Source organism: Watersipora subatra, chromosome 8 (genome assembly GCF_963576615.1).
Source record: "Watersipora subatra chromosome 8, tzWatSuba1.1, whole genome shotgun sequence".
NCBI lineage: Eukaryota > Metazoa > Bryozoa > Gymnolaemata > Cheilostomatida > Watersiporidae > Watersipora > Watersipora subatra.
In genome coordinates this window covers 36,770,436-37,015,425 of record NC_088715.1, presented here as the reverse complement: position 1 = coordinate 37,015,425, position 244,990 = coordinate 36,770,436, and the positions used below count along the sequence as shown (strand labels likewise).

Here is a 244,990-nt window from a genome sequence, read left to right as displayed (position 1 = left end):
CTAAATGCAACGCGTAAAAGTTTTGCTCTGCCAAAAAATTGTTTGGACACTAATATCGACTAGTTATGCAGTGCAGAAGAAGAGTTCGGGTCAGAAGACATTGTGGAAGGTAATGGATAACCAGAAGATGTTCGCTCCATCAAAAGCAACAACCAGAACTCAGCTATCCGAGCCAATGACAATATACGGTATAGACTATAGATATATACGGGAACGATATAGACGCGTAGAAATATAGACGTATAGGAATACAGACTCGTAGGAATATAGACTCGCAGGAATATAGACTCGTAGGAATACAGACTCGTAGGAATACAGACTCGTAGGAATATAGACTCGTAGGAATACAGACTCGTAGGAATATAGACTCGTAGAAATACAGACTCGTAGGAATACAGACTCGTAGGAATACAGACTCGTAGTAATACAGACTCGTAGGAATATAGACTCATAGGAATATAGACTCGTAGGAATATAGACTCGTAGGAATATAGACGCGTAGGAATACAGACTTGTAGGAATATAGACTTGTAGGAATACAGACTCGTAGGAATACAGACTCGTAGGAATATAGACACTTAGGAATGTAGACTCGTAGGAATACAGACTCGTAGGAATATAGACACGTAGGAATATAGACTCGTAGGATTACAGACTCGTAGGAATATAGACTCGTAGGAATACAGACTCGTAGGAATATAGACTCGTAGGAATATAGACTCGTAGGAATATAGACTCGTAGGAATATAGACTCGTAGGAATATAGACTCGTAGGAATACAGACTCGGAATATAGACTCGTACGAATACAGACTCGTAGGAATATAGACACTTAGAAATATAGACTCGTAGGAATACAGACTCGTAGGAATACAGACTAGTAGGAATACAGACTCGTAGGATTACAGACTCGTAGGAATATAGACTCGTAGGAATATAGACTCGTAGGAATATAGACTCATATGAATATAGACTCGTAGGAATACAGACTCGTAGGAATACAGACTCGTAGGAATATAGACTCGTAGGAATACAGACTCGTAGGAATATAGACTCGTAGGAATATAGACGCGTAGGAATATAGACTCGTAGGAATATAGACACGTAGGAATGTAGACTTGTAGGAATATAGACTCGTAGGAATATAGACTCGTAGGAATACAGACTCGTAGGAATACAGACTCGTAGGAATATAGACTCGTAAAAATACAGACTCGTAAAAATACAGACTCGTAGGAATACAGACTCGTAGGAATACAGATTCGTAGTAATACAGACTCGTAGGAATATAGACTCGTAGGAATATAGACTCGTAGGAATATAGACTCGTAGGAATATAGACTCGTAGGAATACAGACTCGTAGGAATATAGACTCGTAGGAATACAGACTCGTAGGAATACAGACTCGTAGGAATACAGACTCGTAGGAATACAGACTCGTAGGAATACAGACTCGTAGGAATATAGACTCGTAGGAATATAGACTCGTAGGAATACAGACTCGTAGGAATACAGACTCGTAGGAATATAGACTCGTAGGAATACAGACTCGTAGGAATATAGACTCGTAGGAATACAGACTCGTAGGAATATAGACCAAAGACTTATAGTATTAAGAACTGCACCTAACTAACCAGGTACTTGTATAGCAAGCAGGTTTTTGCCTTAGTAAAGTTGCTGATGAACACAGTTACAAGATAGCACAAAGTCAGAAGAAGACTGTTTCTAAGCTCAAAAAAGGTGCTCTTGTCGTGAATAATACAATCATATAAATAACCCCTCTTTGGATAATAAAAAGTCTCGGATACTTTAGAGACCTGTGAGAGTTATCAATAATTATTGTTCAGCAAAATTGTATTTGGGAGTTGTCTCTCGTGTTCTGACAGCAGTTTAAACTGTTTATGCAAAGCCATGAAACTATGGAGCAAAGCTCATCGCCTAGAAGAGATTTTATTTTTAACAGACTCAACCTTGACATCTCTTTCCTTATATCGCTATACGATGATCTCCCTTCTAGTTTCATTATTAGGATTCTTTGTCCTGGCTCAGTGTTTACTCAGTCTCAATTCTCTATTTAGTCTCCAAGCTTCATTGTTTTCTAGACCACCTCATTTCTTTTGCATTCATTTTTTTTCCGATGGCAACATCGTGGAGTCACTAGCTCTCAAATGTTCTCCGTTTAAACTGAGTCAACAGATTGCATTAACTCCATTATTCTCACATGTATGTTAGAGGTTTCACGCAGCATTGGTAGATTGGTCAGGTGTCCAATAGGTCCCCTAATATATTTAGCAGCAGTACAAATACAGTTGGATTATTAGCCTCAGAGTTTACCAAATATAGTAGTGTTTCAAGAGCTCCTGCAGTTATGAGATCATTTGTGCTGGAACCAGGTTTGTGTCACTTTATGGCTGATGAGCTAACCACCCTGCATTGCATGGGTATGAAGTACATTAGCCTACCTGCAACTGTTTATAAGCTGGTTTTATTACCCTGCAACCCAGGGCATTCAGCTAGCAAAAATAAGATCGCTCTATATTTTGATGAGTTTTAGAAGCCCGAGAGCTAGAGCAAACAGGCTTCGGTATCTTCGGTACCTGTGTACAAAACTTCAAACTAATAAAGCATCCTCCCTAAACTAGTAACGTATCTTCTCCAAACTGGTAAAGTATCCTCCCTAAACTAGTAAAGTATCCTCCCCAAACTAGTAAAGTATCCTCCCTAAACTAGTAAAGTATCCTCCCCAAACTAGTAAAGTATCCTCCCCAAACTAGTAAAGTATTCTCCCCAAACTAGTAAAGTATCCTCCCCAAACTAGTAAAGTATTCTCCCCAAACTAGTAAAGTATCCTCCCTAAACTAGTAAAGTATCCTCCCCAAACTAGTAAAGTATCATCCCCAAACTAGTAAAGTATCCTCCCCAAACTAGTAAAGTATCCTCCCCAAATTAGTAAAGTATCCTCCCCAAATTAGTAAAGTATTCTCCCCAAACTATTAAAGTATCCTCCCCAAACTAGTAAAGTATCCTCCCCAAACTAGTAAAGTATCCTCCCCAAACTATTAAAGTATCCTTCCCAAACTAGTAAAGTATCCTCCCCAAATTAGTAAAGTATCCTCCCCAAATTAGTAAAGTATTCTCCCCAAACTATTAAAGTATCCTCCCCAAACTAGTAAAGTATCCTCCCCAAACTAGTAAAGTATCCTCCCCAAACTATTAAAGTATCCTCCCCAAACTAGTAAAGTATCCTTCCCAAACTAGTAAAGTATCCTCCCCAAACTATTAAAGTATCCTATCCAAACAAGTAAAGTATCCTCCCCCAAACAAGTAAAGTATCCTCCCTAAACTAGTAAAGTATCTTCCCCAAACTAGTAAAGTATCCTCCCCAAACTATTAAAGTATTCTCCCCAAACTATTAAAGTATCCTCCCTAAACTAGTAAAGTATCCTCCCCAAACTAGTAAAGTATCCTCCCCAAACTAGTAAAGTATTCTCCCCAAACTATTAAAGTATCCTCCCCAAACTAGTAAGGTATCCTCCCCAAACTAGTAAAGTATCCTCCCCAAGCTATTAAAGTATCCTATCCAAACAAGTAAAGTATCTTCCCTAAACTAGTAAAGTATCCTCCCCAAACTAGTAAAGTATCCTCCCCAAACTAGTAAAGTATCCTCCCCAAACTAGTAAAGTATCCTCCCCAAACTAGTAAAGTATTCTCCCCAAACTAATAAATTATCTTCCCCAAACTAATTAAGTATTCTCCCCAAACTAGTAAAGTATCCTCCCCAAACTAGTAAAGTATCCTCCCCAAACTAGTAAAGTATCCTCCCCAAGCTATTAAAGTATCCTATCCAAACAAGTAAAGTATCTTCCCTAAACTAGTAAAGTATCCTCCCCAAACTAGTAAAGTATCCTCCCCAAACTAGTAAAGTATTCTCCCCAAACTAATAAATTATCTTCCCCAAACTAATTAAGTATCCTCCCCAAACTAGTAAAGTATCCTCCCCAAACTAGTAAAGTATCCTCCCCAAGCTATTAAAGTATCCTATCCAAACAAGTAAAGTATCTTCCCTAAACTAGTAAAGTATCCTCCCCAAACTAGTAAAGTATCCTCCCCAAACTAGTAAAGTATCCTCCCCAAGCTATTAAAGTATCCTATCCAAACAAGTAAAGTATCTTCCCTAAACTAGTAAAGTATCCTCCCCAAACTAGTAAAGTATCCTCCCCAAACTAGTAAAGTATCCTCCCCAAACTAGTAAAGTATCCTCCCCAAACTAGTAAAGTATTCTCCCCAAACTAATAAATTATCTTCCCCAAACTAATTAAGTATCCTCCCCAAACTAGTAAAGTATCCTCCCCAAACTAGTAAAGTATCCTCCCCAAACTATTAAAGTATCCTATCCAAACAAGTAAAGTATCCTCCCCCAAACAAGTAAAGTATCCTCCCTAAACTAGTAAAGTATCTTCCCCAAACTAGTAAAGTATCCTCCCCAAACTATTAAAGTATCCTCCCTAAACTAGTAAAGTATCCTCCCCAAACTAGTAAAGTATCCTCCCCAAACTAGTAAAGTATTCTCCCCAAACTATTAAAGTATCCTCCCCAAACTAGTAAAGTATCCTCCCCAAACTAGTAAAGTATCCTCCCCAAGCTATTAAAGTATCCTATCCAAACAAGTAAAGTATCTTCCCTAAACTAGTAAAGTATCCTCCCCAAACTAGTAAAGTATCCTCCCCAAACTATTAAAGTATTCTCCCCAAACTATTAAAGTATCCTCCCTAAACTAGTAAAGTATCCTCCCCAAACTAGTAAAGTATCCTCCCCAAACTAGTAAAGTATTCTCCCCAAACTATTAAAGTATCCTCCCCAAACTAGTAAAGTATCCTCCCCAAACTAGTAAAGTATCCTCCCCAAACTAGTAAAGTATTCTCCCCAAACTATTAAAGTATCCTCCCCAAACTAGTAAAGTATCCTCCCCAAACTAGTAAAGTATCCTCCCCAAGCTATTAAAGTATCCTATCCAAACAAGTAAAGTATCTTCCCTAAACTAGTAAAGTATCCTCCCCAAACTATTAAAGTATCTTCCCCAAACTAATTAAGTATCCTCCCCAAACTAGTAAAGTATCCTCCCCAAACTAGTAAAGTATCCTCCCCAAACTAGTAAAGTATCCTCCCCAAGCTATTAAAGTATCCTATCCAAACAAGTAAAGTATCTTCCCTAAACTAGTAAAGTATCCTCCCCAAACTAGTAAAGTATCCTCCCCAAACTAGTAAAGTATCCTCCCCAAACTAGTAAAGTATCCTCCCCAAACTAGTAAAGTATTCTCCCCAAACTAATAAATTATCTTCCCCAAACTAATTAAGTATCCTCCCCAAACTAGTAAAGTATCCTCCCCAAACTAGTAAAGTATCCTCCCCAAACTAGTAAAGTATCCTCCCCAAACTAGTAAAGTATCCTCCCCAAGCTATTAAAGTATCCTATCCAAACAAGTAAAGTATCTTCCCTAAACTAGTAAAGTATCCTCCCCAAACTAGTAAAGTATCCTCCCCAAACTATTAAAGTATCCTCCCCAAACTAGTAAAGTATCCTCCCCAAACTAGTAAAGTATCCTCCCCAAACTAGTAAAGTATCCTCCCCAAGCTATTAAAGTATCCTATCCAAACAAGTAAAGTATCTTCCCCAAACTAGTAAAGTATCCTCTCCAAACTAGTAAAGTATCCTCCCCAAACTAGTAAAGTATCCTCCCCAAACTAGTAAAGTATCCTCCCCAAACTAGTAAAGTATCCTCCCCAAACTAGTAAAGTATCCTCCCCAAACTAGTAAAGTATCCTCCCCAAACTAGTAAAGTATCCTCCCCAAACTAGTAAAGTATCCTCCCCAAACTAGTAAAGTATCTTCCCTAAACTAGTAAAGTATCCTCCCCAAACTAGTAAAGTATCCTCCCCAAACTAGTAAAGTATTCTCCCCAAACTAATAAATTATCTTCCCCAAACTAATTAAGTATCCTCCCCAAACTAGTAAAGTATCCTCCCCAAACTAGTAAAGTATCCTCCCCAAACTATTAAAGTATCCTATCCAAACAAGTAAAGTATCCTCCCCCAAACAAGTAAAGTATCCTCCCTAAACTAGTAAAGTATCTTCCCCAAACTAGTAAAGTATCCTCCCCAAACTATTAAAGTATCCTCCCTAAACTAGTAAAGTATCCTCCCCAAACTAGTAAAGTATCCTCCCCAAACTAGTAAAGTATTCTCCCCAAACTATTAAAGTATCCTCCCCAAACTAGTAAAGTATCCTCCCCAAACTAGTAAAGTATCCTCCCCAAGCTATTAAAGTATCCTATCCAAACAAGTAAAGTATCTTCCCTAAACTAGTAAAGTATCCTCCCCAAACTAGTAACGTATCCTCCCCAAACTAGTAAAGTATCCTCCCCAAACTAGTAAAGTATCCTCCCCAAACTAGTAAAGTATTCTCCCCAAACTAATAAATTATCTTCCCCAAACTAATTAAGTATCCTCCCCAAACTAGTAAAGTATCCTCCCCAAACTAGTAAAGTATCCTCCCCAAACTAGTAAAGTATCCTCCCCAAACTAGTAAAGTATCCTCCCCAAACTAGTAAAGTATCCTCCCCAAACTAGTAAAGTATCCTCCCCAAACTAGTAAAGTATCCTCCCCAAACTAGTAAAGTATCTTCCCTAAACTAGTAAAGTATCCTCCCCAAACTAGTAAAGCATCCTCCCCAAACTAGTAAAGTATCCTCCCCAAACTATTAAAGTATCCTATCCAAACAAGTAAAGTATCCTCCCCCAAACAAGTAAAGTATCCTCCCTAAACTAGTAAAGTATCTTCCCCAAACTAGTAAAGTATCCTCCCCAAACTATTAAAGTATCCTCCCTAAACTAGTAAAGTATCCTCCCCAAACTAGTAAAGTATCCTCCCCAAACTAGTAAAGTATCCTCCCCAAACTATTAAAGTATCCTATCCAAACTAGTAAAGTATCCTCCCCAAACTAGTAAAGTATTCTCCCCAAACTATTAAAGTATCCTCCCCAAACTAGTAAAGTATCCTCCCCAAACTAGTAAAGTATCCTCCCCAAGCTATTAAAGTATCCTATCCAAACAAGTAAAGTATCTTCCCTAAACTAGTAAAGTATCCTCCCCAAACTAGTAAAGTATCCTCCCCAAACTAATAAAGTATCCTCCCCAAACTAGTAAAGTATCCTCCCCAAACTAGTAAAGTATCTTCCCCAAACTAGTAAAGTATCCTCCCCAAACTAGTAAAGTATCCTCCCCAAACTAGTAAAGTATCTTCCCCAAACTAGTAAAGTATCCTCCCCAAACTAATAAATTATCTTCCCCAAACTAATTAAGTATTCTCCCCAAACTAGTAAAGTATCCTCCCCAAACTAGTAAAGTATCCTCCCCAAACTAGTAAAGTATCCTCCCTAAACTAATAAAGTATCCTCCCCAAACTAGTAAAGTATCCTCCCCAAACTAGTAAAGTATCCTCCCTAAACTAATAAAGTATCCTCCCCAAACTAGTAAAGTATCCTCCCCAAACTAATTAAGTATTCTCCCTAAACTAGTAAAGTATCCTCCCCAAACTAGTAAAGTATCCTCCCCAAACTAGTAAAGTATCCTCCCTAAACTAATAAAGTATCCTCCCCAAACTAGTAAAGTATCCTCCCCAAACTAATTAAGTATTCTCCCTAAACTAGTAAAGTATCCTCCCCAAACTAGTAAAGTATCCTCCCCAAACTAATTAAGTATTCTCCCTAAACTAGTAAAGTATCCTCCCCAAACTAGTAAAGTATCCTCCCCAAACTAGTAAAGTATCTTCCCTAAACTAATAAAGTATCCTCCCCAAACTAGTAAAGTATCCTCCCCAAACTAGTAAAGTATCCTCCCCAAACTAGTAAAGTATCTTCCCCAAACTAGTAAAGTATCCTCCCCAAACTAATAAATTATCTTCCCTAAACTAGTAAAGTATCCTCCCCAAACTAGTAAAGTATCCTCCCCAAACTAGTAAAGTATCCTCCCCAAACTAGTAAAGTATCCTCCCTAAACTAGTAAAGTATCTTCCCCAAACTAGTAAAGTATCCTCCCCAAACTAGTAAAGTATCCTCCCTAAACTAGTAAAGTATCCTCCCCAAACTAGTAAAGTATCCTCCCCAAACTAGTAAAGTATCCTCCCCAAACTAGTAAAGTATCCTCCCTAAACTAGTAAAGTATCCTCCCCAAGCTATTAAAGTATCCTCCCCAAACTAGTAAAGTATCCTCCCCAAACTATTAAAGTATCCTCCCTAAACTAGTAAAGTATCCTCCCCAAACTAGTAAAGTATCCTCCCCAAACTAGTAAAGTATCCTCCCCAAACTAGTAAAGTATCCTCCCCAAACTAGTAAAGTATCCTCCCCAAACTAGTAAAGTATCCTCCCCAAACTAGTAAAGTATCCTTCCTAAACTAGTAAAGTATCCTCCCCAAACTAGTAAAGTATCCTCCCCAAACTAGTAAAGTATCCTTCCTAAACTAGTAAAGTATCCTCCCCAAACTAGATTATTCCTATTTGTAAAGTGAAAAATGAAAAATGAAAAGCTCGCTGAAAATGCCTCGATGCACTTGTCTGACTTGTATCTATTTTTAACGCTATCCACTAATCAGATCATTTTAGAATTGTAGAACAGAAAGACATTTAGTGGGTTTTTCTCGATCATCTTTGGCAGAAATCGAGAAGGTAATTAGTGTGTACAACAGGCTTACTGCTGTTGAAAACTCGACAGCTAGTCAGTAATTTCCTTAATTGATTTCTTCACTCATTTCTCCATTTCAGCTCCTCGCTTATTTCAAGTCGTCTCTCAGCCATATTTTCGTTTCATAGGCTTCGAAAAATTCTAGTCTTGCGACATTAAGCACGATATTAGAGTAAAAGCCTTATCATATCAGCAGATTTTTTATTGTGCAAGCTAAAAGAATATGTAATATTTTCTATGGCTAAAAAAATTAATTTGTTTCTTTTTATGATTTGTTGGTGTGCTGCTGTTATAAAAACTCTTGGCTCAAGTGAACAACATAACGAAATTGACCAATAAGAATTCAGCCATTATTCGACTGTTCTTTTTGTCAGACAATTATGAGGTGTCAGTGAATAAGCGTTATTCTCTGTAATGAGCTTACACAAAGCCTCCTATAAAAGTTCTATATAAGAATTTGCAAACATCGTCAGGCAGTTAACCCAGTTATGTAATCAATAGCCAAGGTTTTCTATTCAATTGGCTGATATAAGTCTGGATGCTGAGACAGTCCAATCCTAAATTAGGCTACAGTTTATTTTCACTTTCTCTTAAGCCGCTATATAACGGTGGTAAATTCCTTTCGCACTATCTGTTGTTCTTTTCATTGGCAGGCTGCAAGAGCTTGTGAGTATAGCTATTGGATTTACCTTCTCTTAATTCCTTATTTAGGAACTTTTCTTGTTTTTATTGCTATACTTCTGCTGATGTAAATGGGATTTATTTTTTCTGCTTTCATAGTTTCTTGTTTTGACATAATCCTTCACACGAAAGCATGGGAAGTGGAGCGAGTAGCGCAGAAGGCAGCAATAGCAGACTCTCATCCGTATGTAAACATTTAATAAACTGTAAATATTTTGTTGTTGTTTGAGTTATGACTTTTGAAAGCAATTTCAGAAGCTGTTGAACACAGGGCTCCACTTGTTCGATCTTCGCATTTGCTGTACTATTAAAGATACTAAAAAGTTAGTTTCAAAATTCTATATAAAAATTTTGATTTCTCAGCAAAAGAGAACTTTTTCTCGTGTTTCCTATAGGCTTTACACGACGTAAACATTTAAAATCTTGTTCAAAATACTAAAAGCAGATTTGAATTTTAAAATATTGTATCCAACTCTTTCTTCAAATGTCTGTGTTATTTCAGACAATTTCTTCAGCATCATCGACTAGCAGTACCTCTCTTCGGGTGACAGTAAACCCAAACTACACTACTATGATGAAATCACTGCACGACTCCATTATGGGGGATGGTGTTGTCTTCCAGACAATCTTTGGTGAAAAAAGAGGTATGAATGGGTAATAATCACTTTGTAGCCAAACTTGTTGAGCCTCGTGATATATAGGCTATATATATATATTATATACTATATTATATATTAGATACTTGTGATATTCGGTATATATATAGCCTATATTATATACTCATGATATTTGGTATATATATATATATAGCCTATATTATATACTCATGATATTTGGTATATATATAGCCTATATTATATACTAATGATATTTGGTAAACAGCGGGCGAGCAATATGAGTTTACTAAAAATTTTAAAAAATCTCCCAAGTTCTTCAAAATCATTGAATTTAAAAATTAATTTTTGGAATCCTTTATTAATAAAAATCAGGTTTTTAATCTCTTAAAGAAGTCACACCACAGATTTTTATGATTCGTACTATCAAAATACAGAAATTTAATCAATGCTCAATAAGGTATTTGAAAAATAATAAATAAAAAAAACTAAAAAACCAATAAAATTTAATTCACATTAATCAACTGCGATGTCACAAAAATGCCGCTTTTGTGTGTTGCAGCACTCTATTTGGACTATACCGCCTCCGGAAGGTAAGTCATTGCTAATTCCTAATAGATGTTCAATGCTGTAGGCCAAATGCATTCCGAATGCTGTAATGCATTTCAAATGCTCTAATGAATTTAAAACACTGTAACACATTTAAATGATGTAATGCATGCCATATACTGTAATTCATTTCAGTTGTTATAATGCTTATCTAACCCTACAATGCATTCATAATGTTGTAATGCTTTTGTAATGTTGTTTTTATATCTGTTGCTGTAATGCATTTCCATAGATGTAACGCATCTAAAATGCTGTAATGTTATAGAGTTAATCGTCTCGCTGCTTGCTAGCACCAAAAGCCCAGTGAGTGCCCTGATTGAATATTTTGCTAATTTAGCACAATTCTATATTATCAGACACCAGCTATCTTATGACACATTTACATGACCTGGTTTCACTTAGTAGCACGAAACATAACTTTTTTTGAGTAGCTCTTAATATTTAGTCCGATGGAATTGAATCGAGCTATGCAAAAGTACCTGTCAATACAGCTCTGACTACACTTTATAAATCCATATACCAGACAAGATTTCAGCACAGGTGGCAACAGGGCTATGATGTATTCAATGTTCTGCAAATCATGTTTTGCATCATCTTTCATATTATTATTTTATTATATAATTTTTACAAGCCCAAATTTTTATTATTTCAGCAAGATGTTTTTATTAAAAACATCCATCCAATTCATAATCACTCACATAGTTTCAGCTCATACAATAGGACAAATTCATCTACTGCAGTAAACTCAAACAAAACATATCATGGTTTGTGCAGAACTCATTCATGTCTCTTTTTCCTATGTATGGCAGTTTCCACGCTGATACAACATCCCACTGGTGTCGCCACATAAACATCCTGTAATCAATAAATCAAATGTAATAAATATATGCCATTCATAGATATGTCATTCTAACGTGTATCTACTGAAAGCTTTCAATTTGGAAGTTAGATTGAGAGTGTTAAGTTACAAATGAACAAATGTTTAACAAAAGCATAAGTACGTCAAGCCAATAAATACAGTTATTTGCTTAAGACCACCCTTGATATTTCCGAAAAATTAAGATTTTTGGTACTACACCAATTTTTTTCTTTTTTGTTCACGCTAGTGTACAAGTTAGAGAATGCATAGTCTATACTGTGCAACAGTTACTCAAAATGCTGCTAATGTCAATATTTTGTATGTCGTCCCTCATTTTCTATTACAGCTTCAAGTCTCCTTGGCGTGCTCTCAATAAGTTTTTTACAATAGTCATCGGTGATCTCAGTTATCAAACTGTCCTAATTGCTTCATATGCAGCTTAAGCATTTGGGGCTGTTCTTATGCTACTTTGTCCTTGACTCAATTAGGTTGAGATCTGGGCTGTTACCTGGCCAAGCGAGAACTTCAACTTTGTCAGATAATATATCACATTGTTCAATCTGTGGCAAGGTGCTCCATCGTGCATAAAGACAATGCATTCATGTACCTCATATATAAAGTTATATTGTCTTCAAAAAGTTTTTTCCTTCTCACCATTCACAGTGATGTTTTTATCTAAAAAGTACCAGCCTGCAGTCCCTTTGACAAACATTGTCTTCCCTGCCATATGACTCGGTGAATGTTTTATTCTGATGACAGCTTTATCTGTCATCAAAGCAAGTTACTACTGGTCTACAAATGTGTCTTTTGCGTAATTTAAACTACAACAAATTAGACTTATCTTAGAATAACACATGTGACTCATTGAATGGTCAAGTGGCTATACCTCTTTGTGACAAATATTTTGGCTCTAGCAGTCGGTGCCAAGGCCTGTTTTTACCCATTTTCAGTTGTTTAAACTAATATTTGCCACAAAACTGAGCCAAATATTAAGTAAAGCAGTAATCTTTATGCTTGACAATAATGAACGACTGATGCACGATGACTGATGAACGAATGAGCCACTGATAGGGTTACAAGAACAACAGAGGAGATTAACTGAAGCCAGAAACTAGTAACATCCTTTGATAGAAAATTTCTTCAAATTTACCAAGTGGTCTTAAACTTTTACAAATGACTGTAGAAGGTTGTTTATGAGGATTAAAGATGAGCATTGATCAATCCATTTTCCTCACTTACTACCATGAGAAGTGAACATAAATTCTAATCATAAATCTAATTTATTAGCTAAAACTGCCAAAGAAAGTTTGAAGCAAATATTATAGCTAGGTGAAAAGATAATTGGTGATAGCAAAAAATTGTAATTTTATTAATTAGTAAATGTATTCATGAGTAGTAAAATTTTTACCTTCAGATTAGTATATACGTACATGGGAGACTAAAAATTAAAGATACCTCTATTCCATAAAATATATGTATAGGAGACTCAAAGTTGAAGATAGATTTACCTCCATTCTCCTATCTTCCTCTGCAGCATAACGCTGCTGATGCCTGTCAACTTTAATCATAAGCTGTCTGCCATAAATCTTTAACCACCTGATTGATGCTCAGAAAACTCAGAGTCACATTCGATGGAACTGGAAGCATTGTTACAATTCTGTGGTTTATCAAGAAAATGGGTCAACGCAGCGGGTGCGATCTAGTATTTAAGTAGATTTCTTAACGACGCGAATCTTCGGCATCAAGGACAATGCGTTTTACTAGCGATAACATTTATTATGACCTCTATAAAAACTTTGGGCTGATGATTGACTAAAGAAGAATAGTATATTTATCGCTCACAGACTTTTTCATATACGCTCACTATACGCATCACAAATAAAGCACCCGCTTGAATTTGATCATTTCAAAAAATGATCAGATTCAAATGCTTATATCTCTGGACAGGGCTAGTACACAAAGACAAAAATACCATCAAATTGTAGCTGATGTTTTAGCCTTTTATTGGTCTTAATTTCATTTGAGTGATTTCAATTGTGCAATCTCATCTCTAACGTAAAACCTTTATTTGAACGCCATGGGGCTGTGTTTCCCCTATCAATGGCTATTTATTGAAATCGACGTTCAAATAGAAGATGGTGCTGTATTTTTCAATAAGCTCGTCAGAATTTAAAAAAACTAAATTTAAACCTTTTACAGGCGAAGTGGTGCTAATGTCGCACATATTTTGCACTTTCCTTCCGGTGGAGCGACACTGCCGTTGGCCTCAGCATTTTCACTCGGCTGTTTTTCATTTACATCGAAGTATCAGGTCGAGTTAAACAAGGAACTACTGCCAATTATGTCTGTAGCTGACATAGTTGCCAGGTACAGTTATCAACTATTTCAGTTGTCTCTCTTTCAAAGTTTTGAAAAAAAAAACATGAAGCTTTGGAGTTAAAAAAGGGACTTGGAAACACCATAAGAATGGCTGCTATTATGTCATACGGTGTTCCTGAAGAGTTGTCTCATCGTTCATGAAAACGCTTTAAAGACCTCAGGCAGATTGTAAAGCAGGTTATGGATGAATCTGAAGACAATAATATGATTTGGCCCTGATCAGCTTTGAATCAGAATGTAGTTCTGATGATTGTGACAATCGATCTTCTCAGGTGCTCTGTTACTAAAACCTTTGCAATCACTACAGCAACAATGAAAGAATTAATAGTTATTGATGTAAACCAAGTCGTTCTTAGTACCATCTTATGAACGTTTTTCTACCGATCACTTGCTATTATGGGTTTATAAAGAATGAAAAATGTCAAAATGGCGATCAAATATAGGCGGCGCACAAATAAAGGGCGATACATTAATTTTCTACGCTTCTTTTATAGTGGTGTTTCATTAGAAGTGACATTTAAATAAAGGTAGCATTTAAATAGAGGTTTTACAGTATCTTATCCATCAGGCTATCATTACAAAACTTATTCAAATTTCGCTACGCCGTCTCCCCCTCCCCTCTTCTTTACTCCTCCCCCTTCTCTACCCCTTCCCTCCTGTTCCACTCCTTCTCTCCAGCTCCACCCCTTTTCTCCTGCTCCACCCCTTCCCTCCTGTTCCACCCCTTTCCTCCTGCTCCACCCCTTCTCTTTTGCTCCACCCCTTCCCTCTTGCTCCACCCCTTCGCTCCTGCTCCAACCTTTCCCTCCAGCACCACCCCCTTCCCACCTGCACAGCTCCACCTCTTCCCTCCTGTTCGACCCCTTCCCTCCTGCTCCAGCATTCATACCGAGTATGGACCAAATTGTTTCAAGTTGAATTTGAAGCCTTTTAATAGACACATTGCATCGACCATCACATGGATCATAGTTGGCATCTTAATATTGACTAAATATTTCAAGTATTGACGCCCGTCATACATGTCATTGTAACAGCATGTCTGGCGTTACATATCTCCATTGGCAGCAGTGGCAGCAGTGGCTGGCTGCATTGAAGGCTCCTTGAACCTGCCAAAAAACCTTTATTATCATAGAATAATATTTGATTTGCTATGGCTTCAAGTGTTTGTTCCGATAAGCATCCAACTTGAAACAAGTATTCAGAGAAGATTAGCCAGTTTCTAATACTTCCATTCACTATTAGGAGAAATTATTTATTTCCTCTGCATTGACATTGCTTCCACCATGTCGGGCTTCTTTTATTCAGAGCGCGTGTCTACATCCTTGAGCAATCAAATTCATCATATACCCTAGTAAATTCATGTATACCGTCTATACCGTGTGGTATATATTTAAATTCGCAGTATCTTCTAATTTTGTAGGGTCGTTAGGTGTAACTAACCACATATTATTGTAGGAATTGTTATAATAGTCATTTATGGGGCTCTGGTATAGGTGGCCCAATCGTGTCACCCCAATTCTTTTTGACCTCAACGACAAGAAACCTTCATGTATGATCAGTGATCACCAATATTTTCAGGCCAGTACGATTTGTTGAAGATTACATAGCGAATGAAGTGTGCCACAGATACGCCAACACTCATACATCTACCTGTTTAACAGCCAGACAGACCAGCCTATCAAGAGAAGGCTCGAGGTAAGTCAAACTTTGCTTTTAAATTGACGAACCACTATCGTATGTGGCTTGGGTAAATCGACAGAAGTGATTTGGAAAGAATGGCCAGTGGTGAAGGTCATTTAAAGGAGTCATTGGAAAAGGTCATGGGTCTGTGAGATTGGTGAGTAAATTTAGTAATTTTTAGAGGTTATTTTGAATGGTTGCGGTGAAAGTGATGCAATTTGAGTGGCAGGTTTAGAACAAATTTGAAAAGTATTGTTGGGAAAAGACCCTGAGAAAAGGAATTGGAGGATGTTGTTTTAAAGCATTTATGCACTTTGAACGTTTGTCAACCAGAGAAGCAGCGCTGGAATCGAAGCTTTAACCATTAAAAGGTTTGTTTGAAATTGCCACCAATTATATTTGTCACTAATCTCTTAAAACACTCAATTTGTGTATACTTTACTTAAAGGTGAAAATATTACTGTAGGCTCTGATCAGGCATTGTTAGCTTCATTTGGCCAAACACACTCGCAGAAGTTGTATATATAGTTATTTATGTTTTTTATGGTGCGACGTATACAAAGATAGACGGTCGCCAATAATACTAATAAGGCCAACCATAGAATCCAAATAGGGTGCAATATGATGAAGAGTACGATAGACGGTCGACAATAATACTAATATGGCCGACCATAGAATCCAAATAGGGTGCAATATGATGAAGAGTAGAGACAATAAGATGTTAATGGCAACGGAAGCATGGATAAGCAAGTTGCTTTAAGCAACTTTTGTGTATTTAGCCAAATGAAGCTAATAATGCCTGATCACATCCTACAGTAATATGTTTGTCTTTAAGTAAAGCGCACACAAGTTGAATCGGCATGTATATATTTTATATACATGTATAAGGTTTATATATAACTATATATACATGTACTATATAAATGCTACTATATATATTGCTCATATTATCAGATGTTTTGATCTCATTTTATGCCATTGAATTTGAGTTGTCATTTTATTGCCATTTTGGTTCTCCTGTCAATCATCTAGTTTCAACTGCTGACCTGATGCAATCTGTTGCCAGTTACACTCATCATGTATTCTAGATCATACATAAAAAAGTGTGTCAATGCCAATGAGGATGATGTCCTGCTGTTTACCGGCTCTGGAGTTACCGGAGCCATCCACAAGCTAGTATCTGTTTTGTGTTTGGATCCAGCCAAAACGGTAAGTTCCCCATAGGCTTGGTTGTGATAAAATGTTGCAATTGCGATGAGCTGATAACTCCAAATGTTCCACAACATGCACCCTTCATGAGTATTCATATGGCTTTCTGAAAGAGCACACAACGAATACCGGTGTAAATGGACTACTTAAACATTAGTCCAAATACTAGATACTCTACTGAAAGGAGGCGGTGTGAACACCGTGTGCACTGTACAGTGTGCACTGTACCGCGCACTTACTCCTCCTGTCATCATGGGTGGTCTCTCTTGTTTGGCTGATTAATAATTGAGTACAGAATCGTGACTCACACTTCCCAATATCGCCAGCGCCTCAGGTGCAATGAGTCGGACACCTGTGGACAGAAATGAAATCCTTTTGAGCTCATTTCATTAATTAAGAACTTAGTACATTGCTTTTCTTCTCAGCCAGTGAAGACATTCATTTGCAAGTGCGTAGCCAGCTTGAACCAGGCTGATCAACAATAAATATACTGCAATGATCCACATTCAAAAGGTAAAACTTTCAGTGAAATCCAAAACAGAATTTTCAATTGGTCACATTGTAGATGGACAAGTTTTGATGTAATATTTTAACATTTCTAATCTTTGACCCAATTACTTTCTGTAATACAAGCTTCATGGTATTTAGTAAATTCTAAAATGTTTCTTCAAATATTCCACCGCTTTGCATTAGTACTAAAATTTAGCTTGGTGGCTTTTGAACTTGCCCATTTGATGCCGAGGTCATGTGAAAGTCACGGAAAGCAAAAACCCTAATTACAGGTTTTACAAGGTTTTACATTGGGTGCAATGCTGGTTTAACAATTTAAATTTAAATTTATTTTTCTCATTTTTAAATTATCGTATATTTAAGCGTGTAAGTCAAAAATCTGACACAAGTTTCAAGTTTACAAATTTCAATCCAATTTTCAAGTTTAAAAATCCATCCTCGACTTATACGACGGTGACGTTCTTCATGACACGAATTCTAGTAAATTCAGATTTAAGAAAACCATTGAAAATCGAAATTATATGATATGACATTATATTAAATGATATGACATTATATTATATGATATGACATTATTGCATAATATGACATTATATTATATGATATGATATGACATTATTGCATGATATGGCATTATATTATATGATATAATATGACATTATTGCATGATATGGCATTATATTATATGATACGATATGAAATTATTGCATGATATGGCATTATATGATATGACATATTGCATGATATGTCATTATATTATATGATATAATATGACATTATTGCATGATATGGCATTATATTATATGATATGACATTACTGCATGATATGTCATTATATTATATGATATGACATTATTGCATGATATGGCATTATATTATATGATATGACATTATTGCATGATATGTCATTATGTTATATGATATAAGTATGCTTGTAAGGTGTGACAAAATTCCTGACTAATGCGACTAAATTCCTGACTGGAGTTTATTGGATTTATACACATTTCTGTGTATAAATCCAATAAACTCTTATGCATAAATAGCTTTTGATACAAATATCTTATGAAAGAGGTGTTTGCATTTATTGACTCTACTCATTGATCGCTTGAGCTAGCGCCACAAGTTCTACAAGTTCTACAAGTTCTACATGGGCAGCAGTTATGCCGACAAGCTTTAAAAAGCTAAACCCGGTGTAGCAGTTCCACTTAAAACCATTACAAAAAAACCAATTTATCTCTAGTGGATGCAGACACCTAAAGCATTTGAGCACCCATGTTTTATGGCTGGCCATTTCATGTTATCTGTATAATAAGCACAAGCAATTATTTATTCTCAGACGCTAATTGTGCTGAAAGAGCTTGTCTTAGGCTATTGATTATTGTTTCGCACACAAAAGTCTCATCAAGTGGGTTGGTTCGGTTTATCGACTCGAGCTCTTTCACAGTTGTATTAGCTTCTTGCTGTCTCACTAGTTCCTTGTTGACACCGAAGACACCGGAGCCATATATACGTGAAGCTATACAGTTGACACAAGTAGAAGATTAAAATTGACAAGCATCCCAAAATTGCAAAATATTCTGGAAAACAAAAGAGAGATACGATAGTCTAGATATCCTGACCTCTAAACACCACTGGGGGTGGCAGAAAAGTGCACCTCACCTTGAATCGCTCTCTTTCTGCTGACTGGTCTGCCAGCAGCCTTTAACAGGAACAACAATATTCCGTGTAAACAGAAATATCAACCGGGGTAATGAAATAGAAATGCTTTCATTCACCTAGTAAGAGTGGGCAACTCCGAGATGCGAGCATTCTGACTGCATTCATTCCATCGACTGTAGTAAATAAACATGTAAACCTTTGTAGCTTTTCATTCAATAGATCGGTTAAGCTACTGTATATAATCACACAATCATCTCCATATTGAATCAATAATCAATAATTGTCAAGCCCTAATAAAATGCGAGATTCAGAAATGATTTGGACATGATTGGACTGTTATCTTACAGGTGGTCCTAATAGGGCCATATGAACACCACTCCAACATACTACCTTGGAAGGAATCCGGAGCTACTGTACACACAATATCTCAAACTCACTCAGGGCAGCTTGACCTTTATGACCTTGAGAACAAAGTTATTGTGAGTAAAGTAACAAGCGCTAATAACAAGTGTAACATTGTAACTAACAATAACAAGTGTAACATTGCAACTAACGATAAAAAGGGTAATATGAAAACTAACTAGATATCTTTCATTAGCGACTGAAACCTAAAAGAGCCTCTCACATTACAAGTTTTTGTTTATAGGCACATAAAGTTGCCTTCTATGTTACCTTCTGTTGGCTAATTGAGAACTGAATACGTTGCAGCACTCTGCAGGAAAGACTGTGATAGGTTCTTTCAGTGCTGCCAGCAATGTGACTGGAATCATATCTGATGTTAAAAGAGTGACCAGACTTCTGAAAAAGTATGGAGCTCTTTCCTTCTGGGATTATGCCACTGGCGCCCCTTATCTCAACATCGATCTAAATCACTCAAAGCAAGGGTAAGTGTAAGGGTAAGTGTAAGGGTGAGGGTAAGTGCGTACAGTACGTACAGTACGTACAGTAAATACAGTACGTACAGTACGTACAGTACGTACTGTATGCACTGTACGTACTGTACGTACTGTAAGTACATTTGTGGCTGATACTAACACGCAGCTTTGCTCCTAACACTCCAACATCCAAATAAGCTCAAGTAGAGTCTTTTGCTGCCAGCTGCCAATACACACCAATGCACACTGCTGTTACAGAAGCATAGACGCTGTCTTCATCTCACCACACAAATTCCTTGGAGGTCCACAGACTCCAGGTCTTCTTATAGCCAAGAAACACCTGTTCAAGAACAAGGTACCCGTGATCACCGGAGGAGGCACAGTCAACTATGTAAGTTCTCTCTCCGACCTTCACCTGGGACTTTCACAAGCTTATAGAAGAACTCTAGGTCATCTATGCCTTCGTAAGATTCCTACAAAAAATCTAACAAAATTGCAGCTGCATTCCTTGAAGTGGTGAGAACTTAGAAAACAAAGAGAAATTGTCTACCCACTAAAGGTGGGCAACAAGAACCCAGTGTTTAAAAAAAACAGCTCGTAGAATTACTTAGAGAGCATACTAGATGGTCAGGTCTCGCGGGCATGCGTGTTTGTGTATATACTAGTAGATTTAATAGCACCGATCAGTTATGTACTAGCAGATATACACATCTTTATGATTGCTTGGCAGTATGATCAAAACTAACTAAGAAGAATAGAGGCTGAATGCAAGTGAACGGTGAAATAAAATAATAATTGACTGTGTCGAAGGGCGTTGACATTTTAGTTTGTGCCGCAAAGCTAAATATATACATCTATACGTGTACATGTATATATAAACAAATAGATTTATATATATATATATTTATATATAAATCTCAGTGTTTGTGTGTCGTCTGTGATTCGGTATGTCCAACTATAGCTATTAAAATCTTGAAATAAAAAGTTCGCTTTGTGCTGGTTTTGAACTCATAGAGATTGCAACCGCAAGATTCTAAACACGCATCTAATAACCACTGAGCTGAGCTACCCAGTCCATAGAATTCTATTGCTTTTATCATATACCGTATATCCTTTTCTCGATTGCACACCCAAAATGACATAATAATTGATACATTGCCACAACGAGTTACAATGCCCCTGTTATAAAATATTTTTTGCTGAACTCTATGAAACAAAATGCTTTTTCGTCCTTGCCATACTAGGGCAAATTTGTTTTTCCGCCATGTCAACAAAATTGTTTCTCGAAATCAAATTGGCGATTGTCGTACTGATTACGATAAAATAACAAAAATTGTGATGTGCTATTTGCCGAAATACCTCTCACGACGCCGGAAAGAGATATAGATTGTTCGCTATCTCAGTTCCGCTCAGTTTGGCGTTGTTTATTATAATAAAAACAGATTCGCAATCAGATAAATTATGAAATTTTAGTTACAAATTTGAAGTTTACTAAAATAATGTACATACTAAAAGTATGTACTACTTTAAGTGTGTGTTTAGTAAGCTAAATTCATTTAAGTTAGATTCAGCATATATGTTACACGTCTGACTCGAAGGTAAAAACTCTCTACGGTACGTACTGCACGTAGTACATTGTAATGTTACATTTTCATGCAAGTCATACCCACAAAATGCACCTAAGTTATTGTATGTAGCTATACATGTAGTTACTCAGGTTAACATATTGCTCTGTTACTATTTTTTAATGACGGTGATTTTGATGATTTCTACCAGGAGGTAAAAATCATCAAAATCATCATGTAGATAATGTATATTTATAATTATATATTATACAGTATGTGTATTATACAGTATGTGTATTCTACAGTATGTAGTCTATATTATACAGTATGTATATTATACAGTATGTATATTATGCAGTATGTATAATATACATACTGTATATAAATACAGTATGTTTATATACATACTGTATATATATATACATTATATATACAGTATGTATATACATACTGTATATATACACATACTGAATATTATACATACTGTATATATATACATACTGCATATATACATATGCAGTATGTAGCATATGCTATGCTACATATGCTATGCATATGTAGCATGCTGTAGCATGCATGTAAGCATATGCTATGCATATGCTATGTATATACATAGCATATATACATACTGTATATATATACATACTGTATATATATACATACTGTATATATACATACTGTATATATACAGTATGATACATTATATATACAGTATGATATATACACAGTATGTATGTAGTACGTACTATTTTAAGCTATGATATATATGGCTAATAAAATACAAGATATAGGGTATCTTGACATATAGTCAGGTGTTTCTCACCTCGAAACTTAGGCAAGTTGCCCAGCAGCCAGCTGCCGTAGAATATCTTAGATAATTTGTGATTGTTTTTGCTCGTGTTCAAAACCAACATTTTAAACTGAGACGAGACACTAATGGCTAGCTAATATCCGCACGCGCGTACTATAGTCTGAGTGAATTTCATAGCAGTCCGTGAGTCGAGGTGAGTGAGTGCAGATTCCAGCCTTGAGAAAGGTGGTTGATTAAGTCTATTGTTCTATAGTCTATCGAGTCTATTGTTACTGTTATGTAATCAAGCAATATCTATGTATATCAACATAGTCATAGGTCTTGGTACAATGTTATTGTCATGCTGGTCTGGTGATGGCTATTACCAATAGGTATAATTGCATATCACGTATCACGGCTGTATTGATTGCAGTTCAGTGTTTCGACATAAATATACGATAACAGCTAGAAAGACTAGAACAGCGGTAGACCTATACAGGGATATCACTCATATAGTAGTACGTAGTGGCTTTGAAGCATTCATTCCTATAAGATTAGGCATAGTTAATAAATGTATTCTCGATCATTATTATCATTATTATTATCATATTGCCTGGACAGAACATGGGCAAAGATTTTAAGAACTTTTGCTATTAATTTTATGCTGCCTGTAAGCATATTCCATATAAAGTATTACACATTTGAACTCCTTTTTCAATCATAAATTAAAAATCTCCACTCAACTTTAATCATCGAGACGATGAAAGTTGTTTTGCTGACATTATAGTTACTAGTAGTAGTTGGTATGCTGACATTATAGTTACTAGTAGTAGTTGGTATCTGCACAAGCTACTTACGTATTACACATCCAGGTGGGGGAATGTAGTCGAGTGGTGCAGATTCTAGTGTGTTTTGCTGGGAATTTGAGTATCTGGGTTTGCTTCCCCTGCGTTGTAATCTTTTTTCCTAACGCTCTTAGCGTGGCTTTGGACAAATGGAGGGGCACGACTCTTACTATAGTAAAAATGCTGCAGGATAGTATTTTAGTTTTAACACTTGAGCTAAAGTATTATAACGAAACACATAATGAAACACATTTCGCTTTGTAACTGCAACAATATCTGCTTCGAATTAGAAAGCACGTACGTGTACACGTACACGCAGGGCTGTATTGTCCAAAAAAGTGGTCAGGAGACTGTCAATTAGTAGTTGCCACAGGGCCGAAGGCCCGACTCGGGGGAGGGTCTGGGACGACGCGGGAAGGGTCTGGGAGGGGAGCCGAAGCTCCCTCCCAGGAAAAGGGGGTTTGGGGGAGGGAGCCCTCCCCTAAAAAAATTGAGAATTAGGAGCAAAATTAGAGCATTTCAAAGTGTATCTTGTATTATTTAAGGTGGATATCCAGGTCCTGCCAAGGTGAGTCATTTCAAGTCTTGCAAAGAAAGCTAGCCACAGAGTTACATGGTTTTGAGTTGTAACCATGTATATGTATATTTACATTTATATTCATAAATATACATACATGTACATGTGTACATAGAAGATTGATTGTTATAGCTTAACACTTGTCTTTTACAAAGCTTTTCTTCTGTCAATGTGTCCATGGCAGAAATCTTTCACAACTGATTCTGTTATCTATTTCAACATCTTTATATATGTGTAATATTAGAAGGTTATTTAGACAGCCTGCCCCATGGTGTTCCTCATCGATATTTGGATTCGCTTCAACGCAAAAAAGTATCTCTCATTCACTGCATTAGTGGCAGGCAAAACCAATAATACTATGATTAGTGAGCCTCTCCACTTCATCACTAGAGCGCTAGGTAATTAGTTGTTGGAAATTCCAAGTGAATGAGCTTGGACTGAAATTCTTACTAATTAGCTGCCAAAAGTCACTAAAAGGTTGGGGCAACTCAGCTGCCAGGCCGCTCCAGGGAAAACAGGCCTGTGAATTTTAGTGCCACATAATGACTTCCACCATGTACAGTTGTACACTATGCCGATTTCGCAATTTCCGAGAGTTTGACAGAAGAAAAGGGCTCCGGATAGATCCGGAGACTCCTAATAGGACAATATAGTACTGCTTACGTGTATGTGTCTCATGGTTGCTGGCATCCAAATGCATCCAATGCTGCAATAGAGCCTGTACTCATACTTGACACTGTTTATCGCAAGCATACAAGATGATAGCGGCTTTATTTTGTCAGCCAATGATAACTGCAGCTAATCTGACTTAGGAAGAGTCTATAAAGTTATCCTAAAACCGCCTTTTCGTAGATGGACGGAAATAATGTTTTTATAGAGAAGGCAAACTAAATACAAGCCGACTATCTTGTTCATATGCTTGTTTATATACATTATTATTATTATTTTTATTATTATTGTAATTATTATAATTATACATAAACACATATGCAATTGTAAAATCACATTTGCATTAGGGCAGACATGCAGTCACTAACACATACATATATATACATATATATTTACATATATATATACTTATATATTTACATATATATACATATATATACATATATATACATATATATATACATACATATATATATATACATATATACATATATATATATCTATATATATATATATATATATATATATATATATATATCTATATATATATATATATCTATATATATCTATATATAAATGCACTCATATATACTATGTAACATAGTATATATGAACCATGATGAATGTGTTGCAAGTAGGTACCTTGATATGTATTTCACAGGTGTATTCGGAAGGTCATGAATATCTCTCAGATATTGAAGCTCGTGAGGAAGGAGGAACACCATCAATCATAGAATCAATCAGAGCTTCTCTAGCATTCAAAATAAAACACGTAAGCCAACTGTTTTTATATCAACTGTCAAGCAATCTCTTGTAAAGCACCTGTAAAGCAACTGTAAAGCAACTGTAAAGCAACTGTAAAGCAACTGTAAAGCAACTGAAAAGCACCGTACTGCTACATATAGCCTCAACTCCAGTGCAATATATGCATGTCTACTCAATGTGTGCTCTGTACATGATGCCTTGAGATGTAGTTTGTATGATCTCATAAAACCATGGAATTATATTACAGAATTAATCGTCAAAATGATATAATTAGCTTGTATATGAACACAACTTATGGCTAATTGATTGCCATGTTATGTGATTGCTGAGCAGACAAAAATATAATATAAATATAATATAAATACAATAGAAATACTTTATAAATATAATATGAATATAAAAGAAATGCATTATAAATACAATATAAATATAATATAAACATAATAGAAATACATTATAAATACAATATAAACATAATAGAAATAGAATATAAATACAATAGAATTACATTATAAATACAATATAAATATAATAGAAGTACATTATAAATATAATGTAAACATAATAGAAATACAATATAAATACAATATTAACATAATAGAAATAGAATATAAATACAATATAAATATAATATAAACATAATATAAATACAATATAAATATAATATAAATACGGTTTTGAGAAGTAAACTCGTAAAGATGAACTACACAAATCTTAAGTAGATTTCATGAGAAAGTGCCGATTATTTCTTTATCATTAGCGGTTGTTTTTTTAATGTTTTAATGTTTGAGGTCTGACTGTCTGTTTGAGGTCTGACTGTCTGTTTGAGGTCTGACTGTCTGTTTGAGGTCTGACTGTCTGTTTGAGGTCTGACTGTCTGTTTGAGGTCTGACTGTCTGTTTGAGGTCTGACTGTCTGTTTGAGGTCTGACTGTCTGTTTGAGGTCTGACTGTCTGTTTGAGGTCTGACTGTCTGTTTGAGGTCTGACTGCCTGTTTGAGGTCTGACTGTCTGTTTGAGGTCTGACTGCCTGTTTGAGGTCTGACTGTCTGTTTGAGGTCTGACTGTCTGTTTGAGGTCTGACTGTCTGTTTGAGGTCTGACCTAAGGTGGTCTAACTGTCTGTTTGAGGTCTGACTGTCTGTTTGAGGTCTGACCTAAGGTGGTCTGACTGTCTGTTTGAGGTCTGACTGCCTGTTTGAGGTCTGACCTAAGGTGGTCTGACTGTCTGTTTGAGGTTTGACCTAAGGTGGTCTGACTGTCTGTTTGAGGTCTGACTGCCTGTTTGAGGTCTGACCTAAGATGGTCTGACTGTCTGTTTGAGGTCTGACCTAAGGTGGTCTAACTGTCTGTTTGAGGTCTGACTGCCTGTTTGAGGTCTGACCTAAGGTGGTCTGACTGTCTGTTTGAGGTCTGACCTAAGGTGGTCTAACTGTCTGTTTGAGGTCTGACCTAAGGTGGTCTGACTGTCTGTTTGAGGTCTGACTGCCTGTTTGAGGTCTGACCTAAGGTGGTCTGACTGTCTGTTTGAGGTCTGACTGTCTGTTTGAGGTCTGACCTAAGGTGGTCTGACTGTCACAGTGGTTCAAGATTAAAATCAACAAAACTTGATCGCGATTAAAACGCGAGGGAAAATGTGTGGAAAATGGCATCATTAGTCTTTATTGTTGCTGTGGTTGGCCCATGGTTGGTATCGGCTATTCAGTTCAAGCTGCAGCTTAACTCATATTCTGTCGGTCTCTTTACAACTATCAATTTCATAATCACACTTTCGCTTTATCTGAGTGTTTTAACCGCTACCTCAGGCTGCCTCCAAAATCAAAAACAATCACAAGTGAAATGAAAATATCGATGCTTTCTGATAAAAGCAACTAAAATTTTGTGTAAGTTCATTTTTAACTTACTAAGTACTTACTCCAACTTACTAAGTACTTACTCCAACTTACTAAGTACTTACTCCAACTTACTAAGTACTTACTCCAACTTACTAAGTACTTACTCCAACTTACTAAGTACTTACTCCAACTTACTAAGTACTTACTCCAAAGTTGATGTTTGTGAGCCCTCTATGTCTATAGACTTTGTATGTCTATGTATTCTTGCAGTCTGTTGGACTGAGGCAGCTCGAAGAGAGGGAAGCATACTTGTACCAAACAGGCAAGACATATTGGGGAAACAACTGTCCCCATATGCTGATACTCGGGTGTGGCTCTGTACACCGGCTCCCTATATTCTCTTTCATTGTCACTCACCCAACGGTCTCTAAACTCATTCATCACAACTTCATTGCCACTCTGCTCAACGACCTCTACGGCATACAAACGCGTGGTGGTTGCGCTTGTGCTGGGCCTTACGGTGAGGTAAGCGTAAAGACAAGTCGTGCTTGCGCTGGGCTTTATAAAAAAGTAATTTAATGCGTCAAGGGAAGTGATAGGAGATGTGGTTAACTGGTAAATAGGAGTTGGTAGTGACTTACAGGCTGGTAGAACAGCTCCTGGAAGATATAGGGTTTACATACTTTTTATAAAATGTCCCTACGTGTGTGATAAACGAATGGGGATTTCCAAAGAATGCTTAATGCATGTATTTTATTTCCCCAATTGGTAAACATATAACATGAAGCAGAAAATAAATACAGTTGCATTATATTGAAAAAAGTGAAAGCTTTGATTTTACATAAGTAAGGCATGATGAGGCCCACATGCGCTATAGCTAGTCGAGGTACTGTGCCCACAGAAGTTGTCATACCTTGTAAAATCATCAAATTGCTTATTTCAGTAAATAAAATATAAATCAATGTATCGTAACATAATGAGATTGTCTACTCTTTATTAACAATTAATCGAAAGAGAAAATAGTTTTCGCTCATTATAAATCACCTGTCATGTTTTCCAAGAGCGAATGCCTCGCTAAACTAATATTTAAATTTTACCTGATGAATCGATCAGGGATTTGCCCAAATGTTTACAAAGACTGTTATATATACATTGTATATTCGGACTGTGGCGAGGCTTCTGATGAACTGCTAAGTTACGAGTCAAATGTAAACCAAGTAAAATGTGGAACTTGCTGCAGTTTCATTAATAAGGTTTAGTTGGTTCCTTTCTGAGTCTGCCTCGTTGACAGTCTCACAACCCAACCTGAAAACAAGGAACAGGTGCTTGCTCAGTAAAGCATCCACTCTTACACGGTTAGAAATAGTTAATAAATAAACATAGTTTCTAATATGGAAAACAGGCTGAATTTCTACAAAATTTCTATTCTTATTGTAAGCATTAAATATTTTGTTAATAATTTTTGAGCAGAAAACGTATGATTTCATAATAATGCTGAGTTGGAAGCAGTTATGGATTTGCTGATTTGGTGCTGCTGTTGATAGGCGCTACTCGGAATCAATGCTCAATACTTCATCAGCTATTTCAAGAATGGGATTGGAGGGTAAGTTTACTAGTGGCTGTGGAATCTTTATTCCAGTCCACACTTTGAGTAGTTCTTCAGGCTATTTGACTGCTCTATTTGAGCAAACATTGAAATGCTCGTAATATGGCCAGCATGCAGAACATAATTCGATAAGCAAGAACCAACTGAAATAAGTTTTTAGTTGAAGCTTCCTTAATTAGGTTTAAATTCAAAAGATATTTAAGGTATCATTGAACATTCGTGCTAAACTTGTCTCATTAGAATAGGTCTTACTTTTTACAGCAATATACTGTATTTGGATAAAACAGAGAGATATTCATTTATGGGCCCACCACTCTCAATTACATGTACATACGATTTTACAAACTTGTTCTTACAGAGTAATTATTTTTTGGCAAACAGTTTCTCTAAACAATTAGAGTTGTTAAAACTTTATTCATAAAACGACTCTAAATCTAAAACTTTGACCGATCCTCTTGCGCGTAGAATTGTCTACTCACAAAAGTAGGATTTTTTAAATCTTGCAGAAAAATATCTCCTAAAGTAAAAAGAATTATATTGCTTTGCATTCCCTTTCTACAATTTTTGTCACTTTGCTCATACTTTATTTGAGAAAAGATGGGAGACCTGAATAGCAGGACCTTTGCGGGGTTGTGGAATTGGTCACTGACCATGCCAGCCATGTGACTGGTGTGGTGTATTTTTGAGGCACAGGAACGATTTTAAATTAGACATTCCATGATGAGGGTCAAACTAGTTACCTGTCTCCGGGCAGTTCAGGATGCTAACTTATAAACCATGACTGTTTCCTCATTCTTTTACTATATTATAATTTTGTTATTAGATTCAGAATAAAAAGCAACTCTTTCGTCTTTGGGCGCCACATAGTGGCATGCAAAATCATTTGTTTGTATTCCGGGCGCCACTGTAGAAGTCGTTCAAGATGCCTTAAGGAAAAAGAGCTGTTGAACTTACACTAAAAGACTTACTCCTATGATTTCTTTTTAATAACACATAAACAAAAACGCATTTCATTTGATTAATTATTACGCTCATTTAAAAGTTGAAAAAATGAAAAATTTAATTGTTCAATTCAGTAGTTTTCCTCGACCACACAAATGCCAATCGACTTTGTGCATAAGATGCTGCACAACTAGTCCGTCTAAAAAAACTTATTGACTTCTTTCATTCTCATTTTGTGACGATTGCATCGGCCCATGTCGGAAATAGCCAAATTTCAAAAAAATGAATTACGTCTAATCTGAGAAAAAATACGTAAGGAAAGAGTTAAATGACGTTATAAAGAGTAAGTTTATAAAGAGTAAGTTTATAAAGAGTAAGTTTATAAAGAGTAAGTTTATAAAGAGTAAGTTTATAAAGAGTAAGTCTATAAAGAGTAAGTCTATAAAGAGTAAGTTTATAAAGAGTAAGTTTATAAAGAGTAAGTTTATAAAGAGTAAGTCTATAAAGAGTAAGTCTATAAAGAGTAAGTCTATAAAGAGTAAGTTTATAAAGAGTAAGTCTATAAAGAGTAAGTTTATAAAGAGTAAGTCTATAAAGATTAAGTCTATAAAGAGTGAGTTTATAAAGAGTAAGTCTATAAAGAGTAAGTCTATGAAGAGTAAGTTTATAAAGAGTAAGTTTATAAAGAGTAAGTCTATAAAGAGCAAGTCTATAAAGAGTAAGTCTAAAAAGAGTAAGTTTTTGAAATAAGAGATTAAAACTGTACATTCTGTATATATTGTCCTTAACTAGAGATGGTATTAGATGGTAGCACTATATGGTAGCACCATAGAGTTATCTCCCCCTAGAGTGATAACTATACGAGCGTTTCTGGTGCCAACAAGGAGCGTTTAAGCCACGCCTCTTTTTTGTGCTAGTCAGTTGTAGTGATTGACTAGATCAATAACATCAGCCATGAGAAGGGTTAAACAAGGAGCATGAATTTCCAGTTAAGATAGTAATTTATGCTCATATTAAAAAATGATGATTATAGTTTATTACTCTAATACATGCTTATTATTTAAAGCAATTCAATTCCTACCAGGATCACTAAACATATTATGGAAATGTTTACTTTTTCATATCCATTTCCATCAATGATATACAGCCCCCCACAGCCCCATACAGCAATGATATACAGCCAATGATATACAGCCCCCTGTAGATCATTGTTTCCATAAACATAAATATTTCCATAATTTTAGGGAAATGAATATGGAAATTTTATTTTAGAAATGTGGAAATGTTATTGAAATGGAAATAATATGGAAATGTTATTGAAATGGAAATAATATGGAAATGTTATGGAAATGGAAATAATATAGAATTGAAGTAGGGAGATGTTATAGAAATGGAAATGAATTATGGAAATGATATAGAAACACTATGGAAAAGAAGGGAAATGTTATGGAAATAGAAACAATATGGAAATGAATTATGGAAATGTTATGGAAATGGAATTAATATGAAAATGAATTATGGAAATTTTATGAAATAGAAATAATATGGAAATAAATTATGGAAATGTTATGGAAATGGAAATAATATGGAAATGAAGTAAGGAAATGTTATGGAAATAGAATTAATATGGAAATAAATTATGGAAATTTTATGGAAATGGAAATTGTGACATACACGTAATCCCTGATATCTGCATGACTTGCAAAGGCACTGAATAGATAGTGTTAAGTAAATGAGTTAATGCAATCAGTTACTCATAGATAAGATAGATAGTCATACTGGGGTTGTATTACATTAGCGTGATGGGAAGCTATTCGACTGCCATCAACTATGAGCTGTACTACCCGAGTTACCTGAGTAATAAAAAAGTCTTTGGACAGAAAATTTATTTTTATATAACATTTACCATTCTAACATTTAAACTTCATATAATGAGAAAATATTTTTAAGCAGTTCAAATGAATTAATAGGAAAAAGAAAACAACCAAAAAGGTTTTCAAGCTTTTTCAAAAAACTACAACTTTTAAATTTCATATCATGAAAGAAGTGTTTTGTTGAAATAAATTAGAAAAAAAAACTGTAAATGTGTTTAAATGTAAAATAATTAGCAAGTAATGGTTAAATATAATCTGTTTAGCTATGATTACAATCAAAATAAGGTAATAAAAAAGTCTATTTTATTTTTAAATAATTAAAATTTAGTATAATTAAGTATAATTTATGTTCATCTAACATATAACAACATTTCCCACTCTTTCAAGCTTTTTGCTTGCTCACATCAAGCAACGATGTCCACTAACTAGTGGACATCTTTGCTTCAAGCTAGTCTATGTATTTGATTGATATGTATTGAAATCTAATATTACATGCAAGGGCTGTTTGTGGACTGTGGGTCAATGAATCACTCTATCACCATACAATGTCAATACTTTCAGTTGATGGCAGTCGATTAGCTTCCCATCACACTAATGTAATACAACCCCAGTATGACTATCTATCTTATCTATGAGTAACCAATGATATACAGCCCCCCATGTGTGGGGGCTGTATATCATTGGAGTAACTGATTGCATTAACTCACTTACTTAACACTATCTATTCAGTGCCTTCGCAAGGCATGTAGGTATTGAATTGCTTTAAATAATAAGCATATATTAGAGTAATAAACTATAATCATCATTTCTTTAATATGAGCAATAATTACTATCTTAACTGTGGAAATTCATGATCATTCTCATGGCTGATGTTGTCGTTCTGTCAATTACTACGATTGACTAGCACAAAAAAGGGGCGTGGCCTAAACGCTCCTTGTTGGCACCGGAAACGCTCGTGTTGTTGAATGCACAGTTATCACTCTAGGGGGGAGATTACTCTATGGGTAGCACTATATGGTAGCACTATATGGTAGCACTATATGGTAGCACTATAAGGTAACACTAGATGGTAGCACTAGATGGTAGCACTAGATGGTAGCACTAGATGGTAGCACTAGATGGTAGCACTAGATTGTAGCACTATATGGTAGCACTAGATGGTAGCACTAGATGGTAGCACTATATGGTAGCACTATAAGGTAACACTAGATGGTAGCACTATATGGTAGCACTATATGGTAGCACTAGATGGTAGCACTATATGGTAGCACTATATGGTAGCACTATATGGTAGCACTATATGGTAGCACTAGATGGTAGCGCTAGATGGTAGCACTATATGGTAGCACTATATGGTAGCACTATAAGGTAACACTAGATGGTAGCACTAGATGGTAGCACTAGATGGTAGCACTAGATGGTAGCACTATATGGTAACACTATATGGTAACACTAGATGGTAGCACTATATGGTAGCACTATATGGTAGCACTATATGGTAGCACTAGATGGTAGCACTAGAAGGTAGCACTAGATGGTAGCACTAGATGGTAGCACTATATGGTAGCACTATATGGTAGCACTATATGGTAGCACTATAAGGTAACACTAGATGGTAGCGCTATATGGTAGCACTAGATGGTAGCACTAGATGGTAGCACTAGATGGTAGCACTATATGGTAGCATTAGATGGTAGCACTAGATGGTAGCACTATATGGTAGCACTAGATGGTAGCACTAGATGGTAGCACTATAAGGTAACACTAGATGGTAGCACTATATGATAGCACTATAAGGTAACACTAGATGGTAGCGCTAGATGGTAGCGCTAGATGGTAGCATTAGATGGTAGCACTAGATGGTAGCACTAGATGGTAGCACTATAAGGTAACGCTAGATAGTAGCACTATATGATAGCACTATAAGGTAACACTAGATGGTAGCGCTAGATGGTAGCACTATATGGTAACACTAGATGGTAGCACTAGATGGTAGCACTAGATGGTAGCACTATAAGGTAACACTAGATGGTAGCACTAGATGGTAGCACTAGATGGTAGCACTAGATGGTAGCACTATATGGTAACACTATATGGTAACACTAGATGGTAGCACTAGATGGTAGCACTAGATGGTAGCACTATATGGTAACACTATATGGTAACACTAGATGGTAGCACTAGATGGTAGCACTAGATGGTAGCACTATATGGTAACACTAGATGGTAGCACTAGATGGTAGCACTATATGGTAACACTAGATGGTAGCACTAGATGGTAGCACTATATGGTAACACTATATGGTAACACTAGATGGTATCACTAGATGGTAGCACTAGATGGTAGCACTATATGGTAACACTAGATGGTAGCACTAGATGGTAGCACTATATGGTAACACTAGATGGTAGCACTAGATGGTAACACTATATGGTAACACTAGATGGTAGCTCTAGATGGTAGCTCTAGATATTGTGTCATATCAGCTGCTCTACAGACTGTTGCCAGTAGAAGTTTTTATTTCAGGAAAAAGGCTTCGAGTTGCTACTGTGAGGCAGATGAAAAGTGCGACCACAAGCTGCAGGAAATCCTAAAGTACGTTCATTTTTACAATTTAGATATCTGTCTCTAGTCTGAACTCGGCTGTAATTAAAGATCATTACTTGTTGACAAAGAAATTAATTTGAGCGAGTCTGGGCATGCTTGATGGTTTACGCTACCGCCATCTGCTAAATTACCCAGAGTTATAAACAATCATTTAAAATTTTATTTGGGCTACAAAGTTGTAACACTGTGACGCTACAAAGGTCAACCAATCAAATGGATGCTTCGCTAACTACCAATATATATTAGTAGCTAATATATATAGTATAGTATTAATTGACATTAGGCGCGCTAAGCCGCTGTTTGGTTATTGTGAGATTAATAGGCAGATATTTTAAGGGCCAGCAATAAGTCTGAGTCTATACCTTGAGCTGAGCTTTTGTTAACACCAATAGAAAGCAAATCTATGTACAATTCTCAAAGTCTATCTTTCGGTGTTTCCAGCTATAGCTACTACAATCTAGGATTGCCAAGACCGCTTCATGCTTGAGATTGTAGCTCTCTAATTACAATGGTTGTAGATTAAAAGCACTATAACCTCAAGGCTACGCAGTTTTTAGCATCCTGTAGCTTTTACCATATACGGTGTACTCTTTTCCCGATTGCACACGCTTAATTACGTATTAATCGATACCATGCACCTACTGTTATAAAATATTTTTTACCCAAATCTGTAAAGCGCAATGCTTTTTCGTCATCGCCGTAATAGGATGAATTAGTTTTCCGCCATACAAAATCGACAAAAATTTATCTCGAAATTAAAATTTGGCAGTCGTTGTACTGATTACGACAAAATTTCCGATGTGGTATTTACCAAAATATTTTTCCACAACGCATGAAAGAGATGTTCACCGTTAGTCAGTGTAAGTTAGTTAGTCAGTGTAAGTTAGTTAGTCAGTGTAAGTTAGTCAGTGTAAGTTAGTTAGTCAGTGTAAGTTAGTCAGTGTAAGTTAGTTAGTCATTGTAAGTTATAGTTAAAATGAAAACAGATACATGTAGTTGATAAAATTTTAGCCGATGATAAATTTGAAGTTTAGATTTGTAAAACACTTACTAAACCTTAGCTTGAGGCATGTGTTTTGTAAGACAAATTCATTTAAATGAAATTCAACTTTTGCCTATGTTATAAGTCTGTCTCGAAGGTAAGAACTTCTTACAGTGCTTACCTCACCGTAGTACATTGTGATGTTACATTCTTTTGCAGATCATAAATATACTAAATATACTGAAGTTACAGTATAGTGACTTTTTATACACACTTTTATGCACTAATTGTTACTATTAATTCAACAAATTCATTATTTTTATTTGGTTTTTCTAGTTAGTATTAATTTGTATTAATACTAAATCATGTTTTGCTATGGTTACGATGAAAACATCGTTTTCATCGTAGCATTGTAGTTTACATACTTTCTAATTATTTCACATCTACATTTATTTGCTCTCTTTATTTACATTTATTATATCTGCTCAAATTACTATTTCAAGTTACACTACATTTTCCTTGATTCTCACTATAAAACATTAATTTATAGGGAGTTTTTGGCTTTTACCTTGCGTTCCACAATCATTAAATCTGAACAAAAGCTGTTTAAATCCTTTATTTATGACTTGTAGGTAATTTCTTTCCACTAAAATTATATCTTTAATCAGATCTATTTAAAACATCATTGTTTGTATGACTATGGCATATTTTTAATTTAATATTTATTTTAATATGGATGTAGTAGATTACAAAATGCGCAATATCTTTTCCTCAACAGACTAATATTGTGTTCATTGCACGCGTGTTTCACGAAAGTTCATTACAGTGCTCGCTCTGTGTAATAGCTTACACATCTTTCCTTCGAATTCAACAAATCTTTGATTTGTGATTGCTTTCACATTTTAGAACAAACATAGTTACAGTTCTACTGTACTATCGTGTACAATTAGTATTGCTATTCCTTACTCTCTTATATTCAATAAATAGTTATTACATTTATAAAGTTTCTATAAATTTAGAAGTTCATAATATAAGTTTGGTTTATTCTTATTATTTCAGAGTTGAGTTTTTCTAAACATAATTTGAATTTAGTGTTTTAAGTTTAAAGTTTAAATTAACAGTTAATTTTCCTGTCATTGTTATTATTACTAATTACTATTACTGACTAGTTGGTTTCCAATTTTCCTTTGTTATCAATATTAATTTATCATATGATATTTCTTGAAAAATTATTCTAATAAAATTTCAATTACAAAATACTTCTATAATCAGTTATAGTTTTTATTTTTAATTATTTTGGTAAATGCATGTTTTCTAAAAAGTTACACCTAATCTAATGCCTCCAAAGAAAAGAAACTGCAATCATTCAACTCTTGGGTGGTCTGGTAACGACATTTGTGTTCCTCTTGGGTGGTCTGGTAACGACATTTGTGTTCCTCTTGGGTGCTCTGGTAACGACATTTGTGTATCTCTTGGGTGCTCTGGTAACGACATTTGTGTACCTCTTGGGTGGTCTGGTAATGACATTTGTGTACCTCTTGGGTGGTCTGGAAATGACATTTGTGTACCTCTTGGGTGGTCTGGTAATGACATTTGTGTACCTCTTGGGTGGTCTGGTAACGACATTTGTGTACCTCTTGGGTGGTCTGGTAACGACATTTGTGTACCTCTTGGGTGGTCTGGTAATGACATTTGTGTACCTCTTGGGTGGTCTGGTAACGACATTTGTGTACCTCTTGGGTGGTGTGGAAATGACTTATGTCTACAAACATTTAAATTTATAAATAAACAGCTTCATATAAGTTAAAACACTAAATGTTGTGTGTACTACATAAAATTAATTTTCTGTGCAAAGTCTTTTTTATTACTCGAGCGACGATGGGTATTTTTTTCTAGTGATTCTATATTTTGTGCTAAAGTGTGTACACTGACTTCTCGATGTTTATTATGATTGGAAGTATGGAATAGCTGGTAGTTATTATCTAGAGGATTTAGTATATTTCAAAGTCTTATATTTTTAGACCAGGATTTTGTCGACTCAACCTCCCTTTCACAATGTCAGAAGAAGAGCTTAGCTTTACGCTAGAGGCTGTCAGAGATGTTTCAGAATATGGTTGGCGCTTATTGCCTTTGGTATGCCAGCTACTTGTAAATATTGCATAGTGTGTCTGCAAAAACAGTGTTTCAACTCTGTCGCTTTAGACATTAGGTAAAGTTCATGCTTAATTTGATGTGACATTTGCTACAAGACTGTAGGTTTTGGTCTCAAGATTGTACATGTAGGCTCATGTCACAAAAATATAGGTTAAAAAGCTATAGGTTCAGATGTTAAGGTTGTAGGTTCCAACAGATTCTACAGAAAATGTATTTTACTTAATACTCTTGAAAAAGAGTTTCTGCTGCCTCAAATTATAAGCAGTCTGTCCTGTAATAAAGAGGAAGTTGTCGCTCAGCAGACGTAATAATTAAAAGAGAACACTAGCAATAAAATAAAATAGCAATACAGAAAAGTTCTAACAGAAAATATATTTTATGCTCAAACTCATGTATAACAATTTTTAAGAGAAGATTTTTATCCACAAACCTTACGAGTTGTCTGGCTTGTCTGCAATGAAACAATGTTTAGTCATTTTGGTTACATCTCATAGTACTCGTATGACCCTTATGGTTACATGTATTCCACACAGTACTCCTATGACCCGTACAAAGGCTCTTGGTTGGCGAAAAAGCTATGCCCAGAAAGGCTGAATCATATAGAAGATCTTCAACTGACATCCAAAGGTTTCTCCCATATTTCCTCACCAGAGGTTATTGTGAAATCTTTTAGCAAAGAATATTTTCAGGTATTGCCACAAACTAAATCTAATGGCTAACGTTTTGTTTTGCTACAGACACGTACAAACCGTTTATATCATCACATACTGTTTGTATTGTCAAAGACCTTTACACCTGTCGCCTGTATTCTACCAGACGCTTGTCTGTATGGTTTCAGACTCATGTCAACTGTCTGCACTGTCCCAGACTCATGGCAACTGTCTGTCACTGCTTATTCAATAATCTTTTCTTTTTTTTTCAAATTTTTTTGCTTACAGGTATTTTTTTGCTTACCTATATAAGTCTAACTTATTCTATCAATGTGATTACTTTTGTCTTGTAATTCAGAAGCTACAGTATCCACTGGTTTAGTAGAATAGACTAGTCAATGTACAAGCATGTCTGCTAAAACAGATTTAGGGAATTATAAAATTACAAAGGCAGTAGTTTTAGAGATATGGTATGAATGAAGTTTATGGGAGACCTGATATGAGCTGCGGATTGCTTAACAGTAATGCTAACAATCATTCATTCTTAGCTAAAAATTATGAATTGTCTTCTCTTTTATTCTATTCAAAGGCTGTTAACATTTTAATGTTTTTACTCTATGTAAGTGTGAGATTATAATGAGATTATAAGTCTATGAAAAAGGAAACATGATGGCCATCCACATCGTGTCATGTAGGCAACCCTTTCGCGGGCGCGAGAGATCCTGACTTCATCTTCCACAGACGCCGATTCTGGTTATGAGATACAAATGGAAGAAGAAGAACCAGACAGCGGTGCTCTTTGGTTTGTCACACCAGAAGAAGCAGAAAAACTCGTTAATGGTCATGAGACACCTAAACAGAAGGCCTTCATTAAAAGGTCAGTAGGTCATCATGGCATCTCTTTCAACGGTACAAGTCAAATCTAAACAGAACAGCATATATACCGTATGTAGGACGTAGTAAATAGGTAGCATTCAGCATACTGCTTCAGTTTAACACAAAAGTCTTTTGTTTTCCTGTAGAAAACCAGAATATAACTGTTAACACATAGCACATAGGTTAACACTTGAAGCATCTAATGAAACCCAAAATATGTAAATTGTGCAAAGCATTTAGAATATATAGCAGTTCTAATTGCATGAAGGGATACACCGCCTCGTCGAGAAACTTCTTAGGGGCTGGCAGAGATAAAGCTGCTTTTGATAATGTGTCGTAAATTTGTTTAGCGATGACATTACGACATTGTTTTGCAATTATAACACAGCCCAATGCTACATCAAATTGCAGTCTAAATAGTGACAAAACTGAGCTCTATAAATGCACCAATATTACATGAACTCACTTAGCATCTTACCATAGCCTCTGGTCCATGTTGGCCACAGAGATATGACATTGGATATGGGGAAGAGCCCAATCTATTGAATGAGTGAGATAATGCTGTTGCTATTTTAGAAAACCGGCTAACGAATCGGATATGGCTGAAAAATTTCCATTTAATCCCAGAGCCATGACAGCCAACCCCAAAAAGAAAAATTGTAAAGGCGCCACGAGAGTAGAAGTATAATATCTCTATGTCTACCTCTCATTTCTACCTCTTCTCACTCTTCTACGAGTTCTACCTTTGTTCATTGATTTATATGTACTAAAAGTGCACTGGCTAAGAAGTTATCATCTCGGACCTTATACATCATGACTTTTATGCCGAAATAACTCCACTGTGAATGTCAGTGTATTGCATTAACTAATCTGTTTTTTAATTTGGTCTCAACTAACAGTTTTTAGATGCAGTGTGATCTACAGTGGTTCATTTCATGGTAAGTTTTGACTTTTTTTGAAAGCATTATCAACATTGGTGTAATAGGCTACCCATCTCACTACCGCTTTTCCGTAATTTTATAAAGAATTATATAATCGTTATATATTATATCTATAAATCTAAGCGTATGTTGATACACTGTATGCCCAGTTATAGCAATAAAATACACCTGCTTGCAGCGCTTGCTAGCGTTAGGAACGAAGAAACCATTTTACAACTAGAATTGAGCTCAGTAACACTGGTTTTACAGATAGGTGCGCTAATTGCTACAAGACGTGGCAATCTTGCCATGAAGTAATTGTGGACATACTTATTACGCTTGCAAAACTTAAATAGCACATGAGGCTGCCAGCGTCTTAGAAAAATGTGTCAACAAAGATATGTTAAGTGCCAGTGTTAAGTGCCAGTGTCAAGTGCCAGTGTCAAGTGCCAGTGTCAAGTGCCAGTGTTAAGTGCCTGTGTTAGGTGCCAGTGTTAAGTGCCAGTGTTAAGTGCCAGTGTTAAGTGTCAGTGTCAAGTACCAGTGTCAAGTGCCAGTGTTAAGTGCCAGTGTTAAGTGCCAGTGTCAAGTGCCAGTGTTAAGTGCCAGTGTTAAGTGCCAGTGTTAAGTGCAGCGTTACGAAAATATGTCCAGACTTCTCCAAAATGCTATAAATCTATATATATTTATTTTTCAAAGTATGTGTGTCCCTCCAGCTATAGCTATTATCAGAATAGCTGTAACTGGACAACGCTAACGCAAAGTCATGGTGTACTGTCATTAGAAGCCTAGCACTTATTAACTAGAACTTTTCATTGGCAACGTGCCAGGCTAATAGCAAGTGGCGGGCAACTCTCATTACTTCTTAGTGTTTATAAGCCGATTTTTAATACTATTTTCCATTGGCAATGGTTCAGGCTAATACATAGAATGGTAAATGTTGTAATATTGATTAAAAATAAATTTTCGGTGCAAATACTCTTTTCGTTACCTGTGCAACGCCGTGCATTTATTTAGTTATTCAACACATTGCACACATGGGTTACGAAATCCCTGTTTTGTGACTTTTTCACCTTACGATGTGGAGCATGGTGTTTTTTTGTCCCCTCACGGATTTTTTCGCTATGCGACATCGGCAGAAATGTCTCTCAAAATTAAAATTTGGCAGTCTATGTGCCGAAAGCCCTCTCACAACGCTTGAAGGAGATATGATATTCTCCCTCTCTCTTCCTCCCTCACTTTGCTTTCCCCTCTATCTCTCCCCCTTTCTTCCCCTCTTCCTCCTTCTTCCTCCCTCCTCCCTCTCACCCTCCCTCTCACCCTCCCTCTTTTTCTTATCTCTCTCATTTCAGCATTATTTGTAATAAGTTATAGTGAAAAAGAAACTGGAAAGAGGTAATAAAGATTAAGATGGTGAAAAAATTAAAGTTGAGTTTAGTAAAATACATAATTAAATTAGCTTCAAGCGTGTGTTTAAAAAGCTAAATTCATTTAAGCTAACTTTAAAGTTTGTGTTCTAAGTCTGTCTTGAAGGTAAATATTCCCACCGGTATATACTGCACCAACAGTAGTACATGTAGTACTGCACCAACAGTAGTACATGTAGTACTTTAGTATTTTGTAATGTTACATTTTATCGCGGATCATCATCTACCAAATACACTAAAGTTACCGTAGGTAACTAGAAATGCTAAAGTTAACATTCTATTTAGTTACTAAGTTTTAATATGTCCCGTATGTAATGTATAATGAATTAGTATCGCATGGCTGGGCCCGCTGTATATATAAGTGGAAACTATTCATGCTGTTACACTGATGCATACCAGTTCCAAGAAACATTCCACCTGTACAAATATTAACCCTAATTTGGGAAGAATCTTAATATACACAATGTGGCTAAAAACTATACGGCTCCAAAAATCGTAAAGCCACTTTTGTTAGGTCAAACTTATACATAATTATACAAAGAAGGAAAAGAAAGGAAAGTGCTTATGGTATTTGCTTACAAAAAGCTTGAAAGCTCTTTGTAAGCAAAGAGCTTATGTTCTTTGCTTACAAAAAGCTTAAAAGCTAATTGCTTTTAACATCAACATCTTTCAATTTAAACAACAATCGAGTGCTAAAAGCTAGGTGACTGATTTGTCTAGCTTCTGTATCAGCATCTGTTTCTGTATAAGCGTCTGTTTCTGTATCAGCGTCTGTTTCTGTATCAGCGTATTCAAAACGTAATACAGTGGATGAAGAGTTAATTGGATTTTAGCTAACGCGTGTTTGAAGTGGCACGGATGAGTTTGGTGAACTACTTAGCATGTTAGTTCTGCTATAGTATTGAGAATAACTCTTAACGCCATATGTTAACATGATCAGTTGTGTCATTTAGTGTAGGCATACCGGTCCTGTTGTCTATTCTATTTGTACATTGTGTTCATCATTTAAGTGTCATTAAGTGTAGGCATAGCGGTCTTGTTGTCTATTCTATTGGTACATTGTGTTCATCATTCAAGTATCATTTAGTGTAGGCATACTGGTCCTGTTGTCTATTCTATTTGTACATTGTGTTCATCATTTAAGTATCATTTAGTGTAGGCATACCGGTCTTGTTGTCCATTCTATTGGTACATTGTGTTCATCATTCAAGTATCATTTAGTGTAGGCATACTGGTCCTGTTGTCCATTCTATTTGTACATTGTGTTCATCATTTAGGTGTCATTTAGTGTAGGCATACTGGTCCTGTTGTACATTCTATTTGTACATTGTGTTCATCATTTAAGTGTCATTTAGTGTAGGCATGCTGGTCCTGTTGTCTATTCTATTTGTACATTGTGTTCATCATTCAAGTATCATTTAGTGTAGGCATACCGGTCCTGTTGTCTATTCTATTTGTACATTGTGTTCATCATTTAAGTGTCATTTAGTGTAGGCATGCTGGTCCTGTTGTCTATTCTATTTGTACATTGTGTTCATCATTCAAGTATCATTTAGTGTAGGCATGCTGGTCCTGTTGTCTATTCTATTTGTACATTGTGTTCATCATTCAAGTATCATTTAGTGTAGGCATGCTGGTCCTGTTGTCTATTCTATTTGTACATTGTGTTCATCATTCAAGTATCATTTAGTGTAGGCATACCGGTCCTGTTGTCTATTCTATTTGTACATTGTGTTCATCATTTAGGTGTCATTTAGTGTAAGCATGCTGGTCCTGTTGTATATTCTATTGATACATTGTGTTCATCATTTAGTGTAGGCATGCTGGTCCTGTTGTCTATTCTATTTGTACATTGTGTTCATCATTCAAGTATCATTTAGTGTAGGCATGCTGGTCCTGTTGTCTATTCTATTTGTACATTGTGTTCATCATTCAAGTATCATTTAGTGTAGGCATGCCGGTCCTGTTGTCTATTCTATTTGTACATTGTGTTCATCATTCAAGTATCATTTAGTGTAGGCATGCCGGTCCTGTTGTCTATTCTATTTGTACATTGTGTTCATCATTCAAGTATCATTTAGTGTAGGCATACCGGTCCTGTTGTCTATTCTATTTGTACATTGTGTTCATCATTTAGGTGTCATTTGGTGTAGGCATGCTGGTCCTGTTGTATATTCTATTGATACATTGTGTTCATCATTTAGTGTAGGCATACCGGTCCTGTTGTCTATTCTATTTGTACATTGTGTTCATCATTTAGTGTAGGCATACCAGTCCTGTTGTCTATTATATTTGTACCTTGTGTTCATCATTTAGGTGTCATTTAGTGTAGGCATACCGGTCCTGTTGTCCATTCTATTTGTACATTGTGTTCATCATTTAAGTATCATTTAGTGTAGGCATACCGGTCCTGTTGTCTATTCTATTTGTACATTGTGTTCATCATTTAGTGTAGGCATACCAGTCCTGTTGTCTATTATATTTGTACCTTGTGTTCATCATTTAGGTGTCATTAAGTGTAGGCATGCTGGTACTGTTGTCTATTCTATTTGTACATTGTGTTCATCATTTAGTGTCATTAAGTGTAGGCATACCGGTCCTGTTGTCTATTATATTTGTACCTTGTGTTCATCATTTAGGTGTCATTTAGTGTAGGCATACCGGTCCTGTTGTCCATTCTATTTGTACAGTGTGTTCATCATTTAGGTGTCATTTAGTGTAGGCATGCTGGTCCTGTTGTCTATTCTATTGGTACATTGTGTTCATCATTTAGTGTAGGCATACCGGTCCTGTTGTCTATTCTATTTGTACATTGTGTTCATCATTTAGTGTAGGCATACCGGTCCTGTTGTCTATTCTATTTGTACATTGTGTTCATCATTTAGTGTAGGCATACCGGTCCTGTTGTCTATTCTATTTGTACATTGTGTTCATCATTTAGTGTAGGCATACCAGTCCTGTTGTCTATTTTATTTGTACATTGTGTTCACCATTAAGTGTAGGCATACCAGTCCTGTTGTCTATTCTATTTGTACATTGTGTTCATCATTTAAGTATCATTTAGTGTAGGCATACTGGTCCTGTTGTCTATTCTATTTGTACATTGTGTTCATCATTTAGTGTAGGCATACCGGTCCTGTTGTCTATTCTATTTGTACATTGTGTTCATCATTTAGTGTAGGCATACCGGTCCTGTTGTCTATTCTATTTGTACATTGTGTTCATCATTTAGTGTAGGCATACCGGTCCTGTTGTCTATTCTATTTGTACATTGTGTTCATCATTTAGTGTAGGCATACCGGTCCTGTTGTCTATTCTATTTGTACATTGTGTTCATCATTTAGTGTAGGCATACCGGTCCTGTTGTCTATTCTATTTGTACATTGTGTTCATCATTTAAGTATCATTTAGTGTAGGCATACCAGTCCTGTTGTCTATTCTATTGATACATTGTGTACATCATTTAAGTGTCATTTAGTGTAGGCATAGCGGTCCTGTTGTCCATTCTATTTGTACATTGTGTTCATCATTTAAGTATCATTTAGTGTAGGCATACCAGTCCTGTTGTCTATTCTATTTGTACATTGTGTTCATCATTTTAAGTATCATTTAGTGTAGGCATACCGGTCCTGTTGTCTATTCTATTTGTACTTTGTGTTCATCATTCAAGTATCATTTAGTGTAGGCATAGCGGTCCTGTTGTCCATTCTATTTGTACATTGTGTTCATCATTTAGTGTAGGCATACCAGTCCTGTTGTCTATTCTATTTGTAAATTGTGTTCATCATTTAAGTATCATTTAGTGTAGGCATACCAGTCCTGTTGTCTATTTTATTTGTACATTGTGTTCATCATTTAAGTATCATTTAGTGTAGGCATACCGGTCCTGTTGTCTATTCTATTTGTACATTGTGTTCATCATTTAAGTATCATTTAATGTAGGCATACTGGTCCTGTTGTCTATTCTATTTGTACATTGTGTTCATCATTTAGTGTAGGCATACCGGTCCTGTTGTCTATTCTATTTGTACATTGTGTTCATCATTTAGTGTAGGCATACCAGTCCTGTTGTCTATTCTATTTGTACATTGTGTTCACCATTAAGTGTAGGCATACCAGTCCTGTTGTCTATTCTATTTGTACATTGTGTTCATCATTTAAGTATCATTTAGTGTAGGCATACTGGTCCTGTTGTCTATTCTATTTGTACATTGTGTTCATCATTTAGTGTAGGCATACCGGTCCTGTTGTCTATTCTATTTGTACATTGTGTTCATCATTTAGTGTAGGCATACCGGACCTGTTGTCTATTCTATTTGTACATTGTGTTCATCATTTAGTGTAGGCATACCAGTCCTGTTGTTTATACTATTTGTACATTGTGTTCATCATTTAAGTATCATTTAGTGTAGGCATACTGGTCCTGTTGTCTATTCTATTTGTACATTGTGTTCATCATTTAGTGTAGGCATACCGGTCCTGTTGTCTAATCTATTTGTACATTGTGTTCATCATTTAGTGTAGGCATACCAGTCCTGTTGTCTATTCTATTTGTACAGTGTGCTCATCATTTAGGTGTCATTTAGTGTAGGCATACTGGTCCTGTTGTCCATTCTATTTGTACATTGTGTTCATCATTTAAGTGTCATTTAGTGTAGGCATGCTGGTCCTGTTGTCTATTCTATTTGTACATTGTGTTCATCATTTAAGTATCATTTAGTGTAGGCATACCAGTCCTGTTGTCCATTCTATTTGTACATTGTGTTCATCATTTAAGTGTCATTTTGTGTAGGCATACTGGTCCTGTTGTCTATTCTATTTGTACATTGAGTTCATCATTTAAGTGTCATTTAGTGTAGGCATACCGGTCCTGTTGTCTATTCTATTGGTACATTGTGTTCATCATTTAAGTGTCATTAAGTGTAGGCATACCAGTCCTGTTGTCTATTCTATTTGTACATTGTGTTCATCATTTAGGTGTCATTTAGTGTAGGCATACTGGTCCTGTTGTCTATTCTATTTGTACATTGTGTTCATCATTTAGGTGTCATTTAGTGTAGGCATACCGGTCCTGTTGTCTATTCTATTTGTACATTGAGTTCATCATTTAAGTGTCATTTAATGTAGGCATACCAGTCCTGTTTTCTATTCTATTTGTACATTGTGTACATCATTTAAGTATCATTTAGTGTAGGCATACCGGTCCTGTTGTCTATTCTATTTGTACATTGTGTTCATCATTTAAGTATCATTTAGTGTAGGCATACCAGTCCTGTTGTCTATTCTATTGGTACATTGTGTACATCATTTAAGTGTCATTTAGTGTAGGCATACCAGTCCTGTTGTCTATTCTATTTGTACATTGTGTACATCATTTAAGTGTCATTTAGTGTAGGCATACCGGTCCTGTTGTCTATTCTATTTGTACATTGTGTACATCATTTAAGTGTCATTTAGTGTAGGCATACCGGTCCTGTTGTCTATTCTATTTGTACATTGTGTTCATCATTCAAGTATCATTTAGTGTAGGCATACCAGTCCTGTTGTATATTCTATTGATACATTGTGTACATCATTTAAGTGTCATTTAGTGTAGGCATAGCGGTCCTGTTGTCCATTCTATTTGTACATTGTGTTCATCATTCAAGTATCATTTAGTGTAGGCATACCGGTCCTGTTGTCTATTCTATTGGTACATTGTGTACATCATTTATGTGTCATTTAGTGTAGGCATACCGGTCCTGTGTTCTATTCTATTTGTACATTGTGTTCATCATTCAAGTATCATTTAGTGTAGGCATACCGGTCCTGTGTTCTATTCTATTTGTACATTGTGTTCATCATTTAAGTATCATTTAGTGTAGGCATACCAGTCCTGTTGTCTATTCTATTTGTACATTGTGTTCATCATTCAAGTATCATTTAGTGTAGGCATACCGGTCCTGTTGTCTATTCTATTGGTACATTGTGTACATCATTTATGTGTCATTTAGTGTAGGCATACCGGTCCTGTGTTCTATTCTATTTGTACATTGTGTTCATCATTTAAGTATCATTTAGTGTAGGCATACCGGTCCTGTTGTCCATTCTATTTGTACATTGTGTTCATCATTCAAGTATCATTTAGTGTAGGCATACCAGTCCTGTTGTCTATTCTATTTGTACATTGTGTTCATCATTTAAGTATCATTTAGTGTAGGCATACCAGTCCTGTTGTCTATTCTATTGATACATTGTGTACATCATTTAAGTGTCATTTAGTGTAGGCATACCGGTCCTGTTGTCCATTCTATTTGTACATTGTGCTCATCATTTAGGTGTCATTTAGTGTAGGCATACTGGTCCTGTTGTCTATTCTATTTGTACATTGTGTTCATCATTTAAGTATCATTTAGTGTAGGCATACCGGTCCTGTTGTCTATTCTATTTGTACATTGAGTTCATCATTCAAGTGTCATTTAGTGTAGGCATACTGGTCCTGTTATCTATTCTATTTGTACATTGTGTTCATCATTTAGTGTAGGCATACCAGTCCTGTTGTCTATTCTATTTGTACAGTGTGCTCATCATTTAGGTGTCATTTAGTGTAGGCATACTGGTCCTGTTGTCTATTCTATTTGTACATTGTGTTCATCATTTAGGTGTCATTTAGTGTAGGCATACTGGTCCTGTTGTCTATTCTATTTGTACATTGAGTTCATCATTCAAGTGTCATTTAGTGTAGGCATACCGGTCCTGTTGTCTATTCTATTTGTACATTGTGTTCATCATTTAGGTGTCATTTAGTGTAGGCATACTGGTCCTGTTGTCTATTCTATTTGTACATTGTGTTCATCATTTAGGTGTCATTTAGTGTAGGCATACTGGTCCTGTTGTCTATTCTATTTGTACATTGAGTTCATCATTTAAGTGTCATTTAGTGTAGGCATACCGGTCCTGTTGTCTATTCTATTTGTACATTGTGTTCATCATTCAGGTGTCATTTAGTGTAGGCATACTGGTCCTGTTGTCTATTCTATTTGTACATTGAGTTCATCATTTAAGTATCATTTAGTGTAGGCATACCGGTCCTGTTGTCTATTCTATTGGTACATTGTGTCCATCATTTAAGTATCATTTAGTGTAGGCATACTGGTCCTGTTGTCTATTCTATTGGTACATTGTGTTCATCATTCAAGTGTCATTTTGTGTAGGCATACTGGTCCTGTTGTCTATTCTATTGGTACATTGTGTACATCATTTAAGTGTCATTTAGTGTAGGCATACTGGTCCTGTTGTATATTCTATTGGTACATTGTGTACATCATTTAAGTGTCATTTAGTGTAGGCATACCGGTCCTGTTGTCTATTCTATTTGTACATTGAGTTCATCATTTAAGTGTCATTTAGTGTAGGCATACCGGTCCTGTTGTCTATTCTATTTGTACATTGTGTTCATCATTTAGGTGTCATTTAGTGTAGGCATACTGGTCCTGTTGTCTATTCTATTTGTACATTGAGTTCACCATTTAAGTATCATTTAGTGTAGGCATACCGGTCCTGTTGTCTATTCTATTGGTACATTGTGTCCATCATTTAAGTATCATTTAGTGTAGGCATACTGGTCCTGTTGTCTATTCTATTGGTACATTGTGTTCATCATTCAAGTGTCATTTTGTGTAGGCATACTGGTCCTGTTGTCTATTCTATTGGTACATTGTGTACATCATTTAAGTGTCATTTAGTGTAGGCATACTGGTCCTGTTGTATATTCTATTGGTACATTGTGTACATCATTTAAGTGTCATTTAGTGTAGACATACCAGTCCTGTTGTCTATTCTATTGGTACATTGTGTACATCATTTAAGTGTCATTTAGTGTAGGCATACTGGTCCTGTTGTCTATTCTATTTGTACATTGTGTTCATCATTTAAGTATCATTTAGTGTAGGCATACCGGTCCTGTTGTCTATTCTATTTGTACTTTGTGTTCATCATTCAAGTATCATTTAGTGTAGGCATAGCGGTCCTGTTGTCCATTCTATTTGTACATTGTGTTCATCATTTAGTGTAGGCATACCAGTCCTGTTGTCTATTCTATTTGTAAATTGTGTTCATCATTTAAGTATCATTTAGTGTAGGCATACCAGTCCTGTTGTCTATTTTATTTGTACATTGAGTTCATCATTTAAGTATCATTTAGTGTAGGCATACCGGTCCTGTTGTCTATTCTATTTGTACATTGTGTTCATCATTTAAGTATCATTTAATGTAGGCATACTGGTCCTGTTGTCTATTCTATTTGTACATTGTGTTCATCATTTAGTGTAGGCATACCGGTCCTGTTGTCTATTCTATTTGTACATTGTGTTCATCATTTAGTGTAGGCATACCAGTCCTGTTGTCTATTTTATTTGTACATTGTGTTCACCATTAAGTGTAGGCATACCAGTCCTGTTGTCTATTCTATTTGTACATTGTGTTCATCATTTAAGTATCATTTAGTGTAGGCATACTGGTCCTGTTGTCTATTCTATTTGTACATTGTGTTCATCATTTAGTGTAGGCATACCGGTCCTGTTGTCTATTCTATTTGTACATTGTGTTCATCATTTAGTGTAGGCATACCGGACCTGTTGTCTATTCTATTTGTACATTGTGTTCATCATTTAGTGTAGGCATACCAGTCCTGTTGTTTATTCTATTTGTACATTGTGTTCATCATTTAAGTATCATTTAGTGTAGGCATACTGGTCCTGTTGTCTATTCTATTTTACATTGTGTTCATCATTTAGTGTAGGCATACCGGTCCTGTTGTCTAATCTATTTGTACATTGTGTTCATCATTTAGTGTAGGCATACCAGTCCTGTTGTCTATTCTATTTGTACAGTGTGCTCATCATTTAGGTGTCATTTAGTGTAGGCATACTGGTCCTGTTGTCCATTCTATTTGTACATTGTGTTCATCATTTAAGTGTCATTTAGAGTAGGCATGCTGGTCCTGTTGTCTATTCTATTTGTACATTGTGTTCATCATTTAAGTATCATTTAGTGTAGGCATACCAGTCCTGTTGTCCATTCTATTTGTACATTGTGTTCATCATTTAAGTGTCATTTTGTGTAGGCATACTGGTCCTGTTGTCTATTCTATTTGTACATTGAGTTCATCATTTAAGTGTCATTTAGTGTAGGCATACCGGTCCTGTTGTCTATTCTATTGGTACATTGTGTTCATCATTTAAGTGTCATTAAGTGTAGGCATACCAGTCCTGTTGTCTATTCTATTTGTACATTGTGTTCATCATTTAGGTGTCATTTAGTGTAGGCATACTGGTCCTGTTGTCTATTCTATTTGTACATTGTGTTCATCATTTAGGTGTCATTTAGTGTAGGCATACCGGTCCTGTTGTCTATTCTATTTGTACATTGAGTTCATCATTTAAGTGTCATTTAATGTAGGCATACCAGTCCTGTTTTCTATTCTATTTGTACATTGTGTACATCATTTAAGTATCATTTAGTGTAGGCATACCGGTCCTGTTGTCTATTCTATTTGTACATTGTGTTCATCATTTAAGTATCATTTAGTGTAGGCATACCAGTCCTGTTGTCTATTCTATTGGTACATTGTGTACATCATTTAAGTGTCATTTAGTGTAGGCATACCAGTCCTGTTGTCTATTCTATTTGTACATTGTGTACATCATTTAAGTGTCATTTAGTGTAGGCATACCGGTCCTGTTGTCTATTCTATTTGTACATTGTGTACATCATTTAAGTGTCATTTAGTCTAGGCATACCGGTCCTGTTGTCTATTCTATTTGTACATTGTGTTCATCATTCAAGTATCATTTAGTGTAGGCATACCAGTCCTGTTGTATATTCTATTGATACATTGTGTACATCATTTAAGTGTCATTTAGTGTAGGCATAGCGGTCCTGTTGTCCATTCTATTTGTACATTGTGTTCATCATTCAAGTATCATTTAGTGTAGGCATACCGGTCCTGTTGTCTATTCTATTGGTACATTGTGTACATCATTTATGTGTCATTTAGTGTAGGCATACCGGTCCTGTGTTCTATTCTATTTGTACATTGTGTTCATCATTCAAGTATCATTTAGTGTAGGCATACCGGTCCTGTGTTCTATTCTATTTGTACATTGTGTTCATCATTTAAGTATCATTTAGTGTAGGCATACCAGTCCTGTTGTCTATTCTATTTGTACATTGTGTTCATCATTCAAGTATCATTTAGTGTAGGCATACCGGTCCTGTTGTCTATTCTATTGGTACATTGTGTACATCATTTATGTGTCATTTAGTGTAGGCATACCGGTCCTGTGTTCTATTCTATTTGTACATTGTGTTCATCATTTAAGTATCATTTAGTGTAGGCATACCGGTCCTGTTGTCCATTCTATTTGTACATTGTGTTCATCATTCAAGTATCATTTAGTGTAGGCATACCAGTCCTGTTGTCTATTCTATTTGTACATTGTGTTCATCATTTAAGTATCATTTAGTGTAGGCATACCAGTCCTGTTGTCTATTCTATTGATACATTGTGTACATCATTTAAGTGTCATTTAGTGTAGGCATACCGGTCCTGTTGTCCATTCTATTTGTACATTGTGCTCATCATTTAGGTGTCATTTAGTGTAGGCATACTGGTCCTGTTGTCTATTCTATTTGTACATTGTGTTCATCATTTAAGTATCATTTAGTGTAGGCATACCGGTCCTGTTGTCTATTCTATTTGTACATTGTGTTCATCATTTAGTGTAGGCATACCAGTCCTGTTGTCTATTCTATTTGTACAGTGTGCTCATCATTTAGGTGTCATTTAGTGTAGGCATACTGGTCCTGTTGTCTATTCTATTTGTACATTGTGTTCATCATTTAGGTGTCATTTAGTGTAGGCATACTGGTCCTGTTGTCTATTCTATTTGTACATTGAGTTCATCATTTAAGTGTCATTTAGTGTAGGCATACCGGTCCTGTTGTCTATTCTATTTGTACATTGTGTTCATCATTTAGGTGTCATTTAGTGTAGGCATACTGGTCCTGTTGTCTATTCTATTTGTACATTGTGTTCATCATTTAGGTGTCATTTAGTGTAGGCATACTGGTCCTGTTGTCTATTCTATTTGTACATTGAGTTCATCATTTAAGTGTCATTTAGTGTAGGCATACCGGTCCTGTTGTCTATTCTATTTGTACATTGTGTTCATCATTTAGGTGTCATTTAGTGTAGGCATACTGGTCCTGTTGTCTATTCTATTTGTACATCGAGTTCATCATTTAAGTATCATTTAGTGTAGGCATACCGGTCCTGTTGTCTATTCTATTGGTACAATGTGTCCATCATTTAAGTATCATTTAGTGTAGGCATACTGGTCCTGTTGTCTATTCTATTGGTACATTGTGTTCATCATTCAAGTGTCATTTTGTGTAGGCATACTGGTCCTGTTGTCTATTCTATTGGTACATTGTGTACATCATTTAAGTGTCATTTAGTGTAGGCATACTGGTCCTGTTGTATATTCTATTTGTACATTGTGTTCATCATTTAGGTGTCATTTAGTGTAGGCATACTGGTCCTGTTGTCTATTCTATTTGTACATTGAGTTCATCATTTAAGTGTCATTTAGTGTAGGCATACCGGTCCTGTTGTCTATTCTATTTGTACATTGTGTTCATCATTTAGGTGTCATTTAGTGTAGGCATACTGGTCCTGTTGTCTATTCTATTTGTACATTGAGTTCATCATTTAAGTATCATTTAGTGTAGGCATACCGGTCCTGTTGTCTATTCTATTGGTACAATGTGTCCATCATTTAAGTATCATTTAGTGTAGGCATACTGGTCCTGTTGTCTATTCTATTGGTACATTGTGTTCATCATTCAAGTGTCATTTTGTGTAGGCATACTGGTCCTGTTGTCTATTCTATTGGTACATTGTGTACATCATTTAAGTGTCATTTAGTGTAGGCATACTGGTCCTGTTGTATATTCTATTGGTACATTGTGTACATCATTTAAGTGTCATTTAGTGTAGGCATACCGGTCCTGTTGTCTATTCTATTTGTACATTGTGTTCATCATTTAAGTATCATTTAGTGTAGGCATACCGGTCCTGTTGTCTATTCTATTTGTACGTTGTGTTCATCATTTTAATGACATTCTATTTTCGCTGTTTAAAGGTTTACTTGCAACAAAATTCACATTACAGTTATCTGATATCAAAAGATTCAACCGTTTTGGAATAAAATCCAAACTACAGCAGTCCCGTGTGTCTGCGATTAACTGTTAGTTTTTTAGCTTTTAAGAGCTTGTAATCACATTTCCACATATTTGGCACCTACAACACAACAGAGTAAGATATGGTGAATCTTTTGATACCAAATAACTGCAATGTGAACTTTGTTGCAAGTCAACCTTTAAAGCACATAAATTGCATAATTTTTTTGTTATATGTTTCAATACATCAGAGTTTTGGCTTTCGAACGAGCCTATCTATATTCAATACACAAAGAATAATAGAACTATGAAAAACGGGTTGTCAAAAGTACGTCCTGCAAAAAAAACACTTGGTTCAGGTACTCAAAATGTGACGTCCTAATTCTCATTTAGCCTTAGGTCGTCGATTCCTTTTGCTGCCATTGATGCTGCGTTTTTCTGTGACAATCGGTGCTGTTAAACCCGGAGAGTGCTAATAATAAAGATTCTAGATAATCAACAATGCCCGCGATCGTGCTAACGCCCGACCAATACAAACACATGTTCTGGGTTAATTAATTATGCTTCAATAAATGTACTGACGTTGATAATGGTAATTAAATCACATCTATTAAATTATGACCTGCGGTTGTGTGGCCCTTGGACTACATGTCAATCGCACTTTTGCTAGATCACACAATGCTTGAAATTAATTAGTCTCAGTCGTCACCCTCAACATCACAGTAAAAATAAAGAGCTAGTGCATAATATCAATGGGAAAATATAGTACGGTTTTTGGAGCCTGAGGTACTTATCATAGAAATAATATGTACATGGAGAACTAACGACACCGATTCCTTTGTCATCTTCATTCGTTCTCTGGAGTTGTCCTACCTTCGCCAGTCACTAGCATCATTATCGTCATTGATAAATAAGCGGTAAGAGCACACATCAACGAATATGAAAATTGTGACGTCACAATTTTCGAGACTATGCCAGTAAACTTTTTCGCGGTAGAGCTCTGGGGAAATCCTATAAACACCAACCAATGTCTGTCTTACCATGGCAAACAATAGCTCATTCGAAAGCCAAGACTCTGATGTATTGAAATATACAATAAAAAAATTATGTAATTTATGTGCTTTAATGTTATTAAATAAAATTATCAAAAAATGCTATTTACATTATACTCCGGTAGTTCATTCGGTGTTGTACTTGAGGATGTTACAGTTGGTGAAGAATTGTGTAAAATAGCCTACAAATGCCAAAATGAGACAAATACTCTTAGGGCCCAAAACAGACTTGAGTGTTATTCAGTAAAATGAATATATATAGTTTCCATGCATTTTTTACTCGAAACAAAGAATTTTTTTCAATCACTCAAACTAAATAGCAGACTAAATGTAATAAATATTTGACAACTACACATTGCATCAGCCACAGTGCGTAAGGTTAAAGGAAAAAAACTTTCACAACATCAATATGGTATAAAAGATAGGAAAAAACAAAAACAGGACGGAGCGAGGAGAGAAAGTCAAGATGTCACACACAGAAAGGAACAAGGAGACATATGAGTCACGACTGGACTGACCAATAAAAGCACACATATTCACAATCTTTTGGCACGAGCTTGCAGCTTGTTACTGTATTCTTTCCTCCGCGTCTGAGAATCAACTCTACGTTCTTCTCTTGCCTTGTATGCCTTCTTATCTTTTACCTCTTCGAGTTGGCTATAGAGTCTACAAACCAAACCAATGAGGTGAACATAAATATCTTATTCGGGCATCACTACAATAACCCCTACTGCACCTGCGCATCACTAGAATAACAGGTATGGTACCAGCTCATACCTAGAATAACAGTTATGGTACCAGCTCATCCCTAGAGTGTCAGCAATGAATCTATCATAACCAAGTATGCAGACCTCTTCGTACGATCCATCATTTCTCTCTTTTGTCTTTTTCTGATTACTGAGTCCGTACATGAAACCGTAGCCTTTGGCCTCCCATCTGTTGGAGATGTAGTCATGCCATCATTACTGGCTACAAACAGAAAGGCTTGTAAAGTCTCACATTCCAACCTGGAAGAGCAACAGACAGACAAACAATCCTACGTAACAATTCTGGACAGCGCACCTCAAGAATACAATTAACCTGATATATGATTTTTCCACCTTACGAAGTGGAACATGATGATTTATTTCAGCTCAACACATGAATCTTATTGCACCATACGAATTCAACAAAATATTCGCCCGAATTCAAATTTGGTAGTCGTTGGGCTCATTAAATACATCAAAATAGCAAAGACACCGAAATGCTGTTCGCGGCAAGCATTTTCACAATGTTTGAAAGAGACATGATAACTGATTTCTTTCAGTTCAGCATTTCTCGAGTAAAATGGTAATATTTTCCCTTTAAAACTAGTAGCAAAGTTAGAGTTGTGATATCTTCAAACGGATCAGTGGTCAGACAACTTCTCTTAATTTGCTAACAAAAATCCGCTTTCGTTACGTATCAAACAGAACATTTTCGAGAACAGCATCACTCGGGCTTTTTTGGCAAAACGGGTTGGCTAAAAGTTATTGTAAAAACGAAGACAGAAACTGGTAGGTAAGAAAAATTTAGCGTTAAAAATACATACTAAAACTTAGCTTTAAGTCTGCGTGTTTAGAAAGCTAAACTTATTTGAGGTGAATTAAAGTTGATGTTATACGTACATCTGTCTTGAAGGTAAGAACTCCCTACGATACGCAGTACTGCACATAGCACAATGTATTGTTAAATAATCATAATTACCATAACCAATAAATTGACTAAATAAGTTATACTATAGTTAGTGTGAGTAACGATAGTTACTGTAGGTAACGATAGTTACTGTAGGTAACTATAGTTACTGTAGGTAACTATAGTTACTGTAGGTAACTATATTTACTGTAGGTAACTATAATTACTGTAGGTAACTATAATTACTGTAGGTAACTATAGTTACTGTAGGTAACTATAGTTACTGTAGGTAACTATAGTTACTGTAGGTAACTATAATTACTGTAGGTAACTATAGTTACTGTAGGTAACTATAGTTACTGTAGGTAACTATAGTTACCTACAGTAATTATAGTTACCTACAGTAATTATAGTTACCTACAGTAATTATAGTTACCTACAGTAATTATAGTTACCTACAGTAATTATAGTTACCTACAGTAATTATAGTTACCTACAGTAACTATAATTACTAAGGTTGACATACTCTTTCTTACTAATTTTTAATACGTACTTGTATAAAATTTTGATGATTTTTACCATTCAATGTTTGCATTATATAATTACTGTAGTTTCTGTACCCGTCCATACGGTTTTTTCACCATATAATGCCAATATCATGCCAATTGATAAAAATCGCACCTTGAGGCTGTACTGTACATGTAAAACAATTACACTTATCGCGCCATAAAATCACGAGAATATAAATTCTAGGGGTGACTTTAGCTTAGGTGATGCACTCTTATATGACAAACTAGTAGTAGTACTACAGACATCTATGAATACGTGTGAGTGTGACAGCCTGCACAATAACCATTACTGTCTAGTACTACAGACATCTATGAATACGTGTGGGTATGACAGACTGCACAATAACCATTACTGTCTAGTACTACAGAAATCTATGAATATGTGTGAGTGTAACAGCCTGCGCAATAAACATTACTGTCTAGTACTACAGACATCTATGAATACGTGTGAGTGTGACAGACTGCACAATAACCATTACTGTCCAGTACTACAGACATCTATGAATACGTGTGAGTGTGACAGACTGCACAATAACCATTACTGTCCAGTACTACAGACATCTATGAATACGTGTGAGTGTAACAGCCTGCACAATAACCATTACTGTCTAGTACTACAGACATCTATGAATACGTGTGAGTGTAACAGCCTGCACAATAACCATTACTGTCCAGTACTACAGACATCTATGAATACGTGTGAGTGTGACAGATTGCACAATAACCATTACTGTCTAGTACTACAGACATGTATGAATACGAGTTAATGTATAACATTTAATAGCTGCAGTTGTTAACAATTCTGAAGAAATATCGGCATTGGAAACTAAAGCTTTTCATCATCCATGTAATACAGTTGATAGAGTCAGAGGTGTATCACTGAAGACATAAATCGAAGCAACCCTGCGTATGACTCTAAATCACACTATCGCAGACTACCTGATTGTTCAACATCGCTCCAGTGAAACTTTGCTCTACCAGTTTCTGATTGGCCATGGCTTGCGGTATGGCACCAATCGGCTTCCACCTCCTCGTCCACCAGAGTTGCGTCAGCTACTGTGCTAGCAAATGTGATCTCCTGCTCGTCGAGAACCCCTGACACATTTACCTGCAGATATAAATTTCAACCTTTACAGTTCATATTTTATACCTACCAATCTTGCTACTGCGCCGATGTTGAACAGTCCTGGCAAGAACACAATGAAAATCATACGATGCCATCCTCTGATCTCGCTGCTAGGTCACCAGTGAAATGAACAGCAAGTGCAGCATTCATCTTTTATCAGCATCTCACTCTGAACTAACTGTCATTCTGTACTATCATCACTCTTAACTAACTGTCATTCTGTACTATCATCACTCTTAACTAACTGTCAGTCTGTACTATCATCACTTTGAACTGTCATTTTGTACTATCATAACTCTGAACTAACTGTAATTCTGCACTATCATCACTCTTAACTAACTGTCATTCTGTACTATCATCACTCTGAACTAACTGTAATTCTGTACTATCATCACTTTGAACTAACTGTCATTCTGTACTACCATCACTCTGAACTAACTGTCATTCTGTACTACCATCACTCTGAACTAACTGTCATTCTGTACTATCATCACTCTTAACTAACTGTCAGTCTGTACTATCATCACTTTGAGCTAACTGTCATTCTGTACTATCATAACTCTGAACTAACTGTCATTTTGTACTATCATAACTCTGAACTAACTGTAATTCTGCACTATCATCACTCTTAACTAACTGTCATTCTGTACTATCATCACTCTGAACTAACTGTAATTCTGTACTATCATCACTTTGAACTAACTGTCATTCTGTACTACCATCACTCTGAACTAACTGTCATTCTGTACTACCATCACTCTGAACTAACTGTCATTCTGTACTACCATCACTCTGAACTAACTGTCATTATGTACTATCATCACTCAACTAACTGTAATTCTGCACTATCATCACTCTTAACTAACTTCCATTCTGTACTATCATCACTCTGAACTAACTGTCATTCTGTACTATCATAACTCTTAACTAACTGTAATTCTGTACTTTCATCACTCTGAACTAACTGTAATTCTGTACTACCATCACTCTGAACTAACTGTGATTCTGTACTACCATCACTCTGAACTAAGTCACTCATAAACTACCATCACTGTCACTAAATTGTCTTCTCATGGTCGAGAATGTCATATACCATATAAAGTGTATTATGTAATGTAATTATTATCTAATATTATTGCAATAATCAATGCTGAAATCAGAGTAAGCTGATAGCAAACATAATACAATACAGTTGGATAAAAGCCTTAAGTTTTTTCATTAGAATTTCATTGTACTTCCTCATCAGTCTGATTATCCTAAGAAATCTACTGTTCTATACAGCAAATCTTTGATTGCTTAGTCGACAAACTGCACTCGACCAATCCAGCCAATTGGTATAACAGCAAGACAACTATATTGACTGGTTTCTTGGTGCCAGTTGACCAAAGGCCCCTTTAGCGCCCTACTTTAAAGATGTGATTGCACCATTGAAGTCGATCAAATGAAATCAAGACCAATATAAGGCTAAAACGTCAGCTACCATTTGATGTCATTTTTGTTTTTGTAGATTAACCCTGCTCAGAGATATAAGCGTGTGAATGAAATCATTTTTTGAAATGTTCAGATTCGAGCGAGTGCTTTATTCGTGAAGTATACAGTGAGTGTATATGAAGAGGCTGTGAGTGATAAATATACGATTTCTTCTTTAGTCAATCATCAGCCCGACATTTTTATATAGGTCATAATAAATATTATCGCTAGTAAAACACGTTGTCTGTGATCTCAAAGATTCTCTTATTAGGGAATTTACTGATTCAAAGCGCTTTATTGACGAATTACAGAATTTAAAAATGGCTTCGAGTTCGAGCGAATGCGACTCAGTTTTCTGGGCATCAGAAAACTAGCATCTACAGAGGAAATCATGCAGTACAGATCATAGGTATTTTAGACATACCCAGAAGGACTTATAAGACAGATTCTGAGTTTACTGCAGTAGAGTAATTTACCCTATCATATAAGCTGAAACTACATGTAGCCTATATGAGTGGACACGACTTGGATGAAAAATTTTAATAAAAAATTTTGGGCTTGTAAAATTAATAATGATATAATGTTGAAAATAATGCAAAGCATGATTTGCAGCAAATATTGAATACATCATAGCCCCTTTGCGAAAATCTTGTCTGATAGATGGATTTATGAAGTGTAATCAGAGCTGCATTGACAAGTACTTTTGCATAGCTCGACTCAATTCCAACGAACAAAATGTTAAGAGCTACGCAACAAATTGTATGCTCCACACTACAAAGTGAAAACAGGTGAGTCCAAGCCACAAGCAGCCAATCAGGTGCAAGAATGGCTTTATTAACCCTTTGCCAGAATCGGTGGATTAATTGGTTAGCTTTCACTATTTTGGTCAACTCATAAAACCATTTGTTTAGTACTTGAATTAACTAATCAAATGTGACCAGTAAAATTTTTTCTACAAGTTGATACTAATAATGACTAGATAAAGTTGACTATACATGACTTTTCTAGAGATGCAGTTTGTTTCACCATATATTCGAACATGTACTTTTCAAATATGCGGCTCACTTATTTTATTTAGTAATTAGTTTCCGGTGTGGGTAATAACTAAAAACTTCGCTGATACAAAGGCGGCGATGAAATAAGTTAACTCGACGACCCAATTACCGTAGACTAGCAGAATCGTAGTCAGTACTCAGATGTTTACACAACATTTAGAGGAAACTAAAACTTGACAAATTTTTAAGTATCCTTATTTGAAGCATTTGAGACATTTATAATTTAATGTATCTGTAGCTGGATTAAAAATTTTATCCTAGCAATCATGAGCAAATACAAAATAGAATATATGCCAATGGGGCCGCGTGACTGTCTCACTATATACATCATTTTGGGCAAGTCTGGGCACATTTTTTTTTCTGAGCATATTTACTACAATAAATGTTTCTCAATTTTAATCGTTAAATATCTTGACAGTGCGATCGCCTAAAACAACAAATAACATCTCAACTGATAGAAAAACATCGATACTTTCTGTTAAAATCAACTAAAATTTGGCGCAATCATATCTTTAACAGCATAGAGCACAAAGAGGCATAGAGCTTTTTAAGTGAATAATACATATATATAATTAGATTTTGCCAGTACTAACAAATCCACGCTGTAGTATTTTGTTGAACAGTAAGCTAACCTGATTATTGGTCACAGGTCCACAAAATACCCTCTCAAACGTTTACAACTATTAAACAGTAGTTGTAGTTGCAAGATACAAAATCTCTCAAAGCCATTAAATCTATTAAAATACGTAGTGTATAATAACACTTGATATGTACTCCATTGTATTACAGCTAAACTTATTCAAGTCATAGTAAAAAGCAACATTCAAGTTTTTGGTCAGTTTCATCAAGTCTAATGGTATGTTTTAGCTGTAAGTTAATGTAGAGATTTAGTTGGATGTTAAATGGTCCATGAGCACATTTGTGGTTACTCTGGTATGAACATGACGCTGTCTGATGTATATTTGTAGTTGCTCTGATATGAACATGACGCTGTCTGATGTATATTTGTGGTTGCTCTGATATGAACATGACGCTGTCTGATGTATATTTATGGTTGCTCTGATATGAACATGACGCTGTCTGATGTATATTTGTGGTTACTCTGATATGAACATGACACTATCTGATGTATATTTGTGGCTACTCTGATATAAACATGACAGTCTGATGTATATTTGTGGTTACTCTGATATGAACATGACGCTGTCTGATGTATATTTGTGGCTACTCTGATATAAACATGACACTGTCTGATGTATATTTGTGGTTACTCTGATATAAACATGACACTACCTAATGTATAATTATGGTTACTCTGATATAAACATGACACTATCTGATGTATATTTGTGGCTACTCTGATATAAACATGACACTGTCTGATGTATATTTGTGGTTACTCTGATATAAACATGACACTACCTAATGTATAATTATGGTTACTCTGATATAAACATGACACTACCTGATGTATAATTATGGTTACTCTGATATAAACATGACACTACCTGATGTATAATTATGGTTACTCTGATATAAACATGACACTACCTGAAGTATAATTGTGGTTGCTTCGGTATAAACATGACACTACCTGATGTATATTTGTGGCTACTCTGATATAAACATGACACTAGCCGATGTATGTTTGTGGTTGCTCTGATATGAACATGACGCTGTCTGATGTATATTTGTGGTTACTCTGATATAAACATGACACTATCTGATGTATATTTGTGGCTACTCTGATATAAACATGACACTGTCTGATGTATATTTGTGGTTGCTCTGATATGAACATGACGCTGTCTGATGTATATTTGTGGTTACTCTGATATAAACATGACGCTATCTGATGTATATTTGTGGCTACTCTGATATAAACATGACACTGTCTGATGTATATTTGTGGTTACTCTGATATAAACATGACATTACCTGATGTATAATTATGGTTACTCTGATATAAACATGACACTACCTGATGTATAATTATGGTTACTCTGATATAAACATGACACTACCTAAAGTATAATTGTGGTTGCTTCGGTATAAACATGACACTACCTGATGTATATTTGTGGTTACTCTGATATAAACATGACACTATCTGATGTATATTTGTGGCTACTCTGATATAAAAATGTCACTATCTGATGTATATTTGTGGTTACTCTGATATAAACATGACACTATCTGATGTATATTTGTGGTTACTCTGATATAAACATGACCCTACCTGATGTATAATTGTGGTAACTCTGATATAAACATGACACTATCTGATGTATATTTGTGGTTACTCTCATATAAACATGACCCTACCTGATGTATAATTGTGGTAACTCTGATATAAACATGACACTACCTGATGTATATATGTAGTTGCTCTGATATAAACATGACACTATCGGATGTATAATTGTGGTTGCTTCGGTATAAACATGACACTACCTGACGTATATTTGTCGGAATCTACACAATCATTATTACTACTACTATAACTATTACACTTGCAATTAGTAGAAATAAGGCATGGCAGGCTATTACGGCATCACTAAGCACATAGAAAGTACGCAATGACAACCAATAACAGCCAAGTGATAACCAATACAGACAAACTCTAACAAAGAAGGATGCTGACCTGCATTGGGCTGTCTTTCTGCGGAGTGCTACTTATTAGACGGGAGGTCAGAGCTTTCATGGGTGTTGAAGACTGGACAGTAGTAGCCTGAGTTCCAAATGTATCTTCCACAAGTTCACTTCTAGGAAGCCTCATAGCTCTATCATCAGTTTCTAAAAATACACACCAACTCTGTTGAGGCTGCAATTGCTAAATGTCCGTCCAACTCTATTTTATCCTTCCTCAGCTATGAAACAATCAAAATGTACCATAACATTTTCCAAATGTTCTCACAATTTGTCATCACGGTGCAGCAACTTCCAGGCCTGACTTCAAAATTAATTTTACGAAGGGCTCATTGCATTGATCTCAACATTTGGCTTAGTAAGGAGGAATATCAATCCTCATAAATGCATCAGTTGGCAATGACTAAACCAGCTGCCCTATTAACAATACGACCAACTGCACTACTAACAATAATGCTAACTACACTACTAACAATATTGTCAACTACACTGCTAACAATATTGTAAACTGCTCTACTGACAATACAACCAACTGCACTACTAACAATACTACTAACTGCATTACTAACAATAATGCTAACTGCACTACTGACAATACAACCAACTGCACTACTAACAATACTACCAACTGCACTACTAACAATAATGCTAACTGCACTACTAACAATACTACCAACTGCACTACTAACAATACTACCAACTGCACTACTAACAATAATGCTAACTGCACCACTGACAATATTGTCAACTGCACTACTGACAATACAACCAACTGCACTACTAACAATACTACCAACTGCACTACTAACGATACAACCAACTGCACTACTAACAATAATGCTAACTGCACTACTAACAATACAACCAACTGCACTACTAACAATACTACCAACTGCCCTACTAACAATAATGCTAACTGCACTACTAACAATACTACCAACTGCACTACTAACAATAATACCAACTGCACTACTAACAATAATGCTAACTGCACCACTGACAAGATTGTCAACTGCACTACTGACAATACAACCAACTGCACTACTAACAATACTACCAACTGCATTACTAACAATAATGCTAACTGCACTACTGACAATACAACCAACTGCACTACTGACAATACAACCAACTGCACTACTAACGATACAACCAACTGCACTACTAACAATACTACCAACTGCACTACTAACAATAATGCTAACTGCACTACTGACAATACAACCAACTGCACTACTGACAATACAACCAACTGCACTACTAACAATACAACCAACTGCATTACTAACAATACAACCAACTGTCTACTGACAATACAACCAACTGCACTATTATCAATACAACCAACTGCAATACTAACAATACTACCAACTGAACTACTAACAATAATGCCAGCTGCACTACTAACAATAATGCCAGCTGCACTACCAACAGAATTGTCAAGCAACTTTAATATCATATCCAATATTAACCTTTCTGAAGCATTCCAGCGTTTTGAAGGAGTACGAAGAAGATTCTGCAATGTTGTTTTTTATTTGCTATCTGTACTGTTATTTGAACTGCGTTGCTACTCGGCGCAGCGAAGCATATGAGCACTGCTGCTTGACAAAGATACATTTGAGAAGTATCACGTCATCATTTACTATAACAAAGCCTGTAGCAAAAATGAGAGAATCACCTGGTGAAGACGTTGATGTGAATACAGACTCATCTTCCCCAGCAGTCAGAGTTCTGAAATGTGTTGCTGTAGACCCTGAGAAAAGAAGAACATAACCGTCGAGAATGAGTGAGTAAAGGGTGCAACTGTAGAGAATGAGCGAGTAAAGGGTGCAACTGTAGAGAATGAGTGAGCAAAGGGTGCAACTGTAGAGAATGAGCGAGTAAAGGGTGCAACTGTAGAGAATGAGTGAGCAAAGGGTGCAACTGTAGAGAATGAGTGAGTGAAGGGTGCAACTGTAGAGAATGAGCGAGTAAAGGGTGCAACTGTAGAGAATGAGCGAGCAAAGGGTGCAACTGTAGAGAGTGAGCGAGCAAAGGGTGCAACTGTAGAGAGTGAGCGAGTAAAGGGTGTAACTGTAGAGAATGAGCGAGCAAAGAGTGCAACTGTAGAGAATGAGTAAATATAAGATGTAACTTTATGTACGTTATTTCTGTAGTGTCCTATAGATTTTAAGGTGTATATACTTTAAAATACACTTAACTATTGACTATGAAATGAAAAAACACGCACACCGCTGACCAGCAGGCCTTGCACGTGAACAACTAACTAGTATGCGCCCTACTACTAAACTAAAGTAGGTTACAATGTCCCTGTTATACGATTTTACACCTAACGATGTCACACATGATATTTTTCGCCCTCACCATAGAACATTTTTTTCACCATATGATATCAAAAACTTTTTTGATATATATATTTACAGAATAAGTCAAAATAACGAAGATGATGATATGCTATTCGCTGAAATCCCTCTCAACTATCTCAGTTCAGCGTTATTCGTTATAAGTTGTTGTAAAAACATAATCGGGAACAGATGAGAGATAAAACTTTAGATGATGATAAAGCTGAATTTTAGTAAAATTAATACTAAAACTTAGCTTTAAGCGTGTTTAGTACTTACTGCACATAGTAAATTGTAGTGCGTGTTTAGTAAGCTAAACTTATTTAAGACAAATTCAACGTTTCTGTTATATGTCCGTCTCAAAAGTAGGTACCCTAGGACACTTATATTTCGCTAGTATTTAGTTTCGTGAGTAGCACACAGAGTAAAATTTCGCTGCAACTTAATTTCGCAGCTCTGATGAGTGCGAAAATATAGTGATGTGAAAATAAATACAGTGGAACAAACAAATTAGATTCCTCAGGTCCGGTCCTCTAGGAAAATTTTTTTTTATATTTGCGACTAGTTTGTATTTGTAACCCGCAGGTATAAATGTATGGCAGAAATCGATAATTCAACGTGATCGCTTGCTGCCATTTGTTTCTTGGACTATCAATGACGTCTCGGTCCTTTCCGTCGTGACCGATATGGTACCAATATTAGATCTCAAGTATTTATAGCAAGCGATGGCCATGGCACGTTTTGAGTTCACAATATTTCAAATTAAACAAAAATCAAATACAGTACATGTCTCATAAAAAAGAAAATAGATAACAACCAACATCACAACCAGAATTGTATAACATGGTTGGACCTGGTGAGGGTTGTTATCGTTTTTGGTTGGCAGTAAAATTCATCACTACAATAAGTATTATTTAATTGTATGACTTCACCTACCAGACTTTCATCCTCATCAGTTACAAATTCGGTGACTAAACTGATATCATCATCTTCTTCGTTTGCCTTGGCTTTTCCAAAAAAACTTATTATCTTAATTTGCTTTGCCATGCTGCTCATTCGGTGTATTAACGAATAAATATTGCTCATAAAAAAATAACGAATTTACTAGAAATTTCCCAATGAGCTCCATCACACACAAAATTATCTGCATTTCTAATATCACGATTTTGTTGTGGATATCAATGAACTACAGGGCCGTATTCCCTTGGACAGCTGGCCGGCTAAGACGCCCCAACTTTTTAGGAATTTCATAGTCCAACGGCTATAGAAAGGTTTTTATCGCTGTAGAATATCACTTTATTCGAAGCCATAGATACAAACATCAACTTTTAGTAGTTCTTAGGCGTCATTATTATCTTCATCAGCGGCAAAATATTCTTGTTAACGACTTTTATAAAGGTTTGCAAAATATCAAGTTTTAGCAAACATCTGCTTGCCCATATCCTACTTAATGAACTTGAAATAAAATCGGCAAAAATGATCTTTGTTAAAACGCTTAAAAGAAAAAAGATGTCTTCTTTCTGAGCTTTTTAACTGCATACAAGTTTTGCCTGTTTTAATTTTAAAACGTTTTGTCAGTCACATCAGCTAAAACAAAGCAAATCTCAAAAAATAGAAAAATGTTGATACTTGCCAATAAAATTCTTTAAAACTTCATGTGAGAGGCCCGGCTGAGGCCCTACATAAGAGAAACCTGTTGGGAGCTTACAGCACTCCCCCCCCCCTCCTTCTCCACACCCCAGATGTTCATAACTAGTCGTCTAACATTAGCCCCCCAACTTGCAACCAGTGAATACAGGCCTGTGTAGAACATAGCTATTTAATTTCGAATTTTCGCTAGTTCGTTATGATAGTTTAGTTTCGCGCATGAATTTTTCGCGTGATGATGACTCCGCGAAAACGCGAAAGTTAGATGCCGCGAATACTTAAGTGTCCTAGGGTAAGTACTCCCCACAGCATGTACTGCACATAGTACGCTGAAACGTTACATTTTCTTGCAGATTATAAGCACTAAATATACTAAAGTTACTGTAGATAGCTATAGTTACTAAGGTTAACATACTATTTTGTTACCAATTTGTAATATGTGCAGTACATAAAATTTTGATGTTTTTCAACACGGGTTGTTTCAATAGATAATTATTACACGTTTCCAGTACGATGCCAACACTGGAACAAAATAAAACCATACGGCAAAGGTCTGCTGTACAACTAAATGCTGCCAGGCGCCAGCATACAAATGATGACTCATAATGCCACCAGCATTAGACCTGCTAAAAGAAAGTAGCTACACGATGAAAAAAGATAGTACTCAAGGCATTAGTAATAACGGTGATATGATGTAAATACATATCAGTTTAGACTTAAAACAAAAAAAAGGCAAGATTGTAGTGAATGGGAGAATAGAGGGTGTGATTGTAGTGAATGGGAGAGTAGAGGGTGTGATTGTAGAGCCTGGGAGAATAGAGGGTGTGATTGTAGAGCCTGGGAGAATAGAGGGTGTGATTGTAGAGCCTGGGAGAGTAGAGGGTGTGATTGTAGAGCCTGGGAGAATAGAGGGTGTGATTGTAGAGCATGGGAGAATAGAGGGTGTGATTGTAGAGCCTGGGAGAATAGAGGGTGTGATTGCAGAGCCTGGGAGAATGGAGGGTGTGATTGTAGAGCCTGGGAGAATAGAGGGTGTGATTGTAGAGCCTGGGAGAATAGAGGGTGTGATTGTAGAGCCTGGGAGAATAGAGGGTGTGATTGTAGTGAATGGGAGAATAGAGGGTGTGATTGTAGTGAATGGGAGAATAGAGGGTGTGATTGTAGTGAATGGGAGAGTAGAGGGTGTGATTGTAGAGCCTGGGAGAATAGAGGGTGTGATTGTAGAGCCTGGGAGAATAGAGGGTGTGATTGTAGAGCCTGGGAGAGTAGAGGGTGTGATTGTAGAGCCTGGGAGAATAGAGGGTGTGATTGTAGAGCATGGGAGAATAGAGGGTGTGATTGTAGAGCCTGGGAGAATAGAGGGTGTGATTGTAGAGCCTGGGAGAATAGAGGGTGTGATTGTAGAGCCTGGGAGAATAGAGGGTGTGATTGTAGAGCCTGGGAGAATAGAGGGTGTGATTGCAGATCATGATTGAACGAAGGATTCATTGGAAAACAAAGCTACTTAATGAATACTAATCTCTGTTAGATTTACACCATACCTTACTGACCTGGTCAGCATGAGATCAAAGAAAAAGTAATTCATGTTTATTTAGCTGAACAAACTGAACAGAGCAATGTTGACAAGTAATATCTATAATTGAGCATAGAGCTAACAATGACCATATAGCTAACACTGACCATAGAGCTAACAGTGACCATAGAGCTAACACTGACCATAACACTAATAGTGACCATAGAGCTAACACTGAGCATAGAGCTAACACTGACCATAAAGCTAGCAGTGACCATAGAGCTAACAGTGTCCATAGAGCTAACAGTGACCATAGCGCTAACAGTGACTATAAAATTAACAGTGACTATAAAGCTAACACTGACCATAAAGCTAACAGTGACCATAGAGCTAACAGTGACCATAGTGCTAACTAGTGCTGGGCACGGGTAGTAATACTCGTTGAACTCGCGAGTTTATCTTCTCTCGAGTATCGGGTAATAGGGAATTCGGGTATTCCGGTCCTTCGGGTTCGGGTTTTGACTTTGGAGTTCGGGTTTTGGTAAACGGATCCATCGGGTAGTGTGAACAAAAACTCGGCCTATTGCACACTGCGCTCTTAGTCTGGGGCCACAGGGCATCTCTGTGTCATTTTTGCTAAGGAGGCACGACAATGGGATATAACCGAGTCTTTAATTTAATAGATAGAATAAAGCATCTCATACCTTATTTACCATACCTACCGGAGATATTGTAGTCAAGCAGTGATTACTTGTCATTAAAAGGTGAGTAGAAAATTAATATTTAAATCAAATTTTATTTGCGCAATTAGCCAAATCGGCTTCGTAAACAAATCTATGCCTTTTTTAATACGGTGCGTGTTTGCTTTCACCAATAACACATAGGTCCTTAGTCTGTTTCCGCTATCGCCTTGTTAGAAACTGCCATCAGCGTTGGTAGTAGCAGTGAAAATTTAATAACTCTGTTTAAATTGATTATCACAGCTAGCTATTATGGATTACATAACTCATTATAATCAAGTTTTACTAAGCCAACAAGCCTTACTAACGGAAAAAGCCGATAATGTAAAGTTTTTATGAGATTTGGAGCACCATCTACAAAAAATCAGAGAGGTCCATAGAACATGCTTAAGAATTAAGCTACCATAGACCCTATCTTCTGCCACCTGTTGACACGAAAATTACCTGTGGCCCCAGACTATCTTGACTGTTTAACAATCCGCCTGTTAACGCTGCGAGTACGAATGTCAGTCAATAAAAACTGAAAAATGATAAATAAATTGAAAATAAATATAATTGCTTTGTAAATTTGAAGATATATCTGTTTAGAAAATTTAAACATAAAATCCATATCAACAAACCCGATACCCGAAAAACCCGTAGGCAAAGAAATACCCGAGCCTAGCACTACTAGCTACCCGATACTCGAAAAACCCGAACAGAAAGGGACGGGTTTAAACCCGTTGACCAAGAAGTACTCGTGCCCAGCACTAGTGCTAACAGTGACTATAGAATTAACAGTGACTATAGAATTAATAGTGCCTATTATAAAGCTAACACTGACCATAGAGCTAACAATGACCATAGAGCTAACACTGATCATAGAGCAACAGTGACCATAGAGCTAACAGTGACCATAGAGCTAACAGTGACCATAGTGCTAACATTGACTATAGAATTAACAGTGACTATTATAAAGCTAACACTGACCATAGAGCTAACAATGACCATAGAGCTAACAGTGACCATACAGCTAAGTGACCATAAAGCTAACCCTGACCATAGAGCTAACTGACCATAGAGCTAACATTGATCATAGAGCTAACACTGATCATAGAACTAACACTGATCATTGAGCTAGCACTGATAGGTTAGCGATCAGAGATGCATTGCATTGTGCATATCTAGCGCAGCAGACTGGTCATCCAAAGTAAGCCGCTATGATCATGAGAAGCATGACAGGCCATCGCTAATTACAGGTAACTACAGCAAACACCCTTATAACGTAAATAATCCGTTCCGAGAGCGTCGACATTGTAGGAATGTATACATTATACGAACAGTAAAATACATGTAAATTGAATCAACCATTCCAAGATCTTCCCAAACTCTCTCCTTTGGCCGTGCGTAGAAGAAAAAATACTAATCATAACTTTTTAATTTAATGACTGTACATTAACTGTGGTATGATTGGTTTATCGACAACTTCTCTCTTTTTCATCTTACTTACACTCGCTTTAGGACTCATGACTGCAGTAATTTAACATGAATTTGAGATGAGTTTAATGTGAGTGCACCGCCTTCAATGTCAGTTTTAACTAACTTTTCCCTTTTTTCTAAACCTAATCTGCAATAACATTATAATACTATATTATATTCTCCATCTGTTATAACGATTAATAACATTATAATACTATATTATATTCTCCATCTGTAATAACGATGCGGATAAACTTGACTTGATTGTGAATGATCAGGATTTCTACACCGGAGGTCATAGCGGCGTATCCGGACTGCTAAAATCGAAATAAGAGCGACTGAAGTGTAAAAAATGTTTAAAATGGAGTAGCTTGCGTGACATTTTCTGTAATTCGTAAGTGCCATTTCTGTCTTTCACAAACATGAAACACTCGATAGAAATTTGCGAGTAAAAAAACTCGCTTGACTTGTGCATTTTGTCATTTTCCATCGTGCCGTTTCCATTGTGCGGATAACTTGCAAACTTGCCGACTGAGTTATGGAAAGTGATTGTGACAGTTTGCCTGGCTGGCTCTAACAGAAGTAGCAGTACAAGTCCTCAAGATAGACCCAACTTGTTAAGTGTGATGCTGCCCAGCCATGGGATAACACAACTTGCTAGGTGTGATGCTGCCAAGCCATGTGATAACATATTGGAACACTTGATTAGGTGTGATGCTGCCAAGCCATGTGATAACATATTGGAACGCTCGATTAGGTGTGATGCTGCCAAGCCATGTGATAACATATTGGAACACTCGATGCAGTGTACATATAAAGCTCCACAAGGTACAGTACCTGAAGAAGTTTCAGATGCGCCCCGAGCACCGAGCAGTCTTATGAGCGTCTCTTCCTGCAGTCCGGAACATAAGCTGGGATCCATAGCCTGATTCAATTCTTCTCCCTTTGTCAAGGAAGAGCTGCTCTCTGAACTCTGCGATAGTGTTGCATTCCTTGAGTTGGATCTAATGCTACATTCTGCTAAATTGATAGTTTGTAGAATCTGCTGAAGATGGTCAGCTCTCAAGGCAGTAGACTGAGCTTCCTCTACAGTCTTGGTAGGGGTGAATGGCGACAAATTAGGCTCAGAAGTTTCCTGCAGAGTGATGAGGGGGCTGTCACTGTTACTTTCACTTGTGAGCCCTTGCAGCGGTTCTTTAATATTCTCAGCTTGAGGGGACGTACCTGAAATGCCCGAAGTATGAGACTGCATACCTGTAGCCAACAGGCAATTTCCGTATAATAAAAAAGGGTAAATAAGAATGAATAGCCAGAAAAAGAGAGCTCAACTGCACCCACCTGTAGCTTCAACCTGGCTATGGCAAGCAGCAGACTGTCTCTTCTGCCCGCTAAACAGATTCGTGCTCTCTGAGTTGTCTTGTTCTATATTATCTGGCAATGGAATAGACTGCTCCATTAACTTCTTCTCGATACCCACCATTTGCTGGGTCAGTGTATCTCCAGTGTTGATTGATCCGATAGTGTCCGTGCTTGAAAGAAGTCTCCCATAAGTGGTGCTGCTGGAGTGGGATAGCTTCCCAGAAGCATCCTTGACAAATCCAACGACTTCGTTGCAAAAGAAAGCCATTCTCCCTGCGTCATCATCTGCAGTAATAGGAGAAACAAAATATTCCAATAAACGGCAACCATGAAATGAATGGGAACTACTAAAACCCTGAGGAGTGACATCACTAGTCAGTAAACTCTCTGTGAAGTGATATCACTAGTCAGTAAACTCTCTGTGAAGTGATATCACTAGTCAGTAAACTCTCTGTGAAGTGATACCACTAGTCAGTAAGTGATATCACTAGTCAGTACATTCTCTGTGAAGTGATACCACTACTTCTATGGGTTCCACTGATCTGGTGCTCAACTCATTAAGTGACGGTTGAAGACAAGCCAATACCTGTAGAACTCGAGTAATGATCTCCGGAGCTACGCCGCTCCAGGTCAGGTGAAGATTGGCTAACGGACTGACTGGAAAGCGTAGTCAGCATTTCCTTCTCCAGGAAGCTGCAAGGGATACACAATGAACGATAAATTATGGCAATTTCTTTAAAAACAGCAAGTGAGTACAGATGTAAAGAGAAGGCAGCATGCACAAACATCCACTATCCTATCACTTCTCTTGTGAGAATCACTCGCAGCAATATGGAACAACAAACCTCTCTCTCTCTACTCTCCTGGCCTCTAGCTGCTGCAGCAACTGGTTCAGCACATGAATTCTGTCAAAGTCTGTTGTTTGGCTTGATGCCTTCTCCTCGTTGGGTGTGCCAGATTGCTCAGATTCACCAGGAGGAGTTTTCTTCAAAGCGTAAGTCACAATAGATACCCATGCTTTTGAATAACGCTTGACACTCTCGCACAGGTGACACACAGGTGAATTGAAATGGTAGACAGATCTTACCAGAATGTAATGGCAAAAAAAGATGCTGAATTGAGTTTTAACGGTGAACACATAACAGACATCATTTTTTACTAACGAGAAGGATTCAGTTCAGTCAAGGTTGAGCATGAACGAGTCTGTAAAATTGACAGTGTTTGGGTTATCCTATGACTGCCTCAAATGCATGTACAGTAGACATGCATTTGAGGCAGTTATAAATCCAACATCGTAAATAATCTGATCTGAGAAGATTAAAGCTATAGAGACTTTACATGCTATAGAGACTTTACATGCTATAGAGACTTTACATGCTATAGAGACTTTACATGCTATAGAGACTTTACATGCTATAGAGACTTTACATGCTATAGAGACTTTACATGCTATAGAGACTTTACATGCTATAGAGACTTTACATGCTATAGAGACTTTAAATGCTATAGAGACTTTACATTATACCAACTGTAAAATACATGTAAATTGCTTAATCACTCCCAAGATCATCCCAAACTCACCCCTTTTAGCCCCTCATCTAGAATAAAACTAAACCTAACTTCTAATTTAATGACTGTGCAGTAACTGTGGAATTATTGGTTTTCTCATTTATCACTTTCACTTTGTTTAGTGTTCACGGTATATTTACGTCAAGTTAAGAGGAGCGTACAACTTCAATATCAATTTAAATCGATGCATAATAGTATAGTGTATAATAGTATAGTGTATAATAGTATAGTGTACAATAGTATAGTGTACAATAGTATAGTGTATAATAGTATAGTGTATAATAGTATAGTGTATAATAGTATAGTATATAATAGTATAGTATATAATAGTACAGTATATAATAGTATAGTATATAATAGTATAGTATAAAATAGTATAGTATATAATAGTACAGTATAGAATAGTACAGTATATAATAGAACAGTATAGAATAGTACAGTATATAACAGTACAGTATAGAACAGTACAGTATATAATAGTACATACAGTGTTATAACAGTATTATAATAGTAATATATTAATAGTATTATAACAGCACTACTAGCAGTTTATACCTGCTGTGTGTTACTACTTTGTGGGCTCAGCAATCGCTGAATTTCTACATTCTGATCTTTTAATGGCTGAATGTCCCGTCGCTGTTCTCTTATAGGTCCACTCACTTCTTGCTGCATTCTCATTGGCTCACTCGATCCCGCCTCTGAAAGGGCGACACCGAGTGTCATTTCCTGGCTGCTTTCTGTAGACCTGCAGAAAGAGTGGTGAGAGTCAGACAGACGGGTCAAAGCTATAACCGATGTTAAATACGTAATGAAAAAATGAGTCAAGAATTTCCTTAAAGGTTGACTTGCAACAAAATTCACATTACAGTTATTTAGTATCAAAAGATTCAACATGTCTTACTCTGTTGTGTTGTAGGTGCCAAATGTGTGGAAATGTGACTACAAGCTCTTAAAATCTCAAAAACAAAAAGCCGCCGTAGATTGGAATCTCTTTATTTCTCTAACGTAGCCATGAAATTTATTTATTGTCTTGTCACGGATGTTCTCACGTGAATTGAAAGGCCAATAAAAAGCTCAATATCAAATTTATCATAGCACTAGTTTATGACAAACACTTCGGGTTTTACCGAAGAGCCCGTATCAAATATAGATGCTCGCTACTTTACAGTTTTGTTTCGGCCTGGTTTAATCGGCAAGTCGTAATCTGATCATGTGACCCAATACTTGGCAAATAATTTTTGCAGCACTTTTCGATTATCACCAGTGACCAACAAGCTCGTTATGATTATCAGACAATGATAAGTACTCCTTCGATATAAGGCTGAAAAATTAAATGAATTTTTACGGCAAGTTATAAGATATCCCTGCTAAAAGTGACAGCATTTACAAGGACAATAAAACAGACACGTAAGAACAATAGACATGGGTTTATTGAATGCGTGAAGTATATTTGTGAAAATATTTCGACGAATAAGGTTCCATGGAAGTGTAAACAGAAACCCTTTTTCACAATTACATCACATTTGAGCCGTTTTAGAAAGAGAATCCCAACTACGGCGGTCTCGCATGACTGCGATTAACTGTTCCTTTTTAGCTTTCAAGAGCTTGTAATCACATTCCCACATATTTGGCACCTACAACACAACAGAGTAAGACATGATGAATCTTTTGATATCAAACCACTGTAATTTGAATTTTGTTGCAAGTCAAACTTTAACATTACTTTATCAATGTGAGGTTTTTAACAATAGCATTAAATATTATAAAATTTGATTGAAAGTCATGAAATTAATGGTAAATAATAGAGTTACCTCACCAAATTAATCATATTTTTTATAAATTCTCATTAACAAATCAGGTGTCTAAAGAGCTTCCCGCATACAGAGCTCCTATCGACCTGCGTTACATGTACTGTATTGACTTTTATTGGCACATTAGACATCTACTTCTATTATTAAACACATTAGACATCTACCTCTGCTTCTCTTAGTAAACACAATAGACATCTACCTCTGCTTCTCTTAGTAAACACAATAGACATCTACCTCTGCTTCTCTTATTAAACACAATAGACATCTACCTCTGCTTCTCTTATTAAACACAATAGACATCTACTTTTGCTTCTCTTGGTAAAAGAAATTAAATGCTTCGCATGCCATTGCGCACACAGGTGGCGCAGGAGATGAACGTCGTGTAAGTAGAGGCAGCAATTGAAACGTGGTGTTAGTCTAACTTGCACTGTCACCTTTAAATGAATTTGAGCTATATTCTTCACTTTTAGGTTTAACATTTCTTTATTTTATCACATCCCGGTTCTAGCCTTTTATCCCATCCCGGTTCTAGCCTTTTATCCCATCCCGGTTCTAGCCTTTTATCACATCCCGGTTCTAGCCTTTTATCACATCCCGGTTCTAGCCTTTTATCACATCCCGGTTCTAGCCTTTTATCCCATCCCGGTTCTAGCCTTTTATCACATCCCGGTTCTAGCCTTTTATCACATCCCGGTTCTAGCCTTTTATCCCATCCCGGTTCTAGCCTTTTATCACATCCCGGTTCTAGCCTTTTATCACATCCCGGTTCTAGCCTTTTATCACATCCCGGTTCTAGCCTTTTATCCCATCCCGGTTCTAGCCTTTTATCACATCCCGGTTCTAGCCTTTTATCCCATCCCGGTTCTAGCCTTTTATCACATCCCGGTTCTAGCCTTTTATCACATCCCGGTTCTAGCCTTTTATCACATCCCGGTTCTAGCCTTTTATCACATCCCGGTTCTAGCCTTTTATCACATCCCGGTTCTAGCCTTTTATCACATCCCGGTTCTAGCCTTTTATCACATCCCGGTTCTAGCCTTTTATCACATCCCGGTTCTAGCCTTTTATCACATCCCGGTTCTAGCCTTTTATCACATCCCGGTTCTAGCCTTTTTAGACTTTTTTAGACTCGTTTTAGACTTTCATCATTTTTGCATCACTTTCACCTTCCTTACGATAATTACGAGACAGCCTCAGATAGTTTTAAAGATTTGAACTAAAGATCTTTGTTCCCTTTCTTATAATTATATGCTTTAATTCTGAAGAAAGCATTTTCTGTTTTTTTCTTTCACTGCTCTTACCGTTCATGCAAGTACTTTTGAGATCTATAAAAAAATAATGAAATGTTTAATATTATTTAAAGACTGTAGAGTCAAACAAGACAAAAGATACCTGCATACAAGATGTACAGATTTATAAAACTGCGGAACTGAGGAAACCTGGATGTTGAATGGTAAAAATTGCTTCAATGTTAAATAAAATATTTGCTTGAATTTCCTGTCAAAAAGTTCCTATGCTAAGGCAAGCCAAGGTCAGGCTGTATTATTTTTGCTATAATAAATTCGTTGCTAGTAGAGTTTTTGAGACATAAATAATCTCAAAATAGAACGAATGTTCCGAGACTTGAAGATTGCCACTTCATTCAAGGGATTTAACTAGTTTAACTACTTTGGTTAGAAATTACTCGTAGACCTGTACAGGTACCGTGGAGGACTTGCACAAAGCAGGGAACAAGCCTTGGGATATACCTTGAGGAGTGTGATCTGGCATTAGCGTTTAAGTTGAGTGAGCGAAGAAGTGTGCTCTCATCATAACTTGTCAAGTGTGTGGGTGTGTCCACTTCCTGTATGATGCTCAGCTCATGAAGGTTATGATCAGCATGGTGAGGTTGAGCTGTGATTGGTGGTTTGTCCCTTTCTATAAGCAATATACAAGCATCAAGCTATGAATAAAAAAAAGAAGAACGACTATGTTTTAACCCTAAAGTCATGAACTTCTATGTTTAGGATGTCACGTATTTGTGAACTCTTGGAACGTCATGCAATGAAATAAAGACCGTTAAAGATATTGAGATGAAACTAATAATGTTATAAATACAAATTATTGTTCTTTAAATATATAATAGATCAGAGAGCATTCAATGTTGTCAAAAAAGTTGAAACCTAAAACTTTCCAGAAAATCCTGACAAATCAACAACCACTACCTCACAATCAACAACCACCTTCTCACAATCAACAACCACCTTCTCACAATCAACAACCACCTTCTCACAATCAACAACCACCTTCTCACAATCAACAACCACCTTCTCACAATCAACAACCACTTTCTCACAATCAACAACCACCTTCTCACAATCAACAACCACCTTCTCACAATCAACAACCACCTTCTCACAATCAACAACCACCTTCTCACAATCAACAACCACCTTCTCACAATCAACAACCACCTTCTCACAATCAACAACCACCTTCTCACAATCAACAACCACCTTCTCACAATCAACAACCACCTTCTCACAATCAACAACCACCTTCTCACAATCAACAACCACCTCACAATCAACAACCACCTTCTCACAATCAACAACCACCTTCTCACAATCAACAACCACCTTCTCACAATCAACAACCACCTTCTCACAATCAACAACCACCTTCTCACAATCAACAACCACTAATTCACAATCAACAACCACTAATTCACAATCAACAGCCACTACCTCATATACAAGAAAACCAAAGAGCTTCCTCATGTCACAAGGTACTAAAATGTGTACAACACACCGGGCCATTTCGAGTTTCAGGACTTTCTCTTCAACTGCAATTAACTTTAGACAGACGCGCGCACACAGACATATAGTCTGACAGAGGGACAGACAAAACTAAACAGACACGCACACACACAGACATAGTCTGATAGAGGGACAGACAAAACTAAACAGACACGCACACAAACATATAGTCTGATAGATGGACAGACAAAACTAAACAGACGCGCACACAGACATATAGTCTGATAGAGGGACAGACAAAGCTAAACAGACACGCACACAAACATATAGTTTGATAGAGAGACAGACAAAACTAAACAGACACGCACACAAACGTATAGTCTGATAGAGGGACAGACAAAGCTAAACAGACACGGACACAGACATATAGTCTGATAGAGGGACAGACAAAACTAAACAGACACGTACACAAACATATAGTCTGATAGAGGGACAGACAAAACTAAACAGACACGCACACAGACATATAGTCTGATAGAAGGAAAGACAGAACTTTACACACATACAGACTGACAAAAGGACAGGGATAAACTTGGTAACTGTACAGACAGATATATGAAATGATAGTGAAAGACAGGTATAACTTGACAGGGTCACAGACAGACATCATACCAAACCAATTAAAAAGCATAAACAAAAACGAAACGTGATAAAAGAGAGACAACATAGAAGATTTGAAGAGCTCATCAACTCTAATACTAATCTACTCACTCTCAAATGGTGTAGACTCCATAACAGAAACATCCGCTAAGTCTATTCCAAGCTCCTGCAGGGTGTCTCTTAGGCTATGCTGCGTCGGCACCAGCTCCTGCTGATTAGAGGGAGCTAGCAACCTCCTTTTCTGTTCTTGAATATTAGCCAATTGACGTCGAAGCTCTTCTTGCTTCCTACAGCAGGGTCAAGAATGAACCACTGATTTCTGACAAATATATCACATGTTTCAGCAGATATGTATGAGAATTGCACCTTATCAAATTACCATATCAAACGACTCTCTACTCATTGTTAAAATGCTGAGACAGCTTCAAATAACCAGATTCGTGAGACAGAATGAGCCTCATCTCTAATACAATGACCTGCAAAGACCAACAGAAGGCCTGTGTAGACTTCACCATGCATTCAAATGATCTTCTACCACCGCAAGGCGAAGGTAATTCCTACCTTCCTACCTGTTAAACTGTTGCTGCCTTGCCAACATCTGATGATGAACTGCTGACCATCCAGTCATAGACTGTGGATTTGATGCGAAATTAAAAAATGTTTGTACGGCAGACGAGGATTCAGACTCTTTTAATGGAGTCGTTTGTGCAACAAAAGGCAGAGGTAAATTCTGCTGGCCGATCTCTGCAGATTCATCGGATCTACCAGTGAGGACCTGGTGCCAGGTTGGCCTACTAGGACGGGTCAGAGAATTACTAGTGCCAGGGCTATATCTTCAAATGCAACACATAAACAGGCATAAATAAAAACAAGTTAGACTTAGCTTCAGTAGACAAAGTTAGAACGGTTCAATTACCTGAATTGTTACATATAAGTATGCGAGTAGCTGCAGAACATGAGGAATAATAGCTAAACCTGCTACTGTATGTACAGGATGAACGCATACTGAATACATAGAACTGCTACTGTATGTACAGGATGAACACATGCTGAATACATAGAACTCCTACTGTATGTACAGGATGAACACATACTGAATACATAGAACTCCTACTGTATGTACAGGATGAACACATACTGAATATATAGAACTGCCACTGTATGTACAGGATGAACACATACTGAATATATAGAACTGCTACTGTATGTACAGGATGAACACATACTGAATATATAGAACCACTACTGTATGTACAGGATGAACACATACTGAATATATAGAACCACTACTGTATGTACAGGATGAACACATACTGAATACATAGAACTCCTACTGTATGTACAGGATGAACACATACTGAATATATAGAACCGCTACTGTATGTACAGGATGAACACATACTGAATATATAGAACTGCCACTGTATGTACAGGATGAACACATACTGAATACATAGAACCGCTACTGTATGTACAGGATGAACACATACTGAATACATAGAACTGCTACTGTATGTACAGGATGAACACATACTGAATACATAGAACCGCTACTGTATGTACAGGATGAACACATACTGAATATATAGAACTGCCACTGTATGTACAGGATGAACACATACTGAATATATAGAACTGCTACTGTATGTACAGGATGAACACATACTGAATATATAGAACCACTACTGTATGTACAGGATGAACACATACTGAATATATAGAACTGCTACTGTATGTACAGGATGAACACATACTGAATATATAGAACTGCCACTGTATGTACAGGATGAACACATACTGAATATATAGAACTGCTACTGTATGTACAGGATGAACACATACTGAATATATAGAACTGCCACTGTATGTACAGGATGAACACATACTGAATACATAGAACCGCTACTGTATGTACAGGATGAACACATACTGAATACATAGAACTGCTACTGTATGTACAGAATGAACACATACTGAATACATAGAACCGCTACTGTATGTACAGGATGAACACATACTGAATATATAGAACCGCTACTGTATGTACAGGATGAACACATACTGAATATATAGAACCACTACTGTATGTACAGGATGAACACATACTGAATATATAGAACCACTACTGTATGTACAGGATGAACACATACTGAATACATAGAACTCCTACTGTATGTACAGGATGAACACATACTGAATATATAGAACCGCTACTGTATGTACAGGATGAACACATACTGAATATATAGAACTGCCACTGTATGTACAGGATGAACACATACTGAATATATAGAACTGCTACTGTATGTACAGGATGAACACATACCGAATACATAGAACTGCTACTGTATGTACAGGATGAACACATACTGAATATATAGAACCACTACTGTATGTACAGGATGAACACATACTGAATATATAGAACTGCCACTGTATGTACAGGATGAACACATACTGAATATATAGAACTGCCACTGTATGTACAGGATGAACACATACTGAATACATAGAACCGCTACTGTATGTACAGGATGAACACATACTGAATACATAGAACTGCTACTGTATGTACAGAATGAACACATACTGAATACATAGAACCGCTACTGTATGTACAGGATGAACACATACTGAATATATAGAACCGCTACTGTATGTACAGGATGAACACATACTGAATACATAGAACTGCTACTGTATGTACAGGATGAACACATACCGAATACATAGAACTGCTACTGTATGTACAGGATGAACACATACTGAATACATAGAACTGCTACTGTATGTACAGGATGAACACATACTGAATACATAGAACTGCTACTGTATGTACAGGATGAACACATACTGAATACATAGACCTGCTACTGTATGTACAGAATGAACACATACCGAATACATAGAACTGCTACTGTATGTACAGGATGAACACATACTGAATACATAGACCTGCTACTGTATGTACAGAATGAACACACACCGAATACATAGACCTGCTACTGTATGTACAGGATGAACACATACTGAATACATAGAACTGCTACTGTACGTACAGGATGAACACATACCGAATACATAGACCTGCTACTGTATGTACAGGATGAACACATACTGAATACATAAAACTGCTACTGTACGTACAGGATGAACACATACCGAATACATAGACCTGCTACTTACCCATCTGAACGAGCCGGCAACTTGCTGGAGACAGTTCTAATTAGACTCTCCCTTTCTTCCACAGACATGTATGATTGACTGATGCCAGATTGCACTGATTGTTCAAGCTGAGCTGATCTCAAAGATGATTGGTTAATGGCGTCAGGCTTTGAAGTCTCACTACGTTCATTAGAATACAGTTCTACTTGACCAAGTAAAAGTAACTCTGTTTCCATGTGATTCAACGCATTTGATGCTGCTGTTGAATGGTTGAGCTGGGTATCCTCAGCAGAGGATTGGGTGAGTGAATCAGGCTTTGCCGTTGATTGGTCAAATTGATTAGGTAATAACAATGGCTGGTCAATCGGATGAAATGCAGATGTCTGGTTACGATTACAATTTTTTGTTGATTGGTTAAACAAAATAGATTGCTTCCCAGATTGGTCAAGATGATTGGAGGAAGTAGTTGACATCAAGACGCGCAATCTATCAAGTCGCAGAGAGTGTTCATCCACCTCTCGCTGTAATTGGTCCTTTTGGAGGTCACCTGAGATGGTCAACGTTATCACTTTGAGTAATATTAACAAAAGTGAGTCTAATTTATCAGCTACTACTGTAATGATCAAGTTGTGAAGTAGTTTATTTCACTCAAATAAGCTTAATAGACTACAATAGGCCCCTATAATAGGCTTATTACATATATATATATATATATATATATATATTTATACCAGCTGTGGTACTTGGCCTTGCCCGGGTAATAAAAAAGTCTTTGATCAGAAAATATATTTTTATTTAACATAACAACAATTGCGATTCTAACTTTCAAACTAGATATCATGAGAAACGTGTTGTGTAATTGAAAGAAATTAAGAAAAAATAAAAACAACTGTAAAGGTTTTCAAACTTTGTCAAACCACTTTTAAACTCGTATTATGAAAAAAATGTTTCGTGCAGGTCAAATAAACTAAAAAGATATAACTACTATAAAAAGGTTTAGCTGGTGAAATAATGAGCAAGTAATAGCTAAACTAAGTAGGTTTTGCTACGATTACAACAAAAGATGATTCGGTAATGATACAATTATTACGAACTGAGAAACCAAATAAAAATCCTGAATATGTAGAATTAATAATAACAACTCTTGCATAGAAGTGCGTATGTATAAAAAAGGTTACTGTTCCACCAGAAGCTACCCATCAAAACTTTGAATACGACAATATGGAGACAATATATTTGTTCGTGTGAGCAGAATTGACCTTGAACCCTGATATAGTAATTGAACCTTACGAAAAATATTTCTTAACAGGCCATCGTAACGCATGGGCGCAATGCTAAAATAATTAGCATGCGCATTGGGTATATGAAAACGTCTTTGATCAAGATGCAGTTGTAGCTCAGTGGTAGAGTGTCTGGATATGAAACATGTCCATGCGTTCACCGTGAGTTCATATCCATTAGAATGTGAAATTTTAATATCAAGATTTTAATAGCTATAGCCGGAATGACAAACAGATGACATACTTTGAGAAATATATAGATAAAAAAATGGTTTCCTCCTCCGAGACCTGGGAGTTTGAACACTCGCCTCAAGATCTTAACTGTTCCGAAAAGCGCACTTTTCTGCTACTCATTTGAGTTGATTGCTGCTAGTATCTAGGCAAGACACATTTTACGCGCAGGTGCTATTACGCCCAGTGCCATAATGACTACTGGAATTACAGTTGTTCTTACACCCAGGCATATTTCAATCTCTTTTCTAGGAGGGAGATATTTCTCTACTTTTTCTTTTCTGGCTATATTGTAGTCATTGGGTACTGCTATATCTATTATAGTAGCCCTCTTGTTCTCCTTGTCCACCACCACTATACCTGGTTGGTTTGCTCGGACATGCTTGTCAGTCCGGATGTAGAAGTCCCAGGGGATCTTAGCACGGTCATTCTCATTGACCTTACCAGGAACTTCCCACCAGTGTTGTGGCTTATTAAGGCCATACTCATCACATAGACTTCTGTACAAAACCTGCAGCATGATTATGCCACTCAGTGTACGCGTTTCCGGTTAGATGCTTGAATCTACTGATGTGTTAGATGGTGTCAGGTGCATTTTTGCAGTCTGCATCTAGGTTCGTTTCTAGTGTGATAGATCTTTGTTTGGAGTTGCCTTGTTGGGAGCGCTTGCTCCTGGGCTGCCATGAGCAGCGACTCTGTATTGGCTGTTAGGTTCACTTTGTTCAGCGACATATATGTCTGGTGGAGATTGCAATCTTAGATATTTGTCAGTGGTAAGCACCATAAAAAAGTTTCCTTTCAAGTCCTCAAGGACTTAAAAGTCAAGAACTTGACTTGAAAGTCAAGTTCCTCATCATCACTGGGAAGCTCTAGTGTCAGAGCAGCCGATTGAAATTTAGCTAGCAACTCATCTGTGGTGGCTATGGAGGCTGCATAGGCTTAAATGCTTTGTTCTTTATCTTTTACTGTCTGCTGCAGACTTTTGGGTCCCCTACCACCATCTATCCTATCGAGATACAATCTAGTAGTATCAGATTTTGGTTGGAGCGCTCCATGTATCATAAGCAGTTTGCGAGTTGCTATATCTGTTTTCTTGATGGCTTCTTCAGTCCACTTTATTATGCCTGCTGGGTATTTTATTATTGGCAGTGCGTAGGTATTTATTGCCATGACTTGATTCCTGGCATTGAGCTGGCTTCATAGGGTCTGCCAAACACGTCTCTTGCATTCGGTAATGGCTTTGTGACGTACTTCGGCTTCATGGTTGATGTTGCTTTGCATAATCCCCAAGTACTTGTACCGTTCTTCTATATCTTTGATGGTACCAATTGGCATTTCTAGGCCGTATGTGTGCACAGAATGGTCTGTCTTGAGAATTAGCCATCCACATTTCTCAATACCGAAGGTCATTCCGATGTCCTTGCTGTACACTTGAATAAAATGTATTAGCGAATCAAGGACCCTTCATTTTCAGCGTCCAACCTGATGTCATCCATATAGAAAAGATAGTTTATCTTGGCGCCACTCTGAAACTGGTAACCATATTGAGTCTTCTCCAACATATGGCTTAGAGGGTTTAGGCATATGCGGAAGAGCAGCGGTGATAAGGAGTCATCTTGATAGATGCCTCGCTTGATTTTGACACTCGCCAGCTTTTTGCCATTAGCCTCCAGTTCCATTAGCTTTCCATTTAGTCATTGCCATCTTGATGAACGCCACAAGGGAAGGGCAAACATGGGGAACTATGGGGAATTGGGTCATATGCCTTTTTGTATTCAATCCAAGCCATGGCAAGATTGGTATGCCTTTTCCTGCTGTTTTGACAGAACGTCCAACGCACCGGAAACTGATGTTTAGCTGCTTAGGTGTTTCACCAAACTCCTTTCTGAGCACTGCCCATATAGTGACTCATGTGCTTTTCCAGTTTGTCTGATACAAGATGGTGTATGTGCTAGCTCCGTATGTGTTGATATGCACTCCTTGTTGGTCGAGATTACTTGGGTGAAATATTGCCTAGTTTCATCTTCCTCAAGTTCCGATGTGAGGCGCCGCTTGATTATGTTACTTCTCTGAGCTACAAGTTGTTTAGTGGTTAGAGGCAATTCAGGGCGCATGTTTAACCACAGTTGATGCATCCTTCCCATGTAGACCCACTTTTGAAGTACACTCATAATGTAGCACTGCATGAGATCCATGTTATCAGTCTGAGTCCATTTCATCCGTTTGGAACCAGTAGCCCATTTTCCGCTGCCTTGTCCTGGTTCAGCTACAGGCAACGCGGACCTTGTTTGACCGGGTGATGTCTGAGCCGGCATGACTTTGGTTATTGCACTCATCATAGATGTTGTAGACATTGTATAAGCAAGGGTCTTGTCTAAGGGCCACCAGAAGGGTGCGGTTGCTGGGATTTGAACCTAGGACCTAATGGTCACCTAATGTATATATACACATATATATATGTATATATATATACACATATGCACATATATATATATGCATATATATATACATATGCATATATATATATGCACATATATATACATATGCATATATATATATATAAAAAGTTGTTTCCTCACCCCGGTTAACCCGTATGGGTGGTAATTTCTGCTCTAACTCGGGTTTCCTACCAGAGACCTGGGAGTTTGAGCACTCACCTCAAGATCTTAGCTGTTCCCAGTAGCGCACTTTTCTGCAACTCACCTGAGTTGATTGCTGTTGGTCTTTGGGCAAGCCACATTTTATGCGACGGTATTATTGCGCCCAGTGCCCCAATGACTACTGGGATTACAGTTGTTCTTACATCCCAGCATTTTTCAATCTCTTCTCTAAGAGGGAGATATTTCTCTACCTTTTCCTTTTCTTTGCTGGCTATATTGTAGTCATTGGGTACTGCTATATCTAGTATAGTAGCCCTCTTGTTCTACTTGTCCACCACCACTATATCTGGTTGGTTTGCTAAGACATGCTTGTCAGTCCGGATGTAGAAGTACCAGAGGATCTTAGCGCGGTCATTTTCATTCACCTTACTAGAAGCTTCCCGCCAGTGTTGTGGTTTATTAAGGTCATACTCATCACATAGACTTCTATACACAATACCTGTGACATGTTTATGCCGCTCAGTGTATGCGTTTCCTGCTAGCTGCTTGCATCCACTGATGTGTTGGATGGTCTCAGGCGCATCTTTGCTTAGTCTGCATCTAGGATCGTCTCTAGTGTGATAGATTTTTGTTTGGAGTTGCCTTGTTGGGAGCGCTTGCTCCTGGGCTGCCATGATTAGCGACTCTGTATTGGCCGTTAGGTTTCCTTTGTTCAGCCACATATATGTCTGGTGAAGATCGCCAACCTTAGATATTTGTCGGTGGTAAGCACCATGAAGAGGTTTCATGTGCCAGTCAACTTCCTCATCATCAGGGCAAAGCTCCATTGTAAAAGCAGCCGATTAAAATTCAGCTAGCAACTTATCTGAATTGGCCATGGAGGCTGCATAGGCTTCGATCTTCCTCTTTCACTGTCTGCTGTACACTTTCGAGTCCCCTACCGCCATCTTTCCTATCAAAATACAATCTAGTAGTATCAGATTTTGGGTGGAGTGCTCCATGCATGGTCAGCAGTTTACGAGTTGCTATATCTGTTTCCTTGATGGCTTCCTCAGTCCACTTTATCATGCTTGCTGGATATCTTATTAATGGCAGTGCATAGGTATTTATTGCCATGACTTGGTCCTTGGCATTGAGCTGGCTCCGTAGGACTTGCCGAAGGCGTTTCTTGTATTCGGTAATGGCTTTGTGACGTACCTCGGCTTCGTGGTTGATGTTGCTTTGCATAATCCTCAAGTACTTGTACCCTTTTTCTATATCTTTGATGGTACCATTTGGCATTCTTAGGCCATCTGTGAGCATAGAATGGTCTTTCTTAAAAATTAGCCATCCACATTTCTCAATACCGAAGGTCATTCCGATGTCATTGCTGTATACCTGAGTGAGGTGTATTAGCGAATCAATGTCCCTTTCTTTGTTAGCGTACAGCTTGATGTCATCCATGTAGAAGAGGTGGTTTATCTTGGTGCCTCTCTTAAACTGGTACCCATATTGAGTCTTCTTTAGCATATTGCTTAGAGGGTTTAGGCATATGCAGAAGAGCAGCGGTGATAAGGAGTCACCTTGATAGATGCCTCGCTTAAGTTTTACACTCGTCAGCTTTTTGCCATTAGCCTCCAGTTCCGTCTTCCATTTGGTCATTGACATCTTGATGAATGCCACAAGAGCAGAGTGAACATTGTACATACTGAGGCATTCAAGTATCCAACTATGGGGAATTGAGTCATAGGCCTTTTTGTAGTCAATCCAAGCCATGGCAAGATTGATATGCCTTCTGCTGTCTTGACAGACCGTCCGATCCACCAGTAACTGATGTTTGGCTCCTCGGGTGTTGCGCCCAATTCCTTTCTGAGCACTGGTCATATAGTGACTCATGTGCTCTTCCAGTTTGTCTGTAACAATTCCTGAGAGCAGTTTCCAGGTGGTGAGCAAGCATGTTATTGGTCGATAGTTTTTGGGAATCGGCCCCTGCTTTGGATCTTTTATCAGAAGTACAGTTCGTCCTTTGGTCAGCCATTCTGGATGGTCACCTTGTTCTATTAAGCATTCCATCTGCTTAGCCATTCTAGTGTGAAGTGATGTCAATTTCTTCAACCAGAAGGCTTGAATCATGTCATGGCCAGGTGCTGCCCAGTTCTTCATACGCTGCACTCTGCACTTGATGCCCACTTCGCTCATGGTGAGTCCTTGATGAGCCACAGTGTGTTGATGGCTCACTTTAAGCCTCTTCAGCCAATTTGCAGTGGTGTTATGAGTAGTCTCTTTCTCCCAGATGTCTTTCCAGAACTTTGAAGTGCTGGATCGGGAAGGATCTGACATTGGCCTCTGCAGTTCACCTTTGAACTCTAGATGGATTATTGATGAACAGTTTGTTCATTCTCTTGTTATCCCTCTCTTTGGTGTACCGCTTCAGTTGTGCCGAGAGTGCTACTAGCAGTTGTTTGGCAGATTCTAGAGCTTCTATTGTGGCTTCCCTTTTTGGATGCTCCAAACTGTGGTTAGATCTCTCACTGAGCCTAATAACTTTCTTGCACAAGTCCTTGATCTTATTTTGTAGCCTTAGCTGCCAGGATGGAATGGCTTGAAGCCTTGTTGACAGTGGCTTAATACCGATCTCTTCCAAGATGACAGTTGCTGTACTGTAGATTAGGGCGTTAGTCTCACTGATCGATCCAGTAGAGATTGACTGTGTCAGATAATGAGCCAAGTTAATGTCTTCTAACAGCTTCTTAGGTATGGCCTTACTATCTCTTTGTAGTGGTACCCTGCTTCCATAATCATTAGCAGCTTGCATCTTGTTGATGATATTTTCCGCAAGCTCTTTCACCCTTGGGTCAAGGTCAAAGTGCATGTCTTCTTCAACCCGTGAGTCAACACAAGATTGTGTATGTGTGACAGTGTGTGTTGATATGCACTCCTCGTTGGTCGAGGTTACTTGGGTGAACTGCTCCCTAATTTCATCAACCTCAAGTTCCGATATGAGGTGCCGCTTGACTATGTTACTCCTCTGAGCTACAAATTGCTTAGCGGTTAGTGGCAATTCAGGAACCATGTTTATCCACAGTTGACGCATTCTTCCCATGTAGCCCCACTTTTGAGGCTCACTCATAAAGTAGCACTGCATGAGGTCCGTGTTATCAGTTCGAGTCCATTTTATCCGTTTTGAACCTGTAGCCCATTTTTCACTGCCTTGTCCTGCTATAGGCAGCGCGGACCTTGTTTGACCGGGCGACGCCCGAGCCGGCATGGCTTTGGTTATTGCACTCATCATAGAGATTGAAGACATTATAGAAGCAAGGGTGTAGTCTAAGGACCATCAGAAAGGTGCAGTTGTTGAGGATTGAACCTAGGACCTAATGATCACTGTCCCGATACCTTACCAGCTGCGCTATCTGTTCTATATATATATATATATGAATATATGATATATATGATATTTGCATATATACACACATATATATAAAATGTATATACATATATATACTTATATATGTATACAAACAACATCTCTCATGATAAGGAAGTCAGCTCTCATCGGCAATGGGACTTGTCTCCTTTGCCAGCTCTGAGCTGCACTGATGAGGCTTCAATAGCCGAAACAGTACTGTCTGTAGCATGAGTATATATGCATGTATATATATACTAGTTGAATGCCCGGCGTTGCCTGGATAATAAAATTCTTTGAACATAAAATTTATTTAACATATAATAACAGTTACCATTCTAACTTTCAAACTTCATACCATGAAAAAAGTATACATCTATTGCGATATTTTCGGCTTTTTTCTCACTGTATGAAGCCAACACTGAAACGAACACAAATCATATAATTGTATACCAAATAATTTTTCATTGTAATCGTAGTAAAACAGACTAAACAGCAATTACTTGCTAATGATTTCACATTTAAACACGTTTACAGTTTTATTTTTCCTGCTAATTTATTTCAACAAAACACTTCTTTTAAAATTTGAAATTTAAAAGTTAGTTGTTTGAAAAAGTTTGAAAACCTTTACAATTTCCTTGTTTCTTAATTCATTTAAACTGCACAAAAAACACTTTTCTCTCTTTATGAAGTTTAAAAGCTAGAAAAGTAAATGTTGTATATATATGTTGAACAAAAATAAACTTTTATTCAAAGGTTTACTTGCAACAAAATTCACATTACAGTTATTTGGTATCAAAAAATTTACAATGTCTTACTCTGCTGTGTTGTAGGTGCAAAATATGTGGAAATGTGATTACAAGCTCTTAAAAGCTCAAAAATGAACAGTTAATCGCACCCATCATGAAAATGCCGTAGATTGGAATCCCTTTCTAAAACAGCTCAAATGGGGCATAGTTGAACACCATGGCTTCTGTTTACACTTTCATGCAACTTCATTCCTCGAAATATTTTCACAAATATACTTCACGCATTGAATAAAACCATGTCTATTGCCCCTATACACATATATCATCATCATTGTAATGCTGTCACTTTGAGCACTGATATCTTAAAACTTACCGTAAAAATTCGTTTAATTTTTTAACTTTTGCTCGTAGGAGAGCATATCATTCTCTGATAAACATGACGAGCCCGTTGGTAACCTGTGATAGTCGAAAAATGTTGCAAAAAATTGTTTGCGCCATTTGGCAAGAAGTATGGGTCACATGATCAGATTACAACTAGACGATTAGACTAGGCTGAAACGCAACTGTAAAATAGCGAGCGTCTATATTCGATAAACGTTTTCCGGTAGAACCCGAAGTGTTTGTTATAAACTAGTGCTACGAGAAGTTTTATATTGAGCCTTTTATTGGCCTTTAATTTCACGTGATGACAGCTCGTGTCAAAAAAATAACTCCAAAGTTTGAGTACGTCATCGAAATAAAAAGATTCCAAACTAAGGCGTTTTTGTGATGGCTGCGATTAACTGTTCATTTTTGAGCTTTTAAGAGCTTGTAATCACATTTCCACATATTTTGCACCTACAACACAGCAGAGTAAGACATGGAGAATCTTTTGATACAAAATAACTGTTATGTGAATTTTGTTTTAAGTAAACCTTTAACATATACAAAGACTGTCCAAAGACTTTTTTTATTATCCTGGCAACGCCGGGCATTCAATAGTATATCTAGTAAATATATATAAATATAATATATAAATATATATATTTCACAAAGTTTGTCGCCTATTTTCTGTCGTCTGTTTTCTGTCGTCTGTTTTCTGTCGTCTGTTTTCTGTTGTCCGTCCAGCTATAGTTATTAAAATCTTAGAACTAAAATTCCGCGTCCTGATGAATTTGAACTCCCGGAGATGGCGTTTGTAAGTTTTTTTAACCACAAGCTAAGCATGACATATTGATCCAATACATTATCATATACCGTATAGCGTATGCACACGCTGAATGACATATTATTTGAAACTATGAATTCAATCAACTCTATAAAACACGATGTTTTTTTTGCGTTTTCGTGAACTTCTATTTCCGGTTTTTCGTAAGGTTTAATTGCTAAATTGCAGTGAAGGTCAATACCTTTCACGTGAACAATTGTATTATCTCGAGTAGGAATGGCCTCTACATTTTCTCACCGTTCGATCAGACAAAGACAGTATGATATCTCATTTTTACATTTGTACCAGTATCGAGAGGTACCAGCATTGTGGTCTTCAGAGTTTTGACGGATAGCTGCTGGTGGAACAGTAACTTTTTTTATACACACACTTCTATACAATTGTTACTATTAATTCTACATATTCAGAATTTTTATTTTGTTTTCTCAGTTTCTATTAAGTGTATCATTACCAAATCATATTTTAATGTAATCATAGCAAAACAGACTTAATTTAGCCATTACTTGCTAATTATTTCACACTTACATTTAAACCCTTTTATAGTTGTTTGATTTTTTTTAATTTATTTGACCAGCACGAAAAATTTTCCATATGATATGAAGTTGGAAAGTTACAGTTGTTTGACAAAGTTTGAAAACCTTTTCAGATGTTTTTTATTTTCTCTCTTAATTTATTTCAATTACACAAAACACTCTTCTCATGATATGTAGTTTGAAACTTCAAATGGCAAATGTTGCTATATGTTAAACACAAATCCATTTTCTGTCCAAAGACTCTCTATTACCCGGGCAACGCCGGGTGGTACAGCTAGTATATATATAAATCTCAATGTTTGTCCATCTGTTCATCTGTCCGTACATACATTTGTCTAGCTATAGTGATAAAGTTTCAAGAATAAAGTTAACTTAAAGCTAAGTTTTAGTTTGTATTATTAGCTATGCTACCGAATTTCAACTTTTTATCACTAAAGTTTTATCACTTATCAGCTTCTGTCTTCACTTTTAATTAGATCTGTTTAAAACCTTTTTCAACCTAATTCGGCAAAAATGCTCAAACGTTGCTGTTTTTGTAATGAAATAGATTTTGTTAACAGGTTAAGGGAAGTTGTCTGACTTTCTGTTTAAAGGGTTCGTAACTCCAATTTTGCTACTGGTTTTAGAGGGAAAATATTACCGTTTTACACACGAGAATTACGGAACTGAGAGAAATCGGTCATCATGACTCTTTCAGACGCTGTGAAAATATTTTAGCGAACAGAATTTTGGTGTCTTTGTTATTTTGACATACGTAATAAGCACACCGACTGCCCAATTTGAACTTGGGTGAAAATTTTATTGAATTCGTATGCTGAGGTAAAAAATCCTCATGTTCCACTTCGTAAGGTGATAAAATCGTATATCAGGATAATCGTATCCTGAGGATGCACTGTATCTATATATACTAGCCGACACTAGCCGACATTGCACAGGTATTAAAAACAACTTATAAACAGTGAAAGGTAATGTAATTGTTATAGTAATAACAACTACATTACCTTATACCAATTATTACCATAAATTGTAATAATTTATATATATAATTACAACTCGGGTTCTACTATATTATAAGCTAATACAGTAAAATAATACTAAAATAAAAGAGCTCTACAAGATATTAGAGCAAACAGTACTAGTTATAGCACCAAGCAACAACTTAAACACCAATAGAAAAAGGCCCCATAAAACATTTTGGAACAACCCACCATTTAATGCAAATGTGCAAACAAATGTAGCAAAAAGGTTTCTATCAATTGTAGATAAAAGCTTTCAAAAAGGCAGCCCTCTAGTGGCAGAATATTCAACCACAAAATCTTGACATTTGGCTACTCAACAATGCCTGATATGAAAAGCAAGATAGATAAAAACAACAGCAAAATACTCAACAACAACGCAACCAATATAGGTAAATGCAACTGCAGAAACAAAGCAGAGTGTCCTTCACACCAAAACTGCTGACAAATGCTGGTGTAGTGTACCAGGCAAGAATAACTAGACTTGACAAGCAGACCGCTGAGACAAGCTAAGACCTACATAGGACTATGCAAGACTGACTTCAAGACCAGACATCGTAACCACAAAAATAGCTTCAAAAACAGCGACAAAAGAAACAGAACTAAACATAATAAGCATACTTGGAACTTGAAAGAGAACAGCATAAACTTCAAAATAAATTGGAACATTTATTTTGTTCATGCAAGTTCATACAACAACAGATAAAAAATGCAACCTTCGCTTAGCAGAAAAGTTTCATATTATTGACAAACTAAAAGCATCTACACTCAACAAAAGATCAGAAATAACATCAACCTGCCCACACTCTATGAGTTATCTTCTCTCATTTTAGAACCACCCAACTAGCAAAAAGCAGTAACACTAGCCAATCAGGTAGAATACCAGCCAATCAGAAGAAATAGAGGAAAAATCAGCCACCATCTTGAATGTTAGTAGCAGCCTGATGATTGACATACCAGGTCATGAAACTGACAGTAGCTGCAAAGATAAGTACAACTACGAGGTCTGATCCAAAAGTTCCCGGAATTGAGTTGTATACTCGTGCATATTCACACGATGGAAAAACCCATTGCAGGGTTGGCTGGGAAACACCTCTGGAGTGTTGTCACAAAATTTCAGGTTGCTATGACAATGCGTTCTCATGTGAGCTAACGATATGTCAAGGTCTGTCCGGTGCTTCGGTATTTTAAAAATTTTTTTTTATCATGTCTAATTAACAGGAACAGCGCATTTGCATTAAATTTTGTGTGAAATTAAGAGAAACAAGGATATTACGACCTTTAAAATAAAGTTTTGATCATTCTTGAAAGCTTCCTTAAAATCGTTGCAAGCGTGCATCCTGAGCTCGTTTTGGTCATCAGTCAGCAAGCTTGGCACGAACTTTGCTGCGACTCGTTTAATCTGTTAAAAATTGTTTAAATTGTCAGTTAAAACTTTTTGAACAGTTCCAAAAATAAGTCCAGTCTCTCAAAATATCTCTAATGGTTAAACGTCGATCTGGCATGACTAGTGACCTCACACTGTCAATTTACGAGCAGGTTCTTGCCGACGCTGGTCTGCCAGACCTCGCGTCATCTTCAGTGCTGTCTCTACCTTCACAAAAACGTTTGTACCACTCAAAAATTTGTGTTCTTTATAGACCAGCATCTTCAAAAGCAGTAGTTAACATTTCAACTGTCTGAGTACTTGTTTTCCCTAATTTCGCACAAAATTTAATGCAAATACGCTGTTCCGATTGATTAGGCATGACGATAAATTTGTTAAAAAAAATACCGAAGCACCGGACAGACCTTGACATATCGTTAGCTCACATGAGAACGCATTGTCATAGCAACCTGAAATTTTGTGACAACACTCCAGAGGTGTTTCCCAGCCAACCCTGCAATGGGTTTTTCCATCGTGTGAATATGCACGAGTATACAACTCAATTCCGGGAACTTTTGGATCAGACCTCGTATTATCTATAACAACTATAGATATATACATATCTATAGTTGTTATAGATAATAGTTTCATACATACATACATATATATATCTATATATATATATATATATATATAGGGGAGAGCGGGGTAAGTTGCCACCATTTTTACAAAAATGCGGATTTTTGACTACATATTGATATTTGTTTTACTAAACTCTAATAATAGAAACATAGGACCTTTTGCTATGTAGCATCATCTTTACAAGTGATTAGCCATAAAAGTTTGTTTATGGTTTGTTATTTAAAAACGGTTGTTAGTCGGCTCATCTTCCCCCAGCCATGTTCCAAGTTGAACCACCTATTGGGGTAAGATGAACATATGGTAATAATGTTATAAGAAACAAAGTTTCAAATAAGAATAATATATCTTGCAGTAAATTATGACAATATAAGTTACATTTAGCGTATATTATTATTTTTAATGTCAATTTGAAAGGCGACACCACCAACATTGCGCCCCGTAATGCCCTTTGAAATAGGTTTTAGAACTTTTACTATTCTGCCACTTCTAATAGTGTCAAAATCTTTGGTGGTGGGCATGATAAACCGATTGGAGTGCCCAACTCTCTTCAGGGAATCGATATCATACTTTTGACCAGATATGGCTTCAATCTGAGCAGCACGGAACAGTTTTGTTTTTTTTTCTTTTGTATTTAACAAGAAAGAAAGTTCCTTTTTGAACATCATTGGCTTGAACTTTCTCATCTGTGATTGCATTGTCACTAGAGTATTTGGATAGCACAGGTTCTGGCTCATCATGGTTGGTGTCAGAATTCTCAACCACAGTGTGCTTAACTCTTCATAACTTTCGACATAAGAGACCTTAGGCTGTGATTGCTTTGTTTTTTCAATCTCAATAGCTTCTTTGACAAGTGTGCCAGTAATTAAAGCCAACTTTCTCATCTTTCTTCCTCTGTTTAATGTTTTTTCTGACATATGACGGGCAAGGTAATATTTCCCTTGGTGATACTGGGCGGTTCTTTTAGCTGATTATTTATTGCGAATTCATAAGCCAGTTCCATAGTTTAATTTTTAGACAATCCATAATAAAAATTGGTCAGCTCTTTTGTGTGAGAGGCCAAGTCTTTCTCTAACCTATTGCTGAAGACCATGTGTGCTATCCTAGTGTCAGAATAGCTGATCACAGTTTGCTCATTCTTCAACTCATACAGTGTTAGGGTAATTCGATCTATGCCATGTGCTAAAACCACTTTCCTAACTGAAGTTCCCACATCAACTTCAAGTAAAGCAAGATCCATCACTTCTTGGCTTGTGTTGCCAGGATTTGCTTGTCATATATAGTTTTGAGGCATCAAAAATAGGGCAAATACACAAATAAATATCTGGGGTAAGTTGAAAATATCCCTAATGGGGTAAGTTGAACATATGTTCAACTTACCCCATAGGAAGAACAAGGATGACTCATTAAATGAAAGCTAAAATTTGCGTTCAATTAAAGTAACAATATCCAATAATGGTTTTCTATGATATAGACATCCACCAGTAAAAAAATTTCAGCAGCCAAGTTGAATGTCTACCTTCCAACCTAAAAATCTATTATGCCATCATAATCACTTTTAGGCAGTAAAATTTACTTATGTAAAATTTTAGCTTAGCTTGCAAGTCTGTATTGACTGACTATTCAGAGAAAATGATGTAATCACACTGCGCTAGTCATGTGACTGATAAATTAGATTAAAGCTATCCAGAAGAAGGCAAATCTTGGGGTGGTTCAACTTGGACATAGGTTCAACTTACCTCACCCTCCCCTATATATATATATATATATATATATATATATATATATATATATATATATATATATATATATATACTCGTTATAGAAAACAAATATATATTATAAGGAATCACCTGACCAGAGATGATGGTGTCCAATGAGTCACCATCATCTCTGGTTTCCAAGAAGTCACCAGAGATGATGGTGTCCAAGGAGTCACAAGAGATGGTGGTGTCCATGGAGTCACCAGAGATGATGATGTCCAAGAAGTCACAAGAGATGATGGTGTCCAATGAGTCACCATCATCTCCAGTGTCCAAGGAGTCACCAGAGATGATGGTGTCTAAGGAGTAACCAGAGATGATGGTGTCCAAGGAGTAACCAGAGATAGTGGGTGTCCAAAGAGTCACCAGAGATGATGGTGTCCAATGAGTCACCATCATCTCCAGTGTCCAAGGAGTCCCCAGAGATGATGGTGTCCAAAGAGTCACCAGAGATGATGGTGTCCAAGGAGTCACCAAAGATGATGGCATCCAAGGAGTCACTCATTAGTCTAACCTCTTTTTAACAAACCAGCTGGGTCTTTCACACAATACAGATACAACATACCATAAATTGAGCTCTGATGTGCATCTTCAGATATACTTAAAGGGGCTTGTAGCAACCGTTCCCTCTCCTGAACTGGTAGGTATTCGCTCTGCACCTGGGTGGCATTCTCTAGTCTAGAACCTACCAAAGTGTAGTCACATGATACATGTCTGATCTAGGGCTTAAGTAACCAGCAGAATGCATAGCACATGGCATATAACGATGAGGACTTGCTAGCAGCTGAAATGAATACGTTAGATTGAATGATACATCAACAATGGAGCAAAGAGCGAAGTTTGGAAAAGGATCTAACATATTATGAGGGTCAGACAATAAATAGTGGGAATTACGAGGGACAGCCAATAAATAGTGGGAATTACGAAGGTCAAACAATAAATAGTGGGAATTACGAGGGTCAGTCAATAAATAGTGGGAATTACGAGGGACAGCCAATAAATAGTGGGAATTACGAGGGTAAGTCAATAAATAGTGGGAATTATGAGGGTCAGCCAATAAATAGTGGGAATTACGAGAGTCAGCCAATAAATAGTGAGAATTTTGTCATAACAGTTTAGAACAATAAGATAAAACTTTGCATTTTTTCTCACTTTTCAACATAGTCTCCTTTTTAGTTCCACCTTCCTACAAGGTTGGTTCTCAATTCCTGCAGAAATAAATTTTGGCGGCTGGGTTCTAAACCATTTACAAACTGCTTCAATAATGACTGCATCAGTAGTGAAGTGATTGCCTTTCATGTAGTTTTTAAATGGTCGGAAAAAATGAAAATTATTTCGTGCCAGATCTGGACTATAAGGAGACTCAGACTTCCATTCTGGGTCTTCCCAGAATGGATCACGCTGTGCTTGTGATCATCAGTCAGCATCTCGGGTACCCACCGAGCGCTGACTCTGTTGAAGGCTAGCTTATCATGGACAATATTGTGTGCAGTTTTATGTAGTATGTCCATGATCTCAGCATTGTGTGCAATTTTTTGTCAAATGTCCATGGTCTCAGCATTGTGTGCAGTTTGATGTAGTATGTCCATGGTCTCGGCATTATGTGGAGTTTCATGTAGTATGTCCACGCTCGCAGCATTATGTGGAGTTTCATGTAGCATGTCCACGGTCTCAGCATTATGTGCAGTTTCATGTACCCTAGGACACTTATGTATTCGCGGCATCTAACTTTTGCGTTTTCGCGGTGTCATCCTCTGGCGAAAGTTTCATGTGCGAAACTAAACTATCATAACAAACGAGCGAAAAAAGCGAAACTAAATAGCTTTGTTCATTGATACTGTAGAATGGAATTTTATAACGACATTTATTTTAACGTTTTTAACGACCACTATAGCATCGTTAAAATATAAACCAACAAAATAATATGACTGTCAAAATTTATTACGTTATTATTTTGCAATTAATTATGATTATTTTCCTATTAAGAATGATTTATAATGATAGGAACTTGATGTCAATGCACACGCATTAGTAGCGTTATCGTTTGTTGGGGACATCAATCAATGCAGTGAGCACCGTGTGTTGAAAGAAAATAAGACACACTGACACTCGCAGTACTACACAAGCAGCATGGCTCTGGAAAGGTTTGGATTCACCACTGACACCTCTTCAATAACTTGTAATTTTTTGAGATTTGTTTTGTTTTAAGTGATGTGACTGAGGAGACGTTTTTAAATTAAAATAGGCAAAACTTGACTGCAGTTAAAACGCTCAGAAAAAAGACATATTTTTCTTTTGAGCGTTTTAACAAAGATCAATTTTGCGGATTTTATCTTAAGTTCATTCGGAGGCTTTTACGCTTTCGATGGGACATGGCCAAGCGGGTGTTTGATAAAACCTAATCTTTTGCAAACCTTTATAAAAGTCGTTAACAAAAATATTTTGCCTCTGATGATGATAATAATGATGCCTAAGAACTACTAGAAGTTGATGTTTGTCTCTATGGCTTGGAATGAAGTGATATTCTACAGCGATAAAAACCGTGTCCATGGCCGTTGGGCAAATAACTTTTCGAATAAATGATGTTGAGGTCGAGTTATCTGAAGGAATTTATCATTGCGTTGGAACTGACCAAACAAAGCCGTTTGAGTTAACCTTGTGTTTGAGATGAAATGTTACATTTTATCTGAGGGCGAGTTATCCGAGTTGGACTGTACTTACGGTAAAAAATTCCCAAAAAGTTGGGGCGGCTCAGCCGCCCCAGTGAAAACGGGCCTGTTGATAGTCCAAGAAACAAATGGCAGCAAGCGATCAAATTGCATTATCGACCTTGCCCACACCATTCTACCTGCGGTTCACAATTACAAACTAGTCGCAAATTGAAATTTTTTTTTATCGGTGAACTGAACCTGAGGAATCTAATTATGTTTGTTCCACTGCATTTATTTTCACATCACTATATTTTCGCACTCATCAGAGCTGCGAAATTGAGTTGCTGCGAAATTTTACTCTGTGTGCTACTCACAAAACTAAATACTAGCGAAATATAAGTGTCCTAGGGTAGTATGTCTATGGTCTCAGCAACATAATCTATATTGAGTCTTCTATCAGGTTTAATCTGTTTCACCACCTCAGCTCCTGTGTGTGAAGTTGAAACATCCACTGGTCTACCACTTGTTGGTTCATCAGTAATGTCGCCTCGCCCATTCTTAAGATCATTAACCAACCTATTGCAGCTTTTTTGTCACACGCAGCTTTCCCTATAATACAGTTCTTTCTTTCTATTGTGTATGACACTTGGTTTTACACCTTTCACTGACAAAAATCTTATATATCAGCTCTTTGCTCTATAAGTGAGCTTGTTTTTAGTTTGGTGGCCATTTTGAATATAAATAATATCAAAAGTTAGAATTAATAAAATGTTAAATTTTTAGGCAAGGTGATGAAAACTCCCTTTTATAAGGAACTCAAAAACATAAAACTGCTATATATAATAGAGCGAAAGTTCCCACTACTTATTGACTGACCCTTTCTCATGATTACCAAATGACATTAAGATAAAGGAGTAAGTCCATTTGTATCAGCTATTACAGCTCGTTGTTGTTATGCACATGTATATAAATAATTGCACAGTGAGCATCATAAAACTTTGCTCGATAGACAAGCACATCACAGCATATCAGAGTCTCATTTAATCTTTAAATAAAAGCAGTCAACTATATAAAGTACAAAAAAACAGCACAATGTAATCGTTAGCCTTTTACTATTAGCTGTTATATTACATTTTGTTGTGATAAAGAAAATCTCGACATTTAAATTTAAACAATTCCAAGATCTGCTCTGTATGTTATAACTATTATCAGTAAGGGCAAATATTCCTACAATACACTGTAGTTCATTTAATTCATTTCACAGCCTAAAAACACAATAATTTATTCATAGCAGTCAAACAAAGACGGTCAGTAAAAGCATAAAAAGCTAAATGATATGTAAAAGAATAACTAATCAAGATTTTATCAATAAAAATTGATTGATTAATTGATTTCTTTTATTGATTCTTGAGAGACCGAGGATAGCAAATCTAGATTTGGAAATGCATGGGTTCAGAGTCGGACCCGGTGATAGAGACACCTTACTTACATTACGGAATAACTTACTCTAACTTAAACAAAGTAAGATTTAAATTAGTTTAGATTTTGTGTATTTATATATTCTAAAACTTTAATTTTAGTTTTCACCAGCCTCCTCGCCTTCACTTACATGTACAAAACTGTTTCAAAAACGACGAAAAATATATGCAGGAAACTACTTTCTGCGGAGAGTACTTAAAACAAACATTAAAGACAGAAAGACATTTCAACGACGAAAGAGTTTTAACGACTTCAAATCTTTACTACAGTAAGAGACATGTGCATCCGAAGCCACGCCAAAAACGTTAGGAGAAAATATTGCACCAGCCGGGAATCAAACCCATATATTCGGCCCCCAAGCAAGCATACTAACCATCTGCACCACTCAACCACCTCTCCTCATTTAAGAATAATTGTACATAATCATTAGACCTAACGATCTCTCATGAAGCAGCGGACTGCCTTGGTGCTACTATTCATAAGTTACAACTCATGCACAGATATGACTCGATGAGACAGATGTGAATGGTGAAAATACCTGAGGACTTGAGAATCGGTGAAACAGACTCTCCTCTAGCCAAAGCCTCTCGCTGACTTACAGAAATGTAACCAGGTGGGGGTGGAGTAGTTTTCTGAGCTGCTGCTTCTCTGTAGTCTGTGAGAATTTCTGAGGGCACAGGCCGACAAAGAGGACTCAAGCTGTCGAGATTCGGTGGCAACTCTTGAGGCTGTGCTGCAGCCGAGGCATATGAAGGTGACTTTAACGAGCCGGGTACCCCATGAGTCGGGGAGAAGAACTCCGAGTTAAGCTCATATCCTCTCTCAGCCGAAGTGATTTGGTCTAATTTTTGTTTAATGCTCTCACCTACAGAAGCTTTCTGCCTCAAGTACCAGGCCCATGTTGATTCATTCGGGCGTCTCTGTGTAATATCTGAGTTCGACTCGGACCTATAGCAGCGATATTTGTCTTGAGGCAAAATTGAAGCTATTCGCTTGCAAGAACAAAATTAACTTGTTATTTTGTTATTAGTTATTATTATCGTGATATTATTATATTAATATTATTATCGTGATATTATTACATTAATATTATTATTGTGATATTATTATATTAATATTATTATCGTGATATTATTATATTAATATTATTATTGTTATATTATTATATTAATATTATTATTGTGATATTATTATATTAATCCCACGACCAAACGAGAGCGAAGCGATTTATTGGGAGATTTATGATAAATGCACATGTGCACACAACTCCCGAAGAATTATCCGTTAACGGCCGTCACCAAACTCTTGTTACGAAATCCTATCAACAAATTTAACTATTTTTCAGTAAAGTCGTTTAGTATAATAACGATACAAAACGCATATAAATCTATTTAAATATGTTACCAAGCCTTTGAAAGGTTACCGCAAATTCCTAAAACTAACCCATCTGATCGGATTATACATAAATAGATAGATTAATTCTGCCAAAAATCGCCACAAAACGCTTGAACAGCTTGGTTTATTAATAGTTTCGACCGACCTATGAAACGCCAATAAAGCCGTGCGACAGATAGTAGAACTATTTAGCAGTGCGCAATTCAGCACGAGAAAAACGTGCTCATTTCACCAGTCTATGGCATTGTTTAATTGCCAAGAAGGTTTGTGTACTGTTTGAGGCATAGATCGATTTACAGGTACGAAAATGTGGTACACAGTTTATCAGCCTACGTTTTTGTCCAATTACCGAAGGTTTTTCAAATTATCTAGAACAACAGCCAGATTTCTTTACTTCTTATCTACAAGGTAGGGCGTTACTACAACGCCCTTTTATAACAAGAATATTTCTTTATTTCACTCCAGTTTGCATAAAACTTCCAGACGCGTAAATGCCAACGCTTGCTTTCTGTTACATATCGCTGTAAAAACCATTCTACATTCACAACACAACCAACTTTCAAACTGTATATTACACATCAGCTTGCCGTTTAACTTTTAATATTGCATTTCAGAGATATAATAAACATATTTCATTATTGTTGGCATTGTTGTTGTTAGTTAAATTACGTACAGTAGGTTAGGTCTACAGTTTGAATTAATATTTATTTTATTATTGTGAAACATAAGTTTGAGATAGTTAAATATTTATTTTATTAATATTTATTTCTGTTACATATCACTGTCAAAACCGTTCTACATTCAACACAACCATCTTTCAAACTGTATATTACAATATATTTTACTTTTAATATTGCATTTCAGAGATATAATAAACATATTTCATTATTGCTGTTGTTAGTTAAATTACGTACAGTAGTTTAGGTCTACAGCTTTACAGTCTACAGGTCTAAGTCTCATTTACATTATACTCTGTCAATTCCTGCTGAGAACTACTTTTTCAACAACCATCAGTACCCTTTCTTTTTTCCATTATTACTTTGGTCGTGGGCTGTATGACAGTGGAATTTCTAGTATTATTATGGTGATATTATTATATTAATATTACTATTGTGATAGCAACTAGTATGAAAGTAAAGTTACTAACATTGTGTTCAGACAGATAGTATGAAAAATTTCTACTTCATAAACGGTTATCACGGTTAAACTCGGGTTTTCTATACAATAATTTAATTTTCACTATAATAAGAGCCATATTCGTCCAAAACAGCGCTTACGAGCGTTGGGGAAAAAATGCATCGAGCAAGAACTGAACTCAACCAATGCGCCAACCAATGCTCTAGTCAGAAACCTTGAAGCATCATGGAATAATTGTGCGCATAATGATTAGACATGATGATCTCTCAAACGGCACACGAGACACACAGGACTGCCAAAAAGGACTAGTAACAAGAACTAACGAACAGCACAAGATTTCATAACCTTTCAAACAAGTACTCCAAAAATAAAACGAGAAATGAAAATTACCAATACTCATGTCTATTACCTATACCAATACCTATGTCCATTACCTATACCAATACCTATGTCTATTTCCTATACCAATACCTATGTTTATTACCTATACCAATAATTATGTCTATTACCTATACCAATACCTACATCTATTACCTATACCAATACCTATGTATATTACCTATACCAATACCTATGTCCATTACCTATACCAATACCTATGTCCATTACCTATTCTAATACCTATGTCTATTACCTATACCAAGACCTATTTTTATTACCTATACCAATACCTATGTTTATTAGCAACCCTATACCAATACCTACGTATTGGTATAGGGTTGCTAATAGAGTTGCTAATAGAGTTGCTAAAAGAGTTGCTAATAGAGTTGCTAATAGAGTTGCTAATAGAGTTGCTAATAGAGTTGCTAATAGAGTTGCTAATAGAGTTGCTAATAGAGTTGCTAATAGAGTTGCTAAAAGAGTTGCTAATAGAGTTGCTAATAGAGTTGCTAAAAGAGTTGCTAAAAGAGTTGCTAATAGAGTTGCTAAAAGGGTTGCTAATAGAGTTGCTAATAGAGTTGCTAAAAGAGTTGCTAATAGAGTTGCTAATAGAGTCGCTAAAAGAGTTGCTAAAAGAGTTGCTAATAGAGTTGCTAATAGAGTTGCTAATAGAGTTGCTAATAGAGTTGCTAATAGAGTTGCTAATAGAGTTGCTAATAGAGTTGCTAATAGAGTTGCTAAAAGGGTTGCTAATAGAGTTGCTAATAGAGTTGCTAAAAGGGTTGCTAAGAGAGTTGCTAATAGAGTTGCTAATAGAGTTGCTAATAGAGTTGCTAATAGAGTTGCTAAAAGAGTTGCTAATAGAGTTGCTAAAAGAGTTGCTAATAGAGTTGCTAATAGAGTTGCTAATAGAGTTGCTAATAGAGTTGCTAATAGAGTTGCTAATAGAGTTGCTAAAAGAGTTGCTAATAGAGTTGCTAAAAGAGTTGCTAATAGAGTTGCTAATAGAGTTGCTAATAGAGTTGCTAATAGAGTTGCTAATAGAGTTGCTAATAGAGTTGCTAATAGAGTTGCTAATAGAGTTGCTAATAGAGTTGCTAATAGAGTTGCTAATAGAGTTGCTAATAGAGTTGCTAAAAGGGTTGCTAAGAGAGTTGCTAATAGAGTTGCTAATAGAGTTGCTAATAGAGTTGCTAATAGAGTTGCTAATAGAGTTGCTAATAGAGTTGCTAATAGAGTTGCTAATAGAGTTGCTAATAGAGTTGCTAATAGAGTTGCTAATAGAGTTGCTAATAGAGTTGCTAATAGAGTTGCTAAAAGAGTTGCTAATAGAGTTGCTAATAGAGTTGCTAATAGAGTTGCTAATAGAGTTGCTAATAGAGTTGCTAATAGAGTTGCTAATAGAGTTGCTAATAGAGTTGCTAATAGAGTTGCTAATAGAGTTGCTAATAGAGTTGCTAATAGAGTTGCTAATAGAGTTGCTAATAGAGTTGCTAATAGAGTTGCTAATAGAGTTGCTAATAGAGTTGCTAATAGAGTTGCTAATAGAGTTGCTAAAAGAGTTGCTAAAAGAGTTGCTAATAGAGTTGCTAATAGAGTTGCTAATAGAGTTGCTAATAGAGTTGCTAAAAGAGTTGCTAATAGAGTTGCTAATAGAGTTGCTAATAGAGTTGCTAATAGAGTTGCTAATAGAGTTGCTAATAGAGTTGCTAAGAGAGTTGCTAATAGAGTTGCTAATAGAGTTGCTAATAGAGTTGCTAATAGAGTTGCTAATAGAGTTGCTAAGAGAGTTGCTAATAGAGTTGCTAATAGAGTTGCTAATAGAGTTGCTAATAGAGTTGCTAATAGGGTTGCTAAAAGAGTTGCTAAAAGAGTTGCTAATAGAGTTGCTAATAGAGTCGCTAATAGAGTTGCTAATAGAGTTGCTAAAAGAGTTGCTAATAGAGTTGCTAATAGAGTTGCTAATAGGGTTGCTAAAAGAGTTGCTAAAAGAGTTGCTAATAGAGTTGCTAATAGAGTTGCTAATAGAGTTGCTAAAAGGGTTGCTAAAAGAGTTGCTAATAGAGTTGCTAAGAGAGTTGCTAATAGAGTTGCTAATAGAGTTGCTAATAGAGTTGCTAATAGAGTTGCTAATAGAGTTGCTAATAGAGTTGCTAATAGAGTTGCTAAAAGGGTTGCTAAAAGAGTTGCTAATAGAGTTGCTAATAGGGTTGCTAAAAGAGTTGCTAAAAGAGTTGCTAATAGAGTTGCTAATAGAGTTGCTAATAGAGTTGCTAAAAGAGTTGCTAATAGAGTTGCTAATAGAGTTGCTAATAGGGTTGCTAAAAGAGTTGCTAAAAGAGTTGCTAAAAGGGTTGCTAATAGAGTTGCTAATAGAGTTGCTAAAAGGGTTGCTAAAAGAGTTGCTAATAGAGTTGCTAAGAGAGTTGCTAATAGAGTTGCTAATAGAGTTGCTAATAGAGTTGCTAATAGAGTTGCTAATAGGGTTGCTAAAAGAGTTGCTAAAAGAGTTGCTAATAGAGTTGCTAATAGAGTTGCTAATAGAGTTGCTAATAGAGTTGCTAATAGAGTTGCTAATAGAGTTGCTAAGAGAGTTGCTAATAGAGTTGCTAATAGAGTTGCTAATAGAGTTGCTAATAGAGTTGCTAATAGGGTTGCTAAAAGAGTTGCTAAAAGAGTTGCTAATAGAGTTGCTAATAGAGTTGCTAATAGAGTTGCTAATAGAGTTGCTAATAGGGTTGCTAAAAGAGTTGCTAAAAGAGTTGCTAATAGAGTTGCTAATAGAGTTGCTAATAGAGTTGCTAAAAGAGTTGCTAATAGAGTTGCTAATAGAGTTGCTAATAGAGTTGCTAATAGAGTTGCTAAAAGAGTTGCTAATAGAGTTGCTAATAGAGTTGCTAATAGAGTTGCTAAAAGGGTTGCTAAAAGAGTTGCTAATAGAGTTGCTAAGAGAGTTGCTAATAGAGTTGCTAATAGAGTTGCTAATAGAGTTGCTAATAGAGTTGCTAATAGGGTTGCTAAAAGAGTTGCTAAAAGAGTTGCTAATAGAGTTGCTAATAGAGTTGCTAATAGAGTTGCTAATAGAGTTGCTAATAGAGTTGCTAATAGAGTTGCTAATAGAGTTGCTAATAGAGTTGCTAATAGGGTTGCTAAAAGGGTTGCTAATAGAGTTGCTAATAGAGTTGCTAATAGAGTTGCTAATAGGGTTGCTAAAAGAGTTGCTAAAAGAGTTGCTAATAGAGTTGCTAATAGAGTTGCTAAAAGGGTTGCTAAAAGAGTTGCTAATAGAGTTGCTAATAGGGTTGCTAAAAGAGTTGCTAAAAGAGTTGCTAATAGAGTTGCTAATAGAGTTGCTAAAAGAGTTGCTAATAGAGTTGCTAACAGAGTTGCTAATAGAGTTGCTAATAGAGTTGCTAAAAGAGTTGCTAATAGAGTTGCTAAAAGGGTTGCTAATAGAGTTGCTAAAAGGGTTGCTAATAGAGTTGCTAATAGAGTTGCTAATAGAGTTGCTAATAGAGTTGCTAATAGAGTTACTAATAGGGTTGCTAAAAGAGTTGCTAAAAGAGTTGCTAATAGAGTTGCTAATAGAGTTGCTAAAAGGGTTGCTAATAGAGTTGCTAATAGAGTTGCTAATAGAGTTGCTAATAGAGTTGCTAATAGAGTTGCTAATAGGGTTGCTAAAAGAGTTGCTAAAAGAGTTGCTAATAGAGTTGCTAATAGAGTTGCTAATAGAGTTGCTAATAGAGTTGCTAACAGAGTTGCTAATAGAGTTGCTAATAGAGTTGCTAAAAGAGTTGCTAATAGAGTTGCTAAAAGGGTTGCTAAAAGGGTTGCTAATAGAGTTGCTAAAAGGGTTGCTAATAGAGTTGCTAATAGAGTTGCTAATAGAGTTGCTAATAGAGTTGCTAAAAGAGTTGCTAATAGAGTTGCTAAGAGAGTTGCTAAGAGAGTTGCTAAAAGAGTTGCTAATAGAGTTGCTAATAGAGTTGCTAATAGAGTTGCTAATAGAGTTGCTAATAGAGTTGCTAATAGGGTTGCTAAAAGAGTTGCTAATAGAGTTGCTAATAGAGTTGCTAAAAGAGTTGCTAATAGAGTTGCTAATAGAGTTGCTAAAAGAGTTGCTAATAGAGTTGCTAAGAGAGTTGCTAATAGAGTTGCTAAAAGAGTTGCTAATAGAGTTGCTAATAGAGTTGCTAATAGAGTTGCTAAAAGAGTTGCTAATAGAGTTGCTAAAAGAGTTGCTAATAGAGTTGCTAATAGGGTTGCTAAAAGAGTTGCTAAAAGAGTTGCTAATAGAGTTGCTAATAGAGTTGCTAAAAGAGTTGCTAATAGAGTTGCTAATAGAGTTGCTAAAAGAGTTGCTAATAGAGTTGCTAAGAGAGTTGCTAATAGAGTTGCTAAAAGAGTTGCTAATAGAGTTGCTAATAGAGTTGCTAATAGAGTTGCTAAAAGAGTTGCTAATAGAGTTGCTAAAAGAGTTGCTAATAGAGTTGCTAAGAGAGTTGCTAATAGAGTTGCTAATAGAGTTGCTAATAGAGTTGCTAATAGAGTTGCTAATAGAGTTGCTAATAGGGTTGCTAAAAGAGTTGCTAAAAGAGTTGCTAATAGAGTTGCTAATAGAGTTGCTAACAGAGTTGCTAATAGAGTTGCTAATAGAGTTGCTAAAAGAGTTGCTAATAGAGTTGCTAATAGAGTTGCTAAAAGAGTTGCTAATAGAGTTGCTAAAAGGTTTGCTAAAAGAGTTGCTAAAAGAGTTGCTAATAGAGTTGCTAATAGAGTTGCTAATAGAGTTGCTAAAAGAGTTGCTAATAGAGTTGCTAATAGAGTTGCTAAAAGAGTTGCTAATAGAGTTGCTAATAGAGTTGTTAATAGAGTTGCTAATAGAGTTGCTAATAGAGTTGCTAATAGAGTTGCTAATAGAGTTGCTAACAGAGTTGCTAATAGAGTTGCTAATAGAGTTGCTAAAAGAGTTGCTAATAGAGTTGCTAAAAGAGTTGCTAATAGAGTTGCTAAAAGGGTTGCTAATAGGGTTGCTAATAGAGTTGCTAATAGAGTTGCTAATAGAGTTGCTAATAGAGTTGCTAATAGAGTTGCTAATAGAGTTGCTAATAGAGTTGCTAATAGAGTTGCTAATAGAGTTGTTAATAGAGTTGCTAATAGAGTTGCTAATAGAGTTGCTAATAGAGTTGCTAATAGAGTTGCTAACAGAGTTGCTAATAGAGTTGCTAATAGAGTTGCTAAAAGAGTTGCTAATAGAGTTGCTAAAAGAGTTGCTAAAAGAGTTGCTAATAGAGTTGCTAATAGAGTTGCTAATAGAGTTGCTAATAGAGTTGCTAATAGAGTTGCTAATAGAGTTGCTAAGAGAGTTGCTAATAGAGTTGCTAATAGAGTTGCTAATAGAGTTGCTAATAGAGTTGCTAATAGGGTTGCTAAAAGAGTTGCTAAAAGAGTTGCTAATAGAGTTGCTAATAGAGTTGCTAAAAGGGTTGCTAAAAGAGTTGCTAATAGAGTTGCTAATAGGGTTGCTAAAAGAGTTGCTAAAAGAGTTGCTAATAGAGTTGCTAATAGAGTTGCTAATAGAGTTGCTAAAAGAGTTGCTAATAGAGTTGCTAATAGAGTTGCTAATAGGGTTGCTAAAAGAGTTGCTAAAAGAGTTGCTAATAGAGTTGCTAATAGAGTTGCTAATAGAGTTGCTAAAAGGGTTGCTAAAAGAGTTGCTAATAGAGTTGCTAAGAGAGTTGCTAATAGAGTTGCTAATAGAGTTGCTAATAGAGTTGCTAAAAGAGTTGCTAAAAGAGTTGCTAATAGAGTTGCTAATAGAGTTGCTAAGAGAGTTGCTAATAGAGTTGCTAATAGAGTTGCTAATAGAGTTGCTAATAGAGTTGCTAATAGAGTTGCTAATAGAGTTGCTAATAGAGTTGCTAATAGAGTTGCTAATAGAGTTGCTAATAGAGTTGCTAAAAGAGTTGCTAATAGAGTTGCTAATAGAGTTGCTAATAGAGTTGCTAATAGAGTTGCTAATAGAGTTGCTAATAGAGTTGCTAATAGAGTTGCTAATAGAGTTGCTAATAGAGTTGCTAAGAGAGTTGCTAAAAGAGTTGCTAAGAGAGTTGCTAATAGAGTTGCTAATAGAGTTGCTAATAGAGTTGCTAATAGAGTTGCTAAAAGGGTTGCTAAAAGAGTTGCTAATAGAGTTGCTAATAGAGTTGCTAATAGAGTTGCTAATAGAGTTGCTAAGAGAGTTGCTAATAGAGTTGCTAATAGAGTTGCTAAAAGGGTTGCTAAAAGAGTTGCTAATAGAGTTGCTAATAGAGTTGCTAATAGAGTTGCTAATAGAGTTGCTAAGAGAGTTGCTAAAAGAGTTGCTAAGAGAGTTGCTAATAGAGTTGCTAATAGAGTTGCTAATAGAGTTGCTAATAGAGTTGCTAAAAGGGTTGCTAAAAGAGTTGCTAATAGAGTTGCTAAGAGAGTTGCTAATAGAGTTGCTAATAGAGTTGCTAATAGAGTTGCTAAAAGAGTTGCTAATAGAGTTGCTAAGAGAGTTGCTAATAGAGTTGCTAATAGAGTTGCTAATAGAGTTGCTAATAGAGTTGCTAATAGAGTTGCTAATAGAGTTGCTAATAGAGTTGCTAATAGAGTTGCTAAAAGGGTTGCTAAAAGAGTTGCTAATAGAGTTGCTAATAGAGTTGCTAATAGAGTTGCTAATAGAGTTGCTAAGAGAGTTGCTAAAAGAGTTGCTAAGAGAGTTGCTAATAGAGTTGCTAATAGAGTTGCTAATAGAGTTGCTAATAGAGTTGCTAAAAGGGTTGCTAAAAGAGTTGCTAATAGAGTTGCTAAGAGAGTTGCTAATAGAGTTGCTAATAGAGTTGCTAATAGAGTTGCTAATAGAGTTGCTAATAGAGTTGCTAATAGAGTCGCTAAAAGAGTTGCTAAAAGAGTTGCTAATAGAGTTGCTAAAAGAGTTGCTAAGAGAGTTGCTAAAAGAGTTGCTAATAGAGTTGCTAATAGAGTTGCTAAAAGAGTTGCTAATAGAGTTGCTAAGAGAGTTGCTAATAGAGTTGCTAATAGAGTTGCTAATAGAGTCGCTAAAAGAGTTGCTAATAGAGTTGCTAATAGAGTTGCTAACAGAGTTGCTAATAGAGTTGCTAATAGAGTTGCTAAAAGAGTTGCTAATAGAGTTGCTAAAAGGGTTGCTAAAAGAGTTGCTAATAGAGTTGCTAAGAGAGTTGCTAAGAGAGTTGCTAAAAGAGTTGCTAAAAGAGTTGCTAATAGAGTTGCTAAAAGAGTTGCTAATAGAGTTGCTAAAAGGGTTGCTAAAAGAGTTGCTAATAGAGTTGCTAAGAGAGTTGCTAATAGAGTTGCTAATAGAGTTGCTAATAGAGTTGCTAATAGAGTTGCTAATAGAGTTGCTAATAGAGTCGCTAAAAGAGTTGCTAAAAGAGTTGCTAATAGAGTTGCTAAAAGAGTTGCTAAGAGAGTTGCTAAAAGAGTTGCTAATAGAGTTGCTAAAAGAGTTGCTAAAAGAGTTGCTAATAGAGTTGCTAATAGAGTTGCTAAGAGAGTTGCTAATAGAGTTGCTAAAAGAGTTGCTAATAGAGTTGCTAATAGAGTTGCTAATAGAGTTGCTAATAGAGTTGCTAATAGAGGCAGACTGCATTTCAATTACTACAAATATTTGAAGTACCTAATAGAGGTTTCTGTTGCTTGCTCCATTGTGTCTTCCACAGTCACCTGTGTTGCTGTCTCAGCGGTACTACGAGTTGTCTCTGCACCCATCTCACCTATACTATCCATTCCCAGAGCTAACTTGGCTTCGAGTTTTGCCGTCAAGCTTTCTTCCTTGTCAAGCTCCTCCTTGTCCTTCTACACAAACACCAGCTTCACATTTCAAAAACTTTGCTTTCCGTTCCAAACACAGACTGTTTTACATATACATGTACAATCAAATCTTGGCATGAGATCAGATGTACATACGACTATACTTAAAATATAGTAATATTTTAAGTAATTTAACTACTTGATTAATATTACAAAACATTCCAAGTAAACCTTAAGCAAAGCTTTGCCTTAATAAATGAAGTATCTTCCAATATCAGAAATTTTTCAAAACATAGAAATCCTTTAATTAAAAATAATATGTAAACATAATAAAGATATGTAAATTAATTTAAACAGTATTGGCACAAAAACAATTGATTTATATTGTTGATTAAAGCATGATTTTTCGACAAAAAAAAAACATCTTGATTTTTTCATAATTTTGCCAAAAGCAGTTTTTGTTCTTGACAGACAATCTGGTTTTGATGTTTGTATAACAAATCTGTAGATTCCTGTCATGGATTAGCATGGATTAGCATGGATTAGCATGGCATAGCTATTGCAGAGCAATGATCTACATAGGATAGCGGGTTATTTTTAGTCGATTGTTTCAAACGAGTCATATGTTATAGATGACACCGATAGTCAGATGTTACAGACGACACAGATAGTCAGATGTTACAGATGAAACAGATAGTCAGATGTTACAGATGACACAAATAGTCAGATGTTACAGACGACACAGATAGTCAGATGTTACAGATGAAACAGATAGTCAGATGTTATAGATGACACAGATAGTCAGATGTTACAGATGACACAGATAGTCAGATGTTACAGATGACACAGATAGTCAGATGTTACAGATGACACAAATAGTCAGATGTTACAGATGACACAGATAGTCAGATGTTACAGATGACACAGATAGTCAGATGTTACAGATGACACAGATAGTCAAATGTTAGATGACACAGATTTGTAGGCATTAAATCTTTACTATAATAAGAGCAGTGTCCATCTGTTCGAAGCCACGCTAGAATCATTAGGAAAAAATTGCCTCGCACAGGAATTCAACTCAGATACTCCGATTTACAGACTGGCACGCTAACCACTACATCACTCGATCGCATTGCCGCTCCAATAATTAACTATGCACATACTGCTTACTCATGACGATCTCTCATGGTGCATGGGACTGCCAATTTTTACTGCCAACCTGCATGGACGGCCAACTAGGCCATCCATTTGCAGGTTCTCTTGGCCACCCACCTTCAAGGCCTCCAGACCGCCAATTTGTGACTCCAAAGACCTCATGTATTCCATTAGTTCCCGCCTCTGCCTGTCTATTAACTCTGAACTAGTTGTGGTGTCCCCTCCACTGCTAGTGATTCTGAGCAATACAAACTCTGAGTATAATTATCAAACAACTCGAAAAAATACTAGTTATAAAAGGCTTACCATAACAATACAGATAATATACTAGTGATAGAGGTAATATAATAGTGATAGAGGTCATATACTAGTGATAGATACTATATACTAGTGATAGATACCATATACTAGTGATAGATACCATATACTAGTGATAGAGGTCATATACTAGCGATAGAGGTCATATACTAGTGATAGATGCCATATACTAGTGATAGAGATCATATACTAGTGATAGAGGTCATATACTAGTGATAGAGGTCATATACTAGTGATAGAGGTCATATAATAGTGATAGAGGTCATATAATAGTTATAGAGGTCATATACTAGTGATAGAGGTAATATACTTGTGATAGAGGTAATATACTTGTGGTAGTCAAGGAGTAATGAAACAGACCACAGTATTGTGAAATAGACTACATGTTGACTAGTAAACTAAGTCACATGCTAGTAAAAAAGGCCACATGAATGGGTTTCCAGAAAACAATACAACCTCGCGCAAGTCAGCGAGGCGCGATGCTGCTCCCACCTGGTCTGACTCATCAACTCTCCTGATTGGCTACTTGACACGTCAGGCACTTGACTGAGTGTTTCACCAGTTGTCTCTTCTCCCATATCTTTCCCATTCACACCGCGTGATACAACTTGTTCTTGCTTTGCCTCTGGCTAAAACAGCCATACATTCTATATTGTAAAAACCTAAGGAGATCTTCTCTACAAGACTACAGGCTTGGCTCACGCAGTTGTACATGGTACATGGTTATCTGCTTACCCAGATGCGACCAGACAAAATCTAGCAATAAGCAATGCGTTTCCATGCTTCGAATAATTTGAGACACGGTAAAATCAGAGAAACGGTACAATCTGAAGAAGTTTGATGCCACTTGGCTTAATTAGTGCGAAGGCACTCGCTGCGAGTATAGAAATGCTCACTGCTACCTTAGGACACTTATGTATTCGTGGCATCTAACTTTCGCATTTTCGCGGCAACACATTCTCGCGAAAATTTTATGAGCGAAACTAAACTATCATAACGAACGAGCGAAAACGCGAAATTAAATGGCTTTGTTCATTGATATTCACAATAAAATCGTCATATTAGAAATGCAGGCAAGTTTCGTGTGTGGTTGGCTCATTGGGCAATTTTTGCTAAACTCATTATAGCTAATACACCGACTGAGCAGCATGGCAAAACAAATTAAGATAATAAGTTTTTGTGGAAAAGCCTAGAAAAATTAGGAAGATGATGATATTAGTTTAGTCATTAAATTTGTAACTGATGAGGATGACAGTCTAATAGGGAAAGTCATAAAATTGAATAATAATTATTGTGGTGATGAATTTTATTACCAACCAAAAGCAATAACAACCTGGAGCCATGGCCACTGCGTGCTATAAATACTTGAATTATAATATCAGTACCACATAGGTCACTTCGGCAGTGACCTTGACGTCATTGATAGTCCAGGAAACAAATGGCAGCAAGCGATCAAATTGCATTATTGATATCGCCTACACATTTCTACCTGTGGTTCACAAATAAAAACTACCGTACTTTTCGGACTATTAGCCGCTACTTTTTTCTGATGATTTGAGCCATGCGGCTTATATAAGGGTGCGGCTAATCTGTGGCTTTTTCTTTAACCGCTAGGGCGCACTAACGGGAATCTCCGATTAGTGCGCTTCTAGCGATGAAAGAAAATACGAAACAATGCCTCACGGTACTGTCCCGTTAGGCACTAAGTTAAAAAGCGTCGGATAATACGAAACGGTGCCGTTCTCCACTGTTCCGTTTTAAACAGGAAAGTTGCTGCCACGTTAAAAAGCATAGTCCTTAGTTCTGCGGCCTATTCAAAGGTGCGGCTTATGGATTGTTTTATTATCGTTTATTGGAAAATAAAGCAGATGCAGCTTATATAGAGGTGAGTTTCATAGTCCGAAAAGTACTGTAGTCCCAAATTGAAAAATACTTCGTACCAGTGAACTGGACCTGAGGAATCTAATGATGTTTGTTCCACTGCATTTATTTTCACATCACTATATTTTCGCACTCATCAGAGCTGCGAAATTAAGTTGCAGCGAAATTTTACTCTGTATGCTACTCACGAAACTAAATACTAGCGAAGTATAAGTGTCCTAGGGTATTCACTGGATTCTAACTGATAACACTCAACTAAGCGAGCCACATTGAAGGTAAACAAAATTCAGCACACTTAAGCCCACAATAGCATGGGTCTCTGCCGCAAGAATGTTCTACTGCTATTATTTCTGCTTGACTTCATGCCTTTACATGAACATTTTCATGTCAATGATGGATTGTTCGTATGACCAAATATTTACTTTTCAGTACAGCTAATTGGCTACGAATGAATCGAAAAGTGATCGAGACCCAAAATCGAGTCTACCTTAACGAGTTTTGATATGAAGGATGCTCAGCGAATCTTGGAAAGAACTCTATAGTGCAACACTAAATCGTTGAAACGATAGGACAGGAACTCGTTGAGAGTGGAAAACTTGAGAACCATTTAAAGTATGGAAACATAGCGCAAATCTTAATTGGAAACCGCAGACTTAAGGCAGACAGCAACCTTGCACAGACACGTAGATACTGAGTATATACTTGTATATATACTGATATCACTCCCAGATATGAACACCACATATAGACTGCCACACTCTATGTGCACATAGATAGTTCCTAAATGTTTAGATAATATGACCAACCTCCAAAACAGCAGCAGGCGACTCTTCATCATTTTCCTCTAACCAATCCTCCTTTTGCTTGTCTATCTTCTTCATGATTCTCTTCAGCACCTATAAAAATACATATCAGACACCCAATGTTATATATATATATATATAACGTTGGGTGTCTGATATATATTTTTATAGGTATATATCTACTTTTATATACCAATTAAAGGTATTTTTCACCTACCATATTAATGCCAATTAAAGGTATTTTTATCTGTGTATATATATATATCAGCTATGGCTATATGAGTTGTATTATATATATCAGCTATCACTATATGAGTTGTATTACATATATCAGCTATCACTATATGAGTTGTATTATATATATCAGCTATCACTATATGAGTTGTACTATATATATCAGCTATCACTATATGAGTTGTACTATACCCTACAGGATGAATTTATTCATGGAGTTATTTTTCGCGAAAATTGTCTTTTCATGCATATTCGTGGATGAACTTATTCGCGGCTGAAAAATGCCACTCGTTAGGAAAAGTTAACTCTATTACGTCTAGCAATAGAGTTAACCTTACGCATGCGCGGCTGCGCGCATTGCACGTTTCGTTTTCTATTTAGCTTACAACTACGAGTGGATCGTGCTAAGCTATAAATTCTTTAATGCGTTCAGAGGTTTTCACGAATATTTATAGATTTGGAGGCCTTTGATGAACTGTAAACCAACAATTTGTGGTAAGTAATGAGTTTTTCACATTTACTAAATTAGTTGAATTTTACTTTGGTTCTTCGGTAAAACGCAATATATATTTTTTCCATCCTTACCGCTTCATTATTTGTTTTAGTGTGAGAGAGTGATTTTTCATCGTACACGGAAGAACAACGATTGCAAGGGTGGTAGATGTCATTCTTAGAAGATCACCAATCATTCAGGGAGATCTTGAAATTGAGATAGAAGTGGCCGCAGCTGCTAACGAGGAGAATATATCTGTTTTAAAAAAGGAACAAAAACGCCTTTACGAGCACAGATCTTTGGCCAACTTGCAGAACTTTACAATAGTAAGCCACGAGGAGAGTTCTGATGATAACTTCCTTACCAGTCATGTAGTAGCGAGAGAATCGCCTTCAACATCTACCCAAGACAGTGACAGAGCTGCTATTACCAAAATAACTAGTCAGAGAGCACCATTACACGCTAGTATTCACTTATCAAGAGTACCAGTTTAATTTTATTGCTAAATAACCGCCATAATGACTAAACTGTTTATATTTACTCTATTCATCGTTTGTAAAATTTTATTTGTATTTGAAATATTTTATTTGTACACTCAAGTTTGTAATAAATTATAATGTGTCTATACATGAAATGAAATATATAATTGAATCATGTTTGCTGCAGCGATATCGAGGAGTTGTCGATGAAGGGGTCTAAGTTGACTGGTTGCTTCTCTGCCAATATTCCTGCCTTGATGAATATTACTACTTGTCTCTAGTTTTCGTAATCGGAGTAGGTTGTTTCATTCTCAATCTGCAGTAAACACAAAAAAGAAAAAAATATTAACGAGTGTTAATGAAGTACAAAAACGATAGCTGAAGTATTTAATGGAAGCAATCAGTTTTTAAACAAAAGAATTAACTAATGCAATTAGTTATGGAAAAACGTATCTGCACTGCAAATCAAATACATACCATAATTTCCAGATCATGATCGTCCTCAACTTCGGCAAAAGAGATTGATAGAGTTGATTTCAATGTAAAAAGACTAGGAGAGCTTTTTTGCGATGATGAAGCCATGCCGAACAACATGTAAAAACCTTGAATCATTTTGTAAAGTTTGCTGCAATGGCAATAAAACTCGAAGCTCGGCGACGATTTTAAAGAAGTTTTGGAACTCGGCTACGTTTAGTATTTCAGCCTAGTGGCTATTTTCGCTATGACGCCGTTTTGCATATCTTGTGACAACCTTGAATAATTTTGTAAATAAATGTGATGCATTGGCAATGGTGTTAGCTCAAAGCCCAGGCAATGATTTTAAAAATGTTTTGGAACTCAACTACGTTTAGTATTTATATTAAAAACTAGCCTAGCGACTAGTTTTCAATTTGATGCAGTAGTTATTCTCCCTTGTGATTAAAAATAGAACTAACTATTCACAGAATTTAATAATTCGCGGAATTGACTGTTCGCGAAATCGCGAATTTTTATGACCAACGAATATTTTTATCCTGTAGGGTATATATCAGCTATCATTATTTGAGCTGTATTATACATATCAGCTATCACTATATGGGTTATATTATATATATCAAGGAATATATTTAGGGTGAATTATTAATACAAAAATCTTTTCAGCACAACTGCAACATTTATTCTATCACTTTAGACATCAATCTTTCTCTATTTACTGCTTCTAAAACTCACCTGTTTCCTTTTTTGTTCACTGCCAGTTTCAACGGTATATGATTCAGAAGTACCCGAGGTGTTGGTGACATTCTGCAAAGCAGTTCGATGCCTGTCCCGTACCAGCCACACTGGTGGTTTAGGCATAGCCTCAGAGGGTGAGCAACTAGTAATTTCCGTTATCGTAGGCGTTGTTTCATAGTTAAGAGAAGGGGCATTCGCTACAATATCAATATAGTTGTTGTAGAATTTTAGTCTATAAAATGCCTCCATGTCAGACTAACTGGCGACCCTATTAAAATGCACCATTGAAATCATGTCATGGTCGAGACCAGTCCTGGGCACGGGTAGTAATACTCGTTGAACTCACGGGTTTACCTTCTCTCGAGTATCGGGTAATAGAGATTCCGGGTATTCCGGTCCTTCGGGTTTTGACTTTCAAGTTCGGGTTTTGGTACACGGATCCGTCGGGTAGTGTTAACAAAAGCTCGGTCTATTGCACCCTGCGCTCTTAGTCTGGGACCACAGGTCATTTCTGTGTCATTTTTGCTAAGGAGGCATGACAATGGGGTTTAATGAGTCTTTAATTTAATAGATAGAATAAAACATATCATACCTTATTTACAATACCTACTAGAAATATTGTAGTCAAGCAGTGATTACTTGTCATTAAAAGGTGAGAAGAAATACTTACATCAGATTTTATTTGCGCGATTAGCCAAATCGACTTCGTAAACAAATCTATGCCTTTTTTAATACGGTGCGTGTTTGCTTTCACCGATAACACATAGGTCCTTAGTCTGTTTCCGCTATCGCCCTATTAGAAACAGCCATCAGCGTAGGTAGTAGCGGTGAAAATTTAATAACTCTGTTTAAATTGATTACCACAGCTAGCTATTATGGATTACATAATTCATTATAACCAAGTTTTACTAAGCCAACAAGCCTTACTAACAGAAAAAGCCGATAATGTAAAGTTTTTTGTGAGATTTGGAGCACCATCTACAAAAGGTTAGAGAGGTACATAGAACATGCTTAAGTATTAAGCTACCATAGACCCTATCTTCATCCACCTGTTGACACGAAAATGCCCTGTAGCCCCAGACTATCTTGACTGTTTAACATTCCGCCTGTTAACACTGTGAGTACGAATTTCAGTCGATAAAAACTGTGAAAAATGATAAATTGAAAAGAAATATAATTGCTTCGTAAATTTGAAGATATATCTGTTTAGAAAATTTAAACATAAAATCCATATCAACAAACCCGATACCCAAAAAACCCGTAGGCAAAGAAATACCCGAGCCTAGCACTACTAGCTACCCGATACTCGGAAAACCTGAACAGAAGGGGGCAGGTCTAAACCAGTTGACCAAGAAGTACTCGTGCCCAGCACTAGTCGAGAGCCACGTGAGACTCTTGGCATGATGACAAGAATGTATGAGCAATCCCTCAAAGATCAAGTATGTCTGCTTAATTTACTGTAAGCAGAGACTGTGTATGTTTAAAGTTATACAAACAATGTCTCTGTGATCTTGGCTGAACATGTCTGAGTTCAGTGGCAAAGAAAGTTCGACAACTGGAGGCGTGCAGAGAGCAATTTAAGGTTGTATGTCATTCATGTCACCAACGGTGGACCTTTTCTGAGAATTGAAGCCTGAACAGTTATTCGCAGGACAGGTGATTTAGAGCACTAGGCTGCGGATGTTCATCCACAATAATACAGAGAGAATGACAGTTACTCAAATATGTGAATTGAAATGGATTATACTCAAAACAGAATGAAGCGATGCAAGTACCTCTCAAATCCACATGATCAAACTCTCCACCAAATGCTTCCTCAACTTTAAGCTCCATCTGTGTCTGCCTGTCTATCTCTCTATCAGCCACAACGTGAGCTGGCAGGTAGAGTGACTGCGGTATATTCTCAAGGTTCTGTTGTCTATATATGTAAAAACCAAACCTTGCTATATTACAAGATGGGTTGCCCTACAACGAGTTACTTGTTAACTGTGTAACTTTCGTATAATGAAGAACAAAACTACCAGGTAACGCACAGACCAACTAATACAGTGATTAGTAGAAAAAGAGAAGACAACTGCCAAAACACTAAGACAAGTGGAATTTATGTACCATAAATTCCAGCGTACGAGTCGACATGGCAAATAAGTTGAGGTCTAAAAGCTTGGTTGTAAACTCCTGGTTTTGACATGTACTAGCATGTACTGGCATGTACTAGCATGTACCTGCCGTATAAGTACCTGCCATATAAGTCAACCCTCTTCTCCATCTTAAAGAATTGGTTCGGTTGGAATAATTCAGTCGGCAGAGGCGGACGAGGTGTGCTAAGGAAATGACATTCAAGAATCAACTGCGTCATTAGCAAAAATGCTCATGGTTTTTAATCTGTAGTCAGCATTGCAGAAATTAAAAAAAGAATGCGAGAAGACGGTTCTGGTGAAGACCACAAGACATGAAAAACAAATCTTCACCATCATACTGGCCCGCCCCGCCAATGAGACGAAACCGCAACCTATGATAATATTTAAACAGTCATACCGCAAGACAGGTTTCCGCTAGAAATCGAGATTCATGAACAAAAGGATGGACGATGGTGGATGTGTCAAAAGGATTGTCGACGTGTGGGCTCATTGGCAGATACTACGAAAAAGCATGAAATTCGAAAAAATAACAGTATTGCAGAAGGAAATCCTTACGATGTCCATTTGAATAGTGGGGGTCCTCCCATGTTTCATGACCATTTTGACGACCTGACGATAGGGATATTTGAAAAGTGACAGACGAAACGACCATTTATCACTGTAGGTGACGTTGACGAGGTGACGATAATTGTGTAAGTAGGATTACCAAAGGTACGGCTACACGTAACGAATTTTTCGTTGGTTCTGAGTTCTGACCGAAATCACGAAATGAACGAAAAACACAGAATTATTCAGTCGAAATTCACAGAATTATCTGAGCTGTGCATGCCCACTGAATTCGTCGACGAAACGCTTTCAACTGGCTAAACAAATTATTAGCGAGCGCGATTCTAGCAGCTTTAGCAATTAGTATAGTCCAAGACACGTATTACGACACACAATAAAAGTATGAAGGCAATTCAACATAGTACACACGATGTAACTGTTTAGGTTGCGCTACTGCTGGTTAGCAAGCACGATTCTAGCAACTTTTAAAGTTTATGTAGTCCAAAGCACATAACGCGACACGCAAGAAAAATAATACGGCAATTCACCATAGTAAATACGATGCAACTGACTTGATTGCGCTAAAAATAACAACACCTTCTACCACAAAACTTTTGCTGCTAATATAGGAAATTGCTGTTATTATTAAAAAAGAAACAATTTGTAGCTATAGTGTCTAAACGATAAATACCAACAATAGCGCAATCTATGCAGTTGCATCGTATGTACTATGTTGAATTGCACTGATACCTTATCAGTTTATTGTGTGTCATTATACGGGTCTTGGACTAGACTAATTGCAAAAGCTGCCAGAATCATGCTTGCTAGCACGATCCTAGCAGCATAGAATAATTCTGTATGTTTCATTCATTTCGTGATTTCGGTCAGAACCAATGAAAAATTTGTTGCGCGTGGCCGTACCTTTCCTAACTTATTATTTGTCCATAGATCAACACGATCAAAAGAAACTTCACTAGTTTCGGCTTGAAGCATCTGGCCCACCATTTATAGACTGCCAGGTGATTTAAGTAAACAGCAATGAAATGCCACGACACACTGACAGCAAATCCGTTTCCAAGTCTGTGACTGACTATTACTAAAGACAATCTATTTTCAGTACAAGAAGTGTAGCCCTAAAAACCTAAGACACCTGTCACTCTCCGCGGAGTGATCAGCAACACTCCCAAACATCACTAATAATTTTGTGAAGGTCGCTGGTTGAGCCATGCTTTTGATTAGCAGAAGTTCAAGCTGAGCAAGTTTCAGGTTTTCAACGCAACCCAGTGCCACCAGAATAGATATTTGTATTAAAATAACGACTGTGAAGAAAGAGGTCGTTTTGGTTACCAACTTGAAAAAGGTGACGACAGTGATTTTAAAAGTGACTATTCTGACGACAACTTTGTGTGGTAGGACCCCAATAGTGAAGATTTGTGTTTGATCCATCTTATGTTGAGTAGGATTACTAATATTTTACTGGTTTGCAAATAAATCGCTAAATGTCATATCATAAAATTTTGAATTGAAATGGTTTCCTTAAATTTTAATTTACTAAAATTAGTGTTATGAAAAATGTCCCCGCCATATAAGTCGAGGATGGATATTTAAACTTGAAATTTGGTGTCAAATATTTCACTTTTGCGCCGGAATATATGATACTATAAATACTACTAGGAGGGCATGGCATAACTGCTGTTAACACTTTTAGGTAACAGATGTAACAGGCACCTGTGTTTCCTGTCTGCCTTCTCAAGCTGATCTAACTCTGTCATCATGTTATCATAGTCCTGTCTCATGCGCTCCCGCCTAATGGCATGTGCACCTCGCACCCGAGCTTTTTCAAGCCTACAAGTACATAGACCTGAACAAGTCAACAGATTGCTAAACATAGCCAATTTACCAAGTAAAATTTAAAACATAAAATTGGACATTTGATGTCAAATTTAAATTTTTATATCATAAGAAGTGAAAAAGGCTGACGATTTCAAGTCAGCCAAATTTGTCAAATGCAACTTATTTTACAAATAAAATTAATGCTTCATTGACTTTCCAAAGTAAGATCTTGGCTGCTCAGTGATGAGTAAGGAGACATCTATAGATATATCTAGTGCAGTTGATAAATAACCAAATTGCTTTCAGCCGAAGCAAGATCAAACTATAGATCAAGTACAAAGGCAGATGTTAACCTAAATACAATGTTAACCTAAATACAACGTGCGTTCAATACGGAGTAAGTTCTACCTTTCATGAATGTTGTCATAATTCTCTCTTTCATAGTCGCCTCTCTTCAAGTTCTCCTCTTCCGCTCCTGCTAACCCATCTTTAAAAGACTCGTCATTTCGTTCAACGAGTGTCTTATCAACAGGCAGCACATAAGGATAAGTGTATGTGTCTGCATCTGTAAGCTGCACAAATAACCAATTTAATGAATGACACATTTGACAAGTGTCCATCGAATAAATAGCTGAACAAATAACCTATTTGATCGGTGACACATTTGACAGGTGTCGATCAGATAGCCGCACAAGTAACATATTTGATAAGTGACACATTTGACAGGCGTCGATCATATAGCCGCACAAATAACCTATTCGATAAGTAACACATTTGACAGGTGTCGATCGGATAGCCGCACAAATAACCTATTTGATAAGTGACAGATTTGACAGTTGTCCATTGGCTAGCCATTGAATAACACACCTGACAAGTTGTATATTAGCTAGTTACATTAGTAACATGCCTGCCAGGTGATTGACCTATCAGATAGGAGAAATGCTGATATATCGAATACCGTTTATCGATTGCGTATATACATTGCGAGTGACCCATATGACAGATTGTCTATCAGCCAGTTACATAAATGATGATCAACCAGCTAGTTACACAGCTGGTGTGTACGATAGCTTGTTTCTAATGTAACTATATACAGGCAGAAACCTGTCACATTGTCTATAACCCGCTAACATAAGTGACACCAAAATACAATTTTTGTTACCAAGCAACACGAGTGACACCTTTGAGAGGTTGAAATGAGATTAGCTGCACAACTCAAACATCTGTGCGGTCATAAACAGACTAGGTACGTTGTTCAGAGTTGAGAGGCTCCTCAAGAAGTGAACATTTTTCTCCAAAAGCAATGCACTACTATTAAAAGAATTCAAATGTAATCTAACCTGGACACATGCACCTTTAGCCTTACTGAGTACAGCGCGCAGATCAGAGCGTAAAGGTGGAGGCATGCTAGCGACTTCCCTTGCACGCAATCTTTCTTTCGCCATAGCAAGCTCTCTAGCCTGAATGACGGCTTCAGATTCAACTACCTCCACCCTCTTATCTTCGTGCAACTGCCAAAATATTAAGGTTATGGAAAATCAAATTGATCTAATTAACACCCTTGTATGGCACATAACTTGCACATTTCCACATAACGGTGAGACAAACTTGGAAACCCAACCATTTTGGTGATCGGTAAAAGTTATCTCCGCTATATTTGTAATTATGCTGCCTTTGGGACTGCTATCGCCATCATGTTTTGTATATTAAATAAAAGCCTAACAATAGAACTTACTGTACATCAATCATTCCCGCTGACTAACACAGACTACTCTACAGCTGTAGTAATAGGTCAACTCGTACTACCTTTGTAATGCTAACACAGACTACTGTACAGCTGTAGTACTAGGTCAACTCGTACTACCTTTATAATGCTAAGACAAACTACTATACAGCTGTAGTACTAGGTCTACTCATACTACCTTTGTAATGGTAACACAGACTACTATACAGCTGTAGTACTAGGTCGACTCGTACTACCTTTATAATGCTAACACAGACTACTCTACAGCTGTAGTACTAGGTCTACTCGTACTACCTTTATAATGCTAACACAGACTACTATACAGCTGCAGTAATAGGTTAACTCGTACTACCTTTATAATGCTAACATAGACTACTATACAGCTGTAGTACTAGGTCTACTCGTACTACCTTTGTAATGTTAACACAGACTACTATACAGCTGTAGTAATAGGTCGACTCGTACTACCTTTGTAATGCTAACACAGACTACTATACAGCTGCAGTACTAGGTCAACTCGTACTACCTTTATAATGCTAACACAGACTACTATACAGCTGTAGTACTAGGTCAACTCGTACTACCTTTGTAATGTTAACACAGACTACTATACAGCTGCAGTACTAGGTCTACTCGTACTACCTTTATAATGTTAACATAGACTACTATACAGCTGTAGTACTAGGTCTACTCGTACTACCTTTGTAATGGTAACACAGACTACTATACAGCTGCAGTAATAGGACAACTCGTACTACTTTTATAATGTTAACACAGACTACTATACAGCTGTAGTACTAGGTCTACTCGTACTACCTTTGTAATGGTAACACAGACTACTATACAGCTGCAGTAATAGGTCGACTCGTACTACCTTTATAATGCTAACACAGACTACTATACAGCTGTAGTAATAGGTCAACTCGTACTACCTTTATAATGCTAACACAGACTTCACTACAGCTGTAGTACTAGGTCAACTCGTACTACCTTTGTAATGCTAACACAGACTTCACTACAGCTGTAGTACTAGGTCTACTCGTACTACCTTTGTAATGGTAACACAGACTACTATACAGCTGCAGTAATAGGTCGACTCGTACTACCTTTATAATGTTAACACAGACTACTATACAGCTGTAGTAATAGGTCAACTCGTACTACCTTTATAATGCTAACACAGACTTCACTACAGCTGTAGTACTAGGTCAACTCGTACTACCTTTGTAATGCTAACACAGACTTCACTACAGCTGTAGTACTAGGTCTACTCGTACTACCTTTGTAATGTTAACACAGACTACTATACAGCTGTAGTACTAGGTTAACTCGTACTACCTTTGTAATGCTAACATAGACTACTATACAGCTGTAGTACTAGGTCTACTCGTACTACCTTTGTAATGTTAACACAGACTACTCTACAGCTGCAGTAATAGGTCGACTCGTACTACCTTTATAATGTTAACACAGACTACTATACAGCTGTAGTACTAGGTCTACTCGTACTACTTTTGTAATGCTAACACAGACTTCACTACAGCTGTAGTACTAGGTCTACTCGTACTACCTTTATAATGTTAACATAGACTACTATACAGCTGTAGTACTAGGTCTACTCGTACTACCTTTGTAATGGTAACACAGACTACTATACAGCTGCAGTAATAGGACAACTCGTACTACTTTTATAATGTTAACACAGACTACTATACAGCTGTAGTACTAGGTCTACTCGTACTACCTTTGTAATGGTAACACAGACTACTATACAGCTGCAGTAATAGGTCGACTCGTACTACCTTTATAATGCTAACACAGACTACTATACAGCTGTAGTAATAGGTCAACTCGTACTACCTTTATAATGCTAACACAGACTTCACTACAGCTGTAGTACTAGGTCAACTCGTACTACCTTTGTAATGCTAACACAGACTTCACTACAGCTGTAGTACTAGGTCTACTCGTACTACCTTTGTAATGGTAACACAGACTACTATACAGCTGCAGTAATAGGTCGACTCGTACTACCTTTATAATGTTAACACAGACTACTATACAGCTGTAGTAATAGGTCAACTCGTACTACCTTTATAATGCTAACACAGACTTCACTACAGCTGTAGTACTAGGTCAACTCGTACTACCTTTGTAATGCTAACACAGACTTCACTACAGCTGTAGTACTAGGTCTACTCGTACTACCTTTGTAATGTTAACACAGACTACTATACAGCTGTAGTACTAGGTTAACTCGTACTACCTTTGTAATGCTAACATAGACTACTATACAGCTGTAGTACTAGGTCTACTCGTACTACCTTTGTAATGTTAACACAGACTACTCTACAGCTGCAGTAATAGGTCGACTCGTACTACCTTTATAATGTTAACACAGACTACTATACAGCTGTAGTACTAGGTCTACTCGTACTACTTTTGTAATGCTAACACAGACTTCACTACAGCTGTAGTACTAGGTCTACTCGTACTACCTTTGTAATGTTAACACAGACTACTACACAGCTGCAGTAATAGGTCAACTCGTACTACCTTTATAATGCTAACACAGACTACTCTACAGCTGCAGTAATAGGTCGACTCGTACTACCTTTATAATGTTAACACAGACTACTATACAGCTGTAGTACTAGGTCTACTCGTACTACTTTTGTAATGCTAACACAGACTTCACTACAGCTGTAGTACTAGGTCTACTCGTACTACCTTTGTAATGTTAACACAGACTACTACACAGCTGCAGTAATAGGTCGACTCGTACTACCTTTGTAATGGCTACTGCATATCTCTCATTGGCTCGCTGATTGCTGAGTTGCACAGTGATGGCCTTTCTCTCCAGCCCGAGGTCAAGTTTATCAGCTTGAGCGTGGGCTATGCCAACAGACTTCAGTGACAAGGCATATTCCTGCTCTAACTGTGAAATCTGTATAAAAATATGGTTACATGAAAAGAATACTCCCAAAATAACCATTAAAAAGCTCATAATACTGTTGAGCATTGAGCCCCTCAACAAGTCCATGTATTTCTATTGATATTCTATTCGGCACTGCAACAAAATTCAAAAGGCAATGTGGATTTTGCTCAAACTTATGCGCCAGAAATAGCATCCATGACGGAATGACTAATGTGAAAATATCTGCTTTATGTTAAAGTGAGTAGTGATGATAGTACATACCGTAAGTCCTCATGCTGAAGCCGCGCGGCTTGTGCTCAAAAACAGATGTCTCACGCAAAAAAAAATAATCCTCCAACAAACCACGTATGCCCACAGACCGCGGCTAATGACTGAGGTTTTGTCATCCTTGACCCCCTTCGGGAGCGAGAGTGTTAAGACGGGTTTCGCTATACCCCGTCCTCTTGAATACGAAACCAGGCTACATCAGTACACATGAAAAGAATTTTCTTTTACTTCCAAGTTCGAATTAAAATTCCTAAACCTTTGCATCAATAACTTATTTGCCATGTCTCAGCTAGATTTTTATTGCACTGTTAGAGGGCTTCACGTTTATGGAAAGATGCCGGTCAAGAATGAAAAAGTGTTAATTACCTATGACTGTGGTGAGTTAAACATGAGCGATAAATTCTTCTCTACTTTAAAGTATTCCATAAACATGACCTTGAAAATAAACGAGTAGGTCGCCAAAACCTCGTACATAAAAGTGTATCATGACTGCGATTCTATGGTTATAGCGTGGAACTGAGCAGAGACCGCATTTATCGAGAAGCCGCCCTGAGCCCAACGTAAGTTTTAAAAACGTGGCTTTAGTCGCGGCTTATGACCTTGAACCAGACGCCACGCCCAACGACAGGCCGCGCGGCTTGAGCATGAGGACTTACGGTAAATAGTATATAGATCTACCCTGATTTGCCGTTCAACTTCCCATTCATCTTTGATTCGCTCTGCTAGCTTCTCCAGTTGCTTCACTTTCTCATTGCGGACAGCGCGGAGTTTGTGTTTAGCCAAGTAACGCGCCTTCTCTCTAACCTGCAAAGGTTCAAGGGTTAAAAAACTATCTGCGCATTATGTGGGGTTCAGCATCATAGAATTATCTACAAATTCTATCCGATGCAGATTTGGAGGTACAAAGTTATTCTTGTTTTCATAATGTGAAGGTGAAAACATTAGGCGATATCGCTATGCATGGCGCTAATCTGCGCTAGAACTCGCTCAGCGAGCTCATGCAGAGCGACAACGCTAGACCTTCTCTATCACAACTTTATTGCTAGCGAGATGCATTCTGATTAGTTTGTTTTTCCAAACATGCAACTTTATGGCAGGTAATTTTTCCTATCAATGTTCACCAATCAATGTACAGCAGCAGCACTTCCAGTCCTGTATGATATAACAGCACTTCCAGTCCTGTATGACATAACAGCACTTCCAGTACTGTATGACATAACAGCACTTCCAGTCCTGTATGACATAACAGCACTTCCAGTCCTGTATGACATAACAGCACTTCCAGTCCTGTATGACATAACAGCACTTCCAGTCCCGTATGACATAACAGCACTTCCTGTCCCGTATGACATAACAACACTTCCTGTCCTGTATGACATAACAACACTTCCAATCCTGTATGACGCAACAGCACTTCCAGTCCTGTATGACGTAACAGCACTTCCAGTCCTGTATGACATAACAACACTTCCTGTCCCGTATGACATAACAACACTTCCTGTCCTGTATGACATAACAACACTTCCAGTCCTGTATGACATAACAACACTTCCAGTCCTGTATGACATAACAACACTTCCAGTCCTGTATGACGTAACAGCACTTCCAGTCCTGTATGACATAACAGCACTTCCAGTCCTGTATGACATAACAGCACTTCCAGTCCTGTATGACATAACACATAACAATTAAAGAAAAACAGTTGAAAACCAACCTTTGGAGCCAATTATTGCGCAGGTTGAGCATCTTGAGAATGGTAAATATTTAATCTATTAAATATAAAAAACTACTTTAAAGTAAACTATATATAAAAATTGTAAAATAGCACTGTTAAAAATACAATAATCATTTTATCGTATATCTTCTTGTAGTGTACAATTCATGAAAGTGAGTTGGGCCTAACAAAAAAGGCGGAAAATGTTTACGTCGTCTTACATAAATTTATTAGCATCTCCGAAAAAACTAGTGATACAAAATTGTATTAGCAGTTTGTGAATTTTATTAGCAGTGAATCGCTCAAGTGTGTTTAGGCACACGCCAGCGATATCTCCGGGCTCGATGTGACGTTTGCGATAAAGTCGCCCAGGGTGTTTGACCCTTAATTGTTTCAAGACGTAGCGATGTCTATGTATTCTATCCTAGAGTAGATTGATCCTACATCCCGCAAGACTACATTTGTTTATTTCTATACAATGATAAACTTATACAATAACTAGAAACAAAGTATTTAAGAGTGAGAAAGGCTCAGAGCTGACAACATAACCTGGAAAGCTTAGAGGTTGGCTATGTGTGTTTAATAATTAATTTTTATCAGTTTTTTTAAAGCAGAGAGAGACACAAGAGTCTAAATTTGACGAATGCATGTCATGGAAAGTCAGTCATTAAACATTTTAATTACTTCGTTCAATAAAATACTTGATAAGATTGAAAGCGATAGAGAAAATAGGCCTAGATATCAATGAACATCTTTATCGGGAGAGTCGCTGAAATCATGGAAACATGCTAGCAGTTTAGCACTTGAACGACACTAGCTTAGCATGTTGGAAATTACTTGGAATCATTTGCTACTAACTACTAACATACTGACTACTAACATACTGACTACTAACATACTGACTACTAACATACTAAATACTAACATACTAACTATTAACATACTAACTACTAACATACTAACTACTAACATACTAAATACTAACATACTGACTACTAACATACTGACTACTAACATACTGATTACTAACATACTGATTACTAACATACTGATTACTAACATACTGATTACTAACATACTGATTACTAAAATACTGATTACTAACATACTGACTACTAACATACTGACTACTAACATACTGATTACTAATATACTAACTACTAACACACTGATTACTAACATACTGATTACTAACATACTGACTACTAACATACTTATTACTAACATACTGAGTACTAACATACTGATTACTAACATACTGACTACTAACATACTGATTACTAACATACTGACTACTAACATACTGACTACTAACATACTGATTACTAACATACTGATTACTAACATACTGACTACTAACATACTGATTGTTAACATACTGATTACTAACATACTGATTACTACCATACTGATTACAATCTCTTATATCTATTGAGTAGGTGGGGCTAAAATTTCTGGTAAACAAACACTGTCTTTCCATGCATCACACGTGTTTGGAATCACCTGCAGCCGACGAACTCCTACCCTACCGTTTCAGTGATCAGGAGCTGCACTATACTTATCCTTCAGTGACCAGGAGCTGCACTATACTTATCCTTCAGTGATAAGGAGCTGCACTATACTTTTCCTTCAAAACAAAACTTATTAAAGTAGACTCGCTTTCAGGCTACTTCAATTGATGCCTAGTCAATTATTTGCACTAAAAAAGTGATTGTTCCGCCATCCTCGAGCGAGCAACACACCCTTGGCATGTAAGGCAAAAAGTCAAGCAGGATAGCAGTGAGTAGCAGCAGAACTTCTTCGTAGCGAAGACCCGCGTGAATGTGTGCTGCTTAACTGAGTATTATTGATTTGGATCCATCAGCAGAGCATTTTCATCATGTCGAATAGTACCCTGACAGCGAATGCTTAGGCAATAATTTAGCAGAGTGCAATGACATCGAATGCGTTGGAATTTTACCGCTTCTCTGATTTGGTGCGGAAGCAACTCCAAACCAATTCAAAACATAAAAACACAATGAAAAACACAAGCTTTTTGTGTGAAAAATACATTTGTCACTATCTAGCACTTAGCAATTGTCACTATCTAGCAGAACATTTCAAGAGTTGGCCACAATTGCTTTTTCATGTTTTATTACTAACAAAACGTATTTTTAGAATTTTTAAACATAGTACCCTTTTCTCCAAAATACTTCATAACGTAAATGCATCTTGGCAGAGTTTGACTGGCACAAATAAAGTTGAACCTGAGTGATTCGCAACTTCCTTCTTCTATCCTGTTCTTCCCTCAACAGCCTCTCCATCTCTCCTGGGCTGAGACGTAAGCGAGATATCCCAGAGAGCTGCGGCATGCTTCTGCTACTGCCAAGTGAAACGATAAAACCTGCAGAACACAAAAGTTAAAATACGCTTTAGTATATGTAATATGATACAGCCAATAGAAGGGTAAAAAGATGAAAGCCTGTTATGCGTGAACAATATTATAGTCCTTTATAAGCAAGCGTGGTAATAGAATTATGTCATAATCTTTAATACTTTTGTAGCATATAATTAAAAACAACAAATAAATTAAAATAGTAAGCTTTGAGCAAAAAGTTAAAACTGAGAAAACATATATAAGATTCAAGGCATAAAACCGTTGAAAAGGCTTGTGAGCAACTTAACTTGATGTATGTTGTTGTATAAAAATATCATCAAAACAAGATATAAACAGGATGTGAAACCAGACCACAAGATATGAATACAATACGTATGAGCAGCGATGCGGCCAGAAGATCGAAAGATCGAACAATTAGAAAACGTCAAAAAAAGCAAATTAGAAACTTCAAAAATGAAACAAACATAAAAAATGACCCTGCCAGAAAAGCACCAAAAACATTGGAGACGAATCAAATGATTCGCTTGCTTCATTCAGATCACAACTTGCATCTCACTAACTTGAAGAAAACTGCTAAAACAGAGCCATGACTTCGCGTGCTCACCCCGACATACAACTTGATAAAATGCTATAACGTGCAGCAATAACAACAAAATGCAGCTAAACATTACAATGCATTTCCAAAACAAAACAAATATAGATGTAAAATGTATATATGCATGTTATATAAAATGTATATATATCATGCATATATAGATAAGTAAATCTAGTATCCCAAAGCCTACGCCAACCCTGTTTGCACGTTTAAATACCCGCTTGGGTAAACACGCATGTCACACCTACAACTATAGTTGTACAATTCACAAGCGTAGAAGAGATCAATGTTGAATTTCGTATTCTGGCTTATAAAGGGGACAGCCTTATGTTCCGCAAATCTCTACTAGTAGAGTAGGAGGGCATCAAAAAGCTGTCAAAAAAGTGATTTATTCCTTTTGGAGGTGGGCTATGTGATAAGAGTGGCATCTAGATCAGAATTTTGAGCTGATTTCAAATATCTGGTTTCTACACCTCTCAGATTGTTCATTTTTGAGCAATTTAATTAATATATTATTTTAATTAAATAAATGTCTGTAATGTTTCATGTGCTTCTACCAACAATGTAATAATGAAAATGGCATATAAATACTAAATAATTAGCAATAACCTAAGTTGGAATCAATTCTGATAACATTAAAAAATTTGTTCTTTAATTATAATATTAGAATTGTACTATTTAATATTGTGTTCCCATTTTGGTTGATATTGGGGCAGCTTTACAGCTTGTCCTTGTTATTCCGCAACTCATATATCATTACAGATCTGCAAAACAAAATGAAAAGTATTTTTAAAGACTTAGACCATGCGTATATAACATTTTAGTATACATATATTCATCATTAATGCTTATTATGTTGAACCGTTTACTTTATTATGCAAGTGAAATCGCAATTAGTCAGTCTTTTATACGGTGTGACACATATATATTCTAATCAAACATGAAGTGCACCTTTGGTTACAATACCACTCAAATGCTAACCTTCTAATTAACAGTCATCTGAGTCTTCTGTATCTTTCATCTCCATCCTCTTTATTTCTATTGCTACAGCAGCTGCTTCTGCACATGTCCGTACACTTGAGATCTGTATTGTTGCACTGACAGCGACGAGACTGGCACCCAGTTTTGTATCGACAAAACATGTCCACGAGCACATCATGAGGTGCTGGTTGTTGTGTTATCCATCTAGCTTTAAGCTCTCCATCTTCCATAAATCATCTATGTTGCTGGGGGATGGGGCATTGATGATTATTTGCTTGGCTCTTCATCATATCGCGGGCTGATAGTGTGGGTGGTAGGTTTGGTTGTGATGTCCGAGACGGTGAGTAGATCTTATACCTTGCTTCATTGATGGAATTAGTCTCTTCACCATATAATCTGCATATGAATGTCTCAACAGATTATCTTATTGCACCATCAACTTCAAAATCTGTTCCCAATGATTTCAGTGTGTTACAGAATTCAAGATTGTTCTTTAGCAGCTTGAAGAAAGTTATCTTCCTGTTGGAATAGAATGCGCTTACACCGTCATATCCAATTAGAGCATGGAGCCCGAGCAGTGCTTTGTATCGTTCGAATGTGAGGACAGTAGACAGACAGCCTGTTTACATATTTCAACTGCTTACCACAGCAGTAAATGAGTTTTTGTGATGGCAGCTCATTCACTAGAGATAGGCAGCTTAGGAAAACATCTGTGTCCTGGCACTTGACTAGAACTTTTGAGCTGGGTTTGTCTTCCATTATCTTTGCGATATGTGATAACATGCGCGTATCTGCTTCCTCGTGGTCTGGTGTCAAACAATCTATTTGGTTTACACCGATTGATCCATCAAGGTCATAGCTGATCATGTGGCATTCTTGAGAAAAAGCTGTTACAAGATCTAGTTTCTGCTTCACAGTTGAATTCCTCCATGTATCCTTTTAAAATTCTACTAAAGCGGTCTTGTTTGAGCCATCCGCTAAAAATTCAGAAGTTCGGACTAAACACAGCAACCTTCTGCCTTCCTTTCACACTTGTATGACTTCTCTCACCTTCTTGAATGCTGATATCAGGGTGTGTCACAAACAAATTTCACACGACATGTGTGATATACATTTGCAATACTAACTATCCGTTGCAAAAGCTGACTTGCAACCATGCCAAAAGTTGGAGGAGCTTTCAGGGTCTGAATTTCGGCCATAGCATCAACCACAACAGCGTCAAAGACTGGTAGCTGATCCTGATTAACATAGATTGATGGTTGATCATCAACATCTTTGTCAACAGCAGCCATCAGAGCCGACTTGGCAGTCTTCAATATAGAGCCATCAGATTTAGCCAGAGACCAGCTGATGTTGCCAAGAGAGAATGATAACACTTTTCTCAAATCCAAGTTACGCTGTTGGCTGATCACTAACAAATTCTCAAACAGTCTGTGCGAACACCCTAGGATTTTTTCTTAGCTGATGGTAATGTAGGAAAGGTTTTGAGCTTGTTTGACTTGATGGATGCATTGAAATCAATCTCTTGGATGCTTAACCTCCTCTGGACAAATTCTGAAAGCTGTTTCTCTCCTATCACATTTGCCATTTCAAGATCCTGCTTCACTTCAATGGAGGCTTTTGCACCATTAGTAATATGTACTAGCTTGGTGGTTTGAAACGCAAACGGATTTATTCTTGCTGTTATTAGTCTTTCATGACTTCCCTCATTTTTTCATCAGCCTTCCATGCCTTTTCATGCATCTCATAACTTGCTGCATCCGAATTACCAAGCACTAGCATTTTCCTCATGTCTGTATGTACAGCTGTTCGTTCTGGATGAGATAGAGTCCAGCATTGAGAGGCCGATGATACCTGATAAACCCTATGATTCCACCGTGAGACTTTGAGTCTCTTTTAACTGTTTGCTCAGTAGATTGATCACAAGCGATAGAGCTGAATGGATAGTGATGTCGTGATTGATAAGTAAAATACCCCTTCTTCATAAGAGCCTCATACACCTTGCTACGCCATACTTTCAGATTAGTCATCTCAGTACAGCATGCCATATCTAACGTAGTTTGTGTGGTCATATGCAAAAAACCAAGGAAGGATCATACATGTAATTTATCTATAAATTTATGTCCAAATTGTAGGCTATAGCACGTCATGTAAACTGCAGAGTTAATTTTGCTGCTAACAAAATGTGCAGACAAAAATTAAAATGTTTTCTTTTTCTCCCACCAATGTACCATCATCATGGAGTAATCATCATGAATTTGTAAAGCTATAAATATCTGATCTCACCTCTCCTGCTGTATCACATTCTTTCTGTCTCTTCTCATGTATTTTCCCAGCTCTTTCCATAACGAGTTTGTTACAATACTTTTTATAACAGGCATAATGACAACAAGTCTGAACTCTCATCAAAGTTCTCAGTGCTTAGCACTTTTTGAGCAGTTTCACATTGAATGCTCTCTTTTTCTAATATCAACCATCTGTTTAAATACTGTTTGGCTGTCTCATATTGAAATTTAGTCACTCTGACTAGGGTTTCATTCACAGACTAATCAAGACAGGGAAACAAGTGGTCTTGCTGCATCCTTGGCATGGGTTAAGGAATGCTGAGAATTGACTCACTTAATCTCAAATAAAAGCATTTATTAATTTTTGAGATTATAAAATAGTTTTCTTTGTCTGATATGTAAGATTTTCCAACCAAACTTGGAGTTGCCCCCTCCCATTTCGAAAGTGCTCCTTAGCTCAAAAATGTGCCAACACATAGGTGTAGAAACATTATAAATGAATTCAGCATAAATTTCTGACTATAAAACATCTTAGTTTGAGTAGCCCACCCTCCGAAGGAAAAGGCTGAAAGATAAGTTTATGTTCCTGCTCTACTATACGGCTCGCGAGAGGAAATTAGCAACCCAAAAACTCTTGTGAGAGAAGTCAAGAAAGCGCGATATATGACATCACAACCAGAGCCGTAGCTTCAGAGTCCTGAATCAGGAACCGGAAACAACAATGCTGTTTCCAAACAAACCCGATCGACATGCTGATCTTTAAAGGAATATTGTTACCTCGCTCTCAACATCTCACTTTTTTGCATTTATTTATTTCTTTACCAAAAAAATTGTAGTTTTTTGTAGAAAATTTTGTCCTCTTTCAAATGGTGTATGATACAACAATCAACTTTAAAGCAACTGCCAATGAGAGTAATATTTGTTGGTTAATGTTGCTGCCTCTCCATTATAACTTATATAAAAATAGAGCTCCCATAAACGCTTCCGCTAGCCACGAAACTCTGTGAAACTATACGGCTCTGATCAGAACAAGGAAGTAGCTTTGTTGATATTTGGTACTCTGTCTTCCAAGCTTCAGTTCATGATTGAGCAGTTGTTTATAAAAAAATGCAATGTCGCTGCAGATTATGTAAATTTTGGGAACTGATCATCTTTTTTCTCAACGTCAAAAACAAAAGTTAACTCAGTTTTTGCGTGTACCATTGAATGGAGTGAACTTGTAATCTCACTTTGTGTGGTAAGCTATAAAAACGCCTTTGGCTTAGCTGATCTAATAAGGACTTATTTACAGTGATGAATAGCACCGCTGGTATAGAACTGGTGCACAATTTTTACATGCCACAACTCCCTTACATCTCCGCATTTCATCGTGTGACTTTTGAAACAGATCAGTTGTAATAGTAAGTAACAATATCAAACCAATAATTCTTGATCAAATCAAGTCAGCTGTGACCTATATAGACAATTCTTAGTACAAATGCAGGCATCAAACCATCAAGAGACTCCGTTTTATCATCTATCAATGCTATCTTTGGCTATCATTAGACCTATAAATGCTATCCTTGTTTGTCATTAAACCTACAAATGCTATCCTTGTATGCCATTAGACGAATAACTGCTATCCTTGTCTATCATTACACCAATAAATGCTGTTATCGTTTGTCATTAGACCTATAAATGCTAACCTTGTCTATCATTAGACTTATAAATGCTATCCTTGTCAGTCATTAAACCTATAAATGCTAACCTTGTCTATCACTAGACCTATAAATGCTGTCCTTGTCTATCATTAGACCTGTAAATGCTATCCTTGTATATTATTAGACCTGTAAGTGCTATCGTTGTTTGTCGTTAGACCTATAATTGCTATCATTGTGTGTCATTAGACCTATAAATGCTATCCTTGTCTGTCATTAGACTTATAAATACTATCCTTGTCTATAATTAGACCTATAAATGCTATCTTTGTGTATCATTAGACTTATAAATGCTATCATTGTCTGTCATTAGAGCAATAAATGCTATCCTTGTCAGTCATTCAACCTATAAATGCTATCCTTGTCTATCACTAGACCTATAAATGCTATCCTTGTCTATCAATAGACCTGTAAATGCTATCCTTGTATATTATTAGACCTATAAGTGCTATCGTTGTTTGTCGTTAGACCTATAATTGCTATCATTGTGTGTCATTAGAGCTATAAATGCTATCCTTGTCTATCATTAGACCTATAAATGCTATCTTTGTGTGTCATTAGACCTATAAATACTATCCTTGTCTGTCATTAGACTTATAAATACTATCCTCGTCTATAATTAGACCTATTAATGATATCCTTGTCTTTCATTAGACCTATAAATGTTATCTTTGTTGGTCATTAGACCTATAAATAATATCTTTGTCTATCATTAGATCCAAAAATGCCATCCTTGTCTATTTTTACACCTATAAATGCTCTCCTTGTCTGTCATTAAACTTATAAATGTTATCCTTGTCTATCATTAGACCTATAAATGCTATCCTTGTCGGTCAATACACTTATAAATGCTATATTTGTTGGTCATTAGACCTATAAATGCTCTCCTTGTTTGTCATTAACCCTATAAATGCAGTCCTTGTATATCATTAGACCTATAAATGCTATCCTTGTCTATCATTAGACCTATAAATGCCATACCTGTCTATCATTAGATCTATAAATGCTATCCTCGTCTGTCAGTAGACCTATAAATACTACCCTTGTCTGTCTTTAGACCCATAAATGCTATCATTGTCTATCATTAGACCTATAAATTATATCATTTCTATCATTAGACCTATAAATACTATCCTTGTCTATAATTAGACCTTTAAATGTTATCCTTGTCTATCATTAGACCTATAAATGCTATCCTTGTCTATCATTAGACCTATAAATCCTATCCTTGTTTTTCATTAGACCTATAAATACTATCCTTGTCTATCATTAGACCTATAAATGCTATCCTTGTCTATCATTAGACCTATAAATGCTAACCTTGTCTATCATTAGACCTATAAATGCTATCCTCGTGTGTCATTAGACCTATAAATACTACCCTTGTCTAACATTAGACCTATAATTGCCATCCTTGTCTGTCATTAGATCTATAAATGCTATCCTTGTCTATCGTTAGACCTATAAATGCCATCCTTGTCTGTCATTAGATCTATAAATACTATCCTTGTCTATCATTAGATCTATAAATACTATCCTTGTCTATCATTAGACTTATAAATACTATCCTTGTCTATCATCAGACCTATAAATGCCATCCTTGGCTGTCATTAGATCTATAATTACTATCCTTGTCTATCATTAGACCTATAAATACTATCCTTGTCTATCATTAGACCTATAAATGCTATCCTTGTCTATCATTAGACCTATAAATACTATCTTTGTCAGTCATTAGACTTATAAATGCTATCCTCGTCTATCATCAGACCTATAAATGCTATCCTTGTCAGTCATTAAACATATAAATACTATCCTTGTCTATCATTAGACCTATAAATACTATCCTTGTCTATCATTAGACCTATAACTGCTATCCTTGTCTATCATTAGACCTATAACTGCTATCCTTGTCTATCATTAGACCTATAAATACTATCCTTGTCTATCATTAGACCTATAAATGCTATCCTTGTCTATCATTAGACCTATAAATACTATCTTTGTCAGTCATTAGACTTATAAATGCTATCCTCGTCTATCATCAGACCTATAAATGCTATCTTTGTCAGTCATTAAACATATAAATACTATCCTTGTCTATCATTAGACCTATAAATACTATCCTTGTCTATCATTAGACCTATAAATATTATTCTTGTTTCTCTTTTGCGTGTCTATCGTTACTACCATTTTCTTCTATTGTGCCTCAAAACAACAGAAGAAAATGATGTCGTCACCACCCTTGTAGAATTACAATTGAAATCAAATACATTATGTCAGCCTTCATAAAATGTTTATAAAACATTACATCCATAACACAAAAAGATACGCAAAATGTTCGAGCTTTGCTACACTGAGAAACAACTCGATTGAGGTGACGCTATGATATACAGAAATGCTCAAAGAATATTCATTAACATTAACATTGGACCTTATAAACAAACTATCATAGTGCATCAGTAGACTCACGGCCATTCATACGGAGAGCTTTTCAACACTTCTCTAAATGAGCAAGATTAATACGAAGAGAAAATAACATTGTATTACGAAGATGCACGTGCAGGATTTCATCTTGCCAATGCAGCGAGTAGCAAGTACATTATATTAAAACAAATAGTGACACACATTTACACGTAACTAAATTAAGTGTGTAAGGTGGCATAGACTATTGCCAGCCTCGAGATATTATGAACACATTTCAAGGTTTACAAAATTTTTTAGACCAAAATGGTTTTGCTTACAAATTTGCCAAACAATAAAGAAAGGGTAGAATATAGAAAGATAGATGTTCGGCTTTGGCAATATACATAACAAAAAGAAAAGCTGTTTGAAAGTTTTCGATTCGAATCAACGCTTCAACCTTTTTCAATGATTTTACCGAATGTTTGCAACTTGTTCATGTTTGTCAAATGGTGCTAATCATTGGACAACAGCATAAAGATGCTGTAGCTCTTCATTACTAGCTCATGGATAAACATTGCTTCAATTCCAAGCTCAAAGACTATCGGCGTGTTCGTGTCCCTTCATCAGTTGCATGCCTGGGTAGAATTAAAGTTAATGTGAAGGTTAAAGTAACGTACAGACTTTTTTCTTTTGCCTTGGTGCTGGTTCTATTACAGATCGAACTGCCTCGTCAAATATCTGCAATGGGAGAATATGAGATATGTCACCACAACACATGAAATATGACAATTGTCACGACAACACATAAAATATGACACGTGTCACTACAACACATGAGATATGACAAATGTCACTACAACACATGAAATATGACACATTCCAATACAACACATGAAATATGTTGACAGTCAACACTAAGTGGCGGTAGATGCCCTTCTTTAGTTAATGTGTATGCATGTTGCCTATACTTAGTAGACACCACCCTTCACTTTCTGGTTCTATGATACTCATGATACATGAAGTGTTTTGTATGTACATTGAATAGTTGCCTTGTTTAGTTTTTGTACCTCCCTTGTTTAATTCCTTTGTACAATTTTAAAATCATAGGTCCCAGAAAGGCTAGTTTACGTGATACTAGTGGTGCAAAAAGAGAAAGTCAATAATTGACGCAGAATCAAAACAACACATAATAGAAAACCAGTAAATTCGTTAAAATAATCCTAAAAGCTATCTTTTTAAGAAAGAAAAGTAATTAGAAGAAAAGTCTGAAACTAGTGAAAGGCAAGTAAAAGTATAAGAAATATCAAATACGAAGACAAAAACAACATAAAGTTAATTTAAAGTTAAAATAGCGTAATTTAGACTAGCTGCATGTCTTTATTGGATGCTCTCCTAATGCAATGCTCATCTCCTGTACCAGCAAAGCGATGTGACAATAAAAACCTCTTTTTATTGATTATTTCTTGATTTACTCAGTTTTTAAAATATTATTCAGGTTTCTACGTTTAGTTTTTATATAGTTTTATTATAATAGACCGGCATTTTATTAATTTTATTTAAAATTACTTGAAGAATTCATTATTAGGATCTTTTTTGTTTTATGAATGAAACAAAATATGGTGTGTTTTCATAGGATGCTTTAGCATATGACGGTCTGGACAGATCAAGGAAAAATGAATGAACAGAATGTCGCCATAGAGGTTTGACTGTATAGTTGCCCTGTGCTTTCCAAGACTCTGAAGATTGATAATTTTGGCGAATCTCTCAAATGGTTTTTATTTTAGTGCGAAATGCTTGTGCTTTCTAGATACAGTGTACCCTCGAGATTCGATTACCCTGATATACGATTTTTTTACCTTACGAAGTCAAACATAGTGAGACCTTCACCTCGCTATACGAATTTTATTTCACCATACGATTGTGAGAAAAGTTTCGCCCGAGTCAAAATTTGGCGGTCGGTGTGCTCATAACGCACGTCGAAATAAAACAAAGACACCGATACATAGTGTGCCGAAAATATTTTCAGAACATTTAGAAGAGATACGATGATCGACTTCTCTCATGTCAGAATTCCGCGTGGAAAATTTCGTGTAAAATACTCAAGGCAGAGGAAATATTCATTTGTAACATTATAATATCTTTTACTATAAACTTTTAGTCAGCATACGTATATAAAAACGAGTATCTACATTTAATTCGTTAGCTATGGAATCTGAGACTGATACATAACGAAGGAAAAATGATTTTTATGTCAACAAAGTTGGATGTCGTAGATAAGAAGAAGGCACCCGTATTATTAACATTGTCAAGGAATATGATTGCAACCAATCAGCATTTGCAATTATTATTAAAACAAGAAATCCATTAAAGCAAGCACAAGAAGAAGCTCACGACTGAAGATTTGAAGGAGTTAGAAGGCAATGCACGCGATCAGCATTCAAAAGGAGCAAGCAATTAGTAAGGGCGTGGAGGTAGAAAATAGAGAAAACCCCCACATTGGCAGAAATGTTTCAAGTGTTTAATTTACTGATGTGGAATGGTACATTAAAACAATACAAGTATAATATATATATATTATTTATCTTTTGTGTGGCACGTTTTTCATATTTTATTCATTTGATTTGTTTCCTTTTGATTTGGTTTTATTTTCTTGTTTAACCATGTCTTTGCAGATGGGCTTGTTATCTCCTATGTGAATACAATTCATTGTATGTATGTAACTCATATAACTAGCTACTCAAGATAGTTGATGCATTCACATTACTTTCTGAAACTTGTTAAAGCCTTGTCCTCTAGTGTGTAAATATGTACAAACTTTGTACGTATGGTTACATTGATTCTTGTGCACGTTTCATACAAAAAAAAACTACTGCAGCACCTTCTCCGGATCCTTCTACAAGCGTTAGCTAGCTAGCAGTTGTCTGCGTTGCACCAGCATTTTTTCTTTTAAATCCGAAGAAAAATTGGACAGGACTAGACAACTTTCTTTCACCTGCTAAAAATTCCATTTCATTACATATTAAATAAACCTTCAAGTGTACAGCAACATAATTAACATTGATACGTTTTTACCTCCCCTCTGCTTTATTCGCTACATGTACCAGCTAAAGTCACGTTACCCCAAAGGTATGTACGTCCTGTATAATCGTAAATAAAATTTCATTTTTCTTTTCGGTAGCCATTAAATGGTCAGGTGTGTGAGAGGCCGCTTTCGATAACTGCATCGCTCGGACTTTCTTATTGAATTCTGGTTGAAAAAGGTTTCAACCAGACACGCTAAATTTTATAATGAAAGTGAAGACAGAAACTTATGAAGGATAAAATTTCGTGATAATAAGTTGAAATTCAGTAAACTAATTCAAAATACATACTAAAACATAAATTAACATACTATTTTGTTACTAATTTTCAATATGTACCGCATTTTTATAAAATTTTGGACGATTTTTACCTTGCATTTTTCCATTGTATAATTACAATGGTTTCTATACCCCGACATACGATTTTTTCGCCATAGGATGCCAGTCTTGGAACGAATTAACATCGTATCTCGACGGTGCACTGTACAAGGTTTAAGGAACAGAATTTTATTTATGTTCTTGTTCCAATTGCTATCACCGCTAATAGCTAGCAAAGCGTTATAAACACAGTTCTCAAAACTGTTTTGAACAGGTAATCTCGCACTTACTGTTAGATGAGTGAGTGTCATGTGAATTGTTGTATTTTTATGTATACATTATATTGCTAGAATATTTAAATGACCGTTCAAACTGAGAGTTGGTGATAGAGATAGACACTACAAACAACTTGAAACATATTTTAGTTATGAGGACTGGAAAAAGGAGACTTGAATGAGACTACATATTCATGAATTGAAGTACCACATTATCGTGATACGTACCATAAGGTAGGCACCATTGAGGTGCGCACCGGTGAGGCACGTACCGGCACATACATGTGCTTGTGAAAAATCTTTAGACCAAAAATGCTATTTCACAATAAAGAAATTAGTCAAAATTCACCAAATCCATTAGAGAAGGTTTTAAAGATGTGGTTGCGTCAAAAAGGTTGATTTAATGAAATTAACACCAATAAAAGGCTAAAACATCAGCTACAATTTGATGCCATTTTTGTCTTTGTAGACTAACCCTGTCCAGAGATATATGCGTTTGAATGAGGCCATCTTTCAAAAAGCTCAGATTCCAACAGGTGCTTCATTAGTGACGTAACGAGTGATACATCTGAAAAGAGTCCACGAGCGAGCGATAAATATAAGATCTCTTCAGTAGCCAATCATTAGCAAAAAATCTTTATGTAGGTCATATTAAATATTATCGCTCGTAAAACGGGTTGTCTGTGATTTTGAAGATTCTGGTTAAGGATCTTACTCTATTAGTAGTTAGTCACGTGCGCATTTACTAGTAGTAAATTCTACTAGCTGCGTGTGCATTAGTGTTGGGCCGGTATCTAATTTAGTGCCGAATCGGATATCCTTGCACATTTTTATCGGTTTTCCCGGTATCGGTATTCTCGGTATTTACCATCTTCGGTATCCTTTGCCAACTAAGAAAGTTCGGTATTGTTGGTACTATTGTTCGGTATGTGGTTATCAGTGTGTCTTTAAATGGTTTAAACTTTAAATCATAACTGTCTTGAACAATTTTTATCGTTGTGCAAAAAGTAGCCTGTGCAAAAAAACATTCTTTAGTCAGCAGTATTTTGTTACGGCAAAGAGACTCATTGTTTTAGAAAGCCCAAAAAGAAAAGAAACATAGAAATATAATTTTCATGATAGATGTTTTTATTGTTAATTCTATTAAAAAATATAGTTATTGATACAAACTTTATGTATAATAAAGAACAGATAGATAATGGCAAGGGGCTCTCGTTGTTAAATATACTGGAACAGTTTAAAAAAATCTTACTATCACATATTGTAATCAGGTAATGTAATCACATAATTATACGCAGTCCAATTAGAGTTCAGTCCCGTTAGAGTCTTTATATGTCCTCCCATCTGTGTAGAACTCCCAAACCTTCGAGGCTGGTGGCATTATCAATGTAACGTAATATAATAGTAGATACAGTAAGCGTGGAAATTTTCGTTGAATTGGTTCGCCAATGCGTGCTGAGAATAGCATGTTCGTCAACGAAGTGTATCCGGATATCCGGATAACCATTTACCGATAGGCTTTTACGGATAAATACCGATCATATAAAACCGGCCGCGGATAACTAGCTGTCTCCGAAAATGATTGGTTTCCTCGGATACCGAGAATCCCTCGGTATCGGTAAGAGCGGATAACCCAATACCGGCCCAATACTAGTAGTAACTGAGAACTTAGCTGATACAAAGGCCGCAATGAAATAGGTTAACTAGACGACCTAATTACCGTAGACCAGCAGAATCGTAGTCGGTACTCAGATGTTTACACAGCATTTAGAAAAAGCTAATATGAAAAGTTTTTAGTTTTCCTTATTTGAAGCGTTCATAGTAATGTATCTGTAGCTAGATTTAAAATGTTATTCTAGCCAACATGAGCAAATGCAAAATAAAATTTATGCCAATAGAGCCGCGTAGGACTGAACTTTTATAGCAATAGCCGATGTGAATACAAGAGATAGAGGCAGGTTGCATCACTCCTTACATCATTTTAGGCAAGTCTGGGCATCTTTTTTGGCCTGAGCGTTTTTACCGCTATCAATTTTTTTTGATTTTAATCTTCAAATATCTTGACAATGAGATCGCCTAACACAACAAACAACATATCAACTGATTGACGCAACCTTTAATCTTTAAGAAGGTCTCAAGAATGAAAGTGTACAATTTAAAGATTAACTGACAGCATTTTAAAATGATCTTTAACAGCAATATAATCATCATAATTTGTTTTGCAGCAATAATTCTGAACAAAAATCTAAAGTTTGAGACAAAAACACTCTTGATGTAAGCTCCAAGCTGTAATAGTAATATTTTAGGCAATATGATGTTATATACCCATGGCAATATGCCGATGAGTAGCCAATGCATAAACATGAGACAAAGCGTTTCTGTTAGCCTCCAATCTATTACATTCAGCCCATCTAGACATTCTGGTTACCAAACATGGCAGAGAATTATAATGCAAGGTCAAAGCAGATTTCCCAAACAGCATCAAGTCTGTCCAGCATTACTGTCACAGTGGTTATAGAATTACAGCATCCACTAGGGAGGAGGTATAAAATACGTCGATATATATAAAACCAGACGATATTGTGCAAAGATCGTGACTCTTCCTGTCCATTTTCGTGACTTGAAAATGGTGATAATACCTGGTATTTGATGGGAATACCCAAACATATTATTGTAATGGGAATACCCAAACATATTATTGTAATGCTATGTGGCAGTGTTAATGCAATAATTTGTACTGGCAGCTAATCTTTAATGAGAATGGGGTTATTGGAACTTACAAAAATTACTGCTTCTTTCGAAACTGGCCGAATGCTATTGAAATTGCATTTTAACAGCTTATAGCTCTTGACAAATCAAGGTTGGAAAGGTCCTCATGGATTAGCACTCAATTGAACCAGATCATGTATAAAACCATGTCAAAAACCCATGGAAAGTTTGCCCAAATGGTTCTGGTTTGGCCCAATAGCATAACAACTAACTGTGTGTATGATCGCTGCGCTAACTTCTATGAACATTTGTAACCTCTTACCCTTTTCAGGCCCTGTTGTGTGAGAGCAGAACATTCCAAATATCTACGAGCGTGCACCTTACTAGCTAGTTTTTGACCTTGTTCTCGTTTAATAGGAGAAAAGCCTTTAGCAGCCAGTTCTGATAAACATTGCCTATCATCCCTCAGATCTAGTTTAGTACCTGTAACAGTCCAGATGTTGCCAATAAATAAAATGGTAATCAACATAACTGGTCTACCTAAAGCCTGGTTCCCATATACATCGCCAAGCACCGGCGAACGAACCGCAGGCTAGAGGTGAAATGGGAACCTACGCGCTGGGTACCACAGAGGATCGCCGGTAGTTGCCGGCAGCAACGCAATAGTTTAACGCTGTTCAAATGTCACAAAAGTCTGCAGGCAAAATTTTCCAAAAATGCACTGTACAGGTGAAGGACACCATTATAGAAATGGCATGGTGAACGAACATTTTATTTGATATCGCGATGTTTACCGATGCAGCTTATACGTGAACAGATACCACGAGCCTTAGGTCACGAGCGTTTTGCTGCACAAGTTACCGCCGGAGTCTCGCAATCGATATGAGAACCAGGCTTTACATTAGCATAAGACAAACGTGGATGAGTGTACAGGTCACAGAATGTCATAATCATGAATGGGCCAACCTTAATATCATGATATAAAGTAGTCGTAGTTCTCTTACACAGTCATAGGAAGTAGTAATTACTCTTACACAGTCATAGGAAGTACAGTAATACTTCAACTTACAAGAAACTTGAGATACGAGCCAGCTTTCAAGCAAGTTTTAGCACTAACATACGAGCCATGTTTGAGATACGAGCTTTGAGTCGGTTGCGAAGTATGCCGGAGGTGTTTTATGAGAACAGCATCACTCTGTATTTTTCAACTGCTCAGGTTATGCTGTTGTACCATGTTTTTTGTGCACGATTTTCTGTGCAGAATTATGTGAATTAAACGTACTGTGCGTAGACCGAAAGTTTGCCAGTAAAATGAAAGATAATACAAAGAAAAAGCAAATGATAACAATTGATATTAAACGGAAAAATATTGAAAAATATGCGAAATGTGTATGCGTGATTCAGCTAGCTCGGCAATATGACAGAAATACATTCATAATTATCAAACAGAAGGATTATATTCAGGGCATTTAGTTCGCAAAAGGACTAACCATAGTTTCTAAACGGTGCAGCGATCTTCACGACCGCTGATGGCATTGGACAAACAATTGGCCAGTGACAGCGTAACTGAAATGATGCTATGTGAAAAGGCCGGTGCTATCTATCCAAACTGTTTAATAGACATTCGGACAAGTTGGCTAGTGGTCGTGCATTAACCATTTGTGACGACACCTGTGTTCGTCCTAATCGCAACATGTTGCAAGGGCGACAAAGGCAAACGTCCTTAGATAGGTTTATCTTAAAACGGTCGGCTAGTCGTGAAAGCGAAAAAAAAGGAAAACTTTCTCGCTAACTAGCGAGAAACTTGAAACTATGAACGCCGAAGAAATTTTAATTACGTTTAGTTGAAAATGAAAGTTTGCTTTTAGGTTTGCTTCTAAGTTTGTCTTTTAACACTTTGATAAAATCCAAATTTATTAAAGTCAACTGTTGTAACGAAGAATAACTTATATCTCCCTCCCTGGCAAATGCGAGTGTTAACTGCTATTGTATGTATTTAATTTTACATTTTAATTAATCACATTTCCTTGCATTATTTTTCATTTGTTGCTTTTTGAAAGCATGTAGTACGTAAGGACAATAACCAACATGTTCTTTCTGTTACAATATTTTGTTTTGAGTGTTTTATTTGCTTTTTAGAGTATGGAAACAAATCAATATATATTTAATTGTTCTATATATAAATAAATTGCACCAACATGCGAGTAAATTGACATACGAGCTCAGTCTTGGAACGCATTAAGCTCGTAAGTTGAAGTATGACTGTAGTAGTACTCTTACACAGTCATAGCGAGTAGTACTCTTACATAGTCATAGCAAGTAGTAGTACTCTTACACAGTCATTACAAGTAGTAGTACTCTTACACAGTCATTACAAGTAGTAGTACTCTTACGCAGTCATAGCAAGTAGTAGTACTCTTACACAGTCATTACAAGTAGTAGTACTCTTACACAGTCATAGCGAGTAGTAGTTCTCTTACACAGTCATAGTAAGTAGTAGTACTCTTACAGTCATAGCGAGTAGTAGTACTCTTACACAGTCATAACAAGTAGTAGTAATCTTACACAGTCATAGCGAGTAGTAGTACTCTTACAGTCATAGCGAGTAGTAGTACTCTTACACAGTCATAGCGAGTAGTAGTTCTCTTACACAGTCATAACAAGTAGTAGTACTCTTTCACAGTCATAGCAAATAGTAGTACTCTTACACAGTCATAGCAAGTAGTAGTACTCTTACACAGTCATAGCAAAAAGTAGTACTCTTACACAGTCATAGCAAGAAGTAGTACTCTTACACAGCCATAGCGATTAGTAGTACTCTTACAGTCATAGCAAGTAGTAGTACTCTCACACAGTCATAGCAAGTAGTAGTACTCTTACACAGTCATAGCGATTAGTAGTACTCTTACACAGTCATAGCAAGTAGTAGTACTCTTACACAGTCATAGCAAGAAGTAGTACTCTTACACAGTCATAGCAAGCAGTAGTTCTCTTGCGCAGTCATAGCAAGAAGTAGTACTCTTGCGCAGTCATAGCAAGAAGTAGTACTCTTACACAGTCATAGCAAGTAGTAGCTCTCTTGCGCAGTCATAGCAAGAAGTAGTACTCTTGCGCAGTCATAACAAGAAGTAGTACTCTTACACAGTTATAGCAAGTAGTAGTACCAGAGCCAGAGAAACAGCATTGCTTAGTTTTCAACTTGGGCGAATATGTTTAAAGGAAAGAAACAAGTGGAGGCTTTCAAACTAACATATATGCTGGTTTGAGACTTTCCACTTGTTTCTTCTGCGAAAAAGCCCTCTACAATGTAGCCCTTCGCAACGTAGCCCTCTGTTTTTAACTCTCAACAATTGTATGCTTCACTATATCTCAGTAGCAGTTTTGTCCATTAGATTTTCGTTATTAGAAGCGTTACACCTTCAGCAAGCTACTGTAGAATAAAACAGTACCAAATCAGCGAGCACATTGTGTAATACATGTCATCGAGAAGGGCAAAATATGACACCCGTTTAAATTTACCATTCTTGTGAATGTAGTTTTGAAAACTCCCCAACTCAACCACTGCTGCAGTTTTTGCATCAAAGCAAGCACCAAACGAATGGAATCAAGTGCTGGAGACAGTGACAGTTACATGACATGTTACATGACAGTGACCAAGACTGATGACCTCATTACGGTTTTAAGCTTGTATTTCGAAATTCTTTCAATACTTTGTACAATCCAAAACTATTGTTAAAACATAATACCCTAGGACACTTTTATTTCGCTAGTATTTAGTTTCGTGAGTAGCACACAGAGTAAAATTTCGCTGCAACTTAATTTCGCGGCTCTGATGGGTGCAAAAATATAGTGATGTGAAAATAAATGCAGTGGAAAAAACAGATTACATTCCTCAGGTCGTTTGCTAATAAAAAAACAAATTCAATTTGGGACTAGTTCGTATTTGTAAACCGCAGGTTGAAATGTGTGGGTGAGATCGATAATTCAATTTGATCACTTGCTGCCATTTATTTCTTGGACTACCAACGACATCTAGGTTCCTCCAGCTGTGACTTTCACAATCGAATCCCAAGAAGAAAAAAATAGATAGGTAACAACCAACTTCACAACCAAAACTGTATAACCCTTTCGCTGCCATAAACGTATTTATGCGTTTTCTAGGGGCCACTGCCATAAACGCATTTTTGGACTGTCTCAGCAATTGCGTGGTAACCTGATTTTATTATTCGTTGACCACATAACCCACAGTCTTTAAGAGTTTTATGAAACTGACTGTGTTGTCCGAAGATTTCTCTATAAAATCAGCCTAAAACAATGAAGCAATTGCAAACTTTTGTTTGAGAATTTCTAATCTAAAAACGAACATTTTTCTGTGAGTTCATTAACTACTCGCGAGTCATAAAACAGGTAATTAGCTGTTGATGACATTATAGCTAATGAATATTTAGATTTTCGTGATTATACGGATAATTAAAGTAGCAGCACGGTCTTTAATGTGTCTGACCAAAACCAAAACCATATAATGTGGTTGGACCTGGTGAGGGTTGATATTTTTTTTGGTTGGCAATAAAATTCATCATTGCAATAATTATTCTTCAATTTTATAACTTCACCTACCAGACTTTCATCCTTATCAGTTACAAATTCGGTGACTAAACTGATATCATCTTAATTTGCTTTGCCATGCTGCTCAGTCGATGTATTAGCTATAATGAGTTTACCAGAAATTTCCCATTAAGCCCAACCACAGACGAAAATTGCCTGCATTTCTAATATGAAGATTTTATTGTGGATATCAATGAAAAAAGCTATTGAATTTCGTGTTTTCGCTGTTGTTATGATAGTTTAGTTTAGTTTAGTTAGATGACGCGAATACATAAGTGTCCTAGGGTAGTCACAAATTCTGCAAAAATATCAAAACCCTATGTTTTTCATGTTAGCTCCTATCTACCAGCACAATTAAAAGGTGTGATACCAGACAACTTTTGTTAGCATCTTCAGTTTGAGGGGTAAAGAGTGTGGATAGCATTACAAAAATAAAAGCAACCAAGTTTTCACTGGTGGTAACAATCGAACGTCCAAATTTGGGTCAATGAAAAGGTCTTGTTTGAAGTTGTACAAAATATGGCAAAGACCATAATTTAAATTAGAGTTTTCATGGGAGGCATGAACATGATTTGAAATTTTTGTGAAAATGAAGAAAGCTTTTGCCAGTGCAACTATATGACAGATTAGGTCTGATTCCACTGAAAAACGGGGAGATAACTCCAACAAATTGAAGGAATCTAAGTAGGAAAAATTGAGATAAAAATAAAAGGAAATGTGAACTCACCAACTAGTATAACAGGTGCATCGGGACAGTGATGCCGGATCTCTGGTATCCATTTACTACTGACATTGTCAAATGATGATGGAGCCATAATGCTAAAGCAGACGAGGAAAACATCCGTCTACAAAATTAAAACTGGGTTGATCAGGTTGAGGCATAATAAGAGATAGCAACTTTCTACAGAACCGATCAGTACAAAGTTTTCTCTACAGAATCGACTAATACAACTTTTTTCTACAGAATCAACTAGCACGACTTTGCTTCTACAGAATCGAATAGTACGACTTTTCTTCTACAGAATCGACTAATATAACTTTTCTTCTACAGAATCGACTAGTACGACTTTTCTTCTACAGAATCGACTAATACAACTTTTCTTCTACAGAATCGATTAGTACGACTTTACTTCTACAGAATCGATTAGTATGGCTTATCCTCTACAGAATCGACTAGCACAACTTTTCTTCTACAGAATTGACTAGTAGCATTTCATTACAGCCCAACCTCGACAGACAGCTTCAACTGAATTTATTTTTATGTTGGCTAGAGATGACCATGTAATATGATTATCTAATGCTTGAGACCGTGATATTCCTGGTTTTTAACAGCCCTATAAATGCAATCGGCAAGTGACTTGCCTGCGGATATGAAAGAGGTCTGAGTCTATCATAATCTTCCTGTCCTGCAGTATCCCAAAGTGCAAGCTGTACTTGTGTGCCATCAACCGTAACTGGTGCTGTGTAGTTATCAAACCTATAATGGCATACCAAAAATGATTTGCGCTGAAATCATGGAAAAATAAAAGGAACTAGGGAAGGGGTAATAAGCAAAAGCTAGAGTTCAAATAATAAAATAAGGTTAATTAACACTAGATAACCTGAATAAAAATATTAAAACGACACTGCTGAACATAACAGTGAGATTATAAACAAATTTATCCTACTTTTATATAAAAAGTATACATCCTTGAATGATTATTTGTGATAACAGACAGCAATATAGAAAGCTATTGAATGAGAAATAAATTAAGTCCTCTCTAATGAAAAGATGACCTTTCTTAATAGCTAGCATAGCAAAGATAGCTATCCTAGATTCCATGCCAAAGTAACTAGGTAGCCAAAACTGAATATCTATGGTAGGTTGGCAACAAACTCAGTTAAGCTTCAGCAATCGATCAGTGGGTGAAGAGTATCTGCAATAACTTACACCGTTGGAACGTATTCTCCAGGAAAGCTATCAGTTGTGTAGGAGATCAGCATACATGTCTTCCCGACGGTTCCATCTCCAACGACCACACATTTGATAGATCGAGATACTTGTGACATGTTGCATTACCGATGTAGCCCACCTATATCTCTGTGTATGTAGTGGTTAACACAATCACTGAGTATATATCTATCTATAAAAATTCGCAGTCGCATTCAAGTAATCCAACTTCAACCTAATAGAACGCTTGAACGAGGGATCGCTGTCAATAATATGGTGTTTGAAACAAAACATGTAGGCATATGACAAAGTAATTTAAATCATGATACGCTGAGTGAAACGCAAAAACAATGCAAGATTAACATTACCTACGTGCATTTATAAAAGTCGATTGTAAGATTAGATGAAGTATTGTTCATACCGCTTCGCTAATATTATAAGATGGGTAAATGGTCATCGATGCTTAGCAAGCAACTGTTGACAACAAATGACCTACCTTAAATAACAAGCAAAACATTACCAATACGCACGTTAATCATCAGGATTATGTTCTGCATTGTACCCACGCTGAGTGTACCATAAGCAGGAAGAGAAATGGCGGTAATAGTATTATTTATAATGAATAGTAGCAACGCATACAGGAAATATGAGAAAGAATATCTAATTACTTTGTATAAATGATGAGTGACGTGTTATGTCCACAGAATGCTACCACCAGAATTAATTGATTGGTGTGAAATCAACTATTTGTCATAGCTTTCCTAATTGTGTCGAACAACACTGAATAGCCAGTTTACGGCCGTGCCTTTTTCATACAGAAATTCAGGTTTCCGGTTGAGGGCGCTATTTCCTCCAATAAAACTAGCGATTCAAATGTCAACGCTGTGGAGTAGGAGTGACCTTTCCTTAAAAGTTTTTCTGTAAGAGGGGGCAATTTCAGCAGTCAAACGCGTCCGAGCAAATGTACATGTACGTACTTAGGATCACTGTACGAGCAATCCTATGAATAATACATGCAGTGATGTAGAGCTACCCTAACTCCCCCTAACTAAGTTATGGTTAAAAAATTTTAGACGGCCAGTTCTCAAGGTATATTATAGCTCGATTTCGATATTATCTTCTCAACTTATTTATTACTGCAGATGTGCTCATTTCTCATATCATATACATGATTTTAATGCCCTGTAGGCTTTGGCGGCTAGGGCTTTGCCCCGGACGTCACTGGGGGGCTTACAGCGCCCCCAGGCCCCAGCTGTTTCAACCGCCACTACGTGGCTGTGAAGTCGCGTTGCAACTCTTGGTCGCCTACATCCACTTATCTCAACTTTAGAGTTATGGTTAAAAAAAGGTTAGCACTACATCACTGAATACATGGTGCGAGCACATCTACCAGGTGGCACATGATGTGAGTGAACCTACTTAAAATAGGCTACAAAATTTACGTTATAATTATTGGCTTTTGAGCAATCTACATAGAGTGGTTGAAATCTACTCTCTTAATAAGCGATGCAACAGTAAAAGCTAACAAACACTTATTCAAGCCAGTATTCTCTGGTTGCAAGTTGGGGCTGCAAATGTTAAACGGCTAGTTAATGAACACCTTGGGGTTTGGGGGCGGTGTAAGCACTCCAACGAGGTTGGGGACATCGCCCCAAAGCTCTGGACTTTTCAAGCATCAAAAACCATCTAAGCATTATAAATGCAAGCAATTGTAAGCATCAAAATCTACTCTCAAAATAAAATTTTGAGAGTCATTGATTGATTGATTGATTGATTGATTGATTAAGAGTGATCAGAGTGTATTGCGCATGATAAGCCTGCTTATTTATTATACATAGACTCATGGTTATTACATACTAGTAGTATTATATATAGACTCAAAGTTATTACATACTAATAGTATTATATATAGACTCAGTGTTACTACATACTAGTACTATTATATATAGGCTCAGTATTATTACATACTAGTAGTATTATATATAGAGACAGTGTTATTACATACTAGTACGATTATATATAGACTCAGTGTTACTACATACTAGTACTATTATACATGTATATAGACTCGGTGTTATTACATACTAGTATTATTATATATAGACTCAGTGTTATTACATACTAGTAGTATTATATATAGACTCAGTGTTACTACATACTAGTGCTATTATATATAGACTCAGCGTTACTACATACTAGTAGTATTATATATAGACTCAGTGTTATTACATACTAGTATTATTATATATAGACTCAGTGTTATTACATACTAGTACTATTATATATAGACTCAGTGTTACTACATACTAGTACTATTATATATAGAGTCAGTGTAATTACATGCTAGCAGTATTATATATAGACTCAGTGTTACTACATACTAGTACTATTTATATCGGCTAAGTACTACTAAGTGTATTAGTATAATTTTTAGAGTGATTATGTGTCTGTGAAATATTATATTTGCAGAGTGAATATGTGTGCATTTGAAAGCAGACAATTGCCTAGTTATTAAAAGGCAATTGACGCAATAAGTGCCTAGGCAGCAACGATAGAGAGCATTGATTCTTTGGCCTTGAAAGAAAGACAAGCTCTCGCTGTTCAATATTTATGTGCGTCAATCAACTATAAGAAGTTTTAAGCATTGTAACAGCGTTGCTTATATTTATATCATTGTAGCCTACTTTTGGCAGTAACTCGATTGTTGAGCCATGGTACATGCACATTGTACATGATTCAAGGCTTGTACATGTACATTGTACATGATTCAAGGCTTGCTCATGTACATTGCACGTGATTCAAGGCTTGTACGAGCACATTGCACATGATTCAAGGCTTGTACATGTACATTGTACATGATTCAAGGCTTGTACATGTACATTGTACATGATTCAAGGCTTGTACATGTACATTGCACATGATTCAAGGTTTGTACATGTACATTTCATAGCATTAATAGCTGCTAAATGCCTAGCCAGTCTTGACAACTATTGTTTTTGCGGAGTTGTCCCCCCGTTGAGCGAGTGAGCAACACAACAGCTTGTCACGAGACGTACTGCACCTGATGCATCAGCTGCACTGAAAGGGAGTTGTACTCTTCCGTCTATGCGGCTTGGCTGCGATGTTATGGCGGTCACTCTATTGGTAATCATTACGGATTTCGCGCAAAGATTTATGTAGAAAAAAATAAGATTACAACGTTTAACCAAAGACCAGTCTCTGTTGTAAACTTCAGTAAAACTTAAAAATAAAATAAATTGAAAATAAATTCCAGAAGAACAAATAAAACTGACTGATACAAAAATAGAAATAAATCTGACTGAGCGCGCAAATAACGACATGTTTAGTCGCTGTTGTTGCTTAGGTTCTCAATTTCTACTAAAGTTTATCGCAGAGACTGGTTGCTGGTTAAACGTTCTAATCTTATTTTTTGCTACATAAATTTTTGCGCGGAATTCGTTAAGATTACCTATGGAGCGACCAACATGACATCGCAACTAAGCCGCATAGACGGAAGAGAACAACTCCCTATAAGTGCAGCTGATGCATCAGGTGCAGTACGTCTAGTGACAAGCTGTTGTATTGCTCGCCCGCTCGACGGTGGACAATTCCGCAACACAACAGTTGGTCAAGACAGGCTACTAATTGCCATGCACTATGTTTCCATGACGCCGATGAAGAAGGCTCTAAAATCACGCACACGCTATGTTAGCTTTATGTTAGCTTTATGTTAGCTCTATGTTAGCTTTATGTTAGCTCTATGTTAGCTCTATGTTAGCTCTATGTTAGCTTTATGTTAGCTCTATGTTAGCTTTATGTTAGCTCTATGTTAGCTTTATGTTAGCTCTATGTTAGCTCTATGTTAGCTCTATGTTAGCTCTATGTTAGCTTTATGTTAGCTCTATGTTAGCTTTATGTTAGCTCTATGTTAGCTTTATGTTAGCTCTATGTTAGCTCTATGTTAGCTTTATGTTAGCTCTATGTTAGCTCTATGTTAGCTCTATGTTAGCTTTATGTTAGCTCTATGTTAGCTCTATGTTAGCTCTATGTTGTGCATTAAGTGTTTCCATGGACATTTGAAAAAAGAAAATGATTTCTATGCCAAAAATCATAGAGACGCATTTCGAACTGCTCAAACCCAAATACGAATGGCTGAAACATTCATCCGCAAGTGCCAATTCCATTTTCTGCAAGCATGAAATCATGGGCTAGCCTAGTCCCGCACTCAAGGATTTCCGCCAAACCCACCAACCCCCACACACACAAAACACACAACACAAACAACAGGATAGACCCACTAATCGCGGTCTTCCCCACGAATATTCATAAATACCAGCAGATGTCAACTCTATGGGCCAAACACAACCTACTAATGGATGAGCAACCTATTAATGTATCCAAACACCTCATATAAAATAGGCCAACCAAGTTACATAATGGTTAATACCCATTTTTTCTCTGGAAAAATACCTGCCCACGATTTTGGCCAAGAATAACCATGGTTCATCATACACCAGAATGCCTCTCACGGGTTCCGGAGGTAGTCCGTTATCTGGCATTATCGGGTGGGTCCATTGCTCCTGTACCGAAACTGAAACTATTTTTAGTCAATCATGCAGCTTGACCCGAGGCTGAGTTATTAGCTATAACATATCATACAGCTTGACCCGAGGCTAAGTTATTAGCTATAAGATATCATACAGCTTGACCCGAGGCTAGGTTATTAGCTATAAGATATCATACAGCTTGACCCGAGGCTAGGTTATTAGCTATAAGATATCATACAGCTTGAAGCGTTAGAGTTGTTAAGAGCTGCATGAATATTTTTATATTGCTATTAATATAATAAAAATAATATAAAATATCCCATAGACTGTCTGCTTTAAAACAGGGCTTATTGACTGGTTGTTGATTGCTATAAAAAACTCGGTAAGAGCCTTATCAAATTGAGAATTCTCTGGATTGTTTTACAGCAGAATCAAAGATCAGACGATTCTGGAATTACTGCTCATTTTTAGATATGCCACTTGACTGCTGTAAACTTTCATCTGAGGGAGACAGAGTCAGACTCGCATAACAAGCTTGTCATGTTCTGTATCACGTTATATATACTAAATCAGATATATATTATATATGATATATATATATATATATATATATATGTATATATACTAGCTGTGCCACCCGGCGTTGCCCAGGTAATAGAAGAGTATTTGAACAGAAAATTGATTTGTATTTAACATATTACAAGATTTGCCATTCTAACTTTCAAACTAAATATCATGAGAAAAGTTTTTTGTCTTATAAACAATGAGAAGTAGTGAGATTTGCTATTAGGCAGTTTAATAATGTGAGCAGCAGCTTCTCGTGACGTTATGCTATGACCCGCCGTCATGCGTAAAGCAGTTAGGTATTGCTCTGATATATTGACTTACAAGCTGTGTCACCCCGCGTTGCCCGTGTAATAGAAGAGTATTTGGACAGAAAATTGATTTGTATTTAACATATTACAACATTTGCCATTCTAACTTTCATCACTACATATCACTACATATTTCATCACTACATAACTACATATCATGAGAAAAAATATCATTGCCTTATAAACAATGAGAAGTAGTGAGAGTTTTGCTATTAGTGAGTTTGATAATGTGAGCGAACAGCTTCTCGTGACGTTATGCTATGATCCGCGTCATACGTAAAGCAGTTAGGTATTGCTCTGATATTATGGCAGGCTTGCCATAAAAAATATCCTATTTTGGCAAGCTTGCAATTCGACATCCGTAGCCCAGTGGGCTAGGCGTAAGGAGATCAAATCCTATTCGGAACGGAATAGTTATTCCAAGATTTTAAGATCTATAGCCGGATTTCCGACATACTGACGGACTTTGAGAAATATATATGTGGATGTTGGCAAGCTACCAATTCGACTTCCATAGTCCAGTGGGCTAGGCGTAAGGCTTGTGAACGGCTTGGTCCGACATCAAATCCTATTCGGAACAGGATTATTTATTCTAAGATTTAAAGATCTATAGCCGGATTTCCAACAAACACACGGACGGACGGAGAAATATATAAGAAGATAGTGTATGAGTTTCCATATATATATATATGAAAAAAAAAAATATATATATACTAATAAATTATTTAAAAGCAATACTTATCTTTTTTTCTCAGCTACTGTCAGTTTCATGACTTTCTCATTCATCAGGCTGTGTTGAAATATATATATATATATATATATTGAAAAATACTGGAATGTAAGAGCAACTATAATCCCAGTAGTCATTGGGGCACTGGGCGCAATAAGACCGGCGCATAAAATGTGACTTGCCCAAATACCAACAGCAATCAACTCAGGTGAGTTGCAGAAAAGTGCGCTATTGGGAACAGCTAAGATCTTGAGGCGAGTGCTCAAACTCCCAGGTCTCTGGTAGGAGACCCGAGTTAGAGCAGAATTTACCACCCATAGGGGGTATCCGGGGTGAGGAAACAATTCTTTTTTATATATATATATATATATTAACTAAAAGCAAGTGCAAAAGCATATAAAAAGAGAACTCTACACTAAAAACCTAAAAGATTATTAGTGGAGTATGAAATATTTGAAAAATTATTGCGAAAAAAGTAAACTTTTAGTATTTGCGTTACAAATTTGTTTCGTGCGAAGCACTCATCAGACGCGATTGTACTATCCCATCAATGATTGAAAACAATCATTGATGGGAGCAACAAAACCCTTAATAAAACCAGTACACTACAAAGAGAAGACAACGAAAAAAGTTGCAACTGCAGACAAAAGAACAACTGCCCTTTGGAAGGAAAATGCAGAGCCAAAAATGGGATATATCAAGCAACAGTAAGCAACAACACAAACAACCACGTAGCGACCTACATAGGACTCTGCTCAACCGAATTTAAAACTAGATACAGTAACCATAAAGCCTCGTTTAACCACAAAAACAAACAACACCACACAGAATTGAGCAAGCACATTTGGAAGTTGAAAGAAAGCCACTCAACTTACAACATAACATGGAAAATATTAGCTCAAGCACAACCATACACAAACAAAACAAAACAATGCAAATTATGTTTACTTGAAAAATACTTCATAATATGCAAACCACACTTAGGCACATTAAATAAAAGAAATGAATTGACTTCTAATTGCAGACATGCTAAGAGTTATCTTCTCGGTTACACTTAGCACTGAGTTACATGATTACCACAGCGAGCCCATTTCTGATATTTTGGCACATTCGGTAAAGCTTTTCATTTTAGTACAACCACGTCTGATGAGTGCTTCGCACGAAACAAATTTGTAACGCAAATACTAAAAGTTTACTTTTTTCGCAATAATTTTTCAAATATATATATATATATAATATATATATATATAAATATATACACAGTGAAACATGGAAAACTCAAACTTCACGGGACCGAGCGAAAGTGTTCGAGTTATCAGAGCGTTCAAGTTATCAGAGCACAGTCACAAGTGAATGTATTTATCAGTAGATACATATACAAACTACATGTATATATAAAACTAAAGTATAGGTTGTTTGTTGTAAGTTAAAGGGCATCTGATGTAGAGTTTTAAAGTATTCATCAGAAAGTGTAGATATTTTTATACACTTGAGATTTGTGTGTGGTTTTAGGTGATGTGACTGCCAGAACTTTTTCAGATTAAAATTGGCAAAACCTAATCGCGGTTAAAACGCTCAGAAGACATTTTTTCTTCTGAGTGTTTTACTCGAGATCAATTTTGCCAATTTTAATCTTAAAACGTCTTGTCAGTCACATCACCTAAAACTGCAAACAAATCTCAGCCCAATAGAAACATATCTATTCTTTCTGATAATTTTTAAAACTGGACATAAGTAAACATTTATGACCAATACAAAAAGCATGCTTTACATCTGATCAGTTGTTTCATTTAAAAAACTTATCGAGTGTAGTCTGTGACAAGGTATTTTTTGACAAAGATCAACAGTGTACTTATTGTAGTCTACTTATTGTAGAAATAGATTTTAAACAGTTATTATAGTCCTTAAAAACTTGTTAGCCTTTTCTAACAAAATTGGCCCATCGATAGGTACGCCTTCACTACGCACTTGTCTAAACCAAGTCAATAATACACCATCTAAATCATCGTGCGACGTTGAACGATCTCTTAGCCTTGATGAATTTTGGTCACATAACGATCTTATTCTTTCTTTTTGTTTAATCCATGTTGACTCTGTACTTTTTGGAAGATTTTCTCTTTTTGATAATGCTGATAGCTTTTGTCCTGCTTCGATTTCCTCGAGTACTTTAAGTTTGTCAGAAGGTTTCCATGCTTTTCTTTGCTTGCGTAATGCCATCGTAAAGCGGATGTCTGTTGTAGCGGACGCCAAGCCACGAGCCTATTTGTGACATTTTATCTTTATGTATCCGCATATAATCACTGTTACAATATGTATTTTGCATGCTGTGGCTATCTTTATTAAATTTTTATCGCTAATACCTTCTAACGTTTATAGCTTGGCCATAACTAAGAGAACGTCTTAGCGACCCTATTAATCATTTTTATACGATTTCTTTTTCGGTTCCATTATACGGTACGGGGGGAATTATATGTACACTATACGCGTATAAAAAGCGCTTTCGTTAAGAAAGCAGAGTAGTCTCAGCTCCGCGACTAGTGGAAACTCCTTCGAAATAAATTGAACGGAAACCACGTTTGTGAATTCGGCAAAAAAACTGTTCGAGTTAACGGTGCCGAGGTCGAGTTATATAAAGCCATTTATCATTGCGCCGCAACGGACCAAGCAAATCCATTTGAGTTAACCATGTGTTCGATATATCTGAGGGCGAGTTATTCATGTTTCACTGTATATTTATATAAATATATTATATCTATATATATATTTCTCAAAAGTATGTCGCCCGTGTGTCGTACGTCTGTCAGCATTTCCGCTATAGCTATTATTAGAATAACTGCAGCTTGATAACAATGCTGACGCAATGTCATGGAGTACCGTCATTAGAAGCCTAGCAGTTTACTGCAATTTTTCATTGACAATGTGGCAGGCTAATAGCTTGAAAGTTACAGTTGTTTGACAAAGTTTTAAAACCTTCAGTTTTTTTCATTTTTCTCTTAATTTATTTCAATTACACAAAACACTTTTCTCATGATATGTAATTTGAAAGTTAGAGTGGTAAACGTTGTGTTATGTTAAAAACAAATCATTTTTTTGTCCAGACTTTGTTTATTACCCGAGTAATGCCGGGTGGTGCAGCTAGTAAATATATTATATTTATATTTCTCAAAGTATGTCCGTGTGCCGTATGTCTGTCTGCATTCCAGCTATAGCTATTATTAAAATAGCTTAGCTGGGCAACAATGCTGAAGCAGTGTCATTTCCGACCGGCATTTGAAACTTACTAACTAGGTTAGTGGAATTTTCCATTGACAATGTGCCAGGCCACTTGGCAATGACCTGCAACTTGCTGGAGAGTTGCCTGCCAGCAAGTGGTAAGCAAATCTCATCACTTCTCATTGTTTATAAGCTGATTTTTAATACCCGAGCAACGCCGGAAGACACAGCTAGTATATATATATATATATCTAAATGATATATAAATAAATATATATACAGTCAAACATGGATAACTCGAAAATCACGGGATCGAGCGAAAGTGTTCGAATTATCAGAGCGTTCAAGTTATCAGAGCTCTGTCACAAGTCCATGTATTTACTTATTTATTAGTAGATATATGTACATATACAAACTATATTATAAATCAAAAGCACAAATGGCTTGTTTCAAATTAAATGCTTCGAATGTAAAGTTTAAAACGTTTTTATCAGAAAGTATAGAGATTTTTCTATCACTTGAGAATGGTTTGTTGTTTGAGGTGATGTTATTGCCAGGACGTTTTTTAGATTGACATTGGCAAAACTTGATCGTTGTTGAAATGCTCAAAAGAAAAGACATCTTTTTTTTGAGCGTTTTACCCACGATCAATTTTGCCGATTTTTCTTGAAGTTTATGCAAAGATCACCTGACTTTACTTTGCTTCCGAAGGGCGATCGCTAAGCGAATGTTTGGTATAAATCAGATTTCACCAAACCTTTAGAAAAGTCGTTGACAAAAATATTTTGCCGATGGTGGTAATAACGACGCTTATGAATTACGAAAAGTTGAGGTTTACTTCTATGGCTTGGAATAAAGTGATTTTCTAAAGCGATAACAACCGTTTCGGTAGCCGTTGGGCAAAAAACAGTTCGAGTTAACCGTGTTGAGTTTGAGTTATCTATAGCAAGTTATCATTACGTGAGAACGGACCAAATAAACCCTTCGAGTTAGCCATGTGTTCGAGCTATCCGAGGGCGAGTTATCCATGTTTGACTATATATTTATATATCATGTTGTAAAATTGGTAAAGCAGAGTATTAATATAGATAAAACACCTTATTACTAGCAGTGTCATACTTGCTGAGAACAATCTCCACATTGTCAATCTTAGTTGAGCACTCTGATTTAATTTTACGCTTTTACTCATATACCTATATCATATTGTATGTATCATACATGTATCGTGTATATCATATACATGACCTTGTGTATCATATACACGTGTATCATATCGAATATAAAAAATTCAAAAGGGCAAAAAGGACTATCAGAATGATTAGAAAAAAGCTGGTTTGTATTTCTGCAAATAATTACGTCCACGAACCACCCTGTGACTTAGTGTTAGTGGTGATACTAAGGTGTAGGGTCTGCCACCATATCTCACCCACCAAGTGGGGGAGTGAGGTCAATAACATGACTCATTCTGCTGCCTATAGTGATATAGGCAGCAGAGAGTTTGGGATTGCAATGATGATGAATAGACTGGACCGTTAGTTAATAGCTATTAAAGGCATTCAGATGGAGACATCAAAGAGAACAATAACGATGTTTGTTGCTGTAGAAGACAGTTGCAGTTAGTTCAGTGTCTCGAAACTCTGCGAAAAATTAAGTTTTGTTTTTGAGAGCATTTATATGAAATTTGGTGTTGGGTTAAACTTCTGGTTAGGAAATGGTAAAATTAGAGGTCGCTTGCTGTAGCGATGGATAGTGATGAAGCCCATCTAAGTTTGACCAATCGGAAAGCGCTATACTGTCAGAAACACTCCTGCAGAGACCATTTTAAACCTACCAAAACAGTTTGTAAACTAAGCATATTTATTATAAGTTTACTTATATTACCTATAAGTAAACTTGCGCAATTGTGCAGAACATGTGGACGATTAGGCTAATCAAGAAAAGTAAATCATTCAACTAATTCATACTTCATAAACTGGTATTGTGATGAATTTGCACGGTTCACTCTTGGTGTAGTTGTCAGCTTGCTGAGGAAGTGCAAAATAAAGCAAACTTGAAAGATTGGTGCACCACACTTCCGCAGAGAGGAACTGAGATGAAGTATGCTGGATGGATTATGCGAATAAAACTAAGAGCATTAGTTGACTCCACTCAAATTAGCTATCTAGAGGAATGCTACAAACGTGTAACCTACTAGCATTTGCGCATTTGTTGCATAACATTACTTACTATCATCAATGATATACAGCCCCCATGGGGGCTGTATATCATTGCTATCATTGTATACTCTTTCACACCTGTATTACACCTGATTGCAATTGGCTAGCAGAATGGCTTGCCTAGTAGACGACCTTGGCAAACAACCACCTAATCTGTTTGCAGCACAAAGGCTATAGTCATTTAATATAAAACAACTTGTATTCAAAACCTATTTGCAAGTGGTAGTCTAAGCAGATTTTCACTTGAGCATAATTCTCATAGAACTTAAATTTAGTTAAACCGGATATGTTGCTGGAGTCAAGCTTATGCGTATAGGTCGGTATTCTAGAGTTATCTCCTCTCTAAAGTGATAACTGTGCATTCAACAATACGAGCGTTTCCGGTGCCAACAAGGAGCGCTTAGGCCACGCCCCTTTTTGTGCTAGTCACTCGTAGTGATTGACAGAACAATAACATCAGCCATGAGAATGATCATGATAACTCTATGGTCGGTATAGCAGGACACTATTCAAATATCGTTTCGTGACACTAATTGTTTTATGCGCGCAACCTAGTCACGAGGTTTAATCGTGAAAGATTGGTAATGTGGTTGCAGACCTAAATGTTGGCGGATTGTTTCGCCATAACAGGAACGAACACAAAGGAGCGATTGATGTTCTGGCGCTCGGTCTACATCTCAGTTCATTGACTGGAGCCTGCTGGCAAAACGGTGCGCTCGTACTACTCCCAAGTGATAAACTGACGCTATAAACATTGTGTAGTTCGTAGCAGCGTAACAGTCGGATACGCTATTAGAGGGATATAATACTTATCTAATCGATATAACCATCCTGCGGACTTGGTTATGCAGTAGAACTGAATGTTTGCTTCTACTTACTCTGCTTACTGATCGTCATTTGCTGTGATACTCAGACATTATTGTGATGGGAAAAGTTGCTCCAAACTAAACTGGTAAGTAGCCATACCTGCCAACTCTCACGCATTGGGCGTGAGACTCACGCAATCACCCAAAGAAAAAAATGGAAATGTGTGAGATTTTTGCTCCAATTTCCACAATTTTATATATACTATCGTTGATACATCAATTGTCCCATAACCAAATCTCACGCATTGCCCCACTCTTGGGTTGGCAGATCTGTAAGTAGTGTACCTCATATTTTACCAACTGATGGAGCTATACGCGCAAAACTAAAACAAAGACCGAAAACTCGCATTTTGGTTGCATTTTATGATGCTTTTGTTATATAAGGCATTTGATAAGACGGTAAGTAACATTTTTTTAGTATGTATATATATATTATCTCCGCTTGGCTTTACTAACATTCGATAGGCAAACTTCTGATTTCTCATTTCTTCGTACTCGCTTTTTCTACCGCTGTAGTAGACCAACAGAACAAAAGGAGATTTATGCAGATGAGCTGGTTGCTGTATTACGTATAGGGCAATTTACTTTCAGTTTAGTTTTGATACGTTTGTCTTGTTAGCCCAAAGTTTAGGATCGAGTTAATTATTTTTTGTAGTTTTGTCTGATAGGTAGGCTACTCAAAAATTGTTTGTATTTTGTGATATGCAAAGCTTCTGCACAGTTTGGATGCTTTTAATAAAATTTAAACATCTCGGCCAACAGGAATAATGATTTAACTATTCTGCCGTATCTGCCACTTGTATTAGGCTTATGGTCGCTTTCTGGAAAAGCCATTTGTTGTATTGACAAGTGTATGTACTCACATGTATATTTGCACAGAAGAGCCTCCTTCTTCCTTTCTGCTTCATTATATACTAACCAATACTACCGCTTTCTTATACACTGCTCAACATCTCAGTCAACAGGCATCGTGATGTAACCATTCTGCTGTATCTGCCACTTGTATTATATATGCTTAAGGTCGCCTTCTGGAAAAGTAATTTGTTGTATCAAGTATCAACAAGTTTATGTACTCACATGTATGTTTGCAAAGAAAGCTCTTCGTCTTCCCTATGTACTACCAAATACTGCTTAATGCTTACCAAATTCACTGGCTTTATCCACTTACTGAAACTGTAGCGACCACCGAAAACTGCTTTGAGCTCAGACCTCAATATAGCTTGAGCTCCACAAATCCCATAATACAACAGCATTATGGGTGTCAAAAAAGATCTCTCATGAGCTCTCATTTAGATGACTTTAATCGACCACCTTCACTGGTGTCCCCCTCAGCGATATGGGTGAAATGATTAGTCAATGCAGAGACCTAACAAGTCTGTTTTTTGTCTTAGTAAAGTTCAATACTAAGATCGGTTTGAATCCACCATGCTGTGCACGAGTACCACAATGTAATTCAACTATCTCAACAATGTGCATCAACTAAACCATACAATGCTGTTCAACTGAACTACAGGCGCAATGTTTGGATGCCTAGTTTTAAAAGTTTTAAAGAAAGTAGGGAACACTTTTATGATAAAAAAGTGCGAGCACACCTTTTGATTGATTCTTTGAAATCTATGAAGTTGGTTTGTAGTTAGTTTGACGCAGAATGGAAAAGTTCGGCAAACAGCAGAAAGCCTAACATAATTACAACTGGAAATGCTAGATAGGTCTTAGTACTCAGCTCAGAAGGAATCACATATGGGTCACAGAAACCATGGTTAAGTTGCAAATCACGAAGTTGAGTTATCCGACTTTAAAGTTACACTAACTGAATTTATAATATTGGTAACGATATTAGTAACACGTGCCTCTGGACCAATCAAAAAGTGATCTTTCTGAATCTGAAGTCAGTTTAGATAATAAATGTCTTTAAACCTTGGAGAAAACCCCTTATAACTGTTGCTATGCTAAACAGGAAGTACTGAAAGATGGCGTCCGACAAACGTAATAATTTCTTTTTTGCCGATTTGAAAGATAATTCTGACATTGTAGACACTTATAATGAGTACTTTGGTATTCCAACTGGTGTCAAAAGCAGTGAAAGTAAAAGGAATGATGATGATATATTCCTAACGATTCCTATAAGATTATTACAAAATTTAATTGAAAGAACAATTATTCTTACGACATGTCATCTGAGGACTTATGACATGTCTTAGTCCTCAGATCAGAAGGAATCATAGCTAAGGTGACATTTCTTAGTTCTCAGATCAGAAGGAATCACATATATGTGATATGTCTTAGTCCTCAGTGCAGAAGGAATCACAGCTAAGGTGACATGTCTTAGTTTTCAGATCAGGAGGAAGCACAGATAGGGGACATGTCTTAGTCTTCAGCTCACAAGGAAGCATGGATAAGTAGTATATCATTATTTTTCAAGCATACTCTTGTACCTGTGTTCCTTAATACTCATGAGCACACTCTTGTTCCAGCACCCTCATGAGCATACCTTTGTTCTAGCACACTCGTGAGCATACCCTTGTTCCGGCATACTCATGAGCATACCCTTGTTCCTTCCTACTCATCAGCATACCCTTGTTCCTTCCTACCTATGAGCACCCCCTTGTTCCATTCTACCTATAAGCATACCCTTGTTCCATCCTACCTCATGAGCACACCCTTGTTCCATCCTACCTCATGAGCACACCCTTGTTCCATCCTACTCGTGAGCATACCCTTGTTCCTTCCTACTCGTGAGCATACCCTTGTTCCTTCCTACTCATGAGTATACCATTGTTCCTTCCTACCTATGAGCACACCCTTGTTCCATTCTACCTATAAGCATACTCTTGATCCATCCTACTCGTGAGCATACCCTTGTTTCTTCCTACTCATGAGCATACCCTTGTTCCTTCCTACCTATGAGCACCCCCTTGTTCCATTCTACCTATAAGCATACCCTTGTTCCATCCTACCTCATGAGCACACCCTTGTTCCATCCTACCTCATGAGCACACCCTTGTTCCATCCTACTCGTGAGCATACCCTTGTTCCTTCCTACTCGTGAGCATACCCTTGTTCCTTCCTACTCATGAGTATACCATTGTTCCTTCCTACCTATGAGCATACCCTTGTTCCATCCCACTCATGAGCATACCCTTGTTCCATCCTACTCATGAGCATACCCTTGTTCCATCCTACTCGTGAGCATACCCTTGTTCCATCCTACTCATGAGCATACCCTTGTTCCTTCCTACCTATGAGCATACAACAGCATGGTAGCATTTTCTTATCGTATTAAAAAAATCAAAAAGCATATGTGAATGTTGGATGCGTGGGCCCCATAAATAGATAGAAGAGGTGATTTACGGTATTGCCTCTTGCTCATCGCCTAGAAGACTTCATTTGGCTCACTAGTCAGTGATGAATAAAAGCATTCGGACAGCGATGAAGTAGTGTATGTATGGGAATTTTGATCAATAATATCACTACTGGCAGCCATATTTTAATCTGAAGGATTCAAATAACTCAGTATTGCAGTATTATTAGCAAAAAACAAGCATGGATTTTATTGCTATATGACTAGCCAACTGTTGAATAGTTCACTGGTCCCTAATACAATTGTACCTAATCTTGTTGAGTCTGTTAATACAATTGTAACTAGTCTAGTGCCAAGTATTTTTTTGTACAAATGTATGTAAAGATATTCTCACTTGTAACAGAAGTACGTGAAGATATTTCCCTTTTACCAGATGGACTTAAATATATTCTTCCTTGTAACAGATGTATGTAGAGATATTCCCCTTGTAACAGATGTATGTAGAGATATTCCCCTTGTAACAGATGTATGTAAAGGTATTCCCACTTGTCCCAGATGGACTTAAATATATTCTCCTTGTAACATATGTACGTAAATATTGTAAAGGTTTTGTGCCACCCTTACTTCTCCACTAGTGCAAGACTCGGTGCATGAGTTTATACATATATTTTCTGCTTCGTTCATAAGAGTACAAGAATAGTCAAGCACATGCAATGAACAGGCCCAGAACAGCTCTGCTCTCTAGCACAAATGTTCAGGCTTATTACAGCTCCATTGCAATTTATTTTTAGCGAACTTAATCCTATTAATAATAAATGGGGAATTTTCCATTTTTTGCTGCGCTGCATGTATTTAAATAATCAATTGTTTCATTTGTGTTATACCATGTAAATTTTGCGATGAACTAAAGAGTGAGCGACTGTAAAATGGCATAAATTTCAATGTCACTTTATGCAGCAGCCAGATGATGAAAGAGGTTTATCAGTTTAGTTTTGACATAATAATAATAATATGATTATAATAATAATACTAGAAATTCCACTGTCATACAGCCCGTGACCAAAGTGATATTGGAAAAAAGAAAGGGTACTGATGGTTGAGAAATGCAATATTAGCAGTCAAAGGGCACTGCAGTGCAATAGGATAACTGCAATGGTAGCTGTAATGTACTGGGTGTGGGTGTTATTATATACAACAAACAGCAATAATGAAAAGAAAAGATTGTATGTTTATATCTCTCCCCCTGCAATAGGAGAAATGCAATATTGGCCAATATTGGAAGTAAAATGCACTGATATTATTAGAATAACCAATATTATTAATATAGTAATAATAGAAAACCAATGCACAATTTTGTTTACATTTCAAGGCGTCATAGCTAACAATATCAAGAAGTTGTGATATTTATATATATTTTTAGAAAATCTATTTAAAAAGGTGTTTGGTCATGACAAACAGCAATAATGAAAGGAAAAGATTATATGTTTATATCTCTCCCCCGCAATAGGAGAAATGCAATATCAGAAGTAAAATGCACTGATATTATTAGAATAATCAATATTATTAATATAGTAATACAGTAATAATAAAAAACCAATGCACAATTTTGTTTACATTTCAAAACGTCATAGCTAACAATATCAAGAAGTTGTGATATTTGTTATAGATTTTTAGAAAATCTATTTAACAAAACTATTTAGAAAAAATAATAACTAACATATTGCCCATCATCCATGTTGTTAGTGTGACTATAACACTTCAATAGTCATCCAAACTTGAATATTGTAATAATCTCATAAGAATCGTTAGAAAAAAATATCATCGTCATTTCCTTTACTTTCACTGCTTTGGACATCAGTCAGAATACCAAAGTACTCAAAAGTTTCCAAAATGTCAGTTACTTTGAAATCGGCAAAAAAGAAACGATTTCAGTACTTCTATGTTAATTACAGAAACATTTGGCAATTCGCCAATGCTATAGACTGGTGAAATGTGCACGTTATTTTTTCGTGAAATGCGCACAACTTAATGGTTCTATTCTCTGTCGCTCGGCGTTTTGTTTGCCGTTCTTAACATTTAATAAACCAAGCTTTTCAAGCGTGTTGTGACGATTTTCGGCCAAATTAATCTGTCTATTTTTGTATAATCCGATCAGATGGTTGGTTTATGTCGACAATTTTCAAAGACTTGGTAACATATTTAAATATGTTTATATGCGTTTTGTATCGTTATTATACTTAAACGACTCTACACAAAAATGGTTAAATTTGTTGATGAGATTTGGGTACAAGGGTTTGCGACGTTGTTGATGAATAATTTTCGTGAGTTGTGTGCACATGCATTTATCATAAAACTCTCAAACATTCGCTTTGCTCATTTGGTCGTGGGAATATAATAATAATAATAATATGATAATAATATGATAATAATATGATAATAATAATATGATAATAATATGATAATAATAATATGATAATAATATGATAATAATATGATAATAATAATATGATAATAATATGATAATAATAATATGATAATAATATGATAATAATAATATGATAATAATATGATAATAATAATATGATAATAATATGATAATAATATGATAATAATAATATGATAATAATAATATGATAATAATATGATAATAATAATATGATAATAATAATATGATAATAATATGATAATAATAATAATATGATAATAATAATATGATAATAATATGATAATAATAATATGATAATAATATGATAATAATAATATGATAATAATATGATAATAATAATATGATAATAATATGATAATAATAATATGATAATAATATGATAATAATAATATGATAATAATATGATAATAATAATATGATAATAATATGATAATAATAATATGATAATAATAATATGATAATAATAATATGATAATAATATGATAATAATAATATGATAATAATATGATAATAATAATATGATAATAATATGATAATAATAATATGATAATAATATGATAATAATAATATGATAATAATATGATAATAATAATATGATAATAATATGATAATAATAATATAATAATAATATGATAATAATATGATAATAATATGATAATAATAATATGATAATAATATGATAATAATAATATGATAATAATATGATAATAATAATATGATAATAATAATATGATAATAATATGATAATAATAATAATATGATAATAATAATATGATAATAATATGATAATAATAATATGATAATAATATGATAATAATAATATGATAATAATATGATAATAATAATATGATAATAATATGATAATAATAATATGATAATAATATGATAATAATAATATGATAATAATATGATAATAATAATATGATAATAATATGATAATAATAATATGATAATAATATGATAATAATAATATGATAATAATAATATGATAATAATAATATGATAATAACAATAATGCGATACAAAGTTGTCAGATTTTCTTATATTCTTATTTCTTGCGATGATAAGCTTTGCTTTATTTGCCAGCAAGAAATGGAGAACTCAGTTGGCTCCAGTAGCTCTGGCTCTCATCAAGATAGCAGCGGTGAGGAAACTTCTATTGGGGAATCAGTCGTATCCTCCACTACTTCTAGTACCAAGCATACTTCTGTTACAAGCTATCTCCCGCCATGCAGATTGTGTGGCGCTGTAGCGTCAGGTTTCCATTATGGTAGGTCACAACAGATGACTTTCCTCTAACAGCTAAATGTATATTAGCCAAAACGGGTGCTGCTGGCAGCGCCTCAATACTTCTTCTTTTACGTGTAGTTTTATATGTACTAAAGTTCAATCTCAACTTTAATTAAAACAAATTTCACTTTTTTACAGGACAAACCTTGTGAGCCATATGTTCAGCAGGGAAACAGATGGCCATTTTTTGTTACCAAAATAGTTTCCGGTTTGTCGTTTGTTTTGGGACCGAAACGGATATTGTAAACGTATTAATGTCTCCGTGGTAAATGCAATAACGAAAAAACTCTGCATGCGATTAACATACATCCATCAGCATACATTGTTTAACATATGACATAAAACCTAGATGCAAAGATTTGTCTCAACACTGAAAGTTATTTTCAATATACAACCCTTAAAGTTCCTCAAAGTATTATATGTTCATATACAACTCTTAAAGTTCCTCAAAGTATTACATGTTCATATAAAACTCATAAAGTTCCTCAAAGTATTACATGTTCATATAAAACTCATAAAGTTCCTCAAAGTATTACATGTTCATATACAACTCTTGAAGTTCCTCAAAGTATTACATGTTCATATAAAACTCATAAAGTTCCTCAAAGTATTACATGTTCATACAAAACTCATAAAGTTCCTCGAAGTATTACATGTTCATATAAAACTCATAAAGTTCCTCGAAGTATTACATGTTCATACAAAACTCATAAAGTTCCTCAAAGTATTACATCTATATATATATTTCTCTAAGTATGTCGTGTATATGTCGGTTTTCCAGCTATAGATCTTAAAATATTGAAAGAAATATTCCGTACCGAAGTGGATTCGAACTCAGACCAAACTGATCACAAGTTTCACACCTAGCCCACTGGACTGTGGAAGTCAAATTGCTAGCCATCTAATATAAGGCACTAGCTGCATTACCCGCCTACAGGAATAGATTCACGTGTAGCATAAGGTTTATTGAGAGATGTCTTTCATACTGTATAACAACTCCAAATGTGCAGTCTACTGAAATTGTAGTCCTGATACGTTATTATGTAAATTGTCTACTGAAATTGTTGCCCTGAATATGCATACACATATACATGTCAATAATTTTGGGGAAAATAATGGAAATCTGCAATGTGTTTTACAGCTAGATGCGTGTAAAATCTAAAAAATTCATGTATTCTTGATTCATGTGTCTAGATTCATGCATCCATTTATACCCGTCTATATTTGCAATTGACGATCGCGCACTTCTGCCGCCGAGCCCCAGCTTTGGCTGACCAGTCTTTACCCGCCGAGCAGTTGACCATTGCGCTCTTGCACTCGCCTTGCAATCAATCGCCTCGCAATCAATCGCCTCGCACTCGCAATCAATCGCCTCGCAATCAATCGCCTCGCAATCAATCGCCTCGCACTCGCAATCAATCGCCTCGCACTCGCAATCAATCGCCTCGCACTCGCAATCAATCGCCTCGCACTCGCAATCAATCGCCTCGCACTCGCAATCAATCGCCTGGCACTCGCAATCAATCGCCTCGCACTCGCAATCAATCGCCTCGCACTCGCAATCAATCGCCCCACACTCGCAATCAATTGCCTAGCACTCAATCGCTTCGCAATCAATCGCCTCGCACTCGCCAACTCATTCATTCAGAAAGCCGCGCCTGGATACTCTCGCTGCACTCGGGGCGAAAAAGGTCTCCCGTGCATCCCTAAGTGACGCCACCATCCCAAACCGCTAGCTGCATTACCCGTCCCCGGGAACAGATTCATGTACAGCAAGAGGTTTATCGAGAGTTGTTTTTCATACTGTAAAACAATTCCAAATATGCAGTCTACTGAATTTTTCTGCCCCGATCACACTATGCATACACATATGCAGTCATATAATATTATGTCAATAATGTTGGGAGAACAATGGAAATCTGCAATACATTTTACAGCTAGTCTACGATGCATCAGTCTCAAACCACTCAAATCGGCATTGCCCTATTTGTGTACAGAGAACTGATAATGAAATTGACATTGCTAGGCAAACTAAAGTTCTTCAAACTGGCAGTATTGAAAAGTTTTGCATCTTTTAAAAAAATATACAGAATATTTTGCTATCGCCAGCATTTATTGAATGGAGACTTCTACATGCTTGAAACACTAATCATAGCTCACCAGTTTTTCGTCTATAGCCTGTGTTTTGACATGGTATATACAAACAGTGATGAGTTTGTGTCGATAAAATTTATGTGTATAATAGCACAGACAGTATGATGTCAAGGCAGATACAGCATTAGCACCTCACAATAATATAACATAGTGCCAACATGATAGCCTTTGTATGAGATAGATAAGGAAAACAAATGCATGACAATATATATACAGTATACTGAAAAATATGTTAGAAAATGCTGCATGCGGTATAGTAGAACATGGAGGACATATCATGACAACAATAACACAATGTTAGTTCAACGCAACACTTGTAGATAGACAGAATTTTTTGTTTTTCTGTCGGGTGTATGAACAAACAGTTTTCGGCTTGTGCCTACTTTTTAGCAGGCGACGTACAGCTGGTCATGGCTAAAGCGGGGTGACAGTAAGTCGATACCAGCTGCTCTCTTTCTTTTAACCATCGCCTATCGCAACCCTCGGAGTACTCGTGCAAGTTCTGTAGTAGCTGTAGTTCTGTGTACTCGTAGCTGGAAAAAAGTAAAAGTAACTCGGCTGCGGAAGGAAATGAACATGTTACTATCACAAACAGTGGCAAATCCAACATTTTCAACCCTTTCACTGAAGTAGACTCATTTATGCGTTTTCTATGGTCAACCGAGTAGACGCATTTTTTGGCGATTTTACCAGCAATTGCTAGTAACTGTATTTTATTATTCGTTAATAACATAACCAACGGTCTTTAGGACTTTTATGGTAGTGACAATGTTGTCGTAAGATTTCTCTGTAAAATTAGCCTAAAGTTTACTTTTAAACCTTTGTTTGAGAATTTCCAACTTAAAAACGGAAGATTTTTTGTGTAAGTTCATTAAATGCGTCCAAGTTAGAAAACAAATAACTACTTATGTTGATGACATTGTCGCTGATTCAGATTTTTGTGATTACACAGATAATTAAAATAGCAATAGCTGCACTGACTCTGATGGTAGTGAAAGTAATGGTTTTGTGAGAATAAGGAACATTGTAGAGGATCGTTTTAGCTTTGTAGCTTCACATCGCTTTATCAATGCACAAAGTATAGATACAATGAATTTTTTGCATAGCAGTGCTTGTTAACATGTTGGCAAAAGGAAATGTATAACCAAAACAAACGGTCTAGATGGAGTTTGAAATTAAAAAAATATTGTATACATATCATAAAACAATATCGGCAAAATGGTTGGCAGTAGGCCGATAGCTTAATTTGTACATGGACGGCAGTGAAAGGCTTATGTAGTGGAGGTGTGGCAATTCATAGACAATACAACATTGAATGAGAAGGACTCACCTTTTTTATGTATAAATTTAGTCGGTGAGAACGGCGTTTTTTCCAGTGGCCCCAAGAAACAAACGTTCACTTGACCTTCTCGGTACACGTTGGCAGTAAATATTAATTAAGTGTAAATTACTACTCATTAATGTATTTTATGTAATGAGTAGTACATTTGTGTAGCTGTATAGGCACCTTTGTATAGGCCGCAGAACCCAGGACGGTGCTTTTTAACACGACAGCAACTTTGCTGTTTAAAACAGAACAGTGTCGTTGGGCATTGTAAAGAGGGGTGCTAATCGGAGATTTTGGTTAATGCGCCTTAGCAGTGAAAGAAAAACAACAGAATGGCCGCACCTTTATATAAGCTGCTTGGCTCAAATCGTCAGACAAAAGTAGTGGATTATAGTTCGAAATTACGATATTTACTACATACTCGTATTAATTCAGTTCGCTTCGTACGACCGTATGGAAAAAGAAAGTCCGCTCTAATATTTATTTACTGTTACTACTCATATCAATGCAGTTCACTTCGTACGACCGAAATTGGTATGACAAAAAAAGGAGAGACCGCTCTACCAGGCGGACACATACATACACAGATACACAGACAACGATTGCCGTTTTTATAGTAGATGGTTGACCAATTAGACTGATAGTTGGTTAGGTTCAACCAACTATCAGTCTAATTGGTTGAGATATATATCTTAAAGTTTGTCGTCTGTGTGTATGTGTGTAGTTCGGTATGTCCATCTATAGCTATTAAAATCTTGGAATTACAATGTCGCATCGTGGTGGATTTGAACTCACAAAAATTGCAACCGCAGGTTCCAATCGTCTAACCGTGAGTCTACAAAGGCTCTTCAGATTCATAGCTCTTACTATATACAACCTTTTCTGATTTCACACTCCGATTCAATTGAGACAATGAACTCTATTAACTCTATGAAACGACGCTTTTTCATCTTCGCCGTACTAGGGCTAATTTGTTTTCCGCAAAACGAAATCAACAACAATTTTTATGGACATTAAAATTTGGTGATTGCATTTTAGTTCAGCGTCATCCATTTTGTTAAAAATGAGTTTTTAAAGAGATAAGTGACAAAATTTGGGTTAAAAGTTTACTAAGATACATACTAAAACTTCCTTCAAGTATGTTTTTAGTAAGTTAAATTCATATTAAGTTAGATTCAACGTTTATGTTACACATGTATCTGTCTCTAATATAAGAACTCTGCACGTAGTACATGTAATAAATATTGTAATGTTACATGTTTTTGCATATCATAACCACAAGATGCGCTAAAGTTATTGTATGTAGCTGTAGTTACTTAGGTTAACATATTGTTTTGTTACTATTTTTTAATGATCATGATTTTTACTAAGCTGTGATTGCATTAAATAATGACTACGTGTTTTATACTACTCTATACGTCTATACGATATTTTCGTCTTGTGATGCCAGCACTGAAATGAACTAAAGTAATATAATCGTATCCCAAATCATTTTTCATTGTAATCGTAGCAAAACAGACTATATTTAGCCATTACTTGCTAATGATTTTACAGTTAAACATTTGAAATAAACCTTTACAGTTTTGTTTTTCTTATTAATTTATTTTAACAGAACGCTTTTGTCACGATATGAGATTTAAACGTTACAGTTGTTTGAAGAGTTGTGTGGAGTTGTTTTATTTTTTCTCTTAATCCATTTGAACTGCATAAAAACACTTTTTCCATGATACGAAGTTTAAAAGTTAGAGTGGTAAATGTTGTATAGGTTAAATAACAATAAATTTTCTGTTCAAAGACTTTTTTATTTTTGTATCACATGCATCCCATGTATCCCATGGCATCTTTTTTGCTAAACTAACACTTGTTGGGAAAAAGTTCTTTTGTCAGTGTTATGGTGTAGTCTATTGGATTAGCTCGCTGGTCAGTAGACCTGGAGGTTTCGAGTTAGAATCCTCTGCGAAGTGATTTTTTGCTCTTAAAACTTTCTTGCTGTAACTGGACAGACAAACACTGAGACTTATATACAAAAAATTGTTCGACAATAATTTTTTGTCAAAAGTACAGTATCCAGTTTTTTTTTGTAACTATATACAGCTAGTCTAATGTTTCATCATTAGCTGTCATTTATTGGCTGCTAAAATACCCGGGCGACGCCAGGCATTCAACTAGTACATATATATTGGATATATAACTAGTTCATATATATATATAACTAGTACATATATATATTGGATATATAACTAGTACATATATATATTCAACTAGTACATATATATTGGATATATAACTACTACATATATATATTCAACTAATACATATATATTGGATATATAACTAGTACATATTTATATTCAACTAGTACATATATATATTGGATATATAACTAGTACATACATATATTCAACTAGTACATATATATTGGATATATAACTACTACATATATATATTCAACTAGTACATATATATTGGATATATAACTAGTACATATATATATTCAACTAGTACATATATATTGGATATATAACTAGTACATATATATTGGATATATAACTAGTACATATTTATATTCAACTAGTACATATATATTGGATATATAACTAGTACATATATACAGTCAAACATGGATAACTCGAACTTCAAGGGACCGAGCAAAAGTGTTCGAATTATCAGAGCATTCAAGTTATCAGAGCACTGTCACAAGTCCATATATTTACTTATTTATTAGTAGATACATGTACATATACAAACTATAATATAAATCAAAAGCACAAATGGCTTGTTTCAAATTAAATGCTTCTAATGTAAAGTTTAAAACGTTTTCATGAAAAAGTATAGAGATTTTTCTATCACTTGAGATTGGTTTGTTGTTTGAGGTGATGTTATTGCCAGGACGTTTTTCAGATTGACATTGGCAAAACTTGATCGTTGTTGAAATGCTTAAAAGAAAAGACATTTTTTTCTTTTGGGGTTTTACCCACGATCAATTTTGCCGTTTTTTCTTGAAGTTTATGCAGATTACCTTACTTTACCTGGGATTCGTTAAGAGCAACACTCCGAGGCAGTTCAATTAGAAGTTTTACGAGGTTTTACGGTACATTCTATATCACTCACGCTTTTTTAATAGATACTTATTGAATGTACACACGTATTCTGTGTTTAGGTCAAACGATGAATAGTTTTTTGTAGCTCAGACAACGTATACGTTTAATTACAACATTTTTTAAGACGTTTTAAACATGTAACATTCCGACGTTGATTCAACACGGAGTCAACGTCGGAAAACTATTCATCACGGGCTAGCCGAGTCACGCACTCAAGGATTTTCGCCACGCACATACAAAACAACATGCGATCTTTGTTTTGTATGTGCGTGGCGAAATTTCTTGCGCGCGTGACCCGGCTAGCCCGTGCTATTCATCGTATCGCAGTATAAATCAAATTTCACCAAACTTTTAGAAAAGTCGTTGACAAAAATATTTTGCCATTGGTGGTAATAACGACGCTTATGAATTACGAAAAGATGAAGTTTACCTCTATGGCTTTGAATAAAGTGATTTTCTAAAGCGAAAACAACCGTTTCGGTAGCCGTTGGGCAAAAAAACAGTTCGAATTAACAGTGTTGAGTTCGAGTTATCTATAGCAATTTATCATTACGTGGGAACGGACCAAAGGAAATGTTCGAATTAACCATGTGTTCGAGCTATCCGTGGACGAGTTATCCATGTTTGACTGTATATTCAACTAGTACATATATTGGATATATAACTAGTACATATATATATTCAACTAGTACATATATATTGGATATATAACTAGTACATATATATATTCAACTAGTACATATATATTGGATATATAACTAGTACATATTTATATTCAACTAGTACATATATATATTGGATATATAACTAGTACATACATATATTCAACTAGTACATATATATTGGATATATAACTAGTACATATTTATATTCAACTAGTACATACATATTGGATATATAACTAGTACATATACATATTCAACTAGTACATATACATATTCAACTAGTACATATATATTGGATATATAACTAGTACATATATATATATTCAACTAGTACATATATATTGGATATATAACTAGTACATATACATATTCAACTAGTACATATATATATATTCAACTAGTACATATATATTGGATATATAACTAGTACATATATATATATATTCAACTAGTACATATATATTGGATATATAACTAGTACATATACATATTCAACTAGTACATATATATTGGATATATAACTACTACATATATATATATTCAACTAGTACATATATATTGGATATATAACTAGTACATATACATATTCAACTAGTACATATATATATATTCAACTAGTACATATATATTGGATATATAACTAGTACATATACATATTCAACTAGTACATATATATATATTCAACTAGTACATATATATTGGATATATAACTAGTACATATATATATATTCAACTAGTACATATATTGGATATATAACTAGTACATATATATATATATTCAACTAGTACATATATATTGGATATATAACTAGTACATATATATATTCAACTATTACATATATATTGGATATATAACTAGTACATATATATATATTCAACTAGTACATATATATTGGATATATAACTAGTACATATATATATATTCAACTAGTATATATATATTGGATATATAACTTGTACATATATATATATATTCAACTAGTACATATATATATTGGATATATAACTAGTACATATATATATATATTCAACTAATACATATATATTGGATATATAACTTGTACATATATATATATATTCAACTAGTACATATATATTGGATATATAACTAGTACATATATATATTCAACTAGTACATATATATTGGATATATAACTAGTACATATATATATATATTCAACTAATACATATATATTGGATATATAACTTGTACATATATATATATATATTCAACTAGTACATATATATTGGATATATAACTAGTACATATATATATTCAACTAATACATATATATTGGATATATAACTAGTACATATATATATATATTCAACTAATACATATATATTGGATATATAACTTGTACATATATATATATATTCAACTAGTACATATATATTGGATATATAACTAGTACATATTTATATTCAACTAGTACATATATATTGGATATATAACTAGTACATATACATATTCAACTAGTACATATATATCGGATATATAACTAGTACATATACATATTCAACTAGTACATACATATTGGATATATAACTAGTACATATTTATATTCAACTAGTACATATATATTGGATATATAACTTGTACATATATATATATATTCAACTAGTACATATATATTGGATATATAACTAGTACATATATATATTCAACTAATACATATATATTGGATATATAACTAGTACATATATATATTCAACTAGTACATATATATTGGATATATAACTAGTACATATACATATTCAACTAGTACATATATATTGGATATATAACTAGTACATATATATATTCAACTAGTACATATATATTGGATATATAACTAGTACATATTTATATATAACTAGTACATACATATATATATTCAACTAATACATATATATTGGATATATAACTAGTACATATATATATATATTCAACTAGTACATATATATTATTAAAACTAGAAATTCCACTGTCATACAGCCCACGACCAAAGTAATAATGGAGAAAAGAAAGGGAACTGTTGGTTGTTGAAAAAGTAGTTCTCAGCAGGAATTGACAGAGTATAATGTAAATGAGACTTGTTTGAGATGATATAAAATAAATTTGAGGGAGCATGACTCTAAAAAGGCGCAACTAACAATTTATTTTGGAGGTAAAGTTGGAGGTCATTTCGTGGTGGCCTATGTCAATGACAGCTTTAGCCGTGGTAAGACCTTGACTCTTGTGTATTGTCAAACCCCATGCTAGATCGAGAGGAATGTCTGTACGGCTAAGAGTGGCATAAAATAAATATTTCATATTATTTATTTAATAATTTATATTATTAAATGTTTTACAATGCATAAAATAAATATTAAATCAAGCTGTAGACCTAACCTACTGTATGTAATTTAACTAACAATAGCAATAATGAAATATGTTTATTAAATCTCTTATTATATTGAAATGCAATATTAAAAGTAAAATGGCAAGCTGCCGTGTAATATACAATTTGAAAGTTGGTTGTTGGTTAAAATAAATATTAATTCAAGCCGTAGACCTAACCTACTGTACGTAATTTAACTAACAACAACAGTAAAGAAATATGTTTATTATATCTCTGAAATGCAATATTAAAAGTTAAACGGCAAGCTGATGTGTAATATACAGTTTGGAAGTTGGTTGTGTTGTGAATGTACAATGGTTTTGACAGCGATATGTAACAGAAAGCAAGCATTGGCATTTACGCGTCTGGAAGTTTTATGCAAACTTGAGTGAAATAAAGAAATATTCTTGTCATAAAAGGGCATTGTAGTAACGCCCTACCTTGTAGATAATATGTAAAGAAATCTGGCTGATAATTCTAGAAGTTCTAGATAATTTGAAAAACCTTCGGTAACTGGACAAAAACGTAGGCTGATAAACTGTGTACCACATTTTCGTACCTGTAAATCGATCTATGCCTCAAACAGTACACAAACCTTCTTGGCAATTAAACAATGCCATAGACTGGTGAAATGAGCACGTTTTTCTCGTGCTGAATTGCGCACTGCTAAATAGTTCTACTATCTGTCGCACGGCTTTATTGGCGTTTCGTAGGTCGGTCGAAACTATTAATAAACCAAGCTGTTCAAGCGTTTTGTGGCGATTTTTGGCAGAATTAATCTATCTATTTATGTATAATCAGATCAGATGGGTTAGTTTTAGGAATTTGCGGTAACCTTTCAAAGGCTTGGTAACATATTTAAATAGGTTTATATGCGTTTTGTATCATTATTATACATACAAGGGTTTGGTGACGGGAGTTAACGGATAATTTTTCGGGAGTTGTGTGCACATGCGCATGTATCATAAATCTCCCAATCAATCGCTTCGCTCTTGTTTGGTCGTGGGATGATAAAATAATTTAAACTGTTTACATTTGCAAAATAATTTTTTTGTGCTTTTCTTTTTTTAAGAGGTGATGGTTTGTGGCTGTAAGTTACAGGCTGGAAGTTGCTTCCCTTAGGCTGCTGCAACCTTTGAATGTGTGTTCTTTTCCTTCAACGTTAGACAGCATCCTGCTTTTTGATTCTGCTTGTATTATAACTGATGATATATTCAGACTAGCTGGTGTTCCATCTAGCAAGTTCGTCAAGAATGAGCCTATTTTCTTAATGATAGGCTGCATTTTCTTTAGGGGCAAATACATGCGAGGCCTGCAAAGCATTCTTTAGACGTTGCACAAGTAATTCCTTTCAAGCTAAGCCTTGCCCTGCAAATGGAAACTGTACAGAGGTTATTCGGGGCAGACTCATATGTGTACCTTGTCGTTTTTCCAAGTGTCTCGATGTCGGCATGACCAAATCTGGTAAGTCGCTAGCATGATTGAAAGGTATTTAGCCAAAGCGTCTTCTTGTTACTCCGGTATAATACCAAGCGTCTTCTTGTTACTCCGGTATAATACCATGCGTCTTCTTGTTACTCCGGTATAATACCATGCGTCTTCTTGTTACTCCGGTATAATACCAAGCGTCTTCTTGTTACTCCGGTATAATACCAAGCGTCTTCTTGTTACTCCGGTATAATACCATGCGCAGTTATTATATCATACCGTTGTTATTATTAATAATTCTATTAATAATTCTATTAATAATTCTATTAATAATATGTTGCACTTTGACATGTGACTCCAACATACGAGATATTTGAGATATGAGCAAAACTTTGACCGAGTTTTTGCTTTGGATACGAGAAAAATTTAATATACGAAATGATTGTCGATGCGGCTGTGAGGTGACCGAGTATGAAAACAGCATCGTCGGGTCTTTCTCATCGGACCAGTTTGAAAAAGTTTTAGATCTCCGCTTTTAGGCTAAAAGTTATAGTGAAAGCAAAAAGAGCCAAGGTGGAAAATAGTAAAAAATATAAAAATGAAGACAAAATTAGAACTAAGTTTATTGTATGATTAAAAATAATTTGTAAGTTTGTGTTAGTAAGTTAAATTCATGTATTTTAAAATTTAAAGCTCATGTAATTTTACGTTGTGTTACATACGGTAAGTGTAGCGTACCGAACGTGCTGTCAAGTCTCTCTCACACCGCCATTAGCCAAATATGTCTGTCTCAAGGGTAAGATAACTCTATACAGTACTGTACATAATGTCACATTTACTGCAGATCAAAACCTCGAGATAGGCATTTGTTACATTTTGAGGAGAATTGGAACAATTAGAACCATAATTCCATCGTAATACCCTGTCTTTAGTTGCCATTTTCAGAGGTGAAAACGGATCAATTTGTAGTTACAACCATTTTTATATAAGAAATATTGCTGTGAGATATGAGAGAATTGATGTACACCCTACAGGATGAAAATATTTGTTGGTTATAAAAATTCGCGATTTCGCGAACAGTCAATTCCGCGAATTATTAAATTCCGTGAATAATTAGTTCTATTTTTAATCACAAGGGAGAATAACTACTGCATCAAATTAAAAACTAGCTGCTAGGCTAGTTTTTAATATAAATACTAAATGTAGTTGAGTTTCAAAACATTTTTAAAATCATTGCCTGGGCTTTGAGCTAACACCATTGCCAATGCATCACATTTCTTTACAAAATTATTCAAGGTTGTCACAAGATATGCGGAATGGTGTCATCGCAAAAATAGCCGCTAGGCAGAAGTACTAAACGTAGCCGAGTTTCAAAACTTCATCGCCGGTGCTTCGAGTTTTATTGCCATTGCATCAAACTTTACAAAATTATTCAAGGTTTTCACAAGTTATTCGGCATGGCTTCGTCATCGCAAAAAATCTCTCCTAGTCTCTTTACATTGAAATCAACTCCATCAATCTCTAATACCGAAGTTGAGGACGATCATGATTCTGATCTGGACATTATGGTGTGTATTTGATTTGCAGTGCAGATATGTTTTTCCATAATTACCTGCTTAAGTTAATTCTTTTGTTTAAAAACTGATCGCTTTCATTAAATACTTCAGCTATTGTTTTTGCACTTCTGCACCACAGCACGTTTTTGCACTTATTGATATGTTTTCTTTTTTGTGTTTACTGCAGATTGAGAATGAAACAACCTACTCCGATTACGAAAACTAGAGACAATTAGTAATATTCAACAAGGCAGGAATATTGGCAGAGAAACAACTCCTTGATATCGCTGCAACAAACATGATTATATTATCTATTTTATTTCGTGTATAGATATATTATAATTTATTACAAACTTGAGTGTACAAATAAAATATTTCAAATACAAATAAAATTTTACAAACGATGAAGTAAATATAAACAGTTTAGTCCATATGGCGGTTGTCTAGCAATAAAATTAAACTGGTACTCTTCATAAGCGAATACTAGCGTGTAATGGTGCTCTCTGACTAGTTATTTGGGTAATAGCAGCTCTATATCGCTGTCACTGTCTTGGGTAGATGTTAAAGGCGATTCTATCGCTACTGCATGACTGGTAAGGAAGTTATCATCAAAACTTTCCTCGTGGCTTGCTATTGCGAAGTTCTGCCGGTTGACCAAAAATTTGTGCTCGTAAAGGCGTTTTTGTTCCTTTTTAAAACAGATATATTCTTCTCGTTAGCAGCTGCAGTCACTTCTAATTTCAAGACCTCCCTGAATGATTGGTGATCTTCTAAGAATGACATCTACCACCCTTGTAGTCATGGTGCCTCCGTGTATGATGAAAAATCTCTCTCTCACTAAAACAAATAACGAAGCGGTAGGATGGAAAATATAAATATTGCGTTTTACCGAAGACCCAAAGTAAAATTCAACAAATTTAGTAAATGATTTTGAAAAAACTCATTACTTACCACAAATCGTTGGTTCATCAAAGGCCTCAAAATCGATGAATATTTGTGAAAACCTTCAGGCGCAGCTAAAATTTTATACTTAGCATTATCGACTCGTAGTTGCAAGCTGTGGTGTATACCGCGTTTCGGTATATGCGCACACCAAAACACGCAATGTGCGCATGCGTAAGATTAACTCCATTGCAAAACGCAATAGAATTAACTCTTCATAGAGAGTGCCAGTTTTCAGCCGCGAATAAATTAGTCCGCGAATATGCATGAAATGGCCATTTTCGCGAAATATAACTCCGCGAATAAATTCATCCTGTAGGGTAGATTCCAGAACATTTTATACTTTTATGTCGGAGTAGGACTATACATATACATACGTAGTCGATCGGACAGCTGTTAACGACTATATAATGTTTGCAGCTAGCAAGAAAGGTCGCTACACGCATGAGCGACGAACACAGTACACTATGGAGATAAAAAGAGAAGAACTGCAGAAAGTCAAAAAAGAGGCTAGCATGCCTTCCGAGCCGACTCACACAGAGCTTATCTACTTCCAGGAAATTCTTGATAAGATTAATCTTCATTCTAAAGAGAACTTCACTCAACTCAACTCGTTCATGCAAAACCAGAGTGAGCTCACCGCCAAAATCGACAAGCTGGTTGCCGAACATTGTCCAAACACAATCCCAGATTATCCACTCTATTTTCCTGGCTCTGGACAGGTGCAGCAGTTTGGTGGCCTGTGCCAAGATTTCAGAGACGCTGCTGCGCAGTTGGAACTGGCCAACAGCCTGAGCGCATCTCCCCCTGTTCAGAGTCTCAATGTGCTATGGCGTAATTGGATGGCTATAGCTGAGCTCCTTTTTGTTCAGTTGACACGCTTCGCAAAGCAGCTGCCAGGATTTAATGACCTCCTAGTAGATGATAAAATCATTCTCCTGAAGTCAGCAAGAATTGAGGTCAGCACCATCATGGCGTAAGTACTGTTTTTCACCTTCTCACCTTCTGTTTTAATATTGATGCATCAAAAACTACTAGTTATCTCAGCTTGTATCTTGCTGGTCAACCTTTGCTTGCAATCAACCTTTAATCAACTTTTCCCATACAAGTGGCGTTTCTACTATAATAGCATTGAGAGCATGCTAGCCATTCACAGGCTTACATGATCACATGTTTCTACTATAGCATTGCGATCATGCGAGCCGTTCACATGATCACATGTTTCTACTATAGCATTAAGATCATGCGAGCCGTTCACAGGCTCACATGATCACATGTTTCTACTATAGCATTGAGAACATGCGAGCCATTCACAGGCTCACATGATTACATGTTTCTACTATAACATTGAGATCATGCGAGCCGTTCACAGGCTCACATGATCACATGTTTCTACTATAGCATAGAGATCATGCGAGCCGTTCACAGGCTCACATGATTACATGTTTCTACTATAACATTGAGATCATGCGAGCCGTTCACAGGCCGATGCAAAACATAAACGTAGATAAAACTTTAGTAGATTTTATCAGAACGTATAAGTACTTTTTACCATTTGCGATTGTTGTTGATGTTTGAGGTGATATGATTGCCAGGATGTTTCAAGATTCAAATTGACAAAACTTGATTGCAGTTTGAATGCTTGGAAGAACAATATGGGTTAAAACTACTCACATTATCGCGGCTGCCTGTCACTCTCTCTTTCTCTCGTTATTGACATCGGCTGCTGTGTTAAAGTTGCAAGAACTGCAACGATAGGCGTTTAAATCGCGCTCTTGATTGAATCTGAGCGTTTCAACCACAATCAGGTTTTGGTAATTTTAATCTTAAAACCTCCTGTCAGTTAGATCACCTCGAACACTAAAAACAATCAAAAATAAAAACTACCGATACTTTCTGATAAAATCTACTAAAATACAGTGAAACCTCGGTTCTCGGACACAATCTGTTCCAGAAGGTTGGTTGAAAACTGGGTTGTTCGAGATCCGAAACAAGTTTTTTCACTAGAATTAATTTATATAAGTTTTAATCTGTTCCTAGTCGAGTTAACAACTTCGGTAAAGTATTTTTTTTACATTTTACACCCTAAACTGTACTGTATACTGCATAATATAAATAAAAACGGGTAGATATAGATCGTGTTCAAGTTTGATAAAAGATTTTCTATCTATGATCATGAAAAAGAAAACAAAAAGTAGATATTTTGTATGCTTTGTTCTTAAAACATCGAAAATATTAAAGGTTATACGATACAATACCAAAAATCGCAGAAATTGATAATGAAACAGCAAATAAATGCAACAGATCAGTTACATCAAAAATCGTGTGAAAAAGAAAAAAGAAACAGCAATGGCAGGTTTACTTCACATCTTTGAAAAATAATCCTTCAAAACATTTTAGGGTAACTCGACTGGAGGAGTTGCGTCCCTAGAAAGTCTTTTCAGTAGAGGCGACGATCTCCCTGATGGCTTCTTTTTGTAAAAAATTTATGACGCGAAACTTATCCCCTTTTTTGAGAACATTCCAAAAGGGGCTCATAACAATGTCGTTAAACGTATAAACATGCTGTTTCCGGAGCTGTTCCGAACGTTTAATTCAAATGCGCATGTTCCGGTTTAGTCGAGAACTGAATTTATGGTCGAGATCCGAGACGAACAAATCTTAATTTTTTTAGTCGAAAACAGAGTTGGTTGAGAACCGGAGCGTTCGAGAACCGAGGTTCCACTGTATTCCGTAAGTTCATCTTTAGAAGATCCTTTTGAAATAATCCATTGTTTTGAAATAGACCGTTGTTTGAGGATTACCGTCCACCCTCTATTTGAACGCCATGGGCTCTATTTTTCCACCCTTGTCATATAGAAGCGTTTAATTAGAGATGGCTTTCAAATAAAGGGTGGCGCTGTATTTGTCGACTAGCTCATCAGCATTATGGAAAAATAAATTCAATTTTTTCATTAGCGAAGCGATGCCAATGTCGCATATTTTTTACACTCCACTTCGGGTAAATCGACATTAATGCCGTCGGCCCCAGCATTTTTCTAGAACATTTTTTATATACGTCAAAGTATCAGATCGAGTTAAACAAGACATTATTTTGGTTATAAAATATTAGTGTGATGTTGTTAAGTATTTTGATGGTGTCGCTTTCAAAGGTTTAAATAAAAAAATGTAAAGAATTGGAATTATAAAATGTAAATTACGTTACATACACCATACAATGGCAGCTTTTCCTATACAGAGCCATATAGTTTCACAGAGTCCCGTGACCAAGAGCCGGAAACAAAAACGCTTGATTCCAAACAAACCTGATCGACATACTGATCTCTAATGGAATATTCTTACCTCGCTCTCAACATCTCATCCTTTTGCATTTACTTTACTTTATTACAAATAATCATTGGTAGTTTCCTGTAGAAAATTTTGTCTTTTTTTCAAATGGTGTATACTACAGCAATCAATTTCAGAGCGACTGCCAATGGGAGTAATTTTTGTTGGTTAGTGTTGCGGCCTCTCCATTATAACTTATATAAAACAATAGTGGGCGCGGCTTGTTTGTTTGGAGCCGTGCGAGCTCCGATATGCGCATCCATTAGCAGCGAAACTCTGTGAAGTTATGCAGCTCTGTACTGGCAGAGTCATATAGCTTTAAAAAGTCTCGCGACCAAAACCGGAAACAAAAACGTCGGACTCCAAACAAATCGGATCGACATACTGATCTCTAATGGAATATTCATACCTCGCTCTCAATACCGCTCTTTTTTGCATTTACTTTACGTTTTTACAAAAACGTTATTAGCAGCAATTTGTAGGAAATTTTGTTTTCTTTCAAATGGTTTATGATACAACAATCAATTTTAAAGTGACTGCTAATGGGAGTAGTTTTTGTTGATTAATGTTGCGACCTCTCCATTAAAACTTAGATAAAAATAATAGGCGTGGCCTGTTTGTTTGGAATCGAGCGAGCTCTCGTATATGCTTCTGTTAGTCGCGGGACTCTGTGAAACTATACGGCTCTGCTCCTATAGTGGCGTTCTATTGGAGGTGGTTTTCAAATAAAGGTGGCATTCAAATAGAGGTTTTTTCTGTATCCTATCCTAGTTTTACCAAAGAACTATCAGAGCCTAACAATGCTTATCATGCCTAACAATGAGATTCCAATCTACCGTGTTTTTGTTATGGCGATGCTTAACTGTTCGTTTTTGAGCTTTTAAGAGCTTGTAATCACATTTCCACCTATTTTGCACCTACAACACAGCAGAGTAAAACATGGTGAACCTTGTGATACCAAATAACTGTAAAGTGAATTTTGTTGCAAGTCAACCGTTAACCCTTTAGCGACCGCACGCTTATGGCTGGAAAATCCCCAGCGTACCAGAGCATTTACTAGGGCGATTTGAGCCTTCGACACGACTGCGTAAAAACTGCATCAACTTACATCAAAATTGAGGTAGATACATAAATTAACATGCATAGGAATGCTGAGAAATTTCTCTACAAGCTGATACTTTTTTATGTAGATAGCTTGCAATTGCTTTCCTGTTAAAGTCTCAATTTGTTGAAGCTACCAAATTTTTATTTTTGTACGTCATTTTCAATTGTATTTTCTAATTAATAAAAGTAATTGACAATGTTGTATAAATAATACTTGCATGAATTCATATGTTCACAACAATTTGCAAAAAAAATTGGTCTTCCAAGAGCATTGAAAGTGAAGTTATTACCTCCGATGCAATGCGGGAGCGCCCCTCGAAATTCTCAGCGCGTGACCCTAATTACCAGCGAAAAACGGAGGCTTGACACGGTCATCTAAACTTGGCTATAACTTGCATGCAAACTGGCATACAGCTACAAATGAATATGCATTAGAAAGCTTAGAAATTTCTCAACAGGCAGCCATTTATTCCCTGCAAATCGGCTGTAAACATTTTGGTCAATATTCTGATTTGACGAAGCTGTCAGCTTTTTACCATAAAATATCGATAACAAATACATTTTTTTAGAAGCAAAAACTCAATAAAAATGGTTTATGATGAGCATCTCCACGATGTCGTATGTTTGCAAGACTTAGCAAAAAAATTGGTTGTCTAAGTGCATCAAAAGTAAAGTTAGGCGCTCCTGTGCATTGCGGGTGCAGATCTTAGAAATGCTCATGACGCCATGTCGATAAGCATTGCGAGACATGGCTGACAAAACCTGACATGGCTGTTCAAATTCTGCTGTAACTTTGGTGCAAATTGGCATGAAGCTGCAAATGAATATGCATTTGAAAGCTGAGATATTTTCTAGACTGATTTTTTCCTCCAGACAGCTTACGAAGACTTTACAACCTGAGATCTATATATTGATAGTTACGATTTTTTGCTGTCAGATTTTTATGCATTTCTTGAAACTAGATTTATGTAACAATTTTGCATATAAACTCATTGCACAGATTCATGTGTGCTGCAGCAAAAGTTATTGTGCACAAAAAGAATTGAGTTATGAGCCTGCATTGGCACATTTGGTGAAGCAGCACATGACAGGAGGCAACATTTATTACGAGCTCAAACAGCAAATCATGGACTGCTAGAATGCAGAACAATATGAGAACTGAACTCTTTGATAGTGTGGGTACCATGAAGAGAGCGGTTTGCAACAAATACAACCTGTAAATGCACAACAAATACAACCTGTAAATGTACAACAAATACAATACATAGATAATGACATTTTAGCAAGTGTATGTACAAAAGCAAGTGATACAAAGCAGTGAAGCATTTGCAGACACTAAATAAAATTTGTAATGAATTTATTTAGCATGGTAAGGATCAAAACATGACTCGCACAAAGGTACTCCACATGCTAGACATTTAAATTTAGTTTCGCATCGCTTAAGGGTTTTGTCATCGGTGCGCCTTTTGCAGTGCCTAAAAGTTCTGAATTTTGCTGGTCTACCTTTCCCTGGACTATTTGTCACTATTCGATGAGTAAAAGAAGTTGAAGCGCGGGGAGTACTGTTTTTGCGGCAAGATCCGGTGTATTCAAATATCTGATGAATTAATTTCTGTCGAAACGCTAAGTCAGCTATTTTACAGTTGCTATATAAACTATGGCCGCATTGTATACACAAATATCTAATAAATGAAAAAATAGTTTCTTGTACCATTTCATGGTTTTACGCGCAGCGTTATAATAATGCAAATTTTGATCAAATTTGTCAACTTTCCTCATCTGTTTGTTGTAATCCAAAATAACAGCTGGTTTGCAAACTTTATCCCCTTTATAATTTACTATGCATAGTTGAAAGTTTAGCTGCTAACTCTGGCGAATTATATATATTATCCATAAATAAACAATTACCTAAAATTAGTAAACCACTCATTAATTTCATGACTATGTTGTGAGTGATTCCTTTACCAGTTCCTTCGGCTTGCTCTCACTCATCACCGATGTACACAGACAGCTTGTGCTGTCCAGAGACAGCATCGCAGAGAGCAAATAGCCTTATTCCAAATCTAGATCTTTTAGGTGGAATATACTGCCTGAAGCTGAGTCACCCTTTCCAAGCCAACAAGCTTTCATCTATAGATATAAATTTACCAGGCAGCAAAACAGAAGATAACCGGTCACATATCATGCCAAAAACATTTTCTAGGTCGAACAATTTATTTCCAGCATGGTTTTCTGAATTGTCAGTAAAATGTTAACTGTTTAAAACCATTGAAAACCCGTTTCTTGAAATCATTTTACTAAACACTGGCGTAGACAACAACTAATCGGTAGACCAGTAAGACGACAGAGTAGGCTTCTTGACAATACCCATAAGCAAAATTAAACCAAAACTCGCCAAATATCTTTGTCATCGACAAGCTGCCAGGCATCGCCATGTTTTTGAAGGCCATATCTATTTGTTTCATCAACTATAACATTCATGATGGCCGATGTAATAAAAAGCTTTAAATAACAAAAAATACTCATCTGTCCAGGAATTCGGCTTCTTACACCTGCCAAGCTTTCATAAAAATACAATTCTTTGGGTTTTAAATCGGCTCCTTTTTGAAATCCGTCATGACTCCCTCGTTCAACGCCGGCCGTTTCACTCTCACTTTTACTCTCCGATTCACTCTGTTGATCTTCTTTTTCACTTTCATCGTCTTTCTCACATTCTTCTGCACCAAAATCCTCTTCTTAACTTTCAAACCAGTCGATATCTTCCTGTAAACGAATCATTTTAGCAGCGCTTGAAATATCGCGTCTGTTCATGATGATTAGCTTTCCATAAAGAACGATCAACTTCTCGGAACGTGTTCTTTTGTACATGCGTGTAAGGGACTAATTATAGCCTCAAAATAGTAGTATGATATCTTTTAAAACTTCTCAAATTATTAATTTTTAGTGCCGTTTTTAAAATAAATAGATGAATTTAAAAGAAACTATCGAAGACTCAGATCTGTCGGGCATATGCGGGTTTGGTACGCTGAGACAGCGCTCTCAACCCGACGATTTACGGGATTGGTGTGGAAAAGGTTAAGGGCTGTCTAGCTCAGCTCAGTGGTTAGATGCGTGTTTAGAATCTTGCGGTTGCAATTTTCGTGAGTTCAAATCCAGCACGAAACGAGCTTTTTATTCCAAGATTTTAATAGCTATAGTTGGAATAACTGAATCACAGACGACACACGAACACCGAAATTGATATATTTGATAAGTAATTGATAAGTAACTGTAGTAGTAAAGGTTTGTGTCGACAAGATTTTTGCTTTTTCTTTTAAATTGCACTCGGTGTATGGTTCTTGATTACGGTAATTTTAAAATAAGTTAAGGGGAGGGCACACCTTCAATGTTAATTTACATCAATTCTTTTCATTTTTTTTAACAGTAAGGTCTATTCAGCAAAAGAAAAATATTACAAATATTTATTTTAGTATATCGACGCTCTAATGTCCAAAGTGTTTCAGAAGTAGCGGCTACTGATTTTCTGTGCTTTGTTGAGACACCTGATGATCTCTAATGGCGAACTAGATTGCCAGGGTACTACTCCATTTCACCCTCAGTATACGATTTTTGCACCTGACGAAGTTAAACATGATGATTTTTTCACCTCGCCATTTGAATCTCATTTCACCATATGAATTCAATGAAATTTTTGCCAGAGTTCAAATTTGGCAGTCGGTGTGCTTATTACATACGTCAAAATAACAAAAACACTGCCATGCTGTTCGCCGAAAATGTTTTCACAACGCTTAGAAGAGACACGATGTCCGGATTTCTCTCAGTTTAGCCATTTTTGTGTGTAAAACTAATATTTTCATTTTAAATTCGATAGGAATGTTGGAGTTGCGATCCCTTAGAAAAAAGTTTCATTGGTCAGACAACTTCTCTTAATCTGCTAACGCTCTATTACGAGAACAGCATCATTTGGGCTTTTTTGCCGAGTTAGGTTAAAAAAGATTTTAATAAGACCAGCTAAAATTATATTAAAACCGAAGCCGGAAACTAATAGGTGATAAAATTTTAGTGATAAAAAGTTGAAATTCAGTAAAATAGATAAAAATACATGTATACTCAAATGCTTGTATGTTTGCATTATATAATTATTATGGTTTCTATACCCCTGCATACGATTTTTTTCGCCTTACGGTGCCAACCCTGGAACGGATCACAATCGTATCCTGAGGGTAGACTTTATATATAATAGAGAGCCCTATACGTCGTTTTCCCTCAAGTGTAGCAAGAGGGAACAAGTGGAATTTTTAACAGTGACTGCTGCTGAATATGCTACACAGCTAGCCAATCACCTACCAGATTTATCAACTAGCCAATCAACTACCAGATTTTAGCTGAATTCTTTTTCAATCATTATATGTCGGCTAACACATTGGCCAATAACACAAACGATACGAGATATAAGTTTTATTCTTGTCATCATTCTTATTGGTTACTAGATTACAAGCTCGAAGCAATAAGTTTGTGTAACTTGGAGGTCAAAGTTGGCAGTGTCCATTGAATCTGGCAACACAGTAACTCCTTATAAAATGGTAGTTGCTAGTAGCAACTACCATTTTAACAAGTTTTCAGACTTGCTCCTAAATACAAATATTTCTTTAAACTGTCAAGTTTGGCCTCCTATAAGCGATGTTCAATACTTGTCTTATCATTTTTAATTAATAAATTTTTCCACGACCAAACAAGCGGAGCGACCGTTTGAGAGTTTTTATGATAAATGCATGTGCACACAACTTACGAAAATTATTTATCAACAACATCGCAAACCCTTGTTCCAAAATCTCATCAACAAATTTAACCATCGTTTTGTAGAGTCGTTAAAGTATAATAACGATACAAAACACATATAAGCCTATTTAAATATGTTACCAAGTCTTTGTAAATTGTCGACAGTATTTTAAAACTGACCTATCTGATCGGATTATACACAAATACACAGATTAATTTGGCCAAAAATCGCCAAAGAACGCTTGAAAAGCTTGGTTTAATAAAAGTTAAGACCGGCCTATGATACGCCAATAAAGCCGTGCGACACATAGTAAAACTATTTAGCAGTGCGCATTTCACTAGAAAACCGTGCTCATTTCACCAGTCTATGGCATTGTTTACTTGTAATCGAATTTATTCGAAGGTTTCTGTAATAAATGTAGACCGTTTGAGGCGTAGACTGATTTACAGGTATGAACTTGTGGTACACAGTTTATCAGCCTATGTTTTTTTGTCCAATCACCGAAGGTTTCATTAAATTATTTGAAACGTTAGCCGAAATTCTTTACAACTTATGTACAAGCTAGGGCCGAACTACAATGACCCTTTATGACGAGAAAGATTCTGCCAATTCCTGCTGACAACTACTTTTTCAACAACCAGCACTGCCATTTCTTTTTTCTGTTATCACTTATTCCATTATCAGGTCGTGGGCTGTATGACAGGGGCATTTCTAGTTAAAAATATTCTAATACACCATGATAAAGATTAAAGAGTTAAATGGAGCTTATATTTTATGAGGGCTTAAACACAGGAGAACATGTAACAACTACTCAATAAATATATATTACCTGCATATATTTATATATGTATATTTATATATATATATAGCAATAGTTATCACTTGCATCACAGAACTCACATAGTATCCTACTTGTAATACTGCTCTGAGCAACAACTCATTTGTTCATAAACAGTCTTATTTTTAACTCACAAGTTTCTTGCCATTCATAGCAGGGATAGCAGTAACAGAGATCAAATGAAACCATATATCAAAGATGTTGGCGCCTTTGCTATTCTTTTCATACTGTGACAAAAAAGTTGCCTGAAATTTAACCAAAGCAAACTAAAATTTTACTGATCACTGTAGATACTTATATTACGTAAATTCCACATAACGTACAGAATTTAGGTAGCTTTTGTTTTGTAGCTTTTGTAAAACATTCCATATATAATGTAGTGTCAAGTCGGCCAATTCTCAAATTCGATTTTAATAGCAAGCATCTTGTAGCTAGCCTTAAAAATTTTCTCTTATCTTTACTTCAGTTTGTCACTGCCTGGCACTACTTGTCACTGCCTGGCACTACTTGTCACTGTCTGGCACTACTTGTCACTGCCTGGCACTACTTGTCACTACCTGGCACTACTTGTCACTGCCTGGCACTACTTGTCACTGCCTGGCACTACTTGTCACTGCCTGGCACTACTTGTCACTGCCTGGCACTACTTGTCACTGCCTGGCACTACCTGTCACTGCCCGGCACTACTTGTCACTGCCCGGCACTACGTGCCACTGTCCGGCACTACTTGTCACTGCCCGGCACTACTTGTCACTGCCCGGCACTACTTGTCACTGCCCGGCACTACTTGTCACTTATGCCATCGCTACATGTTCAGGTTTGTCTTTTGTTAGTATTTGCTTATTTTTCCTGCAAGTCACCCAGCATGCAGACCTGACAAGAGTCTTATTGGACTGTGCAGCATGGATACAGGTGAAATATTTCTCACTCCGCTTCTGATGTTCCCACAAAAAGGCTTTGCGGAACATTTCAACGCTCAACACAACACGTAAGACATTTTTTATTATGCTTTGATAATTTAAAACCTGTGACCTGTTGAAAAACAGTCTATGTTTTAGTTTAGGGATGAGCAAACGTTTTGCCTTGCGGGTCACTAGAGGTTATAAAATTTGAAACAGGGCCCAGGCCAGCCCACTGCTGGGCCAAATACTGCAGTTGCTTGTAGTGGGAAAACTCCATTCTACAGCAAATAAATACAAGCGCATGCAAATAAAAGTTCAACACGTTTCACTAACATTGAAGATTGCGTTTTTCAAATGTGCAAAAGGAATAATAGGCTAAATGGATTAGAATAGAACAACAATAGATCAACCCTGAAGATCACATCTGTTTTTAATACAATTCAATTGAAGGCACCAGGTATTAAAAATATCAAAATCTATTGATACGTTGATGAATTTTACTTTCAACATTCAAAACATTACAGGACAACGAAAGAGGCAACTAACCTCAATCCCTCCTGTCCTGTTGCAGTGCGTAATTAAAAGATCTGCCCTTTCAAACTTACCTTTTTTTTAATACAGTAGGAAAACTCAAACTTTCAGTGAGAACAGTGTTGTTGGTCTCCCTTTTTTGCCAGTGCATCAAAGTTGGGAGTTAGTTTTGTTGTAAAAATTCTCAGGATATATCAGAGATGTTGGTCAGTTAACTTGGATCTGTGACTTGTTTTATTGATGTTCATGATGTTGAAAGTCTGCTCACAAATGTAGATTGAGAGCCAAACAACACCAGCATCTTCTGTGCCATAGCCCGCAGGTTTGGAAACATGGCGTCATTCAGTTACAGTCATTAAAGTCTGCCGTCAGTCGTTACAGCCGTTAATGTCATCCAGTTTAGAGGAGTTGAACTTCTCCTTTGAAGTGGAATCGCACTGGAAGTAGATCAGTTCCAATTGCAGCTGCGGTGGCGCTAGTTCAGGTGGCGCTAGTTCAGGTGCCGCTAGTTCAGGTGCCACTAGTTCCTGTGCCGCTAGTTCAGGTGGCGCCAGTTCAGGTGGAGCTAGTTCAGGTGCCGCTAATTCAGGTGCCGCTAGTTCAGGTGGCGCTAGTTCAGGTGGCGCTAGTTCAGGTGGCGCCAGTTCGTGTGCCGCTAGTTCAGGTGGCGCTAGTTCAGGTGCCGCGAGTTCAGGCGGTGCCAGTTCAGGTGCCGCGAGTTCAGATGCCGCTAGTTCAGGTGCCACTAATTCAGGTGCCGCTAGTTCAGGTGCCGCTAGTTCAGGTGCCGCTAATTCAGGTGGCGCTAGTTCAGGTGCAGCTAGTTCAGGTGGAACTAGTTCAGGTGCCGCTAGTTCAGGTGGAGCTAGTTCAGGTGGCGCTAGTTCAGGTGGCGCTAGTTCAGGTGGCGCCAGTTCGTGTGCCGCTAGTTCGGGTGCCGCTAGTTCGGGTGGCGCTAATTCGGGTGGCGCTAGTTCGGGCGCCGCTAGTTCGGGCGCCGCTAGTTCAGGCGCCGCTAGTTCAGGCGCCGCTAATTCAGGCGCCGCTAGTTCAGGTGCCGCTAATTCAGGTGCCGCTAGTTCAGGTGCCGCTAATTCAGGTGCCGCTAGTTAAGGTGCCACTAGTTCAGGTGCCGCCAGTTCAGGTGCCGCCAGTTCAGGTGCCGCCAGTTCAGGTGGCGCTAATTCAGGTGGCGCTAATTCAGGTGGCGCTAATTCAGGTGCCACTAGTTCAGGTGCCGCTAGTTCAGGTGCCACCAGTTCAGGTGGCGCTAATTCAGGTGGCGCTAATTCAGGTGGCGCTAATTCAGGTGCCGCTAGTTCAGGTGGTGCTAGTTCAGGTGCCGCTAGTTAAGGTTGTGCTAGTTCAGGTGGAACTAGTTAAGGTGCCGCTAGTTCAGGTTGCGCTAGTTCAGGTGGAGCTAGTTCAGGTGCCGCTAGTTCAGGTGCCGCTAGTTCAGGTGCCGCTAGTTCAGGTGGAGCTAGTTCAGGTTTCAGTATGCTCTTGTTTCATTGTGTTTACCCTATGTTCTGGTTCCAATGTGTTTACCCTATGTTCAGAAAAGAACGCAAATGGCAAGAAACAGCAAAAATGGCAAAACGCAGAAAATGGCAAGACAGTAATATTTGTCTCAAGATTTGTTTGCTCTTGGACTTTCCAGAGAAGAACACTTGATTGAATCGAGTATTTCGTTTGCTTCCATTATAGAGGCCAGCCTCATGTGCATGGTTATTATTTATCTGTTATTTATTAGTTAATCTAAAGGTTTGTTATGTATGCAGATGCATGGCAAGACTAAAGAAAAATGAATACACATTGGAGGACATCAACGTCATTATCGCATTCATCGTTCTCTCGCCAGATCGAGAAGGTCTTGCAGAACCTGGTAAAGTTGAAAATCTTCAGAACAACATACTCCAGGTGAGATGAGTTATGTAATTTTATGTAATGTGGTTATTGCCTTTTAGTCTAGCATGCCCCTTCTCAACTACAATGAGTCATCTCAAGATACTATGTTACTAGCGCTACAAGTAGAGTTATCTCAAGATACTATGTTACCAAATAAAAGGGAAAGATGAATAAAGTAATAATGAATGGACCAGAAACTACAATATAGATTTTGATGCGATTGCTTAGTTTTGAGGAAGGTTTCTCACCTTTCTTTGTCAAACAAATATTACAAGGTTTAATGGTTCCTGTTGCTGAATGCTAAATAGTGGTGCATCATATGCTAAATTATTATAAGTGTAATGAAATAACTTGTATTTTGAACATGACATATTGTATGTGCTAAAATGATTGGTTTAAAACTCTGACTAATGCATTTTAGATACTAGAGTACACATTAAAAAAGAATCACCCGTCGTCTCCTAGAAAACTCGCTGAGACACTTCTTGTGCTCCCAGAATTGAGACAAATTAGTGAAGAGATGAGACAACTCCTTTATGATGGCAAAAAAGAAACCAATCCTGAACTAAGCCCGCTTATAAATGAAGTTTTGTAAAAGTTTGGCTCTGAGTGTGTGGGTATGGATATACTGTTCCCATAAACACTGGTTTTACAGCTAAACTAAGCAAATCTCTCAGGTCAGGTCAGGTCGAAGGTGTCAACATGCAGGCCTGATAATCTACGCAGATTAATTGAACCTGTACTTATTCATTCACCTTGATCACCTAGCGATTTAGATATCCTGAAATATATTCATTCTGTGAGGGAATATTATCCATTAAATGGAAACATTTTAGTGTTATGAACCCAATCCATCCAAATTATGTAATACAAGACCATGTAATATAGTGTTATCAACCTGATAAGGCTGACGGACAACAGAAATAGAACCTGATTGCAATGAGGTGAATTTTCTTTATGGCCTAATAGACAAAAAAACCTATACGCAATAATCATCATTTTCTGTAACTGCCATACTTCGTACCCCAGGCTATATTTTTCCACTCTTTAATTGTTTATGTACATTGATAATACTGTAGCATAAAAGTATGTAATTTTATGAGTCTATAATTATATATTTTTTAATAAAGATTGTTGCACCATAAACTGCCAAATGTATAGCGAAATGATTTATGAATGTCATGTGACCCAATCAGCCGTTATCGACTGCAGAAAGTGAAATACAGCAATCCTCAACAAAACATGTAAAACAATGGCAGAGTAGAAAAGCTATTACCAAATAATATTCACTGCTCGTAATGTTTTCTGGATACCGTGACTTCTTCTTTGGTTGAACTTGTTATCTATTCAGTTCATTCGATTATTCACCCGATGATGCCAGAATTTCGGGCAAGAGCCTGTCAGTGTACTTGGACAGCAGCACCTATACGACAGTCACCAAGACAAACTGTCAAGATAAACAGTCACCAAAAATTTCTAGTAGTTACTGTTAGCATAATGCTGAATTTCTGGCTGCCGTGCACGCTTGCTTTCTCCTCAAAATCGGCAGCGATGTACATTGAAATGTTTACTTCTGGTTTACTACTGATGTAACATGGCTTATGGTATGAATGATTAATTCATGCATGAAATGATTTAGTATTGTTGTGATATGTCTAATGATAGGACCCTATGAATCGTTTTAGTATTGTTGTGATATGTCTAATGATAGGGCCCTATGTATTCATTTAGTATTGTTGTGATATGTCTAATGATAGGACCCTATGAATTGATTTAGTATTGTTGTGATATGTCTAATGATAGAACCCTATCAGGTGCAAAGGTAAGGTAAGTCCAAACTCCCACAAGTACATTTACCATAGGTTCGGTATGACTAAATTTAAATCCTACAAATATGTTGATGTTAGCGTAAGTAGTATACTTTACATGATTTCTACAGATTTACAATTTTTCTAATAAATTTTTATGAACGAGCAGACCTTCACAGCGAGTCACATTCTTGTACTCATGAGGACACTGCAAACATCCCCACTCTTCTTACATGGTAAAGACATGTAATGTGATTACATGTAAATAACTTACATATAAAAAGTGCTTATTGAGGCTCTCATATTGAAATACCTCAAAGAGTTTTATAAATCCTTTTTGGGCTGTTTTCTCTCCAAAGATCTTGATGACGAGCTCTGCAAAGATAGACCAGTCATTTCATCTCTAGACATACTTAAGACAGCAGACCAGACAATTTATCTATGATTATAGTCAGAAAATAAATCATTAGCCTTGGCTGAAATTACCAGGAATGTTTCTCGTTAATGCAGCTCTAGCCATAGCTTTAGTTTCCCTCATTTCCTCAGCAGTTTGCGCAGGGGCAGGCGCTACTAGCTCCTTATCTATCCATAGCAAATCTTTTAAGCACTTCAGGTAATAGACGAGCATTGGCTCTGATACCATCCAGTCAACAGTTTCCCTAATCTGTCTGAAAAAAAGCAGTTGGTCTCTATCAGGGTCGCTTCAACTTTTCAGAAAAAAAGTTCAATATTGCTTTAATATCGAAAGGCTTTCGTCGAGTCATCCATGGATAATCTATCATCACAAGTCATTAAAAGATGTGAGAAGGTAACTATCGGACAACAAGACAAGTGCTGAAACAATAAATACATCATTAAACTCAGCCCTGCATATTTGAGAAGTACATGATAATACTTCCATAGAGTGATGAAAGGCTCCAACCTGTTGACACCTGATGATCCACCTACACTCACTTGTTGACATGCGATGATACACCTACACTCACCTGCTGATGCACCTACACTCACCTGTTGACACCTGCTGATACGCCTACACTCACCTGTTGATACTTTTCCCATATGTGACTTGAACCAACTGCACGACTGTCTTTCTTAAAAACTTTGAACTCAGTTCAAATATCTCAGCTGCTAGCGTGTAAAGAGGGCGAGCTATGTAATCCTTACTTCTCGGTTCTTTAGGACTAGAGCAAAAAATGAGACAATGTCAGGTTGGTAGTGACAGGTACAGTGAGCTCTAATTTGTATGTTATCACTAAGTTATACACAATCAATAAAGATGCAACTGCAGCATACCCATCATCGGAGAGGTTGTAGAAAAGTAACTCAGCAGGCTCTTGCATGCTGCTGTCAGTAGCCTTGCGTTTAAACAGCTTCTGAACCCTAAACAGAGCCGGCTTGTGAACATGATCAGTGTTGAGGTGTGGGTGAGAGCTAACAAAGTTAAACAGCTCAGCAGATTGAGAGAGGGTCTTATCAGCTAAAATTGACTGCAAATAGTAAAAATGATGTTAGCAAGTCATAGGTATACATACATGAGTGTTATAAGTATAGCAGAGATGTGATAGTCAGTCTTACTAGAATAAATAATAGTCAGTCTTACTAGAATATATGATAGTCAGTCTTACTATAATATATAATAGACAGTCTTACTAGAGTATATAATAGTCAGTCTTACTATAATATATAATAGTCAGTCTACTAGAATAGATAATAGTCAGTCTTACTAGAACATATAATAGTCAGTCTTACTATAATATATAAAAGTCAGTCTTACTATAATATATAATAGTCAGTCTTACTAGAGTATATAATAGTCAGTCTTACTAGAATAGATGATAGTCAGTCTTACTATAATATATAATAGTCAGTCTACTAGAACCGATAATAGTCAGTCTTACTAGAACATATAATAGTCAGTCCTACTAGAATATATAATAGTCAGTCTTACTAGAATATATAATAGATAGTCATGCTAGAATATATAATAGCCAGACTCACTAGAATAGATAATAGTCAGTCTTATTAGAATATACAATAGTCATTCTTACTAGAATACATAAAAGTTAGTCTTACTATAACAAATAATAGTCAGTCTTACTATAATATATAATAGTCAGTCTTACCAGAGTATATAATAGTCAGTCTTACTAGAATAGATGATAGTCAGTCTTACTATAATATATAATAGTCAGTCTACTAGAACCGATAATAGTCAGTCTTACTAGAACATATAATAGTCAGTCCTACTAGAATATATAATAGTCAGTCTTACTAGAATATATAATAGATAGTCATGCTAGACTATATAATAGCCAGACTCACTAGAATAGATAATAGTCAGTCTTACTAGAATATATAATAGTCAGTCTTACTAGAATATATGATAGTCAGTCTTAATATAATATACAATAGTCCATCTTACTATAATATATAATACCCTAGGACACTTTTATTTCGCTAGTATTTAGTTTCGTGAGTAGCACACAGAGTAAAATTTCGCTGCAACTTAATTTCGCGACTCTGATGAGTGCGAAATTATAGTGATGTGAAAATAAATGCAGTGGAAAAAACAGATTACATTTCTCAGGTCCAGTTCGCTAATAAGAAAAAAAATTCAATTTGGGACTAGTTCGTATTTGTAAACCGCAGGTTGAAATGTGTGGGTGAGATCGATAATTCAATTTGATAACTTGCTGCCATTTGTTTCTTGGACTACCATTGGCGTATAGGTCCCTCCTGCCGTGACTTTCACACTCGAGTCCCAAGAAGAAGAAAATAGATAGGTAACAACCAACTTCACAACCAAAACTGTATAACCCTTACGCTGCCATAAACGCATTTATGCGTTTTCTAGGGGCCACTGACATAAACGCATTTTCTGACTTTCTCAGCAATTGTCTGGTAACCTGATTTTATTATTTGTTGACCACATAACCCACGGTATTTAAGTGTTTTATGAAATTGACTGTGTTTTCCGAAGATTTCTCTATAAAATCAGCCTAAAACAACGAAGCAATTTTAAACGTTTGTTTGGGAATTTCTAATCTAAAAATGAGCATTTTTGTGTGAGTTCATTAACTACCGCGCACAGGTCATAAAACAGGTAACTAGTTGATGATGACAGTATAGCCAATGAATATTTAGATTTTCGTGATTATACAGATAATTAAAGTAGCAGCACTGTCTTTAATGTGTCTGTTCACAACAAAAACTATATAATGTGGTTGGACCTGATGAGGGTTAATATTTTTTTGGTTGGTAATGAAATTCTTCACTACAATAATTATTCTTAAATTTTATGACTTCACCTACCAGACTTTCGTCCTCATAAGTTACAAATTTGGTGACTAAACTGATATCATCTTAAGTTGCTTTGCCATGCTGCGCAGTCGGTGTATTAGCTATAATGAGTTCACCAAAAATTTCCCATTGAGCCCAACCACAGACGAAAATTGCTTGCATTTAAAATATGAAGATTTTATTGTGGGTATCAATGAACAAAGCTATTAAATTTCGCGTTTTCGCTTGTTCGTTATGATAGTTTAGTTTCGCTCATGAAATTTTCGCGAGAGGATGACACCGCGAAAATGCGAAAGTTAGATGAGGCGAATACATAAATGTCCTAGGGTAGTCAGTCTTACTATAATATATGATAGTCAGTCTTACTAGAGTATATAATAGACAGTCTTACTATAATATATAATAGCTAGTCTTACTAAAATATATGATAGTCAGTCTAACTAGAACAGATGATAATTAGTCTTACTATAATATATGATATACAGTCTCACTAGAATATATAATAGCCAGTCTTACTATAATATATAATAGTCAGTATTACTAGAATATTTAATAGCTAGTCTTACTAAAATATATGATAGTCAGTCTAACTAGAACAGATGATGGTTAGTCTTACTATAATATATGATATACAGTCTCACTAGAATATATAATAGTCAATCTTACTAAAACATATAATAGTCAGTCTTACTATAATATATAATAGTCAGTCTTACTAGAATATATAATAGTCAGTCTTACGAGAATATGTAATAGTAAGTCTCACTAGACTAGATGATAGTCAGCCTTACTAGAATATTTAATAGCTAGTCTTACTAAAATATATGATAGTCAGTCTAACTAGAACAGATGATAGTTAGTCTTACTATAATATATGATATACAGTCTCACTAGAATATATAATAGCCAGTCTTACTATAATATATAATAGTCAGTATTACTAGAATATTTAATAGCTAGTCTTACTAAAATATATGATAGTCAGTCTAACTAGAACAGATGATGGTTAGTCTTACTATAATATATGATATACAGTCTCACTAGAATATATAATAGTCAATCTTACTAAAATATATAATAGTCAGTCTTGCTAGAATATATGATAATCAGACTCACTATAATATATAATAGTCAGTCTTACTAAAATACATGATAGTCAGTCTTACTAGAATATTTAATAGCTAGTCTTACTAAAATATATGATAGTCAGTCTAACTAGAACAGATGATAGTTAGTCTTACTATAATATATGATATACAGTCTCACTAGAATATATAATAGTCAGTCTTACTATAATATATAATAGTCAGTCTTACTAGAATATATAATAGTCAGTCGTACGAGAATATATAATAGTAAGTCTCACTAGACTAGATGATAGTCAGTCTTACTAGAATATTTAATAGCTAGTCTTACTAAAATATATGATAGTCAGTCTAACTAGAACAGATGATAGATAGTTTTACTATAATATATGATATACAGTCTTACTAGAATATATAATAGTTAGTCTTACCAGAATATATGATAGTCAGTCGTACTAGAACACTTAATAGCTAGTCTTACTAAAATATATGATAGTCAGTCAAACTAGAACAGATGATAGTTAGTCTTACTATAATATATGATATACAGTCTCACTAGAATATATAATAGTCAGTCCTACTATGATATACAATAGTCAGTCTTACTATAATATATAATTGTCAGTCTTACGAGAATATATAATAGTAAGTCTCACTAAAATAGATGATAGTCAGTCTTACTATAATATATAATAGTCAGTGTTACTAGACTAGATGATAGTCAGTCTTACTATAATATATAATAGTCAGTGTTAGTAGAATAGATAATAGTCAGTCTAACTAGAATATATAATAGCCAGTCTCACTAGAATAGATGATAGTCAGTTTTACGAGAATATATAATAGTCAGTCTTACTAGAATATATAATAGTTTGACTTACTAGAATATATAATAGTTAGTCTTACTAGAATACATAACAGTTAGTCTTACTATAACATATAATAGTCAGTCTTACTAGAATATATAATAGTCAGTCTTACTAGAGTATATAATAGTTAGACTTACTAGAATATATAATAGCCAGTCTTAGTATAATTTATAACACCGGATGAGCAAGTGCTAGACTAACCAGACAAGGACAGAGGCCAACAGGTAGATTTATGTTTAATTAAACAAAATCAGACAGTTTTAATTACCTGCAGAAAATGTGTAATCTGTTGCATAGACTTCTGTATGTATTCATCACTTGGCTTGCCGAGCCTCACTTTAGACGGCAAAGCAAGCTGTAACACATTCGCATCAATCTAGAAAAACAGAAAGCACCTTAAAGTAGACTGAGAACTGCTGATATAAAATAAAACACGCCATCAAGACTGTCACAGATCACATTTGATACCCGCTGCTATTCAATAATCATTAAACACTACACAAAGCTCACTACACAAAGTTCATTACACAAAGTTCATTACACAAAGTTCATTACACAAAATTCATTTCACAAAATTCATTTCACAAAGTTGACAAATTATAACATCCATAACAATATGGCCATCATCCAAAATTGTACCGATATAGAAAAACAAAACTTGAAGCAATACTTTAGCATCAATATCATAATATCATAAGGCAATAAGTTTGTAAACTGTCTGTGCCCTAACTACAATTATTACTTCAGAGTTCATCATATATTGAATTGAAAGATAAATTTTGTGAGATTGGCATGAGCTGGCTGACAAGTATCGCAACTCTCATGGAAGATCTTGTAGAAGGTCAAATAATAAGTAAAACGTAAAGCTTTTACGAACTATAGAGACCAACTCATTCCTTTTTACGAACCATAGAGACCAACTCATTCTCTTTTACGAACCATAGAGACCGACTCATTCTCTTTTACGAACCATAGAGACCGACTCATTCTCTTTTACGAACCATAGAGACAGACTCATTTTCTTTTACGAACCATAGAGGCCAACTTATTCTCTTTTACGAACCATAGAGACCGACTCATTCTCTTTTACGAACCATAGAGACCGACTCATTCTCTTTTACGAACCATAGAGACAGACTCATTTTCTTTTACGAACCATAGAGGCCAACTTATTCTCTTTTACGAACCATAAAGACCAACTCATTCTCTTTTACAAAACATAGAGACCAACTAATTTTCTTTTATTATGATCTTAGCAATGCTTTCAACATTTTACTTCAGGTATTTAGTAAAACCAGAATCAGAGGTTAACCAAAGATTATGATGGAGTCTCTATTGTTTTCAACCGCTACTAAATTAAGCTAAACAGGGAAATTATACTAAAACAACAACTCTAGAAAAAAGAGCAGCTGGAACTCAGAGAAGTGAGTTGGTTGATCTGATGGCCATGCATTGGTAAAAATGACCAATTAGTGTATTAATAAAGCTTACGGCTCCCTATCCAACAGTTTAATTAGTACCCATTAACAAGTACTCTACAGTCAAGCCTCTACTCACTGTACAGTCAGACCTCTACCTATTCTATAGTCAAACCTGTAATTACTGCAGAGTCAAATCTCTATTGGCTTTACAGTCAATCCTCTATTTGCTCTACAGTAAAACCTCTACTTACCGTACAGTCAAACCTCTACCTCCTTTACAGTCAAATCTCTGCTTACTCTAAAGTCAAACACTTACTTATGATAACCTTAGGATTCTACACTTTGTTTGAAATTAAAACAATGTTTTGAATCTACACCCAAAGTAATCTCTAGCATAGAATGTCAATGTTCATCACTTCTTGAAGTAAAATATTTTCGCAGGCGAAAAAATTGGTAAAAACTATAAAGAAGTTCAAAATCTAAAAGGCAAAGCTAAACACACGTAGTGAAACTAAGGAAACATATTGAATTCAGAGTAATTTACACAACGTTTCTCTATCACCAGCTTTACCTGTGCATCACAAGTTTCCTGTTTCGCTGAAGCTAGACCACTGCCTGTCTGTCTCTACGGATTAGTCACAAAATCCTATAGCTATTCAGTAGTTTTTGCATATATTTTATGCAACGCATTTGTTTCAATATTCTGCATAATTATCAATTATACTTTTACTAGTACAAGTAAATGAGCCTCGCTCTAAAATGAGCCAAAACTACTGTCGAGGCTAGACTTGTGCGAAAATGTCTCATCAGGAAAACTGGAATGGATCAGTTGGTGACAATAAGCCAAGGAAATCAGTGAGATGAGCTATTCTCATGAATAAAAGATTGAAGATATCTATCAGCTCATCCATCTTTAATTAAGACATACAAAACATTTGTGTACATGCTGCATACAAAACACTGCCGTATAAACCATGTACAGCGCGACTGCAATTAAATTTTACGAACATGTAATAAACCAAATACACATAAATGACTACCTGGCATACGTCATAGTAGAGTTCTTTTATTTGGCGGTAGGTTCTGGTGATGACCCAACCATTTCTATCTGTGGCTGAGGCTGTTAGCTGGTCCTGTAGTCTAATCATGATGACATAGTAAACTATCCAGCCGTCATCCTCTTTGACCAACTGTCAAGGTCAAACTCTAGTAAGTCATAATATAACAGCTCGGCCGACTAAAACTTAATGAGCTTACTAATTGATAAAAGTACTATATCAACACTACCTCATACTACACTATAGTAAACTACTACAGTACCTTATCAACCCTACCTCATACTACACTATAGTAAACTACTATAGAACCATATCAACCCTACCTCATACTACACTATAGTAAACTACTACAGTACCATATCAACACTACCTCCTACTACACTATAGTAAACTACTACAGTACTATATCAACCCTACCTCATACTACACTATAGTAAACTACTACAGTACCATATCAACCCTACCTCATACTACACTATAGTAAACTACTACAGTACCATATCAACCCTACCTCATACTACACTATAGCAGACTACTACAGTACCATATAACACTACCTCATACTACACTATAGCAGACTACTACAGTACCATATCAACACTACCTCATACTACACTATAGCAGACTACTACAGTACCATATCAACACTACCTCCTACTACACTATAGTAAACTACTACAGTACCATATGAACACTACCTCATACTACACTATAGCAGACTACTACAGTACCATATCAACCCTACCTCATACTACACTATAGTAGACTACTACAGTACCATATCGACCCTACCTCATACTACACTATAGTAAACTACTACAGTACCATATCAACCCTACCACATACTACACTATAGCAGACTACTACAGTACCATATCAACACTACCTCCTACTACACTATAGTAAACTACTACAGTACTATATCAACCCTACCTCATACTACACTATAGTAAACTACTACAGTACCATATCAACCCTACCTCATACTACACTATAGTAGACTACTACAGTACCATATCGACCCTACCTCATACTACACTATAGTAAACTACTACAGTACCATATCAACCCTACCTCATACTGCACTGTGGTAGCATTCCATAGCCCTACGTGTTTCCACCAAGAGTCTACCTGCTCTTGGTGCGCCTCTAGTGCTCTCCTCTCAAGCTTGAGCATATCAATCTCCCTTTTAAGGTCATGCATGACGGGTGTGTACTACATCAGGTTATCAATAGCAAACAGCTAATTACAGGCAAAAGAAAGTACTATCCAAATAAACAGGAAACATAGTAAGAAAAACAGCATTATAATATTAAACCAATGGATATTGGATATTCCAAAGTGATAGCCAGTGTGCCATTTTCCATGCTAAGCATTATGGATTCAGAGCACATATAAATCAGGCCAAATTTTGGTTGATAGACTCTCTTTAATAATCTTCCGAATGGCATACGAGTCCGATAGGGAGCTAAATGACGGCGGGGGTGAGTGCCAATAGTTCTACTGATGACAGGCCGCGGTGAGTGCCAGTAGTTCTACTAATGACAGGCAGTGGTGAGTGCCAGTAGTTCTACTAATGAGAAGCAGCGGTGAGTGCCAATAGTTTTACTAATGACAGGCAGTGGTGAGTGCCAGTAGTTCTACTAATGACAGGCAGGGGTGAGTGCCAGTAGTTCTACTAATGACAGGCAGGGGTGAGTGTCACTAGTTCTACTAATGACAGGCAGCGGTGAGTGCCAGTAGTTCTACTAACGACAGGCAGCGGTGAGTGCCAGTAGTTCTACTAATGACAAGCAGCGGTGAGTGCCAGTAGTTCTACTAATGACAAGCAGTGGTGAGTGTAACTAGTTTTACTAATGACAGGCAGCGGTGAGTGCCACTAGTTCTACTAATGACAGGCAGCGGTGAGTGCCAGTAGTTCTACTAATGACAGCTATAGAAAAAAGGTTGAGCACAATATAATCTTTCAATCTGTTATGCTGGCAGCGACAATGCCAATAGAACAGTTTCGGGGCATTATCAATGAAACAGGCTTGAGACAATTAGAGAAAAACAAAACAACAACCTGATAAAAGTCTCAAATATAAGTTGGGACTAGAAACAAATAGAACACCATATATCAAGTTTTTCACAACATATATATGTTGTGAAAAACCTCAATAAGATGATTAGACAACTAAAAGACACACTCAACACTCTAAAATAAAAGATGATTAGACTGTTGAAATATGTAGTGGTAATAATTAGCTGATGTCTCATAACTGTCTTACGTACTGATACTTGGTTCAACCAATCATGTGTCCAGCACTGTAGTTATTTCAAGCATCAATAACTTTTTTGTGAAGCCATTTTAGAACATTCATCAAATAACAGAGAAACACGATTTCCCAACTTTTTATAGCTTTCTAATTGCTATAATTCTTTATCTTTATATTTATATAACATATATTATTATTTATATAACATATATTATTATTATATAACATATATTCTTATTTATATAACATATATTCTTATTTATATAACATATATTATTATTTATATAACATATATTATTATTTATATAACATATATTCTTATTTATATAACATATATTATTATTTATATAACATATATTATTATTTATATAACATATATTATTATTTATATAACATATATTATTATTTATATAACATACATTATTATATATATCAAATATATTGACAGAAATTACCAATAATACATTTACATTATTATTTGGAACGCAGCAAAATCTTAAACAATTTTGAACTCCTTGACAACAGAATGCCATTACCTCAAAGTACGAGTCATAACGATAGACAGAATGTTTGGCGTATAAATAATTACCTAAGGCAGAACTTAGAGTAATAGATATTACCTAAGGTAAAACTTATAGCATGAATGATTACCTGAGGCAAAACTTATAGTATCAATTATTACCTAAGACAAAACTTAAAGTATGAATTATTACCTAAAGTAGAACTTAGAGTATGAACTATTACCTAAGACAGAACTTAGAGTATGAATCATTACCTAATGCAGAACTTAGAGTATGAATTATTACCTAAGGCAGAACTTACAGTATAAATTATTACCTAAGGTAGAAATTAGAGTATGAATTATTACCCAAGGCAGAACTTAGAGTATGAGTTGTTACCTAAGGTAGAACTTGGAGTATGAATTATTACCTAAGACAGAACTTAGAGTATGAATTATTACCTAAGGCAGAACTTAGAGTATGAATTATTACCTAAGGCAGAACTTACAGTATAAAATATTACCTAAGGTAGAAATTAGAGTATGAATTATTACCCAAGGCAGAACTTAGAGTATGAGTTGTTACCTAAGGTAGAACTTGGAGTATGAATTATTACCTAAGGCAGAACGTCGAGTATGAATTATTACCTAAGGCAGAACTTAGAGTATGAATCATTACCTAAAACAGAACTTAGAGTATGAATTATTACCTAAGGTAGAACTTAGAGTATGCATTATTACCTAAGGTAGAACTTAGAGTATGCATTATTACCTAAGGTAGAACTTAGAGTATGAATTATTACCTAAGACAGAACTTAGAGTATGAGTTATTACCTGAGACAGAACTTAGAGTATGAATCGTTGCGTAAGGCAGAACTTACAGTATGAATTATTAACTAAGGTAGAAATCAGAGTATGAATTATTACCCAAGGTAGAACTTAGAGTATGAGTTGTTACCTAAAGTAGAACTTGGAGTATGAATTATTACCTAAGGCAGAACTTAGAGTATGAATTATTACCTAAAGCAGAAGTTAGAGTATGAATCATCACCTAAGGCAGAACTTAGAGTATGAATTATTACCTAAGGTAGAACTTAGATTATGCATCATTACCTAAGGTAGAACTTAGAGTATGAATTATTACCTAAGGCAGAACTTAGAGTATGAATCGTTGCGTAAGGCAGAACTTACAGTATGAATTATTAACTAAGGTAGAAATCAGAGTATGAATTATTACCCAAGGTAGAACTTAGAGTATGAGTTGTTACCTAAAGTAGAACTTGGAGTATGAATTATTACCTAAGGCAGAACTTAGAGTATGAATTATTACCTAAAGCAGAAGTTAGAGTATGAATCATCACCTAAGGCAGAACTTAGAGTATGAATTATTACCTAAGATAGAACTTATAGTATGAATTAGTACCTAAGGCAGAACTTAGAGTATGAATTATTACCTAAGGTAGAACTTAGATTATGCATCATTACCTAAGGTAGAACTTAGAGTATGAATTATTACCTAAGGCAGAACTTAGAGTATGAATTATTACCTAAGGCAGAACTTAGAGTATGAATTATTACCTAAGGCAGAACTTAGAGTATGAATCATTACCTAAGACAGAACTTAGAGTATGAATTATTACCTAAGGCAGAACTTAGAGTATGAATTATTACCTAAAACAGAACTTAGAGTATGAATTATTACCTAAGGCAGAACATAGAGTATGAATCATTACCTAAGACAGAACTTAGAGTATGAATTATTACCTAAGGCAGAACTTAGAGTATGAATTATTACCTAAGACAGAACTAAGAGTATGAATCATTACTTAAGGTAGAACTTACAGTATCAATCATTACCTAAGGCAAAACATAGTTTATAAATTTGCTTGCTACTCTCCATAACAGCCGTAGACAAACTGACCTTTTCGTGAGAGGCAGCATCCAGTCTCTGACTACTGATGCCTTGGTAGGCTTTAGTCTTGTTATAAATTCTTTCATCAATGTCAGCTACCTTCTTCTTGTTGTACTCAGAAGCTGTCTGCTGTATCTCAATGTCATTTCCGTCTGCCTCCAAAAATTCCTTGCCTTCGCTATGATAATCTACAGATATGCACAAAGCGGGCCCGGTGAGTAATGGTGAGTGCAGGTAAAGTAAGGTGAGTAATGCAGGTACAATTCATCAGTTCTCTCAAACTAGCTAACAGATTAGGAGCATTTTTGATGTAAGTTTAAATAGCAATTAAGTTAAAAGTGAACTTACATCAATGAAACGATGCGAATGAAAATAATATTAACATTTCAATACGACGTCAAGCTTTAATTTCATGTAATTTTGGTTTTTGTAGACTGCCCAGTCAATTGATCAAGTGAAACCACTAAACCTACAATATTATTTATGACCTGTAATGTTATTATTATTAGAACAAACCTATAAATATTAAACAAGTAACATATTCTGTTATAAGGATCTTTAACATAGATTCTGGATATATAAATCTCAAAATTTGTCATCTGTTCTGTCCAGCTGTTCTGTCTAGCTATAGCTATAGCTACAGCTATAGCTGTAGCTATAGCTACAGCTATAGTGATTCGCATCTAGCAATCACAAATCTGTATCACAATTGATTTGATTTCGCAATCTCTCAATCGCCAGGCGATTACCTAACCAAATAAGCTATGCAAGATGGAATGGATTAGTTCGGTGATATGAGTCGTTATCGGGGTTGAAATACGCATAACACTCTGCATTACGCAACATCACTAAAGCTTGCTCCCACGGCTCTTATTAATAAGTTTACTAGCTTACTCAAATTAACCATTGGCAATGTGCCAGGCTAATGGCAAGGCAACTACATTACCTGCCATTGTTTACAAGCTGCTTGTCAATACCTGTGCAATGCTAGGCATTCGGCTAGTAAATTATATTCACAATATTTATTTCTTAATTATGTCTGTTGATATGTCTGTCATTCCGGCTACAGATCTTAACATCTTGATATTAAATTCCACGCACCGATGGATTAGGACTCACGACGAATGCATCGACAAGTTACTTATCCGGATACACTACCACTGAGCCAGAACGCCATAGTAATCTGATACGTTTTCATATAATGGATACACTATGCGCGTGCTAATTATTTTACGACTTACGATGCTCCTGTACAGAAATATTTTAGGACCTAACTATATGCAATGCTATGCTTATTCGCCTTTTTTCGTTAGGGCTAATTTATTCGGCCCAACGATATCGACAATAATTTGTTTCAAACTTAAAATTTAGTGATTGGTGTACTGATTATCTACAGTGGAACTTAGGTTCTCGAATGCTTTGTTTCTCGACCAACTCGGCTTTCGACCAAACATTTTGAGATTTGTTCATCTCGGAGCTCGAACATAAATTCGGTTCTCAACCAAACCGGAGTGTGCGCAATGGAATTAGAACAGCTTCGAAAACAGCATGGAAACATACGTTAACAACGGGAGAAGCAATTTACGCTTCATAAACTCTTTACAAAAAGGAAAGAACCATCTGGGATGTTTCCTCTATCTCCAGTCGAGTTACCCTAAATTGTTCTGGAGAAGGATTCTCTTTTAAAGATGTGAAGTAAACTTGCCATTGCTGTTTATATTTTCTTTCTCCCACGATTTTTGAAGTAACTGATCTGTTACATTTTTCGCTGTTTCATTATCAATTTCTGCAAGTTTTAGTATTGTATCTTGACCTTTAATGTTTTTGATGTTTTAAGAGCAAAATATACGAAATGTTTACTTTTTTTCCATCATCATAAATAGAAAACCTTTTATTAAAATTAAACACGATCTATATCTACCCATTTTTATTTATAGTATGCAGTATACAGTACAGTTTATGGTGTAAAATATTAAATACTTTACTGAAATTGTTTTTCGCCTTGGAACGAATAAAAATTTACATAAATTTATTCTAATGGGAAAAATTGTTTTAGATCTCGAACAACTCGGTTTTCGAACAACTTTCTGGAATGGATTATGTTTGAGAACCGAGGTTCGACTGTACGTATTATTAAAAGATATTGCATGTTGCTAAAAATTATGAAATTTTAAATTTACATTGGTTTGAAAACCTTTTCAGTTATTTTATTTATTTTTAATTTAGTTGTCCTGCAGAAAACTTTTTCCTCATGATATGAAGTTTGAAAGTTACAGTTGTTTGAAAAAGTTTGAAAACTTTTACAATTGTTTTTATTTTCTCTCTTAATATATTTCAACTACACGAAACACTTCTCTCATGACATGTAGTTTGAAAGTTAGAATGGCACGTGTTGTTATATGTTAAATACAAATCAAGTTTTTGTTCAAAGATTTTTCTATTACCCGGGCAACGCTGGGTGGCACAGCAAGTTATGTATAAATCTGAAAGTTTGTTGTCTGCCATCAATCATCTCTTCAGCTAGAGTGATAAAATTTTAGAAATGAAAAATGTGCTTCATATTGGATTGGAACTCATGAAGATTGTAAACACCAGATTGTGAACATCAGCAAGTTTGTAGACAAGAGCACCTAACCACAAGGCGATGTCGTGTTAACCATTCCCATTGCTTTTATCATATACTGTATACCCTTTTTGCGAATTTCCTTGTTAAATTATTAATTAAGGCAAATGAGCCAACGGGTTATAATGCTCCGGTTATAAGAATTTTTTCGCCTTACTTTATAAAACACGCTGTTTTTCGTCTTCATCATGCTAGGGTAAAATTGTTTTCGGCCATCCCGTATAAACAAAATTTCTCTTGAATTTAAAACTTAGAGTCAGCGTACTGATTTCGGCGAAAATGCCGATATGCTAAATGCCGAAATCCCTCCTTCAACGCCTGAAAGAGATACGAGGCTCGCTATCTCAGTTCAGTGTTATTTGTTATAAGTTGCAGTAAAATGAATTCGAAAACAGATAAGAAATAAAATTTTAGCTTATGACACGGTTGAAGCTTAGTTTTGCAAAATACATACAAAAACTAAGCTTCAAGTATGTGTTTAGTAAGCTAAATTCATTTAAGTTGGATTCAACGTTTATGCTATACATCTGTCTCAAAAGTAAGACCCTGCGAGATGAACTGCATGTAGTACACTGTAGTTTTTGTAACGTTACATTTTGTTACAAATCATAACCACTACTTACACTAAAGTTACTGTAGGTCAATCACTACAGTAACACATTTACATTAAAACACATTCAAACTTGTTTTATCATTTCTATAATTTATCTAAACTGCACAAAACAATTTTCTCGTGATATGAAGTTTGACAGTGAGAACGGTAATTGTTGTTATATGTTAAAAAAAAAATTTACTACGCGAATACTATCTTTACCCGAGGAAAGCCTGACATTCAGCTAGTAAAATATACAATGGGAATCATGACCATGTAACAGTTCAGGCAAGTTTAGTCTCTAAACTTGTTTCAAATCGATGCTGTAACAATGATCTATTAACAACTAACTCTATGGCCATTGGTCAATAGTGATTTGAATGAAGAATGATTGGTTGAAATTTACGTGAGTGCAAATGAGGGCAAAAGAGAGTCAACGTTGTTTGCCTAAATCTCAGTCAAGTTTGAAATCAATAGGTTGAAATCATTAGGTTGAAATCAATAGGTTGAAATCAATAGGTTGAATGCAGCCTTTTTCACAAAAGTGCTCTCACCTTCACTGGAGCCAAAAGATTGAGTCTCCTCCACTTCACTCCCATCCCAGCTGACTATAAATTTATGGTAGATGTCACTGACTAGAAATTGTGGGTATTGAATCTTTTCAAGTTGACGACATATAATATCTTGAGCATCATAGAATGCTTCTGGTCCCCGGTTTGCTGGTATAAAAAAAGTGCAAGTAGTTGAAACACAATTTTGCAAGACAGCTTGAAATGGTGAAAGTGTCCAAAAAGGGTCCAAGTGTCATCATGTGTTCAACAGTTCTAGCATGAAGGTGTGAATATGAGAATATACTGAATACACCAGTGTCTATATATGTGTATGAATAGCTATAGTATATGGGTGTGAATATAAGAATATACTGAATACACCAGTATCTATATATGTGTATGAATAGCTACAGGATAAGGGTGTGAATACGCGAATATACTGAATACACCAGTATCTATATATGCGTATGAATAGCTATAGTATATGGGTGTGAATATAAGAATATACTGAATACACCAGTATCTATATATGTGTGTATATGAATAGCTGCAGTATGTGAGTGTGAATATGACTGGCTGACTGGGTGTGAATATGACTATAACTGGTTGGTATGCTAGAACATGCTTGTCGGTCAGGATGAAGAAGTCCAAGGTCAGGATTACCTTAGTAGGAACTTCGCACGAATGTTGCGTTGTAGTTGTAGATACGCATACATGTATAAATAAAATATATGTATATATATAACTTATATAAAATCATGACATATGAGCCAACAAGAGTACAACAAGGCAATGCAACGCCACATTACTGCTGATTTATATAGCAACACCAACCAAGAAGGAATGACTCCATCTCCTTGAGAATCGCTTTGTCCAGTTTGACAAGTGACACTCTGCTGGCCACATACTTGTTGTAAATCTCAGCGCCTAAACGATGACGGTCTCCTGGGTCACATGACTTCAACGTTTCGACAGCTACCCAGTATTCCAAAAGGCTCTCGCTATCATCTGAAATACAGATGACAAACCAAGGGCAGCAAATAAAACGCTGAAAACAGCATGAAAAATAAGTGAATTCATTGAGTTTTTATAGTCACTGCAGTGAGAGAGTAAGAAGAAACTATTCAACTCTAAGAGTAGGAATAACCTATTCAACTCTAAGAGTAGGAATAACCTATTCAACTCTAAGAGTAGGAATAACCTATTCAACTCTAAGAGTAGGAATAACCTATTCAACTCTAAGAGTAGGAATAACCTATTCAACTCTAAGAGTAGGAATAACCTATTCAACTCTAAGAGTAGGAATAACCTATTCAACTCTAAGAGTAGGAATAACCTATTCAACTCTAAGAGTAGGAATAACCTATTTAACTCTAACGGTAGGAATAACCTATTCAACTCTAAGAGTAGGAATAACCTATTCAACTCTAACAGTAGGAATAACCTTTTAACTCTAACAGTAGGAAGGACTTATTCAACTCTAACAGGATGGTTAACAAGATGGTTTCGACGTTTAAACCAGGTTTTGGAAAAAATAAACTTGTCCCATGTTGAGGTCAGTTTGTCCTAATTGTCTTTAGCTTTACGAACCTGCTTTCAAAAATGCATGAAATGCGCCTCTGCAAGCTAGACTATGCATAGTTAACTTGAAAGAGATGACCTTGTGACCCCTACAATGATTGGACGCCGGTTCATCTGTGAAGTAGTCAACGTACTCCTCACCTCCTAAACAAAATCCAGAAATTCTAAACAGAGAATCCGAAGAAATTAGGTTACCGAAAAAAGCGATAACAAAAAAATTTCTAATCAGCATGAAAGAAATAAAGAAACAATTCACGATAAAAAAATTTTAACAAACAAGTTATAATGCAGATTTTAAAAAATCTTTTGAACAAAAAATCTAACACATACCGAGTTTTATAAATCGCTTTTCGCATCTTGTCTTGGCTACCCTCAACTGGTTGACATACCTTTTCAGGTCCCTATTTCTTAACATGTCCGCCTTTTCTACAAGAGATCAGGAACATTAGGATTAATGTAGTATAGTATGTGCACAGTATGAGTATTATAATAGTATAGTGTACTTATGATATGCAAGCGCAGCATGATAGCAAACGAAGCCTGATGAAGTGAGAAGATCATTAAATCAACCAAAGTTATGAACAATACTGTGGGACTGGTGAGCAGTTTCGTGTTCAGTCTTGAGTCCATTAAGGGTTGTCGAGTGCATGATTTCCGTGATAATGTGGTACCTGCAATCAACAATGATTATATGCTTCATATTATATTATAGCAAACTAAGGCTACATGCCATATAATATATATCATATACTATATATACAAGGTATAGCGAAGAGAGCCTGAAAGCGATGTGTATTAAGTAAAAATGTATGATATATATATATAGTGGATAGGAACTGGAGCCATCTTATGAGTAGTTCACAAAGATACTCCTGTCAAATGACCATACAACAATCCATCTTCTACAATAGTAAATAGTACTAAAATGCTATAGTCCAAAATGAGATGAAAACTTTATTCATTTCTTTTTTGTCATTTCTGTTATTTTGCGTTTTATAGTATCATCAGTTTATTTGTTGCAAACAAAGTTTGCAAATAAATAATAGTTCTATTGTAAATAATAAGTAAATCAGCTATTTGTAGCCAAAACCATATTTTTGTGTGCCTATAACAAGATAGTGTTTAAGCTAATGCGGCGCTTTGATAGCGCGTGACTTAACCAAATTGAGCGTGACTTAACCAAATTGAGTGTGACTTAACCAAATTGAGCGTGACTTAACCAAATTGAGCATGACTTAACCAAATTAAGCATGACTTAACCAAATTGAGCGTGACTTAACCAAATTAAGCGTGACTTAACCAAATTGAGCGTGACTTAACCAAATTGAGTGTGACTTAACCAAATTGAGCGTGACTCAGCCAAATTGAGTGTGACTTAACCAAATTGAGCGTGACTTAACCAAATTGAGCATGTCTGATTCTGTTAGTTCTCAAGTTGGCAGCCGCAGCTTTGAGTTCAGCCGTCATGCAGCCAATCCCTTGGCAGGATGCCCTTTAAAGATGTGATTGCACCATTGAAGTCATTCAAATGAAATTAAAATCAATATAAGGCTAAAACATTAGCTACAATTTGATGTCATTGTTGTCTTTGTAGACTAGCAGTGTCCAGAGATATATGCGTTTGAATGAAATCATTTGTTAAAATGCTCAGATTTAAGATGGTGTTTATTCGTGAAATATACAGTGAGCGTATATGAAGAGGCCGTGAGCCATAAATATACTATTTCTTCTTTAGCCAATCATCAGCACGAAATGTTTATATAAGTCATAATAAATATTATCACTAGTAAAATAACTGTTGTCTTTGATATCAAAGATTCTTGTCATTAAGGAATTTACTGAATAACTAGATCGAGCAACAACTTCATTATTTAATTTACTAAATTTATTGACATTGTTAATTTACTGAATTACAGCATCGACACGCTGAACAACAGAATTGTAAAAATGCTTCCAGTTCCAGCGAATGTGACTCAGAGTTTTCTGAGCATCAATCAGGTGGTTAAAGATTTATGGCAGACAGCTTATGATTAAAGTTGACAGGCATCAGCAGCGTTATGCTGCAGAGGAAGATAGGAGAATGGAGACAAATCTATCTTCAACTTTGAGTCTCCTATATATACACTAAACTAAAGGTAATGACTTTACTACTCATGAATATATTCACTCATTAATAAAATTATAATTTTTTGCTACCACAAATTATCATTTAAAAACTTTTTATCGTTTCATCTAGCTATAATATTTGCTTCAAATTGTTTTGGAAGTTCAAGCTAGTAAATTAAATTTATGATTAAAATTTATGTCCACTTCTCATATGTGAAAATTGAGAAAAATTGATTGATCAATGCATATCTTTAACTTGCAGAGCCAAAGCTTCGAATTGTTGGCTTGGCATACTTATGCTTTTGTTAAACATTTATTTTATAATTTTACACCTTCAATCCATCCAACTCCGAAATTGAAAGCTTTCAGTAGATACACATTAGAACGACATATTGATGAGTAACATATATTTATTCCATTTGTTTTATTGATTACAGGATGTTTATATGGCGCCATCATTAGAGCAGTGGTGTCAGTGTGGAAACTGTCATACACGGGAAAGAGAGACATGAATATGTATTGCACAAACCGGTGGGTTAATTGATTTGAAAGAAATTGATGTTGTTTTGCTTTCACTATTTTGGTCAACTTAAAAAACCATTTGTTTTGTACTTGAATCAACTAATCAAATGTGACCAGTAAACCTTTTTTTACAAATTGATACTAATAATAACTAAATAAAGTTGACTATACATGACTTTTCTAGAGATGCAGTTTGTTTCACCATACATTCGAACATGTACTTTTCAAATATGCGGCTCACTTATTTTATTTAGTAACTAGTTTCCGGTGTGGGTAATAACTAAAACTTCGCTGATACAAAGGCCGCGGTGAAATAAGTTAACTCGACGACCTAATTACCGTAGACTAGCAGAATCGTAGTCAGTACTCAGATGTTTACACCACATTTAGAGGAAACTAAAACTTGACAAATTTTTAAGTATCCTTATTTGAAGCATTTGAGACATTTATAATTTAATGTATCTGTAGCTGGATAAAAAATTTTATCCTAGCAATCATGAGCAAATACAAAATAGAATATATGCCAATGGGGCCGCGTTGGACTAAAATTTTATCACAATAACTGATGTGAATACAAGAGATAGAGACAGACTGTCTCACTATATACATCATTTTGGGCAAGTCTGGGCACATATGTTTTCTGAGCGGTTTTACGGCGATCAATTTTTGTCGACTTTAACCTTCAAATATCTTGACAATGAGATCGCCTAAAACAACAAATAACATCTTTAATGATAGAAAAACATCGATACTTTCTGCTAAAATCAACTAAAATTTGGTGCAATCACATCTTTAAAAATGTCACTTGACACGATTCATCACATCATCATCATACCTGATCTGCTTGAGCTCTTCAATATCTTCACACTTCTCAATGAGCTCTACGAAGCCTTCATAAGAGGAAGCATACTGGAAAGTTCTTTTGTAGCTGGAGAGAAGTTGCTCCTGGTAAGTGAGATACGTGAGCAAAGACTTGTTGATCTTTGAAGGGTTGGTCAAGTGATTAACCGTTGACTGCAAAACTGAAAAAAAAACTGGTTATGATCCAGTTACTAATTAAATTCATTTTGGGCATACTTCGATAATCATTAAAAAATTTTTTAAAAACTCACACCCTACTCATATCCCACCTTGCTTAGCGAAGATATTAATAGCAAGATCCATAGAAAGTTTATCATGATGAGGTGGGAGAAGTTTGTAGCAGAAAATCCTGGAGAGCACCAAGAGATGGGCTTCCTCCTTAGCAGGGTCCGCAGCACACTCATGCAAAATAAAAGGCTGGGTGGCATCCCTATCCTGCGTTCTGTAATATTATGGCAGTTTGTGTCATTGAGACCTTTTCTCGATTTTGAAATCCACGGCAAACTGTATGATGTTTTTCCAATTTGTTATTGGAGTTCAGTAGTGGGCTTGGTTATTTACTAGACGCAATATACTCCTCACACAGCCATATATATATTTATATATATAAATATCTATATATATATTTATATATATAAATATATATATAGATCTATATTTTCCAACTAGGAGGCTTCTATCAATATATAATCCATGTTAGGAGGCTCTGAAAAATTAGGAGGCGTCTAGGGAGCCTCTTAATTCTAGCGGTGATTATAGTGCTTAACAGCCTATAGAAGTATTTTAAACACGATTCCCATAATTGCCTTATATATCTATATTCATATATATGGAAAAGAGGAGACAACTTCAACAAAAATATGTGATTTTCTATCAATAAATTATAAACTCTAGGAGGCTCTTATATATAGAACTAAGAGGGATATATCAATTTTTTCCAATATTTTAAGTGTTTTGGTGTCGTTTCAGTTAATAGCACAATCTATTTAAATAAATATTGCAATAAGCTTATGACTAAGCATCAGCCAATACAAGGAATTAGCAGCTATGATGGATACAGTCAGTTTTGCTAATATTCTAGAGTTTTATTAGATTTGAGAAACAAAGTTATATATTAACAACATATAATACATTACAATTTTTTGCTGACCCTCTTTAAGGTGTTCAAGACTGTCGTTTAAGCACTCCCTATTTCTTACAATGTTTCTCATTGATCTGCTCTTTTTGCCAAAATTCACTATGATTGCACATTTTGGTTTCAACTGATGTTTAACCTTGGCTGTAGTAAAAGTTTAAATAATTCTATGATCAGTGCAATTCATATTTTCGCTGCCGTTGCATCCAGCCACAAAATAAATCTTTTTTTGAAACTTTGCATTCAAACGCAATACCTGAGAGACGATTTTTCAGTGAAAGATTTGATTTTTCAAACTTATTGAAGTACAGTGGCAAAAGTATAGCCACAGTATATATCAGCTACAGAGATGTGGCTGTAATAATGTTGCTGTTAAGGCTGTTGGTTCTTCACCCATCTAGCCAACTAGAGTTTGGTAGCAGCAAAAGAACTACACGTAAGGGAGCACGTCACATTTGGTAAGTTGTTCATGTTATTTTTGCCATTTTACAGTTTATTTACTTAAACCATACAGTTGTAGAAAAGCAGTATAAAAATTATTTAATATCGAATTAGGACTAGTGTGAAAAAAGTAGCCTATGTTTCAATTATTACAATTTTTAAAGAATGTAGCATAGAACACGTTTCATATATTTTTTTGCACTCGTTTATGTCATCTAACTGCTGATATTGTTCTGCAAAGAAAAGTCGAGAAAGGTCAGCATTACAATACCATAAAGGAGAATATCAAAAGTTTTCGTAAAATCCTAATTTTGGACTTTATTCTTGTTACAAATATGTTTGTTTTGTAACATTAACACAGACATGTCAGCTGACAGTTAATAGTTATTTTAGTGAGTCTGTTAATTCTCCAACTTTATTCTATTTTCAGTTATTATTATAAAAGTTTTTTTTTCTTATAGTGATAAGTAGGGTTGTTAATGTGGTTTTACCAACAGTCAAAACTGTTATTAGAATATCATGACCACTATGTTATTGTATTATTGTTATTATGAATAGTGAGAGTTTACATATTTCAGTTATGATTTTGTAAGTAATAGTAGTACATGCATAGGCATAAGCAAGTAAGTGGGGTACATGAAGCCCTTTGAATTTTAAAAATTTTAGTATTTAGTTTGAATTTTGTGTAGCAATTGTGTAGTAATTAAGAGCTTAGCTGTTTTATAGAGCTTCAGTAGTAGGAAAGCAGATATTCAAGTTTGCCAAAAAAACCTAGCCAGTAAACTAAAATGTTCATTTTGCATTCATTTTGGTCTGTTTATCTGTTTATGCTATTTGAATCGCCTTTTCATTTTTGTAGAAACTTGGTAAACATTCTTACCAGTATATTCATCAGATGGCAGAGAGTATTAAGCAAAGTTGGATGTTTTTCTTTAGAAAAGGTATGTTGCTAATTACATGTTGGTTTGCATAAAACATATGTCAAAATAATCAAGGTTTCAGCTCCCGAATTTTATGATATTTTTGAACCTATGCGGTAATTATAGATTACAAACTATAAAACATATCAGTAAGGTTGTATTTCAAAATGTAGCAATATTTGACGTTTTGGCAAAGTTACTATGATAAGCAAAACTTTAAATACACCAACACCAAATATAATTTCAAAAATGTAATTCCACTGTAACTAGCATATGTATACCTGACGTAACAATGTAACAGCATGGCCAAAAGTAATTTTTCTTTGTATAGTAGCAACTAATCAATGATGCTTTAGTTATAGATAAGTGCAGGATGAGAAGCATTGATGACCCACACCAAAGATTGATTTGCAGACATCAAATTAAAGGTATGTGATATTGTGGAGGACTGGGACGTATACCAACTATTTACACACCAACGTATTATATCCTTATTAGCACTTGCCTGACTATATCAAATCTCCTGAACTTTCTTTTCTATTATATAATCTTATGTTTATCCTGTGTGCGAATCTTATTATATCCAGGGCATTCTTTGTGGTATGAGTAGACTGGTGGGCGGAGTTAGACCGCTATATAAAGCCAGCACACGAGTGCACTTGATATCACTCATCTTGTATATGCATGTTGCTAAAGCTATCATAAATAAAACTATTATACTCGCAGCACTGATTATATTGACGCTTGCCTGGTTGGCTCAACGATTACACAAGCAGGCTCATTGTAACCGTCAAACGGAACAGCCAGGGTGGCTCTATAAGGCTAGGGATTGATCCACGGCTTTGTCTAGACTTGGTCAGGTGTGCCATAGCATAAGAAATCAAGTCCTAGGGCAAGCCGCTAGTGCAGTGGTTCCCAACTACCTTGGAGCCATGGACCCCCTGAGCTCATTATCTAAAAGTCACGGACCCCTTTATAAACATCATAATATATTGTGTTTATAACAATGCATTGTAAATTGAAATGTTTTATTTTCCATGAATCTTAGTGTATCGCTGAACTCGAGGAGGAAGAGAGAATTACTTGTTTGCTGGTTAGAGGCTTTGTTGTTTTGTATTACTAGCCGGAAATCAGTTACTCTCCAGCGATTGATGCACATAGGTGATAAATGTCTGGACCCAGAAACCTACCAAGACAACGCGACCACCCCGCCGGAATTGCATTAGCCCCGAAACCCAGGCTTGCACAATCCCAACAGAGCTCGATTATTAAACCCCGCCCATATAATAGCCGCCGCCTATCCTTTTAGGGTTTTGATCCACTCACTATAAGACAGAAATAGCTGTAAATAACTAGCTAGAAAAACCAACGCTGGCACCCGCCTGTGGACCCCTAGGGGTCCATGGACCACCAGTTGGGAACCACTGCGCTAGTGGATTTAGACTAGCCTGATATAGGGACCTAGAGGGCAGGCCAGGATTGGTTTCGGAGTAAGCCTGACTACCAGATACTTATCTTGGACTGACTTGACCGCTCTTGGCGGGTCAATCAGGCCTGGGATAAGGCAGACCAGTAGCTCAGGTTGCGTGTCCCTTGTTAGTGAAGTAAAGCTAACTCAGCTAGCGGAGTCAGTCCTTTACAATATTGCAATAAGTTGCTCTGAAATAGCAAATTATACATGCGAGCCAAGTGTGATCATTTGATATAGCCATGGCTTCAGTAAGAAACAGTTGTCAATTTTTATAGGCATTGTATTGTTTCAAACGCTTACATAAACCATTATGCCACTTTTGTGTTCTACTCATCTATTATTAGCAGATTACATAATATAAATAGCACAAACCAATCACAGAAATGTAGCAAAGCAAAGAGATCTAGTATTGCTCTTCTGAGTCTTTATGTGTCATGGTTTAGCAATTGCATATTTACATAAAAATGAATAGTTTTCTATGGTTACCCATTACCAGTTTTAGTTATTCAGCCAACACTGAGAGTAATCATCAGATTTGAGATACCATATTTAGAGGCATGAGATAGACAAATAGTTTGTTTGTTTTTACTCTCTCCCTACCGCATTTATGCTAAATTATGTCTCTTTATGCGCATTTATGCTAAATTTATGAGCGACTGTCGTATGCACATTTATGCGAATTTTCCAGCAATTGCGTGATCACTTAATTTTATTATTTGTTGAAAACATAACCAATGATCTTAAAACTTGCATGGTATTGTCAATGTGGTTCAAAGATTCCTCTAAAAGATTAGCCTAAGATAACAAAGAGGTTTCAAATTTTTGTTTGGGACTTTCCAAATTAAAAATGGACATTTTTTGTGTAAGTTTTGTTAAGTATCGTGCAAGTCAGAAAACAGATAATTACTTATGTTGATGACAATATAGCCAATTCAGATTCAGATTTTTGTGATTACAAATAATTAAAGTAGCAGCAGTGACTCTGATGATGGTGAAAATAATAGTTTTGTAAGAGTAAGGAACATTGTAGAGCATCGTTTTAGCTTCGTATCGATCGCAGCTTCACTTAGCTTTATCAATGCACAAAGTGAAGGTACATGGATTTTTTGCATAGCACTATATGTTAACATTTTAGAAAAATAAAATATATTACAAAAAGGTTCTAGATAAACTTTGAAGTTGAAAAAAAATTGTATACATATCATGAAGCTAAATTGGCAATTTTCGGTAAAATGGCTGGCAGTAGGGCGGTAGCTTAATTTGTACGTGGGTGGCAGTAAAAGGGTTAAGTTATAGAAGAATTAGAGATGCAAATATATGTATTTCCTTTTGAATGATTTGATGAACTTTGATGATTCAAGACAATGAGTTTGGTGAATGATATATATAAGATGCTACTGAAGTTGCACAATCGCTTGCAATTATTAGTTTGTTAGAAATTCAACTCATGGCTTTTCATTGTTACCTCATAATGTTGAAAACACGCGATAGGAAGGGTCAGAGCATTACTAAAACTCATAGTTGCTCAAACCTGGAATACAGTAGGTTGCATACCAATTGCAATATAAAGACAAAACTGCAAAACTATTGGTAAAAATATAAATGGCAATATATATATTATTATTTTTGGCCTTCTGTATCGGGCAGTGTGTATGCAGTTTGTTTGCTGATGTTAACGGATGTTTTACTAATAAGCTAAATAATTTGCTCAATTATTGGTGTCAACTTTAAAATGTAAAACAAATGTAGTGTTAGCACTTTTAGAATATACTACAAACGACGCAGAGGGATTTTTTTGCATCACTTGTTTCGTAAGGTATTTAGAGAAAAATAATATTTTATGTGCAGAACAAACATTTTTGCTGCAAACTTACCAAAACAAAATAAAACGTTTTTTTTATGTTGCATTTTAATTAAACACCATGTTCTATTAAATTATTACTGTCAGTAGGCTACTATGCAGTTATTGCTGTCAATGTTCTTTGTGCATTCTTGGCACACTTTTTTGTTAAACTTAAAATGCATTAAACACTTTAGAAATAAAGTGTTCAAACAAGGCTGCATAACATGAAATTTTCCACTGGCTAGTTTTGACCTAGCTCTAGCACTCTTTAGCCAAAGGTGTCTAGTTTTGCTAAAAAATTTGGTTGTGAAACTGTACATAAATTTATTGCCTGCATACATGTAAATCATGATGGTTATGCTCTTATTATATGTGTTCTACTATTGCCTGCTTAGCTAATTCACTTTCTACTTTTCAATAGCCTCAGACTCCCAATGAAATCTATTGGTGTTATTACTATTCTTTGTAACTTTACAATGAATGAGGTTGTGGTTGGGCAGCTCATTTGCTTTTCACTCTATTAGAAGTATTGCAGCACAAAAATAACTGCAATAATAAAATCTGCACAAAATTGCATAATGGTCTCATTCCCCACGGTCTACTCACTAGCAGAAATGACCTACATACTTACGCAATTGTGGTTTGTGCTTAAAGTGACACATTCTCCTAATGTGGCATGGCTTGCTATCTTCTTGCATGCTAGTCAATTGATTAAATTAATGATTGTAAGATGCAAGTCAACCTCTCGTTTCTACACAACTTAGGGACTTATCACATAAGTTTAATCTTCTAGCGAGATTGTAACCGCTCAATTTTTTCTTTTTTTCACGTGTCTAGCCATTTAGGGTTTTGCGGCAGCAGAAGAAGAGAGTAAGTATGTCACAGTTGGTAAGTGTTTTATATTACTTTTGCCAATTTTATCATTGAATTAATTGTACCTTATTATGGTGAAAAAGGCATCATGAAAAGTATTTTACTTCGACTCAATACCAATGCAAAAAATTCGACCGGTAGTGGCCATTTTTTATCTTTAGGGCAAGCGATTTTAAATACTATTTCTAAACAACTTACTCATGTCATCAAATTGTGGTGGCAAACAACAATGCATAGGTTTTCGCAGCTATTTTGGATTTCGATTTTACTGCCTTATTTGCAGGATTGTTATTGTGCTGAAAAACCTAAAAACATCAGGCATCTTTTGCATCAATTTTTAATCTGCATAACATCTGTTTCGGCTATTGAAATTGTTTTGCGTATTTTGGTAGAAACCTGGTCACCGCATCTGAGCACTATATCTACCAGATAGAAGGTAGTACGAAGCAAAGCTGGACGCTCTCTTGAAGGAGGTATGCTGTTGATTGATAGTTAATTTAAAAAAAAGCGCGGCACATTACTAAAAGTTTATTTCACAAAGTTTATAAGAAATAAGATTACCGTAAAACCTTTGTTTAAATGCTATGGCACTGCATTTTTAACCCTTCCTTTGTAGCGGCACTTTATTAGAGGTGGCGTTTAATCTTTCACTGCCATCCATTGTAGACTTATGTCCTGCGTTATCATATTAGACTTGCGGCTTTGGTGTGCAACTCTAGACTGCTTTACATAGATATAGTAAACCCTAGATTGGCAATAGCTATCATTACAATGGAGCAAAAGTGAGGCCTACAATTGGCTGTTGTTTTCATGACGTTACGTCGCAGTGATGTGCATCACAGCATAAGAGCCTTCAATTGAGCAATGAGTGTAGTAGTGGAAGCGTACTTGTCCTACTAGCTTGTAAGTCATAAACGTAACAGTAAGACCAAATTCTTAACGAAATGTCATCAGAGGTGACTACAACACCCCAGGTATATCCTGAATTGTCCGTAACAAGACAGAACTTCAACTCAAAACAAGAAGTTCTCAACAATATCAAAAGCTATCTATGCTAAATAAAGACACCAAGCGGAAAGCTGCTAGTGGAAAATAATAGGAAAACCTTCATCATTGGTTTTGAGTCAGCAGGCAAATCTGTGCATGGCATTGCTCAATATGTTTTCAGCAATTATCCTTACATCCACTACTTTCTAACCTTTAAAGGTTGACTTGCAACAAAATTCACATTACAGTTATTTGGTATCAAAAGATTCGCCATGTCTTACTCTGTTGTGTGAAAGGTGCCAAATATGTGGAAATGTGATTAAAAGCTCTTAAAAGCTCAAAAACAAAAAGCCGCCGTAGATTGGAATCTCTTGATTTCGATGACGTATCCGCGCTGTTTGGTTATTGTCTTGTCACGTGATGTTCTCGCGTAAATTGAAAGGCCAATAAAAAACTCAATATCAAACTTATCGTAGCAATATTTTATGACAAACACTTCGGGTTTTACTCAAGACCCCGTATCAAATATAGATGCTCGCTACTTTACAGTTTCGGCTTGGCCATTTCGTTCGACGATTCATGTCAGAGTTGCGATCATAAAAAATGTCAAATTCTGAAGAGTTAAGACCCTGGCATTTCGAGTCTGACGCTCTATCTGAAAAAGATCCTCAACAGAATCAAACCTCCCAGCCAGTAAGCACCGGCATTAGCTAGCTCTTATGTGCCAAGCTAGCTAGTAGTAATAGTTTTAGCTTGAGAGTGATAGAACGAATATTATTATTATATACATGCATATGCTTTTAATGAGGATAATTATCGCTTCATATTGCGAAAAAATAATTACAGATTTTTCTCGAATGACGACATTAACAATTTTAATATTTAAATCTAGTGCTGCACCGATATACGGTTGGATAACATCGACCTGATGTATTATGATATGGTAGCTATGGTTGCATAGACATAGCTGTTCATTTCTTTAGGAGCTAATACCCCAGGCTACAGAGTGGTGTGTCTGCAAGCGCTGTCAAGACATGCCATCTCTTTCTGAATGTTTGTGCTGCCATGATGCTGAGTTTGCACATCGTCTCCATGACCGCGGGGAGCATGAATGCCTGTGTATGCATCTTGGTGTGGACGAACTGGTGGCACCTGCACCCCTTGAGTTGGGGTGGAATAATTACCTGCGATATCATAGCGAGTTGGATTTTCATTTAATGCCAATAACACCAAAGCTATGCTAATGTGTCATACATTATCTACAATTCTTGTGTTACACATTTAATGCATCGGTTGAACACACATATTCTGAACTCGTGGAACACAAGGAGAATTGTTATATTTGGCTTGTACACTAACTACAGTAGAGAGTGTATTAGTTTTATGATTTTATTATATAAAGATCGAGATTATTTTGATGATCAGCAATTATTGTTTTTCAATAATTGCTTTGGTAGATAATCCATTCCCATTTGGAGAGCCATCGCCAAATGCTCGGAAAAGGTTGCGTGCATACCGCAATCTTGTGTTTTGGTTTATGCCGCAAATCTTGTTTGCAAGTCTGCAAACTCTTCTTCATCATCCGTTGGTGGGAAAAGAGCCTGAATCTTAGACACCAAACAGGCAGGTAGAGGCCGTCGCTCACCGCGACGAATTTGCGGCATAAGCCAAAACACAAGCTTGCGGTATGCACACAACCTTTGTAACAACATTCGTTGTAATGGACCTCACTCTCAGGCCGTGGGAAATTAGATCGGACTGGCATCGCTTGAAGCCTTCCAGCTCCATGGCGTTAGAGCTGGTGGTCTCCGTTGACTGCAAAATAAAAAAGTTACGACCAACAATCACTTTCACATTATTTGAATGAATTATTTAGCTAGATCAGCAAGTTCGTGTTTATGTATTAATAACTACTAAAAAATTTCGGTTTTTGTCAGGCTGTGAAGTAAAAACTGTCAAAGTTTTACCTTGACAAGATGGCTGCTAACTATTAAACCGCAGCTCTGATCCATCATAGTGTAGGCCCGTATAGTGTGCAATGCACCGGACTATCACATCTACTGTCACCTGCCAAATCAAGCTCCCAATCGATTGCTGCCATCAGTCCCTCGTTATGCAGGGTGTACTGCTCAGCAATACACTGTAAAATATTGTAAAACTTCATTATACAAGATTAATTTGCATCATTATCATTAGTCTAAGAATGTAGAATCCTCTTCCCCCTTTTTGTGTTATATTATGATGAAGAATCAGAATTTCAAATTATAATATATTTCGCTTGAAGGATGACATATTTTCATTTCAAGAAAAAAATGGTTTCTAAATGTCGTTATTCAATTAGTGTGCCTAGCTTTTACTCACATTTTCCAAGTCTATGGGTAAATATTAACACTCACACCATGTAAGTATTCTCTTTGTTGGTATAGGCAAACGCTGTGGCTTGGTATCGCGATGTTCAGGAGCTACAGAAAACGGAGGTTATGCGTAAGGCATCCGCCAGAAAAGAGTGATGCAGCTGCCAGCAGGGGGTTGATGACGTGAGCTCTGTTTACCCTGGCAGTTGTTTCCCAAGTGTACGATTGGTGACAGGAGGCACATGTAACCTTGAACTCTACCCTTCCACCTTCTCGCACCATCGTGAATGAGCAGGGGAGGGCGCAGCGTGACAGTGATATAGTCGCTGGAGTGCTGTCACACTTACTATTATTTTCTCCTCTTTGAAGGAGAATTCGGATCTGAAATCACAACACAATAGTTGACTTGCAATGAGATTTGTACAACATCATTTCCTGTTATTATATCATATTTGCTTGATCAGAAAAAGAATAAATATATAGCCTAGCCATGCAATCATGACACAGATTTTACAAAACCTTATCAGAATCCATGATATTGTAAACATAAAAATGTGAGTAATAACTCTGGATATTCTTTATATTTTGTCAAGTTTGGTTAAGTTCAGCTCTATCTTACATGTAATTGGAGAGCATTTGACGCTGGCCAACATAGCGCTCAAACTCTTCCCAGTCTTCAGTGGTTGACACAAACTCTAATACTAATAATAATCATCTAATAATACTAATATTCTATTAACGATGATGCCAGAAAATGACAATAACTATTTTATATAACATATCTATAAGTGAGTGGGGTTAAGAAATTTGGCGAAATTAATCGTGAAACTTATAACACTATTTTATCAATTATAGATTAATATATTACGTTTTACAGATAGATATGCAGTATGAATTAGTTTTGTTATTATAATAAAAATAATACACGTAATTAAAAAGATAAAATACTAATAATATCATATTACAATTAAATGACATTAATATTGTAATATTAAATATAGATTAATACAGTAGTATTAGAATAATACTAGAAAAAAACCCAGAGTTACTACTACTAATACAAGTGGTTCATAAAATAAATTACTCACGTGCTTTGGTGGTATGTGGAGTATGCAAACAGGTTAGAAAACATGTCGTCTTTGAAATGGCGAAAAAAAGGTAAGAGTAAGCAGGCGAACAAATAAAGTTTGTCACATCTAGCTTTACCCAGTTGCTCCACTCCCAGTGAAGGTCTGGTCTTTTCTCTGCTCTTGGCTATGAAAAAAGGTGCTTCTCAGCTTGCCATCTACACAAACACGATGTGGCGCGTTAGAGATTATGACGAATTGAAATTAACAAGTTTAATACGAGAAAGCGTATCTGTTATTTGCGATAGATCAAACTTGAACTGAAACTAACGTTATCTGATCATGTGACTTACAATTCCCGCCATATAGCGCGAACAACTTCTACAGCATTTTTCGACCATCATAGCGGACCAAAAGGCTCATCATTTTTATCAGAGGATGATATGCAATCGTTCAAGCTAAGTTTAAAAAATTAAACATATTTTTATGCTATGTTTTGAGATATCAGTGCTCAAAGTTGCAGCATTACGATGCCGATAAAATAGATGCGTAAGAACAATAGACATGGTTTTTATCGCGAGCGCGAAATATATTTGTGAAAATAGTTCGACGAATAATGATGCATGAAAGTGTAAACATAAACCATCTGGCACACATACGTCACATTTTAGCCGTTTTGGAAAACAATCCAAACTAGGGCGGTCTCGTGTCGCTGCGATTTTCTGTTTGTTTTTGAGCTTTTAAGAGCTTTTAATCACATTCCCACATATTTGGCACTTACCACACAACAAAGTAAGACATGGCGAATCTTTTGATACCAAATAACTGTAATGTGAATTTTATTGCAAGTCAACCTTTAAATGATCACATTGAGACTCTGTTTTCCACTATTTTGGTCTAAGGGTGGCTATAAAAATAACCTGGATGCACTTAGAGCACTGCTCATAAAAGCAGATATCACACCAAGTCTCAATGCTAACTGTATTGATCTGAATGTGAGCAGGGCTGAAAAAGCTGGCCAACTCCTGCTACATTCTACTGCTAGGAAGAAGAAGGAAGAGACAAAAGCTGAGGAAGGTGAAGATGAGGAGTTCGGGGATGAGGAATTTTTTCTAACTCAAATGTGATGACTGTATCAAGTTCTTGACCGATGTAGAAATAGTGGGAAGTAGAAGTAGAGATGACATAACCCTATTCTCAGTTAAAAACAGAGGATTTGTGACACCATTGATAGGCCGAATATGTATTGCTGCAGTAAAGTGCTTACTTTCACACATGGAGAGCTATGGTATCCCACAGAGAGCTTTTAAACAAGTAACATCACAGACAATAACATATATGTTTTATTACATAACCTCAAGGTTTTACATGCACAGTGCATGCCAACAGTCTACTCAAAACTACAGTAAATCGTTATATTAAAATCAGAATACACTATGCCGCTTCAAAACAGGAATCTAGTTCAGCCAACCTTAGACAAAAGCTATCTCGTCCAGTTATTTTTAGTCATGTCTAATGGGTGTTTAATACAGTGGTCCAGCGTAACTGCTTCTAAATCTCATTTGATTCATTAGTTTGTTATTAGTTTAATTTCTATTCGGCCACTCTTTGTATTATCAATGATATAGAAGCTTCTAAATCATTGGTATTATTCATTACCATGTGTCTAAGATTCTTGCCTTTCTCATCCAAAGTCATTATATAAGTTTTACATATTTTCAATAAAATATGCAGTCTCAGATGCACAAACTATGGAATAATTGTGCAGGTTTTAGTGCTAAGTCAATAGGAATTCATAGATCAGCTGATTCACTTTACACATCACCATGACGTTGCGTCATGCTAATTATAGGCCTCACTTATTTTGATTATTCACATATCTAGGGTTTCCTATATCTATGCTGCTTTATTACCATAAGATAGGATAGCATAGGATGGATAATGAGCTAACAAAAAGGTCACCTATGATGACATAATGTTTATATAAACAAACCTTATACCACAACACTATGTCCATGTATAAATTTTGCTACTGGCCTACTGCCAGCCATTTATACCGAAAGCTGTCGATTTCACATCATGATATATGTACAACTTTGTTCAGCTTCAAACCCTATCTAAAACACTTTTGTTATATATATATTTTTCTAATACGTTAACAAACAGTACTATGCAAAATATTCAATGTATATTTACTTTGTACATTGCTAAAGCTACGCGAAGCTACAATCGCTACGAAGCTCAAAAAACGATGCTCTACAATGTTCCGTACTCTTACAAAACTATTACTTCCACCACCATTGGAGTCAGTGCTCCTACTTTAATTATCTGCGTAATCGCTAAAATCTGAATCCGAACTAGCTATAATGTCATCAACATAAGTAATTCTCTGTTTTCTAGCTCTGGGTGTACTTGTGAAAGCCATAATAACGCTCAATATTTCGAAATTCATAAAAAAATGATTATTTTTAGGTTTGCAATTCCCAAACTAAAATTTAAAATTGCTTTGTGAGTTTAGGTTTATTTTCAAGAGAAATTTTCAGATAACACTGTCAATAGCATAAAAGTCTTAAATATTGTTGGTTTGTTATCAACGAATAATAAAATTAAGTTACTACGTAATTGCCAGGAAAAATGCAACAATGCCCATATGGGGGTAGTTCATTGATTTTGCCTAAATACACATACAGCAGTGAAAGGGTTAATAACAAATTATGGAATCTCTAATTGAACCCCACATTCATTTAAACCCCTCCTCTATTCGACCACCACTATAGAAGATGGTTGAAAATAGAACGCCACCCTTTAATTGGACATTACCCTTTATTGCAAAACACATAAAACAACTATATAACACACAAACTAAACTGTGAGCCAGTGATAACATATACACTGAGTGTTGAGCTTGCAAAATGCCACTGTTATCTGCTTATACTAATGCTGTAGCATGTGCAAGAAATTTTAGCCGCAAATAGTAGTACAGATTTCATCGTAACTGCTAAACCGTTTTTTTTTATATATGCCGAACTATCAAGACCGCTTAAACAAAGAATTATTCTTGGCCTGATACAGTTATTAATTAATTCCATGGTGCTGCTTTAAAAGTTTTCACGAAAACACTGTAAAGCTTGGAAGTTAGAGAACTCACTTTGATATGCATTGACAAAAGTATTAATTGCTATTGTTGTAACTGAGTCATCAGTAACAATTTGTCACAATTTTTCGTCAAAAAATGGTGTAAAGATCAAAGAAAGTTGAAGTGGCTGCAAACTGAAAGTGGTTGTCAATTAAAGCTTGGCACTCTAGTTTTCAACACTTCTAGACTAGCACTCAAATGAACATGGCCTTCAAATTAAGATTCTACCATATGTCAATTCAGCTGTATTTCAGAATGTAATGTTGGAATGTAATATTGGAGTTTTGGGCCAAGGTTAAAATAGCAAGGATAATTTGGCAAATATCGATGCAAAACACTTTTTGTTTTAAATAAGGCTCTGCTTTCATATATTTGCACATCACTAATGCATGAATTTAAAAAAGAACCCAAGGGTATATTTCTCTTTGTGTAGTAGCATCTAATCGAAAATGCATTGATTTTAGATAAGTGCAGAGTGACATACATGGATTATCAACACCAAAAAGTGATTTTCAGACATCAAATTAAAGGTGGGTAATATTATGATAAGTGGCTTTAAACTAACACAATGTACATGGGAACCACGCGTGATGATTTTGCTGTAGCTCTAATGCAGTGGAAAAAATTAAGGTGTCTAGTTTTTCAGTCAAATTCATTGCCTACATAAATGCTGGCATTAGTCTTTGTGTTCTACGACTATCAGGTTAGGAAATATATGTAGCTCTCCTAGTCGGAGGCATTTATCTAGAGCAATCTAGGCAATAGCCGTTTCAATAATCACCTGCACAACCGCAGCGTTTGACCCCTTAGGTCATGTATTAGCCTAATTAATGACTCAATAAATAGCTACCCAGTCTGGCCACACTAAGCATAGCAGCAATCCTTCCGAACATTGGCCATTGAGACTGCGCAATGATTGATTGACATCCTGATGATTTCTCTAATAATTTGAAGCAAATAGAAAAACCAACTGTTCTATAACATACACACGTGGCACACAATTCAGTTTTATAATTAGCTACTGAAGTAGTAGGCTATATAGAGGTGCTCATTAAATTAGCTTCTATAATCTATTATAGTATATGTGTGTTTTTTGCGCTTAGAATTGTGAAAATATACAGGCCAGTGTATTTTCAGTTTTTAAACTGAACACTGAAAAGCAGTGTGTAATTTTGATATAATTTTTTGTAATAGCAAGGTTATTATTACAATGAAAGTGTTTGTCAAGTTTTGAATTTTTACTAAAATCTATAATTCAAAAGAGTATCATACATGATACATACTAGAATTTTATCAAAAGCGTTAAATATATCTAAATGTGCTCATAATAATAATAATATCGCTCATAATACAGCGATATTTGGTAAACACTAGTGAAAAGGTCGGGCAGGCAGTAAATTTCATCAAACAGAAAAAAACAGTTCTTCACAATAATTATTATTCGGTTTAAAATTCAAAAACAGTTCAAAAAATTTTATAAAGACATTCACAGTAGTATCATTTCTATCAAGCACATGTTCATCATTATTTCATGACTCAAAATATACTATAAAACTATAGTGAATATCATAAAATTCTTTATTTGCATCACAATCATTTATTACTGAACAACGAAGGAGCCATATTGATTTTTTCGCGATATCGTCCTAATAAAGATTCGTTACCTTAATGAAGGAAGTAGACAAATATATATGAAAACTGTTACAAATGCAAGTGAGAATTCTGAATAGAATTAGGCTTCAAGTTGCTGATTTGATTGCATTTCTTTTGCTGTAGTTTAACATTCTAAGCTTCACTTGGTTTTACAGATACTTAACTTGCAGACTAATGAAGTGAAGATGCTGGCTGACCACTTAGGACATGACCTGAATATACACTAGTGTTGGGCCGGTATTGGGTTATCCGCTCTTACCGATACCGAGGGATTCTCGGTATCCGATGATACCGATAATCTGATTCTATGGTATCGTATGATACCATATTCTACTATAATTTCCAAAAAAAATATATAGTAATTAGGAGGTAAATAAATATATATATATCTACCATGTGAATAATTTAGACCATATAGGAGGCTTACCCTTATATATTTGCGTTAACTCCTAATCCCTTATTTTCCGAAACCTCTCAACTGGTATATACAGTCAAACATGAATAACTCAAACTTCACGGGACCCAGCGAAAGTGTTTGAGTTATCAGAGCGTTCAAGTTATCAGAGTACTGTCACAAGTGCATGCATTTAACAAAGATACATGTACATATACAAACTATGTATAAAGCAAAATCATAGATTGCTTGTTACAAGTTATAGGGCCCCTCATGTAAAGTTTCACAAGTATTTATTAGGAAGTAAGGATGTTTTTCTATTACTTGAGATTTGTCTGTTGTTTTAGGTGATGTACTGCCATGAGGTTTTCAGATTAAAATTGGCAAAACTTGATCGTCGTCGAAACACTCAGAAAAAAATCCATCTTTTTTTCTGAGCGTTTTAACAGGAATCAATTTTTCCAATTTTAATCTTAAAACATCTTGGCAGTCACATCACTTAAAACTACAAACAAATCTTAGCTGACAGAAAAATATCTAAATTTTCGGATAATTTTTAAAACTTCACACGAGTAAACATTTACGGCCAATCCAAAAACGCATGCTTCACATCTGAGTAGTTGTATCATTTAAAAAACCTATCGAGTGTAATCTGTGAAAAGGTGTGTTATCCTTATATATCCACATATAATCACTCTTACAATATGCATTTTGCCTTTTGTGTCGATCTTTATTAAATTTTTATCGCTAATACTTTTTAACGTTTTTAGTTTGGCCGTAACTTAGCTGACATGTTAGCGACCCCATTAATTAGGTTTTATATGGTCTCCTAATCGGTTCCATTATACGGTACGGGGGAAATATATGTACACTATATACCTATAGGGAGCACTTTACTTGCTAGGAAGGCAGAGTAGTCGTAGCTCCGCGATTAATGTAAATTCCTTCGGATTAAAACAAACCAAAGTTTGTTTTAAGTTTGTTCTTTCGGCAAAAAACTGTTTAAGTTAACCGTGTTAAATTCGAGTTATCTAAAGCGATTTATCATTGCGTAGGAACGGACCAAAGAATCCGTTCGAGTTAACAATGTGTTCGAAATATCCGTGGCCGAGTTATCCGTGTTTGACTGTATTTATTCAAATCCTAACTCTGGAAATATGGGTATATATATATATATATATATATATATATATATATATATATATATATATACATATACAGTCAAACATGGATAACTCGAACTTCACGGGACTGAGAGAAAGTGTTTGAGTTATCAGAGCGTTCAAGTTATCAGAGCACTGTCACAAGTCCATGTATTTATTTATTTATTAGTAGATAAATGTACATATACAAACTATAATATAAATCAAAAGCATAATGGCTTGTTTCAATTTAAATGCTTCTAATGTAAAGTTTAAAACTTTTTATTAAAAAGAATAGATTTTTCTATCACTTGAGGTTGGTTTGTTTTTTGAGGTGATGTTATAGCCAGGACGTTTTTTAGATTAAAATTGGCAAAACTTGATCGTTGTTGAAATGCTCAGAAGAAAAGACATCTTCTGCTTTTGAGCGTTTTAACCAAGATCAATTTTGCCAAATTTTCTTAAAGTTTGTGCAAAGGTTACTTCACTTTTCCTTGCTTCCGAAGGGCAATCCCTAAGCGGATGTTTGGTAAAAATCAAATTTCACCAAACCTTTAGAAAAGTAGTTTACAAAAATATTTTGCCGATGGTTGTAATAACGACGCCTATGAATTACGAAAAGTTGAGGTTTACCTCTATGGCTTGGAATAAAGTGATTTTCTAAAGCGATAAACAACTGTCTCAGTAGCCGTTGGGCAAAAAACTGTTGGAGTTAACAAAGTTGAGGTCGAGTTATCTAAAGCAATTTATCATTACGTGGGAACGGACCAAAGAAACCGTTCGAGTTAACCATGTGTTCGAGCTATTCGAGGGCGAGTTATCCATGTTTGACTGTATATATATATATATATATATATATATATAGGTTTCACCGATTATGTAATATGTATTAAATAAGTAAAGGGCACTAAATGGAAAAGAAAATCTAGACTTACGAGGCCTGCTGGATACGCTGAATATGTTCAGTAAGGACGGAAGGAACGTCAGTAGCTATTAACTCTAAGTAGTCGGCTGAAGAGAGGAGCTTACAAAGAGACCCGTTCACATAATCTAAGTCCTTCCTGAAACACACAACTATTTATAGTCTTAGAATCCTAAAAACAACAATAAACTGTGTTTAATTCATAAAAACTCTTCACAATAATGTAAAAAGCAGTGTAATGTAAGTAATGGTGTTTACTGATGATGGAGTTTACTGATGATGGTGTTTACTGACGACGGCGTTTACTGACGGCGGGGTTTACTGGCGACGGCGTTTACTGACGAAGGCGTTTACTGACGACGGCGTTTACTGACGAAGGCGTTTACTGACGACGGCGTTTACTGACGACGGCGTTTACTGACGACGGTATTTACTGACGACGGCGTTTACTGACGACGGCATTTACTGACGACGGCGTTTACTGACGACGGCATTTACTGACGATGGTATTTACTGACGACGGTGTTTACTGACGACGGCGTTTACTGACGACGGTGTTTGCTGACGACGGTGTTTACTGACGACGGTGTTTACTGACGACGGTGTTTACTGACGACGGTGTTAATTGATGATGTGCAACTGAAATACCTTTCAGACTATCAATATGTTTACACGATGGGGTTTATCAGCAAGTTTGCATAAACCTCCAAGATGGAAACGACAACAATCCGCACGTCAAGCGAGCTTTAATACTGACAATTTTTACCAAATGTTTAATGCTTGCCGAAGATAGAAACGGCAAAAAATTGCTATGCAAGCTATTCCACTTAAAACATTTTCCTCAATTCAGTAGTTGTAAGTTCGATTTGTGCAGTTCCAAATGCGCCAACATGACGTCTGGCATAAAAATGTTAATTTTTTTTAACAAAGCTACCACGTTAATCTGAATCATGCCAATGCCCATTGAAACACTTATCGCGCTGTAACTAAAATGTATGCACAACTTCTAATCAACAACATTTGACTTTGAAACATAGTGACTCATCTTACTTGGCTTGCTTTATGAGAGTTTGAGGTCCGTGTGTAACGAGGTCTGTGTACCAGCAATTAACAAAGTCACGTAAGACAAGCTCAACTAGCTGAGATATGATCAGATGCAACACGACTGGCACCGGGCACTGCTCTACGTGCCTCTTGGGAACCTGCAAAGTGGACAATAATAATAATATATAGACTATATATAAAGTACTAGCTGTACTACCCGGCGTTGCCCAGCTAATAAAAAGTTCTTTGAACAGAATTCTTTTTATGTTCAATTTATACAACATTTACATTACATTCAACATCTTTCGTTACATTTACATTATATTTAACATATTCATACGTTATATTTAACATACCATATACAACATTTACAACAACAGTTATATCACTTAATCTGTTTGTTAAACGTCATTTTGGGTGTGAAAACGAAAAAGGATGTATACGTTATGCAGTAAGAACGAGAAATTGCAAGAGACGACGACGTGGTCATACCGTATACAACATACCGTATACAGCATACCGTATACAACATACCGTATACAACATACCGTATATAACATACCGTATACAACATACCGTATACAACATACCGTATACAACATACCGTATACAACATACCGTATACAACATACCGTATACAACATACCGTATACAACATACCGTATACAACATTTACCGTTTTGAATTATTTACCATTCTCACTTTAAAGAATAATATCATGAGAAAATATTTTAAAGCAGTTCAAATGAATTACAAGGAAAAAGAACAACTAAAGGTTTTCAAACTGTTCCAAACAACTACAACTTTTGAATTTCATATCATGAAAGAAATGTTTTGTTGAAATAAGTTAGGAGGAAAAATAAAACTGTAAATGTGTTTAAAAGTAAATGTGAAATGATTAGCAAGCAATGGCTAAATATAATCTGTTTAGCTACGATTACAATGAAAAATTACTTGGTAAATGATTAGGCTATATGGTTTTAGTTCATTTTAGTGTTGGCGTCATAGGGCGAAAATATCAAATAGACATAGAGAATGGTACAGAAACCCATAGTGATTATCTAATGCAATCATTGCCTGGTAAAAATCATCATCATTAAAAATAGTAACAAAAATACAACTATAGGTACTCTACATATACATCTATAGGTACTATACATATACATCTATAGGTACTATACATATACATCTATAGGTACTATACATATACATCTATAGGTACTATACATATACATCTATAGGCACTATTCATATACATCTATAGGTACTATACATATACATCTATAGGTACTATACATATACATCTATAGGTACTATACATATACATCTATATGTACTATACATATACATCTATAGGTACTATACATATACATCTATAGGCACTATTCATATACATCTATAGGTACTATACATATACATCTATAGGCACTATTCATATACATCTATAGGTACTATACATATACATCTATAGGTACTATACATATACATCTGTAGGCACTATTCATATACGTACATCGACAAGTACTATACATCTATAGGTACTATACATATACATCTATAAGTACTATACATATACATCTATAGGTACTATACATAATCATCTATATATAGGTACTATACATGTATATCTATAAGTATTGTACATAAAAGCGAACCTTGAATGTTGGAAGAGGACAGAAACGCCTCAAAGAAGGATCTATTTCTGGATAGATGCGTGAAATGTTCGAGAACTTGGATCGAGTGGCTAGAAAAACACCCCAGCCACAACAAAGAAGAAGGGAGCTCCACCTGATGATGTCATACCTGTACATGATTTAAAGAATAGAAAACAGTAAGCAATATGAATGAAGCATCAATACATGACCAACTTGCAAGAACAAGAGCAAGAAGTGAGTGTAGAGTAACAGTCAACAGAGGTTCTTCACAAAGAAGAAGCCTCACTATAGTATTTCTTACATAGCTGCAAATTTGAATCGAAACTGTATATGAAAAGAAGGTACTATATTTGAATAATAAAATTGAGATATGTACTAGGTGTTGTCATTTTAACACTTCAGTCCACTTCTGGCAGTCCTAAATGTCATACTAGATGTTGTCATTTTAACACTTCGTCCACTTCTGGCAGTCTTAAATGTCATACTAGATGTTGTAATTTCAACACTTCAGTCCACTTCTGGCATTCCTAAATGTCATACTAGATGTTGTCATTTTAACACTTCAGTCCACTTCTGGCAGTCCTAAATGTCATACTAGATGTTGTCATTGTAACACTTCAGTCCACATCTGGCAGTCCTAAATGTCATCATGAATAGCAAGTAGAAGATCAACAATCGCTGCATTTAAATGCTTCAAATGGGTTCAGAGTTGCATTCACTCCAGACTGTAGACACAGTAAAATCTCAACGCATTCGACGCTATTTCGCTTCGTTAAACTTTTGCGAAGGCATTCAGTGTAAGAACAGTTCGACACTCACTGTAATATATAAACACTCACTGTAGTATATAAACACTCACTGCTGATGGATCAGCTCTGAGCATTTCTATGTTGTTGCATCGATCAAACTCGGCTAAGCTCTTCCCGATGGATGTAAACAAATTTCAGCGCATAACCATGTAGGAATCTGCTACAGAAAAAATGCTCTACTACTCCTCACTATTGTTTCTACTACTCACTACTCCCGACGATAGGTTGCTTGAATGAAGATGAAAAATAATTAATTTTTAACTCAACTAGTTGACTACGCATGAATAGAAAAGCGACCATGACCTGAAAGCGAGTCTGCGTGCACTCTAACAAGTTTTGTTTCAAAGGATACATCGCAAATCTTAGAAAGATCTATAGTGCAACCCAAATCATTGACACGGTAGAGTATGAATTCGTCCATGGCCGGCAACTCCAAATCCAGTCAAAGCATAAAAACGCAATTACTGTGACATATAAACAAGGCTGACTAAACTCTTACCATAGAAAGTGGGAGAGAAAGTGAGAGGAAAGAGCGGTCATGGCTAAAGCTGCAACACTAACAGCTATCACTGCTCCCATCATTCTTATTCTTTCAAGGCATGAGGAATGTCTTAGTGAGACTCTGTATATGAATATAAGAGCTATTCGGCGGCAAGATACTACAAGGGTTTTCACAGAATGTCATTCGCTACAAAAACGGAAAATCTTTCTATCATGGCTTGAAAAGATAACAACTGCTTTTCTCATGTTGATTAAAGTGAGTTAAACCGAAGCAATTTAGACAAGAAGAAATCTACGAAAAGGTTATGTTACCCACGCATTATTAAAGCAGAAACCCAACAAAAGTCAACAAAAAACATTTTTGGCCAGCTAGAATTGGCTAATTTTGCCACACAAACGTCACTGGGACAACTTGCAAAAACTTTAAATGATATGCATTTCTTGCTATAATATCTGTATTCACTATATTGATATAATAAATACAACACAATATCAATTGTAATATTATATTAATATAATAGTATTACGATAATATATTGTTAATTTATTATTGCTCATAAAAGCTGCAAACACTGCATCACTTAAGCCTACTTGGGAAATCACATAATGCATGAACTAGTTGTTATAGAAGCCTCTATAGCGACACTGTGCTGACACTGTGAAGCCTCTGTGCTGACACTGGCTTCAGCACTGCTGAAGCCAGTGTCAGCACTGCTGAAGCCAGTGTCAGCACTGCTGAAGCCAGTGTCAGCACTGCTGAAGCCAGTGTCAGCACTGCTGAAGCCAGTGTCAGCACTGCTGAAGCCAGTGTCAGCCTGCTGAAGCCAGTGTCAGCACTGCTGAAGCCAGTG

General features: G+C 36.1%; 5 protein-coding genes across 10 annotated transcripts; 2 read left to right on the top strand and 3 right to left on the bottom strand.

Moving 5' to 3' along the window:
- Positions 1-9,551: 9,551 nt before the first annotated feature.
- On the top strand, positions 9,552-38,421 carry LOC137402510 (probable cysteine desulfurase; the record flags this gene model as incomplete). Its single annotated transcript, XM_068089011.1, has 13 exons — positions 9,552-9,602; positions 9,921-10,062; positions 10,595-10,625; positions 15,458-15,574; positions 16,648-16,768; positions 19,285-19,416; positions 19,646-19,821; positions 20,071-20,203; positions 24,920-25,030; positions 27,127-27,381; positions 28,401-28,459; positions 36,890-37,001; positions 38,368-38,421. Coding segments are annotated over exons 1-13 (1,494 nt in total), but the record flags the coding sequence as incomplete, so codon positions are not given.
- Positions 38,422-54,332: 15,911 nt separating this feature from the next.
- LOC137401579 (centrosomal protein of 295 kDa-like) lies at positions 54,333-131,447 on the bottom strand. The gene is made up of 28 exons (XM_068088006.1): positions 131,325-131,447; positions 128,043-128,168; positions 126,948-127,106; positions 123,756-123,926; positions 122,824-122,987; positions 122,311-122,427; positions 119,674-119,816; positions 117,896-118,095; positions 115,484-115,573; positions 113,289-113,425; positions 112,596-112,716; positions 111,190-111,368; positions 101,131-101,540; positions 97,028-97,147; positions 81,715-82,240; positions 79,098-79,361; positions 78,640-78,815; positions 76,879-77,047; positions 73,875-74,064; positions 72,596-72,735; positions 72,337-72,443; positions 71,730-72,035; positions 71,229-71,615; positions 64,370-64,444; positions 62,687-62,838; positions 57,331-57,499; positions 55,021-55,138; positions 54,333-54,835 (listed from the first exon to the last, which is right to left on the bottom strand). Exons 1-28 carry the CDS (start codon positions 131,427-131,429, stop codon positions 54,706-54,708), a joined length of 5,151 nt encoding a protein of 1,716 aa, XP_067944107.1. The 5' UTR covers positions 131,430-131,447; the 3' UTR covers positions 54,333-54,705.
- A 7,840-nt stretch (positions 131,448-139,287) lies between these two features.
- On the bottom strand, positions 139,288-153,165 carry LOC137402047 (ras-related C3 botulinum toxin substrate 2-like). Of its 3 annotated transcripts, none has more exons than XM_068088518.1 (6): positions 153,005-153,165; positions 152,337-152,486; positions 151,769-151,883; positions 151,134-151,251; positions 146,124-146,284; positions 139,288-140,157 (listed from the first exon to the last, which is right to left on the bottom strand). In XM_068088518.1, exons 2-6 carry the CDS (start codon positions 152,453-152,455, stop codon positions 140,083-140,085), a joined length of 588 nt encoding a protein of 195 aa, XP_067944619.1. In that variant the 5' UTR covers positions 152,456-152,486; positions 153,005-153,165; the 3' UTR covers positions 139,288-140,082. The 3 variants fall into 3 exon arrangements, with proteins under 3 accessions (XP_067944619.1, XP_067944621.1, XP_067944620.1); XM_068088520.1 differs by having other exon boundaries at positions 152,337-152,478; positions 153,005-153,162; XM_068088519.1 differs by having other exon boundaries at positions 152,337-152,529; positions 153,005-153,161.
- An 11,519-nt stretch (positions 153,166-164,684) lies between these two features.
- On the top strand, positions 164,685-199,892 carry LOC137402882 (peroxisome proliferator-activated receptor delta-like). Of its 2 annotated transcripts, XM_068089394.1 has the most exons (7): positions 164,685-164,869; positions 171,617-171,800; positions 182,724-182,894; positions 185,777-186,332; positions 196,262-196,393; positions 198,620-198,758; positions 199,168-199,892. In XM_068089394.1, exons 2-7 carry the CDS (start codon positions 171,623-171,625, stop codon positions 199,339-199,341), a joined length of 1,350 nt encoding a protein of 449 aa, XP_067945495.1. In that variant the 5' UTR covers positions 164,685-164,869; positions 171,617-171,622; the 3' UTR covers positions 199,342-199,892. The 2 variants fall into 2 exon arrangements, with proteins under 2 accessions (XP_067945495.1, XP_067945496.1); XM_068089395.1 differs by lacking the exon at positions 182,724-182,894.
- A 138-nt stretch (positions 199,893-200,030) lies between these two features.
- LOC137402880 (sorting nexin-25-like) lies at positions 200,031-244,255 on the bottom strand. Of its 3 annotated transcripts, none has more exons than XM_068089391.1 (20): positions 244,138-244,255; positions 242,830-242,977; positions 241,181-241,332; positions 240,144-240,269; positions 222,062-222,234; positions 221,767-221,953; positions 218,892-218,974; positions 218,634-218,729; positions 218,313-218,447; positions 217,557-217,730; positions 216,726-216,890; positions 212,966-213,144; positions 209,362-209,502; positions 208,270-208,419; positions 206,077-206,184; positions 201,848-202,041; positions 201,595-201,735; positions 201,041-201,222; positions 200,829-200,929; positions 200,031-200,169 (listed from the first exon to the last, which is right to left on the bottom strand). In XM_068089391.1, the coding sequence occupies exons 1-20, from the start codon at positions 244,218-244,220 to the stop codon at positions 200,107-200,109; spliced, it is 2,781 nt and encodes a 926-aa protein (XP_067945492.1). In that variant the 5' UTR covers positions 244,221-244,255; the 3' UTR covers positions 200,031-200,106. The 3 variants fall into 3 exon arrangements, with proteins under 3 accessions (XP_067945492.1, XP_067945493.1, XP_067945494.1); XM_068089392.1 differs by having other exon boundaries at positions 206,077-206,163; XM_068089393.1 differs by having other exon boundaries at positions 200,035-200,169; positions 200,868-200,929.
- Positions 244,256-244,990: the final 735 nt, after the last annotated feature.

What these genes read in the sequence shown, in the direction of transcription:
- LOC137401579 (XM_068088006.1), bottom strand. Translation starts at nt 131,429, where the DNA reads ATGCCGCAGCTCTCTGGGATATCTCGCTTACGTCTCAGCCCAGGAGAG. An exon ending in ACCGATTCTCAAGTCCTCAG is followed by an intron (nt 97,148 to 101,130) that starts GTATTTTCACCA and finishes ACACTTTGGTAG; the next exon opens with GTTCTAGACTAGAGAATGCC. An exon ending in TTGCCGGCTCGTTCAGATGG is followed by an intron (nt 79,362 to 81,714) that starts GTAAGTAGCAGG and finishes TTGCATTTGAAG; the next exon opens with ATATAGCCCTGGCACTAGTA.
- LOC137402880 (XM_068089391.1), bottom strand. Translation starts at nt 244,220, where the DNA reads ATGATGGGAGCAGTGATAGCTGTTAGTGTTGCAGCTTTAGCCATGACC. An exon ending in AAAGCGATTTATAAAACTCG is followed by an intron (nt 218,448 to 218,633) that starts GTATGTGTTAGA and finishes GATTTTGTTTAG; the next exon opens with GAGGTGAGGAGTACGTTGAC. An exon ending in TCAATAAGCACTTTTTATAT is followed by an intron (nt 200,170 to 200,828) that starts GTAAGTTATTTA and finishes ACTGTCGTATAG; the next exon opens with GTGCTGCTGTCCAAGTACAC.
- LOC137402047 (XM_068088518.1), bottom strand. Translation starts at nt 152,455, where the DNA reads ATGTCACAAGTATCTCGATCTATCAAATGTGTGGTCGTTGGAGATGGA. An exon ending in GGAGAATACGTTCCAACGGT is followed by an intron (nt 151,884 to 152,336) that starts GTAAGTTATTGC and finishes ATGCCATTATAG; the next exon opens with GTTTGATAACTACACAGCAC. An exon ending in GACCTCTTTCATATCCGCAG is followed by an intron (nt 151,252 to 151,768) that starts GCAAGTCACTTG and finishes TTAATTTTGTAG; the next exon opens with ACGGATGTTTTCCTCGTCTG.
- LOC137402882 (XM_068089394.1), top strand. Translation starts at nt 171,623, where the DNA reads ATGGAGAACTCAGTTGGCTCCAGTAGCTCTGGCTCTCATCAAGATAGC. An exon ending in AGCGTCAGGTTTCCATTATG is followed by an intron (nt 171,801 to 182,723) that starts GTAGGTCACAAC and finishes CATTTTCTTTAG; the next exon opens with GGGCAAATACATGCGAGGCC. An exon ending in TTCAGAACAACATACTCCAG is followed by an intron (nt 198,759 to 199,167) that starts GTGAGATGAGTT and finishes AATGCATTTTAG; the next exon opens with ATACTAGAGTACACATTAAA.